Here is a 288,358-nt window from a genome sequence, read left to right as displayed (position 1 = left end):
TGTAATTTGTGCAGTGTTCAGCACCCCCAACAGTTTTCAAAAATTGGATCCTAGGAGTAAACAGCTTTTACTTATTCTCTTCTGTTAAGAAAGAAGAGCGGCTATTAGGAGGAGAATGACATTTATCAAGTAACAGGGGAGCGTTTCTCAGAGACAGACAGAACAGTTTTTACGTACACTCTAAACAATTTGTTCTTGGTTAACCAGTACATTTCAGTTTCCTTGCAAACACAACTACAAGCAGGGGAGGCCCTTTTAGATAATGTCTCTCATCCTGTCTTCTAGCTCAGCTTTGACACGCTCTCAGTAATATCTCCCTTTCCTTCTTTTGGCTCTGGAATGCCCTTTGCTTGCTGTATGTGTGTGCATCATTCTGGCCCCACTAGTGGGCAAAATGAGAGCCGGTTACCCTCATATCAATGTCAGGTTTTGTCCATTTTTCAAGCCCATATATCATTTTTTTGACCAAATTGTTATTTTATTTTATTTTCACGTTTTTCTATACCACCTATCGTCAATCTAGGCGATTTACAAATTTTACATACATAAAATTTTAAAATAAATACAATACAATAATAATACAAAAATAATATAAAACGTACATCATGAATAAGCGACTCCTGACCTTCCCCTCTTAACTTCCCCTCTTAACATGCTGCTTAACTCTTCAGCCCTGTCTCTTTTTCAGCAAATCAACATGTTATTACTATTATTATTATTTTCTTAATTAATCACATTTCTTACATTTGTAAATCAAGGTGATGTACAAAGATAAAGTTAAAACTAACCAAGGATGTTCCATGCTTTGACACCTGAGTTGTATCTCTTCTACAGTGGCAACCATGCACAACCCTGAATTTGCTATTGGGCTTTTCTAGTTTATATACTGCCATTAAGTGATGGGGAAAATAGATGGGGCGTAAACTCAGTGTAAGCCACTTTGCTTTCGTGGGTGGTGGGGCTCCATTGATGGGTGGTGTCTGTGGGTATGGTGTGTAGGATAGGGTGGGGGGCTTGGAGAGATATATGAGTCAGTAGAAGGACGTATGTGAATAGGTGGGCAGAAGGTATATATGTGTCTATGAGTTAGGGAGAAGAGGGCTATGGTGAGCTGGGGTGGCTCACTCTTTCCCTCTTGCACTTTCCATTCCCCTATGTTCTCTCCCTCCCCACTCTTATCTCTCCTTTTCCGTCTTCTCATAAGAACATAAGAAAATGCCATACTGGGTCAGACCAAGGGTCCATCAAACCCAGCATCCTGTTTCCAACAGTGGCCAATCCAGGCCATAAGAACCTGGCAAGTACCCAAAAACTAAGTCTATTCCATGTAACCATTGCTAATGGCAGTGGCTATTCTCTAAGTGAACTTAATAGCAGGTAATGGACTTCTCCTCCCTCCCCTTCCCATTCCATTTTTGCCTTCCTTCTTCCTGTTTCCAGAGTCCCCATCTCTGTTAGCGGCAGCTTCTCCACTTTTCAGCAGGATGGACCTGGTCTCATGTCTGCTAGCATCGCATCCTTCTTTACTGATGGCTCCCTACCAGCCCCTGTGCTCAGTTCTGCTGGTTCTGCATTTGCTTTGCCTAGCAGGGCCTGGGCTCCATGCACTTGCACCATTCGTTGCTAGCATTGACACTTCCTCTTCAGTTGGTGGTGCCTGGCTCCCCATCAACAACATTGCACTATTTGGCCCTACCCCTCAGCTCTCTCATGGTGGCTTTATCTTCCTCTGGCAGTCTGCGTGTAGCACTGCATGCAATGTGCTCTCTGCCCACGCATATGTAGTCCACTACCCTGATATTGACAAACATCAAACTCCTTTTATATATAGGGATATAGCATCCCCAGAGGGAAAAATTGCAGGCAAATTACTGTTGATCAGCCAGAAGATGTCACTGTAGCTTCACACAAGTGGATTGAAGGGTTATAGAATAATTGCGGACTTTAATTTTCAGTTTTTATTTTATTTTCCTGGTATTTTATCAGTGTTGATTACAACAAGAACAAAAATTTGAAATACCATGAAAATGGAGAATAATATTTTTCCTCCAATTTTTGTATTTATAGTAATAAGCACTGACAAATTACCCAGCAAAATAAAATAAAAACTGAAAATGAAGGTCCCTAAGAATAATCATTATATAGTGAACACTTCTGGGGATCTCTCTTATGATGTATAACAGAAGTTAATAGGCCCAGAGAGGGATATATCTTACTATGTATAATAGAAGTAAATAGGCACTGGGAGGGATGATTCTTATGGTGAATAATAGAAGTAAATAGGGACTGGGAGGGATGTCTCTTATGGTGCATAATAGAAGTAAATAGGTACTGGGAGGGATGTCTCTTATGGTGCATAATAGAAGTAAATAGGCACTGGGAGGGATGTCTTTTATGGTGCATAATAGAAGTAAATAGGCACTGGGAGGGAAGTCTCTTATGGTGCATAATAGAAGTACATAGGCACTGGGATGGATGTCTCTTAAAGTGCATAATAGAAGTGAATAGGCACTGGGAGGGAAGTCTCTTATGGTGCATAATAGAAGTAAATAGGCACTGGCAGGGATGTCTCTTATGGTGCATAATAGAAGTAAATAGGCACTGGGATGGATGTCTCTTAAGGTGCATAATAGAAGTGAATAGGCACTGGGAGGGAAGTCTCTTATGGTGCATAATAGAAGTAAATAGGCACTGGGAGGGATGTCTCTTATGGTGCATAATAGAAGTAAATAGGTACTGGGAGGGATGTCTCTTATGGTGCATAATAGAAGTAAATAGGCACTGGGAGGGATGTCTTTTATGGTGCATAATAGAAGTAAATAGGCACTGGGAGGGAAGTCTCTCATGGTGCATAATAGAAGTAAATAGGCACTGGGAGGGAAGTCTCTCATGGTGCATAATAGAAGTAAATAGGCACTGGGATGGATGTCTCTTAAGGTGCATAATAGAAGTGAATAGGCACTGGGAGGGATGTCTCTTATGGTGCATAATAGAAGTAAATAGGCACTGGGAGGGATGTCTTTTATGGTGCATAATAGAAGTAAATAGGCACTGGGATGGATGTCTCTTAAGGTGCATAATAGAAGTGAATAGGCACTGGGAGGGATGTCTCTTATGGTGCATAATAGAAGTAAATAGGCACTGGGAGGGATGTCTTTTATGGTGCATAATAGAAGTAAATAGGTACTGGGAGGGATGTCTCTTATGGTGCATAATAGAAGTAAATAGGCACTGGGAGGGATGTCTTTTATGGTGCATAATAGAAGTAAATAGGCACTGGGAGGGAAGTCTCTTATGGTGCATAATAGAAGTAAATAGGCACTGGGAGGGATGTCTCTTATGGTGCATAATAGAAGTAAATAGGCACTGGGATGGATGTCTCTTAAGGTGCATAATAGAAGTGAATAGGCACTGGGAGGGATGTCTCTTATGGTGCATAATAGAAGTAAATAGGCACTGGGAGGGATGTCTTTTATGGTGCATAATAGAAGTAAATAGGTACTGGGAGGGATGTCTCTTATGGTGCATAATAGAAGTAAATAGGCACTGGGAGGGATATCTTTTATGGTGCATAATAGAAGTAAATAGGCACTGGGATGGATGTCTTTTCAGGTGCATAATAGAAGTAAATAGGCACTGGGAGGGATGTCTCTTATGGTGCATAATAGAAGTAAATAGGCACTGGGAGGGATGTCTCTTATGGTGCATAATAGAAGTAAATAGGCACTGGCAGGGATGTCTCTTATGGTGCATAATAGAAGTAAATTGGCACTGGCAGGGATGTCTCTTATGGTTTAATAAAAGTAAATAGGTGCTAGGAGGGATATCTCTTGTGGTGCATACTAGATGTCAATAGGCCCTGCTGGGGTAGTCTCTTATGGTGTATAATGGGCTTCTACATTTTGAGCCTCTCTTACAGTGGACATACAGGCGTTTCTTCGCAAACTTTAAGCTAAGTAAAAATTGCATCTTAAGAAGTCAATATAATGCAATGATATGCTATGAATATGATCTTCACTATCGTTATGATTCTATCTCCATAACTGGACTTTGATTTCACGAATCATAAAAAATTCATTATGAGACCTATGATTATACTTATTGGTGCATATAAGTTCATGCTATCTAGCATTATAATCTATGCCCATGTATGAGGTCCATCAAATGAAAAAAAAAATTTTTCATTCATGGTGTGTTTATTTGGGTTACAAAATATTGGTTCTTTAGCCGCCAATGTTATAGGTATAATGGAAGTTAACAGGCACTGTCAGGGCTGTCTCTTACAGTATATAATAGTTAATAGGCACCATGAGGGATGTCTCATGATATATAATAGACGTTAATTGAATGATATCGCTTACAATTATAAAAGAAGTTAATAGGAGCTATGAGGGATGTATCTTATGGTGTATAATAGAAGTTAATTGAAGGATGTCTCTTATGGTAATAGAAGTTAATACATGCTGTAGGGATGTTTCCTAATGTGTATTAGAATTTAATAGGTACTGTGAGGGATGTCTCTTAATGTATATAATAGAAGTTAATTGAAGGATGTCTCTTATGATGTATAATAGCAGTTAATAGGTGCTGCAATGCATTTCTCTTACAGTATATAACAGAAGTTAATAGGTGCTGTGAGGGACATCTATTATGGTGTATAACAGAAGTTGATAGACATTGCTTGCAATGTTAGTTTCGGCATGAGTTACTAATCCATGCTGGTTTTCACTGTTATCCACTAAAAATCTCATTGTCAAGGCTTTCTAGAACAACAGAGAAGGAATTTGTAACAAATTTGAGGCTTGTCTGCTCCTAGGTGTAAATGGGAAGTGATGTACCTTTGGAGGGGTCTGGGAGGCTGTAGACCAGAGAGTACAGCTGACATATCAGATTACTCTCTGTCTCAAGCAGGGAATCCATCAGGCACTGGCTGTTTCTCCTTTGGCTAACTCCCTTGATCCAAGTCATAGTTGGGCATTGTGAGATATGTTTTAATATTTTTATTTGTAAATCAAGAGCCACAACACATTGAAGAAATTTAGACACATGAACACCTAGAAGAGAGAACACTTCTCTCTGCCAGGAAATACAAAGGATCTTAAAATACAGCTTTTGACATTTTCATCCCAAATGCATCACCATCCTTTTCTTCCCCGCCACTTATGCTGGTTCCCATCTTATCCAGATCCAACAAAATAGAATACAATTGATTCACTCTCAGCTTTAATTCAAATTCCAAACAAAAGACAGATTATGTAGACATATCATTCAGAATCAAGCTTTGAACATTAGGAGGCAATATTCCCATCTCTTCAATAATATGCAACATTTTAGTGACCAATCTACCTTCTCTGCATATTTCTCCAGAATGCATATCTGATGCACCAAATTTCATAATTGTGTCAAAGTTGGAAGCTCTGAATCCAACCAGTGTTGCAATATACATTTTTTTTGCCAATAATAAGACCTTCCTACTCCCCATCCTGGTATATTTAGTATCACATTTAAAGTCACATAAATCATCCCACAAAAATATCTTATCGTTAAGAGGTAGGTTTATCCCCGTGACTTGAAAGAAATATTGCTGTACTTTGCCCCAAAAAGTTGTGCTGTCATACAACTCCAAAACTGATGACCCAAAGTACATATATTGTTCCCACATTTTTTATATTTATTAGTGTCAGCAATCCCAAAACAATAAGCTTGCTGTGGAGACATGTAAAAGCGATGCAAACATTTAAATTGGGTTTCCCTCAGACTTACATTGGTAGTGAGAGCCCACAATCTGAAGAAGCATTTTGCATAGCAGTCAGCTGTCACTGAAATGCCCAGTTTCTTCCTGCGCCAAAATCTGGACAAGATTATGAAATCTTGAGACAGTAAGTTGTTTCCGTAAAAACCTATACCAATAAGAAATAGTATGGATGTTGCGCCAGAGGTGGACCCTTGGGCCGACATGGGGTTGACGCAACCTGTAGGTAGGGACCTACGGGTCCCCACCGTCGGCAGGCGGAATGGGCTGATGAACAGAAACTGGCTGGAGCTTCACCAATACCAGCCCTCGTTCCCCGCGGGTTGAGCCTTTGGGTGCTGGGGCCGGCTGGACTTAGGTGGGCCTCTCCCAGAGACAGCAGGAGAGAGATGGTACAGTCTTGCACTGGACAAGGTAGTGTCCCAGAGACTCGGGCGCCAAAGGAATGAAGACAGACAGGGGGTGCCTGAGCACGAGCAGGCTGAAGCCTGAATAGACCAAGTCCAGGGACAAGCTTGAGTCAGGAACAAGCTTGAGTCAGGGCTGGCGGCAATCTGGAAGCAGTGGCAAACAAGGCTGAGGTCTGATCATGGAGATAGTCAAACGTAGTCAAACAATGCAGATATCTGGGTCAGGAGAGAGGCAACAATGTAGTCAGGCAATGCAGAGGTCTGGGTCTGGAGAAAGGCAATGACGTAGTCAGGCAATGCAGAGGTCTGGGTCTGGAGAAAGGCAACGACATAGTCAGGCAATGCAGAGGTCGAGAAGGCAGTCCAATAGTAGCAGGAATCAGGAACTTGAAGAAAGGCCAGGAGGCAACTAGGAGCGAGGGAACCTGTTGCAAAGGCAAGCTCTGACTGTCACGTGACGTTTGCAGGAAGGGCCGGCAGCCTTAGCATGCCGCGGGCCCTTTAAATTGATCAAAGAGGCGCGTGCGCCTGGGAACCCAGATGGGAAGAGGCAGACGGTAGCGGCGTCTCTGCCGTGGTGCAGCCCATCGGCGGCGTCTCGGCTGCGTCTTGGGCTCGAAGGAGCAGCGGAGAGGCCGGGGCCCATCCCCAACAGGGTGGCGGGCTAGGTAAGGAGGGCCAGTTGCGAGTTCCACGGCCAGCCGACGTAACAGTACCCCCTCCTCTAAGACCTCCCCTCCGAGGGTCCGAATAGCCCGTGCACCCATCGTTTCCCAACACTTGCGGAATTGTGGGCTGGGATCCCATGAGGCACTGAGGAAGAACCATTCTGGAACTGCTTCAAGGGACAACTAGAGCCCTCAATGAAGTAGAGAAAAGCCCTTCTTTTTTCTTTAGTGGCAGACAGGCATACAAACTCTGGATCTTATCCTCCTTGTAGGTCAGGAGGGAAATTAATCCTTTCATGGTACGGTTATGTTCCTTTACAAAGGCCTCATTCTCGGCCATACTTTGTGATAACTGTTCCCTTAAATGTGTGAAGACTGCCTTTAAGACGTTCCCTTGGAGAGAGCAAGGGCTGGACTGAGTTCTCTTAGATTTTTTATGAAGAAGATAGAGTTTAGGAAGAGTGGTGGCCACAACCAATGAATGAGGAAACTCTACTGGTTCTACACAAGATTCCGAGCACTGTGGACCTCACTGGATGAGATCGGTTGAGGCCAGTCAAACTGTGGTTGATGCTTCTGTAGCCAGGGTAGACCCAGAATAACTGGTTTTACAGCCTTTGTGAGGACATAGAAAGAAATAAATTCTGCATGATCTGGCCCAATCTTCATCATGAGAGGACATGTGGTTTGGGTCACCAGACCAGGAAGATAATCTCTGTGGACGGAGGAAAGGGTAAGCGGGGGTGTCAGAGGACATGTGGATATCTGGTACTGGTCCACGAGATCCTGTTGAATGAAATTTCCCCCAGTGCCAGAGTCCACTAGAACTTGGGTTGAAAAGCAGGTAGAAGATTGTTCCAGGGTAGCTGACAAGAGAAACAGAGGCGATGCCGTGGTGACCAAGAGCTATTGACCCTGAAGCCTCTCAGCATGGGGTAACGCCTTTCTTGGGACGTTGGGGAAGCAGATGATCCAAGTACCCACAATATAGGCAGAGGCCTAGTTGACGGTGACGAGATTTTTCCTCCTCTGTGATGTGGGAATGACCCAATTGCATGGGTTCCTTTGAGTTTCTGGACAGCAAAGAGCGATCGCTGGGAAGAAATTCCTTGGGGCAGTTTTTCGGAGTGGAACGGTTCTCCCGGGACTGTTCCTGGAGTTGCCTGTCAATCTTTCCTGTTAAATCAATGAGGCCTTTGAGGGATGTGGGAAGCTCCCACGCCATGAGTTCATCTTTAATTCGGGGAGCCAATCCTTCCTGGAAGATAGCGTGCCAATTCAATTCCGTGGCCATGGTACAGAATTCTATTGCATATTCAGTTAGCGAGCGAGTTCCTTGGTGTAACGGCAAAAGATCAGAACCCATGGCAGGAAGCCTGCCAGGTTCCTCGAATACCTGCTTGAAGGCTGATACAAATTGCAGAGGTTTGGAAAGCATGGGGTCGGAGCGTTTCCACAAAGGGGAGGCCAACGCCAATGCCTTACCATCCAAAAGAGACAAAATAAAGTTCGTTTTGACTAAATTGTTCGGGAACAACATCGCTTGGAGAGTAAAATGCATATGGCATTCATTTAAGAATTCCCAACACCGTTTGGGATCCCCTGAGTAACGAGGAGGGGCCGGCAGAGGAATGACCGCCCGGCCAGGGTCGGGTGCCGGTATGGAGGCCGCTGGGGTAGGCGGTGGGGTGTTTAACTGAGTCAGGGAGTCTTGCTGGGCAGCAAAACGGTTCACATCCACCACCACCTGTTCTAAGGTTGCTTGGAGATTTTGAAGCTTCACAATGAGCCCAGGAATGGACTTCAGTGCCGCCAGATCCACCGGGTAGGAATCCAGTCGGGCATGCAGACGCTCTATGGAGGAGGCCAAAGCCTCAAGAAATCATTGCTGCTCCTGTACCTTGGATGCCAGGCCTATGATGGCCTGGAGGGCACATAGCTCCGCCGAGTCCATGGCCTTTGCAACCTGTTGCGCCGGAGGTTGACCCTTGGGTTGAGGTGGGGTTGACGCAACTCATAGGTAGGGACACTGTCGGCAGGCGGAGTGGGCTGATGAAAAGAGACCGGCTGGAGCTTCATCAATACCAGCCCTCGTTCCCCGTGGGTTGAGCCTTTGGGTGCTGGAGCCGGCTGGACTTAGGTGGGCCTCTGTATGTTGTTGATGAGGATTTCGAGGTCAGCCCAGAGACAGCAGGAGAGAGATGGTACAGTTTTGCACTGAACAAGGTAGTGTCCCAGAGACTCGGGTGCCAAAGGAACAAAGACAGACAGGGGGCGCCCGAGCAAGAGTAGACCAAAGCCTGAATAGACCAAGTCCAGGACGTGGGCTGAAGAGGCGTCGTGGAACAAGCTTGAGTCAGGGCTGGCAGCAATCTGGAAGCAGTGGCAAGCAAGGCTGAGGTCTGATCACGGAGATAGTCAAATGTAGTCAAACGATGCAGAGGTCTGGGTCTAGAGAGAGGCAACAATGTAGTCAGGCAATGCAGAGTTCTGGTTCTGGAGAGAGGCAACGACGTAGTCAGGCAATGCAGAGGTCTTGGTCTGGAGAAAGGCAATGACGTAGTCAGGCAATGCAGAGGTCTGGGTCTGGAGAGAGGCAACAACGTAGTCAGGCAATGCAGAGGTCTAGGTCTGGAGAAAGGCAATGACGTAGTCAGGCAATGCAGAGGTCTGGGTCTGGAGAGAGGCAATGACGTAGTCAGGCAATGCAGAGGTCTGGGTCTGGAGAAAGGCAATGACGTAGTCAGGCAATGCAGAGGTCTATGCTCGAGAAGGCAGTCCAATAGTAGCAGGAATCAGAAACTTGAAGAAAGGCCAGGAGGCAACTAGGATCGAGGGAACCTGTTGCAAAGGTAAGCTCTGACTGTCAGAGCTTGTCTTAAATAGGTCCTGGCACGTGACGTTTGCAGGAAGGGCCAGTAGCCTTAGCGTGCCGCAGGCCCTTTAAATCGATCAAAGAGGCGTGTGTGCGCGCCTGGGAACCCAGATGGGAACAGGCCGACGGCGGTGGCGTTTCTGCCGCATGCGGCCCGTCGGTGGTGTCTCGGCTGCGTCTTGGGCCCAAAGGAGCAGCGGAGAGGTCGGGGCCTGCCCCCGACAGGGCAGCGGGCTAGGTAAGGAGGGCCAGTTGCGAGTTCCGCTGCCGGCCGACGTAACAATGGAGATTAGGGTCTTCCAGGTCAAAGTTTTCAGAGAAACAATCCCATGGGGGGTTCTGAAAGTCTGGAAGATGAAGTGAGTGGACATAGTGCCTGATTTGTAGGTAGGCATAGAACTGCATCTGTGGGATATTATATTCACTGTGAAGATGTTAAAATGAGTGTACCTGATTATTGCTATCAATCAAGTGAAAAATATTCTGAATTCCTTTCGCATGCCAGTCTGATAGGACTAATGATGGCTGGTGGACTAAAGAGAAAGTGTGGGGGAAGGCTCAGAGGAAAATAACATCAGAGAAGCTCCGAAGATTCCAGAGGTGATGTTCTCAGCATCGAAGCAACAGAACATTGATGGTGCCAGTACAGGAAGCAACATCATTATTAGAGACGGAAAGGGAAGGAGGATTTTGGAGAGGAGGTGGGGGTGGGGAAGAGGTACAAGGGGAATAGGCAAGGAGAAGGCAGGAGCAATGGTTTATTTTCCATTGGCACACTTGAAGTTGGGGTTCTGATGCATTGAATGATGGGAAAGGGGGGGTGTGGAACCTGGATGGTGGCGGTCTGAGGGGCAGAGGTTAGAATGGAGTGGAGGGACACCTCATCTCCACGTGCGACTGCAGCTCAGCTCAGGAGGGGGTTTTAATTGGTTGAATTGTTTCTGGGGAATAAATGGGTATGAGAAGGGGCGGTTGCAAGGAACCCAGTTAGCGATGCCCAGCGTTTCCATGCCATTGTAGAAAATTAGATACTTTACTTAAAAGTACATGTTAGTGAGGTGAAAGGGGAATAGGCACATCTATGAAAGAGAAGCACATACTAGATAATTTGAAGAAGAGAAATGTGAAACTGGCACTTTTACAAGTAACTCATTTAAGTGAAGTGGAACAAGCTAAGCAGCAGCGAAAATGGATAGGCAAGTTTACCACGTGTTGTATAATACAAGAAGTAGAGGGGTCTGTGTTCTGGACCAAAAATCCTACCACTGCAAGTGCACAAGCAGCTCACTGACCCTGAAGGTATGTTGCTTTGGAATGCACATTGTATGGGGAACAATTCATATTAAATCAATATATATTGGCTAATGGACTACTGCCCCAGAAAAATATCTCAGTACCACATTAAGGGCGAAATATACAATCAGTTTCAAAAAACATCAAATAATGCACAATCATAAAAATTTTTATTTACTTAAACACTTTATAGATTAAATCAAATTAACTATACTTCTGGACAAATGTAAATAAAGTTACATGTATATACTATTTATACCTCAAAAACATGTAGAACATATAGATAAAAAAGTACCAATCATCATCCATACATACCACATGCATACTATATAAAAACTAAACAGAAGAAGTCCAACAACAAATATTACAGTTCTTCCTGACACAAGTACAAACAAAGGTACTAGTTCTTAATTCTTTTAAATACTCAAAAATTTTCCTAAAAAAAATTCCCCTAAATAAATGAAAAGTTCTTCAATTTGTCACATACTAGTTCTTCAAAGCCACTTGAATTTACAGATGAGTAATGATATTCATATGTGAATTCCTCCTAAAGGAACAATCAGATCTTCAAATCGTGAATTCCTGCTAGATTGACGATCAGATCTTCGGTTTAACCCGTAGATCATCATATGGGAGATATGCTGAAATATCATATATTGAAAACAGAAATCCCGACTAGGGCCCAAGTTTTGCCTCCAAAGAGAGACTGCTTCAGGGGAACAATTAGCAACGATCTTATGCAAGAGAAGGAACGAGAAAAGTATCTATAGTGAATCAAACAGGAAGCAATTTTTCAACATTACTCCCAATCGGCATGGGTCTTCGTTACATGCCTTGGCTGTACTAAAGCTGCCTTTTGCAGAAAGAACCTCATAACCGCACACAGCTTCTTAGGGCACATAACTAATTTATATCTCCGGCGCTGTTCCGGCTAGCAATTCCATCCTATGCTTGACTCTCAATCCCTGGGGGGGAGGGGGGTTCTTTTTATGGGGGTAAAGCTCTCACTTGTGGCCCAGACGATGTTAAAAGGTCCATAGTGTGTATATGCTATATTGATGCTTCCCGTGAGGTGAGAGGCTGTAATAACTAGACAGGACCAGATCTGGGTGTTAAAATAATAGTTTACTGATTGGTAATCATAAATTAAAGTCCATCCATTCATAATATTGAAATTGCATCTGAATGTTGGTACATGTGTGGCTCTGTATAGGTATGTGTCCTTTTTTCAGGCATCTTGGTAGCCCCATGGTGATTTTAATGCACACAGCGTACCCAGCAACTATGAGGGAATCCTAATGGAAGGATCACCAAATTTACTGCAAAAATTAGGGATGTGTATTTGTTGAAATTGCCTAATTCGCCCTGGATCGAGGAACCCGAAACCCGAAGGAATTTTTTCTGAAATTTTGGGAAAAATTAGTTTCGGGTTTAGTGCGCACTAAACCGAAATTCGGGACTCCCTGAATTTTAAAGGCCTGAACTGCAGGAAATACGAGATTTCCCGTGGCAGGCCAAAAACGAAGCCCAAACCGATAGGTTCAGGCTTCGCACATCCCTAGCAAAAATCCTACCTTTGGTTATACCCAGCTCGTCCTGGTCCCTTAGTGTTTGTGGTTGTTTAAATAAAGCATGAAAATTAACTGTTAAAAAATGCAATATAATACTTATGAGGCTACTTATGAATAGCAAAAAAAGAATATCGATGTGTATATTACTGCCTCTTTACCGCTCTAAGATATATCTTTCTCAGACAGAATCTTAAATAGGTCCCTGTCTCCCTCATCAAATTAGCCATAGAGCACCCACCTGCTTCCCTGGACAGTTGACTACATAGCTAGATTTAGTTTTGACATAGACTGAGAAGGCTCATGAGGAAATGCCTGCATGGAAACTCCTGCACATGCTCAATAGATCTCAAAATCTACTAGCTTGGAGAGATGAGTCTGTTTGGTGCCACTGAATGACATCACCCACATGTAATGGCTAATTTATCCTGCTGTGTACAGAAAACACTGTTTTCGGTAAGTAAACTTGCTTTTCTTTCATTCTGTCTCTATGAGAAAAATGCTTAGTAAATGAGGCCCTTTGGTTGCAAACATTTTTTCTGCTTGGGAAGAAGACCATTCTCCATTTTTGGAGAGATCCTTATTCTAAGTTTTATTAAAAGAGAAACACTTTACATCATCTTGTGATTATGGAGAAGCTGGGTGTTAAATTTAGCTCAAGAAGAAACATGAAATTTTAAGGGTTTGGATTCCATCTATTTAGACTCTCTGTCTCACAGAACAAGAAGCCAGATTTTAAATAATATTTGATGTTTCTTTTTTTACCTTTTTATGTTTTTTTGTTGCTGAAATGTATACAAGACATAAGCTCAACAAGGCAGATGATGCCACTAAAATTTCAAATGGCATGGCAATACTGAACGTGATCAGTAAACAATCACTCTGCCTGTTCATCCGATGCATAACAATCAGCTTATATCCTGGCAGACAAAGCTGACTGAAGAGCACTGTGTCATCATCGGACAGCCAAGTCTCAGGTATATACAAAAACCTAGGTGCATCAGATTTCAGAATATGAAAGTAAGTGTAGTGATTAGCAGACTTGTGTATTTATTTATATTTTTAGCTTGATACAGCCCAGACTAGTACACATACCTGGAACAGGCTCTGCGACTCCATTTAGAGGAGATAGTTTTCCATGTCATTGAAAAGGCTGTACACCCCATTGTTCTGGGACTACCCTGGCTACAGACCCACTCTCCTAGTTTTGATTGGGAATCCCTCCAACTGTCCAGATGGAGTTCTCGTTGCCTTTTGTCATGTCTACTTCCTATAAAACCTCCACCGCCTGTTCCACTAGCTACGACTTTCCTGCTGCTTCATAATCAGCTGAGAGTCCAAAAAGACTCCCAAGTTTTTACTTCCATTTGAATGGGAATAGTAAGTTCGTCTACCAAAAGGGCATCTACCGGAGCCCTCCTATCAGAACCCTTTCCCATCCAAAGAATCTTAGTTTTTTTTAATATTTAAAAACAAATGATGATCTATCAGCCACCCTGTTACCTCCCCAATAATTGCTTGCAACTCTGTCTTTGGGAGCTCACCAATCAGTCCACATGGTAAGAAAAACTGCACGTCATCCGCATACATAAACAATTGCACATTCAATGAATGCAACAGTGAAGCCAAAGGGGAAAGATATACATTAAACAGCATGAAGAAAGTGCCAACTTCTGTGGCATACCCCATCAAATATGATGCCATGTAGAATGCTGCACACCTATCTGTACTCTCTGCATCTGACTTGTCAAGTATAACCAAAACCAGTTCAGGATTGAGCCCCCCAAACTATATGAAGAGAGATTCCCAAGCACTCTCATGATGGATCGTATCGAATGCCAAATACAAATCTAACTGGCTTAAAATGCCCGCATGTCCTTGATCCAAACTTTTCAAGAGCGTATTCATTAAACTTAAAAGTAGATACTCTGGAGATCACGTGATGCAGTGAGCCTGCTGAGCTGCAGTCACTGGAGCTCCGGGTGCCACCCCCCGAATTTTGCATGTTCTTTCTCCCTAAAAGATGTTTTTTTTTTCTGATGGATTGTTGCTTATCTGATTCATTATTTGTGCATGGAAAAATTTGTTATAAAAGGAGATGAGAAGATGGCAACCCAGCCTCTTAGAAAGAAAAAGGAGAAAGGCAAAGTGAGTGAACCCAAAATGGCATACAAGTGTGAGTCCCTAGGTGCTTGCAATATAGACGATCAAATGGTTCTCAAACTTACACAAGCTGTAGTTGCGGCGTTAGAGAATACATTTGAGACTATCAATTCTAATTTTTCAGAGCTGAAGGAATCAATGGCCGAGATTGGGAGGAGAATGGAAGTGGCTGAAGGGAGGATTTCCCTTATTGAGGATGACACTATGGCGCTAACAACAATAGTACACATACTAGGAAAAGCTTTGGCGGCAAGCGAGGCTAAGCTGGAAGACCTTGAGAACCGTTCAAGCCGCAACAATTTAAGGTTTATGGGCTTTCCAGACAGAATCCCTGAAGAGGAGCAATTAAATATGCTTGAAATGTGGCTCACGTGTGCATTGAATTTACCGGAATTGGAATGTAAAATTATAATTGAACGGGCGCATAGAATTGGGCCGAAGAGAGATGTTGGGGCGTGTCCACGGATAGTAATCGCAAGATTATTAAATTCTTCCCAAAAAACAGCAGTGCTCACTGCTTATAGGAAATCCAGAGATTGTAAATATAAAGAACAAAAGATCCTGATATTTCAAGATTTTTCGTCTGCAGTGTCAGCTCAGCGTTGTGCCTCCTCAGCGGTGTGCAGTGAGCTGGTAAACAAAAATATAAAGTTCGCTTTACTCTTTCCAGCTAAGTTGAAAGTCTGGAAAGATGGGAAAGTGCTTACATTTGATTCTCCTATACAAGCAAAAGATTTGTTAAAAGCCTAATTGGCCTTTGCTGTCTGCAATAACTACAATCACATTGATTGGGCCATTTGTTTTCAATGAGCCTCCATTTGCAGCATTTGAAACTGCCTATTGTCAGGAGAGTTAAACTTTGTTTACTTCGCATAGGAAATGGAGCATATCCTAATTGGGGGAGCAGGAAATAAGCTTGCCTCTTAAAAAGTAAAGAACACTGATATAGCTTTTTTTGTTGTTGTTGAAGGAGGGATCTGGAGAAACATGGTTTTGGTCTTCCCATTCATCGAATGGATTCTGTACACCGGTCATGTGAAGAACTACCTGATATGTTTTTGTAAAATATTTTTCCTTCTTTTTGCCTTTCAAAGGCTGGAGTCGGATGAGACCAGGTTTACAGTCTCAGTGTTCAGACCAGGTAGTTTTCTGGCAAATAAACTAGGTATAGGGGAGTGAGAATCTTTCCCCAGATGAAAAGGAAGTCTTAAAGGGGGGGGGGGGGGGTACCTGAACACAGTAAAACACTGGTCTCAATCCCCTAGAAGAAGAGATGGAGTGTGATAGAAGGAGAAAAGTTGAGAGAGGGAGTTGGGTTAGCGATGGGAAAGGAAAAGGGGAGGGAAATGAAGCAGTTTTGAAAGAATCTCTAGGTCTAGGGGAAATGGGTATAGATCGTAGCAGGTTAAATGCACATACTTGTTATTTAATTCTAATGTGCTGGGGAAAAAGCATGGAAGTTGTAGGTTGGAGGTCTAGGCTGGGGGACCTCTGGCTAAGTTTTAAAAGACTCAAAGTTTCAGTTAGTGACATTTTCTTTAAATTGAATGGATAGTACTATAAGATGTATCTCTTGGAATGTTGATGGCCTTGGTTTTCCAATAAAAAGAAAAATAAATTCTAGCAGCCTTACAGAGGCACCAAGTATCGATAGACTATATCCAAGAGACTCATCTGACATACAGTGAGAGTAAAAAATGTAAATGAAATTGGATGGGTCAATTTTTCTATGCCCCAGCAGCTGGTAGGAAGGCTGAGGTAGCGGTTTTGTTCCATATATAGACAGCATTTCAATTGCTTCAACAAATTAGTGATCCCATGGGGAGATACTTAATTTTGGTAGGTAAAATCCATGGTCAGGAGTTTATATACTCTAGTAGTCTAATATATATTGGCCTAATGACTATAGGCATACATTCTTTATAGAATTAGTCAGTACTTTGATGAGAGGTCTAAGTGGCCCTATCATATTGGCAGGGGATTTTAATTGCATGCATGATGTTCAAATGGACAAATCATTGCAGTTCCCCAAAGTAACAAGGAGACAAGATAAGGGGATAAAATATTTATGCAAAGAACTGGGTCTCCTGGATATATAGCATACATTAAATCCCACAGTGAGAGATTATACCCATGTGTCCAGGGCGCATAACTCCTTTTCTAGGATAGATTACGTATTGACGTCTGATTTTCTTTTCTCTAAAATATTAAAGGCAGAAATAGGTCCCATCGAAATATCTGATTTTGTGATGGTATGGATTGAACTCCGACCAGCATTTGATGTCAGAGGCTCTAGATTATGGAAATACTTAACTGAAGATAAAAAGTTCATTATTTTTACAATCCAAATGGGCAGAGTTTGAAAAAAATAATGATATGCACAAAGACCCACCGTTGTTATTTTGGCAAACGAGTAAAGTGGTGATGAAGGATGAGATTACCTCTTTTATCATTGCTAGGTCCAAAGATTTGTTTAGGAATATATTAAAATTAGAGTAGTTAAAGGAAGCCAAACAAAAATTGACACAAGATAATTTGGTAACCAATAAAGAAGAATATATATCTATACTTTGTGCATTAAATACATATTTACATCAGAGGGCAGAAAAAAATTTGCTTTATGAATTGCACAAATTGTATCGCTTTGGTAATAAAGCTGGAAAATAATTGGCTAATAATATAGTTAAGTTAAGTAGAAGGAAAACGTACATAGAAAAACTAAAGGATGAGCATGAGCATATGGCAACTAGTAGTAAAGATATATGTACACTTTGTACATTCTATGGACTTCAGCTTGGGATAATGGGAGGGGGGAACTTAAAAGAGTTAAGTTATATTGCTGTACTAGCATAGGTTCTTTTTGATATTATTCAGATAGTTCAATGTCAAAAAGTTATGCTTGAAAATTAATAAAACATGCTTTAAAAAAACTATATACTCTGTGTTATGATGTCTATGGAATCCAAATTGATTTGGATTCAGTATCTGATTCTCGGTTATAAAATCCTCAAGCTGCTCTAGTACTATTTTTTCCAAAATTTTTGGAACTGTTGGTAAATTTGAAATTGGACAATAATTTCCCAGATCAATAGATGGGAGTTTATTATCCTTTTTAATAGGTATTACGGTGTGGTGCCTGCTTCTAAACTGCCAGGATTTCACTAACACTTAAAGATTTAAATGGGCAAGGATCTAATACAGAAAAAGTTGATATTAAACCGGACGCCTTTACACCAACTTCCTGTAATGTAGTCAGATCAAACTCAGTCCAGAAATTATTTGGGGAGGAAACACCCACTGACCTTAGACTACCTGACACAGAAACTAGCTGCTGTTATAAATTTTGAATATTTTGGTCAAAATAATCTGCCAGAAACTCACATGCTGGCATATCATTATTCAAATTCACCAGATTTACTGTTAGCGTATTCACTACAGAAAACAACTCTAGCAGCTTGTTAATTGCCCACTCTAGATGAGACACATAATAATCTCTCTTTGCTCTCTTACAAAAATCTTGATAGTCATTTAATGCCTGCTTATAAACTGACAGAGTATTCTCATCTTTTGATTTCCTCCAAAGTCTCTCCAATTTTCTTGTCACTCTACCTCAACAACACTTGTTGAGTACCCAGGGGCACACTTTTCTTTTTCTCTTACCCTCACATCATATTCTGGGGCAACTCGATCATAAGTCTGCAATAGGGACAATGGCACCTATCAACCATTTCATCCAGTGACAAAGTATCCCATGTGTTCAAGTTAAGGTGTGCTAACCAGTGCTCCTTCATTATCAACCAGTGAGCGCCTTGTCCTTATAGCACCCTTATCTTTTCCTTTCATTTCACCCCTAAAGTGAAGCAACTTCTTGTATATTTGTATTCTTTTGACATTACAATCCGTACTCAGTAACATCCAGAGTATGCCCTGCCCTATGAGTTTGTTCAGAAATCAGCTATACCAATGCAACAGCCTGCAATAGCGAAACAAAATCCTGCATTCTCATAGAATCACATATTTCAAAATGCAGGTTAAATCACCTATGATCACATTTTTAAATCTTGAGTACTCACAACTCATTGAGGAGGTGTAAATCAGCTACTCTTTGACCTGGAGGAAAATATAAAGTACAAATTGTCCAAGCATGAATCTTAAACAATAAGATATCTATGGGCAACACACATCCTGAGCAACCCTACTGAGCATCAGAAACTGCTTAAAAAACACGATAATGCCAACCCCTTGCCTACTGCCTCGCGACTGCTGAAGATGCACATAACCAGGGGGCATGAACTATTCATGAGGACACTATCATGTTCCTAATGCCAGGTTTCCACTACACATAATATATCCAATTGCTAGGTGAATATACAATCCATAATAATCTCAACCTTATTTCTTATTTACCGCACATTTATATATCCAATGTGGAGACAATCTATATTAGCCTCCACTAATGGGTGCATGTTTGGTCTAACAACCTGCACATATTTTAAAACTCTTGGCAGCTGTTTACCACAAACCTTTTTCATAAGACCAGCATAAAGACCCCTTCCCAATAATACAGGTATCATCATATTTAATAAAACAAAGACCATAGTCACACTAAACAATAACTTTAAACACATCATACCAAGATAACACTCAATCAGCCAAACAGCCAACAAATACATCGTCCAGTGTCCAGGAGCCCACAGAGGGGCTCATCAAAGGGAGCCTGCAAGGCCCTTAGGCCTTGCAGGCTCCCTCTTATGCCCTGAGACATCACAGTCATGTGCACTTCCTCCTCACTCAGCGTGATCATCAGGGACTTATGTAGCTGTAACAGCTGAAATGGTAAAGTGCTGCAGTGCCTCTTTATAGCATCCAAGCAGCAAATGAATGAAAACTCAGTCTTTTAGCTGCCTTGCGGGCTCTCTCTTATGCCCCAAGACAAAGGATAGATATAAGAGGGAAGAAGGCGGAAATTATTACCTTTAACCTTTTCTAGATGCAGAAAAGAGCATCCAACATCTTCACTCCATCTATGAAGCATTTGATGGCATATTGTATACCTTGTCTGCCTCCATAGGAGTTTGGCGTATAGCCTGGTCCAGCAGAATTCATGACGATGTTCATGAGAAGTTGGCAGACGTGCCTTGTCTAGGGAGCACATTTTTTGGAGAAACACTCAGAGAAATGGTTGCTCAAATAAAAGAGCAAAATATGGCAGTCCAGTCTCTCTTTACAGGGCCCAAGCAGCCCTCATTTTCAAAATGATCCTTCTACTCTTAGAGGCTGTATTTTCAGAGAAGCTCTTTCTGAGCTTTTCAAAGGCTTCTGATTCAGCAACAGCAGCAACTTCCAGCTAAGCCTCGTCAATGTGAACACCTGCAGCCTAAGATCATGCAACAAGCCCAACCAAAACCTGGGCCTAGTTTTTGATCTTTTAGAATTTACAGCAATCACACTCTCCAGACCTTCCTGGAGGAGTGGCGCCAGATAACATAGGATCTTTACGTCCTCAAGATCGTGAAATTTGGGTACCGTTTGCATTTCTTCTGGCTACCATCTTGAAGGGCTGGTACAACCATTAGGTGTGACTAGGCGGCCGCCTAGGATGATGTCAGTGGGAGGGACACCACCAGGAGACATTAAGGCACCATTTTCAAAATGTGAAAGAAGGGGGCAACAAGAGAGAGAGAGAACTGTAAGAGGGCAGCCATAACTCTATATAAGTACCATTGTCAGAGAGGCACATTCAACTCAGAGTAGGTTTGGGGCAGGGAGGGCCGGGGGCAGCTTTACATTGGTCTGCCTAGGGCACTACAGACCCTTGCACTGACCCTGACCATCATTTCCTCACTGTGTGACTCTCAGTTCAGATCCATTTCACTTACCACAACTCTGCCTGGAAGTGGAATATCTACTTCAGCAATGGGTCATAGAACAAGTCCCTACACCTCAACATGGACCAGGTTTCTACTCCTGGTATTTTCTTAACCAAAATAGATGGGAGGATTGAGACCCATTCTGGACTTGAGAAAACTGAAAAAAATCTGCTCCAAGAGAAATTCAAAATGAATTGCTTCAGCAAAATTCTTCATTACATCCAGAAGGGGAATGGAATGGATGTGTGCCATTGATCTGAAGGATGCATGTACTTATATATCCATCTATCTTATCCACTGGTGCTACTTTTGCTTCAAGATAGCTTCTTCCCAGTATCAGTATAGGGTACTTCCCTTTGGCCTGTTAGCAGCTCTGAGAATTTTGATCAAATACTTTGTGGTAGTAGCTGCATACCTTTGGTGTCGGGAAATTAAAGTCTTCCCATATCTGGAATATTGGCTACTCACTGCCTGCTTTCAACTGCAAAAGATAGTTCAGCTCCTGCAGAAACTAGGCTTTCTAGTGATGCTTGAGAAGTTGAATCTAATACCCACCCATAAAATAAAGTTTATCAGGGCATGGATAGATTCTTTGCAGGAGAGAACTTTTCTATCATCAGAATGAGCAAGTACTATGAAAATGCTTATTCACAAGCTACTCACCTTGCAGCACTTGACAACCACAGTGATTCTCATTGTCTTACTGTAGGTTATATGGTGTCAGCCATTCATGTAGTTCCACCATCCTGCCTCCATATCTATCATCTACAGTAGGGTCTGTATTGTCAGTGGGACCAGCTAACTTGGTAGTACATGTTTCCAGAACCCCTGCATACTTCAAGAGGGAGCTCCTCTTCATATTCTTCCCCATCAAGTAACTTTAGTGATGGATGCCCCCTCAAAAGGCTGGGGCAACCATACAGGTTCTTTTCAAACCCAAGGAACTTGGTCTCGCAAGGAAAGTCTCTTTCAGATAAATCTACTGGAACTGAGGGCAATCAGATACACTTTGTTGACTTTCATGTATCTTCTCCAAGGAAAGAGGATTTTGATTCAAACCAACAACTAAGTTACCATGTTTTATGTTAACAAACAGGGAGGCACAGGGTCATGACTCTGTGCCAGGAAGCACTAAAGATATGACAATGGACAAACAGGAATCAAGCTGTCCTACAAGCCACCTATCTTACAGGTATCTCCAATATGTCAGTAGATCATCTCAGCAGAGTTTTCCATCTGCATGAATGGACTCTGCGACAATCTACAGTTGATGCACTATTTGACTTATGGGGTCTACTGATGGTTGACTTGTTTGCATCAGAGCAAACAAAAACCTGGAGAAATTGTGCTCGATTCTGCCCAGCAAACTCAGGCTAGCTCAGGATGCTTTCCTGCTCAGTTGGAACAATGGCTTTATATATGCTTTTCCACCAATACCACTGATTTCCAGAACAGTGCAGAAAGTGATATAGGATCAAGCTTGACTGATCCTCATAGCTCCAGCATGGCCCAGACAAATGTGGTTTGAATATCTCATATAGCTTTCCAATAGTTCTTCCATCCATCTAAGGACAGACCCTGCCTTATTAACTCAGGACAAAAGAACTCTATTCCACCCGAAATGTGAATCGGTTATTTACTCTTTCGGATAGTAGAAAGACTAGGGGGCACTCCATGAAGTTAGCATGGGGCACATTTAAAACTAATCGGAGAAAGTTCTTTTTTACTCAACGCACAATTAAACTCTGGAATTTGTTGCCAGAGAATGTGGTTTGTGCAGTTAGTATAGCTGTGTTTAAAAAAGGATTGGATAAGTTCTTGGAGAAGTCCATTACCTGCTATTAAGTTCACTTAGAGAATAGCCACTGCCATTAGCAATGGTTACATGGAATAGACTTAGTTTTTGGGTACTTGCCAGGTTCTTATGGCCTGGATTGGCCACTGTTGGAAACAGGATGCTGGGCTTGATGGACCCTTGGTCTGACCCAGTATGGCATTTTCTTATGTTCTTATGTTCTTATGTTCTTAACCTCTGTCCCTCAATATCCAGCATTCAATATCCAAACCTGATGGTTTGGATATTGAATGCTCAGTGATTGCTTATCTCTCTTTGCCAAAAGAAACTGAAGATATCATAGTTTCGTTAGGAAGCCATCAACCAGGAAAGCCTATGGTTTTAAATGGCAAATATTTTCCACATGGTATCAACAAAATGCTTTAGACGTGTTGTAGCAAGAGCCTTGGGGGCCAGCAGGTCCAGTGGGTTTAGGGTTTTAGCTGTCCTATGCTAGGGTGCCGGCTAATTTATACTCAGGCAAACTGTACCTCTAAATCTTAATTTCATGCTTCTAGGTCTCCTGTTTTCATGGTGCTGGGCTGAGTGCCTGGTGATATCATTACTGATCCTTTCTTCTCACTAGTGATCACTGTAACATTCCTTTAGTTCACCTTCCCAATGATACCTTGAGGCTGTCAAAACTAGAACTGTCTCTTAATATCCCAAAAGAAAAATAAGTCCATGAAACACAGACATTCCTTTAGTTACTTTTATTATTAAACTTCCCCGGTGCCATCTCCATTCAGGCAAATCTCAGTTTATCTGCCCCAGCAGTATTATAATTCTTCCATAACAAATCATGGGCAAAATTCTTGGGTTCAAATAAAGCAGTTGTTGTCATTTCAGCCCCACTAGACCCTAAGTCAGGGACTGATCAGGTTCCCAGCCACTTTCAGCAGCCTAAGCAGTATTGGGAGACCTTATCTAGTACAGCGTATTATTTGCTTCTTTGGGACACAAGAGTTTCACTGAGGCAACTAGTACCATTAATTAGAAGGAGTATCCATGCTACATAGCTAGCCCTGGCTTGTAATGCCAAATATTTAATTAGTGGGGACTGAGTTCATTTCAGTACCTTTCAACACTTTGCTTTACTAAGCAGGGGCTAACTTACCCCTCTGTAGATCCCCAGGCAAGGTTAGTGATTTTAAGGAGAGGTTTTCCTACTCCGAGGCTTTACATTCCTACTTGCTAATTAGGAGGAATGGTCTTTTGCTTCTGGGCGTCTCACAAATATAGCTTTTTAATTGAAACAACACTATTCCTATGCGTTTCCCCACTGCAGTTCATAAACTGAGGAGAGGTTTACTGCTGGGCATCTCACAAATATAACCTTTGAATTCACACAAAACACTATTCCTATGCCTTTCCCCACTGCAGTTTATAAGCTGAGGAGAGGTTTACTCCTGGGCATCTCACCAAGTCTCTATTTACTCATAAGAGCAGTTTGTACACTGCTGTCATTGTTCCCATTCTCTTTACTCCTGAGTACATTAGAGTCCCCTGGTGCAGCAACCCAACTTGGACAGGACTTAGCACAACAAGCAAACCTCAACGCCACCCAGGTTATAGCCTTATTGCTTCTCCCTTGTTCCTCATACTTGTCTGGCTTACCTCATACACTACAAAAAAAATCTTTCCTTTCATTTTCAGTTTATAGCAGTGGCCTTCTTAGGCACTATGGCAAAAGAAAACTATCACTTAACTTAAAAAGTCCTGTTGTGTGGAAAATCAATCCTACCTCAGGGTCCTTTTCATCTGTGTCTCCCCCCCTATGGTGAGTCTGCTCAGCTGTTCCCCTGGCTATGTTCTCCCAGCAGTGATCTCTCAGCTGTGACCCCTGCTTAACTGCTCCAGGAGCCTCTTATACCCCTCCCCCGAGTCTCCTGAGCCTAGAAATAAACCCCACCCAGTCCTGAGTCAGGTGTGCTGGCCTCCAGCCCAAGGATCTAGGCAGAGGTACTCTGGGAAATGTAACACAGAAACATAGAAATGACGGCAGAAAAAGACCAAACTGCCTATCCAGTCTGCCCAGCAAGCTCCCACACTTATTTTCCCATACTTATCTGTTTCACCGATCACCAAGTTCAGGGCCCTTGTTGGTAACTGATTCGAATTTCATGCCACCCTCTGCTATTGATGCAGAGAGTAATGTTGGAGTTGCATCAAAGGTGAATCATAAGGCTTAATGGTTAAGAGTAGTAACCGCTGCATCAAGCAAGTTACCCCGATGCTTGTTTACCCAGACTGCACAGATCAATGCCTTGTTGGATGTTGTCTGAATGTAAATTCTCTTTTCCACATTTCCTCCTGCTGTTGAAACAGAGAGCAACGTTGTATAATCATTCCAAGTGAAGTATCAGGCTTACTTGGTTGAGGGTAGTAGCCGCCGCAATAAGCAAGCTACCCCCACGCTTATTTGTTTACCCAGACTGTGTAGTTCAGTCCTTGCTGGTTGTTGTCTGAATGCAAATCCTCTTTTCCACATTTCCCCTTGCCATTGAAGCAGAGAGCAATGTTGGAGTTGCATTAACCGTGTGAAGGCTTATTGAGTAAGGGTAGTAATCACCAGGTAGTAGTCACCATTCCAGCAAGCCACACCCATGGCTCTTCTCTTCATTCCCATCCTCTAGCCTTTATAGATCCACAGTTTATCCCATGCCCCGTTGAAATCCTTCACAGATGCCTGGAATGCCCTCCAGAAGGGCATTCCAGGCATCCACCAAACTCTCCGTGAAGAAATACTTCCTGACATTGGTTCTGAGTCTTCCTCCCTGGAGTTTCAAATCGTTACCCCTAGTTCTACTGATTTTTTTCCAACGGAAAAGGTTTGTTGTTGACCATGGATCATTAAAACCTTTCAAGTATCTGAAAGTCTGTATCATATCACCCCTGCTCCTCCTCTCCTCTAGGGTATACATATTTAGGTTCTTCAATCTCTCTTCATAAGTCATTTTATGAAGACCATCACCTTTTTGGTTGCTCTTCTCTGGACTGCCTCCATCCTGTTTCTGTCCCTTTGGATATACGGTCTCCAGAACTGAACACAGTACTCCAGGTGAGGCCTCACCAAGGCCCTGTACAAGGGGGATCATCACTTTCTTTCTCTTACTAGATATTCCTCTCTCTATGCAGCCCAGCATTCTTCTGGCTTTAGCTATCGCCTTGTCACATTGTTTCGCCGACTTCAGATCGTTAGACACTATCACCCCAAGGCCTCTCTCCTGCTCCGTGCACATCAGCCCTTCACCCCCCATCAAATACAGTTCTTTCGGATTTTCACACCCCATATGCATGACTCTGCACTTCTTGGCATTGAATCTCAGCTGCCATATCTTCGCCTACTCTTCCAGCTTCCTTAAATCCCTTCTCATTCTCTCCACTCCTTCTGGCGTGTCCACTCTGTTGCAGATCTTAGTATCATCTGCAAAAAGACAAACCTTACCTTCTATCCTGTCTGCAATGTCGCTCACAAAGATATTGAACACCGATCCTTGCGGCACTCTGCTTAACACCGCTCTCTCTTCAGAGTAAATTCCATTTACCATCACACATTGTCTTCTGTCCGTCAACCAGTTTGCAATCCAGGCCACCACCTTGGCACTCACTCCTAAGCTTCTCATTTTATTCACAAGCCTTCTGTGCGGGATCATATCAAAAGTTCTGCTGAAATCCAAGTAGATGAAATTGAGCGCTCTTCCTCGATCCAATTCCCTAATCACCCAATCAAAAAAGTCAATCAGATTTGTCTGACAGGACCTTCCCCTGGTGAGTCCATGCTGCCTCTGGTCCAGCAATTGTTCTGACTGTAGATAGTTCACTATTCTTTCTTTCAGCAGCGACTCCATTATTTTTCCCACCACCAAGATGAGGCTCACCGGCCTGTGGTTTCCAGCCTCCTCTCTGCTCCCACTCTTGTGAAGCGGGACTACCACTGCTCTTCTCCAATCACTCGGCTCCTCTCCCATTTCTAGGGATCTATTGAACAGGTCACACAGCAGACCAGCCAGCACATCTCTGAGCTCCCTCGGTATCCTGGGATGAACCTCATCAGGCCCCATGGCTTTGTCCACTTTCAGTTTTCTTAGCTCTTCCCATACATTCTCTTCTGTAAATGGAGTTTCATCTACTCTACTCCCCTTTAGTTTCTTGTTAACTAGCGACGGTCCTTCTAGTTCCCTGAACAACTACATTCACTTTTCCCTTACTTCTACTCAATCTTATTCTGATCCAATGCATCTGCAACAGGGATTCCTGCGCAGGGATTCACAGACTGGTGAATCACCACACCCATTTTCTTGCAAACCCAAGCAATTACTGGTGTTGAAATTTATGAAAGGCTTATGGCATGTTTAACTTCCGGTACAGAAACATCCAGTTCCATTGGACCTGAATGTTTTCCTCTCTCAATTGATGAAGCCTGAATGTTGTCCTCTCTCAATTGATTTCGAATCCCTGGAATCAGCTTCTCCTAAATTCCTGACATGGAAAGTAGTGTTTCTTGTGGCAGTAACATCAGCCAGAAGAGACCGTGAACTCCAAGCACTTGTTCACTATCCACCATACATGAAATTCTTCCTTAATAGGGTTGTGCCTTGCATTCACCTGAAGTTTCTCCCAAAAGTCATCTCGACTTTCCATATCAATCCATCACATCACCTATCTTCTTTCCAGTGGCGTGCAGTGAAATTTATAACAAGGGATACAATCTCTCTCCCTCAGCCACCTTTCTCCTCCCATCCCACCTCCCTCTAAGACATCAGTAACCTCACTCCTTCAATCCCCTCCCATACCCGCTGCCAATTTCCCCCTGTTTCCAGCAGTCTCACTCCCTCAACCCCCTCTCCCCAAGAAATAATAGACACATAGTAAATCTCCCATACCAAAAACAGCACTAACTGCCAGCATTCAAACAGCAACAACCCTACCTATGAAAAAGCAACACTGCAAATATTACATCAGGCTCTAAACCACCAATACTTTCCTGTTGAAAATAGAACAAGATGGACTGCTATAGACCTTTACACAGAAACTATACATTAGCAGAACACAGACAGACCAGTACCAATGAGACCAACAAACAAAAAAATAAAGAAATATAAAATATCGATCTTAAAAGTAAAACCATACTAATAAAAAGAATATTTTAAAACTGATGAACAGAACATTCAGTAATTATGTATATAATGTTTATAAAATTTCCCAGAATACCAATAAATATTTCAAAACAGCAGACACATCTGACAACATCAAATAATGAAACTAATAAGGATTAAAAAAATCTCCCGCTCTCCATACCTGGGATGTTTCAATTTCTAGCCACTAAGATTGTGGTGGATTGAGGAAGGAGGTCTGCACAAACTTTATCCTCTCTCTCACCCCTTCACACACACCCACCCACACATAAGCTCTCCTCCACACACACAAAGACACACACACAAATACCAGATCTAACCTACCCACTCACATCCACACACACATCAGCTCTCACCCACACAAACACACACACACACACACACACACACACAGAGGCAGTTACCCATCCACACGCACAGGCAGTCATACACAGGTTCTCACCAACACACCCACCCACCGCCTCTCACTCACTCACCCACCCACACACATAGGCTTTCACCCAGCCACATGCCCATCCACACTCAGCCTCTCACCCACACACCGGGCTTGAGCCTTTTTTTCAGTCACCAGCAGGATGGGTTCACTGGCTGCCTCTGGATCATCCCTCTCTCTTTGGCCGCCAGCGGGATGAGGTCTGCCGGCGACCACCGGTTCCTCTCTCTCTTCAGCTGCTTCATGTGGTGGGCAGCAGCAGGAGCTGTGTTTATCCAAACGTCATCTCCTGCTGATGTGGGCCGATTTCATGGGAAGAGCTGTGAGACTGGTCCCGTGGTAGCTGGAGATGACGTCAGTTAAACATGACTTCTGCTACCAGTTGGGGGGTGGGGGGCAGGGAGGTGTGTCGCCACTGGTCGGATAGGGGTTTGGTTTATCCCTGCCCAATTCAATTTATAAAACTGAGGTGGCATTTGCCACCCCCTAGTGATGCCTATGGACTGGGGATTCACTGAATCCCTTGAAGGCCCTGATCACACACCCCTGCTTCTTTCCAAAGCCGCACATGCAAGAAGGAGATACAACTTCATACTTTGGATTGTATAACGACCTTAGCTTATTACAAAAAAAGAACTCAGCTGCATTGCCGGACTTCACGGCTCTTCATATCTTACGATCCTAATAGACATGGTGTAGCACTCACCAAGCATGTCTTATCCAACTGGATGGACTGCATTCAATAGTGCTATACAGTCACAGGCCTACAAATCACATACTTGGTCATAGCTCATCGAGTGAGAGCTACGGCCTCTTCCATTGCTCTCCTCTGAGAAGTATCTCTCGAAGACATCTGCAAATCTGCAACATGGTTATCAGTACATACTTTTCTTTTTTTTGTAACTTTTTATTTAAGCAACCAGCATAGCATATATAGACAGATTATATAACAGGTTTATATAACAAAAAAGGAGGACAGATTCCCCAGACCATACAGCAGCATTTCCTTACCAAGCAAGTTATAGGAAATGACAAACCGTTCATTAAACATGCATTGTATACATGTAGAATGCCACCTTAAACTTGATTTCCACAAGTCATAAATACCTCAGCGGGTTTGTCTGGCAGCCCAGAATGGGCCCAATATTTTGTCATACAAATTGGATTTATGTTTTAGCGAAAATGTAAGTTTTTCCAAGTTTGCTATGTCTTGTGTTTGCTTGCGTCAATGGGAGACTGAGGAAGTAAATTTCAGAGAAGCTATCGTACAGCAAGCTGCATGCACTAATTGGGCAAGCAACTTACTCTCTTCTCTGATAAGGTTTTGTTGATTCTGAATCCCCAAAAGACATATAGTAGCATCAAAGGACATTGATTTAAGGAGAATCTTTTGCATCTCTTCCTGTATCTCCTTCCAGAAATGTTGTATATGGGCACAGGACCACCACATCTGCATGAACATACCTTCTTGACCAAAGCTGTGCCAGCATAGCTGGGAAGATGTGGGTGAAAATCTAGAGTAGAAAGTTAGGTATCTTTATGCCTTGTGCAACAGCTTGTACATCAGTTCTGCTCTCCTATTTCAAATAGAGATTTGGGATGCCTTTTTCCAGATTGGCTGTCAGTGCTTCCACTCCAGTTCATTATCTAACTCAGTATTTCATTTGACCATCAATGGTAGCAGCCTATGAATAGATCAATATATAAGAATGATGACTTTCCTCATAAGACCATCATCCATAAGTACATGTTGCGTCCGTCGATCTCAGACGGCTTCGCCCGACATGCCTCACCTCTATTTCAGATACTCCACCAGCAAATGGAGAATGACGTCCGTAGTGTCTCTTTGCCGCACCTTCCCGCACGCGTCCCAGGAACGGCTTTGGTGCAGCGTCCCATCATGTTGACCTCAGGCCTCCTAGGGTGTGCGCGCGCCTCACATCTTATAGCAGTGTTGGCGCGTACCTCAGGGGCTTCCCCCTCGAGTGACGTCACTGCTTCAGACTACAAAAGGTTGCCCATTTGCTGACTATCGCCGAGTTAGCAACGGATTGGATTCGTTCCAGTCTGAAGCTGCTCTGCCGCTTCTGCTGCTGCTGGAAGCTATCTTCACCCTCCGGGGTTCTACTAACTTGGGTACCCGCTCCTCGGGGGAGCTTTGCTTATTTCCAGGTGCCTATCCTGTATCCAGGTACTCGCTCCTCGAGGGCCTGTGTGTCTATCCTGGTGTCTGCTACCAATTCTTCTACCTGCTGGAACACTACCTATCAGCTACAGAGAGTGAGTACTACTTCTCCCAGTCTGTTCATCTACAGCTCCTCGTTGTCATCTGCAACAGGCCCTACATCACCATTGTGGAATGGATCTCCTCTGACGAGGATCACAGACTGTTGCTACCTATCCTCTCTCTACTGCTTATTGGGAACTCTATCTATTCAGCTACAAGGGAGTGTGTAATAACATCTGCCAGTCTGTCTCTCCTACAGCGCCTCACTGGATATCTGCATCGGGACCTTATACCACCATTGTGGGACGGGTCTCCTCCGACAAGGATCACAGACTGTTGCTATCTAATCCACTCTCTACTGCCATCTCTGGTGAACCATACAAGCTGCATAATATTTATTTATTTATTTTTAGTTTTTTTTATACCGATTTTCGTGCATAAAATGCATATCAAACCAGTTTACAATGAAACAGAATAAGCAGGAAGTAAAATTCCTTAGTCTAATACATTTAAATGTCAATAATGAAATAATTTTAAACAAAGCAAAAAGCTAAATAACATTAATAAAAGTTAAATTATTAACATTAACATAAACATAAATATAATTATATTAGAAGGAGCACAAAGGTTAGCACGAAGGGGAGCACAAAGGGGAAAACCCCGTCGTGCGACGCCTGGTGTAATCGCGCCGTTAATCGGGTCGCCGCTGGCTGGTCGTCATGACTTCGGGGGGGGGGGCGGGTCTTCACATCGCTGATTTTCTCTTTTAACATCTCAGTTCATTTTTACTATTTTTTAATAATAATTATTTAATAAAGATATATTCTCTGTGTTTGTGCATCTGAGTCTAGCCTGGTGCTACAGTTCCCTACGGGGCTCCTCCCCGTGGGAGACACTATCACTGTTGCCCCTAAGAATCCACCAAACACCTCGATATCATAACAGATTGCTAACTCCATGGACTCGGCTCAGCTCACCGCACTGCAGGCCAATCCAGGCCTGGCCCAGCAAATCACCGAACAACAGAACTCGCTGGATAGCTTGACTGAGGCCTTTAATCTACTACACTCACAGATGAATGCTTCTACTACCTCAGGTAAAGAAGACACACCTCCAGAAGTGACGGTTAAGACAGTTGTATCCCTCTCTGCTCCTATTCGCTTTTTAGGGGAAGCCTGGAGATGCAGGGGATTCCTCAACCAATGCTGTATGCATTTTGCACTTCAACCTAATAATTTTCCTGCAGCTTATGCCAAGACCACGTATATCCTGTCTTATCTCGATGGAAGAGCACTAGCCTGGGCTTCTCCGCTGTGGGAGCGTGATGACCCCATCCTGAGGGACCTTGCTGGGTTTTTGGAACTGTTCACATCCGTATTTGATGACCCTACCAGGTAAACAACCACAGGATCCAGGTTCATCATCAGCAAGGTAATAAACCTTTACCAGACTTTGCCATCGAGTTTAAGACTTTGGCTTCAGAGTTGAATTGGGACTCGAGATGCCTGAAGACCCTTTTCTTTGAAGGCCTGAACTCCCGGCTGAAAGATGAATTGGCAGCTCGAGAAATGCCTGAGACCTTGGAGGACCTGATGACGTTAGCCACAAGAACTGACCAACGACTTCGGGATAAGATTCAAGAGGTTAAAGGTTCCAAGAGATCTAGCCAGGGAGAAATCCGAGTCAAAACTATACCTAAGCCTATTCAGTCTAAATCGGTTGCTGGTGAAGAAGAACCTATGCAACTAGGCCATAGTCACCTGACTTCTAAGGAGAGAAGAACGCGGAGAAGATTAGGCCTCTGCATGTATTGTGGTCAAGCTGGCCATGTGGTACAAACATGTCCTATCTGTCTGGGAAACGGTTAGACCTAAGTCCTGTGGGAAGACTCTACTTAGGTCTAACTGCACTTTCTCCTCCACTCTCTCTGCCAGTCTCTTTGATCAATGGACCACTTGAATTCCAGACTCTTGCCCTGGTGGACTCTGGGGCAGGAGGGAATTTTATACTGAGACATCTAGTGGAACAACTGCAAATCCCCACTATGACTATGAAGCCTCCGCTTCTGTTATCCTTTATCCATGGGGAGCCCTTACTGGTTGAAGTAACCCTAGAAACGGAACCGGTCAGTTTAAGGACCAGAGCTCTTCATACGGAATTCATTTCCTTCTTCATGCTGGAAAAGGCTAGGCACCATTTAGTACTAGGGTTACCATGGCTACAAAAGCACATGCCTCAATACAACTGGGCTACACTGGAGCTTTCACGTTGGGGCCCAGATTGTCATGGCAAATACCTGAAGGAAGTTTCACCATTACCCTGTATGCCTATGATTCCATTGATGCCTGGGTTACCACCTCAATACGCATCGTTTCAAGATGTGGTCTCTAAAGAAGCTGCTGATATACTTCCTCCACACATATCTTATGACTGTGCGATCAATTTGAAACCGAATACCAAACCACCCAAGGGAAGAGTTTACCCCCTCTCGGTGGTGGAAAACAAAGCGATGTTGGAATACATCCAAGAAAATCTGCAAAAAAGGTTACATAAGGCGATCCAAGTCTCCTGCAGGAGCAGGGTTTTTCTTGTGGGGAAGAAGGATGGAACCCTATGTCCATGCATTGATTATTGTGGTCTAAATGAGATCACGGTCAAAGACCGCTATCCCTTACCACTCATCTCAGAGCTGTTTGACCACCTACAAGGGGCTAAGATCTTCTCCAAGGTGGATCTTAAAGGAGCATATAACCTTGTTCGTATTCGTTCAGGTGACGAATGGAAGACAGCTTTTAACACCAGGGACGGACACTTTGAGTATTTGGTGATGCCCTTCGGCTTATACAATGCCCCAGCTGTCTTCCAAAACATGATGAACGACATCCTGCTGACCTACTCTACCAATGTGTCGTTGTCTATTTGGACGACATCCTGATCTTCTCTCAAGATCTGAATACCCACATTATAGATGTCAAGAGAATGTTACAAAGACTGCGGAAGAACCGTTTATATGCTAAGCTGTCCAAATGCGAATTCCACAAGGAATCTGTACCATTCCTAGGGTACATAGTGTCTAACGAGGGATTCCAGATGGACCCACAAAAGCTGGAGAGCATTCAGAAATGGTCCCAACCTACTGGTCTGAAGGCTCTCAGAAGGTTTCTGGGATTCACTAATTACTATAGAACCTTCATTAAGAATTACTCCTCACTAACTGTGCCTTTAACAGCTCTGACAAAGAAGGGTGCCAATGTTGCCAATTGGTCTATAGAGGCTGTCACCACTTTCCAAAAGCTGAAGGATGCTTTCTCCAGCAAGTCATGTCTCCATCACCCGGATCCTACATGCCCCTTCATTGTTGAGGTGGATGCCTCTGATGTTGGCGTAGGGGCTGTATTAAGTCAAACCAGTGACTCCAAGATCCTGCGGCCATGTTCCTTCTTCTCCAGACGATTCACACCAGCTGAGAGGAACTATGGAATCGGAGGTAAAGAATTATTGGCGATAAAGATGGCATTCAAAGAATGGAGACCCTGGCTCGAGGGTGCTCAACACCAGATTATGGTTTTTACTGACCATAAAAACCTAGAATACCTTTGTCACGCCCAGCGCCTCAACCATAGACAGGTGAGGTGGTCCCTGTTCTTTAACAGGTTTGATTTCATCTTAAAGTACCAACCTGGAGATAAAAACATCAGAGCGGATGCCCTATCTTGCTCCTTCTTATCTGAAGATGTGTCTGATGCTCTGCAACACATCATTGAACCCGAGAGAGTCATTCTATCAGCTACTCACCCAGTACCTGCAGGCAAAGCGATTGTGCCTATCAACCTCCGGAAGAAAGTACTAGCATGGGCTCATGACTCTAAACTGGCTGGACATCCCGTTCAACGGAGAACCCTGGCAAAGCTGCAAAAATTCTACTGGTGGCCGTCTATGAAAGAAGATGCCTTCGCTTATGTAGCGGCCTGTACCAACTGTGCCAGACAAAAACCTCCACCCGGATGTCCTTGGGGCAGCTACAACCTTTACCTATACCGGATGAGCCCTGGACTCACATTGCCACGGACTTCGTGGTGGACTTACCCCTCTCCGGGGGCAACAACACTATCTGGGTAATGGTGGACAGATTCTCAAAGATGGCTCACTTTGTGGCACTTCCTGGCTTACCATCTGCCAATGAACTTGCAAAGGTTTTCATCAGCTACATATTCCGCCTGTACGGAATACCGAAGCACATCATCTCAGACAGAGGCGTACTATTCACAGCCAAATTCTGGAAGGCTCTTTGCAAGAAGTTTGATATCACTCTCGACTTCACTTCATCTTACCATCCGCAATCCAATGGCCAAACTGAGAGGATGAATCGTACACTCAAAGAGTTCCTCAGAGCCTACATCTCTTCACGCCAGAATGACTGGGCTGAACTACTACCATGGGCTGAATTTTCCATCAACTCTCATCCAGCAACATCAACTGGATCAACACCATTCGAAGTGGTATATGGGCGACTACCTTCACCACCTTTGCCACTTCCGCTTTCAGTGTTGTCCCCGGCAGCACAAGCTACTGCCGATGAAATTCAACAACTTTGGAAGAAGACAAAGGAGATGCTCATCAAAGCTGGAATTCGAGCAAAAAGAGACTATGACATTCATCACGGCAAGACTCCTGAACTTAAGCCTGGTGATAAGGTCTGGTTGTCTACGAAGCATCTTAGATTGAAGTTGCCATCTTCTTGCTTCTCTCCACGCTATGTGAGACCATTCCCCATCCTCCGACGTCTGGGCAATCTCTCCTACAGTCTCAAACTTCCACCAGCAATGAAGATCCATAACGCGTTTCACATCTCATTACTGAAACCGCTCATTCTCAACAAATTCAGCACCAAGACACCAGATCCCTCTCCTGTTGACGCAGAAGAGGACATTGAGTACAAAGTAGATGCTATACTTGATGTATGGAAGAGAGGCAGAGTATGGGAATTCCTCCTGTCATGGGAGGGCTATGGACCAGAAAATAACTCGTTGGAACCTATGTCTAACATTCTGGACAAAGAGATGCTGAACCAGTATCATCGTTCATATCCTCGGAAACCAAGACCAGGTAGGGGGTCTGGAGGAGGTCCTTTGAAGGGGGTACTATTGCATCCATCGGTCTCAGATGGCTTCGCCCGACATGCCTCACCTCTATTTCAGCCTTCTCCGCCAGCTTCGGGAGAATGGCGTCTGTAGCATCTCCTTGCCGCACCCTCCAGCGTCCCCGGAGAAGCTTTGGCACGGCGTCCCGCCATGTTGACCTGAGGCCTCCTAGGTCATGCACGCCTCACGTCTTATAGCAGTGTGGCACGTACCTCGGGGGGCATCCCCCTCGAGTGACATCACTGCTTCCGACTACAAAAGTTTGCCCATTTGCTGACTCTCGCCGAATTAGGAACGGATTGGATCAGTTCCGGTCTGAAGCTGCTCTGCTGCTCTGCTGCTTCTGCTGCTGCTGGAAGCTATCTTCACCCTCCAGGGTTCTACTAACTTGGGTACCCGCTCCTCGGGGGCCCTTTGCTTATTTCCTGGTGCCTATCCTGTATCCAGGTACTCGCTCGTCGAGGGCCTGTGTGCTATCCTGATGCCTGCTACCAATTCTTCTACCTGCTGGAACACTACCTATCAGCTACAGAGAGTGAGTACTACTTCTCCCAGTCTGTTCATCTACAGCTCCTCATTGTCATCTGCATCGGGCCCTACACCACCATTGTGGAACGGGTCTCCTCTGCCGAGGATCACAGACTGTTGCTACCTATCCTCTCTCTACTGCTTATTGGGAACTCTATTCAGCTACAAAGGAGTGTGTAATAACATCTGCCAGTCTGTCTCTCCTACAGCGCCTCACTGGATATCTGCATCGGGGCTTTATACCACCATTGTGGGACAGGTCTCCTCCGACGAGGATCACAGACTGTTACTATATAATCCACTCTCTACTGCCACCTCTGGTGAACCATACAAGCTGCATAATAAAGATATATTCTCGGTGTTTGTGCATCTGAGTCTAGCCTGGTGCTACAGTTCCCTACGGGGCCCCTCCCCGTGGGAGACACTATCACTGTTGCCCCTAAGAATCCACCAAACACCTTGATATCATAACAGTACATTTTTACAAAATGAGGGGTCTCTGTACTCCCAACCAGACTGCTGAAGCTTGGTAATAGTTTTTCTAATAGAATTATAGAGCATCTGAGTAGATGAACTCAGAGCATAATCATCCTGGATGTTATGTTTGGCGGCTCACGATATGGCCCTGCAAGCTCCTCACTCACCCCCACGCCACCACTGTCTCTTTGTAGCCTGAACACTGCCCACTGCAGTCCATCACCATGATTTGCATGAAATGCCAACATGCTGAGTTCTCCATGGCTCTCCCTAGGTGCGAGCATGCCAAAGGCCAATCATTTAAAGAGCCCGCGGCAAAAAAGCTTACTTGGTGCCTCCTGATGACATCACTGGCTCCCTTCTATATAAGGTTTCCTCAGAGAACTAGCAGACGCCTCGGCAGTGGGTCTCCTGCCATCTTAGTAGTGCATGTTGCCAGTATTTCCGTTTCCTTGCCTTACTCCATCTACCCTGCCCTGCCTTATTGTGTCCAACATGTCCTGCTTGCCAGCCTGCCTTGCAGTGTCCCTCCAGCCTGCCATGTCTCATCCAGCCTCCCTTCTTGTCAGCCCATCTTCTTGTGCTCCTTCCTTCCCCTTGGACTGTCTACTTGGATTTGACCTTTGCCTTAACCCTGACTATTCTTCATCTGCCTGCCGCCTGCCATTGACCTTAGCCTGGATACTGACCAGTCTTGCTTGCCACCTGCCATTGGCTTTAGCATGGACATTCTTGCTTGCCACCTGGCACTGATCTTAGGCTGGACATTGACTACTCTCATTTGCTGCCTGCCCTGACCTAGCCTGACCCCAGACTCTCCATCTTGTTGTACTCTGAGGGACTCTCACCTAAGTCCTGCTGGCCCTCAGAACCTAAGGCCCCATCCTGCAGGGAAATGAGCTGGTATAGGTGAAACTCCCATCCATCCTAGGATTCATCTGCCTGCTACTGTTGTAGACCTAGGGGGCTCGCTCTGCCAACTGTACCGCAGCACAGGGGTCCACCTTCCCTTACACTAGAGCTGTTCAAATGTTAGCCACCCCATCTCATCCAATATCCCACCATTCTTGTATCTCTGGGTTGAACATGTGAATGGACAAGTATGGATTGTTTCATAGTGAGGACATGGGGGATATCATTGCTTTGGTTATGTGCAAGTATTGGCACACTTCTCTCCAAATACGGAGAGTGTGTACTATCAGTGGATTTGATCTAGTCACCCTCTGGACCAATGGCAATGTCAAGGATAGAAATAGCAAATTATCTAGCTCAATGCTCTAAGCAGCTCCACTCTCCAAGGAGAGCTATATCACTCCCAGGTCTCATCTCAGCCAATCTTTAAGAAAGCTGAGTCTGGCCTCCCAATAGCCTCTGACATATGAAAGAGCCATACCCCCTTCTTTTTTAGAACAATATAACATTGTTGTTTTAATCCTGGCGGGCTTATCTTTCAAATAAACTTGGAAAGAGCACTTTCAAGAGGCGAAAAAGTCTCCAGTTAAGAGTAGGGAAATGATGGAATAAATAAATTAACCATGGGTGGTACCAACTCTCACCTCCGGCCAAGGACCCACTAACTCACAGATCCTAACAGAGAGGGGGCATCCCTGCTTATTTCCCCTCTAAATAGGAACTGGATCTGAAATCCCATTAGTAGTTAGCACACGTGCTACTGGGTGTACATATAAAGCTCGTAACCATTGCATAAATATGGGACTCAGCCCATATTTGGCCAGAGTATTGAAAAGAAGGACCCCCACAGCCTTTCAAAAGTTTTTTCTGCATCTAGAAAGATTATGGCGCCCTGCCACTCATAATCTGCAGCTAAGGTTAAGATATTAAAGATGCTTCTGGTATTTACAGAGGAATTCCTTCCCTTAATATATCTCATTTAATCATGATGAATGAGATAGAGAATAGTTTTTTCCATGCATAGCTGTAATGCCTTTGCTAAGAGTTTAATGTCCATATTAAGCAATGAGGTGGGTCAATAGGAACCTGGATCTAACACATCTCTGTCTTTCTTATGAATCACTACTATCGTGGCCTCAGGCAGCCAGTGTGGATATTCCAGCTGTACCTGGAAATGTTGCAGGGCTCTATGTAATATGTCACCCATTTGTGGGAAGAAAGTTTTGTAGAAGTCGAAATGGTACACATCTGGGCCTGGAGACTTACCATTCGGGAGGAGGACGAGTGCCAGTTGTATATCAAGTAAAGTAATGGGTGCAGTGAGTCGAGCATTTTGGTCCCTGTAACTTGAGGGAGGTTTAGTTGATGTAAATAGTGAGTTCAGCTGCCGATAAGATCTCATCTCTGGCATATAACTGAGAGTAGTACTTAGCAAAGGTTTTATTAATCTCAGCCATTTAGTATGCCTTGGCCCCCGAAGCAGTGCATATGCCCACTATGTTAGCACTAGCCCACCATTTCTGAATCAACCTAGCCTGTCTTGTTCCATGCGCATATATTTTCTGTTTAAAGAAACAGATTTCTCAACACGCTGTATTTGGATATTACTTAATTCCGCCTTGAGTTGTTGGAGCTCTTTCCAAGTTGATCTGGAACACTTTGTGTTGGTCCTCTATGATCGCTATCCTTCAATTCAAAGAGGCTTCTCTTTTAGCTCTTTAATTTTTAAGAGAACTAGCACAGCTAATGCAGGAATCGCTCCCCTACCCCCTCCCGTACCACCCAGCCCCCTATTAACTGCATAACTTCCCCAAAGTACAGCAGTCACAATTAAGAAAAAAACACCCCGTGTTTTAAACCCTCCTGACTCTCCTTATTGTTAGTGCGTCTCTGTTCAGTGTGGCTGCAAAAAAAACTCACTGTTCATTTTGAAGCAAAGGAGGTGCTTGCAATGGAGTTCAGCAAATCCCTAGCAAATTTCTCTGCTTCCTTTGTTCCACTGCAGGATATACACAGTTTATCCAGGAAAAGCAATCCATAATGGGCTCCCTTTGCTCTCAGCATCTTTTTTGCTTCCATATAGTTTTGCCAGTTTTTTTGTAGCTCCAAATTCACTGCTTGTGTTTTATGTTTTGCAGGTTCCTGGAAGTCATTAATATTGTAGTTTTGTCGCTAAAATTATGACGCTGTACAATCACAGTCCTGGATCAAGCATTTCCTGTTGGCTTCGGGGTTAGGGCCCTATGTGCACGGTCCGTCTTGAACACTGGGTAGGAATGCTGCAGCTGGAGCAGTTTGGGGGAGCCACATGGCAAATAATTTCTCCGAACCTGCACCCTCAGCTCCTTCAGATAAGCCCACAATTCTGGTACTATTTCTGCAGCTCCTGTGCTCCAGGTCGTCCTGTTTTTCACTTAGCTGTTTGGTAAGTTTTTCAAGCTTGTTCAAATGTGTGCCTGCAAAGATGGTTCTTGCAAATTTTCTATCATAGTTGAGTGCTCAGATACAGTGGCTATCAGGAGGTCCACATCAGACACAGTCCAAGATAGCAAAGTTATCTGGCTAACTTTGAAGGCATATTGAGTAGTGTAGCCGCAGTACTGAATAGAGCCGGGCATCTTAAAGTTAGCCAGATAACTATAGCCCCCTAACATTAGGGCAGCTCTTTGGCCTGACCAGACTTAGCTGGGTAAGTCATCCGGCTAACTCTGAATATTGGAGTTAGCCAGTTAACTAAGTCGGCTAGCTCAACACATCCCAGTTATGCCCCCAGAACACCCTTAAGTTAGCCAGCTATGTGCCCAAATATTCATTTAGCTGGCTAACTTCTGAGTTAGAAGAACAAACAAACAACACAATTGTGGTACAATGAGAAATCAGAGAAGGACCATCATACTAAGCACTACCGGCATTTACAAACCTTTATGCTTTCTGTATAATCATCTGTCCATAAATTCTATCCTTTTTTTTTAAATACTTTTTATGCAAATAAAAAGTCACTTATCTTGAAACAAGAGTTTGTGTGGTTCTTCTATTTTTCTTTTTTTCATGAAACTGCTAGTGTAACGAATTCCAAAATGTGTGTATGTATGAAAGAACGAGAGACTGGCCTTGTGATAGTGAGTGCCTATGTGTGAGAGAGACTGTGTATGTGATAGAGTGTGTGTATGAGAGGGTGTCATTGTGTGTGTGTATGGATGAGAGGGTGCCTGTGTGTGTGTGAGAGTGTGCATGAGAGTGTATGAGAGTGTGTGTATGGATGAGAGGGTGCCTGTGTGTGTGTGTGTGTGAGAGTGCGCATGAGAGTATATGAAAGTGTGTGTATGTATGAGAGAACAAGAAGCTGGCCCTGTGATAGTGAGTACCTTTGTGTGAGAGAGACTGTGTATGAGAGAGTATATGTGTGTGTGAGAGGGTGAGTGTGTATGAGAGGGTGCCTGTGTGTGGGAGAGGTGTGCATGAGGGTGTATGAGAGTGTGTATATGTATGAGTGAGCTTCTGTATGTGTGTGTGTGTGTGTGAATCAGTGAGAGAGAGTGCCGTGCCTGCATGTGTGTGTGTGCCTGTGTGTGAGTGCTTGTATATGTATGTGGGTGAGAAAGGTTAAAGTTTATGCACCCTTCTCCAATCTACAACAATCTTAGGATGACTGGAAATCTAAAGGTTCCAAGTGTAGAGAGCAGGAGAATTTTTTTGTAAAACCTTGTTAGTTTTAATTATTGGATGTGATGTGTCTGCTATATAAGAACATAAGGCTTGCCATGCTTGTTCAGACCAAAGATCCATCAAGCCCAGTATCCTATTTCCAACAGTGGCCAAGCCTGTTCACAAGTACCTGGCAGGATCCCAAAGGGTAGATAGATTCCCAAGATAAGCAGCTTGGAATATTTTTGTTAAGATTCGCAGCTCGCGGGTCAGCCCCATGAGCCACAGCACTTACCCCTGATGCCGCCATGCTGACACCAGCCCCGCTGCTGGTAGTCAGTAATGCTGATTGCCTCCGTAGTGGCATGGGATGCTGCCATGTTGCCCCTCTCCTGGCTCCCCTTAGGCATGCATGCACTTGATGCCTGGATGTTTAAAGGACCCATGGTGGGAAAGCAGCCTGAGTGTCCCTTGATGACATCACCAGCTCCTCCAAATAAAAGACTCCTTCTATGGAGCAGTGGAGCACCAGACACCTCAGCGACAGGTCTTCTGCCTTGCAGTGCGTGTTGCCTTGAGTTCCTGCCCTCTTGCCTGGACCTGACTACGGTTGCCTGCCACCTGGATCTGACCCCTTGCTTGAACTTGACCACTCTTGCTAGTGGCCCGCCCCAATCTTGGCCTGTCCCTGGTATGCTCTTGGACTTCCGTTATTTTTACCATCCTAGGGACCTGCCTAAGTCCTACCAGCCTCCAGAACTCAAAAGGCTCAACCTGGGTGAGATATCTGGTAAAGGTGGAACTCCAGACTGTGCTGCTACAAGGTGCATTTACCAGTTGCCGGTGTAGACCTCTGGGGTTCATGCTAGAAGCTGCATAAACTACACCATAGCATCAAGGGCTCACACAACTGATACCCTTCACAATTGAATTTATTAGTGTTTGGTAATTTTTTTTTTTTAATTTTTAGGTGTTTTTAATTATTGGATGTTGTTCATCAGCTCATTTGAGACATCCTTTTCATTGTATGTATTTGCATTGCTTATAGAGTTTAGTTTCTTGTGATTTCCAGTTCAGTTTTTGTCTGCACGTTTTAATTTATATTTTATGATCTCTTTATTCTGTATTTGGTGAGAGTCTATCTGTGTTCTGCTTGGTGACTGAGGCTTTAGGTATTCTGCTAGCATTGTAGTTTCTGTGTAGGGATTTACAACAACCTATCTTTAATCTGTTTTCCTAATAGGAGATGTATTGGTGTTTAGGGCCTGATATAATATTTGCAGTATGGCTTTTTCATAGGTTGAGTGCTGGCAATTATGATATGGAAGGCTTACTGTACTGGAATTGTAGTTCAGTTTATTCCTGGCTTTCTGTGGGCCAGGTCCACATCCAGTGCACTTTACCATAGGCCTAATACCATATGGGATCCAGTAAACTGCCTCGATTATTATGAGAAAGGTAGTTTATTATGTCTATTAAACTATTATTATTGGAAAAAAAAACTATTATTTTTGCCATGCATGTAAATAAAATGTACAATACACATTCTTGTAAATATTTTTACTTCAGAAGATTGTACTTTGAATATCTCTTTTCCATATCCAACTTCCCTTTTTAGGTTGGGGAAGGGTTAACAAATTTTAATATGGAAAAGAATGCATCATTTTTCATTGTGTGGGGAGAGGAGGGAAGGGGGAAAGAAAGGCTAATACCTTTGCATTAGACCTAAGAGAGTGTGAGACAAGCATGGACTCCCACTATTCACAGAGCTCTTACATCCCCAGGGGGCAGATGCTGGAGAAGGGTGGGAGGCAGGCAACAGGAAAAGCCAGGGCTCCAGTCCCACTGCTGCTCCTCGTGACCTTGGTCAAGTCACTTCACCCTCCATGGTCATTGTGAGCCCTCTAGGGCCAGGGGCACATCAATGCCACCTGAATGTAATCTGCTTTGAAATGGCTGAAAAGTGGAATATAAATCTGCCACTCCTTTGGAACTCCTGACCCCACCAAAAGGGCCAGACTCCAAGGGGGGGGGGGGGGCTCCCTACCCCCCCTGCCCCCGCCATTTCATTCCTCACCTCAGGCAGCAGTTTATCTTGAGCCACCCCTGACTGTGGGAGACTAGGGAGCTGGGTCCAGTCCAGTTGGGTCAAGTTGGAAAGGTGAAGGGCTGCTGTGCCGTGGTGGCACGTTCAATCCCTGCCAACCCCGCCAAACCTCTTCCTGGTCCTCCCCCTCCCCCCGCACTGATCATGTGGCAGGAGGAGGAGATTGGCAGCACACTGGGCCACGCTCTTCTCTTCAGATGGCCAAGCCAGGCTGCTGCTTTCAACTGTGGGGCACTGTACAGTCCTGCGATAGAAGGCAGCAGTCAGTCATGGACCCCTCCATCTCCTTGTAGCATGACCACAGGGAGGGGGGGGGGGTGGATAAGAGAAAGAGGAGATGGGGGTTTTATATGAAACGGGAGGAGCTGGAAGGGGGATGAGAGCGAGGAGATGGAGGTGTGATTGGAAGGGTTGTGTGAAACAGAGCTGGGAGATGGAGTGTGTGGGGGAGGTGTGGGACTAGAAGAAATAGGATTTGTGTGACAGGGGACTGGGAAGATTAGGCACGTGTGATAGAGGGACTGGAGAATCAGGTTTTGTGTGAAAAAGGAGCTGAAGTGTGGATGGATGTGTGTGTGTGTGTGTGTGCGGTGAAGAGAGGAAAGGAGAGAAAGAGTAAGAGATAGAAGGGTGATAGAGAGAAAGAGGGCCGGGACCAGAGATTGGGAATGTGAAGCCAGGAGAGGGACACTTCCCTCTCATTTCTCTGGATCTCCCCACTCCAAACCCAAAATCTCAAAACCTCCCTCCTCCCCTGATCTTTTAGCTCCAATCTTTCTTTTCTCCTTCTCTTCCCCATCCCAATTTTCCCTTCGCAACCACCTCCATCCCCAATCATTCCTTTCTTCCTACCTCCCCACTCCTGATTCCTTTTCCCTGCCCTCCTCGCATTTCCTTTCATTATTCTCCGACTGCCCCATCCTCTCCTCCTTCTGTGCCTCTATACTCCTATATCTCTTATCCCTTCTTTATTTCTCTACTCTGTAGGGTTGCCAATTGGCTCCAAATTTTCAGGACAGGTTGATCCTGTCCTGATGTGACTCCCCTGCATGCAGGTACTTATAGATTTGCTTTTCTTGGGGGATGCAATGGGTGAATCAGATAAGTCCCAGCATGCACTGGGGTAAAACTAGGACGGGATCAACCTGTCCTGAAAATCTGGAGCCAGTTGGCAACCCTACTCTTCTGAGATCCCATATCTCCCCATTCCCATATTCCTACCCGACCCCAGCCTCAATTACTAAAATCCCTTTTCCTCTAATAAAGAGCCAAATAAATTAACTGGACACAGAAATGTCAGAAAATGTCTTTTTTAAAAAGTAAAAAAATATATATTTAATTTTAATATAGATATATGCAAAATTAAGCATATTTTCTACATAATTTTGAAAAATTCCATTACTAATGCTTGAAAATCTTGAAAAATCTGCTGCAGGAATTGGTCATGCTGTCCGAGAACTGGTGTCAAGGTGAACAGGGAATCCACGATCCTGGAACTTCTAGGCCATGAACCTGCCACAAGGCTGCAGAGACTTCTGTCTTTTCTGGGAGCCTTGGTACATTTGTCCTATTTCCTGGGAGAGTTAGACACACCCCTTCAGTCCCCAACTGGACCAGCACCGGGTGTGCCCTATATTCCCAGCAGTATATAAGGCATGCTTAGAAGTCACACAGTGCTTGTCAAACAGTCCTCTTGGCGTCCACCCTATAGAAGCGTGATCCATTTGTTTCCTGATTTCCAAGCCTTGTTCTAGTCTAAGTATCCAAGCCTTGTTCTAGTCTGTTCCAAAATACCTGCAATTGTAGTTGTGTCCAGCACTCCTGCACATAAACCTTCCTGCTTCTCAGTTCAGTCTCCAGTGTCCTGCTTGTGTCCAGTTCCAAATGTCTCTACTGGCTCTTCTCCAGCTCCTGAACTCTGCCATTATGCCTCCGCCTTGCCTCTCAGGTATGCCTCTTCCCTCCGGGGTGGCCCTGATTGCCATTACCCAGACCCCGTGACAGTTTGGACCAGCCCAAGCCAGAGCAAGGGTGCCCAGTGAATTGTTTTTCTCTTGAATCCTATATCCTGTTTCAAGATGTACCTTTCAAAAAAAAAAAAAAAAAAAAAAAAAAAAGAGTTATTGTGGATATTTTTCCTGTCTCCATGACTCTATTTGAGAATAAGATCTGTACAGAAGTACTTGATCTGGTAAGCCTTTAGGATATGAGTGTTAGCTATGGAACGATGAAGAACATATAGACCAGGTCATGCACAATTCCATGCTGGTGCTCCAGTAGTCTGAAAGGGTTCTTGGCCTACTCTCAAAGTCTCAGCTCAGACTGCATCCTCAGCACTGTCAAAAGCTTGGCTTTAGGTGGCATGTGCTGCAGCGTTAATAGCTGAGTTCCAGGATGCGCCCACAGTATGTCCCAAGACTCCAGTCCAGGCTGCTCCTGCAGTCTAAAGGCTCAGTCTCAGGCTGTGCCTGCAATGTCCAAGACTCTGTCTCAGGCATCATCCACAGTACTCCAGGCTGTGCCCCCACATTCAATGACATACCCCAGGCTGTGTTCACAGCAGATTCAAAGACTGTACCCCAGGCTGGATTCACAGCAGGTTCCAGGACCTTGCTTCATGCTGCTTCCCTCGCAGCAGCACCAAAGACCTTGCTCTAGGTTGCTTCTCTTTCTGTAGCACTTAAGACCTTGCTCCAGATTCCATTCATAGCAACTTCAGACTTCCAGGCCAAGCCAGCTCCAGCGAGTACAGTGCTGGCTGTCCAGGTCAAGCCAGCTCCTGCAACAGCTCCGCTCCAGGGAGAATCCACTCCAGGGAGAATCCACTCCTGTGGTGGCTCAACTCAGAGACGTGACAACAGATCCTAAAACTTCATGTCTGGCTGTTCCAAGCAGCCTTTGTTCAACCACTAATAAAGCAAGCCTGCAAGGGCTTTGATGGCTCCAGCTGTTCCTGCCATGACTCCACTCCAAGCTGAGCCAGTTCCTGCCATGCGAGCAAAGTCAAACATTCCATGCCAGGTTGTCCCAGTAGCTCTAGCCCTTGCACCAGTGAAGTTAGAGCCACAGCTCCAGTGCCTGCCTCTAAATCGGCGAACTCCGTGTCTATTGTTTCTTCAGTTCCAGTCCGTGCACCGATTAGGTCGGTGCCATCTGTCACCCCAGCCTCCATGCCTGCACTTGCACTGTTGAAAAAGACGAGTCTCTGATGAAGTCTAACCTAATGGACTGAGCGAGAAGGAAGATGTAAAATACCATTAACTTTTACCCTGAAAACATGGTCCTCAAGAAAGGCTTGAATCCATCTCACAACATCCTTGACCAATCCAAGCTGTCTGCACTGGTCGAGCAAGATGTCATGACTGACCACGCTTGACAGGTCCGGCATCATAACTAGCACCGATTCACCCCAATCTAGGTAGAGCAGGCCATCATGCAGCACCGAGACTAAAGCTAAGCAGGACAGAAGCAAGGAGCATTGGAAGACCTGTGTCTATGTTTGATTTGTTAAGGGTGTTGGTTTGTGTGTGTGTGTGTGTGTGTGTTATTGGGGGCAGAGGCTTGTATATTTGTGTGTGTGTACATATATATGAAGTATGAGAGTAGTGAATGTGCGAGAGGCTGTGTGAGGGTGAGTGAGGTGGGTGGTGGTATGTGTGCATACATGGGTTTGTGTGTGCATGAGTAGCTATGCAGAGGATTATGTATGTATGAGTGAATGTGAGTGGTGTGTGTATGTATTAATGAGGTGTGAGTGAGTTGTATATGTATACATACACATTGGGATGTATGTATGTGAGTATGCAGAGACAAGGGTATATACTGTATATATGTTTGGGGGGTTATGTGTATGTATAATATGGTAAGGTGATGTATGTGAGTGTGTATGATGTTTATGTAGAAAGTGGAGAGCTGAGTTGTATGTATAGCTATGTGCATGTGTATGGGGGAGGGATTATGTGCATGTATATATACAAGTTGTGGAGGTAAAATATGTAGTTTTCTATCACTTTGGATAAATGAGCAAATAACTTCCCATTGCTACCCTTAAGAGAAATATGGAAGTAGCCTGCACAGCGCACAAGATACTACCATAAGAAGCTTCTAGGCAGAGTGAATGGACCATTTGGTCCTTTTCTGCCGTCATTACTATGTTATGTATACCAACACCTGCTCCCCCTCTCTCAGCCCTTTCCACACCAATGGCTTCCATACCTATCCCAAGCATGTCCAAAAACCGTTACACTGCTGGCCTCCTCTGCCTCTCTTGGTGAGCCCTGTCTTCATCCTCTGATTCTTACAAGACCAATATTTTACTCAGGGCCCCTTCCATGTCTTATTACCAAATTCTGTAACAATCCACTGAAATTAACAAGACTGCTGTTCAGTCCATGCTCAGTGATGTTTGCATTTAAGCCATGGTCACTCCACACAGGTTACCCCGGCCTCTTGGAAGCCTGATGCAGCTGTTCTACTGCTGTTAGGGTTGTAACCACTGCTTCGTTCCAGTTACCCCAATACCTAGTAAGGCTGTTGATATATGTGTGAGTGGGTGCATTTGAGAAGTTGTTTGTGTCTGGTGTGTTTGTCTGTAAGAGGTTGATATATGTGTGAGGATGAGTGGGTGATGTATATATATGTGTGAATGAATGCAGGGCAGTTGGACTAGGGGGGAAGGGTGCACCTGAAGGACCTAAATATGTATACCCTAAAAGAGAGGAGAGACATGATAAGAGACATTTAAATACCTGAAAAGTATTAATGGTGGACAAGAGGCAAACTTTTTCAACATAAGCGAAGTTGTAGAACTAGGGTCATGATGTGAAGCTTCAAGGTGCCATCTGCCTCGTATCATTCAAGAGGGAAGATTCAGGAACGTCAGGAAATATTTTTTTCATAGAAAGGGTAATGAATGCCTGGAATGCCCTTTATGAGGAGGTGGTGAAGACATATATGTATATGGATGCATGATGTATGCATGATGTGTACATTTTTTGTCAGCTCAAATATATTTTCTTTAACCTGCTTTTCCCAACAGGGCTCAAAGTGGGAGGTATGTATAGGTGGTGTGGGGGATAATGTATGTGTGTATATAAGAAGTGGAGACTGATGTATATGTGTATGCAGGAGGTGTAGGGGCTAAAATGTAGATAGCAATATATTAATGGGAACGATCGACCGATACTTAGCTAGTAGATACTATATATATAGTAGATACTATATATTATTAATACATACTCTCTCTCTCTCTATTTATTTATTTATTTATTGTTTTTGTTATACAGAGTTTCATGATAGGCATCACATCAACCCGGTTTACAAATAACAAGGAGTGTAAAGCATAACGTAACGTAAAAAACAATATTTTCAATAAGAACCTTGAACTTTAAATACAGTGAATCAGAAAAAGGGAGAGGGAAAGTTACAAAAAACAAGGAAAATAAACTTGGGATGGAAGGGGAGAAATTGAACAGCACAATATTTACTATATATATATATTTTCTATATATATATTTTCTATATATATATAGTATCTACTAGCTATATATCTATATAGATATATATCTATATAGATAGATACTATATATATATATATAGTATCTACTAGCTATATATCTATATAGATATATATCTATATAGATAGATACTATATATCTATATCTATATATAATCTACTAGCTATATATCTATATAGATATATATATAGAGAGAGAGATAGATCTATATATAGTATCTACTAGCTATGTAGAGGTGGTGTCTCCCAGCACTTCCTGACAGCGCGCACCTGGCCCTCACCTGCCCTTGGTGAGGGGGTGGGTGGAGCTGCACACGGGGCTTGGCTGCCCGCCCTCGTTATTCACTGTGGAGCGGGCGGGGCGAAGGCGCGAGCTCTCCCCGACCGCGTCCCAGGTAAGCTCCGGAGCGAGTCCCCCTGTGGCCCCGATCCCGGGAGCAGGCGGCGCGCGTGCAGCCCCGGTGCCAGCTCTTCCGGAGAGTTACCGGGAGTCGGAGAAGCAGAGGCGGGGGGCGGGCCGTCCCCAGAAGCTGGAGCAGCTCTCCGGTGCAGGAAGTCCTTCAGCATGGCGGCGGAGGAGCGGCTGCGCGAGCTGGAGCGCCTGCTCGTGCCCCGGGGAGCGACCGAGGAGGAGTGGCTGAGCGTGGAGAGCCTGCTGGACGTGCTGCTGTGCCTGTACCAGGAGTGCAGCGACTCCCCGCCACTCCGCCGGGACAAGAGCGTCGCCGACTTCCTCCGCTGGGGTGAGCCGGGCCGGGGAGATTAGGAGTCCCTGCTTCCTGGAAGTCGCTTGGGGGTGGGGGTGGCTAAGTATATTTATTTTTGGTCAGGAACGCCTCCCTGGCGAGCCTCGCCCACTGTGAGCCCCTGAGCATGCGGGGATGCTTTGGTGCTGTTTGTCATCAGGAGGTTGCGCTTTGCCGGTACATCCTGTCCGCAATGTTTTGCTGAGCACAAGAGCTGCCTCTCCTCGTCTTACAGAGCCCTTTCTCTCCGGGAGACACGAATGGCCCCTGATAGACACACGGTGGGGTTATTATGAATAAGGATATTATTTCATCTTCCAGGGAGACAACCAAAGCAGTGGGAACTGGATAGGCCTTTGTTAAAGCCCCCTTTGAACTCTGTGTGGGCTCCATGCTTTTTAGAGGGGACTTACAACAAAGTAAAATATATGTATTCATATATAGGATCTAGGTTATTAAATAAAAATATGTGGGTACCTAAAATGGTATATCTGTTAGAGAACCCTAAAATAGGATAAGTGTATGTATGTGAATATGCACCCTTATAAACATATACATAGATAGTTACTTATAGAGCATATAAGTTTCCATCTTTTTTTTGGGGGGGGAGAGATGCTGCTAGGCTCACAAATATTTGGGTGGGGAGAAAGCTGCAGTTTCGTCTAATTTTTAAACCAATGAGTTGTCTCCATATGAAATGGAGAAAAACCTGCCAGATGTAGTCATTGTGCATTAAGTATGCACCTCCTTGTTGACAGGGGTAGTTGACTAACTTTTCATTAAAATTTAATTAGCAACTATTTATTATTAAGGAGAAACATTTGCAGGTGTGAGGATGTCTACTCTCAGATATTTTGCTTCTTTTGTTACCTAAACCTTTATAATAAGAACTGGCTGTCTGTTAGCAGTATTTTGGGAGGAAGAGTGGAAGCTGGTGCTGGCTTTCTAACTGGCAGGCCGATACAGTACAGTGCGCTCCGTTAGCCAGCGATTGATCGTGCGTTGAAAACGTGCGGCCAACCCCCCCCCCCCCCTCCCCGAAACTAATAGCGCCCGCAACATGCAAATGCATGTTGATGGCCCTATTAGTTATTCCCGCGTGATACAGAAAGTAAAATGTGCAGCCAAGCCACACATTTTACTTTCAGAAATTAACGCCTGCCGGCACCTGGAAAATAACCTCCGACTTAATAACATAGCGATATTATGTCGGAGGCGCCAAAATTAAAAAAAAAATTTTTAAAATAAAAAATCGGCCTGTGGCCCGCGGGTTGGAAGATGGACGCTCAATTATGCCGGTGTCCATTTTCCGAACCTGTGGCTGTCAGCGGGTTTGAGAACCGACACCGGCAAAATTGAACGTCTGCTGTCAAACCCGCTGACAGCCGCTGCTCATTTCAAAAAGGAGGCGCTAGGGACGCGCTAGTGTCCCTAGCGCCTCCTTTTACCGCGGGCCCTCATTTAAATACTTCATCGCGCACCCAGAAGAGTGGCTTGGGCGTACATTGGGAGAGCGGGCACTCGCCTTGGAGCGCCGACTCTCCCGCCGATTTTACTGTATTGGCCTGTGGGATATAAATTGAAGAGCTAGGACAGATCTTGCTTCTCTTTCCAGCAATTGGGAACCCTTAGCAGCTCCCCACCAGGGCATATAAACTAGCTCCTTCAAAGCTTCCTAGATGGAGGAAGGAGACTTTCAGTATGAAAAGCAAGACTACAAATCTCAGCATGCTTTTGAGCTGGGGATTATTTAAAATAAATGGAATAAAAGACCATCCCTCTTCCTCCCTGGCAGTGGGTGAATGCTAATGTGTAGCTGTGGAGACATTTTATCCAAAGAGCGAATACTTTGAACCTTAGACCCTCCTTTGCAGTGCTCTTGTGCATGTGGAGAAGCATTGGATTGAGGAAGAGTGAAAGTACACTAGGGAGGTCAGGATCAGGGTGTAATTTATAGATAAAAATGAAGTGGAACTATGGAGAGGGGAGGTAGAGTGGGGGGGAACACGTCCAGGGCCGGGTGTGACTACATGAGGGGGGAGGGTCAGGGCCTGGTGTGAACTGTCTCCTAAACACATGCGTACTCTTACATACATTTGTCACCCATTTCCTTATCCCAGCGATCCTCCATCACCCGCCCCACTAGTGCTCAAATCTTCAGCCATTCTTTGCCCACCAGTGCTCAGTAAGCACTAGTAGGTGAAGGACAACTGGGTGTTGAACACTACTAGATGCTGCAGCTGTAGGGTCACTGTGGCGAGGAGGAGGATGATAGAATGGAGGCCTCTCTACCACCTCACCTGTACCCTGTAGATCCTGGTTCTCCACCCCCATGAGCCTCCCTCATTGGTCCTAGAGCTCTCCCCCAATCCCTGCTGGTCCTCAAGAACCATTCCCCATCCCTCCAGCAACTCTCCTCCCCTCCCTTCTTGGCCAGTAAGGCATAGGCCTCCTCTTTCAGCTAGAGTGAGCTGGCTATCCTCTGTCTTGGGAGACGGACAGGGACAGACTGGCATTACTGTATACTCTCTTCAGACAGCATACGGGGCAACCTGAAATTCAAAAGCATATGCCCTTTGCCTCCTCGGGGGGAGGAAGGGAGCGGCACTGTGTGATCTCCTCACTCGTTCTAGTCCTCTCTCCCTTCCTCAAGCAACACCTTCTATCCCTCTCCCTTCCATCATTCACTCTTTCCCTGCCCACTCGATCACCTCAGTCACAGATGTCCTCCCCCCTCTGATTCTCACTCACAGCCCACAACACTTTCAATCCCCTTGGTCAATTCCTCCCCCCCCCCCCCCTCCACAAAACCCACAGACTCTTCAATCCTCTCACTCAGTCTTTTGCCCCCTTCTGCTCGCCACAGCCCCTCACTTGGGGAGGGGGGTGGAACAGGTGTGAAGTGTCTGGATTAGGTGGCAGAGTGGCTGTCCTCTGCTCTGTCTGCTTCAGGCTCCTCCTCTTTGCTTCAGGCTCCCTGAAGGCTACAGTAGAACACATCTGCTGCTTCGCTTTTCAGGTCTGAAAGGAAGTGCTGGAACTGCGTTCCAGGCCGTTCCCCCAAAGAAATGTAAGCTCTGGTCAAGATATGTTCTTGTCCTCGGGCACCTGATGTTTTGGCATAGCAGCTTCTGGGAAAAACACACAGGTTTTATTCCCAGAACTCATGACAGCAACTCTTATTTGTTTGTTTGTTTGTTTATTTATTTATTTAAGGCTTTTGTTTACCGACATTCGTCAGAGATATCATGCCGGTTTACAATGCAAAAACAGGGAGAAGTAGAAAGAGAAATCAGTTACAAAAAATATGGATCCGCAGAATGGGAGAAGTGAGCGTGCAAAGGATAGAGAGAGAGTGTGCTTGATGCATGGAGAGGCAGGGATAGATGCATACGTAGGAAATCATAAATAACTAACAAACTAAGACAGCATTTTACAACAGCGGTAGCATTATCAAAGTATAATTCTCTCTATAGAATAAATTGAACAGATCAGGAGTTTGAAAACTCTTGGTTTTCACTCCTTCTTCTCCATCAGGTTTATAACTCTGGTTGTGCGCACACCATCCTGGTTTCCTTTTGCTCTCTCCTATGGCACCCGCAAGCCAGCCCCGCTCTGGTACCTCATACCAGCTTCAGTCAGAGGAGGTGCATTAAGGCTGCTAGTGCCAATGGGATATTTGTTCCCACCATCACTATGACAATCAGGTTAGACTCCCAAGTGGGCTTTAAATAACTTTTCCCAACCTTGCCCTCCCCATCCCAGATTCTGGCCTTTTTTTCATGGTGGCTGTAAGAGACCATTCAAATAAGTTTGTTAGGTTTTGTCTTTTTTTTTTTTATTTCAATGTATGCACTCTGATGGAACCTGTCCTGAAACTGTGGCAAGTTTGGTATACTGGGGGTAAGCAAGAGAAAGTTCAGGTTTCCATATCTGAATTGTAACACTTTTTTTTTTTTTTTTTTTTTTGTGACTGCAGTGATGGGATTGGATAATCCTATTGTGGACTTTCGGTTTTGGATATTTATGTTGGGGAGGGCAGAGAAAGGATTAGAATTCCGGGACAGGGTCTGGAATAGAAGGGAAGGATCAGTGATCTGTGGGGTAGGGGATAGAGGGAGCTGGGGGAAGGCAGTAACCTTGCTGCCTCCAGAATTTTGTTTCCCTAATCACAAATTCAGGCCTGAAGCTTGGGGCTTAACTTCAAGAAATCAATGTGTAACTCGCACGGGTATGTACCAGTTCCATGGGCAGCTGCAGGACCATGGTCAATGATTAACTGCACTAATTATTTCAAGACCACCAACCAAGTGAAAAATCTAATCAAACTCTCTCTTAAAAAAAAAAATCACTTCAGCTATGACCATTTACTTGTCTCTAGCAAACATGAGAAAAATGATTAGTCTTTAAAAAAAATTTTATTTTTAAAGACATAGATTATACTGAATTACCTACATCATCATTGTTTCCCATGTCTTGAACAGGAGTAAAATCCCCTTTGTCTTTAAACATTATTATTAGAAAACTAATAATTTTTCTGATTGCTATAGTCAAATAAATGGTCTAAGCTGAAATTATTTTTTTTTTAAAGAGTTCAATAATTGTGTGCCAGGTTGAAGTGTAATGGTACAGAAATCCATGGCTACGCTGTATCCTCCATCCTTTCCCACCCTGAGAAGGCTCATGATATACTTATTAGGAGGATGTTGATATTCATTCATTGTGTATTTCTAGATCCACTGAATAAAGATTTTGTAGGGGTGGGGGCAGGGTGGCTTCAGGCAGGTCCTGGTCTTCCCTCACAGCCTACCTATTCTGGCCAGACCCGAGTTCTTGCAGTGTGCACTGCCTGCTGTGCTCCTACCTACACCTTTTAGGGTTCTCTGCCGCATGCGGATTGAGTAAAGTATTTGGTGGCTAGCTTCTGCTTCCAACTTAAAGTGACTCCATGCTCTGCCAGGAAATTAACATGGTTTATGGGGTATGGTTTATTTTTTAACCTCCTGTTTCAAATCATTTATTTCCTAAGGCTACTGATTTAGGGCTCCACACACTTCTAGCAGATAAGTGAGGCGTTAAGGCCCCTGTACAGATCGCAGAGGAGACCTGGTCTGGAGGCTGCATTTCCAAAAGGGATATAAATAGAAGAGAGGAAGCTGTTGAAATGGTGCAGCGGGGAGGTTTAGGGACCTCGGTGTGCAGATCCTAGAGAAGAGGTGGTGGGCACTGGGCAGGAGGTTAAAATAGGGGCAAACAAATACCTCCAAGATATAAATGTGCAAGAGGCACATCCCTGGAAAGGAAGTTCTGGAACTCAAGACTCAGCTAATCAAGAAATCATTTTTTTTTAAAACCCTTTTTATTGAAGCTTTCCAATAATTAGTTTCCTCCTCCAGATTGTATTCTCCGCTTGGCAGTTTATTTGCATTAAATCTGGCTCCAAGTTGTAGATTATTGTACCCTGCCCTGAACTTTGGAGGGGCAGTTAAAGAAAAGTGATAGACTCAGGAGTAGCATAAAGAAGCATCAGAGAGAGGGTAATGAGTGCATGGAGACAAAACCATTGATAGAATTCAAGAAGATCTGGGGTAAGCACTGGGGGCTGAGGGGTAAAGCCTAGGATGGGAAGAGAGGATCCTCGGTGGTGGGGGAATGAGGGGTAAAGTTGCATATCGAGCATGATCTGTGCATGAGAAGGGTAGACATAGATTGAATGGTCTGGCGCTCCTTATGTGCTGTTGTATTCTGTTACCTGTACTCTTTCTTCCTGACATAGGTTAAGCAAGCTCTGGGTTTTCTCCCTCTACTGTATCTATGGGACATTTTTAGTTCCTGTATCTCCAAGAAAAGCAGGAAATACCAGTTGGTACATAGAGATGGGGGGGGGGGGGGGACCAAGACTGCCTCAGCCTGTTTCTGATGACCTTGAGTCAACTTTTGCCACATGTGGATGCATACATGGGTGGTGCTACTACATCAGCCACATCCTCTTCCACTATATTGTGCTTCAGGCAAGATAGTTAATGCCCGTCAACTCAAATTTGATAAACAAAAATCTGTTGATGTGAACTTGTCATGTTGACTGCTTGGGAGGCTGTGAACCGTGACTGAGTTGCAGCCCCTCTGGTGAGGGTCTGAGATGCTTCTGTCAGTCCACCTGTGCCTGCCTGTGCTCTCTGAACGCCTGTGACACACCATACATGCAGGTTCTGCTAGATCCCTGGCTCTCTGCCTGCCGACAGCCTGCTCTCTCCCTGAGTCAGAAGTGCAGTTTGCCTGAACTTGCCGGGTGACTGGGGCTTGCCCCATGTCTCCAGGCTGATATGGCCTTTCTTACCGATGTTGGCACACTCCCAAGGTAAGGGCACATGTGGGGCTGGCCTCTGTGCTTGCCATTACAGGAGTGTAGCTATTAAGTGAATTAAATGAATGAAACAATATCCAGGAAAAAAAAACAGCATTATATATCTCCCTATTTTTTCTGATTTTATTTTTTTAAATTTATATTCAATATCTTTATTAAGATAACACAGCAAAATGCTTCAAACAAAGCCAGAAATGAAAACAATATAAGTCCTTATATATACAACCACTGTATATAAAAACTTCATTGATTTTAAGCAAGCATTATTCCTCACATATCAGATGGTTTCCCCAATTTTTCCCCCTTTAAACACTCCAAATCTATCTCTTAACAAATATAAGGAACAGACCTAGATGCCTTTGTTCTGGTGCATCCAGATCTCAATTCTTCCCCCATATACCACCCAACTCTAACCTACCTTCCCTACATATGTTTAGCCAAAACACTCAAGTTTTAACAATCACAAGGTACATGTTTACAAGGAGTTACAAAGTATTCAAAATCAAACTTCGAGACCTGCCTGAGAGGCTCTGAAGATATTTATCCCAAGTGTCTAGGAACTTTTTTCTTAGATTTGAAGGATGTATGGTCTGTCCTTGATTCCATAAACATTATATCATGTACACAGTTATACCATTGCACAGTCCTCTTTCTACACCAATAAAATCAACCTTTTCCTCTGTCAGCAGTTTTTTAACCAAAATATTTATCTCCTTCTTTCCCCACATAATTGAACAGTTCTATTCCATAAAGTACCACTTCCAGCCTAGGCGGGATGGATCAGTCCAAAAGGGTTCCTACGTTATGCAAGATCTGCTTCCAAAACTAAGATCACGGGACATGACGAAAAAGCATGAGTTAGTTTACCTTTCTCCTTTAAACATTTTAAACAGGTTTCTGATTGAGAAATATGTGCCTTAAAGGCAGCAGCTGGAGAGACACATGCCCTGTGTAAAAAATTAAAATTGCATCTCTTTAAGGTACATCTTGGAGGAGATTTTTTTTCATATTTCTGAAACAAGCAAGTAAAGTTCTCTGAGAGATAGCAAACTCGCTCTCTTCGGACCACCTATTCCTCAGACCACCAATCGATGAATCTATAGGCAACTTTTGCAACTCCTTATGAATACAAGAAAACAAGTTGGGTTTTTTTTGTTTTTTTTATACACGCTTTGTGAAAATTTTTTTCAATAGATTCAACAAGATTCAGGTTCATACCGTCTTGTTTCAGTAAGCTCACATAGTGATGTAATTGCAAATAATTAAAAAAAAAAACCAACATTGGAGTCCCTTAGAGCAAATTCACTTTTTAGTGCTTGGAAAGTCAGTAGCTTACTGTCTTCTGCCAAGACCTGTTGAATCTGTGTAATACCTTGGCTTATCAATATGAAAAACATCTAGATTGGGAGCCGGGTGAACAATCCAGATTCCCCTGAATCAGCAGAAGCGGCAAGCATCTACCATCCACCTCCGTAAGTGTGTTTCCTCCAAGCCCAGTGCAGCAGAGCTACCAGCACTGAGCTTGCCAACCCTGAGGCTAGGTGATTTGCTATCACTTGTAATACATATCATGTCTCTAAATCTGACATCACTGCCTTATCACAATCAATATATGTACACACACACACATTCATTAAATTGCCAGTGCCTTAATATCCTCAGCAAGCTGGCCAAAGAATAAAATTCCATATCTAGTAAACCCATCCGTCCTTGTGACCAAGGTTTCTTCAGCCAATGATGTCTCCTCAGACCAAACAAATTTTGTTACCATCTTGTCTAGTGTGTTTTTAATTTATTTTTGTTTTTAAATTTTGATACCAATTGAGGAGCTGCAAAATGTATAGCCATTTGGGAAATAGGACCATCTCAAAGAGATTTATTCAGCCACACAATGGAAGTGGCATTTTCTGCCAGATATTCAACTTATGTTTGGTAAAGAAGATTAAAGATGGTATATTCAACTCATAGTATTGACCCAAAACTAATGATAACTTAATTTCCAAATATTTTAAGAACCTGGGGCCCATTTCAAAGGAAATTCCCCCAGCCAGCTAGTTCTGAGACTGTCGGGGTGTGCAAGGGCTTCCGACTTATCTTTTTTGCGTTTGAATCCTGAGAAGCCCCCTTATTTAGCAGTGTTTTTAAGAGGAAAAGACTGGGTTGCACAAAACCACTAACAGGTCATCTGCAAATGCTGCATATTTAAATACGGTGGTTCCCAAAGCTACCCTACTTATTCCTTGGTCTTGCTGTATTGACCGCAACAAAGGTTCCATTGCTATAAAAGGAACAATAAAGGAGACAAAAGTCAGCCCTGCCTCATTCCTCTATTCGCTACAAATCTTGACAAACCCTCTTCGTTTGCCACTACTACGACTACCAGTTCTCTATATAATAAACGGATCCCCTACCTAACCTCATATACTCCAGCAGCCTAAACAAATAATCCCACTCCACTCTAGCAAATGCTTTTTCGGCATCAAAACTCACCACCAAGAAGGGAAGACTTTTTAGCACTGCATAAAGTAAATGCAGCCAACGGTGTACGTGGCATTCACAGTGGCAGAAACCTCACCTTCCCTGAAGCAGTAAGGTCTGGCAAAACAAGAGCTAAACAATCTGCCAAGATCTTGGCTAGCAGTGTTTGGTGAAAATTAGGGCAATATCCTCAGTAAGATCCTTTCCCGGTTTAGGTATAACCATAATCACCACCTTAAATTCCCTAGGAAAGCATCCTCTATCAATTAATGAAGCAAACGTTCTCCAAAGCAGAGGTGAAATTTGCTCTGCCAGATTCTTGGAGAACGCGCCCGAGAATCCATTGGGTCTAGGTGGCTTAGGCTTATGGGATACCTAGTAAGATCTCTTCCATGCTATTAGGTCTATTTAGTTTTAGCAAATGCTTCTCCTTTAAGGACTGCAGACCTAAATTCTGTAAAAAATTCCTTACACTTTGCATCATTGTAGCCTTCTGAGGTGTACAATTGTGTGTGAAAATCCACAAAAGTTTTCAATATCCCCTGGTTAGAGTTCAAGACAGCGCCCTCCTGTGGCTTCAAATGAGAAACAAAGCGGGATCCTGAGGATGATTTGATTCATTGAGCTAGCAGCTTCCCTGCTTTATTACCTTGCTGATATAATTTAAACTTACAATAAATTATGCTCTTTTTAGCCCTTTGGTGCAGAAGCGTATTCAATGCTGCTTGCACAGACAAGTAAAGCTGTACTGGCAACTGCCAGAAAGAAATAATGCCCCCTCTTAGGACAGCTTTGGCTGCGTACCAAGCCAGGACCGCATTGTTTGAGGAATAATCTCTCCATTTGGACTTTAAGTATTCTTGAAATACATGAATTCCAAGAAAAATGGAAATTTACAGTTTGGTCTAATAGAGTTTTTTTTTTCCTCCTGCCCTGTCAACATGATCCATACCAGGGCGTGGTCCGAGATCTTAATTTTCCCAATTTCTGCTTCTAGTACATTAGAAAATTCATTGACAGATGTCAAAACATAATCTCTCCTTGGGAAAAGTAGCATAGGCTCGAGACAGGTGACTGTAATCCCTTTCAAGCAGACGTAAAGTTCTCCAAGCTTCCGAAAGATGTAATTCTGAGTTAAAAAAAACCCCAATGTTTTACCCTTTCTAGTAATCAAAAGCAACAAATGATGGGGCAGCAAAAATTCACAGATGTCTAATATCTTTAGATTTCAGAAAGATTCATTGCCCAGACGTGTCAAAGGTATAGCAGGTTTTTAATGAAATTACACAGACCCCCAACAACCCTTTTCACATCGCGGTTTGTCTTAAATTTTTTTCTTACCTTCGTAGGACGTGACACCAAACTTTCCCCCTCCTCCAGCAGAATGGGACCTATCCAAATTTGGATCCCCCACTATATCTGATCTGGTTAGGGACTCCAAGATGGCTGCACGCTAGTCACAGAGCTCCGGACCCCTCTAAAGTTTTTCCTTAAGTTCCTGTTTGGAAATTGATTTTCTCTGAAGTGAAATGGGTAAGTGGAAGGGTAAAGCTAAAACTTACTCCGATGTTTCAGAAGGTTTGCCTTCAACAGGACCTATGGATCAGCATGTTGTTCGGAACCCCGAAAAAATCTCCGGAGCGATTGTCCTTGGAGAACAAGGCGGGTGGTGATCCACTGCGCAACCTGTTCCGGACCTGGAATCCACTCTTTTGCCGGAGCCGAGTCGGGCTCCTTCGGAACCTGCCCCCCCCCCCCCCCCCCCCCCCCCACGGAGAGCACTGAGGAAAACAGCATTCTCCTGTCTTGCGATGAAAATCTTTCTTAATCGGCGTTCTGCACCCACTTAGTATTGGAATTGTATAACTCGTGTGTATACACATTGTTTTGAAATACATTGTACTTTATTTTTCCTCACGTAATTGCATTGGATTCCTCCACCACTTGTGGTCTGACACGATGGAGCAGAGGCAAATTGTTAGTTTTCTGACACTTTCTTTGATTGTAATTTCCTGTGATATATTATATTGTAAACCTCTGTACGTCATTTCTTGTCAAGTAATACTTGTGAACTGCATATCAAAATTATAAATAAATAGTTAAAAAAAAAAAATCACCTCCCATTATTATAAAATTGTCAATATTTGGGACCAAAAGTCTCATTAGTTGAGTACAGAAAGCATGGTCATATTTCTTGGGGGCATAAATAATGCATAGCGCAACCTGTTTTCTATTTAACGCTCCCAAAGTGATCACATAGCGACCCTATGGATCTTTAAGTGAATGTTCTATCCTTGGGGAGGTATTTTTATGGACCAGCGTTGCCACTCCCGCAGATCTAGTGGTAGCTGAGGCATGGCTAACCTGACTCACCCACCATCTTGAATTTCTGATGTTCAGCACTGTTTAGATGAGTCTCCTGCAGAAAAACAATATCTGCAGCCATCTCTTTATAGGAGTATGAATACCACAGACATTCCAAGATATTATTTTTAATTCTGATTTAGCATATGAAGCAAAAGAAAAAAACATTTTCAACAGGTGCCTCACAAGCTAAGGCCCCCATCCGACTCTATTAGCCTAAGAAAACCTCTTCACTCCTTGATGAACCCAAAATAGTCCTCCTCATACTCCCAACTAATGCATCCCCTCACCCCAAACCATACAAAGTGAGATCACTAACACTACCATCAATCTCCCATCCCTTAATGCCTGAGAGGCCTTAAAATTTCAGTAGCATACATAAACAATTGGGCCATCATAAAAAAAAAAAAAAAAATGGAACAAGAAGATGAATTTTACATCACTTCATTTAAAAATTCCAGCAGGTATAGGAGACACTTCCAGAATGACAGAATCTCACTTCTTAAATGCAAACTGAAGCTCTGTAAATCTGGAGCCAATATTAAGACTAATCTCCTTCAAAAAGTATGCACATCAGGAAACTAACATCAGCAATGTAGTATTGTAGAACTCTGAAGGAATCTGGCAAGAATCCCAAACTGCTGTCCTCCATCCCTGCCTAAGAATCTCAGCCAGTCACCAAAAATGAACCAGTCCTTCTGCTTTCATTAATCTCAAAATAGTGAACCAAGCAATAAAAAAAACCAAAAAAAAAACAAACATGCCAATTAAAGCTCTTTGTTCACAGTACAGGGCTTAGTCAACTCCAGGAAAATTCCTTAATTCGCATCCATTTTCAGCTTGTAAGATTAGTATTCCCAAAAGCTACCAATAGATGCCTCAGGATGATGCCACTGAATGGCTGGTCTCCATTTTCGCAAGTTTTTTATTTTACCTTCTTAAAGGACTGATACCATCGGACCCCATTCAGGAAGAGAAACGTGAGGTTTTGATTGGTACATTAATGTGAAGTGCAAACCCATCACATGCAAGCGCGAGCGGATCAGAGCAAATTCTTTCCATTGTGCCAAGTATTTTAAAAAATATTCTGGTCTTCCAGGATTATTTTTGTTTTTATACAACACCTTTTTTTTTCCCTGAACACATGGCCTGTAGTGTTTCAGTTTTATTGGCAAAATCGAGCAGCTTGGCTATCAGCAGTCTTGGGTTATCTGAGCCCTCTCTCTCCAAATTCCCAAACAGCGCGCTTGCTCAATAAGCAGGGGGCCTCGTCATAGCTGTAGGCCTAATTCACGCACCAGCCACGTTTCTAGGAATGGCACCAGCTCTTTTTCTTCCAATGACTCTGGCAGGCCTACAAACCATAAATTGTTACAGCGAGAGTGGGTCTCAAGTTCTTCTAGCTGCTCTTCATGTTTCTGAGTCGTCATTTGGAGCCTGCCAAATTCTCTTTTATGTGCCGCGATTTCATCCTGGTTGTCTGATACCCATTGTTCCAGTTTGTTGCAACGCACATCATATTTAGCCATATAGGCATTCACTTCTTCCGATTTTATCAACTATGTGCTTAAATTCGAGTTGTAAGGCTTCTACAACCACTTCCTTAAGTTCAGTAATTGTTGATGTTGACATTACCGGTCTTTCCAGGGACGGTGGGACCTCCACCATTTTATGATTACCAGGCCTGATCTTTTCCTTATTTCTTTATTTTAGCCAGGCGAGACATACCTTTATAATTGTTTAAAGTATTTCTCCAAGGGTCATCTTGATGTAGTTTAATATAAAAAAAAAATAAAATCGTCCAAAAAGGGGGATGGTTGGATTTGGCAGCAAAAGAGATGAAATCCTTCCCTGCAAGGCATCACAAGATTTCTCCCCCCCCCCCCCCATCTTTTTTTCTTTTTTTTTTTTTTTTTAATTTAATTCCTTTGCCACTAACTCTGGGTGTAACGTGTGGAGAAATACTTTATCTCACTGTGTCTCAGTTCTAATCCCCAGCTTTGTCACTAACTTGGGTGATGGGGTCCCTAAATTGAGTCTTTTTTTTTTTTTTTTTTAATAAAATGGGTCACCAATGAGATTTATTTATTCCAAATTTATAGTCGCCGATTAACAATACTAGGTGGTTTATAAACATTCATAATTTAACATATTAAAACAATACAAACATAGAATACATATCAAACAATAGCTTATAAACATCAAAACTTAAAAGAAAAGATTAAAAAGAACAACAGTAAAAAATCTAACAATCAATACAACTACCATTCTGCTTAAACATGATTCCAAGCAGGTCTTAGCCTGGCTTGCTCACTAATCCTCAAGGAGGTCAACAGAAACCATCATTGTGAATTTGATAGCTTAGATAAAATGTAGATAACCATCAATTCACTTTTAAGTTAAAAGCTATTTTTTAAAAGAAAATTTAAAAAATGTTTTCTGAATCGCAATAAAGAGCTCTCTTCCTTTGATCATAGGGGAAGTGTATTCCACAGATAAGGACTCTGACTTAGAAGACCAACCCACTAGATCTTTCTAATGTTTGGAGGTAACAGTGAGCTGTGGCTGAAAAGGGGGCTCTGCTGCTGGGTTAGAGGAAGGCTGTAATCCAGGCTCTAGGAAAGTCCTGCTGTTGCCAGACCCTGTGGTTCAGTATCAGGGCTTGCACATAGGTAAGGGTCCTGGACTTTGGAAAAACACATTTTTGAGAAGATAGGGGAGTATGTTAAGGGGAAAAATAGAGAAAATGGAAAAACTGTGGACAAAAAAATACAAAGCGATATTAGGGCATCAAACCAGTTTATTTAGAAAGTAAATAAAGGTAAGTCTATTATTTTCACCAAAATAGACTATTGTAATGCCATTCTCCTTTGCCTCCCTGCCACCCTTACCAATCCTCTACAACTTTTACAGAATGCCTCAGCACGCATCCTTACAAACTCCAAAAAAAGAGACCATATCACCCCAACACTCATGGACTGACTTTGGCTACCAATTAAATCCAGAATACTATACAAAACCCTATCCCTCATTCATAAATGCATCTTAAATGAAAACACTCATTGGATCAACCCTCCACTCACACCGCATACCTCCTCAAGACCTACCCGATCTACCCAACAAGGAATGCTCCACCCCCCTTCAATCAAATCCACCAAACTCATCTCCACAACAAGACGAGCCTTTTCAATCACTGGCCCCACCCTATGGAACTTCATGCCCCCAGACTTGCGCACTGAAACCTCCACCCCTAAATTAAAAAAAAAATTAAAAACCTGGCTGTTTCTACAGGCCTTCCCCTCAGAAACACATCACTACTCGAACCACCCGGCAACGTGATCAAATGAATTGCAGAGCATTGTAATTTCTATATTGAGTTCAGTTATGTTGATGCGCACTGTAAATTTTTACTTGTATATACATTATTATTCCCTTTACATTGGTCTAGTTTTTCCCTAACTTCTTTATTGAGATTTTCCCTCTTTTTCCCCGTGTTTTTCTTTCCTGTGATATCCCATACAAAACTTTGTAACTAATTTTTCTGTTTTTCAAATTTTTGTATCTAGTTCACCCACTTTCTAGCCTCTTGCTATAGTCCTTTTTTGCCCTTTGTAAAGGCTCATCTCTTGTTACTATGCCTCTGTTTTATGTCCTACAGTTTTATAGTTTTTTGTTCTTTGTAAAGGCTACGCCTGTTGTTATTGTGACGCCGTTTTATGTTGTTATGTAAACAGATACGATGTGCAAACGGATGTCGGTATAAAAAAAGCTTAAATAAATAAATATATAAAAAGCCATTATGGCTTACAAAAGAGGTGGCTGAAAAATTAGGGCAAAAAGGTTAGCAGTCCAAGGGCCAGATTTTCGAACCTATGCATGGATGTAAGATTTGTGCGCGCAACTCGGCGCGCACAAATCCATGCCTGATTTTATAACATGCGCGCATGTTATAAAATCTGGGGTCGGTGCATGCAAGGGGGTCACCTTGCACGGGCCGAGCCCTAGGGGAACCCGATGGCTTTCCCCGTTCCCGCCGAGGCCGCTCCGAAATCGGAGCGGCCTCGGAGGGAACTTTCCTTTCACCCCGCCCCCCCAGCCCTACCTAAATCCTCCCCCTATCTTTATTATTTAAGTTGCGCCTGCCTCTGGGCAGGCATAGGTTGCATGCGCTGGCCGAACGGGCCTTCTGAGGCCTCTGGCCATGCCCCGCCCTGGACTGCCCACGTTCCACCCCTTTTTTGAGCCCCAGGACATACGCGTGTCCCAGGGCTTGTGTGCATCACCGAGCCTATGAAAAATAGGCTTGGCACGTGCAGGAGGGGTTTAAAAGGGTTACACGCGTATATTATGCGCGTAACCCTTTTAAAATCCACCCCAAAGATTGCAAGAGATCACAGGAGGAGGAAGACTGGGAACAATATTTGGAAAATGTAAGAGAAGCTGGGAAAGTAGTTAAGATAGCAAATGTGCAAATAAAACAGAAAATTAATTCAGAGGCTGAGGTACTAAGCTGCAAATTTTTTCACAAATGTTTTTCATGTGAATAGTTTTTTTTTGTTTTTCTTGCCCACAAAAATGCAAAAAGTGAGTGTGTGTTATGCAAAATTTTTCATAAAATACCTTTTGAAAATTTCACAGAAAAGTACTTTGTATTAGTAAATGTTCGATATAGTTCACTCAAATTAATTAATGAGCTGCTATAATGCAAAATCATGCGATGCAGCTCATTAATTGGCCATTACCTTATCTTCTATTACTCTTGGGATTATCCCATTCCTCAGCTGCGAGAGACAGAGGACACATCCCCCTTTATGATGCCAGACTTTGCATGGAGGGAGTGGTCGGAGGCTCTTGTCAACTGTGGACGAGAGTTTTATTTTATTTTATTTAAAACTTTTATATACAGACGTTCATAGACATATCACATGGGTTTACAGGTAACAGGGGAGTAATACATTGAACTAAGAGAGAAAAATACAGTTACATGTAACAGGGGTGTAGAGGAACTAGGGGAGAGTAGAAAAATATACAGCGTCAGGAGACCTAGTTTTAATAAGAGAGTGAAACAAAAACTATATCTGACTTTTCCTTGCTTCCAGAGTCGGGGTGTGGTAGTGGCCTGGTGGACTAATGAGCACCCGGGATAACCTTTCAGGGTTGATTCTTCCAGTATAGTTGCCTTCCAGCCTTAAGTGGGTCCCAGGCTGTGGATCTCTGCTCCCATGGGACTGAGGCCTGTCGTACCCCCCTCCCCCCCCCCAAAGCGGACTTAAGAACATAAGAAATTGCCATGCTGGGTCAGACTAAGGTCCATCAAGCCCAGCATCCTGTTTCCAACAGAGGCCAAACCAGGCCACAAGAACCTGGCAATTACCCAAACACTAAGAGATTAGTAGTGGCTCCTTGGTGACCTATCTTCCCAAATTGAGTTGAGTCTTTCTCTTTCTCTCTGTCTCTATCTCGCAATAGGATGCATGTTAAAACGGGCACTCTGAGCGCCCGTTTTCCTAACGCGCACAACACATCCCCTGGGCACCCAATGCAGTATTTAAATGAGGTTGTGTAAAAAAAAAGGACGTGCTAGGAAAGAATTGTGCGTCCCTAGCACTCAAATGCATTGGATGCCCACACTTGCAAAGGGCGCTTAATACAAGCATCCTTTTTTTATCCCGCTTCTGGCCGATTTTGCTGAGATTGCTGAAGACGCCCATAGCTAAATGCCGCTTGCTATGGGCATCTATATTGTCCATCCAGAATTTTTTTTTTTTTTTTTTTTTAATTCGAGCCATATGCATTTATTTTTCAATACCACAAGCAGTAAATTTAAGTGTCACAACAATACTAAGTAGGAGGAACCACAAAAGACCACGGATTGACCTTATGCCATCTTTGGGGCTGGAGTTAAATTTGCCACGTTAAAAAGTGTGCATTGGGCACCCAGTGATTTTTTTTTTTCTTTTTTTCTGCATCAGAGGGTAACAGCTTATAGCGCTCATCACATGTAAATTCCACATAGATGAAGCTATTGGCTAGCCACTTGTTTAGGCACTTGTTTTGGACATGCTAATCTTATTACATTGGGTACTAGTCTACGAGCATTTTGGGCGTGCTAAACTTGTGCACTTTATTGCATTGGCCTGACTCTGTGTGTCTGTCTCTTCTCTTGGCTATGAGACTGCCCTCCTGTCTTGCTTTCATGCTCTGCAACAGGCCTCCGTAAAGTTGTACAAAAAAAGAGAGAGCAGGAAGTAGGAGGAATGATCCTCTGAGGCATGACAAGGGAGGTCCTGGCAAGGCCTGGATTGGGCAGCATGGGCGGGTGGAGGACAACCTTCAACATGCCTCACCTAAAAGGGAGTGAGAGTAGGGATTACAGGCCAAAAAAATAGAGACCCTGCAGCTTGGCTCCTGCAAACAAGTAACAGGATATTCCTGGTGGAGCTGGAGGAAAGTGATTTCAGCATGCATTGGGGCTGCAGATGCACCACCTTCGGTAACAGGAAAGGGTCCGGTGTAGCATACTCATTGTGTCCAGACTGTGATGGTAGTTTGGAGGTGGATCCCTGTGAAGGACCCAGCAGTTGAAGGGAGCAAAGCACAACAGGCTGCCCTTCAGATCAGTTTTCCCTCATGGGACCTTAACCTGGTCCTGAGGGCATTGCTGGGAGCTCCCTTTGAGCCCCTAAGGACTTATCATTGAAAACAACTTTCCTAGTAGCAATATGCTCAGCCAGATGCATTTCTAAGTTGCAGGCTCTCTCATGCAGAAAGCCTTATATGGTAATATCATGTCACGTGATTATATTTAAGCCAGTACCATCCTTTCTCCCCAATTTGATCTCAGCCTTTCACATAAATCAAGAAGTATTTATTTAAAAACTTTTATATACAGTCATTCTGTATTTTCAATCGTGACAGTTTACAATGAAAGTTGAAATAAAAAATATTTTAAAAAAATACAATATAAAATAGATAAACATATTCAGAAAATGCCATATAAAATCTAATTTATAACACTAAAATAGTTAACTCAAATCATAAAGTTATTATTAAAATAATAGGTAGAAATCTAAACATCCTATCACCATCACAATATGGATTCAGAAAGAAACTCTCCTACTCTCTTTAAATGACTCAATACTAAGAGGATTCGACAAAGGCAAAAGATATCTACTCATTCTCCTTGACCTCTCAGCTGCTTTCGACACAGTAAACCACAATATACTATTAGAACTACTGACTGAAATTGGTTTTAACTGACACCACCTTACGATGGTTCTCATCCTATCTATCTGACAGAGCCTACCAAGTATCAATTATCAACAACCCATCCCAAAAGATTAACCTCAACACTGGAGTTCCCCAAGGATCAGCATTATCGGCCACTCTATTTAACATATACCTTCTTCCCATTTGCCAACTACTGAAAGATAATGGAATCACCCACTTCCTCTACACTGATGACATTCAACTTCTAATTCCCATCCAAAATTCAATCGAAGACATGTACAAAGAAACATCCGCTCTACTTGTCTCAATTAAACATCTCCTAACTTCACTGAAACTCATAATCAACATTGACAAAACTGAAATAATCATCATGGATAAAAAACCCAATCCAACTCCACCACCCCTTCCTTTACTTGACAATCAAATGAACTCTATTCTCCCTGTCACCCACACCAGAAACCTTGGAATTATTATTGACAAAGAACTTTCATTCAAAAACCATATATCAAACAAAATCAAAGAGGGATATCACAAACTACTAACCCTAAGATATTTAAAACTGTTTTTTAAACCCTTATGACTTCAGAACTGTATTACAGCTACTCATATTCTCTACCATCGACTACTGCAATTCCCTACTGATTGGAATACCATCTTCCATCCTCAAACCTCTCCAGATTTTGCAGAATTCTGCAGCCAGAATTCTGAATGGAACAAAGAGAAATGATCACATAACACCCAGATTGATTTCACTACACTGGCTTCCAATTAAAGCACGAATTGAACACAAATCCATGACCATCATACATAAAATACTAAATAATGAACATCAGGGACTAACTGGCTTAAACATTACCCCCCAGAATCCTCAAAGAAACCTAGCTCAAACAACTCAGGACGCTTAAATGTCCCCCCCATAAAAGATGCTCACTTGACAACAACCAGAGAGAGAGCTTTTTCCATTGCCTGCCCTAAAATTTGGAACTCCCTCCCAACAGATCTGAGAACCCAACCTAACCTCAAAACTTTCAAAAAAGACCTAAAAACATGGCTGTTCCACAAAGTCTACATGGACAGTCAAACTTCTCATCATCCTAACACCCAAAGGAACTTCCAACTAAATTCACAAAATAACTTGACTCCAACCAGCTCCAAATAAATCCTCCTCACTCATAAATGATTCTCTTCTGGACTATAATTGATTAATCTTTTGTTTAGTATGCATCCTGTTACTCCTTTTTTCACAATTGTTAAAAGAATTACTATCTGAATCTTGTAAACCATTATGATGTCTTCACCGAATGACTGTATATAAAACTCAATAAATAAATAAAAAAGATAATCAACAAATCAAAATAAATTAGAAATCCTGGCCACTCATTCAAATGCCTTCGCAAATAGCCATGTTTTTATGATCTTTCTGAAAATCATATGATCTGTCTTTGTTCTTAACTCCAAAGGTAATGAATTCCATAGTTTTGGTCATGCTATTGAGATGGCGCTCTCTCTAACTTTTTTGCTGAGGTGGGCTGTGCAAACGGAGGGTACCACAAGGAAGCCTTCATCTGCAGATCTCAAATTTCTTTGCGGGGTATAAAAATGGATAGATGCATTTAGCTATTCTGTATTATTATTTAAGTATTTATGCAATAAGCATAAGACTTTAAACTCAGTCCTTGATTTGACTGGTAGCCAGTGCTAAGAATTTAGAATTGGTGTTATATGATCAAATTTTCTGGCTCTGGTTAACATTCTGGCAGTCGCATTTTGTAATAGCTGTAACTGTCTTAAGATGCTTGTTGGAAGACTCGGGGGAAAAATGTGTCTTCAGTTCTGTACGGAAGTGCTCATGGTGTAACAAAGGTTTTAAACATTTTAAAATTTGAAGTTTTATAGCCTACCTTCATTTTTAAACTGATATGCTTTTTCATATTTAATTCGTTGTCTATAATCATGTCCAAATCTCTAGCATATGAGGACTGTTCAGTTTTGGTGGAACTTAATTATAGTGAAAGATGAGTTGGGTTCAGTTTCCGTTTTAATAAAATTTCTATTTTTTTCAAGATTGAGGATGAGTTTCATATGAATTAATGTTTTAATTGAAGAGATGTAAATTTCTACTAGTTTCATAGACTTTTCAATTGCATCTTTTAACAGGCACCAAAAATTGAATATCCTCCACAGATAGGTAATGTGTAATACCTAGTCCAGCCATCAAATGACACAAGGGCAGCATATATATGTTTAAAAAAAAAAAAAGGGTGGCTGATAGGGGTACCACAAGGATCTTCTCTGATAACTAACGAACTGCCTTTTTCACTTGAAATGAACAGTCATTTTAAAAATGAGGAAAACCATTGTAGTTATATCACTCATGTATCAAATGCCGTGGATAAATCAAGTAAAATAGATAAGATTAACTGGCATCAAAACCTCTTAGCATGGTGTCCGATAAAGCAAGTAGGAGTAATTCTATATTTGCGGAAACCAAATTGAGAAGGAAATAAGATATTATTAGCATCAAGATGTTCCGATTAACTGAGGTTGTACAACTTTTCCCTTAATCTTTGTAATGAATGCTAGCTTAGATGAAGGCCTATAATTATCAAAAACTTGTCTGCATTTTTCTTTTTTTAGTATCGGTCTTACAACTGCAGATTTCAGGGAAGGTGGTATTTTTCCTTCTGATAAAGAGAGGCTAATTTTTGCAATGAGTCTAGCAATCTGTTCAGCAACTAGTTTTTAAAGTTGAAGTAGGAATTTTATCTAAGGGCTGTGAAGTGGGATTCGATCTCTAATTCAGACACGCATTCAAATTTGGACCAGCTAGGAACAGCATGTGGGAGTAAAGAAAATAGTTGGTTAGTGGAAACTTATTAATGAGATTCTCAACTTTTTGTCTTAAGCATGCCAATTCAATGCATTTATCTTCAGGTATAACCAGTTCATTCCCATCAATATTTTTTGTAAGGTTTTGAACTATGGTGAAAAGAAGTGGTGTTGCCGGCTTTCTGTGGAAAAGAAGGCAAAGGCAACAAGGGCAGTCTGCACCTATTGGAAGTCAAGAGGTTGGTACTGAGCTATTTTGAAGGTGACTAATGTATTTTAGGAAAACAGACAGACTATTTTGTCCTATTTGGTGGATCCCGATATGGTGGATTTAGAGGCTGCTTCTCCCTATCAAGGAGGCCATCTCTTCAGCATGCATACTGAATGGCAAGCAAGGGGCAGAGGCCTCGTCAGTCTCCCCAGGGGAGATTTGTAGAGCTGTGACCTGGTCATCCCTGCACTCCTTTACCAAGCATTACAAGCCGGATGTTCATGCAAAGGAGGAAGGGACCTTTTTGGGGCTGGGGTCCTTAGAAAAGCCCTGTCTTCCTCCTACCCTACATAGGAGATTGCTTTGATACATCCCACCTCTGCTCTTCTGCACCTTCCTGGGAGGAAGGGAGGACCTAAAAAAAAGAGGGCTATACTTAATGGGAGGGCTTTGTCAGATTGCTTTGATAGCGGTCTACTGACGGGAGCCTCCAACCTCTCCCCCTTTATGCAAGGTCTGTCGGGGGGGGGGGGGGGGGGGGGGCCTCTGTCTCTGGCAGCTGACAAGCGGGATGATCCCAAGAGTAATAGACTCAAGGAAAGAAAATTATCAGGTAAACATAATTTTACATTTATGAAAATGGGCGCGCACCTTAAAGGCTTTGTGGGCCTGTGTTTACAAAAAAAAAAAATTACTACTGTCCCATCCCTCACCTTCCAAGTGGCATTAGTGGCCCCCTTCACAGGCTGAAAAAATCCAAATGAAATCCTCTTGCCTTCCAAATCATAGAAAACCCCAATTAAGGGTCTCCACACCCCGAGTTCCCAAAAGCTTTCCTGATTGCTATGGGGGCCTTCCAGGGGTAGGGAGCAATCCCCACTTTTTCCTGCCCCTCTGGGCCTACTTCCAAAATGGTGCAGACCCCCATTATGATGGGCTTTCCCCCTCCTCTCCAGTCCCTGCTTAGCAAACCATCATAGCTTTAGGGGTTGTTTTTTTAATTTAAGTTTTTATTTTATTTTTCCTGGGGATTTATCAGTGTTTATCATAATGAACAAAAACAGGAGAAAAATCAGTAGAAAAATTATTCATTTTTTCCACTGACTTTTCTATGATTTCTGTTCATTTAATTTATTTTAAAATTACTTTTCTGCCAGACTATCTGTGCTAAGTGATAAAAGTCCCAGGAAAATAAAATGAAAACTAAGATCTCTATCTTGAATCCAGGGGATTACGGGATCTGAGACAGCATAGGCTAACCAGAGGTAGGTGTTGTCAAGTAAACCTTTTTTTAAAAATTTTTTAATGTATTCATTTTTATTTAAAACTATTTATCAACCACTCACTGCAAAGATCATGGCAGCTTACAATATAAAAAGACATCATAAAACACAACTGAACAGTAAAAAACATTAAATAATAAACATAAAAATATGAGTATATAAATGTACCCTGACATTCATAAGAAAATTAAACATTTAAATCCAAAAGCTTGCTTAAAAATCCAAATTCTTAAAGCCTTTTTAAAAGTACTGGTGTTTGACATAGTTCATCCATACATCCAAGAAATGTTTGAGAATGGTACAAGATGCAAATATTTAATACTAAATCTAGAAAATAGGAAATAAATAATAACCACATCTAGTACCTCATCAGCCTACAATTAAGGGGAGAAGTCAAGTGCAAATATCCAAAGCAATATAACAAGAGTATAGGCTTACGATAACTGGAATCACCCTGCTTCTCCCCCCACCCCCTCACTAAAAGGAGGAGGAGCAGTACAAAAAAGGGAGACCAGGGTTCAAATCCCACGGCCATCCTCATGACCTTGGGCAAGTCACTTTACCCTCTGTTGTCTCAGGTACAGACTAGATTTTAAACCCTCTGGGATTAGGGAAATTCCTACAGTACCTGAATGTAATGTACTTTGAAGTGCTGGAAAGCAGAGTATAAAATCAGATAAATCTCCAGAAGATGAGGTAACTTCTGGTTGGGGAAAATCAGAGGGTTCCATCACAAAACCTTTTCAAATTGTTTGATTTAACTGGGTGACTAGGGAATTATCAGGGGAGAGCACTTGATATCGTGTACTTACATTTTAGCTAGGTGTTTATATACAGTTCTACATAGATGACTGATAAGAGGAGCAGCCTAGTGTGGTTCCAAAAATAAATGACTGGTTTTGAGGATGGCTGCAGACAGTAGTGATTATTAACAGAGTTCATTCTGAGGAAAGAGGGGTTACAAGCAGTGTGCTGCAGGGATTGATTCTAGGTCTGATTCTGTTCAGCGTTAGTGTAAGCAGCATTGCTGAAGGGATATTAAAAAATGTTTTTCTTTATGCAGATGATACTAAAATGTGCAAAATGGTCACCCTGGAAGTTGCAGGATGAGGAGTGATTTAATAAAGCTAGGGGAATGGTCCAGAGTTTAGCAACTACAATTTAATGCTAAAAAGTGCACAGTTTTGCCTTTGGGTAGCAGAAACCCAGAGGTATAGTACAGAATAGAGGAAGAAGTTCTGATGTACCCTCAGGCCATGGGATATGAGTGCAAAGTGCCATAGGAAAACCTTCAGTATTGCACTCTTCCACCTTACAGATCTGCCTATCTGAGGTATCTCTGTCACAGCATTCATTTTTCACTCTTCTCTCAACATCTGCCACGTCCTGTATCCCCCTGTCCACAGTACCCAGCAGCATACCGTCTCTGTCCCCCCAGTTCAGCATCACTCCTCTCGTCTTCTCCTTCCAGCATCCTAGTCTTTCTTCTCTTCAGTCCCTGCTTGGCACACCAGCATCGCCCCTGTTTTTGCAGTGCCAAGCATATATTCTCTCTCTTGCTCTACAACATCCTCGCCCATCCAGCTTCATTTCTGAGTCTGTCCAGCATCCGTTCCTTGCTCTCTTGTGGTTTTATGAATTGCAGATAGGTAGGCAGCACTTAGAGAGTTTTGGGGTGTTGCCATCCCCCAAAATTCGGTGGCTTGAGCAACCATTCAGTTTGCCCTAATGGAAGAATTGGCCCAGTGTGCATGAAACAAGAGGGTTCTGGGGGTTATCTAAAGGTGGCCAAACAATGTGACAAGTCAGTAGCAAAATCTAGGGATGTGAATCGTTTTTTGACGATTTAAAATATCGTCCGATATATTTTAAATCGTCAAAAATCGTTAGAAGCGCGATACAATAGGAATTCCCCCGATTTATCGTCAAAAATCGGGGGAAGGGGGAGGGTGGAAAAACCGGCACACTAAAACAACCCTAAAACCCACCCCGACCCTTTAAAATAAATCCCCCACCCTCCCGAACCCCCCCAAAATGCCTTAAATTACCTGGGGTCCAGAGCGGGGGTTCCGGTGTGATCTTTTACTCTCGGGCTTGCGGTGCGTTGTAGAAATGGCACCGGCGCTACCTTTGCCCTGTCATATGACAGGTCAAAGGTGGTGCCGGCGCCATTTTGTTTTTTGTCCCCCGACGTCAGGAGCGTAGGAGATCGCTCCCGGACCCCTGCTGGACCCCCAGGGACTTTTGGCCAGCTTGGGGGGGGCCTCCTGACCCCAACAAGACTTGCCAAAAGTCCAGCGGGGGTCCGGGAGCGACCTCCTGCACTCGAATCGTTTTGCCGTACAAAATGGCGCCGGCCATACGGTGTATGGCCGGCGCCATTTTGTATGGCAAAACGACGTCAGGAGCGAAGGAGATCGCTCCCGGACCCCTGCTGGACCCCCAGGGACTTTTGGCCAGTTTGGGGGGGCCTCCTGACCCCCACAAGACTTGCCAAAAGTCCAGCGGGGGTCCGGGAACGACCTCCTGCAGTCGAATCGTTTTGCCATACGGCCGGCGCCATTTCTACAACGCACCGCAGGCCCGAGAGTAAAAGATCACACCGGGACCCCCGCTCTGGATCCCAGGTAATTTAAGGCATTTTGGAGGGGTTCGGGAGGGTGGGGGATTTATTTTAAAGGGTCGGGGTGGGTTTTAGGGATGTTTTAGTGTGCCGGTTTCCCCGCCCTCCCCCGATTTACGATTTACACGATATTTACAAAAACAAAACCGCGACGATCCGATTCCCTCCCCCCCCCCCCCAGCCGAAATCGATCGTTAAGACGATCGATCACACGATTCACATCTCTAGCAAAATCCAGAAAATGCTAGGGTACATAGGAGAGGAATGACCAGCAGAAAACAAAAATGAGGTGATAATGTTGCTATAAATAGTCTGCTGAGACCTAATTGCATCCAGTTCTAGAGATCGCACTTGCAAAAGGATATAGAGAGGATGGAGTTGGTTCAGAGGGCAGCTGATAAAATGATCCAAGTTCTTCTTCACAAAAAAAGTTTGCTTACCATAAACGGTGTTTCCGTAGATAGCAGGATGAATTAGCCATGCTGTCATGGGATCTGTCAATCAGGTCCGGGAGGCGGAGCTTGTCAAAGCAGAGATTAGAGTTTTGCTCTCTGCGGCTGCGTGTGTGTTCCCGCGCAGGAAAGTAATGGAATCTCCTCAGTCTGTGATTTAAGCTGTAGTGTAGTTGAAGACTAGGTGACTGCCAGGGAGGAGGGTGGGTCAGCATGGCTAACTTGACAGTGTGGTGGTCACTGTGGATATGAGGATAGAGATTGTAGGATTGCTTGCCCTATCTTTGCATCAGTGGCTGCCTGTTGATCAAGGCAGTAGTGAGATGTGAAAGTATGAAGCGATGACCATGTAGCTGCCTTGCAAATGTCTATGGGTTGCACATTCTTTAGTGTGCCAATGAGGCTGCTACTGCTCTGACTTTGTGAGCTTTAGGCTCTGAATGTAGTTTTAGTTTCTGTTTGTCGTAACAGAATCTGATGCACTGCGCTATCCAGCTGGAAATGGTGCGTTTAGTTACTGGTAATCCAGGTGCTTTTGGGTCAAAGGAGACAAAGAGTTGAGAAACACAGGAGTCTGAGTTTGTCCTTTCTTTGTAGTATGCTAATGCTCTTTTACAATCTAGTGTGTGCAGTAGTTTTTCCCTATCATTTGCATGAGGTTTAGGTTTTTCTTTTTTCCCCTTCCCTCTCCTCTCCTCTTCCTCTATCATAATTTTCACTCAGTGCTGCCATGCTCTATTTCTCTCGATACTTCCATATGTTATTTAATTTTTAATTTTAATCCATCTTTTGATTTCCTGTAAGGCATCTGGTAAAGATGAACAATTCAAACTCTGTGTTTTATTATTGTTCCTACAGGTTTTTCATGTTTTGATGTTCTTTGTTACATGTAATGCTTTTTCAAGCAAGTTTTAATTGTTCAATGTAAACCGATTTGATTTGCATCTAATGCAAGAAGACCGGTATATAAAAAACCAAAATAAATAAATAAATAAATGTTTTTCCCGGGGAGGGCTGATGTCACTGGCTGGAAATTCATCGCATAGCTTGGCCATCTGTACTCTATCTGACTATTTCTGCACATATTGGGGCGGATTTTAAATGCCCTGCGCGCGTAAATCCGGCCGGATTTACGCGCGCAGGGCCCTCGCACGCCTATTTTGCATAGGCCGCCGGCGCGCACAGAGCCCCGGGACATGCGTAAGTCCCGGGGCTTTGTAAAAGGGGCGTGTCGGGGGCGTGCCCGGATTGACGCGGCGTTTTGGGGGCAGCAACGCGGGCGTGGTTTCGGCCCGGGGGTGTTCCGTGGGCGTGGCCGCGGCCTCCGGACCAGCCCCCGGGACCGGAACACGGAGCAGGGCTGCCGGCCGGCATGCGCAAAGTTAGGGCCGGGGGGGTGGGTTAGGTAGGGGAAGGAAAGGGAAGGTGCGGGGGGTGGAAGGAAAGTTCCCTCAGAGGCCGCTCCGAAATCGGGGCGGTCTCGGAGGGAACAGGCAGCGTGCGCTGGGCTCAGCACGAGCAGGTTGCACAAATGTGCACCCCCTTGCGCGCTGACCCCGGATTTTAAAAGATACGTGCGGCTACGCGCGTATCTTATAAAATCCAGCGTACTTTTGTTCGCGCTCGCGTATGTTTTTAAGATCTACCCCATTATGTTCCTCCAATGCTACTAAATGGCTGCAAAATGGAAAACTGCAGATCTGAGGCAGTTTTCTTATGCCGAAAAAGCTTTGGAAGCTAGCAGAGCGAATGGCGACCAGGCTGCGGATATTCCTGAAGAATCATCATTGGAAAGTGTGCCACTTATTCCGCCTTGCAGACAAGGGACATCTGACCTACCTTCCCGAGATGAACTGCGAAACTGAGAGCAGGCTTTTGAAGCAGTCTAAGCTCAAATTGTTGGCCTCAATCTCGGAGGTAAGGGAGGACATGGCTGCATTTGCTTCGCGGGTTGACAAGCTATACATGCGCTTGGACAGTCAGAACAATGCTCTAAAAACACTGGCGAATCAGCAAAAAGTTTTGCAGGCCGACCAAGTTCTCCTTGCAGAGAAATTAGAAGATCTAGAAAATCGCTCCGGACACTGTAATTTGAGCATCGAGGGCGTTCTGGAGCTGCCAGAATATATTGAAACAAGAATGCTAGCTGAAAAAATATGTGAAATGCTTTTAATGGCGGACACAGATGGAAATGCGTCGGCTGACTCTGCTTCCTCTGATATAGTGATTTGAATGTGCCCGTCGTGCTCTTGGCCTGAGATGCGAAGACCGCACCAGAGACAATTTTTTGTCTACACAGCTTTGTTCTCAAATTGTGTCTCTTCGAGTCAACTCAGAAAACAACAGGAGTGGTGCTGGGAAGGACATGCAATTCATATTTATAACAATATAGCTCCTTCTACACTTCATAAGAGATTCGAACTTTAAAGAAGTCACAGCTGCACTAAGGGCTGAGAACATCCGATATAGATGGACCTTCCCCTTTGGTTTGCAATTCTCATGTCTTCTACAAGCTTAAAACTCTAGCAGATGCTGTGGAAGCTTTTCAATAGGCCCATCTAGCTATTTCTTTTGCAGTGCCCAAACCGTTTATGTGGATTGCAGAAGGTGGATGCCTTTCCGAGATGGAAGCATGCTGGGAAAGGTGGCAAACGACTAAGGCGTCACTCAGAGGAATCGCAATCAAATCTCTCGGACCAAGGCTGCTGGAGCTTCTAATTTGACTTAATGAAGAGAGAATTTAATGCAGGTAATCTCATGTCTTGAGTTCACACTGTGGAATGTTTCATCTGATTCGTTATGGAGGAATAATTACATTACATTATCTGTTTCTAGTGGAATTTATTTTGTGGGATTTTCTATCCCTATATCTTTCTTATAATCGCTCTTTCTTTGTATGATTTTCCTTCTTGCTTGTTTTTGAGTGCCCTCTGTGGTAGGAGAGATCTACTAATGGGTAACAGTAGATCACATATGGTTGGGGGGGAATTGGTGCTTGAGTTACGGATTTATTTATTTTTTACATGGTGGCGGTAGAGGGTTTTCTTATGGGGTATGTGTACTTTTTTTCTATTCTTATGTAGGTGAGGGACGCATTTTGTCTTTCTTTTCTTATTATCCCTATGATTGCTAGATTGTTGTCTATTAATTTAAGGGACTTAACACCCATAGGAAGCACAGCCTTCTCTATCGTGAGCTCTCCTATTTAAAAGTTTCTATTGCATTAATCAGAGACTCATCTGCAGAAAAGACATGAACGCGTCTTATTTTCAAAAGATTTCCGACATTAGTATCTGGCTGCGAGTACTAAGGGGGGAAGGTATGCAGGAGTAGGGGTTTCTTCTCATCACCTTGTCCATGACTTTATGTTCCAGTTGGCTGACCCACAAGACAGGCTTATTCTAGTTAAAATCAGTCTGAGTTATTTTCATTATTGTTAACCTCCTATGTGCCCAACAGTGATCAACTGAATTTTTTGCATTCTGAGGAAAAGTTTTATAATTGACATATATGTAGAGGGATTTTTGATTGTGGGAGGGGACTTTAATTTTCCTAGAATCCAAAGTTACTCTTTCTCCAGTCTATCTTCAAAGTGATTAAGGAACATACTCTCTATTTTGTCTCAGTGGAGTCTCATGGATAATTTGGAGGCAGCGACACCCTACTTCTCAAACTTATACCTTTTACTCTTCTCCTCTTCTCGTATAAGAACATAAGAAAATGCCATACTGGGTCAGACCAAGGGTCCATCAAGCCCAGCATCCTGTTTCCAACAGTGGCCAATCCAGGCCATAAGAACCTGGCAAGTACCCAAAAACTAAGTCTATTCCATGTAACCATTGCTAATGGCAGTGGCTATTCTCTAAGTGAACTTAATAGCAGGTAATGGACTTCTCCTCCAAGAACTTATCCAATCCTTTTTTAAACACAGCTATACTAACTGCACGAACCACATTCTCTGGCAACAAATTCCAGAGTTTAATTGTGCGTTGAGTAAAAAAGAACATTCTCCGATTAGTTTTAAATGTGCCCCATGCTAACTTCATGGAATGTCCCCTAGTCCTTCTACTATCCAAAAGAGTAAATAACCGATTCACATCTACCCGTTCTAGACCTCTCATGATTTTAAACACCTCTATCATATCCCCCCTCAGTCGTCTCTTCTCCAAGCTGAAAAGTCCTAACCTCTTTAGTCTTTCCTCATAGGGGAGTTGTTCCATTCCCCTTATCATTTTGGTAGCCCTTCTCTGTACCTTCTCCATCGCAATTATATCTTTTTTGAGATGCGGCGACCAGAATTGTACACAGTATTCAAGGTGCGGTCTCACCATGGAGCGATACAGAGGCATTAGACTATTTCTTAACTGATTAAACTATTACAAAACAGAGTGATTCAGGCTGATATAGGCAATATCACGTGGTCAGACCACGCTCCTGTATGGGTTGATGTTCTCATTCAGGATACTAATAGTGGCCAAAGATACTGGCGTCTAAATAAAAGCCTACTTAAAGACAAAACCTTTTGTGGGGGCCTTACAGAAACAGATACAAGAGTATTTTTCCTTCAATTCCACCCTCTGTGTCTAAGGGGACAATTTGGGACTGCTCAAAGGTGGTTATTCGAGGGGGGGGGGGGTAACTATTTCTCATTCCACTTTCTCCAAGCAGGAAAGAGAGAAGACTGATTCAACTGATTGACATAGTTACAGATTTATCTTGATCCCTTATGCTGACCCAATCGAAAAATATTTTTCATCAATTATCTCTGAGTTGCAGTCTTTAGATGATGATCGTCTGGCATATCACCTTGATCTTACTAAGCAAGTATATTTTGAAGGGGGCAATAAGGTGGGGCAGTTTTTGGCAAAAAGATTGAAAGCTCAGATAATCCAGGGTTCCATTGCTAAGTTTAAAAACTCAAAAGGAGAGATTCTGACTTCCATTCCGAAATGTGTTTTTCCCAATTTTATGGCTTCTTATATTCCAGAGGAAACTATTGAGGACGCTGCAATTGACTCGTATTTAGCCATGACTCCCTTGCCCATTCTTACTCTTGAACAGCAGCAGTTTTAAGATATCCCCATCAGTACTTCCAAAGTGTTGCAAGTTATCGAATTACTTATGGGAAATCATCTGGGATTGGATGGCTTTTCTTGTGGCTATTATAAAAAACTTTCACATCTCTTGGTAGCCCTTTTAATGGAAATGTTTAATTCTTTAAGGGATAGTGACTTTTTTTTTTATCTCATAATTCTAATGTAGCTGGCACTTCTATTATAGCAAAGTCAGGAAGGGATCCAGCTCTATGTAGTTCTTACTGCCCCATATCTCTAACTAATTTAGATCTTAAAATATTGGCTAGGATGTTGGCTGAAAGATGAATAGGCTTATTCCAGATTTAGTGCACACCTATCAGGTTGGGTTTATACCTAATCATACAGCGGCAGACAATATACGCAAAATAGTGGATCTCTTATGGTAGGTTAATAAAGAGCATGTTCCTTCCCTCTTATCTATTGACACTGAGAAAGCGTTTGACCTGGTTCATTGGCCTTTCCTTTTTAAGACTCTGGAAAAGATGTATTTTGGCCCTTTTTTCCTGCAATGGCTTTGGAAACTGTATGAGCTTCCAAAGGCCTGTGTGAAATATAATGGGGGGGGGGTATGGAGAACGTTTTGCAGTGGGGAGAGGTATGCAGCAGGGCTGCCCACTGTCCCCATTATTGTGTGCCTTTCTTCTCGGATTGTAGGGGTCCAAGTGGGGAACTCACAGTATAAGATGTCCCTTTTTGCTGATGACATTGTTTACCCTAACCAGCCCTGATCGTTCACTAGAGGGTATAGTGGATGAATTAACACAGTTCAGCAAGGTATCTGGTTTTAAGGTTCATTTTGAAAAATCTGAGATTTTAAATGTTAATCTGATGGAGGCAGAGGTTGGTGCTCTTAAGCTGCGATTCCTGTTCAAATGGGCCAAGAAACTATATAAATATTTAGGGGTCCATTATAGGCTCCAGTATTTCTGAAATTTATTCCCTGAATTATGTTCCCTTATTGACTGCTATTAGCAAAGATCTGGAGAAATGGCATAGAGACCGCTTTTCCTGGTTAGGCCATATTGCCATTATAAAAACGAATATTTTGCCATGCTTCCTATAATTTTTCATCACTTTACCAATCTGCGTCTCTTTTACGTACTTGGCAAAAGAAGGTATTTTGATTTCGTTTGGAAGTACCAACCCCCAAGAGTGTCCTGATTAGCTGTGTTTCAACCCAAAGAGTGGGGAGGGTTGGGAGTACCCAGTTTACTCTGGTACTACGCAGCCTGTCAACTTAGAGCTTCGATTTGATTTTTCATCGCACCTTTACGGGGAAACAATGTGTTAAGATTGAGCAAGCATTAGTAGGATCTATGCCACTTCCCCCTTGCCTTGGCGGTTATTGGTTAACTTCCCACCTTCCTTAATCTCTACTCAGTTGGTAGGGCAAGGGAAATACTTTTATTTAACACATCTTTTTCTCAATGTCTCCTTTCCAGGTCCTGGGGAAGTATTTGACCTTTGGAAGAAGCAGGGCATTCTCCAGATTGAGCATTTTATTATCACAGGGTCAGTTCATTTCATTGGGGGAGTTAACTGAAAAATATAATATCCGCTCATCAGATTTTGTAGCTTATGCCCCGATACACTTCATTCTTTCTCAGAAGTCTGTTTCTTTGTGGGAGGAAGGGCAAAACTATATTCGAACGTTATTGTGACCAAGCAGATAAGCTGCGGGGTTCTGTTTCCAAGCTTTACAGATTACTTAATAAAGAAATAACTGCACCTTCACACACATACGTGCCTGGGAGGGAACTCTTGAGGAAACTTTGAGTGAATCTGACTGGGACTTAGCGGTTTTGTATGCAAGTAAGTGTTCTGTTTCTGCATCTTTACAAGAAAATTGCTATAAGATGCTGTACCAGTGGTATTTGACTCTGGTTAAACTACACTCTGTGTATTCCTCTATGGAGGATGCTTGCTGGCGGCAATGTGGTCAACATGGCTCTTTTTTTCACAAATGGTGCAGCATTCTGGCAACAGATTTTAGGGCGGGTACCTGTTGTATTGGGAGTTATGGTTGAGCCGGATGCTCGAGTGGTTTTACTTAATATTCCGACCAAAGATTTAGATAAACCTGATGACAAAACTGTTATTTATGTCACAGCCTGTTATGAATTGGCTTTGTATTGGCAACAAACTACTGTTCCTTCCCTACAGTCAGTGCTGTCTCTGTTGCATTTTTACTATTGCATGGCTTATATTACGGCTTCTTGATGCCACCAACTGCCCTCCTTTCAGAAGATATGGCGGCCGTATGTTATATGGCGATCTTCCTAATATCCTATACCCTGAGGGCACTTCTGCCTTTTCCTACATATTGTCAAGACTGATTTGTCTCTCCATGGGTGTTATCCCTTATCGATATGTTTATCAGAGCTAGTTTTTTACCTTATTGCAGTTTACATGTCCATTCATCAAGACATTGCTTGTTGATTATTTTGTGACACATATGTATATTTTTACTGTATATGATCTTCTACCATGCATATACATAGCTGTTATTATTTGGGGGGGGGGGGGCAGATGTTGGTGGGATAATTAGACTGTTTCCTGTACTATTTTGTTGGTTGTTTGACTGAAACACTATAATCATGTCATTGTTCATATTAATCTTTGAATATTATTGTTAGAACTTTTGCTCCCTGTACAGTCAAGAATATTATACAATGTAGTGCTATTAGAGTTGGGGAGATGTGATCGTTCCTTGTTCCAGTCAAAAGTCTGGCAGAGGCATTCTGTAGTAGTTGTAGGTTTTAAGTGACTGGTCGGAAGTCCTAGAAGAAGGAAGTTACAATAATCAAGATATAATATTAGAGATTATAATACTGTTCTGAAATCTGTGCATAGTAAAGGTTTCAGCCAGTTTAGGATTCACAGCTTGTAGAATCCAGATTTGATTGGTTTGCTAATGTGGGCTTTCATTGTTAAATTGTCAATTTGGACTCCTAAATCTCTTACATAAGTAGCTGGGATTAAATGGTGATTTCCAAGATCAATACCTGGAGGAATAGGTTTTCAAGGGTTTCGGTTTAACCAAATTTAATGCTGATTTTTTTTTTTTTTGGGGTTCTTCGAGAGTTTCAGTTGTGCAAGTTTTTCATTAATTGTGATCAAATATTCTGAGATGAGAGAAGCTATTTTATCAAATGTATTTTAAGAGGGATGTAGAATTGCATATCCACATATAAAAATAAATTAATTCCTAGCTCTGTTAGAAATTTGCACAGCGGAAGCATGTATATAATAGGGTTACTGATAGCGCTAAACCCTGCGGATCACCAGTTGTGCATGGGAATGTGTCTGAATTGTGGTTGTCTAGTTTTAACTGGAAAGATCTATCTGCGAGGAATGAGGTGAACCAGCTTTGTACATTTCCGACAATCCCTATGTTTCTCAGCTGATGGCATAGAATACTATGGTCAACAGTATCAAAGGCTGCAGTTAAGTCTATCAGTACTAGGCACTATGATTCGTTAGTCAAAGCCTCACAGTATAGAGTTTAAGGATTGTAGGAGAGTTTCTGCTGAGCGATACTTCTGGAATCCAAATTGGTTAGGATATAGGGTCTTGTGGTTATGAGATTTTAATTGGGAAAGAAAAGCTATTTGGAGAATTTTCGCAAGGAAGGTTAGGTTAGAGATTGGATGGTAGTTAACCCAGTCATCGGAACTTCCTGATTTATTCTTCAGAATTGGTTTAATAACTGCCTGTTTTAGACTTTGGGGCATGTATCTTTCTGTAAGGGCAAGATTGACAAACGTTGTGATGATAGGGGTTATTGTTTGGTTTACTTGTTCTATTGAGGATGCTGGTATCAGGTTAAGGGGGTGAGTAGCTGGTTTTAGTTTAGTTATGATTTTGCTTATTTCCAGTTTTGAGACTGTGTCAAAGCCCATATATTATTATTTGTAATTGAGACTTCTGAATTGTAAGGAGAGTGGGTAAAGGTGATTTGTTTCAGTCTCTGGATTTTTTTTTCATTTTTTTTTTCAGTTAGTTGTGGAATAGCCATTGAATGAACATTTTAGTGAATGCATTATTTGATGATTGGAATGAAGAGGAGTTTTTTTTTGTTTGGTTTTTTTTTCCCCTACTCTTGACTGTCTCTAACAGAAGTTTTGAGTTGAACATTGCTCATGTATCTGTATTGCATAGTCTGCTTGTTTGTTTGTTTGTTTATTTGTAAGGGTTCAGTAATGAGACAGGTATGATTTTGTATCTTCTTAGTGATTCGGCTGAAGGGTTTTTTCACCAATGTTTTTCAAGTTTTTAGTTATTTTTTAGAATCTTTCAGTTCTTCATTATACCAGGGGTTCATTTTTCTATGGTTATAATTATTTTGTTTGTGTTTTGGATTGGGATAAATTTGTCTGCTATTTCCTTGATCATTATCCCATGAAATAAATGCCTCATTGTAACAGTTTAGATTTAGATCGGAGATTTTGGTCTCTAATGCAGAAGTTAGTGTCTCAGTTTTTATTTTCCTTATGAATGTTAGGGTAGTTGTATTTTCAGGGCTTTTCACTATTTTGCCTTTTGTTTATTAGGTCTGCTTTGATTAGGTGGTGGTCAGACCATGGGATTGTGTGTTTGGTCTTTATACTAAAATTATTGGTTTGCGAAAATGAGATCGAGAGTATTGCCTGCTTTGTGGGTGGCTTCAGAGACGTGTTGAGTCCAACCTAAGGCTTCAATTGTTTCTAGGAACATGTTTTACATGAAGATTGAAATCTCCTAAAATTAAAGTTCTTTCAGGAGAAGGGAATTCTTTTGTGAAAACTTTGATTAAGGGTGAGCAATCTTTTTGGAGAAGGCCTCGAGGGCAGTAAACTTTATTTTGTATACCGTCATTCAGGGGACCAATGCAACGGTTCACATAACTGTTGTAAGATCAAATAAAATAACAGCTATATAGATATATAAAATCAACTCATTAATAATAAAATAGAAATAATTAAAAAGAAAGCATGCTGTACATTACTAATCTGATGTTAATTTGTTTTGATTTTAATATGGCTACTTCATAGGGTGAGTAGATTTCAGTTTTCTTTAGTGTTAATTTGAGTTATTTTTTGCAGATTATTAAGCCTCCACCTTTTTCTTTTTTGTCTTGGGATATGGAATAGATTATAATTTGGATGTGATAATTGGTTTAATAGTACATTATCCTTGTCATTTAGCCATGTTTCAGTTATGCAGAATATTGTTGGTGGTTGTTGGATAATAATCATTGATTAGTGGGAATTTTTTTTTTAATTGATTGTACATTCAGAAGTAGAATGGAGAGCAGTAGGCAAGTTCCGATGATTTGATTTTTGGTGTTTGTAGATTGTTGTAGAATCTTTAGATTTGTTTGTATTTATGTTTTTGTTAGGCTTTCTCCTTGACCAGGTATAGGTTGTGATTTGATTTAATTCCATTTCTAGCTGAGACTTTGTTGCTAAAGGCAGGTGGGGAGGTCTGCGTGTGGGGAGGTCAGTAGGTCCGCATGATCACGGGTGATAAGGTTCGCAGATGGCTAGGAATAGGAGGGGGGCTGTTTATTTGATCTTGTCTCATTCCAGTGCTCCTTCTTTCTTTTTGTTGAAACGTGTGCCTCTCGCTTCTCTTCTAAAAGTGAATCAGTACAAGAGTGAGGAGTTTCACCAGAATGATTGTAAGGGGTGGTCAAGAACGGTGACTGCTCTGGGTGCCAAGCTGGAGGGGGAGTACCACATCATTCTTTTGATTAAATATGTGAGCTTGAAAGGGAAAGGAGGCTACCGTTTTTGTCCAGCAGCTGCTCTGAATGCTGCTTGTTCTGGTGTTGCACTGAAACTGTAAAGCATGAAAACTGATGAAGGGGAAGACCATTTTGTACAGCTCTGATAGACTGTATACTTATTCACAAAAAAAATGTGAAAAAGAGAGGACTAGGAATAAGACTAGAGGAGGATGGAGAAACGGAGCCAGGAAATGGGGCAGTTAGTAATTTTGAGTTGAAGGCATTGGGGGAATTTTTGTCATTGTTTTTGTACTTATAACTCATTGTGGATTGAAGACCTGCAGCTGTTTGCCATGCTTCTGCGAGGGCTCCTGCGGAAGGAGGGCCAGTGTGGGTGAGGGCCAGGTTAGGCTGGCTGCACGTACAGTGTCTCTGTGCTATGGTTTCTTTCCCTGGGAAGTTGGAGTGGGGGAGGGTGCAGTGGAGGGTGCGGGACCAGCCCACTCCCCGTGCTCGTCGTGGAAAGAATGCAGTAATTCTGGCTACCCCAAGCAGGTTCGGGCAGGATGACAGGTTGTTTTGGTGACAGGGTATCTTGAAAATATTCCTGGATCTTTCATGTTAAACTTTTTTTTTTAGCCTGTGCTCTCCACCTCCCACCCCTGCTGCCCCTGTTCTGGAGAGTCCCACGTGACACCTGCAATGGAGGCCTTTGCTGGTTCACTGGATTTTTTTCTGCAAATGTGTTAGAACCGCACTGTGGTTTTAGTTAGGACTTTATTTAGATTTAGCTCGTGCCTTTTCATTGGTAGCTCAAGGAAAGCTACATTCAGGTACTGTGGGTATTTCTCTGACCCCAGAGAGCTTACGGCCTAAGTTTGTATCTAAAGCAAGAGGGTAAAGTGACTTGCCCAAGGCTAGTGGGATATGAACCCTGGTTCTCAGCTCGTTGCTCTGACCACTAAGGTCACTCCTTCACTCAGTTTTTCCCATTCTGCGCCTATGGAAGGAGACTTTGAGTAGGGCCCTGTGGCCTGGTGTAGAAATAGTGCTCTGCCTTAAATGCACTGTGTTTTCATGTGATAATGCCCTCTGCCTTATATGCCCCTACCTGTATGGACAGCTCACCCATGTCTGTGTGTGATGGTTCCTCTGTCTGCGTTTCTGGTGTTTCCCATTGCACCTTCTACACCCCCATGTCTGCATGTTGTAGTGCTCACTGCCTTAAATGTGCTTGTGTCTATATGTGATGCACCTCCACCCTTGCCCTTTACATCCCTGTGTGTATGGATTACTGAAATGCATTCCTGGATGTGTGCAAGTTTGGACGTGTGCATGTTTTCCTGAAGGCCGCCTGGGCTCGTGCACACAAGGGGAATCCACTATATCAGCAAACTGCGTTTTAAAGAACCTGAGGGCACTTTTTAGATTGTCCTATTTACTGCAATGTCTGTGGGTACGTTTTATCTGCAGATTTTATCAGATTTGAAAAGGGAAGTACATGTAAACAACTTTGAAAAGTACCCTCTAAATGTATAAAGAGGGCAATTTTATAACCATCTGTGGAATATACTTGCAATCTTCAGCCTGAATTGTCAAAGCAGACTTATGCATATTGCTTTTGTGTAATTTTTATCAGTACTGTGTTCAGAGACTGGGAAAAGGTCTATGTATATTGGTTATTGCAAATGGGCTTCCACCCACCGTGAGCTGTGGACCTCAGAGGTGAAAGCTATCCTGGAGAACTGGTTGCAGATAGGGTCCATTTTATTTCTAAGTGCCCCTGGGTCCAGCACATGGATTATATCCTGCCCAGGGGTTCCACATGTTTACATGCTCAATCTCTGGGGCAATTTTCTAAAAAGCAATTTACTGGCATAAAACAATCTTATGTGTGTAAATGCTTTTGAAAATTGGGTGCTTTAAGGAGCAGATTTGTTCCAGTTTTGCCCCAATGCTTGTTTTCCTTCTTTTATAAGATAAAGAGGATGTTAATCTAGAGAAGCCTTTGCAGTGTAGAATACAACATGATAAATATGCTACATAGTTACCCATAGTCTGACCATCCTTAGAGAAAATGGGATTCTTAGATTTCCTGCTAAGGCCGTGTCTTATTCTTTTGTACATTTTGTCTTTTTTTTTTTTTTCCAGCCAAACCATTTGCCACCAAGGTGAAGGATATGCGCCTGCATAGAGAGGATTTTGAAATCCTGAAAGTCATAGGTCGTGGGGCATTTGGAGAGGTGAGTGGCTCCTGATGGGGGCAGGCAGCCCAGCCCCAAGGGAGCTTTTCACTCTGGGATAAATCTGCAGATCAGCAGATTGTATCAGATTTGATATTTTGGAGCTTTATCTGTATCGTATGTCCCAGAACGATAACATTTTTCACCACACGCATGCACCTGCTTCAGGGTTATGAAGCCTTGGCAGCATGTTTCCAGCGCCCTCCATAAATGACATCTTTAAAGGCGGGAAGAAGTGGGGGAGGTGGGTAGAAAGGGTCAGTGTTGCCAATTCATCCCCAGTCTTTGGACATTTGGATGTGAAGAACTTTGCCCCTTTGTTTACTGCACCCCTCATCCCCATCACCTGTTGCATCTAGGTTCAGCAGCATTTAACTTTTTGCTTTTCTCTACCAGGTGGCGGTGGTGAGGCTGAAGGGCACGGAAAAGGTCTTTGCGATGAAGATCCTTCACAAGTGGGAAATGCTGAAGAGAGCAGAGGTGAGAGGCTCGGGGTTCTATACAACAAAGCTCCCACTCAACTCTATCTCTGTCTGTAGCGTGCTGTATTACCTTTTTATAAGAAAATGTTTTCATCTTTCCATGTCACATTTGACTCATTAACGACCAAATCCACAGCAAGCCCACCAAACACATATCCCCCCCCCCCCAAACACAAATACTTCTCTCTAACCCTTACATTACATGTCTCGTTCTACTTCCAAACCCCCACGAAAACTGAAATATTATTCCTGCAAAAGCATTTGCTAAAACATCCCATAATGTTTACATAGGGAGAGCACACCCTCTTCCAATGGACTGCTACTTTGCATGTTTGAATAATTAAATTGCCTATTTTCACAGGAGCTTCCTCAATTGGTCTGCTGAGTTCCATCTTATCATCCTTTTACTTACCTTTAATCTTAGTGATGTCAAAAATTATATCCTGGGCGTCCTTCCAAAAAGGAGGAGTAATCCTACATCCCTCAACAAATATGTCCCATTGTGTCCACTGCCCCCACATTCTTACCAACACGCATCAGACACTTGAGCATATATTTTCTTTTAACCTATACAGGGTAAGATGCCACCTATAATACACTTTTTGTATGTATTCTCAAGTAGATTTGCAGAAATAGATGACTCTTGCTGCTCTTAAATATCTTCTCTCCCATGCTTCCTCATGCTTAAGTCTTTTTTTTTTAGATGGTGGAAATTTTTTTTTTCTCTCTAATTTTAGAGAGCAACACTTTAAACAACCCTGCCTTGCCCGTCTAACCCCTGGACTAGTGTCCCATCTCAGAACCCCAAAGATCTCACCTCAGTTATGGGCTTAAGTATGTAACTGTCCTCTCCTAATGTTTAACCTCTCTGATGTTCAAAATTCCCTGTTGGGGGCTGAGAGGGAAGAGAGCATTGTTCCTTAGTTACTGCAACATTTAAAGTCTCTTGTAAACAGCAGTAATAATCACACTGGAAGCAATTGATGGTTTTTCACCTTTTACTGATTAAAGATGGAAAATCGATGAAAATGTTCAGTTACAAGTTCTTATTCTCAATAGTCCATTTACAGCTCTAATTCTTTTAATCTGTATCTTTAAGCTTCCAATTAATTTATTCAGTTACTAATGTTGATTGATTGTTTCTCTTATTCCTGATTCTTTCCAATTAATGGAGTAGTTTTAAAGCTTCCTCCTAGAATTTGGTGGCTAGGATGATGATACCCAATTTAGATGTTTTTAAGTAAAATCCTATATCTCATGCCTTTAGTTCAGTTGTTCACCACAAAGCTATTACTCTTCCTTTCTTCCCTGTTGGTACCTGGAGAATACCTCTCCATTTCTTTATTCAACATCACAATAGTATAGATGTGGTTATCACTGGAGGGGGTGCCACATGTCGTCTTGACATGCTCCTCTCCAGGAATGAATGCAGATTAATTCCTCCAATAGTCATAAGAACATGCCATACTGGGTCAGACCAAGGGTCCATCAAGCCCAGCATCCTGTTTCCAACATTGGCCAATTCAGGCCATAAGAACCTGGCAAGTACCCAAAAACTAAGTCTATTCCATGCTACTGTTCCTAGTAATAGCAGTGGCTATTTTCTAAGTCAACTTAATTAATAGCAGGTAATGGACTTCTCCTCCAAGAACTTATCCAATCCTTTTTTAAATACAGCTGTACTAACTGCACTAACCACATCCTCTGGCAAAAAATTCCAGAGTTTAATTGTGCGTTGAGTGAAAAAGAACTTTCTCCGATTAGTTTTAAATGTGCCACATGCTAACTTCATGGCATGCCCCCTAATCTTTCTATTATCTGAAAGAATAAATAACCGATTCACATCTACCCGTTCTAGACCTCTCATGATTTTAAACACCTCTATCATATTCCCCCTCAGCCGTCTCTTCTCCAAGCTGAAAAGTCCTAACCTCTTTAGTCTTTCCTCATAGGGGAGCTGTTCCATTCCCCTTATCATTTTGGTCACCCTTCTCTGTACCTTCTCCATTGCAATTATTTATTTATTTATTTATTTATTTATTTTGAATTCTTATATACAGACATTCCTGTAAAATATACAGATCACACCGGTTTACAGTAAAACAGAACTGTCGTGGGCTGGCGGTTACATTAAACATTGAACCTAAGAGCATAAGAACATACGAAACGTTCAAAGAAACATTTGGAGAGAAACATTAAACATCAAGCATTAAGAACATAAGAACATAAGAAATTGCCATGCTGGGTCAGACCAAGGGTCCATCAAGCCCAGCATCCTGTTTCCAACAGAGGCCAAACCAGGCCACAAGAACCTGGCAATTACCCAAACACCTAGAAGATCCCATGCTACTGATGCAATTAATAGCAGTGACTATTCCTTAAGTAAACTTGATTAATAGCAGTTAATGGACTTCTCTTCCAAGAACTTATCCAAACCTTTTTTGAACCCAGCTACACTAACTGCACTAACCACATCCTCTGGCAACAAATTCCAGAGATTTATTGTGCGTTGAGTGAAAAAGAATTTTCTCCGATTAGTCTTAAATGTGCTACTTGCTAACTTCATGGAATGCCCCCTAGTCCTTCTATTATTCGAAAGTGTAAATAACCGAGTCACATCTACTCGTTCAAGACCTCTCATGATCTTAAAGACCTCTATGATATCCCCCCTCAGCCGTCTCTTCTCCAAGCTGAACAGCCCTAACCTCTTCAGCCTTTCCTCATAGGGGAGCTGTTCCATCCCCTTTATCATTTTGGTTGCCCTTCTCTGTACCTTCTCCATTGCAACTATATCTTTTTTGAGATACGGCGACCAGAATTGTACACAGTATTCAAGGTGTGGTCTCACCATGGAGCGATATAGAGGCATTATGACATTTTCCGTTTTATTAACCATTCCCTTCCTAATAATTCCTAACATTTTATTTGCTTTTTTGACTGCTGCAGCACACTGAGCTGACGATTTCAATGTATTATCTACTATGACGCCTAGATCTTTCTTGGGTGGTAGCTCCTAATATGGAACCTAACATCGTGTAACTACAGCTAGGGTTATTTTTCCCTATATGCAACACCTTGCACTTGTCCACATTAAATTTCATCTGCCATTTGGATGCCCAATCTTCCAGTCTTGCAAGGTCCTCCTGTAATGTATCACAGTCTGCTTGTGATTTAACTACTCTGAATAATTTTGTATCATCTGCAAATTTGATAACGTCACTCATCGTATTCCTTTCCAGATCATTAAAACATTAGCTTGAGGGCATAAAAGCGTTAAAAATGATTGGGGAGGGGGGCGCTGTTGAGCGCGCATAGGGGATGGACGTGTGAAAGCGGAGCTCTCTTCACTGCCCTACTATTACCCCGTCCCGGAGCGCTACAACGACACGAAAAACTTGATTTATACGCCTGAGGGAGTCGAGACCCGATTATAATGGCTACCAAACGAAAAACTGCGGATCTTAAACAGTATGGATTCCAAAAGCAAGTGCCGGATCCACCTCCTGAAGGCGAGGTACAGACTGGCGGCCATCTTGGTACTGCGAGCGGCGGGGAAGAATCGGCCCCGTTAGGCCCCGCGACTCAACTTGCCGATATCCCAAGCCGAGACGAAATACGCGGCTGGTTCATTGAGCTTCGCAATGATCTCAAGCAGCATAAAGCGGATCTTATGGCTACCATGACGGAGTTGAAGGATGATGTGGTGGCGATGGGCACCAGGATAGATGAGCTTGAGACTCGGACAGATAGACAGGCCTCCAAGATGGCGTCATGCGTTACGCAGTACACACAACTCCAGAATGAGAACCAGGCAATCTTAGAGAAATTGGAGGATCTTGAGAATCGCACGAGGAGAAACAATATCAGAATACGAGGGGTCCCGGAAACTGAGGCTTTCACTGTTGCTGTGGACACCGCAAGTAAAATCTGCTCCTTTTTTCTTACCAAAGGTACTGCCACGTTGGAGGGGGCTGTTGCCGAGCCCCATCCGGTAATTGCTATCGAACGCGCGCATCGAGCCTTGGGCCCGCGAGCTGACAACCGGACACGAGATATTATTGTTTGCCTGAGCAGCTTCGCGCAAAAGACGCAGATTTATGAAGCGTCACGATCTCAGCCTACCTGGCAATGGGAGGGAGTTGATATAGCTATTTATCAGGACTTGGCGCCTATGACCCTAAAGAAGCGATTCGACCTCCGCGAAGCTACTAAAATATTGCGCGGTGCCCAGGTACGTTACCGGTGGACTTTCCCATTTGGGCTCTCGTTTGCTATGCAAGGGGTCACTTATCGCATTAAAACCCTGCGGGAGGCGGCGGAGGCATTCAAGGCTGCGGGACTCCCGGTCACTTTTACAATACCTGCCTCAGGCACTCAGCTACCGGAGAAGGATACTCAACAGCGCTGGCAGAGGGTAACTAATGGCCGTGGGCGACTTCGCCGCCAGCCCGTGGAACAAGGCCATAACTTGGATGAACAGGGGTGATCTTTTGGTTTACCTGAGGAGATGCCCTCTATGATTTTCTACTTGCAGGGGTCCACTATGGGGGGGTCCTTGAGATTTGCAATGCTTCTCTTGGTGGTGACATTGTGTTGTGCTATTCAATATTGCTATGCCGGTTTGTGTTAAATAATAGCATTGGTAATGACTGTTAATTATTAACGCTGTTTTTGTGTTGTTTAGATTTACATTTTATGTATGAGGGACGGGGGGGGGGGGTGATCGGAGGAGGGGAGGAGCTAGCTTCCTGTTGGTCCCCATGTGCGCTGGAGCCCCCGCGGGAAGGGGATTCTGCCAAGGTGGTTGGGCAGAAATTATACCTGTAGGGGGGGTTTTTGGGTTTCAATGTCGACATATGCTGTTTCTAACATGTGACTGCCTCTTATTTAGTGTGATGTGCTATGCTATGCTATTGGGAATTGCTCACTCTTTTTTTACTGTAGGGAATATTATATGGTGCAATGATTAAACTTTTAACTCTGAATGTCAAGGGTCTGCACACTCATCGGAAACGCCAGTTACTGTTTCAAGAACTTGATGTCCTACGAGCGGACATAGTTCTTTTACAAGAGACCCACCTTCGGCGACACCATGTGAAACTTATGAGACATAAGAACTATCCCACGCAGTTTTATGCTTCTTGTACACAAGGCTCCAAATACACAGGAGTGGCTACACTAATCTCCACGTCGGTGGTGCATGAGGTGTTGCATCGATATGAAGACCCAGGAGGACGCTTTCTTCTGGTGACCCTCAGAGTGGGTCAATCAGCACTTACCATTGCTAACGTCTACGCTCCCAACACCGCTCAGTCACAATTCCTGCGACATGTGGCGGATTGCCTACTGCTTCGTTCGGATCAACAGCTGGTTATGGGCGGCGACTTCAACCTAACATTAAAGCCTCACCTGGACAACTCGCGTACGGGGTCTTCGTCTGCAGGGGCGGCTCGGCGGGAGCTTTTGCACTTACTGGATAAATGGAATATTGTAGATATATGGAGACAGCGCTTTCCGACCTCCCGACAATACACCTTCTACTCTGCGGCCCACGCAACATATACGCGTATTGACTACATTTTTGTGGATAAAAGATTACAAAATGTTATCAAACGGGTGGAGATAGAGCCCATAACATGGAGTGATCATGCCCCGGTGTGGCTGGACGTTGATCTAAAAGATACTGCCCGAGGAACGCAATACTGGCGCTTAAACGAGAGCCTCTTGGATGATGATTCCTATGTAAAAAGGTTGGGAGACCTCCTCCGAGACTACTTTCGCAACCAAGATCCTACGGAGACCTCTTCTATGGCTATCTGGGACTGTTCTAAAGCCTTTGTTCGCGGAGAGCTGATATCTCGGGCGGTTTACTGTAAACGCAATACGGAGCAACAGAGGCAGCAATTCCTCCAAGAGATAAAATCCCTATCGACACAGCACATGTTAACTCCAGCAGATGCGGTTTACAAAAAACTAACCAAGGTACGAAATGATTTACAAGCCTTAGACAATGCGAAAATATCTCATGCACTGAACATCACCAAACAAATATACTATGAGGGAGGCAACAAGGCTGGACGCCTGCTAGCCCGGCGACTTAAGGGCGAATTACTCCGTAACAGTATAGCCAAGATTAAGTCTGATAAGGGCACTTTAGTTACGAATTCTCAGGATATTCATCGCTGTTTCACAAGTTTTTACGCAGCCCTCTATAAGGCCCGCACAGATATCTCCACGGACTCTATTGAAGACTATTTGAATGATTCGCATATACCCGTTCTGACGGAAGAGCAACGAGACCGGCTTGATAAACCTATTACTTTTATTGAAATTCAACAGGCGATCAAAGCTTTGAAGGCTGGCAAGGCCCCAGGTTTAGATGGACTGTCCAGTAAATACTATAAAACTTACCCTGATATCTTGGCTTCTTCCTTGGTGACGGCCTTTAATGCCCTCCGTGACGGTGAGGTCATAAGTATGCATTCTAACACGGCCGGCATATCGGTTATAGCGAAACCAGGCAAGGACCCTACTCTCTGCGGATCCTACCGGCCGATCTCCTTGATCAACCTGGACCTTAAGTTGCTGGCTCGTATTTTAGCAGAACGTCTCAATTGTCTCCTTCCCGATTTGGTACACCCGGACCAGGCAGGGTTCATACCCGGCAGATCGGCGTCTGACAATGTACGCCGGGCAGTAAATCTCCTTTGGTGGGTCCGTAAAGAAAACATCCCATGCGTGCTCCTTGCAGTCGATGCTGAAAAAGCGTTCGACATGGTGCACTGGCCTTTCTTGTTTCATACCCTGTCAAAAATGGGGTTTGGCAATTATTTTCTTCTATGGCTTAGACAGCTATATAACCAACCGTCAGCACGAGTAAAAGTTAATGGAGGTTACGGTCCCAGTTTTCACATAGAGCGAGGCACCCGACAAGGGTGCCCTTTGTCTCCCCTGCTTTTTGCTCTTTTCTTAGAGCCATTCGCTACGATTATACGAAATACTGATAGTGTATCTGGAGTGACACTTGGAAGCCGCCAGTATAAGATGACTCTCTTTGCGGACGATATCCTTTTTACCCTCACGCAGCCCAAAACAACACTACCGGCGGTACTGACGGCCATCCAGAAGTTCAGCTCCGTCTCCGGCTTCAAGGTTAATCTGGACAAATCAGAAATCCTCAATATCAATGTACCCACTCTCGACGTACAGGATCTCCAGCACCGGTTCCCATTCCGTTGGACATCTAAACCGCTGAAATATTTGGGGGTCTATCTCTGAGAGGATGTGGATAAGCTATATCACCTTAATTATGTGCCACTGTTTAAAGCTGTAGAGAGGGATCTTCTCCGCTGGTACAGGGACCCGCACTCATGGCTGGGACGTATTGCCATCATCAAGATGAATGTTTTGCCCAGATTTCTTTACCTTTTCATCACGCTCCCTGTTTACCTCACATCTGGTATACTGAAGAAGCTTCAACGGACAATCTTTGACTTCATCTGGAGAAAGAGACCCCCTCGAGTAGCCAGATCTGTTTTATATCGATCTAGAGATGGCGGGGGTTTGGGCGTCCCCAATTTAGAGTGGTACTATGCGGCGGCCCAATTGAGGATAATTCTGCATATTCATGCTTCAGCTTCAAATCCTACACCCTGGCAGTCCATTGAGCGCCATCTTATTGGAAACGTCCCACTTACTGCACTTTTTTGGCAGCCCCGGAACACTTGGCCTTCCATTTCGGTCATGCCCCCTCCGTTGGCAATTACACTAAAAATTTGGTTACGCTGGAAACCGAAATTGGTGGGAGACGCAGACTACCACTCACTCTCAGCCATATTTTCCCATACTGGGTTCGCTATCGGAATGCCTAAGCAAGCGTTTCCACTTTGGAAGACCCTGCGCTTGAATACTCTGGGTGCTTTACTATTTGAGGGACGTCTACAGACCTTCTCTAACTTGGCGGCAAAATATCCTACCGTGGAGTTCCCTTTCTTGGAATACTTACAACTGGCTCATTTCATAAAAACAGAACTGCTTCCCTCCAGTCATTTAGCCACTAAAACGCTGTTTGAGTCTTATTGTATTCATGCTCGAGATGTCAAGAAGGCGGTTTCCAAGATTTATATGATAATGCGGGGGCCCCAGAATACTAAGCTTGAATGCTCCTTGGCTTGGGAAAGTGAGCTGAATATTAATTGGAGCCTGGAGGAGTGGGAGGCTATCTTCTTACAAGTTCGTCGATGCTCCATATCAGCCCACTACCAGGAACACTGTGTAAAAATGATATATCGCTGGCATTATGTGCCCACCCGTCTGCATACAATGTACCCCAATGTGTCCAGTAATTGCTGGCGGAACTGCGGCCATATTGGCACTTACTTTCATGTATGGTGGACTTGCCCAATTGTAACGCCATATTGGTCGATGCTACAGGCTTGGCTGACCCGAATGTTCGGCTGCCCCCTCTTCGTGGGCCCGACGCACGCCCTGTTGGGTGATCCGATGGAGAGTCTATCCTCGCATGGTCAGCGATTATGTCAACAGATTTTTATTGTTGCCAGGATTGCATTGGCAAGTAAATGGAAGAGCACAAATATTCCACTATTGAACACAATCGTCCGACGACTTCATCGGGTGGAGGTTTTGGAACGACTAACAGCCACGCGCCATCGTCGGTTATCGCTCCATCAAAACGTATGGACACCATTTTTGGACTGGTCTCAGAGTGGCGGTGTTGTTTGACACTTCCGATGTGTGCCGACCTGATGACATTCACCAATTTATTCCCATTTAGGTTAGCCTTGCTATTATATAGTTTCATAGGTCACTACCACAACCAGGCTTACCTGTATTTATAATTTATTGTGATGCATTTCCAGCTCTGTAATCATCCCACTTTAGCTCTGCACTGGACTAACTTTGAAGGCTTTTGAAAGTTCTTAGCATATTTGACACTAGGGGGGGATGGGGAACAAAGTTGTACAAATTGTCTGTATTACTTCTAGCCTGCAGTGTGTTCCCATTGTTTCAATTTGTATGCTACTTGTTGTTGCTTATTGTTATGCTAATAAACGCTTTAATACAAAAAAAAAAAAAAAAAAATGATTGGGGAGACCAAAGGTACAATTGCAAACCAAAAGAAACATAAAGCAGAATAACTAAAAGTTACAGTACAGAATAACTAAAGCGGAATAACTAAAGACTTCAGTACAGAATTAAGGAATATAAACCGTTAGATGTGAGGCTTGGAGTCAGGGGAGTGGGGGAGGGAATAAGTGGGAAAGAAGAGAGGGAGGAAGGGCTGGGGGGGTAGGAGATGAGGAGGGAAAGAGCGGGCGGAAGTAACTGAGGAAGAAGACATCCCGTTGAGGCCGGGAGGGCAGAGTAGAGCAGACGGCGTGCTCATTTTATCCTCTAGCCTTAGATTCTGTCCTTTGAACGGTGTCAGAGTGAGTTTGGGTTTCCGGGAAAGCTTGACTGAAAAGCCACGTTTTTAGATGTTTCTTAAAGGTTTGATGGCAGAGTTCTTGACGTAGATCTGGTGGCAGAGTGTTCCATAGAGAAGGCCCTGCTGTTGATAATGCTCTCTTTTTTAGAGTGGATTTGGCCGGGGGGGGGGGGGGGGGGGGGGGGGGGGGGTTATACAAGGAGCCTTTGTACGCTCTTCTAACTGGTCTGTCTGAGGTGTGTGGACCTTTTTTGAGATGCGGCGACCAGAATTGTACACAATATTCAAGGTGTGGTCTCACCATGGAGCAATACAGAGGCATTATGACATTTTCCGTTTTATTCACCATTCCCTTTCTAATAATTCCCAACATTCTGTTTGCTTTTTTGACTGCTGCAGCACACTGAACCGACTATTTCAATGTATTATCCACTATGACGCCTAGATCTCTTTCTTGGGTGGTAGCACCTAATATGGAACCTAACATGGGTTATTTTTCCCTATATGCATCACATTCCACTTAACCACATTAAATTTCATCTGCCATTTCAATGCCCAATTTTCCAGTCTCACAAGGTCTTCCTGCAATTTATCACAATCTGCTTGTGATTTAACTACTCTGAACAGTTTTGTATCTGCAAATTTGATTACCTCACTTGTCGTATTTCTTTCCAGATCATTTATAAATATATTGAAAAGTACGGGTCCCAATACAGATCCCTGAGGCACTCTACTGCCCACTCCCTTCCACTGAGAAAATTGTCCATTTAATCCTACTCTCTGTTTCCTGTCTTTTAGCCAGTTTGTAATCCACGAAAGGACATCGCCATCTATCCCATGACTTTTTACTTTTCCAAGAAGCCTCTCATGAGGAACTTTGTCAAACGCCTTCTGAAAATCCAAGTATACTACATCTACCAATTCACCTTTATCCACATGTTTATTAACTCCTTCAAAAAGGTGAAGCAGATTTGTGAGGCAAGACCTGCCTTGGGTAAAACCATGCTGACATTGTTCCATTAAACCATTTCTTTCTATATGTTCTGTGCTTTTGATATTTAGAATACTTTCCACTATTTTTCCTGACACTGAAGTCAGGCTAACCGGGCTGTAGTTTCCAGGATCACCCCGGAGCCCTTTTTTAAATATTGGGGTTACATTAGCTATCCTACAGTCTTCAGGTACAATGGATGATTTTATTGATAGGTTACAAATTTTTACTAATAGGTCTGAAATTTCATTTTTGAGTTCCTTCAGAACTCTGGGGTGTATACCATCCGGTCCAAGTGATTTACTACTCTTCAGTTTGTCAATCAGGCCTACAACATCTTCTAGGTTCACTGTGATTTGGTTCAGGCCATCGGAATCATTACCCATGAAAACCTTCTCCAGTATGGGTACCTTCCCAACAATCCTCTTCAGTAAACACAGAAGCAAAGAAATCATTTAATCTTTCCGCGATGGCCTTATCTTCTTATCTTTGGCACATAATAAGTTCGGGACTATATTTTGTTTTGATGGGCTTTTTATTATTTTTATTGTTATTATTGAAGTGCTTTGTTGTGTATTGTTATTTTTTATTCATTGTCTTTGACTGTTTTGAATTTTGTGTATGTTTATTGTGAACCGTTTTGATTAATTAATTGTAAAGCGCAATGCTGAATTACTGTTTGAATGTAAACAGAGGTGATGTTATTTACGTACCCCGGTATAGAAAAATCTATAAATAAATAAATAAATAATTCTTTGAATTGTAAAGGCGGTATATAAACATTTTTAAATAAATAAGTGCCCCTTTAACCCCTCAATCATCTAATGGTCCAACTGACTTCCTCACAGGCTTTTGCTTCAGATATATTTTAAAAAGATTTTACTGTGAGTTTTTGCCTCTACAGCCAACTTCTTTTCAAATTCTCTCTTAGGCTGTCTTATCAATGTCTTACATTTAACTTGCCAACGCTTATGCATTATCCTATTTACTTCTGTTGGATCCTTCTTCCAATTTTTGAATGAAGATCTTTTGGCTAAAATAGCTTCTTTCACCTCCCCTTTTAACCATGCCGGTAATCATTTTGCCTTCTTTCCACCTTTCTTAATGTGTGGAATACATCTGGACTGTGCTTCTAGAATGGTATTTTTTAACAATGACCACGCCTCTTTGTAGCTTTCTTTTACCTTTGTAGCTGTTCCTTTCAATTTTTTCCTAACAATTTTTCTCATTTTATCAAAGTTTCCCTTTTCAAAGTTTAGCACGAGAGCCGTGGGTTTGCTTACTGTCCCCCTTCCAGTCATTAATTCAAATTTGATCACTATTGCCAAGCGGCCCTACCACCGTTACCTCTCTCACCAAATCCTGTGCTTCACTGAGAATTAGATCTAAAATCACTCCCTCTCTTGTCGGTTCCTGAACCAATTGCTCCATAAAAATGTCATTTATTCCATCCAAGAACTTTATATCTCTAGCATGTACCAATGATACATTTACCCAGTCAATATTGGGGTAATTGAAATCTCCTATTATTACCGCACTACCAATTTGGTTAACTTCCCTAATTTCTCTTAGCATTTCACTGTCAGTCTCACCATCTTGACCAGGTGGACGGTAGTATACTCCTACCACAATAGTCTTCCCCGACACACAAGGGACTCTATCCAGTCAATTGTGCATTTAGTCTCATGCAGGATGTTTATCCTGTTGGACTCTATGCCATCCCGGACATAAAGCACTACACGCCTTCCAGGTGCTCCTCTCTGTCATTGTGATATAATTTGTACCCCGGTATAACACTGTCCCATTGGTTGTCCTCCTTCCACCATGTCTCTGAGATGCCAATTAAGTCTATGTCATCATTCACTGCTATATATTCTAATTCTCCCATCTTACTTCTTAGACTTCTGGCATTAGCATACAAACATTTCAAAGTTTGTTTTTTGTTTGTATTTTCATTCTGCTTTTTAATTGATAGGGATAAGTTAGAATATTTTAGCTCAGGTGAGTTTTTAGTTACAGGCACTTGGACTACTTTTCTTATTATTGGAACCTCACTGTCTGGATGCCCTAATTCTAATGCATCATTAGTATCCTTTTGAAGATATCTCTCTCTGAACCATGCACTGCTGAGCGACTGTCGGCTTTCCCCTTAGAGCAACTTTTAAACTAGAACAATCTCCTTTTTAAAGGTTAGCGCCAGCAGTCTGCTTCCACCCTGGTTAAGGTGGAGCCCATCCCTTCAGAAGAGACTCCCCAGTTCCTAACAAAACTGAATCCCTCTTCTTTGCACCATCATCTCATCCACGTATTGAGACTCCGGAGCTCTGCCTGCCTCTGGGGACCTGCGCATGGAACATGGAGCATTTCAGAGAATGCTACCCTGGAGGTTCTGGATTTAAGCTTTCTACCTAAGAGCCTGAATTTGGCTTCCAGAACCTCCCTCCCACATTTTCCTATGTTGTTGGTGCCCACATGTACCACAACAGCTGGCTTCTCCCCAGCACTGTCTAACATCCTATCTAGGTGACACATGAGGTCCGCCACCTTCGCACCAGGTAGGCATGTTACCAGGCGATCCTCACACCCACCAGCCACCCAGCTGTCTACATTCCTAATAATTGAATCACCAGCTATGACGGCCGACCTAACCCTTCCCTCTAAATGAAATATCTTGAACCCCTGGGCCCTAGGATACTCAGACAAGAATTTAAAAACAAATCTTAAAGAGAAAACCAAGGAGGCAGTGACGTCAAGATGGCTGCTAAGTTCTCAGTTCTATGGGGTAGCTGATTTAAATATGGGGACTGTTTGTCCTCAGAGAAAGTAAAGTTACTTACCTGTAATGTTGATTCTCTGATGATCACTGGGATGCTAGTCCTCACAAAGCCTTCCTACCACTCCTTGTAGTTGGTTGCTCCAAATTTTAACTTTATGTATGTTTATAGGTATAGTTTTCACTATTTATTGATCTACTAATTTGCATTGCCTACTCCCCCTGTTATCTGTATTGTTATCGGTTATATGTAAGGGCGCTGCCCAAAAGTTTTTTGTTCTTTGTGAACCGATGCGATGTGCGAACGGCTATCGGTATATAAGAGACTTTAAATAAATAAATAAATAAATAAATAAATCATGGACTGAGGGGGCCCTGCCTGAGAAGCAGGGAGGTGGCTAGAGCACACATGCCCAGTAGGACTTACTCAAAGCTTCTATAAGCTTTAAAGTTGAAGCTTCATGCCAGACTCCATCTGATGATATCATCCATGTGTGAGGACTGGCATCCTGCTGTGCATTGGAGGATCAGCGTTATAGGTAAGTATACTAAAGGTAAGTATAGTAATTTCACTGTCTTCATCAGAACTCTATGCAGGCTTTGCACTGATGCAAATAATCTGCATGCTGTATTTATGCTTTTTCATAAGAGCCCCCTGCAAGTGTCACACTGCATGTAGAGTGTGAATACAGCCCAGACGGCTGAAGAAGGGATCTTCATCAAAGCTCCATGCAGGCATCACACTGATACATGTAAAATATGAATCAGCACAGATAATTGAAGAGAAGGTTTGTGGAATGGAAAACTCAGGAAAATGTCATAATAAAGAATACAAATCCTCTTAATTCCATATTTTGGGCATGGAATTTTGTAAAAAGAATATTGTATATATTTAAAGTAGTGCTGAGAACATCTAATAGTGCTATATAAAAGATTAATAGCAGTAGGTAAATGTCTAATTATATTTAATTCCTGGGCTATTGTTATGTCTGCTTCCATCGCTGAATCCGGTCTTCTTTACAGACGGCCTGTTTTCGAGAGGAGCGGGATGCCCTGGTGAAAGGGGATGGCCAGTGGATGACCACCCTGCATTATGCCTTCCAGGATGATGCATACTTGGTGAGAGGATCTTCTTGTGTATGGGAGCAATATTTCTTTACTTTTTTTAATTGGGGGGGGGGGGTTTGGCTTTGCAAATTCTGCTTCAGCCTGTTTTACATTGTTCTACCTGTGGATGCTCGTCATGCACCCAGGGCTCTTACTCCCTCCTCATCCTCTCTGCTTCATCATCTGGTGACTGATCCTGCTCTGTCTCATTCTCCCCAGTACCTGGTAATGGATTATTATGTGGGTGGTGACCTTTTGACCTTGCTGAGCAAGTTAGAGGACCGGCTTCCAGAAGATATGGCCAGATTTTACCTCGCAGAAATGGTCCTGGCCATTCATTCCATCCACCAGCTCAACTATGTGCACAGGTAAGCAGGGAACAAAGGTCTCAGGGAGTGACCAAATAGGAAGGCTGGTAATAGTTAACATTTATTAAAATGTCATTGCTCTTTCCTCCAATCTCTCACCCCCATTTTTCTTGCTCTCCTCTTCTGATTCCTAGGGATATTAAACCGGATAATGTTGTTGTTGATATGAATGGACACATTCGGCTGGCTGACTTTGGGTCCTGCCTGAGGCTCAGAGATGATGGGACAGTAAGTCTTAACAGTACACTGCCTGGAGAAATTGGTTAAGGATTATGTGACTGCTGGTGGTGCAGTCAAGACACTACTGGGGATAATTGGTCATGAGAGCAGCAGGTGCTATTTGTGATCTAGTGATTAATCTGGTGGTAGAAGCAGGATTGGAGGGACAGGTGTCTGGTGTCTGTGGTGGGCATGGAGGGGACTGGGAGGGCCAGGAGAGGAGGTTAGATCTCAGATATGCATCTAGTGTTAGAGTTGGAGATAACTACTATAAACTTGCTCTTTATGCCGACGATATTATGATGTTTGTGGGAGCTCCAAGAACTCCATGATTTTCTCAGAGATATCTTGGTTTAAGTTTAATAGAAACATAGAAATGACAGCAGAAGAAGACCAAACTGCCCATCCAATCTGCCCAGCAAGCTTTTGCACTTATTTTTTTTTAAATTAGCTGTTACTCTTAGAACCAAAAAGTTACTTATAAGGGCCATTTCCCTTCCACCCTTGCCATCAGTATAGATAGCAGTGCTGGTGTTGCATCTAAGTGAAGTATCTTGCTAATTGTTTAGGGGTAGTAACCACCATAATAAGCAAGCTACTCCCACGCTTGTTTACCCAGCCTGTGCAATTCAGTCCTTATTGGTTGTTGTCTGAATATAAATCCTCTTTTCTTCATTCCCCCTCCGTTGAAGCAGTGAGCTGCGCTGAATATGTATTCCAAGTGAAGTATCAGGCTTAATTGATTCTGGGTAGTAACCGCCGTAACAAGCAAGCTACTCCCCTGCTTTTTTGTGGATGCAAATCCTTTTTTCCACATTTCCTCTTGCCGTTGAAGCATAGAGCAATGTTGATGTCGCATTAACCGTGTGTATGTTTATTGAATAAGGATATTAATCTCCAGGTAGTAGCTGTCATTCCCGTAAGCCACCCCCATGCCTCTTCTCTTCATTCACATCCTCTAGACTTTATGGATCTACAGTGTTTATCCCATGCCCCTTTGAAATCCTTCACAGTTTTGGCCTTCACCACTTCCTCCGGAAGGGCGTTCCAGGCATCCACCACCCTCTCCATGAAGAAATACTTCCTGACATTGGTTCTGAGTCTTCCTCCCTGGATGAGACAGAGCTCCTCTCAATTAGCATGGACTTTGCGACTAGAAGGGGACTGACCATTCTGAATCTGATTGCAGGATATTAAAATATCTTAGAATATGTGATTAATGGGTTGTACTTTGCATTTTTTTAGTGGGTTATTGATTGATTTTTTTATTATTATATTGCTGTTTGTTTTGGTTTATCTTATCTACTGGATAGCCCCTGAAAAGCCAGATTATAAATTCTGTAAATTAAATTAGTACTTTTTTCTCTGAACTAAACCAGATTTATAATTAGAGTTATCAACTATTGTCCCAAGAAATTAGGAAGGATGTATAAAATGGATGGGAGTGCATTGTGATCAACTTGTACAATGCAGTCTGTGAGAGAGGGAGAGAGCCTGTGTAAGGGTTCGTGTGTTAATAAGACAAGGAACCTTAGTTGTGTGTAAGAGAGGGGGCCTGGACTGGGGGAAGGGGCAAGTGTAAGGCAGAAGCTTCGCCTAGGGCACATAATACCCTTGCACTGGCCCTACCCTTAACTACACTTCCTTTAAGCCCTGCCCCCTTGTACAAAAAATGGGCCCAAATCCTATCCTTGTGGGGTTCTTTTGGGGGCAGGAACAATCCCCACTCCCTCCTTTCCCACTGGTGTCGTCTTGGAAAATACCATTCTTATTTTATATGCCACTCTCATTTATATTCAGCTTTTTGGTTCTTCAAAGCAGGTTACATTCAAGTACTGTGGATTCTTCCCTATCCCTAGAGGGTTTACAATCCAAGGGCCTGATTCATCAAGGTATCTTCCCATAGACAAGGAATGGGAGAAAAGCCTTAGTGAATCAGGCAGTAAAAGATTGCAGGGAGCAGCAGTGGGATTTGAACCCTAGTTTCCCTGGTTCGTAGCCTGCTCCTCTACTCCCGCTAGTTGATGCCATTTACTCTTGCATTGTGAAGCTAAGGAGCACATGGGGTCAGCTGTGCTGTTTTTCCAAGATGGCACTGGTAGGGCAGGAGACCCCAGAAGGACCCTATAATTATAGGGTAAGCTTTTTTTGTGTGGGAGAGGGGACATTTTATTTTTTTTTGTGTGCAAGGGGTGGGGTTTACAGGGGGCAGGGCTGAGGAGGTGGTTGCTGTTTCTTCATGGATCACAAGGAATTTGATCCATGAGGCTGGGGGAGGCTTGCACTTGGTCATGCAGTGTGTCCAGTGCAAGTTAAGCTTATATATATATAATTTTTGTTTTTTTGTGAAAATAGGTCTGTGAAGCTTTTTTTGTATTATTTTTGGGGTTTGTTTGTGGGGTTTTTTGTTTGTTTTTGTTTTGTTTTTGCATGCATGTTTTTGCAAAATATTCCATTAATGATCTGCTTTGCATGTGTAACTCCTGGGTAAACATCCCATCTCAGGATCCCCAAAGACATTCCTCAAATGTTTAGGCAGACATTTTACTAATCCTCAGTTTCATTGCACTTTGTTTTATCATCTGTTATGATTTTATGTCAGATTTTAGGTATTACAATTGCTTTTAGGTTTTAATTTGTTTTGTATTGTACATATAAATGTATGTATGTTTTAGTTTCTCTCTATAGATCCTTTGTACATCACCTAGTGTATAGGTGATGAATACATTCTAAATAACGATAAATATAATGAAGTCCTCTTTTATTGATGATTCCACCTGATATCCAAGATTCCCTGACAAGGTGAAGATTATCTTTTAGTTCCCGAGTGGTGTTCAGCATGATTCAGCATTAAAGTCTCTCGTACACAGCAGTAATACTCATGCTAGAAGCATTTGATTCCATCAGGGAATCTTGGGCATCAGATGGAATTATCATTAAGAGAGGACTTTAATAACTTAAACATTTGAGGTGTGGTCTTTGGGGGTCCTGGGATAGGACATTAGCCCAGGAGTTATGTATATAAAGCAGGTCATTAATGTAGAATTTTGCAAAAATTGGTATTTTACAATCCATTTTACAGTTTCAGATCTTCTAATATCTGACTTTATACTTCTAATTAATATATGCTACTGAAGTCAATTGATTTTTTTTTTCTTACTCCTAATCCTTTCCAATTAATGGGGTAGTTTTAGAATTTCCTTCCAGATTTTAGTGGCTAGGATGATGACTCCCAATTTAGATGTACTAATAAAGTCCCATATCTCATACCTATAGTCCAGTTGTTCAGCACAAAATTCTTACTCCTTTATTTCTGTTGGTACCTGGAGGGAACTCCTCTTTAACATCCTGATGCAAGCGTGAAGCACCGAATGGGTGCCACAGATCTTCTCCTTCTCCCTAGGAATGAACCCAGATCCATTCCTCCACTGGACTTCCAATAGTCCATCCATGCTTTCTGAATGAGAAACACCACTCCTCCTCTTCTCTGAAGCTCCTGGGCCCTGGGATACTCAGGTTGTAAAAAGAACCTTAGAAGAAAGGGGAACCAAAATTAGAGAAAGTAAGGGTGGACAACCTTCCTCCTCCTAAAAGCAAAATGTTCCCAAGGAGACACTTTAGGTTAGTCACCCTTTCCACTTTCCTGAACCCATCTCTTCCCTAGAGACCTGAGGGCCCTCCCTATGACAATCAGGAAACAGCCTAGTGCAGTGTTTCCCAAGCAGTGCACCTTCAGGCCTGCTCAGGCGTGCCACAGAAAAGTCACCACTGCCTGATGCTCAGATCCAGACCAGCACTTTGGGTTCGGCCCTCAGCCCCTCACAAGAACACCAGCAGTGGCTCTTAAACATGGAGGAGTTCCTTTCTGAGAACATATGTAATCATAAATGCCTTTTCCTAGCTTCAGCATGAGCCCTGGAGTGTGGTAATTCATTTAATGGGTAGCATGCAGGGTATGGATAGTGGAGTAGAGCATTCAATTGAGTCTGTGTCAGTAACGTTGGGGGTGGGGGGCTGTGCAGCTGGGCCAATGTTGGGGGGGGGGTGTGGAGATTTGGGTAGGTGAGCATCAGCTGGAATGACAATGCCCAATGTACTGCAAGGGTTGGGGCCCACCTCTATTTGTATTTCATATGTGTCATCCCTTTCCCTTCTTCTTTCCAAGGTGGAGTCATCTGTAGCCGTGGGGACTCCAGACTACATCTCTCCTGAGATCCTGCAGGCTATGGAGGATGGGAAGGGGAAGTATGGGACAGAGTGCGACTGGTGGTCCCTGGGGGTCTGCATGTATGAGCTTTTGCTTGGGGAGACCCCCTTCTACGCTGAGTCGCTGGTGGAGACTTATGGGAAAATCATGAACCACGAGGTAACTGTCAGCACGCAGCTCCTGAGAGAAACGATAATTTCTGGTAAAAAAGCAAACCAAGGAACTAATGTCAAAGCTCTAGTAGTGGTTGCTTGTGGGGAATCCAGCTGGGAAACCTCTACCACCAGTTGTGAGCACAGAGTTGCTGACCTGTGGATGGGAAGTTCACTGGCGATTGTGTAATCCTCGCATTAATCATGCAGAGCGTCCTATAAATGATGAACTATTTGGCCAGGTAGTTCCTTCTTTGTCTTGTCTTTGTCTTGTCTTTGTCTTGTCTTTGTCTTGTCTTTGTCTTGTCTTGTGGCACCAGAATCCCAGCCGTAGCTCAATTAGAGCTACGGCTGGGATTCTGGTGCCACAAGCTTTAATTCACAACTACTTTGGGGGACCTTTCTCGTATTTTTTAATAGATATAAACAGATATGCCATACTGGGCCAGACCAAAGGCTCATCAAACCCAGCCTGTCTTCAACAGTAGTCAGTCCAGGTCACAAGTACTCTATAAGATCCTAAAGAGTAGATCCAGTCCTTCTTACACATAACCAGGGATAAGAAGTGACTTTTCAAAGTCTACATGGCTAATGATTTGTGGGCTCTTCTCCAGGAACTTGTCCAAACCCTTTTTAAACCCAACTGCTTTCAATACATCTTCTTGCAACACAGTTTAATTGTGCACGGAGAGAAGAGAGAAGTTTCTCAGATTTGTTTAAAATGTGCTACCTATCATCTTTATGGAATGTCCCCCTAGTTCTAGTAATATTTACCTGTCCAACCCCACTCAAGACCCTCCTTCGGTTTCTAGTCTGGTCATTGAAGCAGTGGTCCTGAGGCTGGGAGTCCTGCACCATGTCTCTTCGAGGACCATATATCATGGACAATAAATTCAATAACATCTGTCACTCTTACTGATGATGTCTCCTTCCCCTTCAAGGACTATGAATGCTGCCTCTGCAGCATCCCCAGCCAACCCAGGTTGCAATAGACCCAATCCAGAAATCAAACTGGGGACCATCCACATGGCCACCAGGCTGGTCTGGCTTGTTAATTTTATAGCAACTTTTTGTTAAGAAAATACCTTTTTAAATGTATGTTGTTTTTTGTTTTGTTTTGGTTTTTTTTGCAGGACCATCTGCAGTTCCCATCTGACATAACAGACATCTCAGATGAGGCAAAGGATCTGATTAGCCGACTGATCTGCCGAAAGGAGCACAGACTGGGCCAGGGTGGTGTTGAAGATTTTAAGAAACACCCCTTCTTCAAGGGCATTGACTGGGCCAATATCCGGAGGAGCACACCCCCTTACATCCCTGATGTGAACAGCCCTTCAGATACCTCCAACTTTGATGTGGATGACGAGTCCCTAAAAAGCTATGTAAGTGGAGGCGTTATGCATGATGTGAGAATCGTGTAAAATCTTGGTATTAGTTCGGCATCATTTCCCTTAGTGAGAGCTCGTTCTCCTTTTGCAGTAGCGATGTCAGTATGGAGGGCTTCCTGTGGTTAAGTGCACTTCCTTCTTTATACCAAATCCGTGGCATTCAGCAAGCAAGTAATGAGGAATTTTGGGGTATGTTTGTTTGTTCCTTTCTGTAGGAGACGCTTCCTCCACTCTCCCATGGTGCCTTCTCTGGCCGCCAGTTGCCTTTTGTGGGATTCACTTTCACCTTGGGATGGTGAGTTTTATAAACAAAAACTATAAACCAAACCCCCACAGCCTCCTCTATGACCCCCATCCTCCATCCCACCACAGCTGTCCTGTTCATCATTAGATAAGCAAAGTGTGCGCTTCCAATGATGATCAGCACAACTGAACCGCACTTTACCTAAACATTTCTGGATGTCAGGAATCTAACGAGAGAGGAGCTGTCGGGAGCTTCGAGGCTCTCAGTGCTCCTCAGGCAGGAGTGGAGAAAGAAATGAAATGAAATGAAGAGGGATAGCTTAGATGTCATATTTGCTCGGTTAAGCATCTATGGCTGGCAGCAGGATTATTGGTCTGATAAGGGTCCCAGAACAGTGTGATGTGGAGCAGGTTGTTGAATGCATTTGCTGCTGTGTGGGTCTCTACTTGACAAGTTACGACTCTATTAAAGTGGGGTGGGGTGCACAGGAGGCATTGTAGACTGGAAACGTTTTTATGGTAACTGTTTTTAAATCTTCTTCAAAACTGCATAAAAAGGAAATCGTGCTGTGAGCCTTGGAGAGAGGATATTTTTAGCTCAAGGGTTTGCTTATTAGAGAGATGCATCAAGGCAGACCATCCAAGAGGAGTTGAGTTTAAAATTAAAGGGAGACCTGTTTCAGGTTATGTATTGACTCTCTGGGTAAAAATGACCCTGAAGTTTTTGTCACTCCCGACTCATACCTGCTCAATTATCTGGTGAAAGTTTTTTGTTTGTTTTTTAATATTGATAGACAGCGATTGGATCTAACATGACGGGTTACATTTTTTTTTTTTTTAAATATATATTGTGACTGGAACTCAGTTTAGAACACCATCAAGATTAAAAACAAAAATTAGGAAAGTGAAGGGATCATTCCATTCTTAGTTATTCTCTGTTTTCCCTTCTGTATACCCCTAGTTCTCTGTCAGACAGAAACTCCCTGCCGAATGTCACTTCCACATCACCAGGAACCTTGCTGCACAACCAGAAGGGTGACCCTGCTGAGGAAAGAATTCGAATCCTAGAACAGGAGAAGCTGGAGCTCAGCCAGAAGCTTCAAGGTATAACTGTCAGGGCGCATGCTGGTCCTCCCCACCCCCATTCCCCATAACATCCCAAGAGAGGTAGGTGGCTTCCTGAGATTGCCAGGAAGAAATGTGCTCTCTACTGTTCCAGAGTTTCACTTCTGGGAATGTAATGGGATAGTGGTTTTACTGTGAGCTGAATTATCACCCTCTCCCATTCCCATACCTGCCCTGTCAGTCTCTCTCACATCCCTTTGCTTTTCATCAACATGCAGGTGAGCCTGATTTCAGGCCCTATCAGTTGGAACAATCTCCCCCCACACGTTCGTCTTGTATCTGAAATTAAGGAATTAAAAAAGGCACTAAAAACCCATATTTTCAAATGCGCCTTTCCAGATTAATATCTTAGTATTTTCCTCACTCCCTCTCCTAGCATCTCTTCTAGTCCTTCGATCCTGGCTCCTGCTGCCCTGCCTACTCTCCCCACTTCTATTCTCCTCTTTAGTGTATTTTTTGTTTATTATGTATTTTATTTTGTCATTATTTTTATTTTTATTTTACTTTGTTTTAACTTATTTTAATTCATATGTTTTACTTTATATTTATTCTAAGCATGTTTTATTGTAAACTGCCCCAAACCTTGGAGGGCGCGGAATATAAGTATTTTGAAATAAACCTTGAATGGCTTGAACCTTATCTCTTGCTTAAACTTGCATATACAAAAAGAAGGAGCTCCTTACAAATGCTCATCTCATGATGCTCACTCATCTTCTGTTTGGTATAAGAGACATGTAGGTTTGTGTGCATGTGGGCCCACTCTTGCTATTGTAAGAGGGCCTCTGGTCGCAAGTATTATGAAATGTCTGACGGTGTCTGGCCAATCAGATTGTTCAGCTGGCCAGTCATTCTAAGACCTTTCTCCCGACGTCACTGCTGCTATCTGCCTCTCTCCCCAGGCTTTTCACCACCCATATTCTCTGCATCGTACTCCTGCTTCTCCCCACCTCCTAGGGGAGACGACAGCAGGAGGAAAAAAGCTTTTAAAAGGGAAGGGCTGAGACTGATAAAACAAAGATAGGGGGGAGAGGTAGGAGAAAAGGAAGCAAATGAAGACTTCACTGAAGAAAAGATGTAAAGAAGAGCAAAACAGGCAGACATAGGTGGAAAAGAGGATGAGGCAAAAAAACCCCCAATCCAGATGGCAAAGGTTAGAAAAATTAATTTTCTGGAAAATATTTAGTAATCAATATAAACAATATTGGAGAACTCCATTCATACGAACCTTCTAGGTGACAGCAGGAAAAGACAAATTTGGCTCATCCTGTCTGTCCAGTTATTCCTGTCCACACTACAAAGGATACATCCCAGCTGCGGGCCGTAAAGTGTGACCACTTGTAAGATCTGTCCTTATCCACAACAGTTTTTGCTCTGCCATCTTGAGTAGATGAGCAGGAAAGATCTGCCACTTAGTATCCCCTGGCAATCCTCCCTTCACATGTCTAACCCCAAAGCTCTGTAATATCCTAAATATGTGGCTGATGCCCGAACATCAGCCTCCTAGGATTCCATGGCCTTTCCACGTGTTGCTGCTTCACCATCATGGTACCCTGTCCAAAGTATCATCGTCTGGATGGATTTTGGGTTTTTGATTGAAAGACTGGTTAATATTGTACTGCAAAACTTGTAGTGTTAACTGCATATAAAAATTTCAAAAGTACTTACTGGTTTAAATGATAGAGAAGACTGGCACTGGCCATTGAAGGTCATATGCATCTGCTGGCTTGCTGATACCCCATTTACATCATTTTTATAGGCGCTGGTGTGTAGAATATTTATTTACCTTGGCTCTGTTTTGATATGCTGGATTTATGTTCCAGGAGAAGCTGAATTTATTTGATCATAAATTGGGTCACTTACAGTTTTTTGTTACCAAAAAAAAATATTAGTGTTTTTTTTTTCTTTGGTACTAGACAATTGTTTATTTTGTATCAGGACACAGCATGCCAGTAAGAGAAATCCTCAGTACAGGAGCAGGCTGGACCCAGGAACAGGTGGTACGCAGGACAGGGCTGGCCAGGTACAGAATCTTCGCCTGTACCAGCCACCTCCCTCTTAGTTTGAGCCTTTGGGTTCTGGTGGCTGGCAGGACTTGACTGGAGGTGCATTCAGGAACAAGAATGGGGCGGCACCCACTAGGGCAGCTAAGCTGCACAGAAACAAACAGGGAATGGAAAGGTGTCCACAAAGACAGGACAAGAAAGTGCACTATAAGATAGGACGCAAGAACAAGGCAAAACAAACAGAAGGCCACAAGCTGGGTACAAACAAGAAGACAGGCAATCAAACGAGACAAATACAGACAAGACAAAAGGCCACTAAACTGGGGCCAAGCAACAAACAAACGGCCAGTGCAAAACTAGGAAGACAAACTACAAAGTAAGAACAAGGCTAAAGCCACAATCAGGAAGGACTCCAAGCTGAAGCAAGGAGCTCATGGTGGGGCAGGCTTAAATGGTAACATAGCAATGATTATTTAAAAAAAACAAAACCAAAAAAAAAACCCAAAGTGTAAGAATATCAACATAAACAGTAAAGATCTCACTTTAACAATAATTGTGTGACCACTGGTAAAAGCAATTGAGGAACCATATTGTGAATCCTCTTAGTACTGAGGAACTACTTGCTTCTCAGAAAAGCAGTGTCAACTTGGATGTCCACTTGTTTCTTAGAAAAGTGTTCATAAGCTGTCTCCTTGATCTCAGTGTTTGATATATCACACAGATAAGTGCATATAATGACTCTTATTATATATATATACATGCACATACATATACACATATATATATACAAACTACAAATATATAACACATTTTGGAGTAAAAAATATGCAAAAACATATCAATAATACTTTGAATGAATGACTAAAAATTCTTAGCACAAGGAGGGCTATTCAGTACTTCCTCAGTACTAAGAGGATTCACAATATGGTTCTTCAACTGCTTTTACCAGTGTCATAATTATGATGGTCATTCATATTTTTATTTAATAGTTTGGTGTCGCACATCAATTATTGCTAAAGTGAGATCTTTACTGTTTAATTTGTTTAATGTAGCAATGTTGGCAGGAAAAGACCAAATGGTCCATTCAAGTCTGCCTAGGAGGTTTTTTATGGTAGAAACTGCCACGCCATGCAGGTTACCCCAAACCTTATGTTAAGGATAGTACTGCCACTCTTTCTGGTTACACCCAAGCATTATGTAAGGGTAGTAATATTTACATTCCAAACCCAGCAACTGTCAAACCCATAACAAAATTACTGCTAGTAACGTTTTTACGCGGTGAGCAGCCACCTTGATAATTCAGACAATGCTGCTTGAACAGCATTGTCTAAATTAGCATTGCTTTTAGACTAGGCCAAAGAAGCAGTCTTTTTTTTTTTTTTCTTCTTCTAATGTCTTTTACAGTCCAGGGTATTGATACAGTCGGGGCCCACCTATTGGCTGTTTGAATCCACTTCCCCTTTTTCCCACCCCCCCCCCCCCCCACCATTGAAGCGGGGAGTGATGTTGCATTTGCAACAAAAGAATCAAGGCTAAGAAGGTAATCCTATGCCCTCTTCTAAGGGTAATAACTGCCACGCCATGCAGGTTACTCCTACGCATCCTTTTCTTCATATCAAACCATGCCGAGTCAGTGCTGGAATTATGACTACCAGTAGGTTCTCCAAGCCATAGGACTTGGAGGACTAAGCAACCAGGACTGTGGCCCACTGAGGGCCCCTACTGATGGGAGGATTGCGCTGCAGATATGCACCCTTACATTTTGAGACTAGGGTCCTGATTCATCAAGGACTTTTCTCTTAGATACAGAATGAGAGAGAAGCCTCAATGAATTATACTAGAGCAGGGGTGGGCAAACTATGGCCTGCAAATCAGGCTAGTCGTTGATTTTTTTTTTTTTTTTTCCCCAGCCCGGTAAATGTTTTAAAACAAACAGTTGTGACCTACGGTGTCTGTCATGTGCAGACTATCGGGCCATTACAGTACAGAGCGCTCCAGTGGAGCACACTGTTAGCCCGGGTTTTGATGCGCTAGCTTTACCCCTTATACAATAAGGGGTAAAGCTCCTCTCAACAGAATTCTAAACACTCCAGGTCTGCTTACCACCCTACTTCTGATCAAGCCCAGGCCGGATTAAGGGGTAGGCTACCCAGACAATCACCCGGGGCACCAGCCAGTAGAGCGTTGGTTGCCTCCCTCCATTGTGGAAGATCCGATGGCAAAAGAGGGAGCAGGCTGTGGGGCTGCCTGGCATAGCCCAACTTGCTGGCAGCTGAAGATGGCTGGAGGATGCAGGGCTGTTGGTGGAGTCCAACCCACCTGCGGCACATTCTTCACTTCAGCCGCACGGTAGCCATGGGCTACTGTGCGGCTGAAGTGAAGAATGTGCCGCATGGCTGCAGAAAGAGAGCCACTCTGCCTGGTCTGCATGCATATGGGGGAGTGGCCAGGCGAGCGCTCCCTTGTGCTGCAGCCATCTCAGGGCTCTTACGCTCCTATTTGTGAGCAGTGGCAGTCACAGGCAGGGCTGGAGGGCCTTACCACGTGGTCTAGCACAGGCTCTGCTGCTCTGGCGGCCATTTTGCCAGTTCCCGTACTAGCAGACTCGCGTGGGGCAGGGTTGGCGGTGGTGTTTGGGGAGGCCGCAGTGCCTCCGACCCTGGTGCCACTGATTGTTTACATAGGGGCCCTAATGTTTTCCCCCTATGGAAGCTAGGAGACCTTTCACTGGAGTTCTTTTGATTCTTGCTTCAGGCCTTCTGTACATTTAAGTGGCCATTAGTGCGGCTGCAAAGGCTGTAAGGTTCCTGAGCCCCTGCCCCCTATTTTGGCATCACAGGTGCCACCCAAGAGAGCGCAGGCAGCCATTGAGGCCCCAGGCCCTTCATAGGAGGACCAGGAGAGTTTGGAGGGCTATGGAGATGAGGCAAGTTTGGTCTCCTTGGAGGAAGGAGAAATTCCTATGGGCTTGAAGGATGATTGTCATACACCTGTTCATTAGGGATTAAATTGGAGCTTTGATAGAATAGGTGGTTTCCTGCTTGCATCTGAAAGATGTGAAGACTCGGGATATGCCGGTGTGGTATCCAATTAAGGGGAAGCAGAAGTTCACTAGGACTTTCCCCATGTACCTCAAGATAGAAGAGATGATGCTGGCTGAGTGGGAGTCCCTGGAGTCCACACTCATAGGGCCGAAACTCTTAGAGGTTGTACCCTTTTCCAAGTCTTGACGTAGACCCTTTAGTCATGATGGTGATAACAGTGCACTACTATTCTGGTGGGAGCATGCTCATGAGTTTGCCTTTTAGAGAGAGATTGGGAGCCTGCTTGTGTGTGTGTACCTGTGTAAGAGTGTCTACAATCTCAGGCTGACTGAAAATTAAGTTTCCAGGTATGGAAGGGAGGATTTTTTTTTATCCTTAGTTTTAATTATTGGGTGTCTATTTGTAGTTTTAGACTAGGGGATGAAGGAGGTTAATAACTGGATAGAATCTTAGGGGATGACCTTAAATAGTGGAAAAATAATTGACATGGTTAGTGTGAGAAGATCAGTCCTCCCTGCATTGACTGATATATTTGGTTACCCTGTAAAATTACAAAGTAAAGTACGGAATCTAGGTATAATGTTGGATTCCAGTCTTTCAATAAGAGTTCAGGTTGCTAATGTCAGAGTTTCTTTCTTTTAATTAAAAACGATCCATGCTTTAAAAAAAATTTTTTTTTTTAAAAGCATGGATATAGTCTGGCTTAATACCACAGGCTTAATACCACAGCCTGTACTACCACTCTAAAATCCTCAATGGATAATATATATATATATATATATATATATATATATATATATATATATATATAATTTATTTATTTATTTATTTAGAGTGGTAGTACAGGCTGTGGTATTAAGCCAGACTATTGTAATGCTATTTATTTTGGGCTACCAAAGGGGATTATTAATATATTACAACTAGTGCAAAATGCTGCTATACATGTTATTTTTGGGTTGCCATGGGGATCTACATTGACCTCTTTACTTTTAAACGGGAGAATCTGTTCCAAAGTTTTGACTATGGTACATAAAACAATGTTTATGGATGAGTATTGTTTAATGGGAAGATTACAATGGTATTCCCCACTGCGTGTTTTACAATCATCAGGGCAAAATCTACTTGCTCTTCTGTCTGTTGCCCTTGTTAGGTTGGAATCAGCAATCCATAGAGCTTTCTCCTTGGCAGTTCCTTCATTGTGTATAATGTATGTCAGGAAAGAGATTATTTAAAGTTTAGGAAACAAGTAATGGCATTTCCTTTTACAAAAGTATATGCTGAGTGACTGCAGATTTAAAGTGAGTTTTTAAAATTGTGCAATTTTATTTTTTAATGTTTAATGTGTATATTATGTAAAGTGTATTTTTGTTTCTATGATTTTGTGTGCAACAAATTGTGAATGTGAAAGATGTAATCCGCCTTGAAGAGATGGAATGGGCAGAATATAAAGTGGAATAATAAATAATAAAAGTATAAATTATTCCGCTTACTCAACTCTGCCCTGGAACTACTTGAAAAACTTCTCACTTAGCCAAATAAGTCATTATCTGGATAAGTGCTAATCATATTCAAAACTCTGTACTTATCTGGATAACTCAAGTTATCCAAATGAATGCCTTTGAACATTGACCTCAATGTCTTTCTTACACCAGTGCAGTTTTGCTAACCTCTTTAGTATAGTTTTATTTTTACGTTTTTGTTTTTATGAGGGCGGTCAGTGAATCACATGGAAGGGGTGCAGGATTCCAGGACAAGGTTGCAGGATGTAGAGAGCCCCCAGATTGTAGTGCTGGAAAGGAAGCTGAAATTACTCCAGCAGGAAAAAGAGGACACTCATAAGGTGAGAGAAGGGGAAGGGGTGTGAGAGATTGGGGAGAGTCCATGTGGGACTTTCATTTTGAAAGCCTCACGTGGACTTTTTTCATGGGTACATTGGACCTGCTGTTCCCCTGCCAGCTGGATATTCAAAGGCAAACCTTGCACTGGGTTTCTCTTTGAACATGTATTTGCAGGCCCATGAGTACCAAGTGTACAATTTACCCACATTTTTGTTATGTTTGGGTACAATTATTTTGCTTTTTTACTATGACTGTTACTGCTGTTTAATGTTACTATGAGTATTGCTATTAGTATTTGGTAGAGGACTGTGAGGGGCAGTGTACACCAGAGGGCAGAGATGGGTCCTGCAGCAGACTGAATGCCTGACTTGAGGAAGAGACAATGGATGGATGACCTTCAGCACTAGTTAATGTGATGTGATGGGCGCGCAGTGAATCAACAGTTCTGTAGACACTTGAGAGGGCATTGAAGCAGACAAAATATGTCTGCATTGTCCAATCCATGCTGCTTCCTTTCTTGGCAGGAACTAGTTGAGGTCCAGGAGCTTCTGAAGGTGCGGGGCAAAGAGCTGAAGAGCGCGCGAGCCCAGGGGAAACTGATGTCTGAGGAAGTGCTGAAGGTGGAGGAGCGGTGCGGTGAGGCCAAGGCCCAGGCGCTGAAGCTGTCGCGACAGCTGCGGGAGCGAGCGGAAGAGGCAGAGTCGACAGCTCGTGAGACAGAGGGCCTACGCCGGGAGCTCTCGAGAGGAGAGTGCAGAAGGAAGGAGGTACGGGTTGGATGGTGTAATTGGGACTGGGGCGTTCTGCTCCTGCTGAAGTGCTATGGCCTTGTTTCCAGCCAGGGATGTGGGAGGATTTAAATCACGAGCTTTTGGCTCCCAAAGGAAGCCATAGCGTAGAGCTGAAGGTACAGCTCCCCTGGCTGAGCTATTGGGAGATCCCTATCTGCTGAAACTTCCTTGCTCCTCTCTCTTCTCTCCTTATCACTCTGCAGAGAATATTTTAAGATTCCCTGCAGTGCATAGCAGTGTTTATCTGATCCAGGTTTGACTTTGACTGTAGGCACCCATCTCATCTCCTCCCCCTCCCCCCCACTGTGGCCCCGAGCTTTTTTTTTTTTTGTGTGTGTGGTGTGCGCATTGGCAGTTGCAAATGCCGGACATTTTTCAATCGGGCTTTCCCGGTGGAGGGGGTGTTCAGGTGGAGGCGCAGAATGAAGAGTTGATGTCCGAGGTGTCAAAGCAACGAAAGCAGAAGGAAAGGAGCGAGGCACGACTCCGGGAGGTGGAGGAAGATCTGGAGGAGCTGAAGGTGAGCACAGCACAGCTTCCTATTAAAGCTCCCGGGTAGTGTGTGCCCCAAACAAACACCCAAAATGCATGCTTCTAAACACCAAAGCCCCCTGAATCTCCCACACTAACTTGCAAGCTGTGTCCCTCTGCAGTTAATGGTCTGAGAGCTATGCACACACCTAGTATATACTGCCCCGGCACTTTCACGTTCTTACGCAGACCGCATCCCTCTCTCTAGGTCAGTGTTCCTCAAACATCAGCCCATGGACCAGTGCTGGCCTCCAGCAGCATTTTATTTATTTAAAAAATATTTATTGGCTGCACACTCCAACAATCATAGCGGCTCACAATATTCACATTCATATTTCCAAATGAATCAAATACAATACATTCAATGCATTTCTGCCAGTCTGCAGAGCGACTCTGATTGATTGGAGAAGGAAGGATGACTTGCTCTGCAACTACACACACTGCACTACAGCCAGGAGAGACTTTCTAACCACCCCACCCTGCTCCTGCTGTGCAGACCCCTTTTTTTTTTCTTCCCCAGTTGGGGATGGGCCTGAAGTTACATCTCAGGGAGAGGAGCAGTTGTAGTGAATTTATCAAGCAGTATCTGCTCTGCTCTGTTTCCACCTCTTGTACAAAACCCAAGAAGGGGATGGGGCCACTGCAAGGCCGGAGTACAGCAGACACTGACTTAGTCTCATGCCAGCTCATTAAGATTCAGATGCAGCTGCTCCTCAACCAGAGATCAGGCCTCCGGTCTGGCCCCAACTGGAAACAAGGGGTTTCCTTTTAATCCTGCTACACCAATCCAGATGCATAAATTATTTCTCCCTGCCAGCAGGTGGAGACAGAGGACACACTTTTTTTTCTATGACATCATTACTGGTGGTAGTTATGGTGAAAGCTCCAGCAAAAATCAGTTTCCTTATCTTCCAGCCAGACTGACCAGCAGATGGACAGAGACTAACAGGTTGGCTGACATCACTCCCTATAAATTCCCATGCTGACATCAGCCTGCCAATACTTTCTGTTAGGTTGCTGGAAGAGGAAATTTAAACTTGCTGGGCAGCTTTTGAGGTGAAAGTCAGGTAAAAAGTAAGTGCTCCCTCCGACAGTTGAGCAGTGCTCTGGACCTGGGGAATTTCAGGACTAGGAATTATGATTAACTGTTAAATTCTTTACTTCCTTCCTCCCTCTCTTTGCCCCTCTCGGGGGCAATGTCTCCATTACAAAAAAAAAAGGCAAAAAGAAAGGAGAGAGGCAGGGAGCAAATATTTCCTGTCTCTGGCTTCTTTTTCTGAGCTATAAAGTTTAAAAAAAAAAAAAATAGAAGGCAAAAGCAAGAAGAGTTTCAGGTGCCTAGAAAGCTTTCACACTGTGATGATTGACAGTGCAGGGTAAATGGCTCAGAGTCACTTCCATCTTATCGAGGACTGTTTTTTAGTTGTTTGGAGGCACTTATGGTGGGCCCCTGGCAAGCACAGGACGAAGCCTGCACGCTGCGGCTCACGCCAGATACTTGTGGGGGGAGCATTGGTGTGCCGGGTGTGTCTTAAGTAGAAGGAACATTGGTGGGGCGGCTGATTCAACAGGTTCCTGCTGGCATGCATGCTTGCCTCAGCGAGAACAGCAGCCATACTGGGGGTGCAAATGGCAGAGTCTGAGGGGGGATGATAAATCCTCCAAATCAGGCACTTATGCTGTTGGACCTTAGCGATTTAAAGGATAGTGATGGCGGGTTTCATTTGGAAGAGGATGAGTGTCACCCTGGGGAGGATGACAGTACTTCTATGGTTAAATTCTTCCATAGCGATGAGTTAATAAGACTAACTTCTCGTTTCTTGCAAGTGCTGAATATTTCAGAGGAGAAGGTTCAGGAAGGTCCAGAGTTGTTTGAAGACCCTAATATGGTTAGTCTGTGCACACCTTCCAAGATCGTTTCCCATACACAGGGCAGTGAAGAATCTTATTGCCCTGGAATGAGAGTTCACCCTGAAGCCAATTTTAAAGGTGAATGATCTCTGACAAAATATGATCCCTTGGTTCCTTTAGAAAGGGAAACGCCAAGGTTGCTAAAAGTGGATGCATTGGTATGTTCAGTTATCAAGAGGGCCACTATCCATGGATGGAGGCGCTGCCCTCAAGGACGCTCAGGATAGGAGAAGAGAATCCATGCTTAAACAAGCTTTCAAGGCTTCCAGTGGCAGCATGCAGGTCTATTGTAGCAAAGGCTGATTTGTGCTGGTCACAATGCATGCAGAAAAAGTTTGGATAATCCTGAGGCTGTTCTTGACAAGGAAACTCAGGTGGAACTGGAGGTAGTTTTTTTTTTTTTTTTTTATTTAGCAGATGCCTCTTAATTTGGCTTGTACTTCACTGAAAAGTATGCCCTCAATTACAGCAGCGAGATGTTTGCTATGGCTACATAATTGGTGTGTGAAATTGATTTCTAAGAATAATATTTAAAGGGAAGCTGCTGTTTGAAGATCTTGAGAGGTTGGCTAAAGCTTGGGGAGAGTCTAAGGTACCCAGGCTTCCAGAATATAAGCCAAAAGGTCCTTTATGCCAGCCACATTAGAGGTCTTGATTTTGAGATTCCAGAAAGAACAGGCAAGAGCATTATTCTGGGGTTCAGAGAGTCAAGCCCTTTAATAGAGTTCAGTCCTTTTGGTCTTCCAGGAGAGGCAGTAAAGAAGGTGGATGCAGAGGCTGAGTTCCTCCTAAAGTGCTCAATGAAAGTTTCAGGAGAACGGATAGGAGGTGAGTTCCCGGATCATGTCAGACCAGTGGGTCTTGGAGATTGTTTGCAACAGCTATGCTTTAGAGTTTTCCCATCCTGTAGCAGACTCTTTTATGGCTTCCCCCTGCTCCTCCATGCAAAAAAGAGAGGGGACAGTGGGGCGGGGCCATGATCACTATTAAATTAGTTTCATAGTTCCAAAAAGGGGAATTTGTTTTATTCGCTTCTAGATTTAAAAAGTCAACAAAGCCTTAAAAGTGCCTCGCTTCCAGATGGAGACTCTGAGATTGGTAATTCAGGCAGTAAGACAAGGGGAATTTCTAATGTTGGACCTGCGGAAGCGTATCTTCATATTCCCAGAAAGAAAGAGCATTGGAAATATCTCAATTTTGCAGCACTAAATGTTCATTTTCATTTCAGGTGCTGCCTTTCAGGCTTGCCACAGCTCCAAGAACCTTCTCAAAGGTGATGATGGTGGTGGCTGCTTACTTGCATAAAGAGAGGATTCTGGTGCATTCTTACCTGGACAATTGATTGATTCCAGTAGTCATTGCAAGAGAGTGAGTTGATGACAGCTGGAATTGTTCACTTGCTACAAGAGCTAGGTTAGGTGATAAACTTTGCAAAGAGCAGGTTACATCCTTCTCAGTCTCTGGAATATCTAGGAGTTCACTTCGACACGGGGACAGGTTGGGCCCAGTTAACTGTTCTGCGAATCCAGAAATTGCAGAATCAAGTGTAAGCTCTTTTGTCCGCAAAAAGGCCAACATGGTGTTATCTCCAACTGTTTGGCTCCATGGCAGCAACCTTGGATTTGGTTCCTTTGGCGAACGCACACATGAATCTCTTATAGAATGTGTTGTTCAGATGGAATGCAAATGGATTAGATTAATCAACTGGTTCTGGACCAGGCCAAAATTAGCTTACAGTGGGGATTGATGAACAAAAACTTGGAGAAGGGCATGGATCTAGAATCCATGCCCTTCTCCAAGTCTAGTCTGTTTGGATAGGGAGCACATTGTCAAGACCTAGTTGTTCAGGGACCTTGGTCATCAAAGGAGGCTCAATGGTCGATCAAATGATTGGAAACTAGAGCCATACAATTGGTGGTACTCCACTTTGGCTACTTGTGCTTGGAAAAGTGATGCAGAGTGACAGACAACCCAATAGCAGTAGTGTAGTAGTTTCAAGGTTAGTATTTGTTTGCCAGTGTTAGAATTGTTGTACAAGAAGAAAATAGACTTTGATTCTCTGAGCTAGTAAAAAATAGTATTTCTTTTACAGTTTGAATTGTAAGTTTGCAAAGGTCACTCAATTTGAGAAGGTGAAAGTACTGGCTCCTAGAGAACGAGTTACTTATTTGATTCCCACCCACTCCAGTCTCTTTTTTTTTTTTTAATATATAGATTCACCGCTACTATGAGGAAAATCTTAGTCAATTAGTGAGGGGAGGAGTCAAGATGGCCACATGAGCGGTTACCTGTCCACTTGCCTCTCTCTTGTTTCCTCTTGGTTTTTTACCATCAAAATTTTTTTCATGCCTTCGAAAAGGAAGGGGGAAGTTCGGGTCTTCCCTTCAGACAAGGGAAGGCACTAGTCAATTGCCTCCCCTTGAGGCAGTTGACTATTGTGGAATGCATTTCCCCCAACCCAGAAGTTGTTTGGGCAATTACCCCCATTGCTGAGGCACGAGAAGGAGACTCTCCCTTGGCTAGGGATGAGGCATTGCTGAGCCCATTGGATTGTTACCTGCCCCCCCCCCCCCCCCCATGAGCATGTTCGTGGCCGTGCTGACACTTCCATGTCGCTGGGTAATGAGCTCATCGGGAGTGATTCTGTGGAGGAACTGTTGGCATTCAAAGTTCAGCCGCAATAGGAGAGAGCTGCAAGAAAGAAACCCAAGAGCCAGGGTAATTGGAGCAAGCAATTTCCCACTTTGAATATCCACTGGGGGTGAATTCCTTTGATGTCTGGAATGTTGCTGGAGTCTCCATGGCAGTTGGCGAGTCAGCTATGGGTAAGAGATTTTCTCTACCTCCCTCCCCTCAAACCAGCCGTTATGATTTGGATGCACTGTGGGATTTAACTACCAGTCTTACTTCATCTTTTTCTGAATGTTACGCTAAAGTAAAGTCAAAGTGGTCTCTTGTTCAGGACCATCAAAGAACTGTGTCTGAACATTCAGAGAAAATCCAGTTACTGGAAAATGCTGCTTCTAAAATGGAGTCTGTAAATGCCACTATGATCCAGGAACATAGGTTTTTAGCGCGCAGAATGGAATTGCTGGAAAACAGACTGAGATCTCATGATCTGCGGTTCACTAATTTTCCTAGGGTTATGGGCGAATTGCCCCAAATGACTCTCAGTTTTTTTGAATGTTGTACATCTGCCTGTAGAATCTAGTCGTATTGTAAAAATCTATTTCCTTCTCTTAAGAAATATCCTCGCCAGGGGATAACCCTCAGGATTCTTTGGATATGTCTAATTAAACTCAGTTTCTTGAATCTATTTCTATTGAAATAATCAAAAGGGCAACATTATTAGTTTCCTTTTATAATGAGCATGATGTGTCTTACATTATGAAAAAGCTACTTTCAAAATATGGCGGTGGATTTTCTGGGACATCCAGTCAGGCCTTATCCTGACCTGGCTAGGGTTACCAAAGAAAGAGGCAGGAATTTTCTGGCTCTGTGCTCAGAGGTTCAGGGCTTGGGAGCTTTGTTCCTACTCAGATATCCTTGCAAGTGTAGTGTTAAATTTAGGAATGAATACTATATATTTTTTTGTACCAGATCAGCTCAGATCTTTTATTGATAGGAGGAAGCGGACTTTTTTTTTCCTCCAGTGCATTCCTGATTTAAGTTTTGAAAATCCTTATCTATAATAGGGTTTGGTTTCAAGCTAAGGTCTTTCCTGGTATATTTTTCTGGTTTGTTTCTCCTGTTTTTCCTCTCCTCCCCTGTCCTAATAAGTTGGAAGCTCTGAATTTAGAGAGTGATCAAATCACCCACTACAATAGCTGTTTTAACCCTTCCTTCCTGGCCATGGACCCTGAAGACACATCCCTGGTGCAAGAGGATAAAACGTCACCTGAAGGGCAGTCCTAGTTACAGGATCACTTCTTGCCACATCAAGGTGATTGTTTCTAGGGATGTGAATCGTTTTTTGACGATTTAAAATATCGTCCGATATATTTTAAATCGTCAAAAATCGTTAGGGCCAAGATACAATACCAATTCCCCCGATTTATCGTTATAAAATCGTAAATTGGGGGAAGGGGGAGGGCAGGAACTTACTTACTTGCCCTAAACCAATGGCAGGAAAACCGGCACACTAAAACCCCCTAAAACCCACCCCCGACCCTTTAAATTAAATCCCCCACCCTCCTGAACCCCCCCCCCCAAATGCCTTAAATTACCTGGGGGTCCAGCGGCGGTCCGGAACGGGCTCCTGCAATTGAATTGTGTTGTCTTCAGCCGGCGCCATTTTGCAAAATGGCGGCCGCAAAATGGCGGCGGCCATAGACCAACACGATTCGACTGCAGGAGGTCGTTCCGGACCCCAGCTGGACTTTTGGCAAGTCTTCAGGAACATAGTGGTCCCAACTCCAAATTAGCAGCCCATGTGCTGCTTTGGAGAAGCAAGGTCACCTAGCAAGAAACAATCACCTTGATGTGGCAAGAAGTGATCCTGTAACTAGGACTGCCCTTCAGGTGACGTTTTATCCTCTTGCACCAGGGATGTGTCTTCAGGGTCCATGGCCAGGAGGGAAGGGTTAAAACAGCTATTGTAGTGGGTGATTTGATCATTAGGAAAGTAGTTGGGTAGCTGGTGGACATGAGGATCACTTGGTAACTTGCTTGCCTGGTGGAAAGGTAGCAGTCCTCATGAGCCACCTAAGCAAGATTTTAGAGAGTGCTGGGGAGAAGCCGGCTGTTGTGATATGTGTGGATATCAATGATATAGAAAGGTGCAGAAAAGAGGTTATGGAGGCTAAATTTTTGCTGTTAGGAAATTGAAATCCAGAGTTGCTTTCTTAGAGATGCTTCCCATTCCCCAGAGGCATACAGAGCTCTGGAGTATCTGTGTGGATGAAATGATGGTGCAGGAAAGAGGGTTTAGATTTGTTAGGAACTGGGGAACATTCTGGGAAAGTGGGCATCTATTCCAATGGGATAGGCTCCCGGACCCCCCGCTGGACCACCAGGGACTTTTGGCAAGTCTTGGGGGGATCAGGAGGGTCCCCCAAGACTTGCCAAAAGTCCCTGGTGGTCCAGCAGGGGTCTGGGAGCGACCTCCTGCACTCAGGCCGTCGGCTGCCAGTATTCAAAATGGTGCCGATAACCTTTGCCCTCACTATGTCACAGGGGCTGACCAATGGCACCGGTAGCCCCTGTCACATGGTAGGAGCACAAGATGGCACCGGCCATCCATTGCTCCTACCATGTGACAGGGGCCGACCAATGGCACTGGTAGCCCCTGTGACATAGTAAGGTTCAAAGGCTATTGGCGCAATTTTGAATACCGGCAGCCGAGGGCGTGAGTGCAGGAGATGGCTCCCGGACCCCCCACTGGACCACCAGGGAGTTTTGGTAAGTCTTGGGGGGGTCAAGAGGTTGGGGGTTTGTTTAAATTCGCTCCTTTAGACGGCCGAATAATTCCGCGAAGATTCGTTGTATTCGTGGGGAATAGCGATACGTTTCGCTTCCCCACGAATACAACAAATATGGCCCTATACGTTGCAGATTACCAATACGTTGGAAACGAATACACACCCCTACTGATCATCCAACCCTACAACCTGGTCCCATTTAGCTGGAGATCTGGATAGGGTTTCTATGCTCTTACTTGATACCTTTAGTTGTTCTGAAAAAGGTGACTTCTCTGGCTGAAAAGTCTGTGATTTAAGAGCCAGCTACTCCAGCCATGCTCCCAGTAAGGAGGAGTGGCTCAAAAACCTCCTCACAACAAAAGAGAAAATACTTTCTTAATAAACTGATCCTTGCCATGTTCATGAAGTGAATGTGCTCACTGGTCTTCAGCCCCTGCCCTCTAATGTCCACCCAATGAGGATGACTTTCTTCAGAGAAGCAAAGTTAAACACAGTCCCTTCCAAAAATTAGATTCTTCTAGCCTTCAAATCCTCACACAGCCAAGCTGTCATAGGTGCTTGCCTCATTCAGGGAGTGAATGGGCTCACTGCTCTTCAGTCCTGGAATGAGAGTCCCTCAGGGGTTCCAGCAAAAAAATGTCCTTACTTTAACTAAACACAGAACCTCTGACAAGGTGTGTACGGAGGAATCTCCCCTCAAAGGCAAAAATATGATGAGGCAAGAGGGCCTCACTAGGGAGAGAAAAAACCTACATCTTTACTGCTGGGAGTCTGCACTGAAATGATTCTAGCTACATCTTAAACTGCAAAATGGCTGCTTATAAAGCAAGGAGCAAACAATCCCAGCTCTCCTAGGTGGGAGGAGGAGGCAAGGGAGAATGGAAAACTCAAGTGTGTTTACTACCTACTGGAATGGAAGTAAGGGCATATTTATTTATTTATTTAAACTTTTTCTATGCCGGTATTAGTAGGTACATCATACCGGTTTACATCTGAACTGAAGTTGGAAATTACATTAAACAGGTCACGGGGATAGGACTAAAAGCAGAACAAACAAAGATAGCAAGAGCTGCCATCAAGTGGCAAGAATTGTGAAAATAACAAGTCAACAGAAGAAACAGTGTAACAACTGTAACAAGAGTAACATTATTTGTACAGTGGTATAGGTAGAGTAGTGTTGCAGCAAAGGCATATAGTGGCGGGCTGGATGGTCCTGCCACAGAAGGATACTAACAAGACAGGGAAGTTAAGGCATTTCAATAGAGAGGTTGCAATAAATGCTAAAGCAGCCCAAGTGCCTATAAATAAAGAGCAGACCGAACAGGAAAAGTTGTTTTTTATACACTTATCTGTATCAATGAGTGTCTCATATTTTTTTCACATCACAAAGAAGCCATCATGTCCGTACTAGCCCGACATGGGACCGTGTTTCGAACTGTATGTCCTTTCTCAAGGGCTCCAAACAACGACTAATAATAAACATTTGATAAAGTTTAAGTATTTTAAATGCAGGCAACATTTCACAGGACCTTTACGGCGGTTACTACCCCAAACCAAATGTGCCTGATACTTCACTTTCGATGTACATCCAGCATGGCTCTCTGCTTCAACGGCAGGGGAGAAGAAAAACTGATACTTCACGCATATCCAGCATAGCTCCCTGCTTCAACGGCAGGGGAGAAGAAAAACAACCAATAAGGGCTAATAACATAGTCTGGGTAAAACAAATAAGCATGGGTGCAGCTTGCTTATTGCGGCGGCTACTACTACTACCCCTAACGAATCAAGCTAGATATTTCACTTGGATGCAGCTCCATCACTGCTCTCTACATTAAAGGTGGGGGTGGAAGGGAAATAGAACCAAGAGCTAAGAGAAACAGATAAGTATGAGAGAAAATATGTGTGAAGCTTGCTGGGCAGACTAGATGGGCCATTTGGTCTTCTTCTGCCGTCGTTTCTATGTTTCTATGTTTCTTTAATACATCCACCAACTTTTTAACGGATACTTTAACAAATTATTTAGTGCTTACTTGTGAGATTAGATTTCAGCATTCTCCATGGTGGCTTAGCTTTCCTTTTCCGGTTTCTATCATGGGCTTTCTGTTTATTTATAGGCCTCCTTGTCAATCATAATTTCAACATTTTTAAACCCTGAAAGCCAATTAAGTAAGAGACCTCTCAAAGACATCAAAGCAACTCACTGTATTAGATTCAAATGAGCGTGTACCATTCTACTGCTCCATTTAATCTTTTGGTTGTACAGTTCCCAATTTATAAATCCATTGTTGTTCTTTATAATTTAAAATGGTCTTTGGATTTCCTCCTCGCGGGCTTTTTTCAATTTGTTCAGTCACCCTCCATTTTAACCCTTGGAACTTATGTTGTGCTTGCAGATAATACAAAACAATCGGTGCTTGTAGTTTTTCAGTTGAAAGCAACTAAGATGTTCTTTTAATCGTGTACGAATAGATCTTTTTGTTCTGCCCACATAAAACAAATTACAAGGACAGACTAAGATATAGATCACATTACTAGAACCACAGTCTGTATATTGATGAGCTGTATGTACTTTATCTTGTGTATCAGTCCAACTAGTACCTGTCAGTGCCTGATTGCATAAGTTACATTTCTTTTGACAGGGTCCATGCCCTGCTATTCTTATATCCACATTCTCAGTAACTGGTTTTGAAAATGAGTGTACTACATAATCTTTTATATTCATCCCACGACTATATGCAATGAGTGGTCTTTCTTTAAACACTTCATGAATTTTTTTAATTGGCCAATATTGTAAAATCAATTTAGCAATTATTGGTGTCTGTATTGAATGCATCAGTGTACATACTAACTGTGTTGCTGATTGTGCCTGCACTTTGTCCAAAAGTAACCATTGCCGCTCTGCATTAATGGCCCTTTTATAGGCTTTTTAAAATAAATTTCATCGGGTACCCACGAGTTTGCGGATGTTGTTCACAAAGTCGGAATCCAACATAAGAAATGTATTACATTATGCTTTATCAATAGACTAGGAAAATGTATTACAAAAAGGGTACTTTAAATTATGATGGATCTATCGTGCACCCGAAATCTAATTGGCTCCCACCTGGTACTTTAGATCCATATATTAAAACCTTTAAAGACCTGATTTTGGAAGATCTTAAAATTTTGGAACAAAGTATCAAGAGACTGCAGTATAACTTAACTAAAATTGAATTTGAAGCTCTGAAATCGCTTATAGATAATCATGACGACATTAATAAAAAAGCAGACAAAGGAGGAGCAATCGTAATTCAAGATAGAGATCAATATGAGGGTAAAGTTATGGCTCATCTTGCAGATCATACGAGTTACAAGATTTTGACAGAGGATCCAGGTCCTGCGTTAAAGTCTTATCAGTGACTTAGTTGAAGATGGAAGAATTCAAGGTTTTTTTAAATCAAAAGAAGCACGATTTTTGCTGGTTGAGTTTCCGATAACACCTTTTAGATCCTCCAGGAAGACCAATTGTTACTACAATTGGTTCCCTGTTGGAACCTTTGTCTACTTTTGTAGATTATTTTTTATAACCATATGTCGTACAAGCTAGGTCATATCTGAAAGACACTAAACATATGCTCACTAAATTACAGACAATCTCAAATACAGAGCAAACATATTTAGTAACCATGGACATTCAACTCTGTACACCAACATTCATCAGCAAGCAGCTCTAGAGATCATTGGACAAACATTAGAAAAGAGACCACGTCTGCAGCTAATACCATCTGAATTTATCAATAAACTAGCTAAATTAGCTTTAAATGAAAACTTTTTTTGTGTTCCAAGAAGTTTTCTATAATCAAATTCAGGGAACTGCCATGGGTGTACCATGGCTCCAAGTGTAGCAAATTTATATGTATCAGTATTCGAAGAACAATGGTGTTATGATTCTCCTCTGTTCCAATATGTGTCCTTCTGAACCAGATATATTGATGTATTTTTTCTCTGGCACTCGGACGAAAGTAGTTTGTTACAGTTTCAGTACTGGATTAATTCTTTAGATCGACATCTACAATTTACTATGGAATTTCATTTTGAGGTAATTAATTTTTTGGATATTTCCATCATGAAAGAGGGAGATTTATTTATTTATTTATTTTATTTATAGATTTTTCTATACCGGGGTACGTAAATAACATCACCTCGGTTTACATTCAAACAGTAATTCAGCATTGCGCTTTACAATATAACAAGGAAACTAAACGAAAAACAATACAGTATATAACTTTATATTAATAGAATATTAAGATGCCTTGGTGACCGGCATTTACAGAAAACCTAGTGAAAAGAACACTTTATTACATTTTACAAGTTTTCACCCCTATCATCTACATAAGAACTTACTGGTAGGGCAGTTTCTGCGACTTCGTCGGTTATGCAGTACTAAACAAGAATTCATCATTCAATCGGATTTCCTCTATTGGAAATTATTAGAACGTGGGTACCTGATGAAATTTATTTAAAAAGTCTATAAAGCCATTAATGCAGAGCGGCAATGGTTACTTTTGGACAAAGTGCAGGCACAATCAGCAACACAGTTAGTATGTACATTGATGCATTCAATACAGACACCAATAATTGCTAAATTGATTTTACAATATTGGCCAATTTAAAAAAATTCATGAAGTGTTTAAAGAAAGACCACTCATTGCATATAGTTGTGGGATGAATATAAAAGATTATGTAGTACATTCATTTTCAAAACCAGTTACTGAGAATGTGGATATAAGAATAGCAGGGCATGGGCCCTGTCAAAAGAAATGTAACTTATGCAATCAGGCACTGACAGGTACTAGTTGGATTGATACACAAGATAAAGTACATACAGCTCATCAATATACAGACTGTGGTTCTAGTAATGTGATCTATATCTTAGTTTGCTCATATAATTTGTTTTATGTGGGCAGAACAAAAAGGTCTATTCGTACACGATTAAAAGAACATCTTAGTTGCTTGTCAACTGAAAAACTACAAGCACCGATTGTTTTGTATTATCTGCAAGCACAACATAAGTTCCAAGGGTTAAAATGGAGGGTGATTGAACAATTTGAAAAAAGCCCGTGAAGAGGAAATCCAAAGACCATTTTAAATTATAAAGAACAACAATGGATTTATAAATTGGGAACTGTACAACCAAAAGATTAAATGGAGCAGTAGAATGGTACACGCTCATTTGAATCTAAAACAGTGAATTGCTTTGATGTCTTTGAGAGGTCTCTTACTTAATTGGCTTTCAGGGTTTAAGAATGTTGAAATTATGATTGACAAGGAGGCCTATAAATAAACAGAAAGCCCATGATAGAAACCGGAAAAGGAAACCTAAGCCGCCATGGAGAATGCTGAAATCTAATCTCACAAGTAAGCACTAAATAATTTGTTAAAGTATCCGTTAAAAAGTTGGTGGATGTATTAAAGGTCCTGTGAAATGTTGCCTGCATTTAAAATACTTAAACTTTATCAAATGTTTATTATTAGACGCTGTTTGGAGCCCTTGAGAAAGGATATACAGTTCGAAACACGGTCCCATGTCGGGCTAGTACGGACATGATGGCTTCTTTGTGATGTGAAAAAAATATGAGATACTCACTGATACAGATAAGTGTATAAAAGTTTAACAAAAAATTAAGAAAAATATGGTAGCACATTGGAGATAAACACGATATTATTGCACATTAATGCTGATATAAAAATTGACCGATGATTATATAGATGGCTGAGTCTTAAAGTTGAATTACTAAACAATGAAGCCAAGTATGATGGTAATTTAATAAGAGATTACAATGGTTGTAAGCGTTTTGACTGTTTAAGAAATCAGAGGACTTATTGGTATCTAAAGAAAGAGATACTTTTGCCAGAAATGATATTCAAAGGTGATGATTCAGTGGAACTAAAACAAATCTCAGTGAATCTGGGAGATGTACTAGGGCAAATTGACAAATTAAAGAGTAGCAAATCACCTGAACTAGATGGTAAACATCCCAGAGTGCTGAAAGAACTGAGAAATGACATTGCGGACCTGCTACTGGAAATTTGTTAGTTTTCAGTAACATTGTCTATGGCAACCCTCCAGTCTTCAGGTACCAATGTAATGCCAGTTAAAAAAAAAAAAAAAAAGGATCAAGGGGTGATCCAGGAAAGTACTATCCAATATCTCTGACGTCTGTGCCACACAAAATGTCTGAAACTAATATGAAGAACAAAATTTGCTCATTTTTATGAGGGCATAAATAAACATGTGGATAACGGTGAGCCAGTTGATATAGTGTATCTGGATTTCCAGAAAGCATTTGACAAAGACACTCATGAGAGACTTCTTAGGAAATTAAAAAGTCATGGGATAGGAAGCAGTGTCCTATTGTGGCTTGCCAACTGGTTAAAAAAAATAGACAACAGAGTAGAGCTAAATTTGTATATTTTTCCAAGGGAGAAAGGTGAATAGTGGAGGGCTCCAGGATCTGTTCTGGGACCATTGCTTTTTAATATATTTATAATTGACCTGAAATGGGAACAAGTGAGGTGATTATATTTGCAGATGACACAAAATTATTCAAAGTTGTCAAATCACAAGAGGATTGTGAGAAATTGCAAGAGGACATTGCAATACTGGGATACTGGGCATACAAAAGCAAATGAAACTTAATGTGGACAAGTGCAAACTGATGCACTTAGAGAAGAGTAACCCAAATTATAGCTACACGATGCAAGGTTCCACAATAGGAGTGCTGTTGAGAACAGAATGAGGTTACTTAGTGTCAGGGATTAAAGCCTTCAGTGGCATGAAATAGGACCATTAGCAGACTGGAATTAGAGTTTGGAGCCTCCATGTTATGGAAAAGGCAATATTTCCCTTTAAGGGATCAACTCCTTGAATCTTGTTCTTCCACTAGAGGAAACTGGGATGAAAGCATAACTTGCAAATCTTGCAGAGGGAAGAGATCAGCTCTGGTTTGCTAGAAGGGACACAATCATGGAAGCTGTTTCGCAAATAGGATACTTTTTTCTAGGGAATCAAGAACACACGTCTTCCTCTGTGGAAGGTCTAAATTTGGAACCTAAGTTTTAATTTTGAAGTAATCTTTCCTCTCAAGTTTCATAGGGCATCTGAGTCTTGTTGAAATCAGTCTCCTTGGTTGCCTTTGGTAATTTCAATGGAAGAACTATCTCTGAGCCAAATACTATTCCTCTTCTATGGGTAGTGTTTCACTTCTGTTAGAATCAGGCTTTTCTTACTTATGATGGTGAGAAAGTAGAGCGATGTAGGCAAGGATAGGGAAGGCCCTTCTTAAGTTTGTTGGTTTCCTTTAAGAAGTTTATAAATGACCAGTTTGTTTTTTTTCTTGGATAGGTCTTGGATATGTTCTATTAAAGCACAGTGGTTTCTAAGGCATTAATTTCAGGAGGAATTAGAGTTGAATGCATCTGCCTATTCCAGCAAGAGTTTACAGGTCCCAGAGGGCTGTCAAGCCCGCTCAAGAGGGCGCAGGACTCCTCATAGTCAGAATCAGAACCTGTCTTTCCAAAGGATTATGGTAGTGCAATACCCTTGTCTCTGTTGCAGCTGTACTGTAAGGACATCCAAATGGATGTGCAGGCCGGGAAAGTCTATGCCTTGGATGCAGGAATCCTGAGAGCTATTGAGGCTTCTTCCTGCCTGGTCTGGGTGGAGCTTTGGTACATTCCACTTGTTTGGTCTGGTCTGGTATGGATGATAAGGTGAAATGTAAACTTACATTTAATTTCCTTTCTTTTAGACCTAACAGACTAGTCCAGAAACCACCCAGGCAGGCCTGGTGTAACTGGGTGTTCATACCATGCATTTGCACAGGGCGGCACACCTGGGAGGGGGGTGGCAGGCCAGTGGCACCAAGAGAGGCCACGGGGTTGCTGGCAGAACCTAATCTGCCGGTGGTCAAAGAAAGAGAGGCTGCAGGCCGCCAGCGCTCAAACTACTGGCTGCTGACAATGAAAGGCCCAGATCTTCTGTTTGTGGGTGTATACGCGCACAACTTCCGCTACCCCCCAGCAGGAAGGTCAGTAGGCCATAGTGGAGCTTATCCCACCATAGCCTGAGGACAACTGGAGGCCGTGTGTGTGCGTCTGTGAGAGCCCATGAGTCACACGTAGGCTCTCCCAGACACACACACACAATATTTAATTTTGCGGGGAGGGGAATAGAACATTTTTTTTAATTGGATTTTTATTCATCAGATGTTTTGAAATATTTTATTGGTGTTAGGAAATTTTGGATATTCTATTCATTAACTGGTTTGAAATATTCTTTCTATGAATATGATTTTACTATTATGATTTGATTTATATCTCTTGATTTTATTGTTTAATGTCTTATGAATGGTAATGTTTCTATTTTTCCATTGTTGCTCTGCACATAGAGGCTGGCTTGTTGTGGGTTCCAGTTCAGTTCTTCTTAGCACATTTCTGTTTATACTTTCTGATCTCTTTATTCTGTATTTGGTCAGGGTCTCTCTGTGTTCTGCATTTGTGCCCAAGGTGAGGTATTTTGCTAGCATGTAATTTCTGTATAGAGATCTATAGCAGCCTAATAAGAATTTGATTGGTGTTCTAGGGCCTGGCATAATATGTGCAGTGTTGCCTCTTCATAGCTAAGATTTAGGGTTGTTTTGTATGGGAGGTTTACTATATAGTAATGGTAATTCTGTTTATTCATGGTTTTCTGAGGGCCAAGTTCACACCCAGTACTCATAACAAATAATCTAATTCCATAGGAGTTCCAAGTGTCTTTATTGCAGAGTTTTCTGGTTCACACAACAGGAGTGCAGGTAAATATAATATGCATGTTGTAAGTAATATTTGTGCCTCAAAAGACTATACTTGATGTTCTTTTTCATTCATAATTTGTGTGTCTGTAAAGGGTGTGGGAGCATGTGTGTATGTGGGGTGGGAGGGGTATGGCGAGTGTGCAAGGCTGTAGGGTACCTTATACCCTTCCCTATCCATGGGTTCTGAGGTGGGGATGTCTGTCAGTTTTTAAAAATATAGATTGCAGGACAGAACTGGGCTTTATTTTGATGGGCCTGGGACAGACATTGAATGAATTGGGGGGGGGGGGGGGCAGCACAGTAACGTTTCGCAAAGGGCAGCAAAAAAGCTAGCACCGGCCCTGCACCCAGGCAAGCAACAATGATCGGGGGCTCTCAGACTGATAAGTTCAGAAAACTAGCAGCAAGTATGTTGCCCTCTCTGAAGATAATTAGCCTAAGCATGACCTTGATGCAGGGATTATGTGATTCCTGGTTTAATGACCATGGAATGAAGTTTCTTGGCTGCATCTGGTTTTGGTTGTGGTGGTGATTTGGAAACCAAAACAAACAATTGCCTTCAGTTGTTTTAGCTTTGACATAGATATTGAAGAGCTGTAGGCAGCATCAGACACCTATAGGGGGAGTGAAGTCAGTTTGAACTTTTATCTGTCTCCATCTGCTGGCAGGGAGGACATAACCCACTTATTTGGACTGGTCTGGCAGCACTAAAGAAAAGGATCCACAAGTAAGCATAAATTCCACCTTGATGGTTGTGCAGCAAAGGGAATATCTTTCTGCTATAGATCTTTTGGAGTACAGTAAAAAAAAAAAACCAAACCCAAAAGTGTAAGAATAATTGCAAATAAACACAAGTGTAATCTCACTTCAAAAAAACTGCAATGTAAAGCACTATTACATTTTTAAACTTATGAATGACAGTCTCATAGCATCAGGTGGGCACTGGCTTTGTGCTTCCACCTTTGTGATGAAATTATAATCATCAGTCATTCATAGTTGACAGTGTACATTTATGTATATTTTTTTTAGGGTTTTTAGCTGCACATAAGGTTGCTACAAACATCTTGGACATTAGACACACATCAGCTTCTCATTGGAAGACTCATTCATGTCCCCGACCTATCCCGGCTCTTCAGGCACTCGGATAAGTGCAGTTTTCAATATAAAATTTTGAACTTTGTATAGCTAAAAATCCTAAAAAATATATACATAAATGTACACTATCTACTATGAATGACCGATGATTATAATTTCATCACAAAGGTGGAAGCACAATCCATAGTGCCCACCCGATGATATATGATGGTCATTCATAAGTTTAAAAATGTGATAGTCCTTTTACATCACAGTTTTTGAAGTGAGATTACAGTTGTGGTTTTTTTTGTGTAGATCTTTCGGAGGCATTCTTCCACATTCCCATCTGGGAAGATCTCCAAAAATGTTTCTCTGCTTTTGCACCCTGGGCAATATTTTCAATTCAGAATGCTTTCTTTCCTTCAGTCTTGCCACGTCCTCAAGAATCTTTACCAAAGAAATGGTGGTGATAGTAGCCTTCTTCCGAAGAAACATGATTTTGGCACATCCTTAGCTCGAGGATTGCTTGATCAGAGCTAAATCCTCCAAAAAAGCCTCACAGTATCCAGTAGAGTTGTGCAGGTTTTAGAAGGCTTGGGCAGCGTAATCTATTTTACAAAGAGCAAGCTTTGGCCATCCCCATCTCTGGACTACCTAGGATCCTGTTTCAATATCAAGATTGGATGATACTATTAAACTCAGGAGACAGTAGTCAGGACTGTAAGGTAGGTGGAGAAACTCCTTGCTCAGAAGGCTCCAGGGCTTGGGATTACTATAGATTCTGGGTTCCATGCCAACTACTGTAGATTTGGTTCTGTGGGCCAGAACCCATATGCAGCCTCTAGAGTTTTCCCTTCTGTCTTGTTGGTCCCCTTAAACACACCTTCCTCTTATGAGGTTGGTAAAACAAGGTCTTGTGGGGATGGCCATTGCCCTTGAGCTTACGAAAGGGATGAGTCTCTGTGGATGCTCCTCACAAGAGATGCGAGTTTTTGACAGATTGAAAAGCATTGTCAGGTCCAGGTGGCTCTGGTCCCAGGAGGAGGATTTGTGCTTCATTAACAGATTTGAAACCAGAGCCATCAGATTAGACCTGTACCAGTTCTTTCTCCTGGTGAAAAGGACAGTCTGGATCCTCTGTTCACACATGCCACCAATGTGGTATTGTCAGACAAGAAGACACCTGAAACCAGGAGTTATCCAAGTGGACAAGTTGTCTCTTCCAGTGGGTGGAGCAGAATCTTCTTTAAATTTCTGCAACTTGAATTGTGGGGCTGAAGAATGTCCAGGCCAGTTTTCTTATTAGAAATACACTGGATCCTGATAATTGAGAGCTCAGCAAAGGGGCCTTTCAGGAGATAATGGATCAGTGGAGATGGCCTTTAAAGGATCTAATGGCAACTCTCAGGAATTCCAGTCTGGTCAGTTTTTCAGTCAATGCAAGGATTCCAACTTCCATGGAATAAATGCTCTCATTCAACCATGGCCACAGAGAAGATTGCTGTACACATTTCCTCCTGACTTCTAATAGGACCTTATGAAGAGTTGAGAATCTGCACTCCCTGGTAATTCTAGTTGACCAGATTGACCAGAATTTCCCGATATGTGGATCTCATAAGATTGCAGGTCAAATCTCATATCTGGTTCCTATCGACTCCAGGTTCAATTTCCATGCAACATCTGACTCCATTTTATCTTAAGCCCTTGACTGATCACGATTGAGTGGGAAAGGATACTCCTCCTTTGGTCATTTTAACCCTGTTGAAGACCTGTAAAGAATCCAGTTTAATTGGTTTTTGTCAGTTTGGCATCTCTTCAAACTCTGCTGTAAAATTAGTCTTTTTTTTTTCTCTCATGGTGGTCTGATGTTTTCTGGCATCTTGTTTTTTTCTTTACAAAGGATTTGGTGGTGATCATAGAGGTAGAATCTTAGGAGCGTTGGTTGCCTCCTTTTTGGATATTTCTTGTGATCTTTGAGGACTGAAATGTATTTGACCTTCCTTCAGGCTCTTGGTCCCATATTGGTGTTTAAATTTATTGGATAGATTTTATATTCCACTAAATCTGGACATTAGAGCTATAGTAAATTATCCATTTGTTGAAGTCTTCCTGGTAGCCATTTGTTCAAATAGGCATATTTCTGAGCTTCAACCTTTATCTTGCAGAGAATTTTTTTTTTCTTGGAATCTTTTTTTCTTTTTGTTCAGTTTCCTTCCTTTGCATAAGATGGTTTCTTAATGCCACTTAAATTTAAAAAAAAAAAAAAAAAGGTTCCTACCATCTTTCTTTTCAGAGGAGTGTCACATTTAAAATCTTCTTTCCAATTTTTGAAGGTCCAGTGGGTACTGCTGAAGTCTTTGGAAGTCTCAGATCCATTCCTAAAATCATAAATATGGATTCTCATTTAAAGGTCTACTCAAGAGAGAAGCTTGAAAGGTAGTCAAGCCCTGCCAGGTTTTTCATATTCAATGAGCGAGAGCTCAAGCTTTTTCATGGTCAAAATCGTTAGCCTTTGCTCTGACATACTTGTAAGGTACTCTCCTGGTTTTCCTTACATTCCTTTCCAGGTTACTACAGATTAGATGTAAATGCTAAGGGAGACACAGCTTGGAGCTGTAATCCTCAAAGTGCCCTTAACTTTTCTCTCCCAGTTTAATTGGGCTTAGGTACATCCCATGTGTAGCAGGATGAAAAGCAAGAAGAAATGATTCCTTACCTGATAATTTCCTTTCCTTGAATTCCGCTACACCAGTCCAGGACCTACCTAGGAAATTTGGGTCATTTTATTATGTAAGGTTTCTTTTGTTTTTATAGCATGGATATGTTCTCCTTTTAGATATAACCTGAAGTTATCCAATCTTTCCCTCTTGCTAATTTTTTACTCTATTCTGGAAAGATATATGAAGATCCATCTTCTCTCTTTTTAGAGGTAATCTGAGGGTTGAGATTCAGTTCATTACTTCTATCACTTTGAATAACAATACTATCTTTTGCTGGAGCTGTATCACTGTAACTACACTGATGGTTGCACCTTTTTCTGCAACTTTTGTCTCCATCTGATGTCAGAGGAAAATAACCATGCATCTGGACTGGTATAGCAGGATTCAAGGAAAGGAAATTATCAGGTCAGGGTAAGCTCCTCCATTAATTGTAGTAGTGTTGCTGGCTGGCAGTGGGGAGGGAGAGAGGTAGGGATTTTTGACAGCTGGTGGCTGACTGGGGTGGAGAAGGGAAAGAGAAGGAAAGGATTTTTTTTTTCCAGTGACCAACTGGTGGCTGGCTGGAAGGGAGAGGGAGGTATTTTTACTTTTTTAGGACAATATAGTAGCTTGGCTGGGAGAAGAGAGAGAGAGGTGTTTTGGTTTTTAAATAAGAGCAATTATTTTTTAGAAAACAAGTTGGGTTTTTTTTCTTAAACTGGCTAATTACCTTCTTAAAATGATACAGACCAGCTGCAGGGCTGATCCATGAGATTAAAGACCAGGTGAGGGAGGAAGTATATCCCCTCCAGCCCTCCCCTGGGAGACCCTTTCCACTCCTACCCCCTCTGCCCTCTTCATCAGTGCAGTAATCTGCCCATGTAATTTAAGGAAGGAAGGAACTAGCCAGTCCCTGGCATAGAAAAGATTGAGAAAACACTGCTCTAGATACAACAGTCATTCTGAGTGCCACATCCCTCTCTTATACACATACTCCTCACACCACCACCCACACCCCTCTGCCTCCTAACATTCCTCCATTTTCTGTGACCCTCTGGGTGTAACAATCTGAGCACTGCTGGTGTTTGCCTTGGCTTGTGCTGGTACTTTCACTGCATCTCCCTCCTGCAGCTAAAGCAGGCTATGACCTCTCCGGGGGTTAGCAGCTCCCGACACCTCAGCGAGCTCTCCCGAGTGCGGGCAGAGCTAGAGAAGAGATGCCTGTGGGTAGAGGAGGAACTGGCGAGGCGGGAAGCAGAACTCTCCAGCGAGGTGAAGGGCCTGCGCAGGGAGCTTCAGGACGCAGAGAGCCAGCGGCGAGCACTGCAGAGTGAGGTTGAGGCCGCACAGGAGAGGATGGATAAGATGAGAAGTGCCAGGTAAGGGGAACAAGGCCTGATTATAGTAAAATTCTACATAGTTTTGTGTTTTGTTTCTATGTCTCCTTTCTTTTGCAAGGATTTCAGTGCAACAGAGTTCCTGTTAATGGGGACAGAGAGGGCTCCTGTCACTGTTAGTGGAGCCAGAGGGCTCTCACTGTCAGAGATTAAAATAATTTCCGAAGTCTGAGACTTAGGTATCACATTATATACCCAGCTTGCCACAAAATTGCAAATTCAAGCAGTCTTAAAGTTTGTATTTTATAAATCAATGATATTACATAGATGGAAATTTATTTTATTTTATTTTTTTACTGACTTTTGAACAGTCACACAGGCCATTGCACTGAGAGCAATAGATTATTGTAATGCACTCTGTTGGTCTACCAAAAAATCACCTACATGCCCTTCAAATGTTTCAAAACACTGCCGCTAGCCTAATTCTGGGAAGCCTTGTAAAGAGCACATCACCCTACAATTAGTTGAACTTCACTGGCTACCCGTGATGTATAGGGCCAATTACAAGGTAGTCACATGTGTTTATAAGGTTGTGAGGGGGCTCAGCATTTAAAAGGCTTTTCCATTTCATCTATGCCAGTGGTTCCCACCCCTGTCCTGGGACCCGCCCCCCCCCCCCCCTCCCCAGCCAGTCAGGTTTTCAGGATATCCACAATGAATACGCATATGAGAAAATGTACACGTTCTAGAGGCAGTGCATGCACATTTTCTCTCATGCATATTCATTGTGGATATCCTGAAAACCCGACTGGTTGGGGAATCCCCAGGACAGGGTTGGGAACCACTGATCTATGCAGCTGAGTGGGTTATGCTCACTGACCAGCAGATGGTGACAGACTAGCTTGCTGCTGATATTCTTTGTAGGCACCCATGCTGACCTCAGCCTACCAGTGTTTTCTGACTTCAGATGGAGGGCAAGCATCCTGTGCTGTGGACTGAAGCCTGGATAGACTAGCAGGAATTATTTAGGACTGCTCCTAAGGTGCAAGTCTAATACTCCCTCCCTTAGTTCTGCTTAGTCCTGGGTCTAGCGGATCCAAATTTTGGCAGCTCCTGAAGTGAAAAGTTTTTTCTTCCTCCTTCAGTTGAGTAGTGCCAGAGCTAAAGGGCTTCCACCTGACTGGGATGAGTTTAGGTTTAGTTTTTCTTCTCCTCTCTTCTCCCCCTCACTTTCCCTTCCTCTGTCTTTTATTTCCTGGACTCCTTTATCAAAAACAAATTAATAGTAATATAAAAGGTTTTGTTTCTTAACTTATGCCATAAAGTTAAAATAAAAGAATCATAAGGCAGCCAGGAACTATGGGGTTTTTTTGAGTGAGCCTGTCTTTCCTGCAGGACTGTTCACAGGTGTTTTCAGAGGGTAAGTGTTACAAAATTTAAAATTTAGATTTCCTACCACATTTGTTTTTGAAGCGCTGACATGGCCACCTCAGCAGAGCGTGGGAAAAAGCTGCGGCATGAAGAAGCCGAATGTTGGTAGTTTGGAAAAACAACAGAGGCCAAATAATCCTTTTTACGTTGCTACTTCGGGGGAAGGGGTCTGTTTCCCCAGGCTTGTCTGATACAGTAATTTCAGTTGGTGAGGTTTCTGCCAAGGGAGCTGCACCGGCCATCTTAGCAGCACGAGGGAGTGACAGAGAGAGAGAACCTCCCTCTCTGACTCCCATTGATCAAATTCATTTTGTTTCAGCTCACAGTGGTGTTTTGGATCCATCTCCTTCTGCTGTAGATACTTCCAAGACAGGCTTCAGCATATCTTTCAAGGAATCTTTTTTAGATGTTTACAGCAAGCTTTTTCAGTTGGGCAGCGTTCAGTCCCTAAATCCTTCCCGGTTTTTCTACTGCTTCAGATGCAGCGGAGGGAAGAAAAGTTCATAAAGGAGGTCAGATGAGAAGAGGGTGTGATATAGTCTGGGCCTGAAGACTTCTTGGATGATTTTAGATGCAAGTAGGATCTAGATAGAGGACTGCCTCCTGAAGGGAAGGATGGTTCAGCAACGGTTTGACTTTTCCATAAGGAAGAACTTTTTTTTCCCTTGATCACATGGTCTTTACGTACTTTAAATATCGTGAATGACAAGCAGGATGAGACAGGATTCTCTGCAGAAGAGAACTATCATGGTTAGTATTAGGAAACCTAAGGTGCTTCCTCTACACTAGATGGTACAATATTTAATTGATTTTAGAATGGATTTTTCCAGACTCTAAGTTATATCACTTGGTGTCCCAAAAGGGAGAAATTCAAATTTCCAAAGGTGGATGCTTTTTTGTATTCTGTGACAAAATGTACCACTATTTCTGTGGAAGGTGGTGCAGCACTAAGATGCCCAGGACAAGAAAATAGAGCCCATGTTAAAACAAGCCTTCAAAGCAGCAAGTATGGCGCTCCAGATTGCAGCATGTAGTTGCATTATTGCAAAATCAAGTTTATCTCAGCATGTTCAAAAGGAACTTATGGAATCCATTGGTGATACTGTGGACTCAGCTGCCTATTTAGCAGATGTCTCTCTTTTTTTTTTTTAAACATTCTCTTTATTCAATTTTCATTTTTAAATATATACAATACTTTAAAAAAAAGGAAATACCATGTGTACAATCAATGAAATAAGAAATTAAAAAGGAAAAAACAAATGAAAAATTGATATGCAATCCTTCGTTAGACACAACTTATAAGGGGGGGGGGGGGGGGGCGGAACCAGAAAAGGTCATTGGGAACCAGACCTATACATAAAAGGAAAAAATACAAAAGAATAAGACTGCCAACATGATTAGGGATCAAGCCTTGAATTTAAACTATACATCTTTACCAAATAATGTTTAGGTTCCAACTCCCCTCTTTAAAATCAGAAAAAAAAACCCCTCTTAATTGCACCAGATCAAAGAGAACATATTTCAAACCAGAATAAATAACACATTTGCAGGGATACTGTACAAAACAGGTGGCACCAATTGACAAAACCTCAGGACGCATTGTCAAGAATGTTTTCCTACGTTCCTGAATGGAGTGAGAGATCAGGAAAGATGCAAAAGAAGAATTGGCGATTATGGAAGTAGAGATAGAGAATGTTGTTGAAATCTTGAGGAAAAATATGACACTAAAAGTGTTGCTCTAGGAAGAATGTCTTCATTTGAAGTCTCAAGGAGACCAGAGACATCCAGGCTAGCATAAAATATTTCCTGATTTCCACCAGATTCTACTCCTCCTTCACCAGACTTCTTTGGAAGATAGAATATTTTGTTAATTAGGGGGAAAACAATCTTCTGGGATTTGCAGAACCTTCTTAAGTTAGGATTTAAACAAATCCAGAGGAAACATAAACCTTATCATAGGAAAATTCAAAATGCAGAAATTCGGGAACCTAGCTGTATTCTCTACTTTTCCACACATCTATGAAGCAAATTTTGATCTTTAATCAAAATCACTTGAGTATCTTTAACGTGTTTAATTTCAGTCTCGATGGAAATCACTTTATTTACGGATGCCTCCTTTGACTTGGAATGTAGCTCTGGCCAAAGTATGACTGTTATAGTAGCGACTAAGAGACTTCTTTACTTGTAAAATTGGTCAGCTGAGTTTCAGAAACAAAAAAAAAGAAAAAGCATAATCTAGTTTAAGGATTGTTCAGAGAAGATCTAGAAAACATGGCCGAGGCATGGAGGGACTTGAAGATCCCCAGACTGCCTTAAGACAGGCCTAGGAGTTCTCTCTGTACCACTCGAGTCCGGAGCAGATTTAGGGATGTCGGGAGTAGGCAGGTGTGCCTCTATAGCTCTGAGATTTTGACCTTTCTGTAGATTTCATTCTTTTCATTCAACCAAGACAAGTGGTGGTGAAGGTTCCTTGGGAAGACCAGCTTCCTCCTGAAGTACACAATGACTTCTCCAGGTTCTAGTCTCTGACTCTAGGGATAGGCAGTTGCCTACCAATGTTCTTTCAGAGACCAGTGGATCTTGGACATAATTCAACTTAGGTACACTTTGGAATTTTTCCAGCCTGTTTCAAATGCTCTTATGATTCTTCTTTGCATTCCCTCAAAAAAAAGAGAGGCTATAAAGGTGACTCTACAATGCCTTTTGCTTTAGAGGCAGTAATTCTAGTTCCCAGGTCTCAATGGGTTCCCAAGAAGGAAAGTTTATTTTTTGTCCCATTTTGGATTTAAAGGGGTCAACAAGATTCTCAAGATCTTTCATTTCAGAATGGAAACTTTAAGATCGATCATAAATGCAGTAAGAAGTGGGGAGTTTTTTTACTTCCTTCTCACAGAAGCTTATCTTCATATTTCTGTACAGAAGGATCAACAGAGACACCTCTGCTTCATGGTCATTTTCAGTTTCAAGCCCTTCCTTTTGGTCTTGCCATGGCTCTGTGGACCTTTTCAAAGGTGATGATAGTGGTTGCAGCAGCATTAAGAAAACAAGGAATTTTAGTTCACCTGTATTTCGATGATTGGCTGGCTTATAAGGGCAAAACTGGAACAGGAGAGCAGGCAACAAATAGGTAGTTCACTTTCTGCAAGATTTAGGCTGGGAGTGAATTGCCCCAAGAGCAGCCTCATCCCATCTCAGGAGTACCTGGGAGCACGTTTTGTCACAAAAGAAGGGTCTATGAGCTACCACCTCAAATGATTAAAAAAATTACAGCTTCAGATTTCCTCATTGGTCTTGGACAGGTAATGTCAGTGTGGATTTACCTTCAGTTTCTCAGCTCCATGGTGGCAGCATTGGTTTTAGTTCCTTGGTACATATGAGATCTTCAGAGGGCATTTGTCTAGATGAAATCCACAGACTCAGGATTATTTCTGAGGCTATTTGTTCCCATTCAAGTGAGGATCAGGCTCCATTGGTAGTAGAACTCCAAAAATGTGGAAAAATGAGTAAATTTGCAGCCTCCACTTTGGATAGTAATAACAATGGATGCCAGCCTCTCCAGCTGAGGAGCTCATTGAATGGATTAGTTTGTGCAGGACTGTTGGTTGAAGGAAGAAACAGGGTGATCCATAAATATTGTTCTAGTGCCACCTGAATCATTATGGTCTTCAGTTTGTGGACCTCAGAGCAAACTGTGAAGATTTTGTCGAGCAATGCTACAACAGTTGCTTATGTGAATCATCAAGGAGGCACAAAAAGCCCTCTGGTTGCCAAGGAGGCACAAAGAGCCCTCAGTTTGCGAGGGGGCTAGTTTGCTTCTTCAGTGAGTGGAAAAACGTCTGAGGAATCTATCATTCTTATACATAGCTAGAGTGGACAACATCCAGGCAGATTTTCTCAGTCCAGAATGTCATCGATTCGTCAGAATGGTCCTTCAGTTGGATAGTTCTCAAATGGGGAACTCCGCTAATAGATTTGATTACTTCCTCCATGAATGAAAAGGTTCAAAGATGTTTCAGTGGCTGAAAGGACAAGGTATCATTGGGTTTGGATACACTGATGCAGAATTGGCTAATGGAGTCTTTTCTATATGTATTCTCCTTGTGGACAATGATAGGAAGAGTTTTTTGCATAGGATTGCCTGGCATCAGGATCTGGTAATTTTAGTAGCTCTAGATTGGCCAAGACATCCGTGGTATGCAAATCTGATGAGGCTTCTGGACAGAACTCCATTATGGCTTCCTGAAGACAGAAATCTTCTCTCACAAAGTCCAGTCCTTCATGAGCATCCGTCTAGCTTCTCTATTGCCTGGCCCTTGAGAGGTCGTGTTTAAATAAGAAAAGTTAATCTCAGCAAGTGGTGGATATGCTCCATCAAGTAGATAGTTTCAAGGAGTGCTTCAATTCCCTGCATTCTTGTATTTCAGGATAGCCTAACGAAAAGTTTAGCGCTCAAGTCTTTGAAGGTCTAGGTGGCAGCTATAGCTTGTTACAGAGGACGTGTACAAAGCAAACTAGTATCAGCCCATCCTGATGTTTCCTGCTTCTTGAGAGGGGTAAAACACATTAGACCTCCAATGAAAGACCCAGTTCCTTCTTGGGATTTGAACTTAGTGTTATCTTTTCTAGCAAGTTATACCTTTGAATCTCTTACAAGAACTTCAGCAGGAAAAAGAACTACTATCAACGTCTTGTCTGCAAATCTCAGTGCATGAACAGGATTATAGGGCAGCAAAGGAGAAATTTACCCTTTCCTGATAATTTTCTTTTCTTGAGTCGAGGCAGATCAGTCCAGATGAATGGGTTATGCTCATCGACCAGCAGATGGAGACAAATGCGCTTACTGAAATCATCCTTTATAGTACCCATGCTGACCTCAGCCTGTCAGTATTATCTGTAACAAACTAACTCTACAAACTATTAAACCCCATAACACCAAATGGCTTCCAACAAATTGGAAACATTAATAGCAGAAAATTAGAACAAAAAAGGTTACATACCTGTTAAATCCTGAGACATCCATTTGCGCCTTTCTTTGAACAAAACACACCACTAACTGAAATAAGTTAATGTTTAGCAGATTAAAGCAATGGGAAGGTTCTGACCTGGCCTATCTGGATTCAAGGAAATCAGGAAGGGATAATTTTTCCTTCCTTTTCATTCTTGCAGACCAGACGAGTCGGATGCATCCAAGCTACTCCTGATCTGGGTCGGATATTGCCAAACCTATTTGCATAACTTCTGTAGCGAACTCAGCCTTTTTCCTGGCCCTTACTACCAAATAGTAATGCTTTGAAAGAGAATATAGAGAAGGCCACGTTGCTGCTTTACAGATGTCCTGAGATTTCAACCGCTGTTCTGCCCAGGAAGTCACCTGGGCTCTGGTGGAATGAGCCTTGACCTGTTTGGGCAAAGTTTTCTCATCTACATAAGTAGTAGTAATGACTTGCTTAATCTATTGAGCTATGGTAGCTTTTGTTTCTGCTTCACCTGTGCGTGGACCAGCATACAAAACAAACAAGTGATCCGATTTTCTGAAATCATATTACTTTCAAATATCTCAAAGTACATCCAAGGAATTCAAGATTGGGAATTCTTGGCTTTCAAGACGCCTACCAAAGGAAGGCAAAGACTGATTGATTTAGATGAAAAACAGATACTACTTTTGAGAGAAACTATGGAAGCATATGAATTTTGACCATATCCAAAATAATCACCAAGAAAGGCTCTCTGCAGGACAAGGCCTGATACTCTGATACTTGTCTAGCAGAACAAATAGCAGTTAGAAAAGCCATTTGCAAGGTTAAGGACCTTCAGGAAGTTCATGTAGTTTCAACCTGGCAGCAGGCTTTGTCTGCAGTTGGACCAGTCTTGTGCAGTGCAGTACCCATTGCAATACATGACATTGCTGTTTTTAGAAGCAGCTTAAAGCATTTTATTTTACCCAAGCCTTTGGATATGTCAACAGATTTGTTTCTTAGTTTTGAATTCAGGGTTATCAATTTTAGTTTGATTTATGTTTATGTAAAACACATATATGCAAGAGAGTGTACCAACTTTATTATAAAAAAAATGTTCTTAACAAATACCATAAAATGTGTCTCAATGGCATAACAACACTCACCCCTCTACACATCCACACTCATACCCATTCATTTTATATATTAAAACAATAATACAATCCTTATGTTTATGTATGTCATAAATTTGTTTTGTTTGTAGTCCACCCTGACCTACTTGTCTGGGTAGGACAGAATATAAATGATTTCAAATACATAAGATACTATTTTTTTGGGGGGGGGGGGGTGTTACAAACCTATGCATGAGTACCAGGAGTTGGATTTGTGTTCCTATTGCTAGTTTGAAACTTTTTCCTTTATAACATGCATGAGGATGAGTTTAATGCATAGGGGGAGGATGAAAGTGAGGCTTCATTCCCAGATCATTTTTCTGCCCCCACCACCCCGCCCCAGGGTTCACACTTGCTATGGAGAGGGGATCTGCAGCAACCCTGTTAACTCTCTCTCACCCCATTTCTGTGTTTTGTGACAAACCCCCCCCCCCCCCCTCCATGTCTTCCCCTGCCTTTCTGCATTGCCAGCGCCCGGGATCAGGAAGAAGCAGTCCTGCAAGTGCTGGACATGAGCGAGAGGGAGAAGAGCCTACTGCAGGAGGAGAACAGGAAGCAGGCTTGTGAACTGGAGTGGGTGAGTAGGGGAGGAATGCCTTTCATGGTGAAAACCAGAGGTGAAGGTGGGGGGAGGAAGAGTGTTGAAGTGTTCTAAACAGCTCCCAACCCTGTCTCCAATGGCAGATGGTGAAGGATGTAGAGAGGCTGAGTACCACCAACAAGCAACTGGCGGAGGAACTGCGGTCCCTGGAGGAAAAGAGTGAGGTTATGGCTAACTGGGAGGCCCAGATTGCAGACATCTTGCAGTGGTGAGCTGTAGGGTGGGGAGAGCTTCTGAGGTCCGGCGGGGGGAGGGGAAGTGAGGCACTGCCCTCCTATGGTGCTGCAGCAGCACTTTATTTATTTATTTATTTAAGACTTTTATATACCGGCATTAGTATGCAAACATCATACCGGTTTACATTGCAACTAAAAGACTGAAAATACAATCAACAGGGAGGGGAAGGGGGAGAGAGTAATTACAAAGTGCAGAAAATATTGAAGTAAAAAAACATTAACTTTAAACGGTAACAGATAGGCTAATTACAAGAGTCTATATACAACTTAAGTACCACTTATATGAGGGCTGTTTATGAAGTTAAAGGGGAGGCGGTAGATGGAGACAATTATTCTGGGTAGGCCTGTCGGAAGAGCCAAGTCATTAGTTTCTTTCTGAACTTAGAGTAGCATGGCTCAAGTCTGAGTGTAGTCGGGAGGGAGTTACATTGTTTAGGGCCTGCAATGGAGAGTGCGCGATCCCTTGTGGCGGAGAGGTGGGCTTTTTTGATAGGAGATACTGTTAGGGTACGTTTGTTGGCAAACCGAATGGGTCGGTCAGAGCGTATGGGGCAAAAGGGTTCATCAAGCCAGTTAGAGTTGTAGGAGTAGATGGATTTGTGAATTATGGTTAAAGTTTTAAAGAGAATGCGGGATGCTATGGGGAGCCAGTGGAGGTCTTTGAGTATGGGAGTGATGTGATCAGCTTTCCGTGAGTTTGCAATAACCCTGGCGACAGCATTTTGGAACATCTGTAAGGGTTTCGTGGTGGAGGAGGATAGTCCGAGGAGGAGGGCATTACAGTAGTCTAGCTTTGAGGAAAGAGTGGCTTGGATGACAGTGCGGAAGTCATGATAGTGGAGGAGGGGTCTAAGTTTCTTTAGAACACTGAGCTTGAAAAAACCTTCTTTGAGGTTGGAATTGATCTGTTTTTTTAGATTGAGTTGTTGGTCTAGAATTACCCCAAGGTCTCTTACACAGGGTTGGGACGATATGGTGTTGAAGGCTGGGTCGTTGGAGATCAGGGGTTTAGGAGGGTTGGTGTTGAGAAAGAAGGAGCAGCTCCGTTTTGGAGGAGTTTAAGGCGAGGTGGATGTTAGTGAGGAAGTCATTTATAGAGGCAAGACATGTGTTCCAAAATGCAAGGGCATCAGTGAGAGAGTTGTGAATGGGGATGAGGATTTGAACATCGTCTGCGTGGAGGTAGAATTTGAGGCCAAGGTCTGGGGGAAGGGGGAAAAGAGCCGGTCACAGTGTGATGTGCAGGTGTTCAACCAATGCATCTCTGCAGAACCTGATCTAAAGCCACTGGGGGTGACTTTCAAAAGGATTTACACATGTAAATGTAACTACTATTGCAGCAATTTTCAAAAGCCCAATTATTTGAGTAAATTGCATTTACATGTATGAAACCCAATTTTAAGCATGTACCGGTAAATGCATTTTAAAATCAAACCCATAGTACATACTACCAGATTTTAGGTTTTGCTTTTTCTTGTCCTGCTTTGTTCTGTATTTTCTTTCTGTCCCCTTTGCTCTTCCTCCCTTTTGTATTTATTTTATTGTATTTGTATTGTATTTATCCTTTGCATTTATTTGTATTGTATTGTATTTATTTGTATTTGTATTGTATTTATTTGTATTGTATTTATCCTTTGCATATCCTCTGCCTCCCTTTTGTATTTACTTTATTTTTTCTACCCATGCTCAGGGTAAATGATGAGAAGGAATCCCGTGTGTACCTGCAGGTGCTCTCTGGGAAGTTGACAGAGGAGATGGAGACCTTGAAGAGCAGCTGTGGCCAGACTTCAGGGGCCAAACCCATGGTGAGAGACAAGATGGCGGGGGGGGGGGGGGGGGGGGGAATTAGACCAGCTGAGATGTTCCCCCACATCTCCCCTGCCCCTATTTCAGCCAGGATTGGAACTGCCGATCTCCTGGTCTAAACAGCAAACTCAAGGATAACGCCTCCTGCTGTTCTAGGAGACTAAAATGCTGTGTTATCTAAATGTAAAAAGAGAAAAATACATTTGCAGGGAAGGGGGAGATTTATTACATACCTAGGAACAAGGGGAGGGATAATGAGAGGAGGTGGAGAGACGAGTAGTAGCATCAGCAATGACTTCAGGTCATGAAGGACAGGTAGAACCAGCCCTGGTTTTACTTTTGTTGCATTTTAGGGAACTTGCAGTTCCAGATCTCTAAGAAAAGCATATACTATAACTCCCATTATGCAATGGAGATAAGGAGAGGGGCAAAGCTAGGACTGAATCAGCCTGTCCCTGCTGGCATGGAGCCATTTAGTCTTCTAAGCACTGTATAATATGTGACCAGTAATCGAGGAACATCTCCATCTCTCTCTGTCTCTTTCCCTATCTCTCATTACAATGCCAGGAGGCACCGTGGAAGGCCCGGCGCCTGCAGAAGATGGAGGCCTCAGCCAGGCTGGAGCTGCAGTCTGCGCTGGAAGCTGAGATTCGGGCGAAGCAGGGCACAGAGGAGGAGCTGAGGCAGCTGAAGTCTTCCAGTCATGTGACAGAGTGGTGCGTGCCCATCATCTGAGTGATCACAGTGTACCGTATGCTACAATTAGTTAATCCTCTTTTCTTGCTGGCAGAGGGGCTTTTTTTTCACCTCCCCTTCTTTAATCTTTTAAGCAAACTGCAGGAGGCAGAGGAGCTAAACAAGAGGCTGCAGGAGGAGGTGGAGAAACTGAGGGCAGATGTGAAAGTCGCTGCCTCTAGTGGTAAGGATGGGGTGAGGGGGGCGCAGGGGCCCACTTGGGTACCAGGACATGCCTGGAGGTCGCATAGTCTTAGTATTGTATGAGTAAGGAATATTTACAGGTGTTGTGTGTGTTTGGAGGTGTGGGTATTGTATGTGTATATGTTCGTGTTTTGGGGGGGTTTTTTTGTTTTTGTTTTTGTTTTGTTTTGTTTTTTTTAAATCCCTACACTTCTTATTTGGGACCCTAAAATAAGAGTGCTAATAGGAGGTATGGAATTACCCACTTTTTTTTTTTTTTTGCTTTGTACAGCACAGTTAATGATCTGAAGTGTGAAACCTCTTCATCTGTTTTTTTGCTTTTTCCAACTTTCATTCTTTCCTGCAGGTATGAAGCAGCAGGGGCCTCTCGTTCCTTTCTTACCCTTCAGGTTAGAGGTAAGTACCCATTCTAGTGTGTTGCAAAGGAAATGCTGCAGTTGTCATTGATGTTGCTGGCCCAAAATGGCAAACTGTTTGGAGCTGCAGTTGAGAGGAAAGGAGACAGGGCAAGGTGCAGACCCAAATTCCAATCCTACTCTTGCCACCAATACTCACTGTGTGACACCTTGTAGGTGTGAACCCAGAGACGTGATACTTGCAGACCCATGTTCCAATCCCATTATTGACACCAGCTCTGTCTGACCATTAACAAGTATATGATTTATCACCCCTCCTCCCCCCCAATTTAGTCTGAAAATTCCTCAGTGCAAGGACTCTGCAACCCGATGATAAAGTTCTACCAGATAGGTGGCTTAGGTTGACTACTTTCTGCTCATTTCTTGAATTGGTGGTAATGCGCTGTTTTTCACTCCTGACAGAAGGACTCAATCAGTTTTCAAAGTTCCCAAGACTTGACGGAGCATCAGAAAGCAGCAGAGGAATTGGACAGACAAGCAGGACTGAAAAGGAGTGACCGCGTCGTGAGTGACAGGAGTGGGGGTGGGGAGAGAGTAACTGGTTCTGATATTCAGGTGGGCAATCAGCTGAGCTCCAGTGATCATCAGGCAGTGTGGATTAATATAAGAGCAAAAGCAGAGAGGGAGTCACACACAGGTCCAGGTCCTGGACTTCAAGAGTACCAAATTTAAGGTGAGAGTATCTCAAGAAAGTGATGGCAGGGTGGGAGGATCTTTGTGAAGTAGAAGAACAGTGGGCTAACTTAAAAGGAGCTTTCCTTATCATCCTGCTATACTAGTCCAGATGTGTGGGTTTTCTCCCCCTGTTAGCAGATGGAGACAGAGGATACACCTTTTTCGTCTTTATGGACCATGAACTGGGGACTAAGCTGTTGGTTCTTCCCAGTTACGCAAGCCCTGTGTAAGGCTTCCAGAAGTGTTTTGTAGAGCCTAGAAGGTGGAAATCTTTTTTTTTTTGGTTCATGAAGAGGTTCTGTTGGAAGTTGTTTTCTCCTTCTGGTTTATTAAAAACACAAGAAAAAAAAAAAAGAAAATGGAGAAAGGTGAGGAGATAAGCCACTTCTGCTGAATCAAGTAACAGGAGGAAGAAAAGTCTCTAGTGGACCAGGGGTGGGGGGGGGGGGGGTATATTTGAGCCGGTGTAGGAGCAGGCCTGCCAGCCATCAGTCTCCTTGTCTTTGGGTCTTCAGTATTTCTGTAACCGTGTTGTATTGGAGCCCGGTCAGCGTTGGAATTTTTGTGAGTTAGTGCTTCTGCTGCGATGCCAGCTTATTACTGCCCTGTTTCCTTCGGCAGCAGTGATTCTTCGGAGAAGCCTGCAAAGACCCCTCAGTCCGGCAGTACAAGTTAGGCAGAGCTTGTGGTCAGACCCTCTGATCCAGGCACAGGAGCTGTTGAGTCCGGCACTGGAGTCTGCTTTATTTTCTCCTTAGAGGTGGCCATTTTGGTGGGCATGACTTCCATTTTGTATGTGTTCTGCAGGTCATTCCCAACTGTTTCTTCTCCTGAGCTGAGCCTTGTGTCCTTGGAGGGGAGGGCCCTGTGGTGTTTTTCCATTTGGGGGAAACTGGTGCTGTAGCTATGCCATGCCCCTGCCCTTCCTCTCTAGAGGATTTCACCCCAGAATTTGTTTTTCTTTAGCATTTTATAACGGGCCTGCAGCTACCATGGGTTATGACTCTCCCCTGGACATTTCAGTTGCAGGATGTGGGAAAGCAATAAGATCCAAATTATCCAGAATGGTGTTTGGAGCGTACTCTCATTGTTTTTCTGTCCTGAAGGATAAAGTGAATGTAGACTGTACTTAAAGGAAGAACAGGTGGCATCAGAAAGTAAGAATGGTTCTGTCTTCGGCCTATATGTTAAAAAAAAATCTTATCTCAGATGGTCATGTCCCTTAGGATGTCAGTTTTTCAGGCTGTGGATTCTATAAGGAATCCATAGGTTATCCAAAGCCTTTTCTCTTCATTAGAAGTGCAGGGATTGCTCCTAATGAAGTGGGAATTCCCTGAGAATAATTCAGATGTTGAAGCTTCACCAAGCTGTACTTGTTAGCCAAAAAATGCTTTTTTTCAGATTCTGCAGGGGGATGCCTATTCCAGTAATAGGGTCCCAGTCTTTTTAAAGACCACCAGAATAGACAGATTTAGGTTCTATTGAAACAACTCCCCTTTAAAGCAGGAGGTGGATCAGCTTCTAGGGCTCTTTCTTGGAGAAAACCTTAAATGACCTTGTTGGGATCTCTTCTAGTTCTGTAGCCTCATTGGTTATACTCAGTGGCAGATGTTTCCTCCAAAGTCTATCTAAGCTAGAGACAAAAAGTTCTTGGATGGAATAAACTACTGCTTCATGGAGCAATTGGTTCAGGAATCAATGAGAGAGGAAGCTATTTTAGATCTAATCCTTAGTGGAACGCAGGATTTGGTGAGAGAGGTAACAGTGGTGGGGCCACTTAGCAATAGTGATCATAACATGATCAAATTTAAACTGACAAGAAGGGGGGACAATATGTAAATCTTGTTGTGAATGGGGCCCTACGGCGAGCCCCGCTCGGGGTGTTTAGTGTGCCCTTGGGCCTTAGCCCAACCCCAGACGTGTCCAGGACCGACTCGAGGGTTGACGTGTGTTCCAGCATGGCTGACAGTCTGATCCTCTGCCAGGCTGCAAGCTCCTATGGCCAACAACAGATGATGTTGGAAAGTGAATAGTCCTCCGACCATTCCGAGCCCTTTCGGACCTGCTGCATGGAACAGCATGGAGCAGCAGGCCTGGCCTGAGGTGAGGGCAGACTGAGGCCTTGACACGTAGACAGGACTATGATTGATGCGACTGCATCACAGACGAGACTTGGGTTGATGCAACGGCATCACAGATTAAGACACTTAGGTGATGCAACGGTATCACAGACGAGACTAGGAACTTGATAACAGCTGGGAGGAAGGACATTTGCACTGTCTCTCAGGGCGCCCTACTCAGCCCACCCGCGGGACTGAGTCGCGGACCACCCTGTCCCACTGCGCACCCTACACAGCCCTAGGAGGCTGGTCACGGACCATGAGGAGAGAGGGACAAGCGCAGGGAAGATCCAGGCGAGGAGGAACTCCGATGACTGAGCCGATGTCATCCGAAGCTCCACCTATGGCTGGCGGGAACAGAAGCTCAGGAGCACAGGGACAAATCCCTCCTGCAGGCCACTCCATTCTCGGGCACGACATCATCCGAGAACCACAGCCCTACAGGATCAGAAGGCTCAGGAGCACCAGAGGAAGACGCAGGGAAGAACATCCGGACAGGCAGGCACATCAGGACGGGGAAGATCATGACGAGACATCCGGACATGGAAGAACATGATGGAACATCAGGACATGGACAGGGACCTCAGGAAAGACATCAAGACACGAAGACGTGGTACGAAGGCAGACAAGACGAGGAGCTCCACGAAGAACTGGAGACCTTACAAGGCTCTGGCAGGCAGGAGCCTCCAGAGGGATGTCACTCCGATGCAAGGCAAAGACATACTGTGAAGATAGCCCTTAAATAGGGCTAGGCAGGAAATCAGTCCATAGGTGGGGTCAGCCACACTTCCTGTGACTGGCCCTTTAAATCCAGCAGAGAGACGCGCGCTGGTGCCTAAGAAGCAAGCAGGAAGCTGTGCAGGACCACAGACAGCGGCCTGCATTGACGTCAGATGCCAGAAGCGCAGGGCTGGGCCTGAGGAGCAGGCCCAATGTTGGCAGCGGCTCCTGCCGCTGCAGGGAGCCCCAAGGGCGGCCCCAGCCGCCAGGAGAGTCCCGGGGCTTGCAGCCTACGCCGCGGGGAAGGTGGAAGTCTGTGGCAGCTCTCAGCCGTGAAGAATGTGAAGCAAAGTCCGCGGCTCCTGCCGCGGCGAAGAAGGACATCCGGGGCGGCCTCCAAGCCGCGTGGGTGATCACAGCCCACAGCTCTGGCCACGTAGGCAGGCCCGACAGCGGCGTCCTTGCCGCGTCGGGTAGGAAAACAGTGTGGGTGAGTGAACCTGCTCGCGGAGGAACCCACGGGCAGGGAGATCACAACAAATCTATAGCTCTAACAATAAATTTTCAAAAGGGAAACTTTGATTAAATAGGAAAATAGAAACAAAAGTGAAAGGTGCAGCTGCAAAAGTGTACAAAAGGAATGGATATTGTATAAAAATACAATCTTAGAAGCACAATCCAGATATATTCTATGCATTAAGAAAGGTGGAAGAAAGGCAAAACTATTACTAGCATGGTTAAAAGGTGAGTTGAAAGAGGCTATTTTAGACAAAAAAAATATCCTTCAAAAATTGGAAGGATTCATCTGAAAAAAAAATAGGAAAAAACAAAAGCATTGTCAAGTTAAGTGTAAAACATTGATAAGACAGGCTAAGAGAGAATTAGAAATGAAGCTAGCCATAGAGGCAAAAACGTATAATAAAAACTTTTAAAAATATATCCGAAGCAGGGAACCTGAGAGGGAGTTGGTTGGACCGTTAGATGACCGAGGGATTAAAGGCGCTCTTAGGGAAGATAAGGCCATTGCAGAAAGACTAAATGAATTCTTTGCTTCTGTGTTTACTAATGAGGATGTTGGGGAGATACCAGTGCCGGAGATGGTTTTCAAGGATGATGAGTCAGATGAACTGAACCAAATCACTGTGAACCTGGAAGATGTAGTAGGTCAGATTGACAAACTAAAGAGTAGCAAATCACCTGGACCGGATGGTATGCACTCCAGGGTTCTGAAGGAACTAAAAAATGAAATTTCAGATTTATTAATTAAAATTTGTAATCTATCATTAAAATCGTCCATTGTATCTGAAGACTGCAGGGTGGCTAATGTATCCCCAATATTTAAAAGGGGCTCCAGGGATCATCCAGGAAACTATAGACCAGTTAGCCTGACTTCAGTGCCAGGAAACTAGTCTAAGGATCAAAATCACAGAGCATATAGAAAGACATGGCTTAATGGAACACAGTCAGCATGGATTTACCCAAGGCAAGTTTTGCCTCTCAAATCTGCTTTATTTGTTTGAACAGGTTAATAAACATGTGGATAATGATGAACCGATAATGTAATATATTTGGATTTTCAGAAGGTGTTTGACAAAGTCCCTCAGGAGAGGCTTCTAAGAAAACCAAAAAGTCATGGGATAGGAGGCGATGTCCTTTCGTGGATTACAAACTGGTTAAAAGACAGGAAACAAAGAGTAGGATTAAATGGTCAATTTTCTCAGTGGAAAAGGATAAACAGTGGAGTGCCTCAGAGATCTGTACTTGGACCGGTGTTTTTCAATATATTTATAAATGGTCTGGAAAGGAATATAACGAGTGAGATAATCGAATCTGCAGATACAAAATTATTCAGAGTAGTTAAATCACAAGCAGATTGTGATAAATTGCAGGACTTGCGAGACTGGAAGATTGGGCATTCATATGGGAGATGAAATTTAATGTGGATAAGTGCAAGGTGATGCATATAGAGAAAAAAATAACCCATGCTGTAGTTATACGATGTTAGGTACCATATTAGGAGCCACCACCCAGGAAAAAGATCTAGGCGTCATAGTGGATAGTACATTCAAATCATCAGTTCAGTGTGCTGTGGCAGTCAAAAAAAAATAAAAAGCAAACAATGTTAGGAATAATTAGTAGGGGAATGATAAATAGAAGCATTATGACATTTTCTGTTTTATCGCTCCATGGTGAGACCGCACCTTGAGTACTGTGTACAATTCTGGCCTCCTCATCTCAAAAAAGATATAGTTGTAGTGGAGAAGATACAGAGAAGAGCAACCAAAATGATAAAGGGGATGGAACAGCGCCCCTAGGAGGAAAGGCTGAAGAGGTTAGGGCTGTTCAGCTTGGAGAAGAGATGGCTGAGGGGGAGGGGGGAGATATGATAGAGGTCTTTAAAATCATGAGAGGTCTAGAATCAGAGGGGTAGATTTACAAAAACTGCGCGTTCGCGTACTTTTGTTGGTGCACCAGTCGCAAACAAAAGTACGCTGGATTTTAGTAGATACGCGCGTAGCCGCTAAAATCCAGGATCGGCGCGCGCAAGGCTGCCGATTTTGTGCAGCTGGCGCGTGCCAAGCCGCGCAGCCTGCCTCCATTCCCTCCAAGGCCGCTCCAAAATCGGAGCGGCCTCGGAGGGAACTCGCTTTCACCCTCCCCTCACCTTCCCCTCCCTTCCTCTATCTAACCCCCCCCCCTACCTTTGTCCGGGGATTTACGCCTCCCGGAGGGAGAAGTAAATCCCCGCGCGCCAGCAGGCCGCTAGCGCGCCGAGATGCAATCTGGGGGCGGTTCCGGAGGGCGCGGCCACGCCCCCGGACCGCCCCGGGCCGAAACCATGCCCCTGGGCCCGCCTCCAAAACGCTGCATCCCGCCCCCAAAACGCCACGTCGATCGGCCCCGCCCCCGACAAAAAACCCCGGGACTTACGCGAGTCCCGGGGCTCTGCGCGCGCCGGCAGGCCTATGGAAAATAGGCGTGCCGGCGCGCAAGGCCCTGCTCGCGTAAATCCGGGCCGATTTACGCGAGCAGGGCTTTTAAAATCCGCCCCAGAGAAAACTCTTTTTTGCTCAATGCACAATTAAGCACTGGAATTTGTTGCCAGAGGATGTGGTTAGTGCAGTTAGTGTAACTGGGTTTAAAAAAGGTTTGGATAAGTTCTTGGAGAAGTCCATTAACTGCTATTAATCAATTTGACTTAAGGAATAGTCACTGCTATTACTGGCATCATTCGCATGGGTTCTACTTGGTGTTTTGTGTACTTGCCAGTTACTTGTAGCCTGAATTGACCACTATTGGCAACAGGATGCTGGGCTTGATGGACCCTTGGTCTAACCTGGCATGGCAATTTCTTATGTTCTTAAGCAAGTTTACTTTTTTTTTTTTTTAATTGAGACTTTTATTGTTAATTAAAGAAAAACACCCTCGGGAAATATATCAGTAGTAAAAGTCAGGAAGATGACAATGATTTAGAAAAGGCAATCATTTTACAATTACAACCCCCAACCCACCCATCCTGTCCGCCCTTTACATTCAGCAAAGCCCATAGTATCTGTACACAGTCATCCAAAAGACAAATGAACAGAGAGGTATCATCAATTAGAGGACTATCAAGTAACAAGAGTTCTCCAAGCCATATAAGGACCCCAAATTAAGTCAAACTTCCTGAGATTATGCCGTTTTGTAGCTGTTATTTTACTCATAATACAAACTTTGTCCAGTCTAGAAAACACTCTTTGCAACGATGGAGCATCTTTCTGTTTCTAAAACTGGGCAATTTCAATCCAAGGTGTTATGCAAATCTGCAGACTCAAGAGTTGAGCATCAGAACTCACACACATGGGCAGATAATTTAAAAGTACAACCTCTGCCTGTAACTGAATGGTACAGTTAAGAATCTTAGAGATAAAAGTAAACATACGTTGCCAAAACAAATGAATGACAGGGCAATCCCACCAAATATGAAAAAAAAAAATCCTTCAGAAGCACAACCTCTCCATAAGAACATAAGAAATTGCCATGCTGGGACAGACCAAGGGTCCATCAAGCCCAGCATCCTGTTTCCAACAGAGGCCAAAAACCAGGCCACAAGAACCTGGCAATTACCCAAACACTAAGAAGAACCCATGCTACTGATGCAATTAATAGCAGTGGCTATTCCCTAAGTATAATTGATTAATAGCCATTAATGGACTTCTCCTCCAAGAACTTATCCAAACCTTTTTTGAACCCAGCTACACTAATTTCACTAACTACCTTCTCTGGCAACAAATTCCAGAGCTTTATTGTGCGTTGAGTGAAAAAGAATTTTCTCCGATTAGTCTTAAATGTGTTACTTGCTAACTTCATGGAATGCCCCCTAGTCCTTCTATTATTCGAAAGTGTAAATAACCGAGTCACATCTACTCGTTCAAGACCTCTCATGATCTTAAAGACCTCTATCATATCCCCCCTCAGCCGTCTCTTCTCCAAGCTGAACAGCCCTAACCTCTTCAGCCTTTCCTCATAGGGGAGCTGTTCCATCCCCTTTATCATTTTGGTTGCCCTTCTCTGTACCTTCTCCATCGCAACTATATCTTTTTTGAGATGCGGCGACCAGAATTGTACACAGTATTCAAGGTGCGGTCTCACCATGGAGCGATACAGAGGCATTATGACATTTTCCGTTCTATTAACCATTCCCTTCCTAATAATTCCTAACATTCTATTTGCTTTTTTGACTGCTGCAGCACACTGAGCCGACGATTTTAAAGTATTATCCACTATGATGCCTAGATCTTTTTCCTGGGTGGTAGCTCCTAACATGGAACCTAACATCGTGTAACTACAGCAAGGGTTATTTTTCCCTATGTGCATCACCTTGCACTTGTCCACATTAAATTTCATCTGCCATTTGGATGCCCAATCTTCCAGTCTTGCAAGGTCTTCCTGTAATGTATCACAGTCTGCCTGTGATTTAACTACTCTGAATAATTTTGTATCATCCGCAAATTTGATAACCTCACTCGTCGTATTCCTTTCCAGATCATTTATATATATATATTGAAAAGCACCGGTCCCAATACAGATCCCTGAGGTACTCCACTGTTTACCCTTTTCCACTGAGAATATTGACCATTTAATCCTACTCTCTGTTTCCTGTCTTTTAACCAGTTTGTAATCCACGAAAGGACATCGCCTCCTATCCCATGACTTTTTAGTTTTCGTAGAAGCCTCTCATGAGGGACTTTGTCAAACGCCTTCTGAAAATCCAAATACACTACATCTACCGGTTCACCTTTATCCACATGTTTATTAACCCCTTCAAAAAAATGAAGCAGATTTGTTAGGCAAGACTTCCCTTGGGTAAATCCATGTTGACTGTGTCCCTATCTCCAATCATGATCACTCCCTCCACCCAACTGCTAGGCCTCACACTATTTTCGTTAACATTATTCAATGCAATCACTAACAAAGAAATCAGTAATACTAAACGACTATCTCATCGATGTGAAACCGGATATATGCGCAATTACTGAGACCTGGCTTAAACCCTCAGACTCTGCAATAATTAACCAACTACCCACAGAGTCATATAACTTCTTCTCCATTCCACGCCAGGGAAGAAAAAAAGGAGGAGGTATCCTTCTAGCCACAAAAAAGGACCTCAGATTCACTCAGCACTCCACCAATACAAACTCTAAACTTGAAATTGGCTTCTTCTCTTCAGACAAACTACAAATTCTACTTGTCTACGCCCCTCCAGGTGTCCTGGAAACGGACGCCTCTCCTCTGGTCGAACTAACCACCTCCCTCATCAATCTGGATGCTCCAGCCATAATCTTAGGAGACTTTAACCTCCACGTCGACAACTCTAAACTATCACCCAACTGCGAAGCCTTACTCACAGCATACTCCGCTTTAGGTTTCACTCAACTAGTCAACAAACCCACACACAAAGCTGGCCACACGCTTGACCTCATCTTCGTCAATACAGCAATCAAACCTGTTCAGCACCCCACTTACACGAAGGTCCCTTGGTCAGACCACTCCCTCATAACATCTTCATTCTCAATAAAAGACACCAGTCCTCCTTGCATACCCTCCCCCTGCTTCACTTACAGAAAAACATGCTCCATGCTCCATGCTCCATGCTCCATGCTCCATGGAAGATCTCAGCAATCACTTATCATCACATCTCACTCAAGTAGACTTCACCAATCCTAATTCAGCTCTACGATCTTGGAACAACATTACGGAATCCATTGCCAACAAGCTATGCCCTCTAACAACAAAAAAAACCGCACCCCAATTCATCCAAAAGACAACCGTGGTTTACCCCAGAGCTAAAAAATCTCAAACTACTGCTAAGACAAAACGAGGCTAAATGGCGCAAAAACCCAAGCACCACCACGCTATCTACCTATAAATCAACTCTTCAACAATACAAATCCAATACACTAATATCCAAGAGGAACTATTACGCATCCAAGATCCACCACCTAGTCTTCGATGCTAAAGCCCTCTTTAGCTACGTTTCTAACCTCACACAAACAAGCCCTCCAGAAATAGCTCTCACCCAAGCTAAATCTAAAGCGGAAGAACTAGCAATATTTTTCAACAACAAAATCAGCAAACTTCTAACCCAGCTTCCCTCTAACACCGTTCATACACCAACCTCACCTCAGACCGCCGTCAACAATACCCGCTTAACTGAACTGGAACTCACTTCCTCCATCGAGATCCAAGATATCCTACGGAAAATGAAAACTTCCTCTCACCCATCGGATCACATCCCCTCGAAATTGCTTCTATCAATTCCTGACGCCATCTCCAAATCCCTGTCAGACATCATAAACTGCTCAATACAACAAGGATCTTACCCAGATGACCTCAAAATGGTCTCACTCAAACCACTACTCAAGAAACCTAACCTAGATCCTAATGACCCAAACAACTACCGACCGATCGCCAACCTCCCCTTCATAGCCAAGATCATGGAGAAATTGGTGAATACCCGACTCTCAAATTACATCGAAGAAAACAACCTCCTATTCCCATCACAATACGGATTCCGCAAAACACTTAGCACGGAGTCACTCCTCATCTCCTTAACAGATCACCTCATCTTGGGCCTTGATAAAGGACAATCATTCTTACTGATCCTACTGGACCTTTCGTCAGCCTTTGACACCGTTAACCATTCCCTACTCATTAACCAGCTAGCCTCCTTAGGTATCTCAGGCACAGCACTCTCCTGGTTCATATCTTTTCTTAGCAATAGAGGATACAAGGTCAAGCTACAGAACAAAGAATCCTCATAACACCCTTCGTCAGTAGGAGTCCCACAGGGCTCTTCCCTGTCTCCTACTTTATTTAACATTTACCTCACACCGTTATGCCAACTTCTCACCGACCTCAACCTCAAACATTTCCTGTACGCTGATGATATACAGGTCCTGATCCCCATTAAGGATTCCCTCGCAAAAACGCTGTCTTACTGGAACACATGCCTTCAAAAAATTCAACTCCTCCTCACCAGCCTGAACCTGGTACTAAATTCAGGCAAAACAGAACTCCTACTCATCACCTCTGAGAACAGCACCATCATCTCAACACAGCAAGACACACCAACAATTACACAAGTGAGAGACCTAGGAGTCCTAATTGACAATCGTCTGAATTTCAAAGCTACTATCAACAAAACAACCAAAGACTGTTTCTACCAACTACAGGTGCTGAAAAGAATTAGACCTCTTTTCTATGCCCAAGATTTCAGAACCATCCTGCAAGCAATCATTTTTTCAAAACTGGACTATTGTAACGCCATCCTACTTGGTCTTCCCGCCTCTTACACCAAACCGCTGCAGATGGTACAAAATGCAGCCGCACGAATACTGACAAACTCCAGGAGAAGGGATCACATAACCCCCATCTTAAAGAACCTCCATTGGTTACCCATACACTTTAGAATAATATACAAGGCCATTCTTACCACATACAAAAATATCCATCTACTGGCACCCATTGACCTACAGATCCCTCTCCAACTACATAACTCGTCAAGACCGACAAGAGATGCATACAAAGGATCGCTACAGGTACCACCGCCCAAATCCACCAGACACATCACGCTAAGAGATCGGGCATTCTCTACAGCCATTCCACCGTTATGGAACTCTATCCCCTCTAACATCAGACTGGAAACATGCATCTCAACCTTCAAAAAAAGACTAAAGACATGGATATTCATACAAGCATTCCCGGACTCAAACTGATATATCTCATCCTCACCAATCCTTATCTCCAACTACACCATGATTAACCATCTCCATTATTGTTTACATGTTTGAATTAATAACCTGTCCTTTCTCTTCTTTCTCTGCCAAGTTCCAATCTCCCTGTTATATGTAACTGCATTTTCCGCACCATTGTTTTTAGTTATGTTTACGATGCACCCCTGTTTTATGTGAACCAGCATGATGGGACTGCGTTCTCGAATACCGGTATATAAAAACCCAAAATAAATATAAATAAAATAAATGTCTTTCTATATGCTCTACAATTTTGATCTTGAGAATAGTTTCCACTATTTTTCCTGGCACTGAAGTCAGTGCCAACTTTAGCAACAAAGGTTGCTAAAGTTGGGATACATCCTATGTAAACTTTCAGGAGTGCAGTACCATCAAAACATTTCATAACTGTTTCCAATATTAGAGAGGAGATAGATGATTTACTAATTTTAGTGAATATAAGATTCCAATCCTCCTCTAAGACCTGGCCCAAATCCCTCTTCCAGGCACAGATATGTGTAGGCTGAGTACCCAATTTAAAATTCAACAACATAGATTTTAGATATGAATCCTTTCATCTTACCCACCTTAGAACAAAAATCCTCAAAGAGAGATTTCCCAGCCATCAACTGAGGGCCCACCTTAACGCTACATAAAAGTGAAATATTTGTTGATAGGAAAGAAATTCCGATTGGGGGAGGTTATGTTTCATATGCAAAGTATCAAAATGGATCCATCTGCCATCTTCTCAGAGATGTTCCAGAATCAAAAAAACATGGTCCTTCCATATTTTAAAAGATTGCAAAGGGATGCAAGGAGAAAAGGACACATGAAAAAAGTGAGAGGAATGAAAATATTCTCTTGTCCCTACCAATTTGTTTCCATGTTTTCCAAATATTCAGGGTGTTTCAAGTACGTGGCATCATATCGGCGCATTCATGCCAGGTACATAATGGTTGCCAAATAGCCATCAAAGACTTATCATTCATACAAAATTGCTCTATCAAAATCCAATGTTTAGTAGCAAATAGATTGTGCCAGTCAACCACTGGATGAAGCTAGGCCACTGCAAAATACCTCAAAAGATTCTGTTCTCAGAGATCCCCATCAGTTTTACATTTAAACATCACACTCCGGTAAAACCTGGGAAGCTGATTTTCCTTATGAAACATAGAAACATAGAAATAATGGCAGAAAAAGACCAATTGGCCCATCCAGTCTGCCCAGCAAGCTCCCACACTTATTTTCCCATACTTATCTGTTTCACTGACCACCAAGTTCAGGGCCCTTGTTGGTAACTGTTTGATTCAAATTTCCTGTCACCCCTTGCCGTTGATGCAGAGAGTACTGTTGGAGTTGCATCAAAGGTAAATCATAAGGCTTAATGGTTAAGGGTAGTAACAGCCGCATCAAGCAAGTTACCCCGATGCTTGTTTACCCAGACTGCATAGATCCATGCCTTGTTGGATGTTGTCTGAATGTAAATCTTCTTTTCCACATTTCTCCCTGCCGTTGAAGCAGACAGGAATGCTGTATATGCATTCAAAGTGAAGTATCAGGCTTAATTGGTTTAGGGTAGTAACTGCTGCAATAAGAAAGCTACCCCTACGCTTATTTGTTTACCCAGACTGTGTAGTTCAGTCCTTGTTGGTTGGTATTTGAATGCAAATCCTATTTTCCACATTTCCCCTTGCCGTTGAAGCAGAGAGCATTAACCATGTGAAGGCTTATTGAGTAAGGGTAGAAATCACCAGGTAGTAGCCATCACCATTCCAGCAAGCCACCCCTTTGGCTCTTCTCTTCATTCCCATCCTCTAGTCTTTATGGATCCACAGTGTTTATCCCATGTCCCATTGAATTCCTTCACAGTTTTACTCTTTATCACTTCCATCGGAAGGGCATTCCAGGCATCCACCACCCTCTCCGTGAAGAAATACTTCCTGACATTGGTTCTAAGTCTTCCTCCCTGGAGTTTCAAATCGTGAGCCCTAGTTCTACTGATTTTTTTCCAACAGAAAAGGTTTGTTGTTGACCATGGACTTTTTTGGTCGCCCTTCTCTGGACCACCTCCATCCTGTCTCTGTCCTTTGGAGATACGGTCTCCAGAACTGAACACAGTACTCCAGGTGAGGCCTCACTAAGGCCCTGTACAAGGGGATCATCACTTCCTTTCTCTTACTAGATAATTCTCTCTGTGCAGCGCAGCATTCTTCTGACTTTAGCTATCATCTTGTCACATTGTTTCGCCGACTTCAGATCGTTAGACACTATCACCCCAAGGTCTCTCTCCTGCTCCATGCACATCTGCCCTTCACCCCCATCAAATACAATTATTTCGCATTTCCACACCCCATATGCAATGACTCTGCACTTCTTGGCATTGAATCTCAGCTGCCATATCTTCGACCACTCTTCCAGATTCCTTAAATCCCATCTCATTCTCTCCACTCCTTCTGGCATGTCCACTCTGTTGCAGATCTTAGTATCATCCGCAAAAAGACAAACCTTACCTTCTATCCCGTCCGCAATGTCGCTCACAAAGATATTGAACAGGACTGATCCCAACACCGATTTCTTGCGGCACTCTGTTTAACATCGCTCTCTCTTCAGAGTAAGGTTTTTTTTGCCAGGATTTTAACAAATCATTGGGCACAGAAATTGGCAAGGTTTGGAACAGATAGAGCAGCCTTGGTGAGACAAGCCATTCATCTTTATCACTGATATCCTCCCCACCAAGATAGGGACAACTGGTCCCACTTTTCCAAATCCTGCCAAATATTCTTAATCAAAGGGGTGTAATTCAATGTGAACAGATCTTTCAAGTGTTTACCAAGATAAACCCCAAGGTATTTAATCTTACCCAAAGCCCATTTAAACGGGTGGTGCAGTCTTAGAAAAGACTCTGTTTCTGGATCACAGGAGACATTTAGAAGTTCAGACTTTGCTGTTAATCTTAAAACCGGATGGTTTACTAAAAGCACCTAGTTCCTACTCAATAGCTGTCAAAGATGTATGAGGATCACTAATGGTGAACATAAGAAAATGCCATACTGGGTCAGACCAAGGGTCCATCAAGCCCAGCATCCCGCCTCCAACAGTGACCAATCCAGGCCACAAGAACCTGGCAAGTACCCAAAAACTAAGTCCCTTCCATGTAACCATTGCTAATGGCAGTGGCTATTCTCTAAGTGAACTTAATAGCAGGTAATGGACTTCTCCTCCAAGAACTTATCCAATCCTTTTTTAAACACAGCTATATTAACTGCACGAACCACATTCTCTGGCAACAAATTCCAGAGTTTAATTGTGCATTGAGTAAAAAAGAACTTTCTCCGATTAGTTTTAAATGTGCCCCATGCTAACTTCATGGAGTGCCCCCTAGTCTTTCTACTATCTGAAAGAGTAAATAACTGATTCACATCTACCCGTTCTAGACCTCTCATGATTTTAAACACCTCTATCATATCCCCCCTCAGTCGTCTCTTCTCCAAGCTGAAAAGTCCTAACCTCTTTAGTCTTTCCTCATAGGGGAGTAGCCCTTCTCTGTACCTTCTCCATCGCAATTATATCTTTTTTGAGATGCGGCGACCAGAATTGTCAGCAAAAAGAGAGAGCTTAAATGTCTATGGCCTCAACTGAAATCCACAAACCAGCCAATTTTGTCAAATTTTAATAGCCATGGGTTCAAGGAATATGGCAAACAATAAAGGAGACAAGGGACAAACTTGGTGAGTACCCCTTTCTACCAAAAAAAAAAATCAGTATACCCTCCTCCTTTGGTCGGTCATATAGTTTATGAATCCAAGAACAGAAAGACTCACCAAAATCCATTTTCTCAAGCTTGTGAAATAAAAAAGGCCAGTGCACCATACTGAATGCTTTTTCAGCATCAATAGTGAGAAAAAGGGAAGCAATGTTGTCTCTCTGACCCACCACATTATGTCCACCAGCTTTCACACATTCTTCCGCCATTCTCCCAGGTATAAAACCCGCCTGGTCCTGGTAGATAAGTTGTCCAATTAAATTGTTCAAACAGGTAGCCAATATTTTGAGGTCAAGATTTATTAGGGAAATAGGTAGATAAGGATCATGACCAGGTTTGACTATGATGGTTATACCTGCAATATTGGAATCTGGAAGCAAGAATCCTCCATCTGTCAGGAAGTTAAAAACTTTTTGTAAATGGGCCACAAGAAAAGGAGCAACTTGTTTATAAAACCTAGTGGATAGTCCATCAAGACCAGGAGCTTTACCTACTTTGAGAGTCTTATTGGCTAGAAGAATCTCTAGACTACAAATTGTTCTTTTTTTGTTTTTAATTTTAATTTTATTTTTATTGCATTTTAACTAAATTACAAAGCATATCATCTTTGTATAGAAAAAAGAAAAAATTATTACAATAATCACATTAGAAACAAATTAAATTCAGTCCCCAAATTAACTAGAGTGGGGGGGGGGGAGGGGGAAGGAGGAAGAAAATAAAGGAGACACTAACTAATAAATCAAATTAGGGAATACCTTAACTTGTTAATTTTACCCATTATTTACTCTAAGAAATAGAACTCTCAATGGGTGAGAAAGTAGTCAGCAACCTTCTATGAGTATCCAATAACAATTTAAGTTGTTCCAGGACAAAAAAGATATAAGTATCATTATTAAACTTAATAATGCATTTACATGGATATCTTAGTTGATAGGTTGTGCCTAGAGATTGGGTTTCCTGGCATAAAGCCAGGAATCCTTTTCTCCTCTCTTGTGTAACTTTTTTGCTAGATCTGGGAAGATCTGAACAAACTGGCTCATAAAATTAGCCCCCATGTGTTGAAAATAGTTCCTCATAAACCATATCCAAATCCTGTTCATAAATAAATGAAATTATCAAAGTTGCTCTTTCAAATATCGCTGTAGTAGAAGACTCCAGTAGCTCTGTTAAATTCCCCAAGTCCAGTTGGTGATATGCCAAATTATCTCTTGGATGTGGAAATGGAAGAAAATACACCTTGTTTAAAGAGGGGAATATTATCCAAAGGAATGTGTAATATCTTAGTCATATATCTCCAAAGAGTGATTCATGGCTGCTCTTCTACTATCCTGGGGAAGTTTAGAAGTCTTAAATTAAGATGTCTTAGACATCTTAATTTAAAATAAAATAAAGTTTTATTGCACCCCCTGTTATCTGTAAACCGGCATGATATGATCTTATCATGAATGCCGGTATAGAAAAACCTTAAATAAATAAATAAATAAATTTTCAAACAGTTCTACTTTCCTGTTTAAGAGCAATACAATCCTAGACTGTAGATGTCTGTACTTTCTGTATTTCTTTAATTTGACTCTCTAGATCTTGAATCCTATTTAAGCGATCCAGAAGTTGAAGGTTATGATCTTGAGTCATTGTTTCCAATTTAGATGAAATCTGGGATATCTGTAATGAACAGCTTTGTATAGCTAAGTTCTGATGGGCCATCATTTCCCGGAGAGAGTCTATTGTAACCACAGAGGGTTTAGGGAGTGAAGCCTGGAAAGACCGATGTTCCTGTATCAAAACAGAAGCCATAGATGCAGCCACATTAATCGTGGAAACTAAAACGGTCTTACCGCCTGTTGCGTCCGTCAGTCTTAGACGGCTTTGCCCTGTATGCCTCACCTTGTTCACAGCTCCTCCCGCTTTCCTTGGGAAGATGGCTACCGCGACATCTGCAAACCGCCCTCTCCAGCATCCCTGGAATGACTGCCTTCCGCCATGTTCCTCCCAAGGGCCTACTAGGGTGCGCACACGCGCGCTACCCACTTCTTTATTCCAGCATTGGCACGAACCTCGGGGGCGTCCCCCTCAAGTGACATCACACCATCTGGGTATTTAGCCTGTACTTTCTTGCTAGCAAATTGAGTTAGCAACAGATTGGTTTCGGCCGGTCTAAGCTAGTCTGCTGCTTCCGTGCTGCCGCTGGAAGCTCTCTCTGCCCTTCGGGTATTGACTAATCTGGGAACCCGCTCCTCTGGGGCCCTCTGCTTTATTTTCAGGTGCCTTACAGGGATCAGGTACTCGCTCCTCGAGGGCCTGCTCTCCCTGCCTTGGTGCCAGTACCATCTACTTCAGCCTGGTGGAATCGCCTACCTACAGCTACCATCTAGTGAGTAATCTAACTCTGTCTGTCTTATCCACAGCATTGCCTTACTGGGAAACCTACACCGAATTCCCCTATACCAACAGGGTGAGGAGGGTCCCCTCTGCCGAGGGTCCCGAGACTGCTACATCCAGACTACCTCACTACTGCCACTTCTAGTGGTATACATCAAGCTGTACAATAAAAGATCTAATTCTGTGTTTGTGGGTTCTGAGTCTAGCTCAGTACTGTGGCTCCCCACGGGGCCCCTCCCCGTGGGTGTGGTCATCTGCCACAGTACTCAAGAATCCACCCAAACGCTGCTAAACCATAACACCGCCATCAGGGGAACCTGGCTTCAAAATGTCTGCAGACTCGATATTTGCCTCACTTCCTTGCCTTGTTGTTTCTCCTTGTGCCGTTCCACTCCCTCTGTAGCTTGCTCTGAGATTTCCATTCTCAGATTCGCTAACGCTGACTCCGGAGGGAGGCTTGAGGAAATCGCTTACAGAGTTCTTAGTGCAGGAGGGCTCAGAGAAAACTCCCCAGACGAGACTGAGGCTCCCTTACTGAACCAGTCAGCGGGGACCTGCTCCTCCAGTTTCGGGTAAACTGTACTGCATTTGGGAATGGTACGTTGTCCCGATGGGAAGGGGAGGTATCGAGGGAAATACCCACACTTTCCCCTTTCATTTTGGGGGATTATTAGCACTGAATCAGAGAAACAGAGGAAATCTATCTGGACCGACCAAACAGCACTACGCACAAGCGGCCATCTTGGCTCCACCCCTACAAATTGCTTTATCCATCTCCACGCTCATATCTTCTGTCAGTGTTGGTAAGGGAAGATCCTGAAAATAAGTTTTGATCAGAGCTGGCATAATGGAGGTGTCAGCACTGTATAAATCACCATAAAATCGAAGAAACCTATTACGTATATATATAGAATTGGTTAAAATCATATTGGTTTCATCCTTAATTTTTAGTATGTGATTTTGGAGGGTAACATTCTTTAATTTATTAGCTAATAGCTTTCCAGCTTTTTCCCCACCTTCAAAATAGTCCTCTTTAACCAGTTCCAAGATATGTGCAGTATTGGATAATACCAATTGTTTCAACTCCTCTCTAGATTTAGAAAGCAGAGATAGCATCTTCTTGGAACCATCCAAAAGATGTTGCTGAGACAACATTTGGATTGTATGACATACAGTTTTTTTTCCCTGCTTTTTTAAGGAAGCAGGAGGCTTTGGAAATCAGAATGCCACTGATATAAGCCTTCAAACATTCCCATACTGCAATAGGCGAGGAATTGCCAGTGTCATTTCTGACCAAAAAAATCTTGAATATTATTAGCTAAAATAGCATTATAATCGTTATCCATTAACAAAATTCATTTAAGTGCCAGAACTCCCCACCCCCCCCCAAATCATAGTTAAAAAAAAAATGTGACCCATATGGGGGCATGATCTGATCACATTATGGTCTCTAAACCCACTCAGCCGGATTTTAAATGCCCTGCGCGCCGGTGCGCCTATTTTGCATAGGCCGCCGGCACGCGCAGAGCCCCGGGACGCACGTAGGTCCCGGGGCTTTGTAAAAGGGGCGTGTCGGGGGCGTGTCCTAAAATGACGCGGCTTTTCGGGGGCATGACACAGCATTGCGGGGGCGGGCCCGGGGGCATGGCGCCGGCCCGGGAGCGTGGTCAAGGCCTCCGGACCAGCCCCCGGGTTGGGTGATGGTGCGCCAGCAGCCCGCTGGCGCGCGCAGATTTACATCTGCTTTTAGCAGGCGTAAATCGGGCAACAAAGGTAAGGGGGGGGTTTAGATAGGGCCGGGGGGGTGGGTTAGGTAGGGGAAGGTGGGGGGAGGGCGAAGGAAAGTTCTCTCCAAGGCCGCTCCGAAATCGGAGTGGCCTCAGAGGGAACAGGCAGCGCGCACTGGGCTCGGCGCGCGCAGGTTGCACAAATGTGCACCCCCTTGTGCGCGCTGACCCCGGATTTTATAAGACATGCGTGGCTACGCGCGTATCTTATAAAATCCAGCATACTTTTGTTCGCGCCTGGTGCGCGAACAAAAGTACGCGCTCGCGCAAAATTATAAAATCTACCCCACTGTGGTGACACTCTGAAGTATAGATCTGTCCACCAAAAAGTACTATATTCTCGAGTAAGAATCATGGGGATTAGAATAGTAAGTGTATGAACGAGAAGTGGGAAAATACATTCTCCAAACGTCAATCAAATGCCAATCTTCCATAAGATCTTTTAATTTATCCCTATAAAATTTTGCTAGAGAAGAGGATCCCTGTGAAGTATCTAGAGCTGTAGATTTAGCTAAATTAAAATCTTCCCCAAGTATGAGATGGCCAGAGCAAAAAGTGAGCAAAACCTGGTGAAGCTCCTGAAAAAAATCCCTTGATCTTAAGTGCCTATGTATTAACCAGGGTATAATGAACATTATTGACTGAAATCTTTAAGATTAAATACCTACCCATCGGGTCTTTTAACACACAATGTGCAATCAAAAATAAAATCTTTGGAAAACATGATACTAACACCCTTATGCTTAGCACCTTTATGACTAGGAGTAAAGAAACAATGAGAAAATTTAGGAGAACGAAGTAGTTGCTCGTACCTTCTCTTAAAATGAGTTTCTTGGACAAATATTATGTCCGCCCTAATATTTTCCATTTCCCTGAACAGCAAATATCTCTTATAAGGGGAATTTAGTCCCTATTTATTGTTTTGTAGAATAATCTCTATTAATGCTATTTATCTAAGTAGGGACAAGAGAGAAAAGCCAACGAATTCTTGAAACCGCCATATCAAAACCCAAGGAAAATAATAGCAATGGGACTCTCAAAAAAAAAAAGAAAGAGAGAGAGAGGAATCATGCCCATATTTTGCAGGTAAAGAAAGCACTGAGCATAGGAAAACACACACCTCAAATGTAAATAATTCTACCCAATAGTGAAAAAGAAAATAACGGACCCTGAGAAAAGGGTGGAAAAAGACCCATCCCCCACAGAAAACTAAACCGATCTGCTAAGACCTCCCTGCAGATCATCTCCACTTTCTTCAGCAGAGGAAGTTCAGTCATCAATGGGATGGATCTCTCCCGGTCCCTAGATAGAAGTAACTAGAAATGGCAAGAAAAAAATGCAACATGATCAGATAATATCATATGGAGCTTAGAGCTAAGCAAGCATCAACAGCAGTAATACAAACTGCAAAAATTCTCAAACTAGAGATTTATGAAAAGCTTAGGGTTCAGAGGGGAAAAAATAAAAATCCCAGCAAATATATGAAGTCCCTTGCAGCTGAAGCGCCTCCGGAATGCCTCCTAAATCTGCTCTTGTGCTTGCCTGACTCTGCCAAGTGGGAAACATGCTCCTCTAGTTAGAAGCTTTGGAGAATTTTGGCACTTGTGTAAACCCAGCAAAACCGAGACTCTTAAGAATGGGATTGGCCTCAGCCACTGTGCGAATTTTGGAGGTCACTCTGTCACTAGAAAAGAGTCCAAAAGGATGCAGCCATTTATACTTAATATTTTCTTTTCTTAAAAAAGAGGACACTTCTCGCAGTTGTTGTCTCTTCTCTAAAGCGGCTTGAGATAAATCAGCATAGACTGCTATTTCTTGGCCTTCCCAGGGCCAGGTGAGGTGTGTTTTAGCCACTGCAGCTACTCTTTCTTTTATGGAAAAATCCTGGAAAAAACCAATTATGTCTATTTGATGATTATTATTAGAGACCCCCAATGCCCTATGAGCTCTATTCAATTTGATGGCAGGAAATTCACCATTTGTCTCAGTAGATTCGGCAAGAATATGTTTACAAAATCGCACAATCAGGGCCACACAGTCAGCATTTTCCGGTGTTTCCTGGAAGCCCCTAAAATGGAGGTTTCCCCACCATGCACAATTCTACAAATCAGCCAGTTTTTCTTTCATAGGAAAAGTCTCATCTTGGAGATCAGAGCAGGCTTCCTGAAGGTTTTTAGAGGTTTCTGCTTGAAATTCCAGGCGAGTGTCTATTTCATCCACCTAGTGCCCCAAGGTAGCTATTTATTTCTTTCTTGACTTCCTCTATCATGCCCAACATTTCTTTGTTTTATAATCTTTCAAATCTTTTCTTAAGCCACAAAACATTCCCTAAATTTGACATGAGAAAGGAGGTCTGCCGAGGAAATAATCAGTGCCTCATCGAGATTCAGATCTGCCCTAGGGCCTTCCAGCCTGCTGCCATCAGAGCCCTCCCCGTCTTCAGTAGCACTGCCTTTCTGATATGAGAACAGATTTTCGCTTGGAAGCCATCACACTGTTAGCACAAGTTAGCAATTGCTCAGGGGTAAAGAAAAATCAACTCTAGAGGCTCTGATTACTCACAATCTATTAGGGAAGGAGAGGATCTCCACATTCAAGCTTCCATCGGTGATGTCACTTCCTCCCCAAGCAAGCTTTTTTTCAAGTGGGAAATTGTTTCTTTGAGGACTTAAACTTGTAAAGGACCTAGAGGAAGAAAAACCTCAGGGAAGTCCTCAACTTGCCAATTGTTCAGTTTCAGAAAAAGAAATTTGTCCTTTCAAGTGGCTATAAGGCCAAGAAATGAATCAACTGGTTCCGCTCTGTCTAGGTGTTCCACCCAGTGAAGGTCAGTGGTTCCCCTCCTTGGCAATGCTTGTAGACCTTTGCCTTCTGCAGTTTTATCAGGTGTGGTCACACATCTTCACAGTTGCACACTTCTTCTTGCCACTTTCTGTTTCCAGTGCTCATAGGATCTCTTCATACATTTAACCCACTGGAAGGGGTGGCTGTTCTTACTACACTTGAGTAGCTTCCATTCTTGCAAGCACTGCTTCCAGTTCCATGTGAAGCGAAGAGACATGTTCAGTACGCCATTTATTTTGTGGTCCTAAAGAAGGACAGTTCCTACAGAGACCCATTCTTGATCTGAAAGGGTAAACTGCAGTCTTCGCATTTCCCATTTCTTTTTTTTTTTTTAATTCTTTATTTATAACTTTTCAAGATTTTACAAACCAAAACCAGTTCATAACAGAAACAGCGGATATCCCACATAGATCAGTTTTTAAATTTACAGAAAATTTTCCACAAAATAATATTATGTTAATATCCTAATTTAACATTAATGATTCTAATCTCGGGCTAGAATATGGGAGTTTTACAAAGTATAATCAATTAAAAAGATAAACTTAAGATTAGGCGGACACAAGAGACCTACTTTTCTTTTATAATTATGTCTCTGGGGATGATGTAGGGTGTGTTTTTGATTCTATAAGCCCTGCTAATTTCTCTGGCATAAAGAAAATATTACATTCATCCCTCCTTTTAACTAAACATTTGCAGGGAAAACGTAACAAAAAAGTGTAGCCTAGTGCAATTACATCTTGACGAAGAACTAGAAAATGTTTTCGTCTTTGCTGGATCACTAGCACTAGGTTCGGAAATATTTTGATGTTCGAATCATGATACTTTATGGGATATTTCCTAAAGTATACTTTCATTATCTTATTTAACTTCAAAATTTGTAATTAGAGAGATCAACAGGGTTCCTTTATCAATTACTACCAATTCTGAATCCTCTAGAAAATTTGTCAAGTCACCTTGGAACGGTATGTTGGAATCTCTAATTACTTTTTACCTATTTCTAGAAGAGTAACAGGTATTCACAACTGGCATATCCACATCTGTAAAACCCAAAACCTCAGGAAAAAATGTTTAAGTGTGATATACAGAGTTTCTCCTACTATACGCAGAAAATTTAATAAGCACAGATTTAGACTCTTAGCATTATTTTCAAGAGTCTCTATACGTCTTGCCAACATTTCTCGGTTCTTGGCTACTACGGCTTTGAATTCTTGAGTCTTTTCATATTTCTTTTCCAGCAGAGAGACCCTACTATTTGTCTCACTTAGTTTCTCTTTCATTTCAGACAAATTTTGAAGATGTTTAATGTTAGCTTGGTCTAACTTTTGGCAGGCTATTTTCATTTCTGATTTAAACCCTACCACCAGGTCCCAGAGTCCATCTAGGGTCACCACAGGGGGACGGATGGGTCGGGTTGCCACAAGTTCTGCCATCTGCACCATTCTCTCCTGTACCTGCTACACCGCACAGTCCGGGTTCAATGGTGATCCCTCCGGTTTGGTGTCCCAACCTCGATGTTCCTCCTGCGCCTTCCTCCTCTCTCTCTGCAAGGCTCCAAGTTGAGGTTTTCATCCTGTGGAGTTGAAATTCGTGGCGTCTCCGGATCGGCGATCCCCTCAGCCTTAGGAGCAACCCCGGAAGTAAAAACATCCTCTACGTTCTCTCCGTTCCCTCTCTGTGCCGGCGGCCTCCTCAGATCGAGACTCAGCGATGCCTCCTCCAAGGACATGAGAGGCTCTCCCCCGCCGCTCTGTCCAGTGGGCTCCTCGGCTCCTGGATCTCTAGTAGGTGTGGACAAGAAGCGTATAATTTCTTGTTGGATAGGTGAGGGTAGAGGCTCCATAGGGTATAGCCTCACCTTACCCTTAATTTTGGGTGGCATAATTCGAATTTGTCGAGAGAAAATTAGAAATTATGTGCTGATTTTAACAGCGTCCACCTCGTGCCGCCATCTTAACCAGAAGCCATATTGTATCAACCGGAAGCCATATTGTATCCGCATTTCCCATTTCAATATGGAAACTCTCTGGTTTGTATTAGTGACTGCGCAGCAGGGAGAGTTTCTCTCTTCATAATCTTTTGAGGCTTACTTCCATATTCCCATTGGGGAAGATCATTATAGGTTCCTCTATGTTTGCATCCTGAAAAAGCACGTTCAAGAACCTTTCCAAAGTAATAGTAATGGTGGCAGCTGGATTATGGTTTGTCCATACTTCAGCAATTGCTTAACAGGACCAAATCCCAACAGGAAAGCCTTTACAGTGTCTAACAGAGTTATACTGTTTCTTCCCAGGGTCCAGAATACCTGAGATCCTTAAGTTTGACCTGCTTTGGCATCAGTCGGTCTCAGGAAAGAGTGGTTTCATTTGTGAGTCAGGTAAAGAAATATCTTGCTGAGAGGACTCCCAGAGTTTGATTTACAGCTCTTAAGCTTCATGGCAGCCTCTTTAGATATGGTTCAGTGGGTGGGTCCCATATGTGTCCTCTGCAGTTTTTCCATTTTGTTTTGCTGGTCCTCAAAACAGATGCAAGATTGTAGGGATAAGGAGCCCACTACCAGGACTGAGTTACTCAGGGGGTTTGTGGTCCATCAACAGGCTGGAAACCAAGGGCTTCAGATTGGTTTTGCTGTATTTATTCCTCAACTTATTGTCATTGTAAAGAAAATGACAATCTGGGTTCTCTCTGACAATGCCACGCCAGTGGCTTGAGTACAGTTAGATACTCAGAGTCAAGGGATCTCCAAAGAAACAAACCTTCTATTTTCAGTGGGTGGAGCAGAATCTTCTGTAATTTCCATGACTCATTGTGGAACTGGGAAATAGTCAGTCTGTCTCTCTTTCAAAGATGTTGATTCCCAGAGAGTGTGAGCTCAGCCAGGCAACTCCTAAAGAGCTGTACTTTCAGTAATATCTGAAGAACCAGAGGGTCTTGGCATTCCTGCCAGTGGATGTTAGGACAATGTGTGGAGGTTCCCATCAATCCACTATGTTCTAAAGATGGAAATCCTAACATTGACTGGCAAGAATGCCAAAGCCCTCTGGTTCTTCAGTTATCACTGGAAGTATGGCTCCAAAGGGACAGACGTTCTGGCTCATCCATGGTCTGAAAGTCAGCTGTTTGGGTATGCTTCCTCTTTGGCTTCTAAGAGTGAGGACCTTAAAGGTAGTAAAACAGTCTTTGTGGGCCATTCTAATGGCTCTGGTTTGGCCAATCTGTCTTTGGCATGTAGATCTTTTGAGACTACAAGTTGATACCTTGATCCCCTAGGAATTACATCTGAGCAAGATTCTCATGGAGAGGCCAGCTCCATTTATCTTACAGCCTAGTTCTTAAAAGGTCGCAATTGCATAGTAAGGGAAATTTCCTCTTGGTAACATTTACAATGTTGAAGCCCCATAAAAATGCCATTTCCCTTGCTTATGTTTGTCTAGCATCTGTCTGAAGCATGCTGCAAGAAGTGGTTTGTATCACTGTGGCAATGGGATACTTCCAACATTTTGGCCTTCTTTCAGAGAGGATTTCATTCAGGTTTGATCCCAAATTTCTCTGACATTTCAAGTGCTGCTTTCTCCTGATATTTATTTAAGCATTTTATATACCTTCATTTCAGTAAAGATCTCAACGGTTCACAATATACATACATTCATAGATCAAGGATACTCGACTACTTGGAGACATTAATCATTCATGGCTGCATATTCATAAGTCAAATTCAGTACGTTCATAAAACATATGAATACTTGAAAGGACAGTAACAAATATTAATGTAGTACAAAAGTGAATTTTGTCGTTTTTCACTTAGATTATTTTCTTCTGAGGAGTGTAATGTCTGTGCCCTCTTTTTAGGTCTTCAGTGAGACCTTAATTTGGTTCATAGAGCTTTAGTGGGCTCTCTTTATAAGCGTCTGAACAGTGCTTTATGTAGGTTTTATTGCTGAAGATAGTTTTTCTGGTGGCCATTTATTCAGCTAGAGGCATTTCTAAATTACAAGCCTTATCTTGCAGAAATCTTTTCTGATCTTCATTGTCTTCATGGTTTTGCGGATCAGACTTATTTTTTACCTAAACAGGCTTCTGTGTTCCACTTAAATCAGACATTATCTCTATGTGTACTCAAGGGGAGTGTCATGGTAAAGAAATGATGCTGATTATTGGATTTTTCTTAGGTATTTAGGTCTCTCTAATTCTTTGCTATCCAGACTATCTGAATACAATAAACCTCTCTAAGTCCAGGTAATTTATTTTGTTCATTATTAGAGGGAAAGATTATTTCCAGCTCCTGTTGGGGACTGGGGAGGAAACAGGGGAAGGGATCTGGGGCTAGGGAGAGAGGAGATTTCAAAAAAGGGAAAGGATCTCAGAGGAAGGAAAGGAAGGAATGTTAGGCAGGGGGGTAGAGAAATATAGGATAGAGGGACAGAAGGAGGAGAAGATGGGAGAACTGGGGGATAAGGAAGATAGAGGAAGGGAGGGAAAAGAGGATCAGGAATGGTAGGGATGGGGAGATGAGAGGAAAGGGAAAACTGGAGCTCGGGTTGGAAGAGAAGAAGGAAAGAGCATGGATAGGGAGGAGAAAGAAGAATAGGAGGGGAAGGAGGTCCTGAGATCTGGAGGATGAGGCCTGGGGGCAGAGGAGGGACCCTTCCCTTTTCTCTCTATGGATCTGCCACTTTTAGGGCCTGTCCTGTTAAGTCTAAGCATTACCCTTAACATTCATTCAGGGTTAACCCTGTGGTCTCTTGAGGGTCCTGCCCAGTACTTCTCAAGCCTACCAGAACCTGTACATGTGCTCCTACAATAAAAGCCCTCACCCACCAACTGGATTCCTGCTTGCCTCTTGGCGAGTACTCTACCCACAAGCTACTCCCTGAGGGCTTTCGGAGGATATGGCAACACTACAAACCTGGAGTATCACAGTTCCCAGAAAAATACTCATAGGCCACACTTCCAAAACACTGGAAATATCCAGTGTCTCACTTACCTGGGATACCAATCAGACACAGAGTTAATAAAGATTTTATTATTAAACAGAACAGTGAATGTTAATGACTGTAAATAAAACTGATTTATAACAGGAGGGGGGGGGGGAATATCACAATAATATTAGCTAGTTAACTAAGTCTAACAGCAGACTAAACATGGCCCCCGGTATCAGTCCACAGCCACTTCCAGCAAAGACTAGAGAATTCTGTGAGCTGAATCTGAAGAATCCATCGGGTACAAAGTATTAACAATAGTTGTAACTAATGACTTCCTGACTACTAAAAACGTTTTGGCCAATGGCAATGCAGGATGTTAGTCTTACAGCTTCCCTGAAAATACTGGGAGATTGTTGTCCAAACCTTACTCTGAGTACAGCAAACCTTCCAAGCCTCTCTGAGCTACAGTGTAAAGGTCACATAGAACTTGCAGGCCAACTCCGAAGAAATGAGCTGTCTTTGAGGAAAAATACAAGGCCTAAGGCAAAACAAGAAATCGTTGTATACAGTATGTTTTACTACAGGCCTATACCTAGGAAACAGCCCTATCACACTCCTAAACAGAAAGAAATATACTTAAAGCTACAATTAATTAAGCAAAATCCCTAAGCAGACAAAAATATTTTGAGGCACAATCAAGCTTCCCTTAAGTAATATTTTAATTATGCAACTTAAACTGATCCCACTCTCAGCCACTCTTGGTTTTTGTTTCAATCATATCTTGTGTAGGTTATTTTTCATGATTGCTCCTGTAACCTCTTTTTTTTGGAGGATTATTCCTCCTTTGCGCACACAGCTAATTTATATCTCTGGTGCTGCTCTAGCTAGTATGTTACATCCCACGCTGACTCTTAATCCCTGGGCGGGGGGATTTGATTTACAGGGGGGAAGCTCTTGCTTATAGCCCAGTCAGTGAAAAAAGGTCACCAGTGTGTGTGCTGTAGTGGTGCTTCCTGTGAGGTGAGAGTCTGTAATAAGTAAACAGGAACAGGTCTGGGAGTTAAATTAAAAGTTTACTGATTTGCAATAATAAATTGAAATCCATTATCTAGAAGTGTGAGTTTACATCTGACTGGTGGTATATTGGGGTTTTTCCTATGTAAGTAGATATCCTTAATCCAGACCTCTGGGTAGAGCCCATGGTGATTTTAAATGTGCATTACTCTCCCAGGGGCTGTGTGGGAATCCTATTGGAGGTGTCCCCATCTTTCCAGAAAAATCCTATCTTTTAGATGATGTCATCCTGGACACCCAGTCTGTCCTGGTCCCTTGGGTAGAAATCCAGATGGGATCTCCTGACCTTGTTCCTCCTTCCTTTAGTCAGTTTTTCTTTCATTCTTTATTCTCTGTTTCAGGACTTTTCTTAAGAAGTAAGTAAAATCAGGCTATTACCTCCTCCCACTGGGATTTCAGTTCAGGGGGGATCCAAAAACCTCGCCACTTAAGTCAAAAAAAGGCTTTAAAGCTTAACTGGATACATCCTTCCTAGACTGGTGTTCATTCTGTCACAGGTGCTTGCCACATTCAGGTTGTGAATGGGCTCATTGGTCTTCAGCCCCTGTTCTGAGTATAGCCAGCGAGGATGAATTTCCCCAAAGAAACAGGGTGAGCCACAGTCCCTTCCAAAAACAGGACTCTCCTAGCCTTCACAGTCTCTCGTAGCAGGATCCATCACTGCTGCTTGCCTACCTAGGGTTTAGAGTAGGCTCACAGGTCTTTGGTCCCCTTTTGCCCTAAAGGAAATCAGGCTTAAGCAACTTAAAGTGAGAAGGACCCTCTGGCAGGGAGTGCACAATGAGGTATTTCTTCTAGAAGACAACTCCATAGGGCAAGGCCAGGAAGCCCTCTAGAGTGCGGGGAAAAAATACATCCTTACTCTCTGATTGCTTCCTCAAACTGAACCCCTGGTGTGTTAATATGGCTGGGCTAAGTTGCAGTGAAGCATCCAATCCAGAGCCTCCAGGTGGGAGGGACTGAGGAGTATGGATGGCTTTTTACAGGGACTGTGACATCCGGTGGCCAAACCCAGTAGGGGGTGTCACACTCCAATAAGGGCTTTCATTCAATTGAGCTCTTGTCTGGGGGTTGCCTGTGATATAAGTGAGGTGCCCTCAGTAGTTCATGGTTCCTGGAAGATACCATGAATATAAATCTTTTTTCTTCTCTTCCTCAGGTGACATTGCCAAAATCACCTCTGAAGACAACAGCTCTTCCAGATGGGGCCATCCAGGTGGCATATGAGGTAAATTTTAAGCAACTGAACACCTCATGAGAACTTATGAAGAGAAGGAAGGGAGAGATGGGAATCACCCTGAGTCATCAGGCAGCAGAAAATAGTCTGGAAACATCAGATGCCTAGAGCCCTGAGATGAGATTTCACAGCTGCTTGCACTACTACCCTTCCATGTGTGTGTGTGTGTGTGTGTGTGTGTGTGTATACATAATATAATATATTTATTTAATTAACAGTAATTTAAATATTTTATGGAAAATTCCTCTTTGTCTGGAGAAAGGGGAACATCTTTTTCCATGTATTCTTTTGCTTCATCAGCACAAAAGAATCCTGCCAGGTCTTTGCTGGTTGGGATAAAGTCTGGCTGTGGGCATTTTCTGTCCCTTTTCTGTCTCACTGATTTTTATTTTTTTTAGCTGTTTGTTTTAAACCACACAGAACAAAATGTGAGCAATTCATCTAATCTCAACATTTTCTGCAGTATAATAAAGTCCCATGCCCCAAAACACAGCAAGACCCCCCCCCCCCCCATTGTATAAGGATTATACTGTACCTTCCCTACTTAGTATACTTAAGAGCTCTCCTCGAGTTCTCTCCATTCCCAGTAAGGCCCCCAGTTTCTTTTATAAATGTTCGCTTTGTTTTTAACTGGAACGTAAGCTTTTCTATTCACACAATTTCTGTAACCTTGCTTCTCCAACAATGAAGAGAGGGAATCCGCTTCCACATCTGAGCCACCATCAAAGGTGCCATTTGGAGGAGATGTCCCACCAGTCTTCGATGACCTGGCATGCTGAACCTGTTCGGCCAATGGCCCAGTAATTATTATGCGGGGTCAGCCTCCAATGACAGACTGCATATCAACCATATGTTCTCAAACGCCTGCCCAAAAATCCTGTATCTTCCAACACCCCCACCACATATGAAAATAAGTTCCTTCTTGCCCACATCCCCTTCAACACTCTGTCCCACTGTCACTAAATTTAGAAAAAAAAACAAAACAGGCATGTGATACAGTCTGCATATGAAATTATAAAGCAACTCTTGCCCTTTACAACAAAATTTAATTCTGCAAGTGTGTTTCCAAATAGACTTCCAATCCCTGCCATCCCAGGCTTCGTTTAAATCTACATTCCATTGATCCATCAGACGAGGAGGGGTACCGGAGCCCCCCAGTTTTTCTAAGAGAAATGTAGAGTACTGAAATCAAGTGGTGGGACCTGGAAGTACAACATACCACCCCATCCACGCCCACACACTCCTCTGAGATCAAATCAATTGATACTGATCGAGTAAATATCTCTATGCAATAGCAGGTAAAGATAACGCATGGAAGAAGAAATATCGAAGTCTTCCATCAGCTCTATAAAAGACCGTAACCGGCCATCCTCCACCAACTGACCAACGTACCTCAATCCAGCCGACACCTAATGTTCCATGTCTGGGGAAAACGTGCATTGTGAGGTCATATAGGACTGGGTCAGCTCCCACCCATTCCCGTAAACATACTAAACATGCCCCGTAATACCACTGAAATTCAGGGAGGCCCAGCCTTCCCGCATCCCTATGTTTAACCATCACAATATACTTCAGCCAGGCTGGCCTGCCCTGCCACGTAAAACTAGTAACTACACCCCACAATTGCCAAAACGTCCACAGAGAAATATCACAGGGTAGATGCATAAATGAATAAATTAAGCTAGGCAAAATGACCATCTTTATCAAATTAACCCTACCTATCCAAATCTGTTAATTTTAGCAAACAAGGGAACATAATTGTCTTGATACAGTTTAGCAAAATTCCTGGGTACCCAGTGTGTGCCACTTGAAACATATCTGCCCCCCCCCCTCAGCTCTCTCTTCACTCCCTCCCACGAATATGATTTCGGACTTGTTGAAATTAATAGTGTTACCAGATAAAGAACCAGAAAAATCCAGAAAATGTCATAGCGCAGTCACCGAACTGTTTACCTTTGTTAAATAAAAGTTTGTTATCAGCATACAAGGAAATCTTGAGACATATCCCCCAGTGTAAATCCCTGTATAAGTGCCAAACGCCACACCGCTTGTGCTAGGGGCTCTATCACTAGGGCAAACAAAAGGATGATGGGGGCATCCCTGTCTCGTCCCTCTCTCTGTGTTAATGAGTACAGACAGTATCCCCTTTGTGACCACACGAGCCTGAGGATTAGTATACAGTGCTTGTATTCAACCCACAAAATCTGCAGGGAAGCCAAAATGCTACAACACAGTGAACATAAAAGGCCACCCTGTCTGTATCCTGTTGCGCTGGAGGTGGATTCTTGGGCTGAGGTGGGGTTGACACAACCTGTAGGCAAGGACCTATGGGTCCCCACCATCAGCAGGTGGAGTGGGTTGAAGCTAGAGGCCACTGGAGCTTCACCTATACCAGCCCACGGTCCCCTTGGGTTGAGCCTTTGGGTGCCAGGGCCGGCAGGTCTTAGGTTATTGAAGGTAGATGGTTCAGCCCAGAGACAGCAGCCAGCAGGTGACGTAAGTCTATCCAAGACTGGTTACTGAACTGGAACCCAAGCACCAAGGAACAAGGAGAGACTGAGGGTGCTTGAGCAAAGGAAGGCCGAAGCCTTGTAAGTCCACGTCCAGAGGATAGAGGCAGAGGAGTCACTGTCAAACTCGGATGGAAGCTGGCGGCCAGAGGAGACTGTAGCAAGCAACGTGGAACTCTGGACAAGAGAGAGTCTATAGCATAGTTATCCGTAGCAATGGTCAGGGCACTGAGAAGGCAGGCATAGCAATGGTCAAGGCACAGAGAAGGCAGGCGTGGTCAGGCGTAGCAATGGTCAATGCATGGAGAAGGCAGGCGTGGTCAGTCACAAGGCAGACACAGGCAAAGCAAGGTCAAAGTCCATGAAGTCAATCCGAAGCAAGGAGCACGGTAGGAACGAAGAGACAGGAACCAGGAACAACGAGAAATCAGGAACACAAGGCTGAGACGAATCTCTAGAGACAACAAGCACTCTATCAACAGGGAACCAAGGAGACCTGTTGCAAAGGCAATGCTTAGGAGCGCTGCCTGAGCTTAAGTACGCTGAATGTGATGATGTCTGCATCCGGGTCTGCTGTCAGGTTCCCGCCGCGGGCCCTTTAAAAGGATCAAGGATGCGCACACGCCTAGGAGGAGGTGCAGTGGGATCGGTGGCGTCTCTCCATGGAGCAAGCGGGGAGACCTGTCCAGAGGAAGAATCCTGGCTAGAGGTCCCGGGCAGGACCAGGGACACTGGCAGGAGCCAGAGGTCGGAGCCGATGACTGACTGCCGCCAGCGACAGAGAAGTGAGCGTTGAGGTCCATCTGGAAAGGTGAGAGGGCCAAGCCGCGGGTCTCCTGCGGGTGGCAAGCGTAACATATATCCAGGGACAGAATCGCACCCTTCAATTTTTTTCAATGCCACCTGCAGAATATTAAATAACCAGGTCTTGTTGGTTGACAGGCGGCCCTTTATAAAGCCAGTCTGATCTGAGTGAACAAGATTGGGCATTAGATGTTCTATCCGGAGCTGCAGGATTTTATCTAATAATTTCTCATCTGCATTAATTAATGAAATAGGCCTATATGATGCATATTCCAAGGGATCTTTAGGTCTTTTATGTATTAATTTTATGAGGGCCTCTTTCAAAGAACCCACCCGCGCCTCAGGAATTCTTAAATTAAATAATTTGCACAACTGAGGAGCCAGTAGGTCCACAAACTTTTAATAAAATTCTACAGAATACCCATTGGGTCCTGGAAATCCCCCACACCAGTTCTTTTAAGGCCCAACATACCTCCGCTTCCCCAGTAGGGGCCATCAAAATATCTGCATCCTCCGAAGCCAGATGAGGTAAACACAAGGACTGCAAAAATTCTTCTATGACCAGTCCTTCCAGATCCAGTGGGGCACAATATAATTTGATTAAAAAAAAATCAGCAAACTGTTTATTAATATCCTTTGGAAAATATTTCACCACCCCCTGTCCATCTCGGATAACAAAAATAGTTGTAGAGTTCAATTTAGTCTTTGTCAATTTAGCTAATAAAGAATCAGATTTACCCCAGTGGAGTAGCAAGACTTGCAGCTGTTTATTTATCTCTAGCCAAAGTTAATTTTCTGAGAATTTTTTTGGAGCCCGTCCAATTTATGTTCCTCTTCTAAGGATTTAAATAGGGTTTCCAAAAGTGCTTGTTCTTTGTGCCATTGGTGATTAACATAACTAGCATGTGGGATAATGTCCCCTTGAACTATAGCCTTCAGGGCATCTCATCTTACAGTAGGGTCAGTATCCCCAGGGGAATTATGAACTTGAAACCTTTGCCTAGAATACTTTATTTTAGTCTGAAAAACTTCATCCCCCAGCAAAGACACATTCAACCGCCAGGGATGGAAGGGCCTCTGGTCACCAGGAGACCCCACGTCAATAACTACTGCAGCATGATCTGAAATGGTGCATGTCAGAATATCCATGTCTACTACTGCGGCTGCTAAAGCCGCTTCTAATGTAGATCCCTCTGGAGTTTAAGTTGCTTCTAAAATGGCAGTGGCAGCCATTTTGTCAGCCCTGGAATGTAGCAGCTCTATGAGGGAACCCTTGGGGGATTCTTTGAATTTTTTCAGTGGAGGGAAGACCTAATAAGCCTTGGGAAGAAAAGCCTGAGTAAAAAGGGATTAGATTAAAGGATTTCCCTCAGGCTTCCTCCACCTCCTTTTCACCTGAGTTTATTCTTCTGATGCATTTTGCCTAAGGAAAATAATCCCACAAGGGATGCCTGGTCTAAATTTAGGGGTGCAGTCTGCAGATGAGCTTCTGGAAGGGAACATTGATCCAGAAGAAAAGCCCCTAGAAGAGAGAAATTCCTCTAGCAGACGGGGACAATCCCTAATTTGTTAGATTGTTTAGGCGAGAGGAGTGTCCCACCATTCTGTCACAGGCCATGGTGGAGTTAGATATTAAAGAAACTCTGGTAGAACCTGCTGTGGAAGAAGACACAATTTTGAAGGATCTTCATAGACCAGTCAGACCTTTTCCTTTCTACTGGATTGTAAAAGCTCTAGTTATAGCTGAATGGGATTCATCAGAAGTAGGTTTATGAATCAGCAGATCCATGGCAAAGCTTTATCCTTTGCCACCTGAGGAGATCAACCCTTTAAAATACCATAAGTTGGATGCTTTGGTTTTGGCAGTCATGAGGAAAATTACAATTCCAATAGAGGATATTGCTGTGTTATGATGCCTTAGGAAAATTGAAGATATCCTTAAGCAGTCTTTCGAGTCGGCTGTGCTGGTTCTTCAAGTGAGAGTTTGCAGTAGTTTCATGTCCCGGGCTTGTTTGCGTTTGATGCAGCAAATTCTAATGGACATTTTTTGTTGAGACAAGTAGAAAGACTAGACGGTGTTGCCGCTGTAGCTAATGTCCTTTATAACCTTTATAACCTATATCTTATAAAATCCGGGGTCGGCGCACGCAAGGCTGCGCAAAATCGGCAGCCTGCGCATGCCGAGCCGCGCAGCCTGCCTCCGTTCCCTCCGAGGCCGCTCCAAAATTGGAGCGGCCTCGGAGGGAACTTTCCTTCCGCATCCCCCCGGCCCTACCTAAATCCCCCCTACCTTTGTTGGGCAAGTTACGCCTGCTTGAAGCAGGCGTAACTTACACGCGCCGCCTCGCATCCCCCGGCACAGGCCACAGTGCTGGGGGACTCGGGACCACCCTCCCGCCCCTTTTACGAAGCCCTGGGACTTACACCTGTCCCTGGGCTTTGCGTGCGCTGGCGGCCTATGCAAAATAGGCGCGCCGGCATGCGAGTGTCCTGTGTGCGTAAATCCGGGAGGATTTACACGTGCAGGGCTTTTAAAATCTAGCCCATAGTGTACTCTGTGGTAGCTCGACATCATCTGTGGTTGTGAAACCGGTCTGCGGATACATCTTATAAAATTATGTTAAGTAAATTATTTTTTAAAGGGAAGTTACTGTTTAGTGATAATCCTTAACTAGCTTCTCAAGATTATGGAGATAACAGGTGTCTTAAATTATCAAAGGAGGTCTCGGGATGCTCTAATAAACCTAAATTTAGGGAGGCCAGGTATTATTGGCCAAGGAAATCATTCTCTTTTCAGAAGAGGTGCCTTAGTAAATCAGTCCTTTCATTCATTGGGGGCAACTGCCCTTCCAGCACTGTGGGTTCTAAATGCTTCCTATGAGAATCAATGGGCTCACTCCCTTTATCTTCAAGTAGAGGGATATTTATCGCAATTTGGGGGGAGTGGGTCCAAATAACGATGCATTGGTGAGTTCTTTCAGTGATAAGAGATTATGCCTTAAAATTTACATGTCATTTGAAGGAAACCTTCATAGAATCCCCTTGTTCCTCTCCAGTAAAGAGAAGCAGTAAAGTTGACAGATTATCTTCAGTTGGCAGCCATAGCCCCAGTACCCAGAGAAGAGTGGGGCTGGGACAGATATGTTATTTTGCAGTTCCAAAGAAAGAAGGTATGTTCAGGCCCATTCTAGATTTCAAACTAGTAAATGAAACCTTGAAGGTTCCATATTTCACAATGGAGACTCTTTGCTCTGTGATGGTGGTGGTGAGGAAAGGAGAGTTTCTGACCTCTTTGGATCTTAAGCCTATCTCCACATTCCGATTCGCCCTTCACACCAACACGATCTCAGTTTTGTGGTCCTGAGAGATCATTTTCAATTTTGAGCATTTCCTTTTCAATTGGCAATGGCTCCAAAGACCTTTTCCAAATTAATGATAGTGGTAGCAGCAGCCTTGTGCAAAGAAGGCATGTTGGTTCATCCTTATTTGGACAAATAATTGATACAAGCAAAATCAGAAGAGGAGTCCAGAAGATCAACAGTCATGGTTATACAGTTGTTAGAGGACCTGTGATGGGTAATACATTTTTGCCAAAAGCAAATTATTGGTACCTTCCCAGATACTGAGGCTGGGGCTCTCTTCTAAACTCAGTAAGCCAAGTGTTCTTGACCTCAGACAGAAGGATCAAGCTGGTAGTGTAAGTTGAGGACCTGTTGAGGATGAGGTCTCCCAGAGTCTGGGATTATTTACAATTCTTATGTTCAAGCGCTTAGCTCCATGGCAGCAATTCTGGATCTAGTTCCATGGGGAAGAACTCATATTTCATTTATTTACTTATAGACCACTTATGTGAGGGCACTGAGCGGTGTACATAAAAACGTACATAATAGTTAAATATTTAACTATAACATAACAATTTAGACATCTGATGCTTAGCATAGAACAGAATGCGAGTATCTTACTACTCAGGTACAAACTTGGACTGCGAGCCCTCTGGGGACAGGACAAATACCTACAGTACTTGAATGTAACTCGTCTTATTTATTTTTTATTTTAAAACTTTTATATACCGGTGTTAGTGGGGACATCACATCGGTTTACATATGAACAGCAGGTTAGAAAATTGCATTTTAACACGGCGTGGGAACTGGGAGACGGAAAACAGCGCAGCATAGAAAGATAGGATACACCGATTAACATTGAACGAACATTAAAGCACTAGTAACATTAAATACATCAGTAACCTTAGGGGAACATTAAATACATCAGTAACCTTAGGGGGAACATAACGGAGATTAGCAGACTGAAAGTGGAGTCCATGGATTTGATGTGTATCTGGGGACATTAGGTAAGAGGGGCTAATCAGGGTAGGCTTGTTTGAATAGCCAGGTTTTTAATTTCTTTTTGAACTTGATAGGATAGGGTTCGAGGCGCAGTGTGGGTGGCAGAGTATTCCAGAGTGATAGGCCTGCAATTGAGAGTGCACGGTCACGTGCGAAGGAAAGACGGGCTATCTTTAAAGAGGGTACAATGAAAAGGCATGAGCTAAATACACTGAAATGCTCATATGCATCTGTTGCAGTGATCTCTCCTATCTCATTGGAATGCACAGTCTCAAGATTATGAAGTGAGCTTGATGTTAACTTTGGAAGCCAAAGCCAGCTTGAAGAGGTGGCTCATAGCTCAGAATTTTATCAAAGGAATGTTCTTGGAGGCCACAGACTGGGAGATAATGATGGATGATCTATGTCCCAGAGAGAGGTGTGTGATCCTGTGTGTGAACTGATAATTCTGGCATCCCCAGGAGGGAGATGCTGTGAAAGAACAGGCAGGACCAGAAACTGGGTGTTAATAATTTACTGATTAGTTTAAAGTCAAATTAAAGTCCATTTCAAATATTTGAGCAGTTAAAGTTGATCTTTGGTACATTTAGGGTGTTTCAATGTGGGTAGGAATCCTTTTCATTCAGCAAACTGGTCGAGCTTCCCATTGTGATATAAAATGTGTACTAAATCTCTCCCAGCAGCTTAACCGGGATTCCTAGGTCGGGATCCCCTTCTAGCATAGCAAAAATCCTACCTTTTAGGCTCTGGTGTCTTCCCGTGCACCCAGCCCTGTATCCTGGTCCCAAACTTGTGGAAATCTGGAGGGGGTCTCCTTGTTCCTACTTGATTCCTTTAGTAGTTCTGAAAGGCGATGGCGCAGGTTGAAAAATCTGAGGGTGGGAACCTGCTGACCCAGCCAGGCTCCCAGTGAGGAAGGATGGCCAAAAAGCCTCCTCACAACAAAGGAGAAATACTTTCTTCTACAAAAATCTTTCTAATCTGGACTTCTGCTGTCACAAGGGCTTGCCACATTCGTGAGGAGAATGGGCTCACTGGTCTTCAGCCTCTGCGCTCTGAATCCAGCCAGCGAGGATGATCTTCATCAAAGGAACAGAGTGAAATATAATCCCTTCTGTGGTAGAGTTCTTCCAGCCTTCACGCACCTCACACAGACAAACCTTTCACAGGTGATTGCCACAAACAGGGAGTGAATAGGCTCACTGGTCTTCAGTTGAGAAATGCAAGTTCCAAAAGGATTCGGGCCAAAAAGATATTCTTACTGCAAACTAAATACCTAGGATCCACTGGCAGGCTGAGCACAGCGAATCTCCCTCCAAAAAGGGAAACTGGTGAGGCAGGGAGGCCTCACCAGGAAGGGGAAAAAATCTACATCCTGACTCTCTGGTGTCTGCTCTACACTGACTCTAGCCAACCTTAAAATAAAAAAAATGGCTGGTTATAAAGGGCATGAGCAACCAATTCTGGCTCTCCTAGGTGCAAGGAGGGCAAGAGGAGATGGATAGCTCAAGTTGTTTAAGAAAAGGGAAGTTGAACTAAGGCATAAGGTGATAGGGGGATCCGGTCTCACTAAGGAGATTGCCTCCTTCAGGGCTAGGGTCTTGAAGGCAGATTTGTCTGGCTCCCTCCCTGTTTAAAGGTAGCTTGGCTACATTCGATGCATACTGAACTGGTCTGAGTGAACATAAGGAAGGGAAAATTAGATTTCATACCTGATAATTTTCTTTCCTTGAGTTCATCCAGACTAGTCCAGGGTTCCATCCTTTTTAGCCACCAACCTGCTGTCTAGTTTCTATGTTAAATTTAGATGTTTAGTTTAGGGCCAAGTATTAAGAGATTTCTTCAGTCTCACCTGCTCATAGGGGGAAAATGTTTGATTCATTTGCTTTGTTACGGTTATACTGAGTTCCTGCAGGCTTCACATTTCCCTATAAGGAAAGGATGATAGCGAATCAGATTCTTTGTCTCTGTCTGCTGACAGGGGTATTAAACCCATGCATACTGGACTGGTCCGGTTTGACTCAAAGAAAGAAAATTCTCAGGTAAGAAACCTAATTTTCCTTTTAGCTCGACAATTTGTAAATTATCCGGCTAAATGCTGCTGAATATTGACCCCTATATAATGTTCACAAACCCCCTATATAATATTCACAAACCTGTTCTTTGCAGAGTGTAACTTTGTGCATGCTAAATTTACACACATCCTTTTTAAATTCAAGTGTTTGTGTGTGTGTGTGTGTGTGTGTAAATCCCAACTCTCTCCCATTAAGTCTATAGTTTTGTGTACTTAAAAATATGCATGAAATCAGGTTGTTGTATTATACTTTTATGCACACAAGCCCCAGGCAATTTTATAACAATCTATGCATACAAACCTATAAAACTACCCCCTGATTGAACTGGTTTTCTCTTCCAGCCCAAGCATCATCTATTCAAAACAAAGACCTTTACATCTCCCACGAAATGCCTGCGATGCTTGTCTCTTATGGTGGGGCTTCATCGGCAGGGGCTCAGCTGTGAAGGTGAGAGACCCACCATGCTGCTACAGAGAGCTAATCTGGCCATAGTGGTTTGCAAATGGAGTCACTTGTTTCCTGTTCATAGCCAGATCAGTCCAGACAAGTGGGTTTTGCAAGCCTACCAGCAGATGGAGGCAGAAAACAAAACTTTGAGGCGCTGCAGTATTTCTCAGACTCCAGCAGATGGTAGAGGTGCAAACCTGCAGTCTGACTAGAAAAAAAAAATTCAGATTTAACTTATCGCTGCCTGATGTGTTAGGTACCTTGGATGGCCAAGATACCTTAGGTGGAGCTGGGTAACCGGGGGAGGGGGGGGGGGGGGGTTGGTAACCCCTGCCTGTTTTGTAGCCCTTTTGTGCTGAAGGCCCTGATAGCCAGGGGCCTGGTTCCCTTGTGGCTTTCGAGCCCACCTCCTGCTTGCCATCGTTCCCACACAGAGAAGTATTCTCATTTTTTTGTTCTTTTTGATTAAGCTTTCAAAAAATAAACCATGAATTTGTTTGGAGGTGGTCTAACGGCAGGGTAATCTCGGCAGTAAGGGCTGTTGGGACCAGGTGCAGACAGGGAGGGGTAAGCCCGTTGCTATTTTATTCTGCCGGGGGATCCTGGCAGCTGGGGGGCTTTTTCCTGCGCATCATTCTCACCGGCGCCGCCGCATGGCTTTGTATCAGCCGTGTGTGAGGGCTGAATTTCCGACTGTGTGTGAGACCTGTGTTTTTGGTGACATGTGTCAGCAGCTCTTCTCCTATAGCAAGTTTCTTGTTGGCCGCATGGAAATGGTGCCAAAACTGCGCATGGTGGCGTGCAGGGCTTGCAGCCTTTGATCGGCCCTACTTGCTAACGGTGGTGGGGCCGCTTGGCAATAGTGATCATAATATGATCAAATTTGATTTAATGACTGGAAAAGGAACAGTGTGCAAATCCAAGGCTCTCGTGCTAAACTTTCAAAAGGGAAACTTTGATAAAATGAGAAAAATTGTTAGAAAAAAACTGAAAGGAGCAGCTACAAAAGTAGAAAATGTCCAAGAGGCGTGGTCATTGTTAAAAAATACCATTCTAGAAGCACAGTCCAGATGTATTCCACACATTAAGAAAGGTGGAAAGAAGGCAAAACGATTACCGGCATGGTTAAAAGGGGAGGTGAAAGAAGCTATTTTAGCCAAAAGATCTTCATTCAAAAATTGGAAGAAGGATCCAACAGAAGAAAATAGGATAAAGCATAAACATTGGCAAGTTAAATGTAAGACATTGATAAGACAGGCTAAGATAGAATTTGAAAAGAAGTTGGCTGTAGAGGCAAAAACTCACAGTAAAAACTTTTTAAAATATATCCGAAGCAGAAAGCCTGTGAGGGAGTCAGTTGGACAGTTAGATGATCGAGGGGTTAAAGGGGCACTTAGAGAAGATAAGGCCATCGCGGAAAGATTAAATGATTTCTTTGCTTCGGTGTTTACTGAAGAGGATGTTGGGGAGGTACCCGTAATGGAGAAGGTTTTCATGGGTAATGATTCAGATGGACTGAATCAAATCACGGTGAACCTAGAAGATGTGGTAGGCCTGATTGACAAACTGAAGAGTAGTAAATCACCTGGACCGGATGGTATACACCCCAGAGTTCTGAAGGAACTAAAAAATGAAATTTCAGACCTATTAGTAAAAATTTGAAACTTATCATTAAAATCATCCATTGTACCTGAAGACTGGAGGATAGCAAATGTAACCCCAATATATAAAAAGGGCTCCAGGGGCGATCCGGGAAACTACAGACCGGTTAGCCTGACTTCAGTGCCAGGAAAAATGGTGGAAAGTGTTCTAAACATCAAAATCACAGAACAATATAGAAAGACATGGTTTAATGGAACAAAGTCAGCATGGCTTTACCCAGGGCAAGTCTTGCCTCACAAATCTGCTTCACTTTTTTGAAGGAGTTAATAAACATGTGGATAAAGGTGAACTGGTAGATATAGTATACTTGGATTTTCAGAAGGCGTTTGACAAAGTTCCTCATGAGAGGCTTCTAGGAAAAGTAAAAAGTCATGGGATAGGTGGCGATGTCCTTTCGTGGATTGCAAACTGGCTAAAAGACAGGAAACAGAGAGTAGGATTAAATGGGCAATTTTCTCAGTGGAAGGGAGTGGACAGTGGAGTGCCTCAGGGATCTGTATTGGGACCCTTACTGTTCAATATATTTATAAATGATCTGGAAAGAAATACGACGAGTGAGATAATCAAATTTGCAGATGACACAGAATTGTTCAGAGTAGTTAAATCATAAGCAGATTGTGATAAATTGCAGGAAGACCTTGTGAGACTGGAAAATTGGGCATCCAAATGGCAGATGAAATTTAATGTGGATAAGTGCAAGGTGATGCATATAGGGAAAAATAACCCATGCTATAATTACACAATGTTGGGTTCCATATTAGGTGCTACAACCCAAGAAAGAGATCTAGGTGTCATAGTGGATAACACACTGAAATCGTCGGTGCAGTGTGCTGTGGCAGTCCAAAAAGCAAACAGAATGTTGGGAATTATTAGAAAAGGAATGGTGAATAAAACGGAAAATGTCATAATGCCTCTGTATCGCTCCATGGTGAGACCGCACCTTGAATACTGTGTACAATTCTGGTCGCCACTTCTCAAAAAAGATATAATTGTGATGGAGAAGGTACAGAGAAGGGCTACCAAAATGATAAGGGGAATGGAACAACTCCCCTATGAGGAAAGACTAAAGAGGTTAGGACTTTTCAGCTTGGAGAAGAGACGACTGAGGGGGGGATATGATAGAGGTGTTTAAAATCATGAGAGGTCTAGAACGGGTAGATGTGAATCGGTTATTTACTCTTTCGGATAGTAGAAAGACTAGGGGGCACCCCATGAAGTTAGCATGGGGCACATTTAAAACTAATCGGAGAAAGTTCTTTTTTACTCAACGCACAATTAAACTCTGGAATTTGTTGCCAGAGAATGTGGTTAGTGCAGTTAGTATAGCTGTGTTTAAAAAAGGATTGGATAAGTTCTTGGAGGAGAAGTCCATTAACGGCTATTAATCAAATTTACTTGGGGAATAGCCACTGCTATTAATTGCATCCGTAGCATAGGATCTTCTTAGTGTTTGGGTAATTGACAGGTTCTTATGGCCTGGATTGGCCACTGTTGGAAACAGGATGCTGGGCTTGATGGACCCTTGGTCTGACCCAGTATGGCATTTTCTTATGTTCTTATGTTCCCTTTGCAGTGGCTGTGCTTTGGGGGAGGAGGGAACCTCCTCTAGTGCATTAGGGGACAGGAGGGTCTCTAGATCATTGGGGGCTGTGGCTGTGGTCTAGAGGGGATCAATTGCAGCAGCCGGATCGACAGAGGATCGTGGGCAGCAGGCCGCAGCCCCTAGGGAGGTTGGTGATTCTCCTCCCCCGCTCTCGCCTATGGCACAGGTTCCTGCTGAGGATCAGAATGGAGGAGGTGAGTCTGAAGGTAGCTTGCCTGATCACAGTGCTGAGGATCTGGAGGGATTTTCCCCAGAGTTTGTCCTCCTGTTGCATAAGGCATTTCTGGCGAGAAAGGGAGCAGGGGGAAAGTGTCCCAGCGAGAAGGTTCCCGGTTGCTCGGACAAGAAGCAGAAGGTGGGATCTTCTGGTGGCTCTGGGGATCTTATGAGGGGACTGGGTCTCAGCTGCGTGGGGGATGAAATGGTTCCCAGGAATTTGGAGGACTCTGATGAAATGTAGGAGGATTTTGCAGATCTTCCGCAATTGGACCCAAATGTGGCCACTGATCAGGACACAAATGCCGATCTTGATGTGAATGCGGATGAACCGGATCCGAATGAGTTTCCAGTGATGGAGAGGGATGACCCCAGGGTAGTCCATCTTTTCAAGAAAGAGGAGTTGCGGGCCCTCATTCCCCAGGTTCTGGAGGAGCTAGGGTTAAGGTTGCCCTGGAAGAGTCTGAAAATGAAGGTGTGAACCCAGTTCTAGATGGCCTGCATGGGCCCCCTAGCACCTTCCCTCTGAATAAGATCAGTAAGCTGGTAAACCGGGATAAGGCTTGAAGGTCAGTTGTGCAATGGCAAAGCTGTATCCATTGATATGTTGGGAATTATTAGAAAGGGAATGGTGAATAAAACGGAAAATGTCATAATGCCTCTGTATCGTTTCATGGTGAGACCGCACCTTGAATACTGTGTACAATTCTGGTCGCCACATCTCAAAAAAGATATAATTGCGATGGAGAAGGTACAGAGAAGGGCTACCAAAATGATAAGGGGAATGGAACAGCTCCCCTATGAGGAAAGACTAAAGAGGTTAGGACTTTTCAGCTTGGAGAAGAGACGGCTGAGGGGGAATATGATAGTTGTTTAAAATTATGAGAGGTCTAGAACAGGTAAATGTGAATCAGTTATTTACTCTTTCAGATAATAGAAAGACTAGGGGGCACTCCATGAAGTTAGCATGTGGTACATTTAAAACTAATCGGAGAAAGTTTTTTTTTCACTCAATGCACAATTAAACTCTGGAATTTGTTGCCAGAGGATGTGGTTAGTGCCGTTAGTATAGCAGTGTTTAACAGGGAATTGGATAAATTCTTGGAAAAGTCCATTACCTGCTATTAATTAAGTTGACAGCCACTGCTATTACTAGCAACAGTAACATGGAATAGACTTAGTTTTTGGGTTCTTACCAGGTTCTTATGGCCTGGATTGTCCACTGTTGGAAACAGGATGCTGGGCTTGATGGACCCTTGGTCTGACCCAGTATGGCATGTTCTTATGTTCTTAATGAAGAGATTCTGGATCTTCCTCTGGTTCCCAAGGTGGATGCGGCTGTGTCTGCCGTTACTAAGATGACAATTCCGGTGGTGGGTGCTGCCACCCTGAAGGATGTTTAGGACCATAAATTGGAGATCCAGTTGAAGTAGATGTTTGAAGTTTCTGCCTTAAACCTGAGGCAGTATGATGTAGAGGGCCTATTTGTGCTGGAGTACCCCAGTTGGATCTAATGGCAATGAGGGCCAATGCGATGGTGCTGAGGTTCTTCAGTCGCAGGAGGGAAGTCAGGACAGAAGGACTGGATGCTCTAGTTTGCCTGGGACAGGGATCCTACTGTACATGTTTTCTCCTTGGCCTCTGGTCTGTCGCATATTGCGGTATGTAGAGGCGCATCCAGGCCAGGTGGTTCTGGTAGTGCTGGAATGGCCGCGGTGGCCGTGATTCGTGGATCTGGTAGGTCTCGCGATAGATGGCCTTCTCTGATTGGTTCACCTGCCAGGATTACTTTGGCAAGGTCCCATATTTTCAGATCGGGAGGATCACTTTTGTCTTGCAGCGATTATGCTTAAAGGGTTATTCGGAGACAGTCATTTCCACTTTGCTGCAGGCTAGACATCCTTCTACATCTATGGCTTATGTTTGGGTCTGGAAGATGTTTAATGCTTGGTGCCTTCAACAGCGTCTGGATCCCCTATCTGTGAGTGTTCTGCACATTCTGGACTTCTTGCAGCAAGGGCTGTCAAAGGGTCTGGCTTACAATTCTCTCCGGGTTCAGGTGTCCGCCTTGGGTTGCCTTAGGGACAGGGCAGGTCTTTAGCCTCCCATCCGGATGTTGTGCGTTTTCTCAGAGGAGTCAAGCATTTATGGCCACCAGTGAGGAAGTTTGTCCAGATTGGAACTTCAACCTGGTACTTCCTGTGCTCTGTGAGCCCTTAAGGGGAGTGTCGTCGAAGAATCTGACGTTGAAGATTGTTTTTCTGGTAGCCATACATTCGGTCAGGTGGATTTCAGAGCAGCAAGCCCTATCTTGTAGGGACTCTCTTCTCCAGATTGAGTTCTTTTTACCGAAGGTGATTTCCTCTCTTCATTTGAATTAGACATGGGAGCTTCCAACGTTTCTGTACTGGTCTAGATAGTCTCCACCAGAGACAGAGCTGCATCCTTTGGATGTACACAGGACCCTGTTGCACTATCTCCTTTTGGCATTTGTATCGCCTATTTGTGCTATTTGGGGGGGGAGGGGGGCAGGTGAGCAAAGGAGCTAAGGCTTCAAAAGCTATGATTTCTCACTGGTTGAAAGAAGTCATTTATTCCGCTTATATTTGTAAGTGTTGTGCGGTGCCCATGGGCTTGCAAGCGAATTCTACTCCTGGATGGAATGTCAGTTGATATCTCTGCAGGAGATATGTAGGGCAGCAGTGTGGTCAACACTTCATACTTTCACCAAAAATTACCGATTGGATGTGCAGGCACAGGAAGACGCATCCTTTGACAATGTTCTGCGCACGGGTCTTTCGGGATCCCGCCTGGTTTAGGGGGCTTTGGTACATCCCACTTGTCTGGACTGATCTGGGTATGAACAGGAAAGGAAAATTGGTTCTTACCTGCTAATTTTCTTTCCTGTAATACCACAGATCATTCCAGAGACCCAGCTCGTTTTTACTGCCGAAAGACTGAATATCCTGATATTAACTGCAGAAACTTACACATTGTAAGTCAGTTGATTTTGGTGTTATATGGTTATTAGTGTTTGGTTTTCTGGGAGCATGGAGGGCTCCAGGTCAGGGAGGGTTCCAACCATGAATTATCTGTTTGCTCTGAAAGTTAGGGTAATGATCTCTACTCTTTAGCTTGGGTACAGATCAATACTGATGGACTGCAGGTGGCACTCTCGGTTATGTAGCAGTGCCTCAAGTTTTTGTTCTCTGCCTCCATCTGCTGGCAGGGACGCCAAACCCACTTGTCTGGACTGATCTCTGCTATTACAGGAATGAAAATTAGCAGGTAAGAACCAGTTTTCCTATAATTTAGCCCTACCAGTGTCCGGGATGAAAAGCTCCCTGTCTTGGGCCATAGTGTTGCTGTATAGATGATCCAGGTTCAAAATGGGCCTGTGATGCAGTGGGATAGAGGTCTAATTCCTAGAGCACTGCTCATGCTGCGAGTCATGGAATGAGCGTTTCCTTGAAACAGGTGAGTGGACAGGTCCTGGAGATTGGGGGGAGAGGAAGAAGGTATGTGGCCAACTCCCTTCTCTCTCTTCTTGTCAGGAATTCTGTGATTTTTACCAATCGCATGGTAGGGGGGAGCACTGGAGTAGGCAGCAAACAGGAATATGGCAGCTCCCTCTTTATAGCAAACAGCATCCCTGCCCAATAGAAGCTCCGCCTGCCGTCTTGCATGTCATGCTGCCGCTGTATCTACAAGAGGCAATGGTTCAGGAGGAAATGTGCCCAGCTTTAAAAGCAGCAGACGCCAGACCCTTTCACCTTTCACTTTATTTTTATTATCCTTTTTTTGTAATGTAAATAACATCTTATTTCTGTGTCTGCTTCAGCTTGCAGCTACGTGTGCCATGTTGCCTGCTCTGGGGGTGCTACTGTATGTCCCATCACCCAGGACCAGGTCAGGAAGACCCTTGGTGTGGATCCAGTCACTGGCACAGGGACAGCCTATGAGGGATATTTATCAGTAAGGAACTTCCCCACCACCATCCTTGTCTTGTGTATAGTGCCCATCATACCTCTCCACTGCTATAGTGGGGCCGGGAGGCCCCCCTGCCTGGCAGAATCTCCTCCTACCCTGTGCCCCCTTCCCCAACCTTGCAGAATCCTACACTGGAAGAGTGTCCCTTTATCCACGTTCCCCCATCTGGCAAAATCCTGTGTTGGGATTGGACAGTCCCATCTCTCCTGGCTCTCTTTGGGACTTTGCCATCTGGCTGACCCATTTGACCCTTGTCATCACACAGGTGCCAAAACCAGCAGGAGTGAAGAAGGGCTGGCAGAGGGTCTTGGCTGTGATCAGTGACTTCAAGCTGTTTTTGTACGACACCCAGGAGGGGAAGAGCTCCCAGGGCAGCACAGCTGTGATGCAGGTGGTGGATATAAGGTACGCTTCTCTGGCAGCTCTCCCTGATGTGTAGGAAGCGCCCACCCTGACTATCTCTCTGACTCTGTTCTTCCCCAGCTCCCATTTTCCCGTTGCCTGCGACCTTGCTGGTGACTCTTATGCAGCAACCAATGACCGATTATACCTCCTGACTGAATCATTGCTGCAACACAGTGGGCTCCTCTATCGCTAAGCCTCTGCTCACCAGGAATGGGCAAGCTCCAGGGCTCATGGACACCAGTCTGCTCCAGTTTTAAGCATATCCCTAATTTGCATGAGAGAGGTCTGCATGCACACTGCTTCAATTGTATATGTCATGCATATTCATTAGAAATGTGCTTAAAACCTGAGCAGACTGGAGGTTGCCTAACCTCATTGCTCATGCTCTGAATACTTTTACTATGGTGGCATCAGCTCTGGCTTACTCTCAGAATGCTCCTTTTCTTTTAGTTGGGGTTCTGTGTTCTGGTTCATTATCTGGAACTTAATATGTCCCATCAGAGGTTCCGGACTTTGAGCTGGAACCTTCACAAATCCTGCAAAAGGGAATCTGAGAACCCTACAAAAGGCTGCTTTCTTCTTTCCCATTTAAGAGTGATCTTGATAAGGACTTTAAAAGCACTGCCAAAAAAATAAAATAACTAATAACAGGCTGGCCTGGAGGCTCAGTGGAAATGGCGTGAGCTACTGTGTGGAAGGATCTGGGTTGGATACCTGGACCTGGTTTCAATCCCTGGGCTGGCCAGGGGGCCTAGGGATGCTGCAAAGGGAACCTTTACAGCCTCTAGTTGGGAGGGAGTCTATCACTCAGTGGCAACAAACATAGGGTGCACGTATATTGAATTCCAGAAGGAGCCCCTGGCCAAAGACTTATCACTGCAGTAGCTGGGCTAATGGAGGAGGTGAGGTTATGAAGTGGGAAAGGGAAAACACCACCAAATTAGTTGCGAATGAAGGCTCATGCCATTATAGACAGACAGAAGTTTGTTCCAATTGAACTGGAAGCTGAAAGGAGCATAAAGAAACTGTCTGGTCTAGAACAACCCCAATATTGTTAAAGTGGAGTGGAGGAGTAGCCCAGTGGTTAGAGCAGTGGGCTATGAACCAGGGAAACCAGAGTTTAAATCCCACTGCTGCTCCTTGTGACCTTTGGCAAGTTGCTTTACCCTCTATTGTCTTAGTACTAACAATAGATTGTAAGCCTTCTTGGAATAGGGATATATCTACAGTACCTGGATGTAATCTGCTTTGAAGTGCCAAAAAGCAGAATATAAATAAGAATGGCATATAAAAAAGAATATTTTCCAAGATGACACCAGTGGGGAAGGAGCGAGTGAGAATTGCTCCTGCCCCCAGATGACAGGGGCAAGGTCAGGTCGGCGCCATTTTGAAAAATGGCATTGACCGGGCCTGGTGCTAGGGGGGCTGCAGGACCACCTTCTAATCTTAAAGATATGGAGGATGCAGGAGGGGGTGTTTGGGGGGGTGCTTTCTGAACTTAAATGACCTTTTTAGATATATTTGGGGGGAGGAAGGGGAGGGGTACCCCCATTGATTATTTGTATACCTTTGGAGGAAAAGGGGGTGCCCAGGAGGGGGGGGGCACTATACCCCAACAACAATTTATATTTTAACTTTGAGGAGTCAGGGCTGCCACTTTCTCAGTCGGCCACAATAAAATATTAACATTAAATTTCCTATTAATGACCTTCTTTGCATGCATTTGCATTACTCATGCATGCAAATTTCATGCAAAGCAGGTCATTGTAACAGGGGAGGGAACTTGGGCAGGGCCATGCAAATTATGTATATTGGACAATATTACCACAATAGTACTCTATCACACAATATATGCTGTTTAACGCACTGCCCAGTTAGATTGTAAGCCCTCTGAGGATAGAGAAATACCTATAGTATCTGAATGTAATCTGCTTTGAAGTGCTGAAAGGCAAAATATAAATCAAATAAATAAAGGCTTAGAGGTTTTTAATAGCTGTCAATCAGTGTTACTGATAGAGATGCTGGTGTGCTCTCTTCCCAGGGATCAGCAGTTCTCTGTCAGCTCTGTACTAGCCTCTGACGTCATTCATGCCAATGCAAAAGATGTCCCATGCATATTTAGGGTGAGTTGGTTCTTATTCCATGGCAGAGAAAGGTTTTTCAGCCATGGCTTCTTCATACGTCGCACTGAGTGTTAAATAACATGCCTACAGTTTAACTAGTAAAATGGAGTAAATACAAACTGGGAGTCAAAGATAGCACCTAAGTTGGAGTGGGGGTGGATTTCATCTGTATGCGGGTTTTTTGTTTTGTTTTGGGTTTTTATAGGAAAATCTTTTTTAAACAGCCCACATAGGCTAAAATCTGCAGGTAGTTTTTACCTGCAAAGCTATCCAGCTAACTATCCGGGTGGTGCTGCTGAATATCTCACTTAAGTTAGCCGTAGATGATACACAAATCAAACTTATAACTCATATCTGAACATAAGATCTATCAGGTATCTGATGCCCTTCAATATGTCAATATTTCATTAACCTCTGCTGAAAATCTAATTATAAATTATTTTGAGTTGATCATTTGGTATCTTCTTTTTGTATTTCTAGTTATTAGAATGTGAGAATCTTCACAGCATTTTCTGTTTTTTTGGGGTTTTTTTTATGGATTATGTTGGAACATCTACAATAGTTTAGATAATATACACATTGTTAGATAATATACACATTGTTAGAAAATGTATTCTACCCGCTATAAAATATCAACCCTATCTTTCATAAAGAGGAAGAAGTGATGAAGATGAGAAGAGTAATGGAATCCCTAGGGGATGGAAATAAAGAAATAGAGTAACCTAAATTAACTTTAGGTGCAATATTTCTGCTTGGTGGTAACCTGCATGGAGCGGCAGTTATTACTATAAGCAACTTTCTGGGCAGACTGGATGGACCATGTGGTCTTTTTTGGCCAGCATTTATTATATTACTGTCTTTTCTTTTAATTTTCTGGATGATTGGTAGAATTTTAAAGTGAAACAATGCAGATGCTTTTGCTACTATACTAACTCCCAAATAAATTTTAAGATAACTTAGCATCCTTGTCTTTTAGATTTTAATTGCTGCTATCTCCAGCTGAGTTATTGCACTACATAAAAAGATAAATTGATCAGGAGTTAATCTAGGGAGAGAGATGTTTGAAAAAATTCTGAAACAACTCATGCAGGGCCTCCATATCATGAGACTACTGTTCATTTTTTTATTGTTTCTAATCTATCCAGAATCCTCTTTAATGCTATCTTTAACAGAATTTTTTATTTTATTTTATTTTTTTCATTTTAGCATCCCTGGATAACAGAGCATCTGCTAATTACCATGCTCATAACGTCTTTGTCTAAGGTATTTCCATTTGAGAGATTTACCAGGAAAGGAGAAATGTTCTGCTCTGGCTGCAAAAAAAACTTTAAACCCTGATAAAGACTAAATAGTCTTTAATAGCTTTCTCTACTGTCTTCTAAGGGGGAGAGATTTAAGTCTCCAAGAACTCTCTCAGGGTTCATGAACTAGACTGAAAGGCACTGAAATGGGAGTGTGGTGAGAAATAAAACTGGCTAAAATATCACAGGAGCCATCACATTTAGAAAGATCAACAGAAGAAATTTAGTAGTCTGTCGTGCTGTAGGACTTGGATCTGGCAGAAAAACACATATAATCCTAGTTAAAGGAAAGCTGTGCCTCCATATGCCATGTAGACTAAACTGGCTTATCGGTTTCAAAGATTCGGGAGGCATAGTGTTGGCAGTGTTAGATTTACAGGATCTGTCCAACAGCAGGTTTAGACAAGTGTTCTGTCCCCTCCAAGCAAAATTAAATGCGTTGAAAAGTTAGATAAACAATGTGATCACACACAGTCCCATTATTTTTTTTTTTTTACTATATTTGGGGTGTATGCATTAAACAGCACAACTTTTTAAAAATTGTTTTTAGAAGTAAATCGTACCTTGGAGAATTTACATATTGACCTTCAGGGTCTGAAAGAGTAGATATCACTGTACGTGGGAAAGATTTATGCATACAAATACCCGCCACATAAACACACATACACACGGATTTCAGAATAAAATTCCCATGCTTTCTTTCCTCTTCTTACCCCAGCCCTTTCCCCAACGCTACCCAGTTTTGGCATGGGCAAAAGTATGCATGCTGTCAACTAGTATATCTACTTTTTGCTGTGTTCATAGGAGATGAAAAACCCATTTTTCCATGGACCAGCAGGATGAACAGTCCCACATATGGGTAACATCACATGGCACCATGTACTAGAGATGTGCATTTGTTTGTCACGAATTAGGCAATTTCAATGAAATTGCCTAATTCGTAGTGGTTCAGGGGACCTGAAACACGAAAAGGATTTTCCCCGAACTTCGGGGAAAATTCGTTTTTGGGGTTAGTGTGGAGGTGGGGGGGGAGGGACAAATTTATTTAAAAAAAAAAACCACCCCAACCCTTCAAATTTACTGTATTACAACCCCCCTACACCATCCCGATCCCTCCCAAAGACTTACTAAAAGCCCTGGTGGTCCAGCGGGGTCCTGCGAGCACTCTCTCCCTCCAGGCTGTCGGGCCTGCTACGAATCAAAGTGGCGCCAATGGCCCTTTCCCCTTCCGATTTCACAGGGGCTACCTGTGCCATTGGTCGGCCTCTGTCACATGGTAGGAGCAATGGATGGCTGGCGCCATCTTGTGCTCCTACCATATGACAGGGGCCGACCAATGGCACCGGTAGCCCCTGTGACATAGTAAGGGCAAAGGCTATCGGCGCCATTTTGAATACTGGCAGCCGACAGCCCGAGTGCAGGATATGGCTCCAGGACCCCCACTGGACCACCAGGGACTTTTGGCAAGTCTTGGGGGGGGGGGAGCCATCCATTGCTCCTACCATGTGACAGGGGCCAACCAATGGCACCGGTAGCCCCTGTGACATTGTAAGGGCAAAGGGCCATCAGCGCCATTTTGATTCGTAGCAGGCCCGACGGCCCTGAGGGAGAGATCGCTCACAGGACCTCGCTGGACCACCAGGGCTTTTAGTAAGTCTTGGGTACTGATCGGGATGGTGTGGGGTTGTACTACAGTAAATTTGAAGGGTTGGGGTGGCTTTTTATATGATTCGGATTTTTTTTTTTTTATTCGTTGTTTCTGGTTCGGGTTCCAGCTTCGTTTTTGCCAAAAAACAATCCGAGGGAAAACTAGTTTTTCCACAAAGTGCCTGAACTGAAACCCGACCCTACCCAGAAAAACGGAGCTCATCTCTACCATATTCAGGGAATGTCCACTCACTGGCTTTGCACGTTTGCAGTAGGCACTGCACCAGGCAGCCCTCAGCAAAGCCCCCTAGTTGTCTTTCATCTGCAGCTATGGACACTGTTCAGTAGAAGCTCCTCACTCCACATGAGTTCCCGCAGCTTTTCTCTAAGACTTTAACTTTAAAACAAGTGCACGGGTACCCATATATGCACGTTTGGGCACACGATCAGACATACGCTAGAATTTTAACTCACATGTACGCAGACTTCTGCCCAGGGAGTACCTCCAAATCAACCATTGCGGCCGTCACCCTTCTATACTCCTCTTCTCCTGACTAACAGAAATGTGAATGCCAGGAAAGACTGGAGTGAGGTGATTAGCATCGAAGGGCACTTGCTCATCTGATGAGGAAAAGGACAGTTGTTCCACCAGAACTGCAGTTTTTTCTTCCATTCCTTTTCCTGGGTTTCCAAGTGGGGCTTGGAGGGAGTTTCAATTTGGGTGGAGACCTGTTTCACTGGTTCTAGAGAGGGAGGTGCTGGAGAATTCCCCACATCTTCCAGTGGGAAAGGGTCCTAAAAACATTTCAGCAGAGGATCTATTGCTTCCAGTTTCTGGGGGATCATAATGCCTTAAGTATTTCGACAGTTGCTCCATTTCACACCGGTGGTGCTCCTGAAGATGGTCCAGCAGAGGAGTCATCCTTTTTTTGGGCTAGAATGGGCATCTGTTCTCACACTGGAAGTTGGTGCCACACGACATGCTTCAGTTGTCAAAATTTTAGATGCCGAGTGTTCCTTAGACTTCTCCAGTGCTGCCTAGATTTGCATCAAACATTTACTCTGTGCTAAGCATTCCTACACCAAGGCACATGGCTCCAAGGATCATGGTGTTAGATCTTCGCGCCCTGCCTTCACAGACTTTGTGCCAGAGTGGCATGGCGCTGACAGGTGCTTGGCAGTTTGATTGATCAGAGCAGTCTGTCACCTTGGAGGAAGTCCTAAATGGGTGGACTCTACTTTCTTCTGCTTGAAGCATTCTTTCTTGGACCATTTCCTCTTATGCTGAGCCTCTTCGTCTAAGCCCTTACTTCTGTGATCTGCTGTGTCTCTTGTCTCCAGCCAGAGGACAAGAGCTGTGGTTCCCTCTATTTGGCACTTTGCCTCCTTTCAGTGTCATCCCTGTGGCAATGGACAGTGACCGAAGGGCCTCCATCTTGTAGGTGCAGAATCGGTATGCACTCAACATGTCTGGATTTATGCATAGGCAACATGGGCAACTACCTAGGTCGTCAAATTTTAAAAGTGCCAAATAGCCAGGCCAAAGAGGAGTCTGCTTCAGCTTGCTTTTAGGGTCATGTGCCAGCACATCTTCAAAGGGCCACTGCTGTGGGCCCCAAAATCTTAAATCTGGCCTTGGCTCTCTATGGTATCCTTACACAGTGTTTACAGATGGGGGAAATTGTGATTGGGTCTATGGCACTGATATAGCATTTGAGTCTGTGCTGGAGGTTTTCCAGCCATAGATGCAGGCCTTGACTCCATTCAAGCTGAAGATATTATAGGCTAAGTTAGTCAGAGACTTGGAGAGAACGTCAGAAGGATAATCCAAAGACGGAATTTGGGAAAAATTGGAAAAACTATTGAAAGAAAATAGAATTCTCAGCAAAGAGTTAAGTGCATATCTGTGCAGCTTGGATGCAGAAAGATTGAGGAGGCTTATGAGGCAGTGGATGTGCAATTCTTGCACTTGATCAGAAAATCCTAGGTTTTTGTGAGCTGTAGAGAGCTTTTGGCAATGTCATATGGATATCATCCTCAGCATATTGGCTGCCTGCAAGCAGGTCTCTCAGAACTGTTCTGCAAAAACTATTTTCACACAATGCTGGAGCTGTTTTCACTAACCTTGTTGAATCACAGAAACTAGGGTATGCAGCAGCCAACTGAGGGTTTGAATAAAATAAAGCTGAAGGATCCCCACTCTCTAACCTCTTCCTTACCTCAGAAAACAGGTAACAGAGTGAGAGCTGCAGACTCTGAGCAAGGCTCCTACATCTAAGCCTACTCCTTATTTAAAATTATTTATGGTGTGCCCTTTATAAACAATCAAAGCGGATAACAAAAACATTCATGGATCCACCAAGTAGACTTAGACAAATGGACAACCAGACTTGGCAACTGGTCCTGAGGAAGAGGTCCAGGTTTACTTGCAAAAAAAGGCTCAGTCAGAACATCCAGAACACAGGGAGCACATGGAGGACAGAGGCTGATATCCTGGAAGTCTCCTCCTAAGGCCAGACAGGAGTTGTGCTATCAATGCCATGGAACTTCAGCGTTGCCAATGCCGAGTGCATCTGGCATTTCTCTGCCAGCTCCTGTGTCCTCAAGATCTCCATCACATTATTGGCATAGGAAGATGTTATCCCATGTAGCTATCCCACATCAGTTACCAGAGGTAGCTAGGATTGCCAACTTTTAACTGTCAAATTTTCGAACAATTGTAGATTGTTTAATATCTTTGCTAGGGCTGGTTTTTGGGGTGGGTGAGCCAGGCGGTTGCTTGGGATGCCGTCAGCTGAGGGGCGCCCTGAGCACCATGGGGACAGAGGAGGAGAGGCCCAGCATGGTCACGGCAGATCCCATCCCACCATGATCAAAGAGGAATTGCGTGGCCATGGAGGATCCCGACACACCCACCCTGGTTGTGGTAGATTTCACCTCACAGCAGCTGAAGACAGGCCCAGCCTGGCTGTGACCATAGACTGAAATCGTGTAGATGCGGAGATCCCATCCCACTGCGGCTGAAGAGAGGGCTCGGGGGGGGGGGGGTGTTTTCACCCAGGGTGCTGTTCTCCCTAAATTCGGCTCTGATCTTCACTGATGGGGTTTATGCACATGGCGACTTTTATTGCCATTCTTCACCATTACAGAAACACAATTTGATAGCAGATAAGGACCAATCTAGTTTGCCCAGCTACTTCCTGCTACAGTGTCTTAGACCCCAGTTGATCTCTGGCTGTTTCCTTACTTCTTTGCAATTAATGATCCTCTGTACTTTTCCCGTCCTTTCTTTAATTGTTATTGTTTGTTTTTGCCTCTATTGCCTCCACTGGGAGGTTGTTCCATGCATCCACAATCCTTTCTGTGAAAAAAATATTTTCCTCTGTTATTCCTGATTCTACTACTTCAAAGCCTCATATCAGGACCACTAGTTCTCGAACTTCTTTAATCTGAAAAAGGTTTGCTTTTACCAGTCTAGGGGCCAAATTACTGGTGGGAATGTTCTTTAGGCCTCTGATTAAATAAGGACATAAAATATGCCATACAGGATCAGACTGGGATCCATCAAGCCCAGTATCCTGTCTCCAACAATGGTCACTCCAAGTCTCAAGTACCCGGCATTTGCCCAAACATTAAACAGATCCCATGCTACTAATGCTGGCAATGAGCAGTGACTATTCCCTATTGATTAAAGCAGTTTATGGACTTCTCCGCCAGGAACTTATCCAAACCATTTTTAAACCCAGCTGGGATCCATCAAGCCCAGTATCCTGTCTCCAACAATGGTCACTCCAAGTCATTAGTACCTGGCATTTGCCCAAACATTAAACAGATCCCATGCTACTAATGCTGGCAATGAGCAGTGACTATTCCCTATTGATTAAAGCAGTTTATGGACTTCTCCGCCAGGAACTTATCCAAACCATTTTTAAACCCAGCAACACTAGCTCTTCTTAACCACATCCTCTCGCAACGAATTCCAGAGCTTAATTGTGTGTTGAGTGAAGAGGAATTTTCTCTGATTTGTTTTAAATGTGCTACTTGCTAACTTCAAAGTACCCCCTAGTCTTTCTGTTATCCAAAAGAGTAAATAACCAATTCACATTTACTCGTTAAAGTCCTTTCATGATTTTATAGACCTCTGTTTTATCCCCCCTCAGCCATCTCTTCTCCAAGCTGAACAGCCCTAACCTCTTTAGCCTTTCCTCACAGGGGAGCCGTTCCATGCCTTTTATTATTTTGGTCGCCCTTCTCTGTACTCCAGTGCAACTGGAGAACTATATATATATATATATATATATATATATATATATATATATATATATATAGTTGCACTGGAGAAAATATATATATATGTGTGTTTTTTCTTTTCTTTCTTTCTTTTTTTTCTTATTTGAGATGCGGTGACCAGAATTGCACACAGTATTTCAAGGTGCGCTCTAACTATGGAACAATAGTGAGTCATTATGATATCCTTTGTTCTGCCATTCTCTTCCTAATAATTCCTAAAATTCTGTTTGCTTTTTTGACTGCCCAGCACACTGAGCCAACGATTTCAATGTAATATCAACTATGATGCCCAGATCTTTTTCCTGGGTGGTAACTCCTAAAATGAAACCTAACATTGTGTCGCTACAGCATGGGTTATGTTTCCTATATGATTCAACTTGCACTTGTACACACATTTCATCTGCCGTATCGATTGCTGGTCTACCAGTCTCACAAGGTTTCCTGCAATTTATCACAATCCACTTTTGATTTAATTACTCTGAATAATTTTGTATCTTCTGAAAATCTGAGCATTTTTCCAGATCATTTATAAATATATTTTAAAAAACAGCGGTCCAAGTACAGATCCCTGAAGCACTTCACTGTTCAAGTTTTTCCACAATGAAAATAAACCATTTAATCCTACTGTTTGTTTCCTCTCTTTTAACCAGTTTTCAATCCACAAAAGGACATCTCCTCGTATCCCATGACTTTTTAGTTTACTTAGTCTCTCATGATAATAAAAAGAAATAAATAAAATAAAATAAATAAATGATGGATTTTGTCAAATGCCTTCTGAAAATCCAAATACACCACGTCTACCTGTTCGGTCTTTATCCACATTTTTATTCACCTCTTCAAAAAATGTAGCAGATTTGTGAGGCAAGACTTCCCTTGTGTAAATCTGTTCTGGCTGTATCCCATTAAATTATGTCTGTCTATATGTTCTATGATTTTATTCTTTATAATAGTTTCCATGATTTTTCCCAGTCACTGAAGTCAGGCTCACTGGTCTATACTTTTCCCAGATCACCTCTGGAGCCCTTTTTATATATTGGGGTTACATTGGCCACTTTCCAGTCTTCAGATACAACGGATGGTTTTAATGATATGTTACAAATTACTTGTAATAGGTCTGAAATTTTATTTTTCAGTTCTTTCAGAACACTGGGGTGCATATCATTTGGTCCAGGTGATTTGCTACTCTTCAGTTTGTCAATCTGGCCTAGTACATCTTCTAGGTTTCCTGTGAATAATCTGAATAGTCACCCTTGAAAAGTGTCTCTGGAATGGGTATCTCTCCTACATCCTCCTTGGTAAACACTGAAGCAAAGAACTCATTTAGTCTTTCCACGATGGCTTTATCTTCCCTAAGTGCCCCTTTAACCCCTCGATAATATAATGATCCAGCTGATTCCCTCACATGCTTCCTGCTTTGGATATATTTAAAATTTTCATTGAGTTTTTGCCTCAATGGCCAGCTTCTTTTCAAATTCTCTTTTAGGATGTCTTATCAATGTTTTACATTTAACTTGCCAATCCTTATGCTTTTTCCTGTTTTCTTCAGATGGATCCTTCTTCCAATTTTTGAAGGAAGATCTTTTGGCTAAAATAGCCTCTTTCACCTCACCTTTTAACCATACCAGCAAGCGTTTGACCTTCCTTCCACCTTTCTTAATACATGGAATACATCTGGACTGTGCTTCTAAAATGGTATTTTTTTTTTAACAATGTCCACATCTATTGTGCACTCTTAACCTTTTGCAGCTGCATCTTTCAGTTCTTTTCTAATTATTTTTCTCATTTTATCAAAGTTTCCCTTTTGAAAGTTTAGTGCTAGAGCAGTGGATTTATTTATTGTCCCCTTCCAATAATTAATTCAAATTTGATCATGTTATGATCACTATCGCCAAGTGGTCCAACCACTGTTACCTCTCTCACTAAAAAGCCTGCGAGGGAGTCAACTGGACCATTAGAAGATCAAGGGGTAAAAGAAGCACTTAGGAATGACAAAGCCATAGCAGAGAGACTAAGTGAATTGTTTGCTTTGGTATTCACTGAGGAAGATGTAAGAGATATACCCATGTCAGATGATTCAAAGGAACTGAAACAAATCTCAGTGAACCTGGAAGATGTACTAGGGCAAATTGACAAATTAAAGAGTAGTAAACCACCTGGATCAGATGGTATACATCCCAGAATGCTGAAAGAACTGAAAAATGAAATTGTGGACCTGCTATTGGAAATTTGTAAACTATCTGTAACATCATCTATGGTACCTGAAAACTGGAGGGTGGCCAATGTAACACCAATATTTAAAAAGGTATCAATTGGTGATCCAGGAAACTACAGACCAGTGAGTCTGATGTCCCTACCAGGCAAAATGGTAGAAAATATCAGAAAGAACAAAACTGCTGAACATATAGATATGCATAGTTTAATAAGACAAAGCCAACATGAATTTAGCCAAGGGAAGTCTTGCCTCACAAATTAGCTACATTTGTTTGAGGTGTAAACATTTGGAGAAAGGTGAGCCAGTTGATATAGTGTATCTGGATTTCTAGAAAGTATTTGACAAAGTCCCTCATGAGAGACGACTTAGGAAATTAAAAAGTCATGGGAGGGATTTATTTATTTAGACATTTTTATATACCTTCATTCCATTTATAGCTCACAATTGTTTACAAAGTGACATTCATAATTGTAACTCAACAAATATTCAAAAGGGATTGGTTACAAAGGTGGTATGCAGAGGCAGGGATGATTATGGGTGAGAGTATGTATGAATAACTTTATAGGGAATGAATGGGGTAAGTATGAAGTAGAACATGAGTGGGCTGGGATAGTTTCAAGGCATAAGTTAGAGACAGGAAGGAATATGATGGTTTGGTTGCATGGGTGAAGAAAGGAATTGGATGGGGAAATACATATGAAAATAGAGATACAAGGAGGGACATAATGTTCTTGAGGGCAATTAAAATGTCATGGAAAAAAGTGTTCATATACAATGTATGATTTCTGACTGCCTGCTGTTATGTTATAGTAGATGGTATTGTTTGATAGTCATGATGGTTATAAGATGACAATTTATAACTTGATGACTAGTTTAATTAGTTATTCAGTGTATTGTACTATATTTCCTCTCATACTGGTGATTATATCTTGTATCTTACTGAATAAAAATAATTTAAAAAAAAAAAAAAAGTAATGGGCTAGGGGGCAATGTCCTATTGTGGATTGCCAACTAGTTAAAAGATAGAAAACAGAGAGTTGGTAAAGGAGAGGTGAATAGTGGAGTGCCCCAGGGATCTGTTATGTGGTCCTCTCACATTTAATGGAACTGCCATTCAAACCAATCAATGGCTACATCCATACAGCTAGTTGTTTCTGATGACCAAAATAGACTGGGAAAGTCTGAAAACAATTGTATGATGATTAAGTGGAACGATTTGCTATTAAAAAGTAGATACCTCATGCATTGAGTTTCTTTGACTGCTGGTAACCCTAGAAATGTGAAATAGTTTTGTTTAAAGATACCCTTTGGTGTGAGACTCTCTTTAGTCCCAAGGCATGGTGTTACGCTTGGGCTCCGGTCAGGAGGCGTGAACACCACCCAGCAGGGTGGCTCCAGGTGGAGAGAGACAGGAAGCTAGAAACAGTGTCTGGTTCCAGGCTGGGTCAATGCAGGCAGCAATAAGCAGTGTCTAGTTCAGGCTGGGTCAGAGCAGGCGGCAAGGAGCAGAGTCTAAGTTCAGGCTGGGTCGGGGCAGGCGGCAATGAGCAGAGTCCAAGTTCAGGCTGGGTCAGGGCAGGCGGCAATGAGCAGAGAGTCTAAGTTCAGGCTGGGTCAGGGCACAGTAAGCAGGGCAAGGCAGGTCAGAAGCCCCGTAGGCCACACACACACAGAAGGCCCGTAGGCCACACACCATAAGCGGGGCAAGGCAGGTCAGAAGGCCCGTAGGCTCCACACACACAGACAGAAGGCCCGTAGGCCACACACCATAAGCAGGGCAGGGCAGGTCAGAAGGCCCGTAGGCCACACACACACAGAAGGCCCGTAGGCCACACACCATAGTCGGGGCAGGTCAGAAGGCCCGTAGGCCACACACACACAGAAGGCCCGTAGGCCACACACCATAGTCGGGGCAAGCAGGTCAGAAGGCCCATAGGCCACACATACACAGAAGGCCCGTAGGCCACACACCGTAAGCAGAGCAGGCAGGTCAGAAGGCCCGTAGGCCAGGTGAGAACAGCGAGGAAGGAGGCCCGAAGGCCAGGCAAGGCAAGGAAAGGCCCAAAGGCCACGCAGGGCAAGGCAAGGAAAGGCCCGAAGGCCGCACAAGGCTAGAGCAGGGAGCCCAGGTGAGCTCGATGCCGAAGCACCGAGGCAACTGTCAGGCAGGGTTATAAGGACACACCCAGAGCACAGAGTGGACAGATAAGATGGACTGGGCCTGTCCGGAAAGCCAGCACTAGAGGGACCCCTGGTGGTGAGGCGGTTGCACTGCAGCCAAAACTGTAACAGTACCCCCTCCTCAAGGCCTCCCCCTCCTCCTGGGTCCCATCTTAGCAGGGGGTACTTAAAGATGAGATCTGGCCCCTCCGAGGGCAACAACAGCTGGAGCAATTCAACAGGCTCAGATGGCTGAGTTAGAAAGTCTGTTAGCGGTACCGGTTTGAGCCCCTCCGGGGGTGGCCGCAGGACCGGTTTAGCAGGCCCTTCTCGGGGTAGTGCAGCAGGTTCGGGCCCCTCTCGGGATGAAACAGCAGGCTGGAACACCTCTCCGGGCGTTGTAGCAGGATCGGACCCCTCTCGGGGCGATGAAGCAGGCTTGGCCCCCTCCTGGGGCGATGCAGCAGGCTTGGCCCCCTCCTGGGGCGATGCAGCAGGCTTGGCCCCCTCTTGGGGCGAGGCAGCAGGCTTGGCCCCCTCTTGGGGCGAGGCAGCAGGCTTGCCCCCCCCCCTGGGGTGATGCAGCAGGCTCAGATGGCAGAGCAGCAAGGTTTGAAGCAGTGCACATAGAAGACTCAAGTAGCACTGCTGTGGGCTTGATACCTCGAGCCACAATCTGAGGCTCCTTATTTTGTTTCTGGAGGAGCAGTTTAGAGAAGGCACAGGCAGTTCTAGGACGTCTAGGGAATGTGCTCGTTAGTGTCTCAACAGCAGCTGTGGGAAGCAGAGCCCTGCTAGAGTTAATCAACTCTCTCCGTTTGAGAGAAACCTGTTCCTGAGGCTCTAGCACTGGTGTCACAGAAGCCTTCTTGGCCAGGTAAGTCCTGGGTTTTTCTATCCACAAACTGCCAGCAAAAATGTCTGTTTTAGTTGAGCCAGAAACAGAATACTGGTTAGGAGAGCTGATAGCTTTTTTTAATGGCACAGCTGGTCCTAGAGCAGAACACCGGGGGCAGGGTTTGCCTGGTGGTAACAAACACGGAAGACAGGAGCATTTCCACCACCCTGGTTTAGGAGCCAGACAGTTGAAACATTCCTGATAGACAGAGACATTTTTCTTGTTGCAATTATTGCATGACCAGTGTTCCTGACCAACAAGTTCACAGGCTAGACAGTTCTGATAGCTTGGATAATTCAAAGTCTGACAGGAATTGCAGGTATAAAACTTTAAAGAAGGAGGCATCTTGAATTAGTGAAAAATTGACTCACCGGCAGGACACAGACCTATCTCTTCCCCTGGAAATTTGATGGCTTCGGCATACTGTTATGCTTGGGCTCCGGTCAGGAGGCGTGAACACCACCCAGCAGGGTGGCTCCAGGTGGAGAGAGACAGGAAGCTAGAAACAGTGTCTGGTTCCAGGCTGGGTCAATGCAGGCAGCAATAAGCAGTGTCTAGTTCAGGCTGGGTCAGAGCAGGCGGCAAGGAGCAGAGTCTAAGTTCAGGCTGGGTCAGGGCACAGTAAGCAGGGCAAGGCAGGTCAGAAGCCCCGTAGGCCACACACACACAGAAGGCCCGTAGGCCACACACCATAAGCGGGGCAAGGCAGGTCAGAAGGCCCGTAGGCTCCACACACACAGACAGAAGGCCCGTAGGCCACACACCATAAGCAGAGCAGGGCAGGTCAGAAGGCCCGTAGGCCACACACACACAGAAGGCCCGTAGGCCACACACCATAAGCAGAGCAGGGCAGGTCAGAAGGCCCGTAGGCCACACACACACAGAAGGCCCGTAGGCCACACACCATAGTCAGGGCAAGCAGGTCAGAAGGCCCATAGGCCACACATACACAGAAGGCCCGTAGGCCACACACCATAAGCAGAGCAGGCAGGTCAGAAGGCCCGTAGGCCAGGTGAGAACAGTGAGGAAGGAGGCCCGAAGGCCGCACAGGGCAAGGCAAGGAAAGGCCCGAAGGCCACGCAAGGCTAGAGCAGGGAGCCCAGGTGAGCTCGATGCCGAAGCACCGAGGCAACTGTCAGGCAGGGTTATAAGGACACACCCAGAGCACAGAGTGGACAGATAAGATGGACTGGGCCTGTCCGGAAAGCCAGCACTAGAGGGACCCCTGGTGGTGAGGCGGTTGCACTGCAGCCAAAACTGTAACACATGGGTTTAACAGATGCCATTGTGGAAGAAGTTGGGGAGCAGACAGAGGGAAAAGATGAGCATGTACATGGCCCTGCCATCAGATCAGAGCAATATGTCGAGACAACTTTTTTCAAAAAATGTATAAGGCAGTCACATGGAATCCAGTGCACACTATTGCATCTCATTACTATCTAGAAGATGACTCCTGTCAGGACAGTAGGTTCAGTCAATCAGTTCTCAAAAATATTTTGAAAACACAAGTAATTAAACTCTTACCACAATCGCCCAAATAGCAGGTTGTCTTGTGGAGAGAAGATGGAAGCAAACATCAAGTTGATAAATTTTGTAAATAAAACCAATGTTTTGCATCTTCTTCAGTGCGGCTTGCATAGAGCGCACAGTGCTTTGTTGGCTTTAGTGAATGATATTAAATTAAATTTGGATTCTGGAAAGGTCGCACTCAGTTATTTTAGATATGTGTAGCCTTTGATACAGTAAATCATATCTTTTGATTGAGCACCTTAAGGAAGTAAGCCTAGCTAATACTACTCCAAATTGGTTTATTTCTTACCTCTCTTCAAGATTGCTTCAGGTAGAATGGAATCAGCAGGTCTTTGAGCCAATTTCTTTGCCTTTTAGAGTTTCACAAGGCTCCATATTGTCACCTCTTTTATTTAATATTTTTATTTGTCTCCTTTAGCAATTCTGGTACAAGATTGTGGTTATCGTCCTTCATTTTATGCAGATAATATTTAAATTACCATTTTTATCAATTCCAAATCGGTATTGGATTTATCCTCTATTAATCAATGTCTGGATTGGGTATAGCCATGTGGTTACATGATCATGAACTGCAAGTTAATCCCTCAAAATCTGAAGCTATGTGGTTTAGTTTAAAATCCTCTGTGCCATCAATTGCTCTTGATATTGAAAGTATTCCAATTGTCAATTTTGGAGGTCCAGCTTGACTTGAGTCTTATAATGCATTTGCACATTTCTTCAATAGTGAAAAACAGGTTTGTTTTTTTACTTAAAATATATTCGAGGCTTACGCTCTCTTTTAGATTCTCCAGATTTAAAACTTTTAGTTCATGCCTTTACTACATCTAAGCTAGACTGATACAATTCATTGCTGTTAATGTTACCAAATTATCAGCTAAAGCATTTACAGTTTCTCCAAAATACTGCTGCGAGGATAATGTTAGGTCTTCATAAATTTGATCGTTACCCCAGTGGTGTATCAGTTACATTGGTTACCAGTTTCCTATCATGTTAAATTTAAAATTGTATGTTTAACTTTTCATGCCCTCCAATTTGATGTACCACTTTCTTTATCAAAACTGTTGAATTCCTATATCCCTTCACATGCACTTCGTTCTTCTCAGATGGGTCTACTCTCTCTATCCCTCCACCTTCTGTAATTCGTTTAGATTCCACGAGGGAATCTTTTTAGCTATCAGGCACCAAATCTATGGAACTCTTTATCCTCTGAAATTTATTCTGAAAGATTTTTAAAATTCAGAAAGGCAGTAAAAATGTGTTTGGTTTTTTTTTTTACTCGTGTACCAGGATTTGATTTAATCTTAGGACGTTTAAGACATTTTATTTATATTGTATCTGTCTATTTTAGCATTTTAGTGATGTTATACTGCCAGTGCCTTTGTTTTGGCTCCATTTCTTTTGTTTCTGTACAGTCTGTAGATGTGCACTGTTTTATATAAGTTAGTGTTTTTTATTTTATGTTTATGTTTTATGAATTTGATTTGTTTGTAGAATTTTATTTTGTACCACCTGGATAACATGTTTGACAATAATAAAATAAAAAATAAATTAAAAGCCCTTAGCTTGGGAGCCTCATCCTGCTTGTCCATGGAGAAAGCAAAGTTGCTTTACGTGTACCTCGCGTTTTCCATGGGTAGCAGGATGAATGGCATGGCCTTCCTTTCCATTTCCCATCTGTATGCCATTAGCTGACTGAGGGGGGGCTCTGCTGATGGCTGCTTGATTATAGTGCCTACTGCAGGGCTTTCCAAACTTTTAACCAGTGTGACCCCATTTTAGCACTTGAAAATGAACTTGACCCCAAAGAACAACCAAACCAAAATTAGCAGAGATGCTGTCCCCTTGCAGTAATCACTCCACTCATACCTCAGTCCAGCTGCCCCTCTCTCAAACCACCACTCTCTCTAGTTGATCGTGACTCAAAAACTCTCAACCTCCATCACATCAAGAGGACCACCCCTCCTCTTTCTTAACGTCCTCCCTTCCAGCATACATTTTCTCTCTACCTCTGCCCTTCCAGGTAATCCCACATCCCCCCTCTCTCACGCCTTCAGCCATGTTTGCATCCCTCAGCTGATTCTTTTGTCCCAAGCCCATTTTATAACCCCACCCCCCAATAATCCTGTCAGCTCCTCCCTCATCCCATCCTCCATTCCTTCCTTACATTCATCCCTATTACTTCTCCTTAATCTCCCAGCCTTCCCTCCTCCCTCCTCCCTCCAACCCTCTTACATCTCCCCAGCTTGAACCCCTCTAAGTCCCCCTGACCCTCAGTCAATCTTTCATTCCTTTTCTCTCACCCTCCACAGCCAACCCCTCTCCAACCAATCCAACTGTCAACCCTCACCCCCCCTCCCCCCCTGCATCTGATCTCTTCCTTCAAATAGCTGCTTCTCAAAATATCCCTTTGGCCAGGATTACTGGTGGCAATTTTGTTTGGACCCAGGCCACAAGTGTATGACAACTATTGAGAAGTGAGGACAGGCTGATGACAGGGGCAACATTTTTATCTTGTTCAGTGGAGGGTGAGGAAAGAGATGCTGTGACAATCTCCACTGGCCCATACACTCTCAACTGTCCCCAACCCTCATAGCTGTGGCTATCTCTAAGCAGTAACAGTATTAGTAACGAAAGTCAGTGTGGAGCCTGTGATCCAGTGCAAGTTAACAGACCCTGCTGTGAGCCTGATCCCTCCTCTAGGGTTTCCTGTTACCACAGAAATACATACAAGAACAGGACCACTGCAGGGCCTGTGAGTGCATGCTGGCTCACAGGCCCCCATGCTGGCTTCCAATACTAATGCTGCTGCAGCTGGTGCCTAAAGAGTGCTGCTATTGAGGACCTTGTGACCCCAGCTGAAGGTTTTGTGACTCCATTTGGGATCCTGACCACAGTTTGCGAAGTCCTGGCCCTCTAGGTTTCTACCTAAGGTATTGACACTCTGTGTACAGTGCCATGTGATGTTACCCACATGTGGGACTGTTAATTCTGCTGTCCATGGAGAACAGCAGTTACAGGTATGCAACTTTGCTTTTTTCTTTTTTTTTTTTTACCCACGTAAAAAGTTTGATTTTTGCTCCCTATGGTAATACAAGGAAAATTTGGCCCACCCAAGATCTACAGAGCCTCAGATTTGGATTTTAAATTTGATGACTTGTCTTTCCCAGCCCAAGTTCAAGGCAAGCTGCAATCAAGTATAGTAGCTATTTCCTGCTCCAGAGAGCTTACAGTCTAAGAGCCTGTTTTACTAAGTTCTTTTTCCATAGACACAGAAATACACCTCTAAGTTTGTTCCTGAGGCAGTGGTAGGTAAAGTGATTTGCTAGGGATGTGCATTCGTTTTGAACAAATGCGCAATCCGCAACGTATAGGTCCCTATTCGTTGCATTCGTGGGTTCCCGAAACGTATGGCGAACCCCCACAAATGCAACGTATCATTAACGAATAAGAACATGCCATACTGGGTTAGACCAAGGATCCATCAAGCCCAGGATCCTGTTTCCAACTGAGGCCAATCCAGGCCATAAGAACCTGGCAAGTACCCAAAAACTAAGGCTATTCCAGGTTACCGTTGCTAGTAATAGTGGTGGTTATTATCTAAGTCAACTTAATTAATAGCAGGTAATGGACTTCTCCTCCAAGAACTTATCCAATCCTTTTTTAAACACAGCTATACTAACTGCACTAACCACATCTTCTGGCAACAAATTCCAGAATTTAATTGTGCGTTGAGTGAAAAAGAACTTTCTCCGATTAGTTTTAAATGTGCCACATGCTAACTTCATGGAGTGCCCCCTAGTCTTTCTATTATCTGAAAGAGTAAAAAACAGATTCACATCTACCCATTCTAGACCTCTCATGATTTTAAACACCTCTATCATATCCCCCCTCAGCCGTCTCTTCTCCAAGCTGAAAAGTCCTAACCTCTTTAGTCTTTCCTCATAGGGGAGCTGTTCCATTCCCTTTATCATTTTGATCGCCCTTCTCTGTACCTTCTCCATCGCAATTATATCTTTTTTGAGATGCGGTGACCAGAATTGTACACAGTATTCAAGGTGCGGTCTCACCATGGAGCGATACAGAGGCATTATGACATTTTACGTTTTATTCACCATTCTTTTTCTAATAATTCCCAACATTCTGTTTGCTTTTTTGACTGCCGCAGCATACTGAATCGACGATTTCAATGTGTTATCCACTATGACGCCTAGATCTCTTTCTTGGGTAGTCGCACCTAATATGGAACCTAACATTGTGTAACTATAGCATGGGTTATTTTTCCCTATATGCATCACCTTGCCCTTGTCTACATTAAATTTCATGGTAGCAGCAATGGACGGCCGGTAGCCCCTACCATGTGACAGGGGCCGACCAATGGCACCAGTAGCCCCTGTGACATAGTAAGGGCAAAGGTTATTGGCTCCATTTTGAATATGGCAGCCGATGGCCCAAGTGCAGGAGATCACTCCAGGACCCCAATGGACCACCAGGGACTTTTGGCAAGCCTTGGGATGGTCAGGAGGGTGGGGGTTGTAGTTAATTAAATTTAAAGGGTTGGGATGGGGGTTTTTTCAACTTTAATGGGAAACGAATACCATATGTAACTAATGGACGAATCAGGCTCCCCCGAAAATGGATGCAACAGATTTGGGTATCGACGAATACCGAATCTGACGAATCCCTTCTGCACATCCCTATGATTTGAATAAGGCACATCAGAGAGAAAAGGGGGATTTGAACCCTGCCTTCCCTGGTTCTCAACCTTCTGCTTTAACCACTAGGCTACTCCTCTACTTAGATGCTCAGTTTGCAGGGGCTGCTGATTTACTAAGTCACAGTAAAATCTGCTTTTTAAAGCAAGTTACTGAGCAGAATTTATTACAGCTTTCATCTCAGTGGTGCCTATTTATATTAAAAAAAAAAATGCTTATGCATCATGACTGATCATCAGCAAATGTTTTGTGGCTCGTGGGAGGGGAGAGGTTTAACCGGGATGGGAGTTGGATGGTGGAGAAAGGCATGAGTGACTGTCTTAGCTTGGGCCTACTTCTCCTGCCAGTCTGTCACTATAATTCTGTGTGGGCAAGCAGGAACAAAGCAGCCACACATTTGGATGATGTTATCTGATGGCACCAACACAGGAAAAAAGCTCTCTCCGAGAGTCCCTCAAATCCTTCTGAGCATGCATGGGTGTTCCTGCGCTGTCACTACCTGCCTCAGCGTATTGACGGGAAGTGTTTTTGCTCTCTCTCTCATTGCTATCACTGCAATTTTTTCTTATCCTTTGTTTGCTTCCTTTTATAACGTCCTGTCTTTTTTTTGAGCCAAAAAAAATTATTTTAAGTTAAAATACTTGACTAATCTTCAGTCATGTTGGATAAGTCACCAAGATCTGGAAAGAGCCCTTTAAGCTATGTGCAGAATGCTAGCACAAAATGGGAAATCGAGACCTGAATGAGCTTTAGCTCAGCTGTCTTGGTCAGGACTCCTCAAACTGTGCTCTGTGTGGGAAAAAATGTCACCACGAGCTGTTAAATATAGGAGCATTAAGCTGAAATACTGATGTCCTCAAAAACATCGGCACCTAAGAGGTCTGAGCACATGAGTTCATAATCTTGTGACACTAGAAGGAAAAGGAGACAGGAATTTTCTTCAGCGTCACCAGTAAAGTAACCATGCTGAAATGTTGGAACCGTACATTAAAAGGTACAGTGCCATGAATTTGGCAATTATAGTACTGTTGTCAGATTCCTCCAACAGTAAAGGCACATCCAATTCAATCGATACCTCCTTTATCAAAGTTATTTAAAAAATGTGAAATGATTTTACATAAAACTACGGTGACCGGCATCTCCTATCCACTTAAAAAAAAAAAAAAAAAGGAACCATCCTTTCAACCATTTCTAGAGAGACTGCAAACTTAGTCTCCCATCATACCTTATCAGAAAGCTCTTCCAAGAAAATAATCTCCTCCTCCTTCACCTAAGGAATCACCTATAATAATTCCAGACTTTGATAATTTGGATTTCTCAGACCATTCAGATTCTCTTCTCTTTAGAAGAATCTTTTTTGATATACCAATGCATCCTTATCCAGATCTCAAAAGAGTAATATTCCTCCTGAAGACATGTCCTATCTGGCTTTCCTTCAGAAGATGTCAGAAAACATTCCTTTCCAGCAAAAAGAAGCACATCAATCGTAAGAGTTCCAGGGTGTTTTGAAGTTCATACAACCTTCAAAAACAAACCAGGACAGTCCTGTCCATAAAGCTTTTTACAAGATCTTCAGTCTAGAATTTGAAAAACTCCCTTGTCAATACTTCCAGTAGTAAAAAAAAAATATTGACATTAAATAGAGGGTACAGCATTGTCCAGGTCACACTAAAAGCTAGCTTCCGCATGACTCTCTTTAATAATTAAGACTATTGGATAGTGTAGGAAGGAAGCAGTTTCAAATGGCTATGCTTCAGTCAAGAACAGTGGCACGCCAATTACAAATGGTGCAATATGTATATACTAATTTGCAAAACATAAGAGAATCTTCTCATTCTTTGCACCAACAGGATCAGGTAAAGTTTATACATCTTTTAAATGAAACTGAAGTGTGTTCAAAACATCTAAGAAGATCTTTTTGACGCCTGTGATACATCTTCGAGATCTTCAGCAATTACAGTAGCAAGTAGAAGACTGGCATGGTTAAAAGCATCTGGTCTACATGAGAATGTACATGACAGCTAGCAGATACTCCTCGCACCAGGGAAAATTTATTTGGAGAGAAGGTGCAAGAAGCAATGAATGTCATTAGAGCATTGCAGTGTGTTGCAACCGTTGGCTTCAGTAACTACAGAACAGTCATTGCAAATGAGATTCCAGCAATATTCCTTTAGGAAACTGATAACTACTATTCCAAAAGAAGACTTTTATCTGTACCCATATTATCAACAGTGCTTCCTACTCGCATCAGCATTATCAACCACAACTATCTTGCTCTAGGAACAGAGTTAGACCTAAGAATAAGTGCAGCCCAAGGACACACACCTAGGACCCTTTTTTCAGCAAGCAGTGATCATATGCTCTGTGTTTACTTGCTCTGATGGTATGTGCTGGGAGATTCTGAAGACAAACAAGTTCACATAAATTGATGTTATCACAAGTGGCATCTCAGATTTTGTTGGAAGCGGTCATCCATTATCCAGGAAGATCCCAATCACAAAAGATCTAGTGCTCTGTCTTCAGTGGTTAACCCCAAAGAATCTTCTCCAAGGTCAAACATTCAGCATATGATGATCATGGACACACTGCCTCTTAGTTGGAGCACTCATCTGGGACAGTTTGAACTCAGAAACCAGACTATACCCTGATGTTTTGGAGCTAAGGGCCATTTTCAAAGTGCTTAAAGCATTTGAACACTGGATAAACACTCCAAAGTTCAAATTCAAACAGACCAAGTTGTGGTATCTTATATAAACTAACAAAGAGGAACAGGTTCAGTGATTTATATTATGAAGGGAAGCATTCATTTGTATGCCATTTATCTTCCAGGCAAGAACAATGTCTTAGCAGTCACACTCTAACATTGCCTTCAGCCTCACAAATGGTCTCTTCATTGCTCTGTAGTACAAAAGGTTTTTCAATTTTGAGGACCTCCTTTCATAGACCTAGTCATGATCCATGGAACCACAAGTTTCCCCAAGAACAAAGAATGCAGTTGCATCAGATGCTCTTCTCATTCAGTGAAATGGGGGCCTTATGTATGCTTTTCCTCTAGTACCTCTCATTTAAAAAACATTACTCAAATTTAAGATGTCTGTTTCCATAGCTCCACCTATCCATCTTCTCATTTCCAAGCCTCCTAACACAGTTAGAAGGTTTTCTTCTACATCCCAGCCTTCAATCTCTGGCTCTCACAGCGTGGATGTCGAGAGCAAAGTAGTAATGGGCATGCCTTTTCTTTGGAAGTCAAGCAAATTATACTAGCATCTAGAAGGCCAACAACCAGACATTCATATAATTTCAAATGGAAGGGGGTGTGGTTAAGGTAGTTAGTGTAGCTGGGTTTAAAAAAAGATTTAAGTTCCTGGAGGAGAAGTCCATAAACTACTATTAATTAATAGAGAATAGCCATTGCTTGTTGCCAGCATTAGTAGCATGGGATGTATTAATGTTTAGGTACTTGCCCAGGTACTTGTGACCTGGATTGGCCACTGTTGGAAACAGGATATTGAGCTTGACGGACCCTTGGTCTGACCCAGTATGGCATATCCTATATTATGTACTTTTGTTGGTATTCTTTGATTGACAAAGGTCCATTTACATATTTGATGGCAAAATGTTACTTAGGAACCTCCTACATCTTTCTGATTCTGAGTTAAAATCCAATTTAGTGAGAATTCATTTGGGTACAGTTTCTGCTTATCACCATCCTTCAGATGGTTAATTATTTCCTATCATCCTACAGTTTCCAGTATCACAGGATTATACCATTTGAGACTTCTAATCAATATCCCACCATTTCAATGGAACCTTTATGTAGTTCTTTCTCAGTTAATGAATCCATCTTTTTGAATCTTATTTAAAACATTTATATTCTGCCTATAATAACATGTCAGGCTAAGTGAATTACAAACAATAAAACAAAAAAGGTAAAACAGCAAATAAAACAGTGCATTTTACAAATTAAATCTCAATTACTAAGACAAATGTTGAAATGCTTCTTTGAAGAAATGTCTTCAGTTCTTATGAAAGATTTTATAATCGGACACTGCACATAATTCCAAGGCCAAACTTTTCCAAAGCATTACCCCTCCGATTGAAATACAATGCTACCATGTCTCTTGGTAATGCACTGACCTCACTGGAGGAATCAATAAAAGATGTTGATCAGCTCTATTAGGTACATAAATCTTGAAGAGATCAGTCAAAATGTTAGTGCAGTAGCGTGCAAAGGTTTAAAAATCAAAGTTAAAACTTTGAATTTCACCCTTTGCTCCACTGGTAACCAAAGGAACCGACAAAGCTATATGGGTTACCTTTGGGCTATAACTGACATTAAGTACCTTACTTGGAAAGTGCTCTTCCTCATAACAATCGCATCAGCACACAGAATGAGAGAACTTCAAGCACTGGTGGAGTATCCTCTCTAGGCTCAAATTTTTCTGAACAGAATTTTCTTGAGGACTCATCCAAAACTCTTGCCTAACATAGTCTCTGTTTCACTTAAATCAATTTATTAATCTTCCAGCTTTCTTTCCAAAACCATATTCATTCTTAGCTGAGCAATCTCTTAACATCCTAGACTGCAGAAGAACATTACTGTTCTACCTAGACAGAAGAAAACCTTTCAGAAAGTCAGTAAAAAGCAAGCTCTTTTTCCAGCTGGCTATCTCAGTGAATCTCTCTATGCTTCTCTAAAAGGGGAATTAAACTACCACAAAAAATGAAGACTCATAAGCTGAGTCAAGGCAGCCTCTATAGCCATTTGTGCCAAGCTTTATTCAGGATATCTGCAGAGCTGCCACTTGGTCATCTCTACACACACTTACAAAGTATTACTGCTTGGACCAAGACTCTCACAATGACACTATTTTTGGACAAGCAATTCTAAATAACTTATTTTAAGGGAAAATTTGGTTCCTACCTGCTAATTGTCTTTCCTTGAGTCCCACAGATCATGGTAGGGAATGAGGGTGCCAGACCGTCGGCTTTCATAATCCCTCGCCAAGAGAGAGCACCAGACAACCAAGGGCCACCAAACACCCCCTCCCCCCTTGCCCCATTCCATGAGGGGGCTGGTTCCTAACCAGGACCTGACACCTCCAGAAGCAATTTAGTTTTTAAGTCCAACTGCAGGTTTTGCACCTCCATGTGCTGGAGATGGAGAATACGGAGTTTGTCCACAGAGAAATAGATCTGCTTACCTGTAATGGCCCATTACAGGTAAGCAGGTACCCATTGCAAGTAAGCAGATCTATTTCTCTGTAGACAAACTCCGTATTCTCTATCTCCAGCAGATGAAGGTGCAAAACCTGCAGTTGGACTTATAATGGGTGTTCTCCATACACAGCAGAACAAACCAACCACATAATCCTGCTCTCCTCCCTGAAATTGACGCTCAGCTTGTGAATGACTGAAGAAGCTTGGCAACTCCTGTGCATGCTCAGAAGGATTTTTCAGTCTTCTGAGCTCAGAGCTGTTTTTCCACATTGGCCCCATCTGATATCATCACCCACTTAGGTGGCTGGTTTGTTTTGCTGTCCACAGAACATTCATTATAGGTAAGAAGAAATGTTGCTCTCTGTTATAGAGGAGTCTTAGAAGGACATTCTAAGGTTGTGTGCTTCCCTGTTCCCTCTTCAGATCACCGCCACCCAGCTTGCTGTTCCCAGCACAGTCTGCTCCTTGCTGCTGCTGGCAGACAGTGAGGAGGAGATGAAGAAGTGGGTGCAAGTGATTAAAGAGCTGCGTGCTATTCTGATGGAGAACAAGCAGCATGAGCGGGCCATCTACATCCTGAAGGAGGCCTATGACAATGGCCTGCCACTCATCCGAGCCATGCTGTCTGCTGCCATCATAGGTCAGCCTCATGCTAACTCTGTCTATTTCATCCTATCCAGTTCTCATCTGGGATCCTCTCTCCTGACTTCTTTCCATCTGGCTTTCATCAGGGGTCTTCCCCCTCCCCTTTACTCCTTCCCATTCGTTTTTCATCTCAGATGCTCCCAACTGCGAAGCTTCTTTTTACCGCTTTCTATCCAGCTTTCAACAGGGATCTTTCCCACTTACTCCTTCCTGTCCACTTCTCATCAAAGCTTCTTCTCTTGAGTGGCCTCTCTCCTTAATCTTCCTTATCTGGCTCCCAGATTGACTTTGATTGGGGGGGGGGCGGGGTCATCAGGGTTTGTCTCTTCCTGTTGCTAGTAATAATTGCATTTCTGAGGTTGGTGTTTTCCTTGCAGACGAGGAGCGGCTTGCCCTGGGCACGGAGGAAGGGCTATTCCTTGTGCATCTCAGCAGGAATGGTAAGACACACTGTTGGTGTTGGTTGGGGGAGGGGGGGAGTTAAAGATGGAGATGGCTGCTGCTGTGGCACAGGGTACACAATGTGGCTTCAACAAACACCCCAAATCTAGTAAAGACTACAGTCCAGCTGGGATTTGGACACTTGGGAAGGGGGGGGGGAAATATAAAAAAAAAAAAAAAAGTTTCAACTGCATAGATGTAACAAATTTAAAATCTATCTCTCCCTGGCTCTCTGGCAAAAATTTATGTGCACAAAATTTCCGTGTGCACAGATTTAGCTGGACAAAAAGGGGGGTGGGCCAGGGTGGGCCTTAGTAAGGTTTTTGAATTGAGCTAGATTTAACCAGCCACTGAATATCAACTGCTTTTCACTCCACTTTTCACCCCACTCCTCACCCTTCTGTCTTGTGCCCCAGTTAATTTGCTTGTTTTGGTGGTTGGCATGAAATCTCGACCCTGATTTGAGGCTCTTGGTAAGGGGCACCCATAGGTGACAGCTTTTTTTTTTTTTTTTAAATAAACTTCTGTTTAGCTCTTTTCCCAGGATAAAAAAGTTGAAGGGGACACTAAATTCTGGTTCAGAGCACCCTAAACCACGACTGCATGACAATAAAAGGACTCATAAGGAGTTTGGACAAGTCCACACTGACCCATTTCTTATGGATGCTGAGCGAGATAGACCTTTTGTTCTGACCTAGTTCAGTTGTAGTTGTGTTCTTAATAAGGGGGGTATACACATTCCAGTGGACTTTCAATAAAAAGACTTTGAGGCTGCAAGGGAATTTTTAAAGGGAATTTTTAAAGGGGAATCCCCCCCCCCCCTTGCCAGTGGAGTTTCCATTTAAAACCTCATCTGCTAGCTGGCCAGTACCACAGGAGAGCTTTTCTCCATTTGCTTTGTAGGAGCGACAATATGCAGGGAAAAGCAGATGCAAGGACTTCAAAATTAAATCACTGTGCATACTTTTGTTGACCCACCCCGCCCCTACCAGTGTCCCCTTTAACTCAAGGGGAAATATATGCATGCAATGGCGAGCATGCATACTTTTCTCCAAGAGCTAACAGGATGAATCAGGAATTCTAGGTGACATAATTTCATGACACCGACATGGAACAGCTCTCTCTGAGCTCAGAAAGATCTAGAAATCTTTCTCAGCAAGTGCAGGACTTCCTGCGCAGCCTCCTCAGTACTTTTTCATCTGTCTTGCCAATCGGATACATGAACATGCTCTCAATTTTAGGATGTTTTGGGGGGGGGGGGGGTTCCACCTCATGTCGCGTTTTCTTTTTTTTTAGGTTTGTGACTGTTGGGAAAACTTTTTAATTTATATTTAATTTTTTTTATTTATATTGTGCTTTTCATAACTGGTCAATCACTTCAAAGTATATTATATTCAGGAATTCTAGATTTTCCCCTGGCCCCTGAAGAATTGCAATCTAAGGGTCCTATTTACTAAGCATTTTTCCCATAGACACAAAATGGGAGGAAACCTTTAGCAAATAACCCCTTTAGTGTGTACTTGAGGCAATGTGGGGTGAAGTGACTACTAGCACAAGGTCACAAGAAGAGGCAGCACGATTTGATCTCTGGCTCTCTTGACTCTCTGCCTGCTGCTCTAACCAGTAGGCTACTCTTCTCCATTTCAAAAATTGAATTTGACATTGTCTCACTACTGTTTCCAGGCATGGCCTCAAGTGGGTTCAAGAGATGCCTAAGATGTAACAGGAAGATGTCCATTACTGATTACCACAAACACTGCCTGTGTTGTCTAGGACCCAGGCAAGATATTCCATATTTCTCTGCCTATGCTTATGTCTCCAAGGGCAATTTGGTACCAGAAATTGACTGTCAGAGATAACTGAGGCTTTAGAAATTTTGGGTTCCAAGGGTAAGAGAAGAAATCTGGATGAGTCCTGACTTTCAGAAGAGAACCCTCTGCTTTGAGGAAGGTGGCCCTTTCTACCCCAAGTATTCTTCTCAAAAGGGTAGTTATCCATGCAGTGGCTCCTTGTGTTTGGTCATGTTGATTGTCAAGCGGAGAATACCTCCCCGTTAGGTTTGTGTGCTTTTACACACCTGCTTGCTGGGGGTATTTTCAAACAGCTATTTATTCCTCCTTCCCATTAAGGTATACATATTCAAGTCCTTAAGTCTCATCTCATATGGCTTTTGATGCAGACCTCACACCATTTTGGTCACCTTATTCTACAGTTTTCTTTCCATTGAAAAAGGTTTGATTCTTGTGCATTATTAATACCTTTCAGATATTTAAGTCTGTGTCATATCACCCCTTCTACCCACCTTCCTCCAATGTGTATATATTTAAGACCTTCAATTTCTTCTCATAACTCTTTTGGTGCAGACCCCAAACCATTTCTCTGGACTGCTTCCATTCTGTCTCTATCCTTTCAGATATGCTCTAGCTGAACACAGTATTCCAAATGAGGCCTCACCAACAGCCTGTACAGCGGTATTATCACATTTATTTATTTATTTTAAGTTTTTCTATACCGGCATTCACAATAGATATCGCATCATGTTGGTTTACAATTAACAAGTGGATAGGTAACAACAAAGGAAAAAACTAATATTTATCTTAATAATAATAATAATAATAATCGTAGTAATAATAATAATAAAACATTAAACAAGAGAAGGCTAAGGTATGCAGTTACAATAAAACAAGGGAGTAATACAACTTGGAGCATAGAAAAGAAGCAGGGGATAAATCGAAAGAATGTAAATGCCAGTCAATGTGCTTAAGGCATTAGTGAATTGTGTTTATGATGTAGGAATATTAATTATAAGGTAGGGATATTAGTTAACCTGCTGGTTATCGCTCTTGGTTATTAGATAACCTGCTGGTTATCGCTCTTGCTATGCAGCCAGAATCCCTCTAGCCTTAGCCACTGCCTTGTCACGTTACTTCGCTGCCTTTAAATCGTCGGACACTGTCACCTTGAGGTCTCTCTCCCAGTCCGTGCAGAGCAGACTTTCGCCTCCCATCACATTACGGTTCCTTTAGATTTCTGCACCCCAAATACATGACTGCACTTTTTGTTATTGAATCTCAACTGCCAAAACCTTCTACCACTCCTCAAGCTTTCTTAGATCACTTTTCATTCTCCCTACTCCTTCAGGTGTGTCCACTCTGTTTCAAATCTTAGCGCCATCTGCAAAAATCAAACTTTTTCCTAACTCTTCTGTGATATCACTCACAAAAATATTGAAAGAGTTAGTCCCCAAGGCACTCCACTTGTCACTCTTCCCTCTTCAGACTACTTGCTGTCGTCTGTCAGTCAACCAATTTCTGATCCATTCCACCACTTTGGGACCCATTCACGGTCTTCTCATTTTGTTCATTGAGCCTCCTGTGTGGGACTGCATCAAAAGCTTTGCTGAAATCCAGATAAATTAATCAAAACTTTAACACAGTTGGAAGACCTGTCGCAAAAAGTACCTTATCCAACTCGTATGTGCAAGCTGGTCAAGCTGTCCCGAATTCAGTGAATGCTCATCAAGTATATGCCAGAGCAACAACTGTTGCCCATCTGCATTCAACATCTGTAGAGCACATATGCAAAGCAGCTACCTTGTTCTCAATCCAGGGTTTCACAGCTCATTCGTGTTTGCATGCCTCATTAAGGTCAGATGGTATTTTTGGACACAGTTCTGAAAAATGTATTTGTTACCTGATCCAATTTTTTCCAGCAAACCCTAATTTTCATGGGTTGTGCTGGATTAAAAAAAAAAAAAAAGAGCAGCCACAGTCCACATCATAAAACCTGTTTGATCTTTTTATGACTACCTTTTCCCCTAAACAATTCTGAATTTGAGGACCTCCACTTTTATGTCTGATTCATCCTGCTCGTCGATGGAGAAAGCAAAGTTGCTTACCTGCAACAGGAGTTCTGTGTCGACAACAGGATAAATCAGCCCCTTAGGAGTTGGAGTCCTAAGCTCCTGCGGTGGGGCGTACAGAGGCAGCTGCATAGAAAACTCCCACATATGCTAAAAGATTTCTAGATCTTTGAGTTCTGAGAGAGCTGTTCTGGGTTGGTGGCATTGGATAACATCTCCCATTTGCATGGCTGATTTTTATCCTGGTGTCCATAGAGAATGCTTGCTACCGGTAAGAAACATTTTTGCTTTTCTTGTGGGGGGAGGGGGGCAATATTCAAACACCTTTTTTTTTGCCTTGGGTAAACATGTTTACTCATGGAAATTCCTTTGCATATTGTCCCCTTGATGTAATGTCCAGTGGTAAGAGTACTTGGATTTATAAGGTTTCTCAGCTCCCTAAGCCTTCCTTTACTGCCATAACCGTGATCCTCTTGTGCTGTTGCTGCGTCCGATGAATCCCTTGGTGACACTGCACCCGTCACAGCAGGATGTTTCCTGTTAACACAGATGATATCGGGTAGGAGGCATTTGTCAGAGTGGAACGAGGGAGCTACCAAATAAAATTAGGAGGGCAATTTTCAAAAACTATTCACCCTATATGTGGGAAAAATAGATGGGATCAGAGGCAGAGTTAGGTCCCGGGAGGCAACGTCATTTGCTAATTTTGAATTTTCAAAACTATGTATGATGATTTTTTTAGGGAACAAGTATCTTCAGAAAAAAGATGCAAATCTCTGTGGATACTTTTTTTTTTTCCTTAGGCAATTTTCAGAGGGAAAATAGGTGCATATTTTCCCTTTTGAAAACTGGTGCAAAGTGTGCAGGGAAGAATTATCTGCAGACTTTGCATCAATCCTCTTTTTTTTTCTTTTCTTTTTTTTTCTTTTCTTTTTTTTTTTAAATCCCCCCCCCCCCCCCCCCCCCAGACCAACCCAGAGACATGCAAGCATCTGCACACACAGAAATGATTATACATGTGTATAGGAGAGTACTGCCATTGACTTCAGGCGGATAGGTTCTTAACTCTAATTTGGTTTTATTTTTGTTTTTGTCCATTAGTTATCACTCAAATTGGAGACTGCAAGAAGGTTCTTGGCATCTGGGTGAGCCCCAAGACTCAACTCGTGTGTATCCGGTCTGGCAAAAGCCACAGCGTCCGGCTTTTCAGCTGGGCTGACCTGGATGACCCGGAGAGCAGCGGCCTCAAGATTGCAGAAGCCAAAAGCTGCCAGGTTGTGGCTGTAGGGCTTATCTGCCAGGGGACTACCACAGCCCTTTGTATGGCTGCGAAGCGGCAGGTGCTGTGCTACAGACTGAGTGGCCCTGGGACCCGGATTCAGAAGATCAAGGAGATCCAGTCCCTGGGGCCTGTACAGTGCCTAGACATTCTGGGAGATCGGTTGTGTGTTGGCTGCCCAGGGGGATTTTCTCTGCATCACTTACTGAATGACGTGCCACCTATCAGTCTCCCAAGTGCAGAGGACATGAACCTGTCCTGGTTGACTCCACTGCAGATGGAGGCAATGGCTGCAGTGAAAGTTAGCTTGAGTGAATATATCCTCTGCTTTGCTGGGCTTGGAATCTATGTGGATGGGCAGGGTCGTAGGTCACGACCACAGGAGCTGATGTGGCCTGCTGTCCCACTGTGTTGCTGTAAGTATTGAAGGTGGGGAAGGGGGAAGTTTATCTTCAATCCCACCCTATAGCACCCCCTGCTATTCAAGTATTGAAACCCCCTACACAGCTCTGCCAATCCATCTCAATCTTGTCTGTAGCACCTTCTGCTATTCCAGTAATGAGACCTACTGAGGTCTCCAGCACACACAGTTCTGCCAGTGCACCTCCGTCATAGAAACAGAATATGACCGTAGATAAATTGGGCACTGTACTGACCCTATGATTAAGTTCTGTTGCAATGCCATAGACCCCAGTTGATCTGTCTTCACATCTAAGGATCCTCTACTTATCCCAGATTTTCTTGAAATGTATTGGTTTTGCCTGCACCACTTCCCATGGGATGCTGTTCCATGTAGGGGCGGTTCTATCATGACACAGGGTGAGGTGGTCGCTTTAGGCAACAAAACTTTAGGGAGGCAGAATACACACACACACACACACACACACACACACACACACACACACTTTCCCAGCTGCTATACACTCTAACTCTCCCATCTTACTTCTTAGACTTCTGGCATTGGCATATGTTTTCTTCAACTCTGATACCATCTTCATCTTCACAGGAAGGCTGGTCCATGCATCCCCCATTCTCTGTAAAGAAATATTTCCTTAGATTAATTCTGAATCTATCCCCCTTTACCTTCACCCTATGGACCCCTCTTCTAGAGCTTCCTTTCTACTGAGAAAGGCTTCCTCCTGTACATTTATTCCTTGCCCAGCGGGGTAAAAATGGCATTGCAAAGGCAAACTGTTGGAGACTTTATTACAGCAAAAATAACCAAAATCAGTCAGAACAGGATGGGGTTCTTTGTGGGGGAGGAAGTGGCAGGAAGATGGGAAGGGCTGAGAATTTGGGGTGAGAGGGGTAAAGGGGGGGGGACAAAGTAAATGGTTTGTCTTCCCTCAGTGTGTATGCAGTTGGGGTTTGGATGTGTTGTCTGAAGTGGGGTGGGGTCTGGAGAGAGACGGCCTGAGGAATGAGAGGCAGAGGTCAGCATAGAGAGGAGAGAGGGACCCCTTATATTCATGTGCAACTTCAGTTTAGTTCAGGAGGGGGGCTTAGTTGTGGATGTTTTATTTCTAGAATAAATAGATAGAGGCAGGGATTACAGGAGAACCATGTTAAGAGATGCTCAACTCCTCAGCGTCACTAAAGAAAAAGAGATGATGTGTTTAACTGAGCATGTCTTGTCTTGAGGTAAACGTGATTTCATTTAATATAACGGGAATAGGCACACCCATAAAACGCAAGCACCTATTAGACTATTTGAAGAAGCAAAATTCAAAACTGGTCTTTCTGCAGGAGACTCATTTTAAGTGATTATAGAACTTGCCAGGTTACAGCAAGAATGAGTAGGGCAGATCTACTTCTCCTTTTATACATCAAAAAGTAGAGGGGTCTTCATCTTGCTGTATAAAAATCTTCCATTTGAAGTGCATAAGCAGTTCACTGACCCTAAAAGCCAATATGTAGTCTTGGAATGCTTGCTGTTTGGGGAACAATTTACATTGACTTGTATATATGTCCCAAATAAAGGACAGAGGGAATAATTATAAAAGATTGGTAGTGAGTTTGGAAAGCTTCTCCTTGCTACCTTATATCCTTGTCTGGACCTTGGGAGGTGGACAGGCAAAGGGTGAGGTGGAAGGTCTACACATGTTAATGCAGAAGCTTGGCATCCTTGATATGTGGTGAAACCAATACCCCTCAGACAGGGATTATACATGTTTTTTCTCAGTGATATCAATCGTATAGCCCCATTGATTTCTTTCTTTGTGTGAGTGCTCTCCTATGAATGGTAGGACAAGTCAAATCTCAGATCATAGTCCAGTCTTGCTACCACCGAAATTTTTTTTAAGGGTGATTGGCCAGTAATCCATCGCTATTGGGGAATGATCATTTTTGTGATATGATAGGGAACACAGTAAAGAAATATAGGAGATTCATGAGGGGGTAGAGCAGAAACCCGGTGGTGATATGGGAGATGCTGAAATCAGTGCTCTGGGGAAAATTATTAGCTTTGCAATTCATCAGAAGAAAGTGAGAGAGTAGAAAGAGAGGTTGCAGGAAAGGCATCTTAGAATGTTAGACTCTGCATAAGGCTAGTTGTTCCCAACGAGACTGTAAACTGTTGCAGAAAGCAAGAGATGGACTTCAGCAGCTCCAAATTGAGGGAATAGAAAGTGCTGCAGTTTTCCCTGCAAACGATTTAAGAACACGGGAATAAGACTGGGGCGTTATTGGCTAGTATGATAAGGGAGCTGAAAGCGTGGACATTGATTAACAATATTAGAACGAAATCGGGTGGGATTGCTCAAATTAAGGAGATCAATTCACTAATTATAGTGTGGATAAATAGGCAGTCAGTGCAAAGAGAGAGTGTGTAGCCAAAAAACAAGCTGTTCAAAGGTCCAAGACAATTTCATATTTTTATTCGATAGGCTCCAAAACAGTAGTTCAAGCAGTGTGCAGTCCCCCAATGACATCTTTAAAACCATATTATGAAGAGCAGTATATAAATCAAGGGGAGGACCAGCAAGTGGACCTGGAGGAATATATATACAGGTTGTTGTAATGCCTAGGGTGACGGAGAGGCAGGCAGACAGGTTGGCTGTAGAGTTGCCAACTGCCATATTTTTTTTTTGGAATGTCAGGATTTATGCTTTTGTATCCGGAAGCCAGAGATGCCATGAAAAACCAGAAATTGTCCGGATTTTCATCTTCTGTCCTGCTCTGCCTGCAGACTGCAACGTGCGTTACCCAATCCTGATGAGCAGGGATGGGCCAATCTGGCAGTCGCCCAGGGTGCCATCCAATAGGGCGCTGGTTGCCTCACTCTACATCCAATGACGAAAGAGGGAGTAAGCTGCGGGGCTGCCCGGTGGAGTCCAATCTTCTGGCAGCCAAAGATAGCAGGAAGCTGCAGGGCTGCCAGTGGAGGCCAAACTGCCAGTGGCTGAAGATGGCAGGAGGCTGCAGGGGTGCCGGCCTAGCCCAAACTGCCAGCAGCTGAAGATTTCAGGAGATCGCAGGCCACCAGCAGAGACCAAATCATTGGCAGCTAAAGATGGCAGGAGGCTGCAGATCAGATATACACAGTGCGGCTGAAGTGAATTAAATCAAAGATCTGGGAGGCCAGGATGTATGTGTGAGAGTTTGTGTGTATTTGTACAAACCTACAGGCCTGATCTCTTCTTGCAAGGGCTTCCTTCACCACAGAAACTCATGAAAGGGCTCATGCCTGCTTACAAGCCTCATGCTGACATTCACTACTAATGCTGCTGTTGCTGGTGCCTGAAGAGTGCTGCTATTTTGAGGTGCTTGTGATCTCAGTTGAAAGTTTTGTGACCCCATTTGGGGTCCTGACCCACAGTTTGGGATGCCCTGGGCTAGAGCAGCATTTCCCAACCGGTGTGCTGTTGCTGAAGTACAGGTGTGCCGTGGCTGCAGTCTCATTTCCTATTTCCCTCCTGGCCTGCAGGATGTCCTCCCACCAGCAGGGGGTGGGAGAGAAACACTTAGCAGCAGCTGCTCCTGCTTTCCCCTTTGCTGGCTCTCCCCTGCAACAGAAACTGCGGGGGATCCTGTAGACTCATGAAACCTGCTGGCTCCATGCAGTTAAGATTGCAGAGGGAAACTGGAAAGGAGGAAGAAGCAGCACTAGGTAAGCCTGCTCATAGACTTCTTCTGTACAAGGGTTGGGGGTGAGGAAAGGGAAGCTGAATATGCCAGCGGGTGTGGGGGAGTATGAAGGGAAGATGATGATGCTTCATGGGATGGGATGGAGGGAAAGGGAAGGTGATGACGATGCCAGGGACTGAGGTTGAGGGAAGGTGATGCCAGGGGGGTCGAGAAAAAGTGAAAAGATGACAGGGAGTGAGGCAGATGGAAGATTATGATGATGATACCAGGAAGTGAGGGAGAGGGCAGGGGATGGGAAGGGAAGAGAAGGTGCTTGGCATGGGGGGTAGAGGGAGTGGGAAGAGAATCATGTTACGAGGAGTGAGGAGGTGGAGAGTAGAAAGTAATGATGATGCAAGTCGGGAAGAAGAGGTGGTTGAAGTGGGAAGGTGATGATGTGGGGTGGGAGAGAGGGAAGGTGATGATGCCAGGGCATGGGGGAGAGGGATGGAGGGAGAGAGAAGGTGATGATGCCAGGGGGAGGGGAGATGGAAGGTGGTGATGATGATGATGATCATACCAGAGGGTGGTATGAGAGGGGTAGAGGGAAAGGCATGATGGTGGGAAAGGTGCAGGAGAAAGATAAGATGATATTGGTTGGGAGGAGGAGTAGAGGGAAAGGGAAAGTGATAATGCTCAGGGCGAGGAGAACAGATGGAGGGAGAAAGAGGTGATGATGGCAGGGGGTGGGGATGATTGAGGGGAGGAAAGAGATGGTGGGAGAGGGAAGATAATAATAATGCCGGTGGGGGGGGGGGGGGGAAGAGGTGGAGAGCTAGAGAAAATGATGATGATGCCAGGGGGGGGGGGAGAGGGAAGGGAAGATGATGATGTGAGGAGTGATTATAATGCTGGGGGGAGGAGGAAGAGGGAAAGGAGAAGGTGATGATGCTAGGGGACTAGAGGAAGAGAGAAGGGAAGAGAAATGTGATGGTACCACTGGGTAGGGGAGAGGGAAGGTGATGATAAAGCCAGTGAGATGGGGGGGGGGGGGAGAGGGAAGAAAAGAGAAAGTGATGATGGGGAAGTGGTTGATGTACCACAACGAAGTGAACCTTGTGCCAGGTGTGCCACAAAACAAAGTTGAGAACCACTGGTCTAGGGCTTGGCAGCAAAGATTTCATGCTTAAAAAAAAAAAATGCAGTCACACGTGTGGGTTGCAAAGCCTACCAGTGCAGTACTGTGTAAGGATTAACCATAATTTGGCACACATGAGGAATTTAAGCCTAAAAAATCAAAGGGGTAAAATTTTCAAAGGTCTAGCCAAGATGTAAACACATGCAATAGGAAGTATCACATATTCAATTGCAAATATACTTTTTATGGTGCACATACTTTTGGCCACATTCAAAAAATGTTCCAGGAGATGTGATACATTCCAGTTTTAAAAAAACACACATGTAGGAGTTATACCACTACTACACTTATCTGAGGGAGTCTGTAGGAAACTCCCTCAGACTACCAAGGGACTGGGCACAGCTGTTTCGCCCGGTCCTCCTTAAGAGCCAAAATCACATAGAATCCTGGGTGAAGGGAGGAGCCCCTCACCAGAGTATAAGATCTCAGGGCCTAGAAGAGTTAAGCAGGCAGAGACCCACTGTGTGCCAAGACCTGTTACGTTTAAGGACCGTGTGTTGCCTGAAGTTAAGGTGAGCTGCACTGTTCTAATTTTGGTTTTTACACTCTAAATAAAATGTACCTAAGGAACAGCCAGAATCTGTCTCCTTATTTCTCTGGCTGTCTCCAAGCCACTATCGCCCAAGTTACCCAACTTACCTTACACCATTGTTCCACACCAGGTAAGTGTGCACAGGGAATTATAGTTGTACATCGAGCTGACTTTCAAAGACAATATACCTTGTTTGAAAATCAGCTGGATTTGTGTGAGCTGACAAGTAAATGCGTACTTTTGCTGTTAGGCACTTTATTGAAAATCTACTCCTCTTATATTAGAGCTGTTTGCTTCTCTACTTTATCTTACTTTTATTTACTTTCCTAGCATAAAAATCGGTGGCCCTTACTAAAACGTCTTCCTTGCAGCTCACCCCCGCTTGCTATTTGAATATTAAGACTCCCCACCTCTCACTTCTATCCCACCCCCTGCGGTGCACACACAGATCTGTAAATGCACCTCACTTCTGCCCTGTAACTTACATTGCTATTCCAGCCCTGAGATGCTGCCTCCGTCCACCACAGCTTTACTAACACACCTCAGTCCCGCTGTGCAGCACCCTCTGCTGTTCCATTACAGAGCCCTCTTCCCACCCTCCACATACTTCAGTCCAGATTCTGCCCTCCATCTGATGAACCTCTGATATATGCACAATGTATTTTATTTAAAACGTATAACCTGCATATTACATTACAGTTCCCGGCAGTTTATACTTATTACATTCATAGCCAGAGAGCGTACACTGAAATTGGTTTGGGGGGTTTTTTTTTGTTTGTTTGTTTTTAATAGACACAGACAACACTGATGATAAAATTCTGTACTGGGAAAAAAGACCCATGTTAGTTTTCAAATGCCAGAATTTCTCTTCAAGTACTGTCTCCTCTGCTAGGTTACAGCGCCCCATACTTGACTGTCTTCAGTGAAAATGCCGTGGACGTATTTGATGTGCGAAAGGCTGAATGGATCCAGACCATCCCCTTAAAAAAGGTGCTTGGCAGGGAATGGGAGGTGGATGCTGGGGGGAACTGGTAGGGAAGTACCATATAAGATAAAACAAGGCATCACATATCATATGTGGGTCCTTACCAGCGAGGTATTCAAGCAAGCATGACAGATTGTCAGAACTCACAGTAATCGTCTTCCACTGGCACTCTGCAGTTACAAACAAAAAAAATTAATTTTTTTTTTCTAATCCATTTTCTGAGTGACTTTTAAACTAAGCCTTGAGACTCTCATGCTTACTTTTCATTTGCTGGTCTGCACTGTCTTTACACGTATTTTTTAATACATCAGGTTCGCCCGCTGACCACAGATGGATCCCTGTGTCTCTATGGGACGGAGAAGGTCCGGTTAGTATATTTAAGAAATAAGTTTGCAGGTGAGTGACTGAGCCAACATCCTTGCTCTGACTTTTGAGACCTGTCTGGCCTCTTCCCATTTCTCCTCCCTGATGCAGTATTGCAGACCCCACCTGATCTTCCATTTTATCCCTTATTACCCTGCAACTAAGGATCCTCTGTGCCTATCCTGGGCTTTCTTAAAATCCTAAACTGTGTTTGCCTCCATCATGTCCCTTGGGAGGCTGTTTCATGCACCCACCACCCTTATGTTACTCCTGACAGTACTCTCTTGAGTTTCATTTCACAATCTCATGTTCTAGAACTTGTTTGCTTTTTTTGTGCATTATCTATACTCCTGAGGTATTCTTCTCGCCACATTCCTCCGAGGAATTGCCTACGTCTCCCTTCACATTAAAACCTCCTGCAGACCTTTAGCCCCTGTGCTCTCCCTCTTATTTCATTGACAGAAAAGGACGAGTTTCGTATACCAGAGACAACCGATAACAGCCGGCGCCAGATGTGGAGGACCAAGAATAAACGGAGGTTCTCCTTCCGCATCTCTGAGGAGGAGAGGCTGCAGCAGAGGAGGTGAGGAAGGAATTGAGGGGGGGGAGGGTTGTGGGTACTGGGACAGAGGAAGTCCGACCATTAGAAGCATCTGGGGCGGTAGGGGTTCCAGAAATTTTTGTATAGGGGCGGGGGGCATAGTGAATTTCAGGGTAGGCAAGAACCAGAATGGTCCAGCCAGAATGTGAGAGCAAAGGGGGAGGGGGGGGTGGTCTTCGCTCTGTTGGTTCTCCTTTGGAGTTGACTCTGGAGAGGGGTAAAGGATAGAAATAATGGCAGAATAGACCCAGGAGCAAGTCAAGGGAGGGAGATCCTGAGCTGGAGTTTGGTAAAGTCAGTGGCAAGGAGGGTGGGGGGGGGGGGGTCAAAAGCTCCTGGGTGCTAGGCCACAGCGGGGCGTCCGGTGTCATCTCTTTGTATTTTTTTCAGCTGTAGGTAGTAGGTGAGAAGAGAGGGTTATTTAAACTGTCTGCTGTTTCTGTGATCTTAAACATTTCTACAAGGAGGATGGTAGTGGTAAGCACCAGAGACCCTTGCTGTGCCACTGGGTAGAGTCAAGGAGTTACTGGGGAGGTCTTTGAGATTACGCAGTGAGAGAGAGAGATTTCTGATAGAGATGTGAATCAGAACCGGAACTGGTTCCGATTCCGGGTTCGCGGACTATCAGGAAATTTTTTGCTTGCGGTCTGATCGTTTGTTTTTTTTTATCGGCTGCGCCCGAGCCGATAAACAAAAAACCCACCCCAGCCCTTTAAAACACATCCTTTAGCTTCCCCCACCCTCCTGACCCCCCCCCCCCAAAACTTTTTAAAAGTACCTGGTGGTCCAGGGGGGGTCCCGGGAGTGATCTCCCGCTCTCGGGCCATCGGCTGCCACTAATAAAATGACGCCGAGGGCCCTTTGCCCTTACCATGTGACAGGGGCTATCGGTGCCCTTGGCCGGCCCCTGTCACATGGTAGGAGCAATGGGTGGCCCGTGCTATTTTTAAAGATGGCGTCGGCCGTCCATTGCTCCTACCATGTGACAGGGGCCAGCCAATGGCACCGATAGCCCCTGTCACATGGTAAGGGCAAAGGGCCATGGGCACCATTTTGATTAGTGGCAGCCGACGGCCCGAGAGCAGGAGATCGCTCCCGGGTTTAGGGGTTGTTTTTGTGTGCCATTTTTCCCACCCTCCCCCAAAACGATAAGAGAGAACCCCACGAACAATTTCGTGGGGTTTTCCTATCGGTTTCGGGGAGCCCCCGATTTCTGACGAGTTTGTAAATTTCGTACGATATTTTCAATCGTCAGAAAAACAATTCACATCCCTAATTTCTGATTCTTTTATGATCTGGTTTGATACTCGCAGGGAGATGCTGAAGGATCCACAGATGAGGAGCAAACTAATCTCCAATCCGACCAACTTTAATCACCTGGTTCATGTGGGCCCTGGTGATGGCAAGCACCAGTTGAAGGACTTGCCAGCGGTGAGCAGGCAGCTTCTGGTTTTTATGCTGTGCACTGTGATTCTGTTTTTAAAACTACAATTTAAAAACAAAAACCTGGTATAAAACTGTCACTTTTTTAATCAGTTGTTTTTTTTTTCAAATTGTATATGTAAGATGGACTTTAAAATCATCTGTCTTGATCCAAGGAAATGAGCTACACCTGAAAAAGAAAGATTAATAAATGAACCATTCTTTAGTTAGTTAGGACAGAAAACTATCACAAATGCCCAGAACAGACTGCAATATAAACATTCATAATCAACAAACATAAAACAAAACAGTACCGGCATAGTAATCCCTAATTCCATTGATCTCTTAAGGAAGGTAATTTTATAACGATGTATAATTGGGTAAAATCTGTGTCTATTGTTTGTGTAGACTTTACCCTGAACTTTGAAATCAAATTTATGTGCATAAATTTGCTGGTAATTGGCCTGGTAGGCACGGAATAAGTTACATGATTATACTTGCTATTTCGAGAGTGTAAATTGTAGAGGTTAACTTACACACATAGGGCCTGATTTTTCAAAAGCATTTACATACTTAAAATGGGTTTTAAATGCACTTTATCTGTGTAAGTGGGCTTTTGAAGATTGCTACAATATATGCCATTGAATTGTCAATAGGTTTTATCTGCATTAAGTGCACTTAACGTGGGTAAATGGCTTTTGAAAATTGCTGTGATAGTACGTTAAATGTACATGCATAACTCTTTTTGAAAATTCACTTGATACCTTTTAAAATTAGAAAATAAACACCATTCCTTTATAAACTACATCACACAGCTTACATCCCTCCTGCACACAAGCTCCATTTTAGTGCACATGAAAAGAAGAAACCAGTTGTCACTACCACCACACTCCAGGAAATGATCTCAAGATGGTTGCCTACTGAGGAGGAGGTGTCAACCTGGGTCACCATCACCGGACCTGGCAGGAGCCCTTCTCAGCGCTGGAGCTGCTCTGTCCGGTTTATGCCGGTGGGCACACAAGCATGTTCAAGGTTTGTGAGCCAATATTTCCTGTATGCTGACTTCACAATGCACAAGATCAGCATACAGGAAAAGCTGGCCCACACATTTTGAACATGCTCAGGCTGCCAGCCGCTACAGACAAAAGAGTTGTCGCAGCAGGAAGGGCTCCCTCTGCTAAGCTTGTATATTGCTATCCCTTGGCACCATAAGTTCTGTGCTGTTGTGATCCTCTTTTTCCTCATTGTCCCCAAGAGCAAATTCAGCCAGATGGGCCTAAAATAGTCAGGGCAGGATCCCCCCACCCCTGACAGCTCCTCCTGCATCATTCTCCTGTGCTTCCTCAGGCATGCAATTTAAAAAGGGCAGCGTGCCAAAAAAGAAACAAAGATCTTGAGCCATTGGCTTACAGATGTATCACTGAGGGGAGGCAAAAGGGGGAAAATGCAGGGAGAAGTAAAGGAAGCTGATATTGGGAATGGGATGGAGGCAGGGAGGAAGGAAGGAAGAAAGAGGTAAATGCTGGGAATGGGAGTAAGAAGAAGGGGGGGGGGGGGGAAGGAGGCAGAGGCCAGATGCTGGGGGAAGGAGAGAAGATAAGAACATAAGAACATGCCATGCTGGGTCAGACCAAGGGTCCATCAAGCCCAGCATCCTGTTTCCAACAGTGGCCAATCCAGGCCATAAGAACCTGGCAAGTATCCAAACATTAAATAAATCTCATGCTACTGTTGTTTATTAATTAATAGAGGTTTGTGGATTTTTCCTGTAGGAACTTATCCAAACCTTTTTTAAACCCAGTTACATTAAGTGCTGTAACCTCTGGCAATGAATTCCAGAGCTTAACTATACGCTGGAATTCAGTTTGTTTTAAATGAGCTACTTGCTAACTTCATGGAGTGCCCCCTAGTTCTTCTATTATCTAGAGAGTAAATAACTGATTTAAATTAACTTGTTCAAGTCCTTTCATGATTTTGTAGAGGCAGAAGGTAGATGTTCTGGAAAAAATTAGTAGCACTATATTCTACAAACCCACCAAGGTGAATAAATATATCAATTCTACACAAAAATCCACCTTATCACACTATAGAGAGAAACTCATATAATACTCCAAAAAAATATGAGTCTTAAGACCACATCTAAAGTATAATCATTGGTCATTCATATGTAAATTATTTGAAAACTTTTCAGAAAACATTATCTACATGAACTTCGGATTCATAGTCTCACATGGGTATGCAAACACAACGATCTCATCACTGCCTTATCAGTTTCTGAGGCAGTGCTGACATCTGAGTGCTCATAGAGCAGGCCTTCACTTGTATTGTGGCAATCCCAAAAATCTGTCATTGTAAACTAACATATTTCATAGGGGTTGCACATGACCATGCACAGCTGTGCCCTGCTACATCTATATAAGCAAATAGGCAACTCTCATATAGAGATGGTGAGGGCCTTGGCCCTTGGTCTGTCATGTTGGTTATGTTAACTGCAAAAGGAGGCTATAGAAGGATGCTGGCCTGACTGTCGGAAGGTTGGATTGGGAATAGGATGGTGTCATAGTGTAGAGAGAAACCTCTGAAATGATTAGGTCATAGTTTTTTTGGTGAAGACAGTAACAACACCCACATGTGACATAAAAAAAAGGTTCACCTCATTGAACCAAAGGCAAAGCTGTGTTAGAAACTATATACTTACTCTGATATGTAACATATAGCCATTATGAAATACCTTTGTATGTCCAGCTCTGGGATATTCATATTGTCCAGCTTTATGTAGGTACATAGAAGATCTGCAGAGTAGTTTGTTCTGATAGCTAGTATCAGTTACAGTCCTTATCCTTTATGTTGCCATACTTAAAACACATAGGCTGAGGACTCCAGGGGAGACATGCTATCAGAATTGTCATCCTCCAAGCAAAGGCACAACTTTTCAGGTGTATACAAGTTTGAGGCCCTTGCTTTTCCATGTGGCTGACACGCAGGAGTTAGAAAAGATCATATTCTGACATAACTTGTTGCAAATACAGTAGAGTTGCAGTCCTATAGGATGTGTCTGTTGCGACCGTCGGTCTACGATGGCTTCGCCCCGCCTACCTCACTCTTCTTGCGGCTCCTCCCGCTCACCTTGGACTACTGGCTGCTGTGGCGTCTGTCTGCCGACCTCTCTGGCATCCCCGGACCGGCTTTGGTGCTGCTTCCCGCCATGCTCCTCCAAGGTACCATAGGGCACGCGCACACCGCCCTCATCTTTATTTCCTCATTGGCGCGAACCTCAGGGGCGTCCCCCTGAGATGACATCACGCTGCCCAGATATTTAAGCCTACTACCTTTGCTAGCTAATCGAGTTAGCAACCCGGAACTCTACCGATGGGATTTGCTCTCCGTACCGAAGCTACTCTGCCACTCCAGCATTATCTGGAACTCTTATTGCTAATTGGGTACCTGCTCCTTGGGGACCTCTTCTGCTTCTTTCAGGTGCTATCAGGAAACCGGTACTCTCTCCTCGAGGGTCCATGTTCCCTGAGTCACTGCCTGCATCTGCTGGAGGGAGTCTGTAAAATAATTAATCCCTTACATATGTGTGTGTCTGGGTGAATGATGTGATGTGTTATGTAAACCTTGGTCTGATAACAGAGTCTGGGGGTGAATTAGGTCTGGTGGTTTTCTTCCTTACTACACCAGCCCATGAATAGCGTATGCACCCAAAGAGCACACACTGGCTTTAGCCCCAACAGTCCTGTGCTTCCACACTTTAGGATGGAAGCTACAGGTATGGTAATGTGTAGGCAGTTAGGTTACAATTCGTGAGGCCATTTTCTAACATTGCACCTTGGCCTGACCCTGTTAATTCATTCATCCAAGAAGGGGTTGAGAACCTTGGCAGCATAAGAGCTCAGATATCCAGCGCTGAAGTCAAGATGTCCTCTGTAGAAGCAGGTTTAACCCAGGAAGAAGACAGGTGAGAGCAAGGCTGGGAGCTGGGAAACCTGGAGAGTAGACAGGAGCTAAGCAAGACTCCCGAGGAGTGGGTGCCTTGAGCATCCTTGCTGGAGCAGCATAACCCCGGAGGGTAAGTAGGAGCGAAAAAGGTCCCCGAAGAGCGAGTACCTAGAACGCCCTGGTGTAGCCAGCGTTACCCTGAAGGGTTTGTAGGAACGAGAACTCAGAGCGGGACGCCTCTGAAGGAAGTCAAAATTAGCTAGAATGGAATCCTTGCTAACTCATAGCTGGATTGGAGATCGGAGGCCAAGGACCTGGAGATAGTGACATCATGCAGTGGGGATACCCCCGAGGTTCCTGCCATGACGTATTCAAAAGAGAGGGCGGCGCGCGTGCCCTAAGTGACCTCAGTGTAAGAATGGTGAATGCAATCACCCATGCCGGTCCAGGGATGCCAGAGAGGTCGGCGAAGAAAGGCGGAGGCAGCCATCTTGCCCAGAGGAGAGGAAAGAGAAAGAAAAGAGGTGAGACAGAGTGAGTGCAGCCGTCTGTGACCGGACACAAGAAGATTATTTGGATTTTCAAAAGGCGTTTGACAAAGTTCCTCATGAGAGGCTTCTAGGAAAAGTAAAAAGTCATGGATAGGTGGCGATATCCTTTTGTGGATTACAAACTGGTTAAAAGACAGGAAAAAGAGAGTAGAATTAAATCAACAATTTTCTCAGTGGAAGGGAGTGGGCAGTGGAGTGCCTCAGGGATCTGTATTGGGACCCTTACTTTTCAATTTATTTATAAATGATCTGGAAAGAAATACGATGAGTGAGGTAATTAAATTTACAGATGATACAAAATTATTCAGAGTAGTTAAATCACAAGCAGATTGTGATAAATTGCAGGAAGATCTTGTGAGACTGGAAAATTGGGCATCGAAATGGCAGATGAAATTTAATGTGGATAAGTGCAAGGTGATGCATATAGGGAAAAATAACCCATGCTATAGTTATACAATGTTAGGTTCCTTATTAGGAGCTACCACCCAAGAAAGAGATCTAGGCGTCATAGTGGATAACACATTGAAATCATTGGTTCAGTCTGCTGCGGCAGTCAAAAAAGCAAACAGAATGTTGAGAATTATTAGAAAGGGAATGGTGAATAAAACGGAAAATGTCATAATGCCTCTGTATCGCTCCATGGTGAGACTGCACCTTGAATACTGTGTACAGTTCTGGTCGTTGCATCTCAAAAAAGATATAGTTGCGATGGAGAAGGTACAGAGAAGGGTGACCAAAATAATAAAGGGAATGGAACAGCTCCCCTATGAGGAAAGACTAAAGAGGTTAGGACTTTTCAGCTTGGAGAAGAGACGGATGAGGTGGGATATGATAGAGGTGTTTAAAATCATGAGAGGTCTAGAACGGGTAAATGTGAATCTGTTATTTACTCTTTCAGATAATAGAAAGACTAGGGGGCACTCCATGAAGTTAGCATGTGGCACATTTAAAACTAATCGGAGAAAGTTTTTTTTCCACTCAACATTGCTGCATTACCCCTAATCAAGCTTTTCTAAATCTAGTTCACTTGACTGCGTATGGAGGTGAACACTAGCTAGATAGCACCCATCTGACATACATGCCCATGTACCCAAGAGTCAATATGCTCTCTGGAGAAGGCAACAGGAGCCACTTCTGAAGCTCCATAGGAAGACGTTTCATGTTTTGCTCTTGCTGCTCTTCCTTGGTGGCATACAATTAACTTTCCTTTTTAAGGCCTAGACCACATGGTCTTCAACGAGAGAAATATGCCTAGTTGGAATGGCCAATGGCTCTCTTGCGTGCAAGGTAATGTTTATCTCAAACCTCTAACCTAGTGAAGCCTTAAGACAAAAAAACCACACAAGAAAGTAAAGTTTCAAAATATGTGACCACTTTATTAAACAACATTTGTAGTCTCAACATTCAAAGCAATTCAACATCTTTGGTAATCACATTCGGCAAGGACAAGATCTCAGATAGCACATTTTGTGGATACATGTACATACATTGTTGCAAAAGACAATACATATACAGAAAAATGATCTGATCCTTTGGTAAAATAATGATTGCAGCAAAGAACCTAGAAAGTGGAAGTGGCAACCCAATTTCTACAATACAGCTCTAATGTAAGAGCTGATGCCAGCACAAAAATATGATGGCAAAAGAAGGCCCCCCAACAGTCCATGCTGTAAGAGTGCACTCAAAAGGGACTGCAAAGGGCCACGGCAGCAAAGTTGACATATCAGGCAGCAGGATCAGGATTGGAGAACGCAGCATGAAGGCAGCAGGACCAGGACTAGAAAGCATAGCATGGAGGCAGCAGCCCCAGGAAATGAGACAACAGCTTGGAGGCAGAAGTAGAATGAGATGAGATGAAACATCAGCAGCATGATGAAATAAGACAGCAGCAAGAGCAAGACTGGAGACCACAGCAAGGAGACATAACTACAGGCAGAGCATAGAGGAGGGCATAAGGAAGCAGCAGGACAACACTGGCAGACAGTAGACAATCCACATTAGCAAGCTGCCACGGGAACTCTGTAAACAGGATGGGCCCAGCAGTCTTCCATCTAGCTGGCACAGGAACTCTGTAAAGAGGACAGGCCTGACTTGTTTGGAAAAAAAATCATCTTTACATTTTTTGAGGCTTTGCATCTGTGTGCCTCATGGGCCTTTTCCTCCCCATGGCTTTTTGGTAGTTGGGGGTGGCATTTCTTTGGGAGGCCTACTGCTGGGCTGTCCTGAGAGCCAGGGGCTGCTGCTCAGAGTGGATTCCTGTAAGAATGGGGATGGCATGGGTATAGGCTGTGGCAGGTGCTGAATGAGCTGCAGTATCGCTGTTGTCAAATTGATTGAAGTGGAGACAGTGGTTAAACCCTGTGGACTACTGTGTGCTGCTGCACGGCATTGGTGTGGTTGTTCTGAGCTCTCCTCAAGTGGACCAGCTCTGCCCATATATGGTGCTGCTGCCCCCTATGTCACCTCTCTATGCAGTTAAGTATGGCTTGCACAGTTGGATCCACTGTTGGTACTGCTGCTGGTTGTAGGGTTACAGGTTGTGGAGGTAGTGTCTTGGTTGAAATTCTGCAGGACATGTGGGGCTGCTGGAGGCAGCTGGTGACTTGGACATATTCTTCCCATTGTAGAGCAAATCCCTCCATAGGGCTTGAGAGGCTTCAAGCTGGCTTCAAGGGCTATGGGCAACCCAAGCTATGCTAGAAGCTGCTGCTGTTCCTCCTCCTCTGTCCACTGTGCCTCAGCATGCAAGAGAAATGGGCCACTGAGAGCTGGGGCTGCACGGGTGAGAGCTTTGAGAACAAGATGACATAAGTATGAATACTAAGTGTACATGTACTGTTTTGCATAAGATATGAACTTACTGTATCTAAATGGAGATAATTGGTTCAGGTTGTCCTCACTCTGTCATTAAATATTACCTGAAATACCCATCTATTCAAACAAGTGGTGTTGTCCAACTCAAACATTCTCAATTAATTTTGAAAAAATGTTTTTAAGAGGAAGGATGGAAGTTTCATAAATTTTATTCGGCACTTATCCAAATGCCTTCATCAGTTTTAATCATTAACACCCACCAACCTCCATTTTTCAAGAATGCATTTTCTAATATTTTGAGTGTGACTCCAACACCCACATATAACTCATATTTTTATTTTATTTAACTTTTTCAATTTTTATCTTTATATTTAAAAACTTATACGTGTGTGCACACCTCCTAAAATTTATCACCGTCGAAAAAGCCACAAATGTCTGGCTATTAATGTTTGTAAAACTCTGGCGAATATTAATGCAACTTTGAATTTATAATTAGCTTGTCCTTTTAAAGTGTGCCGGAAAAGCCGATATTGTTATCTTCTTTTAACATTCATAGAAATTTGCCAATATAAAGAATGCAAGAACTGTTTTAGGTTTTTCAAATGTACTTAGCTTTTCAAGGTCTCCTGCATGTCCAATATTCAATCGCCATATGCTGGAATCGTATGGCGATGTTACGATATTCCTTGGACAACAACACTTGTTTGAATAGATGGGTATTTCAGGTAATATTTAATGTAAGATATGAACTTTGCATCATTCAGTGTGAGCATCCTATGCAAAACAAAGTGTGGACATCTGTAGCAGATTTCACATTTACAGGGGATGTGACTTACTGGCCCCGGCTCGCATTGTGACCAGGGCCTTATCCATTCCCTCAAAGACGTCTGGTCCCAGTCGTTAAATGAGCCACTCCTCCATCTGCATCAGGATGATTTGGGCAAGGGGCTCTTCCTTCAGTCTGGTGCATGTTTGTTTCTGCAGACCACCTCGTTCTTCACCTGTGCCTTGATGTTCCTGTAGCAGTGGGCCACCTGATCTTTGGGCCTCTTGATGCTGCTACGCCAGTAGATGGCCTGGGCGATGCTGCACCATATCTGGCCCTTGGTAGCACTGAAGTTGGTTGTGGCCCAGTTGCCAAAGAGCTGGTTGTAATTCTTCAGGACGCCAGCAATGAGCTGCTCATTATCCTCCATGCTGAACCAGTAGGCGCATAGCCTGGCTGCCCTAGGATCGTGTTGCCACTTCCACTTCTCGCTCCCAGTCCCCACTCTTCTCCCTTCCTCCCCCTCCAGCATCTGCCTTGACAATTACCCCACCCTCTGTCTTCTCTGTCTAGCCCTACCCTGCCATCTCCTCCCTCTACACTCACCTGCCCAGATCCTTCCCCCACCCACCTTCTCTGATCCCTTCCTTCCTCCCTATCTCTACTCCTACTCCTTCTACCATTTCTACCTTTCTCTCCTCCCACCACCTCACCTCTCCCCATGCCTTCCAAGCTCCATCCTCTCCTCACCACTCCTCTCCACACCACCTCACCTCACCACTTCACCATCACACTCCACTATTCCTCCACCACTCCTCACCACTCCAATGGGACAGACAGACAAACTAGACAAATGCACAAAAACTAACACTCTTCTTTCACACACAGATAAATACAATAGACAAAGTAAAAAATAAACAGATGAAACACAAGAAAGAGGAAAATGCAATCAGGTAATTGAAAAATGAACTCCTCTAACCAACACCTACACCTCCAACTACTCATCTCGCCTTCTCTAACTCCTGACACACCCTCAAAGATGCAGCTGCAGGAAGCCGGTACACATATAAACAAAGAAAACATGCCATACATAAAATGACGTGTGCGGGTAAATTGATGCGTGACGCGATGCTTACATACGCGATGCAGTATTTTGGTAATTTTCCTAACCACTCCTGTCTTTTTATTGCCGGACATTAAAGCGCCATATATCTGCGATATTTACTGTTGCTTGATGAATCTAGGGGTTAGATTGTAAGACCTCTAGGGATAGGGAGATACCTGCAATACCTGACTGTAATCCATTTTGAAGTGCTGAAAAGCAGAATCTAAATAAAATAAATAAGCAGCAGGACCTGGATCATGAGGCAGGAGCACGTGGTCAATGGTAGGTTACACAAGGAACACAGAAAGAAGCATTTTGCTGTGCAGCTTCCTAACTGCCATTTACAGGCTTAAAACTATGTTAAAAATTTAACGTCACATCTATATGAATACATTTGCATCTTCAAATTCATGTCTGCTAATTATATGTGCAAATTTAATTCAGATTGGTTTCCTGCATTTTGTCCTCCTTTTTGGAGATATGTGCTTTCTTTTTGGGGTACTTTGATAGCCACCCTAACTTAGCATTTCCAAAAATGTCCTCCTCCTAATTTATCTCCTGACCCCTCCTCCAGCCCTATAAATAAATAAATCTATCTTTAGACTGAAAACTATTTATTTGAGGAAGATTGTATACAAGTATAATATAACAAGATCTCTGTTCAATTACAAAGCAAATACTACTAGCAATGTACCTCCAGTTAATGGAAGTTGAAACATAGAAAAATTATTACAGGTTAAATCGGGAAGCGCTTTTAACCATGGAGGAACCTTTACGTCTTCTCAACATATCTCCTTAGTTGTATTCACAACAGGTCCAGATAAATAATGTTCTGTCATAACTGAGGGTAACATTTCTTTGACTATATTTAAGGAATCTGATATAGTGAAAGCAATTTCCAAAATGATTTACATGGGTAAAAAGCATATTCCCCGTGTTAATCAGCTGTCTGAAAATTGCCCTCCCTCAAATATGGATAAAAGGGGACGGCAGCCCTCTTGGATCTCCCTCCATAATTATATTTTCAGCTATTCATTTTTTTTTTTTTTTTAATTTCATTGTTAGGCTCAGGAGGAAAGGAACAGAGAGTCCCAGGAGGCACCAGTCCTCCGGCCCCGCAGTTACACTGACATCGGGCGTCCAGCATCCACAGGCAGTGACCAGCTGTATAATGAATCTCAAGGTAATACAGAAAACCAGGGTGGTGGCAAAAGCTTAGTGTATCTTTTTGCTCCGTGAGGCACGGCACAGGCACATCCCTCTACAGCTGGATCCTGAAAAACCTTAAGCAGAGGCAGGCGTTGGGTTTGTTTTAAATGTTCATCTGTTTTTGTAATTGATTTCAGAGATCTGAGTCTTTGTCTTTGTTTTCTGTAGTGAAACGTATGTCTGGGAGTTCGGTTTCAGAGGATTCCTTCTCCTCCCCTCAGGGGCTGTTCTCGGGCATGGACATGCTGACGGAGGTGAGAGGCTGCTGTACCCTAGGCTTAGAGCCGAAGAAGGAGCTCAGTTCCTGGCTTGGGCTCCTGCTCTTGGACTGGGAGCACTGCAGAGATCAGGAGACCTGGGTTCCAAGCAATCCCGACTCAGGCTCCTGGGCCTGGGAGTGCTACACCCAAAAAATCCGGGGGTTTGTTTCCAGCTCTGACTCCTGCTACTTTGGGTTGGAAATAAGGCTGAAGGAACACTTCTAGGTTCCCAGAATGTATTTGTTTTTCTTTTTAAGCAAATGCTGAGGCAAAGAGGGGAGTGCTGGAAATGTGTCCCTAGTAATCTGCATCACAATCTCAGCCTTATAATGGAGCATGCGAGGAGCGAGTAAGTGCCTCTCTTGCTTCAGGCAGGGATTTCTATGGTTTGAAGGGGATGGGGGGGGGGGGGGGGGGGGGGGGAGGTCCAGGGGGGGGGGAGATGCCGTGTACCATATCTTTAGCCTGCAGGTGGGGGGAAAGGTGGGAGGAACCAGCAGCAGAACTTTACAATTGTGCTAGATCCAGAGGGGGGTACTACCCGTGGACTACATACACATTTTTTAAATAAATTTTTGGAACTATGGGGTGTACCTAGCCCAACAGGGTCTTATGGAAAGTTTGTGGGGAAGGCTGAAAATTGGGCCATAGGCCCTGAATATTTTTTAAATTGACAGTGCTGCTTACCCGGATATCTTTTTAAGATATCCAGATAAGTGGCAAATTACAGTACCTGAAGACTGGAGGGTGGCCAATGTAAAGCCAGTTTTTAAAAAGGATTCAGGGATGATCCGGGAAACTACAGACTGAGCCTGATGCCAGTGCCAAGAAAAATGGTTGAAACTATTTTAAAGAACAAAATTACTGAACATATAGATGGGACAAATTCAACATGGATTTAGCCAAAGGAAGTCTTGCCTTACTAATTTGCTACATTTTTGTAAGGTGTGAATAAACATGTAGCTAAAAAGTGAACCAGTTGATATAGTGTATCTGGATTTTCAAAAAGCATTTGACAAAGTAACTCATGAGACTCTCTTGAGGAAATTAAAAAGTCATAGGATAGGAGTAAATGTTCTGTTGTGGATTGAGAACTGGTTAAAAGATAGAATACAGAGAGTAGGGCTAAATGATCAGTTTTCTCAATGGACAAAGGTGAATAGTGGCATGCTCTAGGAATCTGCACTAGAGATGGGAACAAGTGAGGTGATCAAATTTGCTGATACAAAATTATTCAAAGTTGTTAAATCCAAAAGGATTGTAAGAAATTGCAAGAGGACCTTGCAAGACAGGGATACTGGGCATCCAAAAGGAAGATGACATTTAATTTGGATAAGTGCAATGTGATTCATGTAGGGAAAAGCATTCAAAATTTAAAGCTACACAATGCAAGTTTCCACTTTGGGAGTCACCACCTAGGAAAAGGATCTAGGTTTCATAGAAATATAGAAATGACCAAAATATAGAAAAGGACCAAACGGTACATCCAGTCTACCCAGCAAGCTTGTGGTAGCATCAAAAGTATTAGGCTTATTGGTTAAGGGTAGTAACAGCTGCATCAAGTTACCCCCCACTCCCACTTGTTTTCCCAGACCTTAAAACTTAGTGTCCTCTTTGGTTGCTGTCAGTCAGATTCCCCCCCCCCCCCTTTTATTTTTCCCCCACTATTAAAGCAAAGAGTAATATTGGAGTAGAGAGCAATACTGGAGTTGCATAAACAGCATGAAGACCTATTGGTTAATGGTAACAACTGCCACACAGCAAGTTACCCCCATGCACTTACCTTTCATTTCCATCCTTTAGTCCCTAGGGATCCAAAGTGTTTATCCCATGCCCCTTTGAAATCTTTCATTGTTTTTGAATTCACCACCTCTTCCAGAAGGGCATTCCAGGCATCCACCACCCTCTCCATGAAGAAATATTTCCTGATGTTGGTTCTGAGTCTTCTTCCCTGGAGTTTCATTTCATGACCCCTAGTTCTACTAATTTCTTTCCAATGGAGAAGGTTTGATTGTGCATCATTAAGACCTTTCAGGTATCTGAAGGTCAGTATCATATCTTCCCTGCACCTCCTTTCCTCCAGGGTATACATATTTAGGTCCTTCATCCTCTCCTCATAAGTCATTTGATGGAGACCCCCCACCATTTTTGTCACCCTTCTCTGTACAGCCTCCATCCTGTCTCTGTCCCTTTTGAGATTTGGTCTCCAAAACTGAACAGAATATTCCAGGTGAGGCCTCACCAAGGACATGTACAAGGGCATTATCACCTCCTTTTTCTTACTGGTTATTCCTAAGAACATGCCATACTGGGTCAGACCAAGGGTCCATCAAGCCCAGCATCCTGTTTCCAACATTGGCCAATCCAGGCCACAAGAACCTGGCAAGTGCCCACTATTCCACACTACTGTTGCTAGTAATAGCAGTGGCTATTTTCTAAGTCAACTTTATAGAGGTAATGGACTTCTCCTCCAAGAACTTATCCAATCCTTTTTTAAACACAGCTACACTAACTGCACTAACCACATCCTCTGGCAACAAATTCCAGAGTTTAATTGTGCGTTGAGTGAAAAAGAACTTTCTCAGATTAGTTTTAAATGTGCCACATGCTAACTTCATGGAGTGCCCCCTAGTCTTTCTATTATCTGAAAGAGTAAATAACTGATTCACATTTACCAGTTCTAGACCTCTCGTGATTTTAAACATCTCTATCATATCCCCCCTCAGCCGTCTCTTCTCCAAGCTGAAAAGTCCTAACCTCTTTAGTCTTTCCTCATAGGGGAGCTGTTCCATTCCCTTTATCATTTTGGTCGCCCTTCTCTGTACCTTCTCCATCGCAACTACATCTTTTTTTGAGATGCGGCACCCAGAATTGTACACAGCATTCAAGGTGCGGTCTCACCATGGAGCGATACAGAGGCATTATGACATTTTCCGTTTTATTCACCATTCCCTTTCTAATAATTCCCAACATTCTGTTTGCCTTTTTTACCTCCGCAGCACACTGAATCGATGATTTCCTCTCTCTATGCAGCCCAGCATTCTTCTGGCTTTAGCTATCACCTTGTCACATTGCTTCATCATCTTTAGATCACTAGACACTATCACCCCAAGGTCCCTCTCTTGCTCTGTGCACAATAGCTCTTCACCCCCCATCACGTACATCTCTTTTGGATTACCACACCCCAGATGCATGACTCTGCACTTCTTGGCGTTGAATCCCAGTTGCCACCTTCCTTAAAATCACATCTCATTCTCTCTGCTCCTTCAGGAATGTCCACTCTACTGCAAATCTTAGTATCATCTGCCAACAGACAAACTTTACCTTCTAACCCTTCCACAATGTCACTCACAAAGATATTGAACAGAACTGGTCCCAACACCAATCCTTGTGGCACTCCGCTTAACACCATTTTCTCTTCAGAGTAGGTTCCATTTACCATCACATGCTGCCTTCTATCCTTTAACCAGTTTGTAATCCACTTCAACATTGTGGATAATATGTTGAAATCCTCTGCTCAGTGTGCAGCAACAGCCAAGAAAGAAAATAAAATGCTAGGAACGATTAAGAAAGCAATAAAGAACAGATAGTATCCCAATGCCTCTGTATGGCTCTATATTGCAACTGCACCTTGCGTATTGTGTGCCTTTCTGGTCACTGCATCTCACAAAAGATATAGCAGAATTAGAAAAAGTTCAGAGAAGGGTGACCAAAATAACGGAGATGGAATGATTCCCCTATGAGAAAAGGCTAAAGAGGTTAGGGCTGTTCAGCTTGGAGAAGAGATGGCTGAGGGGAGATACAAGAGAGGTCTATAAAAGGAATGGAGTGAAACAGGTACATGTGAATCGGTTATCTACTCTTTCAAAAAATACAAAGACTATGGGATATTCAATGAAGTTACTAGGTGATATATTTAAGACAAGTAGGAGAAAATATGTTTTTACTCAATGCATAATTAAACTCTGGAATTCAGTACTGGAGGATATGGTGAAAGATATTAGTATAGCTGGGTTTAAAATAGGTTTGAACAAGTTCCTGGAAAAAAGTCCATAAACCATTAAGGTTGTCTTGGGGAAATCCTGGGATATGCAGCATGGAATTTATTGATCTTTTAGGATCTTACCTGTTACTTGTGTCCTGAATTGGCCACTGTTTGAAACAGGATTCTGGGCTTGATGGACCTTTGTTCTCACCCAATATGGCAGATCTTATGTTCTTATCCAGCCACACAAGACCAGATAACTTAAAAATTAAACAGCTATATTCAAACATAGTCAGTAATAGGGATGTGAATCGTTTTTGAACGATTAAAATTATCATCAGCTAATTTTAAAATCATCCAAAATCGTTAGAGTGCACGATACAATACAAATGCTCCAGATTTATTGTCAGGGGCTTTTGTATTGTATCGTTAAATAGGGCGTGGGAAAACCGGCACACCAAAAAAAACTCTAAAACCCACCCCGAACCTTTAAAACAAATCCCCACCCTCCCGAACCCCCCCAAAATGTTTTAAATTACCTGGGGTCCAGTGGGGGGGTCCCGACGCGATCTCCAGCTCTTTGGCCATGGCTGCGTTGAGAAATGGCGCCGGTGGCCCTTTGCCCTTATCATGTGACAGGGCAAAGATAGCGCCGGCGCCATTTTGGTTCCTGGCTCCCAACGTCACGCGTGCAGGAGATTGCTCCCGGACCCCCGCTGGACCCCCAGGGACTTTTGGCCAGCTTGGGGGGGGCCTCCTGACCCCCACAAGACTTGCCAAAAGTCCAGCGGGGGTCCGGGAGCAACCTCCTGCACGCGGGCCATATTGCCAATCTTCAAAATGGCGCCGGCGCTACCTTTGCCCTCACTATGTCATACGGGCGACTGTCGCATGATAAGGGCAAAGGGCCACTGGCGCCATTTCTCTTAACGCAGTCGTGGCCAGAGAGAGGGAGATCGCGCCGGGACCCCCCCCCCCACTGGACCCCAGGTAATTTAAAACATTTTGGGGGGGTTCGGGAGGGTGGGGGATTTGTTTTAAAGGTTCAGGGTGGGTTTTAGGGGTTTTTTGGTGTGCCGGTTTTCCCGCCCTCCCCCGATTTACGATTTTTAACGATTTAAAAAAAAAAAAAAAAACACGACGATCAGATTTCCCTCCCCCCGCCAGCCAAAATCGATCGTTAAGACGATCGATCACACGATTCACACCCCTAGTCAGTAAAGCTATATGTAGCCGAATAACTTTTTAAGCAAGTATATTAAGTGAGGTGTTCATTCTCTGCATATACAGGACAAGTGACTAACTAGCCAGATAACTTGTCCATTAATCACCATACTTAGTATTACCCCCCCCCCCACCAAAGTCTGTATTCCCAGAACACACCCAAACTAGTACTCAGTATATATAGCTAGTAATAGTTTAACCCTCAAAGAAATTTATTTCAAGATTTAAGTGCTCTTTCCCAGCAAGTCCAACTTCCCACCAGCAGATGGAGGTTCTGTTGTCAGCACTCCTTCAGTATCAAAACTGCAGTTTACATCAGCAACTTTTGCCTCAAAATAATCTGCAGTTACATTGCAATCCAGAGATGAAAAGGATGCTTATTCTCGGAGCCATGAAGTACATGATTGACTGTGGCAAACAATTCCCATGGCTGATTCAAGATTCCTTAATCTTTCAAGTAAAATAGGCCACTTTAGTTAAATCAATAGAATTATGATATTTCCTTAACATAGAAGTAGGTCTCCCTGTTTTCATCATTTTTATTGTTCCTCTATTTTCATCCTAACTGCCTAAGTGCTCTTTTTAAAGAACGATTTTTTTCAGAAAACCAAAGGGTGAAATGCATAAAAGTGAATTGTAAAAATGAATTTTAAAAGTGCAGTGCACGCCAAAACTGGGATATATACATACAAGTTGGGGTGGTGCATACCGAGCGGATTTTAAGACGCCTGCATATGCACGTAACGCCTGCTAAAAGGGGCAGGGCCTGTTCTGGACAGGGCATAGGCTTTCCCAGATTTCTCAATGAAACCAATGTGTAAATACTTACGCACACAAGCGCATTCCTGGGTCCCCTACCCTGTAACTTTATTTCTGCTATGGATGGCGTGTAAGTCAGAAAACAAAAAAAAGTAAAGAGGTGAGCAGGGTTTTAAAGGTTGGGGTTAACAGGCTATTAAATTAGGGGGGGTTTGGAAGTCCTATCCCTTGCCTGGGTGAACTGGGAAAACTGGTAATTGCATCAGCATGCGTCTACTAAAATCCCCCCACTTATGCAATAGAAGCAGCATTCGTGTGCATAGGAGTGTGCCTCCTTAAAATTGCATGCACATGTGTGTGCATTCACCCTATTTTATACCATGCACGCATATACACACGTATGTTATAAAATGTCCACATCTCTGGGCATGAGTCGGCAAACATGTGCACATATGTTTTCAAAGTTACTGTCCCTGGCTTCTGTTGAATGATGCTTAGGTGATACCTGGCCTAATATTGCAGTCAGTGAATTAGTCAATGACTCAGCAAAGGCCAAGACATTTTCAGAAATAAGGAAATTGATTCCTGATGCCAACCTTAACCTTTCTCTGTTTGCCTTACAGATTTCTGACCAGACCCAGCTACTCCAGATCTCCAGCTCCAGCCCAGGCAGCTCCAGCTCACCGTAGCAGACCCAAACCCTCTACCTTGTCAAAAAGAGATACCAAAGAGAAAATGAATGAACTGTCCTCCTACCACATCACTCAGCCATGTGTTTAAACCAGAAATCATTCTTTCCTTTTGGACAGAGGAATGGTACACATCTTCAAACGTGTGTCGTAATGTTTTAATCTACCCACCAAGCATGCAGCAATTTTAATTTTCTTCTTGCTGGTACTGAGCTCTGCTAGGTCCATTTGCAGCCATCAACTTCAACTCCAATTGCCCTGCCATGCAATGCAAGCGGAAAAAGACTGTATCCTACATGGGAGAAAGCTGATGGTCCCAGTTTGAAGGGCAATACTGGGGACAATTGCTCTATGGATACAGAGCTTGTGGCATCTACTGCCTCCAAGCACCCTGTGGCTTAGTTCCAAAAGTCTGCTGTAAACATTTGCTCATTTGTTTTATGGCTTGGTATGATCCATGACAACTACGATCTGTTCTGTGGAGTGCAGAGCAGTGTTTGTTTTCCTCTCCAAAGCTTAGATAGTATTTAATTTTAAATTAAAGGTAAAAAACTTCATGAGCCTTTAAGAGTGCAGTCAGATCTCGCCCCCACCCCAGTTTAAAAAAACATGTACATTGAAATCTATGGTTTCTTCTTGTGTCAATTCCATTTTTATCTAATGTATAATTTACTGGCAATCCATCTTCACTGATCTGACATTGTTGTAAAAAGAGTTCTCTGTGGACAAGTACAACAAATGCTCACACAAAATGATGGGTGATGTCAATCATTGGAGTTGTTTGGTTGTTTTTCTCTCAAAGCCCAACAAGTTCAATGCTGCTGTTTGAGCATGCACGGTTTTTTCTGCGCCAGCGTCCTTGCGCATGAGTCTCCTTAGTCTATTTTTGTCTGCTCAGCGAACGGTTGGAAAATAATTTTTCTCAGTGTCACTGTGTAAATTTGAAATGTCTTTGGAAAAGAAAGGGAAACACCCATTTAAGAAATATAAAGTTCCATATGCACACATTCCAGTTAATAGAGCTCAATGGAAGTACCTAAGGTCCACCCTAGAAACACAGCATTAGCAATACAGGATGTTGCCTTTCAGTCTCGCAGCAACACCCAGAGTATTCAACAAATACCTAGCAGTAGTAGCAGCTTACGTTTAAAAAAAAAAAAGTACTAGTATTTCCATATTTAGACAACTGGCTAATATTGAGTATTTCCTATGAAGATTCAATCTAAAACTCAATCCTAATGATTAAAAACAATGCACTATCTAGAATTCCTCATAAATTATGAAAAGTCCACATTCACATCTAGCGTTCATAAGCACAAAGTTGAATATGATCAAAGGGAAAGTATATCTTCCATTGAAGACCACAAATTAATCAGCTTAGTTAAAAATACACTCTTATGGTGGATGAGCAAAAGAAACCTGCTTTGTGGACAGAACTTCCACCTGCCAATAATGCAATCTTTTAGTGATGACGGATGCATCTCATCATGGATAAGGGAGCACATGTCAACAACATCTGTACACAAGAAGAATGGTCAAAAGATGAATGAATCTATTCTTCATATCAGTCTTCTAGAGCTGATTTTCAGTATTCTAATATTCAAGCCTTGACTGAAGAACAAAACAACACAGATACAAATGAACAGTCGCCATGTTCTAAAAAACAAGCAAGGAGGAACAGGATCCTACCTACTGTGCAAACAGTGCATGGCTATATGGAACTGAGTGACCAAAAGGAATATGCAGATCTCAGCAATCTACCTACCAGGAAAGAACTATATAATAGCCGATAGATTGATCTGTCAGTTACAACTACACAAATGGTCGCTCAACAATCTCATTCTAAAGGACCTTTTCACAACTTGAGTCAGAGATCTATTTGCATCTCCATTCAATTACAAACTACAGAAGTATTGTTTGAAAAAGCCATTACAAGATGCAATAGCGAATTATGCCTTTCGAATTCCATGGAATGAAGAGATGGTATATGCCTTTTCCATAGATTTCATTAATGACAAGGACAATTCTGAATTGAAGGAAAGACAGAGGAATAATGATCTTAATAGAACCTTGCTGGCCTCCTCAGAGCTGGTTCCCTTGGTTGATCAGACTGGCGGCAGATGCATCTGTAAAGATACTGATTAATTCTGAACTTGTTAACTCAATATGAGGGAATGGTTCTGCATCCCAACCTCCAGTCTCTAGCACATGAAAGCAACATGATCATGCAGCTATATTTACCACAGAATAAATGAAATTTTAATGGCATTCAGAAATAAGCCACAAGAAGATCCTACAATTTTGAATGAAAAAGGTTCACTAACTGGGGCATAAATCAAAGAACACCCTTTTGCATAATTCAGCTTTGAAAATACTCCAATACTTACAGCACCGTATGGATTCTGGACTGAATACAAATTCCATCAGAGTGCAATAGCAGCTCAACTGAGGGAAAACCAATTTCTCAGCAACCATTAGTAGCTAGATTCATAAAAGGACTGTGTAACCTTAGACCACCTCTAAAAACATGCACTTCAGTAGGATTTGAATATTCTGTTGACACAGCTTATAAAACTGCCCTTTGAACCAATGGCTACTGCAGATATGAATTTGCTGGAGTGGAAAACCTTATTTCTAATACGGTAGCAGTCACATCAGCCAGAAGAGTAAAAGGTAGATTTCAAAAGCCGTGCAAAAATGTCCACTTGCACGAGTAAGTGACCCAAGCAGGAGCTATGTAAATTTTAAATAGCTGGGAAGGGTGCCTGTACCCAGAAAAAGTAGGGGGAAAAGGGGCAGGCCATGGGTGTTCCAGAGACGGGGCCAGGACTGACACACATAATTCTAAATGTTCCTCAGCTGGTGTGTGTATGTTAGGCATGGCACTTTACTACAGCTCCCCGTTAGGCACAGGAGTCTGGTGAAGGGGAAGAGAGAGAGAGCCTCTTTATAGGGCTCAGTGATGCTCTATATATGGACCATTGCAAGAGGGCACTTTCATTCAGGGTGAGTTTTCGGGGAAATGGGTTGGGGTTAGGAGAGTGTTATAACAGATACATTCAGAGGTATCCATTGTAAAATTCTCATCATTAAAGATTTTTTGACCTTTATAAGTGATGAAAAGGAGTTGATTTGTATAATGCAGCTAGCAGAGACTGCAGTGTACAAATCAACCCCTCTCTTTAGAACATTTTTAGGGAAACCAAACTTCCCGCAATACACCAGATGGGTTGAAGAAAAACAGTGAAAACTATTTGAAGCAACCTTCAGCTGGGGAGTCCCATTTTGTGTGGCTGTTTGCTGTAACTGTCCACGGAGTACGTGAAGTTCCTTACCTGTAACAGGTGTTCTCTGTGGACAGCAAAACAAACAGCCACACAATCTCTCCCCTGAAAGTTTACTAGGCTTGCATGGCTACTGAGAAGATTCATGCAGAGACACTGGCATAGGAAGATGTGTGCATGCTCAAAGAACAAAGTTAAGCTTTCTAGACTTTGAGGAAAAAAATGACCCAATTCAGTGCCATCTGATGATGTCACTCATCATCTTGTACGGCTGTTGTTTTGTTGTCTACAGAAAATACCTGTGTGAGGAAGTCTAGCGGAAACTCCCTCAGACCATCTTAAGGGACCAGGCACAGCTGTCTCACCTGATCTTCCTTAAGATCCAGACTAGCATGGAATCCTTGATGAAGGGAGGACCCTTCACCAGTGTACAAGAACTCAGGGCCTAGAGGGTTAGAGAGGCCCTGCAGAGCAGACAGGAACCTATTCTATACAAAGACTGTATTCTACCTGAACTTAAGGTGAGCTGTAATTGTTTGACTTTTCTTTCACTGTAAATAAATTGCACATAAGGGAAACAGCCAGAGTCTGCCTCCTTATTCATTCTGGCTGTTTCCCAAGCCGTTATCACCAAGTTACCACATATGGTAGCAGTGGGATCTCTTGCCTAAGCAGGAAACACAAACAAGAGCCCACAGCAGCAGCAGAAGAAAAACCAAACTTTGCAGTGTTTTTTCTTTCCTGGGGTCTTCCAGTCCCACTCACCCAGCCTTCACACAACAGGCCAAAGGGGCTAGCCCTGCCTGTGTAGTCAGGGGTCAAGCAGTGAATTAGGCTGGACAAGCCAGCTGAGTGGGTATTCTTTTTTTCTGGTTTCCCCTCTCTCCTTTCCTTGGAGAGAGATTTAGTTGGTAGGCAGCTTGGTAAGCAGGGAAAATTGGAGCAGGTGATCCAGGTCCTTGCTCAAGGTAGCAACAATTACAGAATTCCCTGCAAACACAAATTGATCAGCAGCAGGTATTGCACAAATTCCCTGCAAACACAAATTGATGCAGCAGCCTATGGTGCTAACCCAGATAGCACAAACTGTGCAAACCGCTGTAACTAGTCCACCTTTTGTGTCACCGGCACTACTTAAGATGACCCCAGGAAAAGACCCTGGTGGTTTCCTGAAAAACTTCAAATGCACAGCTTGACTGGCAAACTGGTCAGAGGACAGGTGGGCTACCTATCTGGGGAATCTACTCACCGGGAGTATTCAAGATGCCTTCCAAACCGCCAATCCAGAAGGGGGGGCCACATACCTTGGAAGTTAAGGCCACCATTTTAGAGAGAGTGGGACTCCCCTCCCAGAAGCCTACCACAGCAATTTCAGTGGGGAGTTCTACAGTTTGGAGAAAACTCAAGAAACCTATTCCACTGACTTAAAGATGTTGCTTGGAAGTGGCTGTACTTAGAAGGGAAGACCGGGGTGGAGGTAGCCAAAGCAGTTCTGCTGGAACAGTTCCTAGACAGCCTAGAATGGCCTATGTGGCAGTGTGTCTCCCGACACCCAAACCTTACGGTTGAAAAGGTGCTAGAAATAGCGGAGGCCTATTATCAAACCCAGACTATGCCTGAGTCACCACAGTTCCCAGAGAAGCCACTCAACCTAGGGAGAGGACAATGGAGTTCTAAGAGCCAATGGTCCCAACAACAAGTAGCATAGGTCCAGCCAGACTTTTCACCTGAACCACAACCTTCAGCTGTGGAGAAAGGGGCCATTTTGTCAGACTGTTCCTGTAGGGAAGATAAACATATGGATGTTAATGCCATGGCCCCACACCTTTGTAATTTCATAGATGTCCCTAGCCAGGGAGTCTCTACTTTTGTGATTGTGGTTGAGCTAGATGGTATTCCAACCCAAGCATTATTGGACTCCTGAAAGTGTGAAAAAGCTTGTTCGAAGAGAGTTAGTGAAGCGAGTCCAGATTGACTACGACAGAGTAGTGACCCTGGCATGCCTACACTGGGACCAAGAGCAGTATCCAACATGCCAGGTACAACTGAAGAGCCCGGTCAACCAAGACAAACTTGAGGTGGGAGTGGATGGAAAGGTAGTCCCTGGAGCACAGTTTACAGACCCTAATCCTTATTTGGTGATGAAAGGGGATTTACTTTACCAAGTCAAAGAGAAATGTAGAGGGGGAATTGATAGAACAACTCCTAGTTCCCAAACCATATTGGCAGAAAGTCATGTAACTAGCACACAGCCACCTTCTAGGGGGTAACCTGAAAGAGGAAAAGACCTGGGAGAAAATACTGGCACAATTCTATTGGCCAGGTCTACATAAAAAGTCAAGTTGTATTGCCAATCTTGCCCTACTTGCCGATTCACAAAGCCTGCCAGCATATGGGCAGCATCTCTCATGACATGCCCATAAGTGAGAGCCGGGTATGGACTTTATGGGGCCACTAAAGAGATCTACTCAAGGAAATAAGTACATCCTCATCATTCTGGACTATGCCACAAGATATCCAGAGGCAGTACTGCTACGGAACATGAAGACCCAGACTGTGTCGACTGCTCCAATGGAAATTTTTTCATGACTTGAGCTGCCCAAAGAGATCCTGACAGATCAGCGACCCCCGTTCATATTCAAGCTAATGAAACATCTCTGCACCTTACTTAAAATAAAGACTCTGTACCCCTCGGTGTATCACCCACAGATCGATAGCCTCACTGAGTACTTCAGAAGCTCAAGTAAATGTTGAGGAAATTTGTGGATGAAGATGGCAAGAACTGGGACTCCTTGCTGCCCTACATGCTATTCGTAATCTGAGAAGTGCCCCAGAGCTTGATGGGGCACTTGGGGTATTATAGAAGATTCATCCCCAATTATTTGGAGAAGGCAGAACCTCTCACGAGGCTGTTGATGAAGAAAGCACCAGAGAAAGTCCAGTCATCAGCTGAAGTAGAGAAGTCTTTCTGGGCTCTGAAAAAGGCTTTATGCTCCAAACTGGTTCTGGTAAGTCTAGACTTCACCAAACTCTTCACGGTGTAAACCAATACCTCAGAAGTGGGCTTGGGAGCAGTCTTTGTCCAAGAGAAGGATGGCCAGGAACATCCTGTGGCATACATTAGCTGGAAGCTGATGCCACGGGAAAGGCATTATTCAACAATCAAAGAGGTGGCCTTGGCAGTCAAATGGCCCTTTAGAGACTGCTTGGATGGCAGTCCATGCTCATAATGGACCATCATTAGTGTACAAGAAATTAGGGCCTAGAAGGATTAGAGAGACCCCACGAAGCAGATAGGAACCTAGTCTATCCAAAGACCTGCTATGTTTATTTTATTTGTTTTATTTATTTTAAAGTGTTTATATACTGCTTTTACAACTGGCATTGGTCAAAACGGTTTACAGAAAGATACATACATAATAAAAACATAATCATCTACAGAATAAAACTAATACAAAGCTAATGCCAAATCAAAAAACAAAAGTAAAAATACTAATAATAAAGCCTCGACATGCCTGTGCTGTCTGTGTGCTACCTGCACTTAAGGTGAGTTGCATTTGTTTGGTGACTTTTCTTTCATTGTAAATAAACTGCACATGAAAGAAACAGCCAGAGTCTGCCTCCTTATTTCTTCTAGCTGTTTCCCAAGCCGCTACACCAAGTTAACATAACCTGTTACCTCAGGTAAGCAACTTCACGCTATGTATAGAAAGCATGTGGGATTCATTTATACTTGGGATCGCTATAAGAGGGTTTGCCATGCAATTGGGTGCTACAGAGAACAATATCTCCAGGCTCCTTTTCATTCCCTTTACCTACTTGCCAATTTGCATGAGTAAAATGGGAACTTGCTTTATAATATGGAGGACAGATGACCAGAGGTTTTATTCTAGCCTAGTGCAACTATGGCTCTAAGAATACTCTCTGTCTCCACACTATCAGCTTTTCGTGGAAGGAAATGAGGGGTCCGTCTCTATCTGTGACATTTTTATGCTGCAGAAACTTTGAGGACCCCTGCCTCCAAGAATGAAACTGGAACATAACATTTTAAGTGTGAAAGAAACTGAATATGTTAGTTATGTGTTCTCTATAGTTTACTCATGGTCACCCAATGAGGTCATAAAGTGTTTCTTGTTGGCTGTTTTGTTCCCCCTTCAAAATGTCACCGGAGGCCTTCAGATAGCTTTCATCTAGATCTGTTTGTTGAATGGAAATATTGCTGAGGGTGAAGTTAATAAAATCATTAGGATGACCTAGCAAAGACAAACTATAAAGAGGGATGCGAGGAAGGCTGCACCCCTGAATCTTTTTCCTCTGTAGCATTTACTGCCAAAGTTTAATCTACCCCAGATGTCAGAGATTGAGCCAGGCTTTCAAACTTAGAAGGAATTATCAGGTTTTTTAATTTTTTTAATTTAAGGCATTTTAGGGCTGGGCTTGCCAAAAAAATAAAAAGAGAAAAGAGTTTGAAACCATCCTTATGTGCAACTGGTAATGGAAGAATTTGGGAGTATTTAATAACAGATGGTATGGCTATATGTGCACACCTATTATTGTAAGCATCAAAAATAAGACATAGGCACTGAAAGGAAAGGAGACCTAGGAGCAAGACCAAAACAGAAAACATTAGCATCAAGAAACAGGCATAGTGATATTGAGAGGAATCAGATTAAGTAGAATATGAGTTGTAATAGGATTGCCCCAGCTTCGTGCTATACACAGATTCCTGGTAACACCCAAGTGTCTTCATCCATGATGCCGTCGCATCCATCATAGTCCTGTCTATGTGTCAAGACCTCCGTCTGCCCTCAACCTCAGGCCAGGCCTGCTACTCCATGCTGTTCCAAGCAGCAGGTCCGAAAGGGCTCGGAATGGTCGGAGGACCATTCAATTTCCAACATCATCCTGTTGTTGGCCTTGGGAGCTTGCAGGCCTGGCAGAGGGTCAGCCCGTCAGCCATGCTGGAACACGTCTACCCTCGGCTCGGTCCTGGACGCGTCTGGGGTCAGGCTGAGGCCCAAGGGCACACTAAAACACCTCTATAACACCTATCTTAACAATATTGTAACGTGTAAATCCCTAGCCCTTCATATACCGTATCTAATCACATATGTGTTATCTACATATGCGACTGAACAAATATGTGTCCACTACTGCTCATATTCCTATATACATTCTTTAAGAATTCTTATGAATGTCCACGGTGTTCCACACGCTGTCCTCCTACAATGCAAATTCTCATTAATATCCACGATTTTCCACTTGCTATCCTCATGTAATGCATCTAAGAGCTTGGATGCCCTCCTCATACAATATATATCACACCACAAATCAGAGGTCCTAAAGTCATTATCCACACTTAATTATAATTTATTGACAAAATATTTCTTGTAAATACATTCCATTTGACTGTTCTTATATTAACTACTAGGACCCTTACCAAAAACACTCTAAAATCACACACATGCTTTACCCTAAAATACCTTCATTCATACCACACATTCCTTCCCCACTCATTCTATACATAAAATATATAAAGTGCTAGAAATTTCTTTGCATCTAATGCAATTACAATACGACATACATCATTTTTTTAATACTTATTTGACAAACTAATCCCCCATATACTTTTAAACATATGATGTGAATTGCTCTTATATTACTGTAAATTGGTCTAGTCCTACTTTAAATTGATCTTGTCCAATAGGCACGAGTGACTGTATTCCCCACAAGGGACCCTCGTTTCGCCACTACGGCTTCATCAGGGGAAAACCAAATCTATAACACAAATTATGTAACACGTAAATATCTCCCTCTTAATTTTAATTTTTAATATTCAGACCTACAACGGCAACCCAACAACTAACCTGACAGGATCCTTATTACCAATTCTCTCACGAACGTAGCTCCCCATCAAATGCCTCGCCAGCCAAATTACCACTTTGTCCGCAATAATCACCTACAAACGCAAAACACAACAGTTGCCACAATATCTCTATGCTAAATCCTTATACCTACCATATGTTTTCAACAAAAGGCTTACCTTCAAATTTACAATCTTCTGGTACCGTCACCACACTTAGATGCATTACAAGTGGAACATCGTGGATATTAATGAGAGTTTGCATTGCATGAAGACAGTGTGTGGAATACGGTGGACATTCATAAGAATTCTTAAAGAATGTATATAGGAATATGAGCAATAGTGGACGTGTTTGTTCATTGGCACATGTAGATAACACATGTGATATATATGGTATATGAAGGGCTAGGGATTTACACATTACAATGTTAAGATAAGTGGTACATTTATTTACATGTGACATACATCAAAAATAAAATATGAATTATATAAGTGCTTGCTGTAATATTGTATGTTGCATATTGATATTTTTAATGATATAATTCATCTTTTATGACTCTAGTGATATTGATATACAAGAAAGCTGTTTTAGTCCAGTGGTGTAAAGGACTTTTTAAGGTGTGAATGTGGTGTGAATAAGAGGTGTTCTGTGTATATTTGTTTTGTATAAATAAAGTATTTTTGTACTGTGAGTATAGACTCTCATTCATTTCATTGATGTTAATGGGTGTTCCCAGCCTTGCACATTACACAGAACCCAGACAGCAGTTGGAGGTTAGCAGAATAATGTTTGTTTTGGTGTGTCCCAGCTTTGCATATACACAGATTCAAGTAGAGGAGGTGAGGGCACACTAGCAGAGTAGCCGAAGTACCCACCTTCTTACTGTAGCTATAGGGAGATATCCCATGTTTTACCACTGAAAGCACTTAATATGAATCATAATAGCCAAAGACGTATGCAGACCCATGTACTGACAGGCCAAAAAGACTGTCACAGCTAAAGAAAAGAAATTGGCCAGATGTGAACTGTGAACCATAACTGAAGGAAATTTATCAAGATCTGCCTGTTTGTAACATTCTCTGTAAATACCAAGACAGAGGGCCAATACAGCCACTTAAGCTCATAAGCAGGAGGCACAGACCGGCCAAGGGAACTCCAAAGGTCAGAAGGACCCCACCCTTGGATGAAGGGGGGCACTCTGACATGGAGATAATGCTGACTCTGGCATACTGACGTGGCAGGACCCTTCCCCCTGAAGAAAAGGGGAGGAGAAAGACCTGCAATGCGGCAAAGACCCTCCACCCACTATGATTATGCATGAGCTTATGTATATTAGCTGAAAAGTATAAGACTGAGGGGGGGAGGCAAATAAGGAGAAGAAAAGTGAACCCAAAGCAGCCTAGCACCCTCTGCTATCGAGGAGGGAGAAGACTAGGTGTGGCCAGGAGACTGGAGCAAGGTGAACAGAGGGATATTGCCTGAAGGTGGGACCTGGGGTAAGTAAGTTAGCCTGTTTAAGTTAATATATTACAAGTTATGGCAAAGGTTTATGGCATGTTTGAAACCACCCATGGTACAGAACTTTAGGTTAAATTGGTGCTTAGTGGCCAGGATGTTAGAGAGAGGAATTGCTGTTATCTTCTAAATGCTAAATCCTGCCATATCTGATAAATAAAAGTCTATTTCTGAGGAGAACACATGGTCTTTTTCCTGAACTTAGGATCACGAAGTAAAGTGGGTGGGCAACTGGAAGTGTCCTGTAGCAAACAGGTCCCTGTACCCCTAAACTTACTTACATAGCTGTCTTAGACACCATGAAAAAGGGAAGGAGCACAGGAAGTTCTGCTCTCCACCGCCTGGAGAAACTCCATGGTGGACTCCATTTGCTAGCTGAATATTTTTAGTTAACACTTCATTCCCATATTTTTTTTTTGTTGTTTTTATTTTAAAGAAAATGTATTGAGTTTAGCTTGCACAAAAAAGACAAGTATTTATGTGATGCCCATGCTGTCTTTCAGGCCGATACAGTACAGTGCGCTCCAGTGGAGCGCACTGTTAACCCGCATTTGGACGCGCATTTTCGGCGCACTAACTTTACCCCTTATTCAGTAAGGGGTAATAGCATGTCAAAAACGCGCGTCCAACCCCCCCGAAACTAATAGCGCCCGCAACATGCAAATGCATGTTGATGGCCCTGTTAGTTATTCCTGCGCGATTCAGTAAGTAAAATGTGCAGCCAAGCCGCACATTTTACTTTCAGAAATTAGCGCCTACCCAAAGGTAGGCGTTAATTTCTGCCGGCATCGGGAAACTGTTTTTCTGTACACCCTCCGACTTAATATCATGGCGATATTAGGTCGGAGGTCCCAAAAGTAAAAAAATAATTACAAATAAAAAAAAATAAATTTAAAATCATCTCGCGGGTTGAAAACCGGACACTCAGTTTTGCTGGCGTTCAGTTTCCGAACCCGTGGCTGTCAGTGGGCTCAAGAACCGATGCTGGCAAAATTGAGCATTGGCTGTCAAACCCGCTGACAGCCACCGCTCCTGTCAAAAAGGAGGCGTTAGGGACACGCTAGTGTCCCTAGCGTCTCCTTTTACCGCGGGCCCTTATTAGCATATTTTTATTTACTGGATCGCGCGCCCAGGACACTGGCCTGTGCGTGAGCTGGGATAGTGGGCGCTCTCCCGCGTTTCTTTCTGTATCAGCCTGTTTTTGACATTTAAAATAATAATTTACAAAAAAAAAAAATCACACAGAGTACGGCCAATTTGTGTGTCCTACCTGCCTTCCACATGAAAAGATCCTGTTCTTTTTGGGAGTATTTTATGTTTGAAATTTTCCCACAGGATGTTGTGGGGATAGGGAATGGGGGAGTATCAGGCCAAGGATGTATTTACCAAAAGGGTGAGCTATATCACAAACGGTTACAATTATCATTTTACTCTTAATTTCTCCTACCCCAACCTAACCCACCAATGCAATTCCCACACCTTCATCCCTCCTCCCTCGTCAACTCCCATCACCTTATTACAACCCAGATCCTAACCTACCTCCCCTTACATTCCCTGTTAAAATAATTGTTCACATTTTCTGCATCACATGCTTTACCATCAACTAGTTAGGAGAGGTGCTGAGTGGAGTTTGCTTCTATCTATGAACCTTCAAATATTTTTCAAAGAGTCATGATTTCAACTTCTTGTGAAAAGTCAAATTATTTAATTCAACTCACAATGCTAGTGGTACAAAGTTCCACAACCAAGACCCAAAATAATAAAATACCTCTGCTATATACTAGTCAATCTAACTAATGTGATCTTAGAAACTATCAGTAGAGCCTGTTATGAAGACCAAAGGAACATGATCTACTAACAAATCAGCCAAATACCTAGGAATACCTGAGCGATAGCCTCTAAATTCATACACAGAGCCTTAATAAACATCACTCAGTTGGCAGCCAGTGATATTTGAAAAGATGTTTAGCATGATCCAACTCCTTCTTATTCAAGATCTGCAACAATTTTAAATCCTTTTTAGGTAATCTTTGATATACTAAATTGGACTAATCCAGCCTACTTGTTACAGTAGAATAAACAATACTTGCCACATCTTGCATTTTTTTTAAAAGATGGATCCAGCAAATCAGACTATTAAATGCATTAGGTGTCACTGCACCAATCTGATCTAACAATGACAAATCCAGAAGAACCCCCAAGTTCCTTATCACTAACTTAGGTTGTAATGTTATATCTTGAACATTAAGACAAATGTTTAACTATCGACTCTGAGAATTCTGATTTTTCTGGATTCAATTTTAATGTATTCAAATTACTCAAGATGGTACTACTGCCAAACTCTTGTTCAAATTACTCATTGCCACCACCTGTTTCCCCTCAATTGTGATTTGCAATTGTATATTATCTGCATATAGATGAGTCTATTTCAAGTTCCCCTATAACTGAACTGAGAGAGCTAATATAGACATTAAATAACAGAAGTGATTCTTTGCTCCTGGAGAGAGGAAAGTGTAACCTTGTCGGGGATCTGCTCCCCTGACCACTCAAACACTCCAGCATTTTAAAAATAATTTTCCCCTGGTACTGTATATGTTTAATGTTGGATCTGTCCTGCTACTGAGCAGGTGCTGGCAGGATAGTGGAAAAACCTTCAGTGAAGCTTAGTTATGAGGGTCACGTGATGTGATTGAACCTGGAAAGACATGTCTTCCCAGGCTCCGGGCGCCACACAGCCACCACATACCATTTCAACGACTGAATCAACCCCCTGACAAGAGAAAGGGACAATATCTATATTAACACATATCGATAATCACATATGAAAAAAACACTGCCGACTATGCCGCTTCGGGGAGGTAAGAAGGAAAAAGAAAAACTCCGGGCCCCCAAGGACAAGATGGCAGCGACACTTGCGGCAAAAGAGCTAGTGGCTGAACAGGCCCCTTCCGAACATATGTTGCTTGAAATTAAAGAAATTATTCAATCGGCCCTTGATGAGAAGCTAACAGGAATCGCTACACACTGGCTGAGGTGAAATCGGCATTGGAGGAAGTCGGACCCCGCATAGAGCAGGTGGAATGACGGGTATCTGTGCTGGAGGATGACTCCCTTCAAGCCATGAGGAAAATGGCGGCACTTAAAAAAACCATAGAGGACCAAGCATTGAAATTAGAGGACCTCAAGAACAGATCCCAGCGATCGAATTTACGATTCCTCGGCTTTCCGGAAACGATTGAGGACCATAAACTGGGCAAATTATTAGAAACTTGGCTTCCTGAAGAGTTGAACTTTCTGAGCTTCGCAATCAACTGCATATTGAGCGAGCATACCACCTCAATACGAAAAGACCCACGGACACAAGACCACATATTGTCATTGCAAAGCTTCTCAGCTTCACCTTCAAGGCCAAAATCTCTCAAGCTGCAAGAAAATTCCCTGATCTGGAGTTTCAAAACCATCGTATATGGATTATGCAAGACTATTCAGCAAAAATGTCCACACTAAGGAAAACGTTTTCCCCGGTCTGCTCCAATTTATTTAAGAGACAGATAAAATTTGCACTCACCTAACCCGCAAAACTGTGGATATGGCATGACGGACAAACTAAAACCTTTGAATTGCTGGGTACGTGCAAGCCTTCCTAGATGCGCTGCCTGCAGGAGGATCCTGATCTGCCACACAAGCTTTTTCAGGCCCGTGTTTTGTTGAGAACTAGGAGAGAGGGTGGATTCGATCGCCTTTTCATGAGAGATGAGGACAGGACAGAGCCTTGCGATTCTTTGGACCTGACCCACTTCGGGAGCACACCGGTGTGATTTTCACTCCAAACAGGCCTTCTCGTTCCTGGTACCTGGCTCCTGGAGGAGAATCCCTCGCATGGAAGCACTGAGCCGGGTCTATGAGAGAAATAACTTGAGGACCTGGGACACAGAACTTCAGTGACATTCAAGTATCCAACAAATTGGGCTTTAACATGGTTTGCTTGATATCTCTATTTTCAGTATACGTTTGGAGCAGTATTATTACTGTTTGGAGTGTCCATAACACCTATTTATTTATTTTATTTAAATTCTTTTAATATACCGATGCTCACGACCAGGTCTTATCGTACCGGTTTACAATAAACTAGGGGGAACCAGTTAACAATGAAAGCAAAAAGTTACATTATAACAAGGAAGTGGAACTAGGCTTGTTAGCAAAAGGATAGGATAAACAATTTCTAACTGGAGAGAAGAGGGCATATAAGCAGGAGAAAGTGCTTACAAGGTAGGAATTATATACAAAGTGCAGCATTTGACTTATATACGAATTTACATTGTGTATATACCTAGGGCTGCAATGGACTAATGTTAGAAATCTAAACATGCCGGGAGAAGCCACGCAGCCTACTCTATAGAGGCGATGCCCGGGTTAAGTGAGGCCTCCACCGGTTTTCTATCTCACAAAACACCTTAGGCAGCATTGTCCGCCCCTATAAAATGGCTGCTTACTGAGGGATGAGGGAGAGTACGGGACAAATGAATCTATATACCATCTTTACTGGTGGGGTGTGGCGCCCAACCACAGCATTCACACAACTCCATTTCCTTGTATATTATAGGGAGCATTATGGATAGGAGGGGTGTTGGGGGAGGGAGGGGGGTGCAGGTTCTATGGTTTTGCATATTCTATATGTTACTTGCATGATACTTGGCTTATATATATATATATATATATATATAGATTGTTGGGCTATCAGCGGGACAGTTCCCCAACTGTATGGCATTACACGACGGATTATAATGCAGACTGGAATCCTATTCACGATTTCGTCTCAGCTAAAACAGTGGAGTCAGCTAGGGGCGCCACTCTCCTACCGAGACATAGCACCTGAACTTAAGCAACTGCTTTCCACTTCAGAGTATGGTTAAAATACGGCTCTTCTCTTGGAATGTTAACAGGCTGGGAACCCCCATAAAAAGGAAAAAAATTCTCCAACAGCTAAAGAGAAGTGGGGCCTCAATAGTGGTCTTCAGGAAATCCACCCAAAGTTGCGTATTGACTGGGTGGGTACCTGCCACTTCTCGCCGGCCATGAATAAGAAGGGAGGGGGTGATCATCCTAGTCCATAAAAAGTTACATTTTTAAATACTTCAAGTATCTCCTGACCAAGAGGGCCAATACATTTTCATTAAGGGATTATTAAATGAATGGGAAGTATCTATCTGCAATATTTATGCCCCCAACGAATACTCCCACACTTTTTTTCCCCTCAAATTTCTTACTTTTTAATATCCAACTCTCAAGGGGACTTATTTCTGATGGGAGATTTTAACTGGGCGGCAGATCCCTCTATTGACAAATGCCCGCCCAAATAAAGGGGGACCACTCTTAAGCAGAAGGGTTCAATTTTCCTCAGCCAACAGTTAGGATTGATTGATGTGTGGAGAGTCCTATACACGGGTGAGAAAGACTTTACCCATGTCTCTAGAGCCCATGCCTCTTTATCTAGAATCAACTACATTTTGGTCTCCCAGCACACTTTCCCAAAAATTTCTCGTGCTGAAATTGGACAACAAATAATCTCTGACCACTCCTCCATATGGGTTGAGCTGAGCCATAATGCCTCTAGAGGCGGCTTTCCTAATACCTGGAGATTCCCAAGCTACCTGAGCTCTGATCCTGAATTTCAAACTTTTTTGAAAAGCAAATGGGAAGAATTTATGTTTCATAATCAGCAACATGCCTCCAATCCTCAATTATTATGGGAAATTAGAAAAGCTGTGATGAGAGGCAAATTATTGCCTTTGTAAGTCAGAGGAAAAAAAGTCTCAATAAAACCATACTCCATTTAGAATCTACTTTACGTAAGGCCAAGGACCAGCTCATTCGCTCCCCCACCCAAGAAAACAAACAGAAACATACTTCGGTGCTAGAAGGTCTCAACGCATACCTTCATTGTAAGGCCCAACATACCCTGCTAGTATCCAAACATATTTTTTTCAGATACAGAAATAAGACATGGAAATTCCTTGCAAATGCAGAACGAGTAGTGCGGGGAAAAACTATTATTGACTGCATGGTTACTATCTGGTGAACTCATATCCTCAAAGGAAGAAATTTGCGAGGCTTTTAAACAGTTCTATGAGTCCCTAAAAATAGATGATGTAACGGGTGGGACGAGGGAAGAAGAAGAGTTTTTGAAAGATCTGACCTTACCAACACTGTTTGAGGACCAACTGTCCTTTCTGAACCACTCTTTGTAGACATTTGAAATTCTTAAAGTCATTTCCGAGAGTAAGCCTGGAAACTCTCCAGGACCAGATGGGTTCTCGTATGATTACTATAAAATACTTAAATTCCTTGTCACCTATATGACAGATTTTTTCACGAGTGCCCAAACCCTTGTCTCCTTTCCGTCAAGTTTCAATACAGCCCATATCACTATCTTGGCTAAACCCGGTAAAGACCTTCAAAATCCGGCATCGTACCGACCCATATTGTTGCTCAATTGTGACTGTAAAATATTAGAGCTAAGTCTGTTTGCCAAGGCTTTAGCTATTTTGGACAGTCTCCTCTCTCACCCACAGAAAGGCTTTGTTAAGGGACGGGCGGCAAGCTCACACATTATAACGCTCCTCTCAGCTATGCAGACCTGACAAAAACACCAAATTCCAGCGATAGCTATAGGATTCGACTCAGAAAAATCTTTTGACAAGGTCTCTTGACCGTATTTATGCTCAGTTCTGCGAAGATTTGGTTTTCAGGAAAATATCTTATCTTATATCGCCCTACTTTACCAAAATCCACATTCTCATATCATAGCAAATGGTTGCAAATTGAACCTGGTAATAATAAAGTGAGGGGTCTATTTTGTCAATAGACCCCCTAATACGGAAAATATTGCTTTCTAAGACAATTGTTGGATTTTCCCAAGAGCCCCATCCTTTTAAAGTTGCAGCCTTCATGGACAACATCTTAATCTTTCTGACATGCCCCTTTATATCCCTTCCTTTATTACTAGACCTCCAACAGGCTTTTTGGCAACTTTGCGGGTTTAAAAATAAATCAGGAAAAGTCAGAAGCGCTAGATGTATGTGGCACCATACAACAACATTGGCCAGGACCATTTCCGTTAAAATGGGTATTGGGAGCCATGAAATATCTAGGAATTCGAATAGCGACCTCCCTGGATAGTTTATATTCCAAGAATATTTCCTCCCTTATAGAAACTACATCAAAAGCGTTGTCCAACTGGCACCACCTACCATTATCTCTTTGGGGAAAAAGCCACCTATATCAAATGATGATAGTCCCCAAATGGCTGTATATTCTTCAAATGGTCCCATTGTGAATTTCCAAAAAAAATCATAAAGATCTTGACAAACTCCTCCGACTTTTCCTCTGGAAGGGCAAGCGGGCCTGACTCCCGTTGCAGATACTATACAGACCACTGGTCCAAGGAGGTCTAGGGTGCCAGAACCTCAGACAATATAATTTAGCCTGCATGTTACGTTGGGTAAGGGACATTATAAGCAACTCATCAGACTTCCTTCCATACATCCAGCTCACACACTGGTTTGGAATCGGCTCCCTCAACTATACTATCCAATTCCCCGCACAGGAAATATCGACTAGTTTAAAATCCCAGGTCTTAATAGAAGCCAGCAGAAGGGCTTGGTTCAGTTTGTGTAAGCAGGTAGGTCATCCTTCTACCATGTCACTCCTTCTGCAATTTAGCAGCAATCCATTATTTCCCCCGTGACTGTCTTTAATATTTGAAGTCGAAGGGGCTGATATATTTCTATCAAATGTTCTCTCCCTTACTCATCAGCTGCTCAGTTTTCATAACCTCCAAGAAACATTTCACATACCTAAGCAGCATTTCTATACCTACCTATAGGTCAGACTTTTCATTGACCAACGAGGTGAGGCACTTCGTGAGATGTCTTCATCGCTATTACTCCAGAGGATCATTTTAGACTCCCCCAAACATGGCCGGAAGCCGTCCATCTCTACATTTCGTCGAGCCCTTCTGGACGAAGTCCCAGTGGAAGAGATTAGCTCCCTTTATGAGCACTGGAAGGAGTGGTCATCATTCCTCCCTTACTGACTTCCATCACTGTTTCTCAGACACACTCTCCATCTTAGAAAACGTTCTCCTCCGCGAAACACACTTTAAATTCTTATGGTATTACTACTGGACCCCCTGTAGGGCTCACAAGGCACGGCAAGTCCCCTCTGACCTTTGCTCCAAATGTAACAGCTCCCCTGGGAGATTACACCCACATGTTTTGGTCTTGCCCTAAAATAAAATACTTTTGGATTTCAAGTAGAACATTTCGCCTCTCAGCTGATGGGCTATTCCATTCCGATGGACCCCAATACATGGCTATTTGGGACCTAGGGGAGAGTGCCAGAACCTGTATGTGGGACCAGCATTTCTGCCCACAGACTAACACTAGTGCTGGCAACTTTACTGCACCTCTAAGTTTGAGTTAAGTTTCTAGTGCTAAACCAGTGCACTACTCTGCAGTGGGAGATAATAGCTAATGGCATCACCATGGGATTTGCATGAGAGGGTGCTAATCTATATACAGATGGCTGTGTGCAAAATTTCTTGCTGAATCTGCAGTAAAGTTTATGCACAAAAAAGCGTGAATTTTCAAGTGCTGCACATGTAAAAATTAGCATATGCATACATAGCATGCACTCACATTTATGCTATTTTATTTTAAAAACTGCAATATACAGACGTAAATCAGGGTCCAAGAGCAAATTGGTGAGGCAGCTATTTTACAACCTGTGAAAGTGATATGTGTAAATCTTTTACTTGCATATATGTACTCCTGCGCAATATTTGGTGCTATTGTAAACATCTTAAAAGTGAAAAAATGACTGGATGGGGGGTTGGGGTGAAATGGGGGAACTTCAAGCTAAAGAGCCAGGAGGGTCTTCATGAGCTGCAGATGGACAAGGTGAACTGGTAGACTAATTGGAAACACTGCATACACATTATAAATCCCTTGACTTACATGTGTAAAAGACGACTTATGGGGGGTACATGCATCTAATTAAAATGAGTAAAATATATTCGTGTAATCCTTTTAAAATTTGAAGTACCCTTAAGCAGGTATATCATTTGTACACAGTTAGCTGGCTATATTCCAACTTTTTTGGCACTTATTTGGCTTAATTCTGATTTATCTGGCTAAAAATGGAGCAGGTGCTATATAGTTGGATAAGTCTGAAAAGTGCTACTTGTCCTTTAAATAGAATGTTTTGAATTTATCTGGCTAAGTGCTGCTACTTACCCAGATAAATTAGCATTTATCCGGCAAAGTCCAACCGTGCGCGGCTCGTGGTTATTACATATGTGCATATGTACTTATATTTTATAACCTGGGCATAGTTTCCACAGGTTATAAAATACAGTAGCAAATGTCATTTATTTGTTTGTTTGTTTGTTGAGTTTTATATACCGTCATTTGGTAGAGCCATCATAATGATTTACAAAAATATACATTTTTCTTAGCAGTTTTGTAACAGAAAAAGCAATGTGAACATTATACATTTTCTTAGCAGTTGTGCAACAATAAAAAACAATTTGAACAATATTTATTTTATTTATTTATTTTGAATTCTTATATACCGATATTCCTGTAAAATATACAGATCATACCGGTTTACAGTGTAAAAGAACTGTCGCGAGAGGCGATTACATAGAACATAAAAGACAAAACGTTAGAACATTGGAACAATTTGTACATAAATATAACCTGCTAATAAATAAAATATTAAAATAGAATATAATATAATATGATATTACCTGCTGTTAAATAAAATATTAGAGAATCAGAACTGTTAAATAAAATATTAGAGTATCAGAACAATGGTATCAGAACAATGGGAACATTGGGAGGGTACATGAAGAAAAGGAGACTTTATGAACTAAAAGCGAGGTAACTATGGGATGTTGTTGCTGTGATATTGTAAAATACTATTGTTGCAGTGATATTGTAAAAGACTACAGCCCAGAGGCAAAAAGGGGGGCTCCCCTGACGGCCATGGGGATTGTGTCGGGAGTGGATTGTGAAGCATTTATCCTCGTGTATTAGTCCATGTCCTTCGAGATGCGTCGGAGTGAGTTTGAGTTTCCGGGAAGGCTTGCATGAAGAGCCACGTCTTCAGGTTTTTTTTTGAAGCTTTGGTGACTGGGTTCTTGCCGTAAGTCTGGTGGAAGAGAATTCCATAGAGTGGGTCCTGCTGTTGAAAATGCTCGTTTTCTTAGCGAGGATTTGGCTGGTGGGGTGTACAGGGAGCCTTTGTACGCTCTCCTGACTGGTCTGTCTGAGGTGTGAGGACGGAGTTGACTACTGAGCTTGAGAGGGGCGATGTTGTGGATGTCCTTGTGGATCATCATGAGGACTTTGAAGGATATTCTAAATTTGACGGGTAGCCAGTGAAGTGACTGAAGGATGGGAGAGATATGATCTCTTTTATTTGACTTAGTGAGTATCCTGGCGGCGGCATTTTGGACCATCTGCAGGGGTTTGATAGTAGGGATGTGAATCGTTTTCCATATCGTCTTAACGATAGAAATCGTGTGGCAGGGCAAGAAAATCGTCTTAGGCACGATTTTTTAGTTAAAAAATCGTGAAAAAATCGTTTTTTTCCGATTAGTGCGCACTAACTCGAGTTAGTGCGCACTAACGGGAGTTAGTGCGCACTAACTGGGAGTTAGTGCGCACTAACTGAAAATGATACAATTTGACACTTTTCAGGTCAGTTAAGGTCAGTTTAGGAATGAATATGTATTCCTATTGGCTGCCCTCTTATTTATTCATGTTACCAAGTTTCCTACTGACAGTATATGGGGGATGGGAAATGGAAACAGTTGGTAGCTTGACAAAACAAGTAATGTGATCAGTCAATGTGACTAGAACTTGTGCCCTAACCCTGATACCAGGGGTATTGTGATCTTCCTGCACACAGTGCCCTATCCCTATTAATACCAGGAGTGTTGTGATCTTCCTGCACACAGTGCCCTATCCCTAATACCAGGGGTGTTGTGATCTTCCTGCACACAGTGCCCTATTCCTGATACTGGGGGTGTTGTGATCTTCCTGCACACAGTGCCCTATTCCTGATACCGGGGGTGTTGTGATCTTCTTGCACACATCCCGGTATCAGGGATAGGGCACTGCATGCAGGAAGATCACAACACTCCTGGTATTAATAGGGATAGGGCACTGCATGCAGGAAGATCACAACACTCCTGGTATTAATAGGGATAGGGCACTGCATGCAGGACGATCACAACACCCCTGGTATCAGGGATAGGGCACTGTGTGCAGGAAGATCACAATACCCCGGAGGAGTGAGGGTCAGGCAGCTCCCCCCTGTCTGTGAAGCCAGCCTCTCACTAGTAATGCAGGGAGGGAGCTGTCTCAGACTTCACCATCCTCCCCCCCCCCTCACCCACACACCATTCACTAGCTGGGACATGGGGGAAGTCAGGAGTGAGGGTCAGGCAGCTCCCCCCTGTCTGTGAAGCCAGCCTCTCACTAGTAATGCAGGGAGGGAGCTGTCTCAGACTTCACCATCCTCTCCCCCCCCCCCTCACCCACCCACCATTCACTAGCTGGGACATGGGGGAAGTCAGGAGTGAGGGTCAGGCAGCTCCCCCCTGTCTGTGAAGCCAGCCTCTCACTAGTAATGCAGGGAGGGAGCTGTCTCAGACTTCACCATCCACCCCCCCCCCCCTCACCCACACACCATTCACTAGCTGGGACATGGGGGAAGTCAGGAGTGAGGGTCAGGCAGCTCCCCCCTGTCTGTGAAGCCAGCCTCTCACTAGTAATGCAGGGAGGGAGCTGTCTCAGACTTCACCATCCCCCCCCCCCCCTCACCCACACACCATTCACTAGCTGGGACATGGGGGAAGTCAGGAGTGAGGGTCAGGCAGCTCCCCCTGTCTGTGAAGCCAGCCTCTCACTAGTAATGCAGGGAGGGAGCTGTCTCAGACTTCACCATCCCCCCCCCCCCCCTCACCCACACACCATTCACTAGCTGGGACATGGGGGAAGTCAGGAGTGAGGGTCAGGCAGCTCCCCCCCTGTCTGTGAAGCCAGCCTCTCACTAGTAATGCAGGGAGGGAGCTGTCTCAGACTTCACCATCCTCCCCCCCCCCCTCACCCACACACCATTCACTAGCTGGGACATGGGGGAAGTCAGGAGTGAGGGTCAGGCAGCTCCCCCCTGTCTGTGAAGCCAGCCTCTCACTAGTAATGCAGGGAGGGAGCTGTCTCAGACTGGTATCAGGGTTAGGGCACTGTGTGCAGGAAGATCACAACACTCCTGGTATTAATAGGGATAGGGCACTGTAAGAGATGACTGTAGTAGATTGAATAAAGATCTGATGTTTCTGCTCTCCTCACACCAAACAAAAACAACACACAAGCAGAGAAGCCCTTCTTACAAAGCTGAGCTAGTGAGTTAAGTAGGAGGAAAAGTAAACATACTGGTGCCAGTGTGGCTACTTAAAAAATACACTTACCAACAATCAATTACATATATTTGAACTGTGTACAGTTCCAGCCAGGACCACCTTTCTAAAATGCACAGTGATTGGCAAATTCAACATGCACTAGCATTTCAGGTGCCTGCTAACAAAAATAATAAACAAACAAGTTCTAGTCAGGTGAGGGCTGATCATTACATTACTTTTTTTGTCAAGCTTCCAACTGTTTCCATTTCACATCCCCCCAACCATATTGGTAACATCAATAGATAAGAGCACAGCCAGCCAATAGGAATACATACATACATATTCATTCCTAAGTGACCTTTACTGACCTGGGAAGTGTGAACACTTTGTTTCATTTTCTGTTGGTGTTCGTTAGTTTCCAGTTCCATTTCCCATCCCCCCAACCATCACCTCAGTGGTAACCTTGGTAACATCAATAGATAAGAGGGCAGCCAGCCAATAGGAACACATATTCATTCCTAACTGACCTTCAGTGACCTGGAAAGTGTTTATTTGTATCATTTTCAGTTAGTGCGCACTAACTCAAGTTAGTGCGCACTAACACGATTTAACGATTTTTAACGATAAATCGTTAGAATTTCTATTGTATCGTGTTCTATAACGATTTAAGACGATATAAACATTATCGGACGATAATTTTAATCGTTGAAAAACGATTCACATCCCTATTTGATAGTTATTGCAGGGAGACCTAGCAAGAGGGAGTTGCAGTAGTCTAATTTAGAAAAGATGATAGATTGAATCACTAGACGGAAGTCTCGGAAATGCAGAAGAGGTTTAAGTTTTTTGAGAACCTGTAATTTAAAGAAGCATTCTTTGGTGGTGTAATGGACAAAAGATTTCAGATTGAATTTATTGTCGAGCCGAACCCCTAAATCTCTGACGGAAGAGGAGAGGTTAATAGCTGTTTTAGTGAATTGAGAGGCGCTTGGGGAGTTGAGGAGAACTTGGTTGTCGTCCGGTGAGATGATGAGTAACTCGGTCTTGTTTGTATTCAGGATCAGGTTGAGGCTAGCGAGTAGATTATCGATCGATTGCATACAGTTATTCCAGTGGGACCACGTTTTATGCAAGGATTCTGAGATTGGGAGAAGAATTTGGATATCATCAGCATAAAGGTAATAGGTTAATTTTAGATTGGAAAGTAGTTGGCAAAGTGGGAGCATGTAAATATTAAAGAGGGTAGGAGAAAGAGATGATCCTTGTGGGACTTCCAGGTTTGATTTGATGGGGTGTGATTCCTTGTTGTTGATCTTGACCTTATAGAATCTATTGTCTAGAAACGATTTAAACCAGCTGAATGCCTCTCCTTGAATACCAATGTCTGATAGACGCTCTAGCAGAATAGAATGATTCACAGTATCAAACGCAGCGGATAGGTCGAGTAGAGCAAGGAGGTAAGACTGTTTTTTTTCCAAGTTTAGGAGGATAGAGTCTGATAGCGAGGTTAGAAGGGCTTCAGTTCTTTGATTTTTTCGGAATCCAAATTGGTATGGGGAAAGAATATTGTTCTCCTCCAGGTATTCTGAAAGTTGTTTGTTTACTATTCGTTCCATAATTTTGGAGATCATCGGTAGATTAGCTATGGGGCGGAAATTAGCAGGGTCAGTGGTCAGAAGGTTAGGTTTTTTAGAAGTGGTTTAAGAATGGCTAGTTTTAGTTGTTCTGGTACCTGTCCTTGAGTTAGGGAGCGGTTAATGATATCTGCTAAAGCTTTAGAGATAATGTTTGGGATGGAGAGAAGAAGGTTGGATGGATTTGGATCCAGTGAGTGTGAGGAAGGTTTTAGTTTCTTAATGATGTTTTCGATTTCAAGAGAAGACGAGGTCTCAAATGATTCTAGCTTGGCGCTTCGGTTAGGAGCTATGTTGGATGAAGGAGGAGTTGCCAGGTGAGATGTGGCGAGAGGCTTTATGAGGGTGGCTATCTTTTTCTCGAAATAAATGGCCAGTTCAGTGGCTTTGTTGAGCGCTAGTTCGTCAGGTATGGAGGGGGAAGGGGGTTTTGTAAGTGAAGAAACGTAAGAGAATAAGACTTTGGAATCAAAGATGAAATGGTGGATTTTTTTGGAGTAGAAATCTTTTTTGGCTTTGAGAATGGCCATTCTATAGGCGTTTAGGAGGGATTTATATATTGATAACGTTGAGGTGGATGGGTTCTTGCGCCATCTGTGTTCTTTGCTACGCAGATCTTGCTTGAGGGCTTTTAGTTCTGGGGTGAACCATGGTTTTCTATTGTCTTTGGAGGGGTGATGTGATTTTGTGATGGTTGGGCAAACCTGTTCTGCAACATTGTTTATGATTCTGAACCAAGAGGTGGTTGCTGATTGGGCGTCTGTGAGATCGAGTTGATCTAGATCTTTTGAGAGCAGTTTACTAAGATGGTCAGTGGCGCAGGGTTTCCTGAATTGAATTATGGTATTAGGGAAGACAGGCGAAGGATGGTCTATTATTTGAAGCTCTGAGGAAATGATTTGGTGGTCTGACCATGGGACTGGAGTGCAGGTTGGGAGAGTAGCAGCTGAGATGCCCTCATTTATAAAAATGAGATCTAACGTGTGGCCTGCTTTGTGTGTGGGTCCATTGACGATTTGTTTGAGGCCCAGGTGGCTGAGTGCAGAGAGTAGAAGATCGCAATTGGGAGATTGTGGTGAGGTGTCAACATGAAGGTTGAAGTCTCCCATCAGAATAGCTGGTTTGTCCAAGCTGAAGTGTTTGGCAATAAATTCAATCATCGGAGAGGGGTCTGCTTCAAGATTTCCTGGTGGGGCATAGATGAGGCCTATTTGGAGATGGTTGGATTTGAAAAGGGCTAGTTCGATGTTGTTGGATATTGTGGATGATTGCAGAGAGAGGCCTAGACCCTTTTTAGCTGCTAGCAGAAGACCTCCTCCTCTTTTTTTTGGTCTAGGGATAGAGTGGATGTCGTAAAGATGATTAGGGAGCTGGTTTAGTAATACTGTGTCCGTTGGTTTCAACCACGTTTCTGTGATTGCACAGAAGTCCAGAGAGCATTATTAGGTTTATTCCTTTTTCTATACCGACGTTCATGACAGGTCATATCACATCGGTTTACATCAAAACACAGGAGAAATACATCGAACAGGGGTAAAAAAACTTGGATGGTAACGGAGTATTAACATTTTTGTAAAACCATTTAGAGTATAACAATTGTGAACAAAACCAAGGGTGGGGAGAAGAAGTGGGTAGCAGGGGAGATGAGGGAGAGCTACTTAGGACCAAGGGAGAAAGCATTATAAAAGTATAAGTATATAAAATATAAAGATATAGTAAAATAAAATAATATAGAAACGAAGTAACCATATAGCAATAAAATGATATAACATGTGCCTAGATGTGCATGTAAGCAGTTTTGAAAGTTATCCTCCCTTTGCATAACTGCATGTTAAACTTTGCACTCCGCTGCGCTCACCTTATTACATCAGTCCCAGAGAGTGGAGTGATAAAGATGAATCTGACCAAGAAGGGAGTGGTGGAAAGGAAGCTTGGAGGGAGATAGAAATGAGAAAGGGGGGGGGATGAGTCAGGTAGAGAGGAACATTTTGAAGATAGAGAGAAATGAGAGCATGTAGGTGGAATGGAACCTAGAGGCAGGGGCCAAAGCCAGAGAGGAATGTGGAAGGCACAGAGGGGAAATTGATTCAAAGGGGAGAAAGAGCAGAAGAGAAGATTTGGGGGGAGGGGTAATAGAGCACACTAGGGAAACACAAACATACCCCTTTTAAAATCCTAGCACTGCCCATGGGCATCATCTATGAAACTTTTTTCTGTGTATGGCCAGATTGAAAAATAGTACAATTGTGCACTCTGTACCTGTTTAAGTAAGAAACTGGACATCAGATGTTAAAGACAGGAATGTCCTGTACAAGCCAGGACACCTGACCACCCACTATGCAAAGAGCAGTAAGGCTTTTGATTCTCTTCTGCATTGAAGCCTGGGAAACAAACTAGTAGGCAATGGGACATATCTGATGGAAATAAAGCAATCAGTGAGGAACCTCAGGTCTTGGTGCTAGGATTGGTTCTTTTTAATTTCTTTATTAGCAATTGTGTGGAAGGATTTGCAGGAAAAATAGGGTTGTCTACGACTGATATAAAAATCTGTAAAGGTAGACACACCAGGAAGGGCGGAAAAAGTGAAAGAGCACTTGAGAAACATGGAGAAATGATCAACAGTTTGGAAATGGAGGAAACGGAGGGCTGTTCTCCATTAGGGGCACTGGCCAATAGCTGATGCTTCCAAAACTGGTGTGCTGTAGGCCAGGAGTTCCCAACCTTTTTGGGAGTGTGGACCCCTTTTCAATCTCCAAAATGGTCACGGATCCCCACATGCTTCCCTTTCATTTTTACCTGCACTTATGTGCCATATATAGAAAAACCGATTAATGTAATAAAGAAATAATTGTATGCACACCGGGCTCATTCATAATATATAAAACGTATTAAATAATGCTTACTGATAAAAATGGAATTCATATTGCAAAGCACAGCAGTAAATGTGCAAAAATGTACTTATATTCAATAATTTAGGTAGTAAAACTACAGGCAGCCACACAGCTGTATCTGGACTGGGAGAGGGAGAGCAAGACCGATTGGTGGAGGGAGAGATAGAGACTGACCAGGATAGAGTGGTAGAGAGAGAAATGGCAAGAAAGAGATTGATGGAGGGAGAGACAAACATGAGCCAAACATGCTGGAAATGGACTGGTGGAGGGAGAGAGAAAGTGAGAGACAAATTGGAGGGGATGGACTAGTGGAGGGAATTAGACTGGTGAAAGGAGAAAGAGAGATAGGGACTGGTGGAGGGGAAGAGAGAGAAATTGGTGGGGATAGACTTTGGAGGGTAGAGAGAGAGAGAGAGAGGTGCAGGACAGACTGGTGCAGGGAGAGAGGGGAGACTGGTGTGGAAGGGGGAAGGAGAGATGTTTGAGACAGGCCCACATCACTAAAAGGGAGAAGTGGAGAGAGGTTGGTGCACATATCCTCCCAACCCCTCCGCCCCCAAATATGGCATTTTTTATTTTTTTAAAGAAAATCACCTGTGACAGGCAAACCACCCTGTTAGTTCGATTGTGGCAGGGGTTCAATGTCTCTCTCCACACCTGCCTATCACCAGATTCCAACATGCAGAGATAGGACACCCGCACTCTAAAGCAAGAGGCACCATTATAAACATTTTGCACCATTGTCACAAGTGCTGGGCATGTTTGTCAGTGGCATCTCTAGACAGAAGAACCTTCTAAGTAACAAAGAAATCTGTGGCCAGTTTTAACCATCTAAGAAAACTACTACCAAAATTATTCAAGTGCATTAAAAAATAAAAATTATTTTATATAAGCATGGGACAAAATCCCAATATAACACCTGCACTTCAGTATTCTGCATTCATAGAAATTCCCCCAACAACGAGTGCAGAGAAGAACCATTTACCATAAAATAGTAATCAAATTCTAGTGCCACCTCATTAATAGCAACACACGCTCCCTCCACTACCAGGAACATTGTATAATACAAAATCTGCAAAAAAAATGTACTTGGGACCTATAGGAAGCCTGACACCCTAACTACCAGACTCAAACATTAACAATCCTACCTATGAAAAGGCAATACTGCAAATATTACCACAGGCCCTAAAAAACCAATACAGCTCATTAGGAAAACTGAACAAGTCCAGCTGCTGTAGGTCCCTACATATAAACTATATGCTAGCAGAATATCTCACTTATGTCACATATACAAAACACACCCTTGCCAAATACAAAATAAAGAGACCATAAAGTATAAATACAAACATACAGACAAAACTGTTCTGGAAACCACAGTGCAACAATGGAAAAACAAAAACATCACATTCCTCATTAAACATCAAACAATACAATCAAGAAATATAAAATATCAGTAATAGTAAAACCACACTAATAAAAATATTTCAAAACTGATATACAGAAAATCCAATAATTTAAATCCCATAAATTATTTTAAAATTTCTCAAACACTCAATAAAATATTTGAAAACATCAGAAACATCAAATAATAGACAACAATTAAAACTAACATACTACCAGTAGAACTCAAGCTAGAAACCAAGTATTGAGGATTTAGGTTAATTACTACTTTAAGAAAACTGCCCCATGTTGACTAGTAACTGGAATAAAAAGGCCTGAAGAGAAAAAAATTCAGCCCAGAGACAGAACAACTGAGGCTGAGAATGGCATGAGAGTGCAGAGTGAATTCCTGATAAGAAAGGTGCCAAGATATACCTAGTCAATATCTAGATAGGTACCTATTTGCAGATGCCATTATTTAGATTTTTCAAATTAATGATACAGTCTGAATTAATGCAGTTTTTATTAGTTCCTACATTCCAAGCATTTTGTAGCATTTTCCAGTCCTATAACTTCTAATACGTATATGCATTTACTTACTGCGTCAGCCCAGAGACAGAACAACTGAGGCTAAGAATGGCATGAGAGTGCAGAGTGAATTCCTGATAAGAAAGGTGCCAAGAAAGTTACAAGAAAGAAAGGAATCACCTAGTAAGCATAATATATGGTGTCTGAGGGGTACATGAAGGAAAATTACCAGCAAATGTAGAGATGAGAAAGGGGAGGGACATGCAAGCCTTGTTACCAGTGCTTAAAAGACAAAGACAAATTTAAAACGGAAAAATGGCTGGACTATAAAAAGAATAATGCTCAACTTACCTGCAATCCACATTTGGATTGGGAGGCAGGAAAAGCAGTTTTAAGGGGAGAGATTATAGGCTACACCAGTGCAC

At 43.2% G+C, this 288,358-nt stretch overlaps 1 protein-coding gene and 1 long non-coding RNA gene across 3 annotated transcripts; one reads left to right on the top strand and one right to left on the bottom strand.

Annotated features, from left to right (window-relative positions):
• Positions 1 to 48,839: 48,839 nt before the first annotated feature.
• CDC42BPG (CDC42 binding protein kinase gamma) lies at positions 48,840 to 266,446 on the top strand. Of its 2 annotated transcripts, none has more exons than XM_029611052.1 (36): positions 48,840 to 49,299; positions 88,094 to 88,185; positions 88,582 to 88,665; positions 102,903 to 102,998; positions 103,206 to 103,354; positions 103,489 to 103,582; positions 107,739 to 107,939; positions 109,066 to 109,314; positions 109,536 to 109,615; positions 110,525 to 110,667; positions 117,445 to 117,575; positions 118,098 to 118,340; positions 118,774 to 118,884; positions 139,968 to 140,215; positions 148,203 to 148,308; positions 148,416 to 148,540; positions 150,259 to 150,373; positions 150,942 to 151,090; positions 151,205 to 151,293; positions 151,660 to 151,709; positions 152,132 to 152,233; positions 181,443 to 181,511; positions 191,594 to 191,699; positions 199,022 to 199,155; positions 199,436 to 199,575; positions 201,617 to 201,698; positions 226,092 to 226,308; positions 226,691 to 226,753; positions 231,718 to 232,311; positions 238,583 to 238,680; positions 238,987 to 239,071; positions 239,501 to 239,621; positions 240,953 to 241,070; positions 251,305 to 251,422; positions 251,617 to 251,702; positions 258,300 to 266,446. In XM_029611052.1, the coding sequence occupies exons 1-36, from the start codon at positions 49,122 to 49,124 to the stop codon at positions 258,363 to 258,365; spliced, it is 4,932 nt and encodes a 1,643-aa protein (XP_029466912.1). In that variant the 5' UTR covers positions 48,840 to 49,121; the 3' UTR covers positions 258,366 to 266,446. The 2 variants fall into 2 exon arrangements, with proteins under 2 accessions (XP_029466912.1, XP_029466913.1); XM_029611053.1 differs by lacking the exon at positions 48,840 to 49,299 and adding an exon at positions 49,458 to 49,583.
• LOC115096449 lies at positions 232,616 to 238,845 on the bottom strand. Its single transcript, XR_003858077.1, has 3 exons — positions 238,780 to 238,845; positions 232,839 to 232,929; positions 232,616 to 232,699 (listed from the first exon to the last, which is right to left on the bottom strand). It is a non-coding gene; the product is annotated as an uncharacterized LOC115096449 (long non-coding RNA).
• Positions 266,447 to 288,358: the final 21,912 nt, after the last annotated feature.

Source organism: Rhinatrema bivittatum, chromosome 8, assembly GCF_901001135.1.
Source record: "Rhinatrema bivittatum chromosome 8, aRhiBiv1.1, whole genome shotgun sequence".
Taxonomy (NCBI): domain Eukaryota; kingdom Metazoa; phylum Chordata; class Amphibia; order Gymnophiona; family Rhinatrematidae; genus Rhinatrema; species Rhinatrema bivittatum.
This window is presented reverse-complemented; position numbering and strand designations above follow the sequence as displayed.

What these genes read in the sequence shown, in the direction of transcription:
- CDC42BPG (XM_029611052.1), top strand. Translation starts at nt 49,122, where the DNA reads ATGGCGGCGGAGGAGCGGCTGCGCGAGCTGGAGCGCCTGCTCGTGCCC. An exon ending in CGCCGACTTCCTCCGCTGGG is followed by an intron (nt 49,300 to 88,093) that starts GTGAGCCGGGCC and finishes TTTTTTTTCCAG; the next exon opens with CCAAACCATTTGCCACCAAG. An exon ending in TGAAAAGGAGTGACCGCGTC is followed by an intron (nt 152,234 to 181,442) that starts GTGAGTGACAGG and finishes TCTCTTCCTCAG; the next exon opens with GTGACATTGCCAAAATCACC.